Raw genomic sequence first — 229,819 nt, forward strand, 5'->3', positions numbered from 1 at the left:
CTCACTCTAGCTTGTAGCAGGAACCCCCCCTCCCATCATTCAGTTTGTACAAACCTCATACACTACATACGCTACACTTCTGTTATAAATTCATAGAAAATCAACCATACATTGGATTTGCACTGTTCCACTTATTTTACTCCATGAAGGAAAGACTACAAAATGGGGAAGGTTTGATACAGGGCGCCATAATCCCTTCACCATACCAGCACATCCACAGGAGCCCTGCCCAGTTGCTATGCCAACCCTGATGATTCCAGACAGAAGACAATCAAGATCACAAAGAACTTGCATATGGGAGTGGATTCAGCATGGACTGGAACAAAGGACAATGATCAGATTTTCCCTCAGGGGGCAGGAAACTGCGACTACCTTTTGTCTTCAGAAAATGACTCATGGGGAGGGGTAGAAGGGAACCAGCCAGGTGACAGGACACTCAGGTTACCACCACAACTCCTCCCTCAACCCCTCCTTTCTGTAATGTATGCATGATGTTTCTGGGGGTGGGCTTGACCTAGAGGAGGGGAATTTCAAAAGTTTTTATAAGGTCTTGCACACCATTTTTCCTGTGTCTTTCTCCTGCGAGTGAGGGGAACACCCTGCTGCAACAGTACAATAAAGGCCAAGCCTACAGGCTGCTGATTTGCTCCAATTTACTCTGGTTGGTGTCTTTACTTTTTGTCCAAGGGAGCCCTCGGATTTTTCCGGTAACAAGCTAAATGAGGGGTGTGTATTTGGGTTAAATGTGGGTCTGAAATGGTGGGAGGTGACTGGCCCCCACTGGCAGCAGCTCTCCAGAGTTTCAGGCAGGGAGTCTCTCGCAGCCCTACCTGGCAATGTCAGAATTTGAACCTGGTGCCTTCTGCAATGCAATGGGGAAGCGCCACCACTGAGCTATGGCTCTTCCCCTAAACTTGGGAGATATGAGTTGTCTCCTGTATTTAAAAGGTTCTCACTAGAAACATTGCTTAAAGGGGAACCGCCTGGGAGAAGCTTAAGCTTCTCAAAGTGGAATGAAAGTGGAAGAGAGATGTTTCAGCCAGCTGCCAGACAGAATGGCAGGAGCCTCAAAGTTCCGAAGAAGCGTCAAGACGCAGGAGGCGCAGGATTGGCCCAGGGCGCAAGTGGGTGGGTTGTCAGGGTAACAGTGACCCACCCTCCTTTGTGACATCTTATTTTTCTGCTCAGGGTGGGAGTTAGAAGCGAGGTAGTTAGTATGGGAGAGAATAGAAGAGGCTCTTGGTTTTGATGTTTACATACATATATATATATATATATATATATATATATGCAGGTTTTGGTGTCTTCGGGTGTCTTCCCGTGTAAAAGTTGGGGTGTCTAGGCGACGTTTCGACGAGGTCTCACTCGTCATCTTCAGGCTGGTGCTTTCGGCTTCTTGTTACTGGAACAGAGCAGGATCTCAGTGTTTGAGTTCCTATAAATACTGTTGAGGAGGTGTGGTGTATAGCCTCCAATGTTCTGGGCAGAGAGGAGGTTCCCAGGCTAGTGTGCCTTTTCTTCTTTTGTTCCTTAATTACTTGAGGGATATCTTGAGTGATTTCTTGAGTGATTTCCTGAATCCCACTTAGGTGGGTCATTAGGTGTGGATTAGTTGCTAAAGCCTTCGTGTCTTGAACTCTTGAACTTTGTGAAGAGTTTTTCTGAGAAGATGGCTGTACTGCACTTGGTTGTGCTCTGGCTTGGCTTCGTGTATAGGGGCGAGCTGTGGTTTTGTGGCCTGTGCCAGCCAGATCTGTGTAGGGATTGCAGGGGGGTGCAGCATCCGGAGGTGCCACCCTGGTTTGGCTACTGGATGGTGTCTGTAATTTATCTGTGGAGAGGGTCTGGGTTTGGGTCTGGTGTGGTTGATTGGTGATGGCGTTCTGTGTGCCTCTGGATCTGGTGTCAGATTTTGTGGGGAGGGCTAATTTCCAGATGTCTGGCAAGCGGGATGTGTCGTCACGCTTGTTCATGTTGTGAGGGTGTTTCTCTATCTCGATGGCTTCCATGATTATTCTCTTGTGGTGATGTTCCATGTTAAAGAGCAATTTGGAATCTGCAAAATTAATTTCGTGTCCTGTTTCTTTCATGTGTTGGAAAAGAGAGGAAGTTTTTTCTTCTTTTTTGACGGCATTCTTGTGTTCTGCGATCCGTGCATTTATTCGTCTGTTTGTTTGTCCAATGTACGTGGCTGGGCAGACTTTGCAGGGTATTTCATAGACCCCTTGGTTTTCCAACTGAATTTTATCCTTGGGGTTTCTGAGGATATTGGCTATTTTTTGGTTGGTGCAAAAGGCTGTTTTGATATTGTGTTTATGGAGGATTTTGCTAATTTTATCTGTAGTGCCCTTGATATAAGGAAGGAGGGCTATGCCATTGTTTTCTTCTGTGTCTTGGTTTTTGGGGGGTGTTTCTTTTTGGATTAGCTTCGTAACCCTGTTTTGCTGGTATCCATTGGCAATTAACACATTTGAGAGATTCTGTAACTCAGTTGTCAAGTGGTCTTCGTCAGCCAGGCGTTTGGTTCTGGAGATGAGAGTCTTGGCTACGGAGTTTATTTGTGCAGGGTGGTGGTGTGATTGTGCATGTAAGTAGCGGTTGGTGTGTGTTTTTTTCCGGTAGATAGTGTGTCCTAGGGAGCCATCAGGTTTTTTGTAGATTAGGACGTCAAGGAAGGGAAGTTGGTTGTTGGCTTCTATTTCCATAGTGAATTGTATTTTGGGGTGTAGGCTGTTGAGATGTGTGAGGAAGCTATCCAGTTTTTCCTTCCCGTGTGGCCAAATTACAAAGGTGTCGTCAACATATCTGAGCCAAAGTTTGGGTTTGTGTTCTGACTTGTCTAAAGCATTGGTTTCAAAGTGTTCCATGTACAGGTTAGCGATGACCGGTGAGAGTAGGCAAAGCTGGGTGTGTAAACAAGGTTATCACCAGTACAAAAGTATGCCCCCATCTTTGCCCATGAAATATCTGGGGTTTGCCATTCCCAGTTAAAAGGCTGGTTGGATGTAAGAGGAAGAGGCGACATACATTTAAAGTCCTAGGGTGCCACTTTAAATTGCCCCAAAGAATTCTGGGAGCTGTAGTTTGTTAAGGGTGCTGAGAGTTCCTAGGAGACCCACTTAATGCCCTCCTAGAGCTGCAGCTCCCAGAGTTCACTGTGGAGAGATAGATTGTTAAACCACTCTAGGAACTAGGCAGGCTGCCCATCAGGGAATTCAGCACTCGGATGGAAAAAGGCCTCCTTTCCTGAACTAGAGTTCCAAGAAACCACCGAGTCACCAGAGCTTGCCCATAAGAGTGAATCAGAATTGTAGAGTTGGAAGGGACACCAAGGCTCATCTATTCCAACCCCCTGCAATGCAGGAATCACAACTAGAGCATTCTTGACATATGGATGCTGTTCTGCTGTAGACTGCCCTTTCTGTGAGGTATGTATGATGTTTCTGGGGGTGGTCTTGGACTCCAGGGTGGGCAATTTAAAATGTCTATATAAGGGCAGGCACACCTTGGTTCTGGGTCCTCCTCCTTTCCTGCGTGTGAGGGGAGCACCCCGTTGCAACAGATCAATAAAGATCAGGCTTAGTAGCTGCTTTGCTTCTCAATATTCTCTGGTTGGCCTCTGTTATTTTCTCCTACCAATAGGGAACCTACGTAAGGACTCTATATGGGCTCTTGGATATCCCATAAGGGAAAAAGGGCAGATTTTTGTTTACAACAAGGGTGATGTAACCCGGAAGCCCTCTCCAAAGGAATGCATCTCCTGCCCTATATTACAGCTGCAGTCTTCTCTTCCAACCTCAAATCTCCACCATGCTTGGTACACCTCCCCCCCCCCCTTCCTCCTGAGCATTGCCAACATTCCAGCTCCTTCGAAGTTCCCTTTGCATTCAAGAGGACAGAAAATAACCCGTGGAAGTGGGGTGGATTTGAAGCCCTGTCTTCTTGCTCAAAAGTCTTACAACTTGTTCACTGCGCCACTGTGGCCCATGTCCACAATGGCCGTGCTTTTTAGGAAGGGGCAACACATCTTTTGCAATCAACTGTTGCTATTCTTATTTTAAAAATATTGTTTTGAAAAACCCAACAAAAATTAAAAAGTGGGCGACATATGGCTCCACTTTGCTGCTCTGCTCAGCAGATCGGCAGCCGTATCCTGTACCAGCTGCGGCTTCCAGCCTGCCTGCCAACTCTACAATTCAAGGGTAGCCCCGGGTGCAGCACATTGCAGTAGTCCAGTCAGGACTGCCAACCAGGCTCTCTTGGTCCAGGGACAGCCATAGCAGGTGAACCAGCTGAGGCTGGAAATTGGCACTAATGAAGTTAGAACTCCACAACAGTTCTTTTGCCAAGAATTTATTTTATCTAAAAGGTACTTTTTTGCATATACACAATGGCTCCAAGCTGATAAAACAAAGAGATTCAATGGACAGAAAAAGGAGACCCAAAAGTGTGAAGCGAAGCAGTCCTCTTTTTTGCTATTGGGGTGCAGATGAAACGTTTTATGAGGTTAGTGAGATGAAGCAGGGTGTGTGTTTTGTCTGCAGAAACATTGTTTTAAAGCAGTTGATAATGGCATTGAAAGAAAAACCAGAACCCCTGACCTTTCTTTGTCCCCAAATGCTCACTGTTAATGTACAAAACATATATGCCTGTAGAGCTTGGCGGTTCCTCATGCGGCTGCCTGGTCTTAACCCCCACTTGATAAACAGCCACAAGGCTGCATGCCAAGGGGGGGGGGTAGGAACCTTGGGGGACACCTGCCCCCAAGTTCCAAGAAAGTGTCTTCCTGAAGGCTCCCCACACCCATCCTTGAAAGACAAGTCAGGTCACCGCAAATAGATGCATGTGTTGTTGGAAGAGAAATTTGCAGTATCGCTTACCAAGATTTCATGCTTCGAAGGAGCTGGAATGTTGGCAATGCTCAGGAGGAAGGGGGGGGGGGAGGTGTACCAAGCATGGTGGAGATTTGAGGTTGGAAGAGAAGACTGCAGCTGTAATATAGGGCAGGAGCTCCCTCCCCACCTCTAGCTCTTTATTTCTAGCTTCAAACTTTGCTCAAAGAATAGCCTCACATCACAACGCTTCTCCTCCAAAGGACTAGAGACTTGAGTTTTTGTATAAACAGAAATGGAGTTTTCTGGAGACGAATGCCTAGGGCTGGGTGACAGGAGTCGGCGCGTTTTGCAGTCTAGCGCTATAGATTTATGTCAGCTAGAAAAGTGGCTCCCAACCCACCCAGAAGGTGTAACTCTCTCGGCGTTTGACCGTTCTAAGCAGATGCCTTGAAAAACAACCCCCTAGATGGAAATGACATGGGGACACCCAAGTCGCACACCTAATGGCACATAATGAAGAATATCAGAAAAGCCTGCTGGATGAGGCCAGTGGCCCATCTAGCCCAGCATCCTGTTCTCAGTGGTGGCGACCCGGATGCCCATGGGAAACCTGGAAAGCAGGATTCCAGCACCTGGCATTCCTGGAGGCAGCGGTGAGCAGCTACTGATAGCCCTCTCCTCCATGAATCTGCCTAATCTTTTAAAGCCATGGAGGTTGGTGGCCATTGCTGCTTCCTGTAGGAGGGAGTTCCACCATTTCAACTCTTCATTACCTTTCCGATTCAAAATATCCCACTTCTACAGCCGCAGATCACCAATGCAGATTAATACTGCCTGCCCACCAAAGGATGCTCTGAAGAAACGGTGTAGTGTATTTGCATCCATTCAAGCATCCTCTAAAATGTTAGTGAAATGATATATTGGGATGGGGTGAGGTGAGGAAACTAATCTGTGTTAAAGCAAAGGTTGGATGACCTCCAAGGCACCAACCCTTACGCTGTAGTCTGGCAGACATAAGTGCTGCTGAAACAAGACATTCCCTACAGTGGGAACTTCCAACAAACTCAAATTTGGATGGCCGTGAAGTACCGTATTTTTTGCTCTATAAGACTCTTTCCCTCCTAAAAAGTAACGGGAAACGTGTGTGCGTCTTATGGAGCGAATGCAGGCTGCGCAGCTATCACAAAAGCCAGAACAGCAACAGGGATTGCTGCTTTCACTGCGCAGCGATCCCTCTTGCTGTTTTGGCTTCTGAGATTCAGAATTTTTTTTTCTTGTTTTCCTCCAAAAACTAGGTGCATCTTGTGATCTGGTGCGTCTTATAGAGCGAAAAATACGGTATGCGGATTTTATGTGTTGCTGCTTGGAAGTGAAGCATTTCGAGGCAGCTTTGGCCCAGTGATGCTAGGAAGTTTTTGGGCTGTTTAATTCTGACTTCCACCTCACTTTGCCAGCTGATCCTTTTGGCTGGAGAGGCAGGGTTCGCGCCTTCTGCATGTAATGGAAGGGCTCTACCACTCAACTATGGTCCCAACGCAGGGAGCGAATGTCTCCTATTACCTTCCCGTTCAGGAACCCCAGATAAGCTCCCAAGGAAGCCCAGGATTCATCAAAACCTCTTTCTTGTTCCAAACTCAGATTTAAAACGAAACATGAAGAAGGACTTATCGAAGCAAAGTTCTCCGATGAGTGGGAGATCTGGGTAACGGGCTACGCCAAACAGAATTAACAGCTCTGATCAAAATGCATTGGGACATTTCCTGCCCTGAAATTGGGCATTTCTGGCTTTTTGATCTGCACACTGTGGAGTCTTTGTCGAGTGATTAAAAAAAATAAAGTTGAAGAGGCAAAAGCTTCCTCATAAGGCTGTCACTGCTTTGCTGCATCTGGCTTAGTGCTCCTGTTGCTTTCAAGCAGGGAGAGATTTTATTATTTAAGTTCTAAACTGCCTTTTAGGGCAGAACCACTCCGCTCAAGGCTTGTTCTTGTTGTCAAAAGCAACAGGATAGAAAAGGAAAAAGTGCTTAGCTTTCCAGAACACTGTCTGTCTTTCTCACCGCATCGTCTGGCTTGGAAAAGGCGAGACGGGCAGGTGCAGGAAGCGGAAAATGCAGAAGCAGCGGCTACGGACTTAAAACACACACACGCAAAACAATTATACACTTAAATACATAAATAAAGTTTGTGCAATGGACGATGCGCTGCCCCCACCTGGGCAGGGAGGGAAGTGCAACCTTCATTTCGTCCTCGGAAGAAAGGGTGGGGGGGAAACACAGAAAAGATCTTTGGAGTTTCTTATGTACAAAAACTGAAAATATAGATTATAATAATTATATATATCTATATATATATATCTATATATATATCTTTTGTTCTCTGTACAAGATTGGCAGGAAATACTTTAAGAGGAGTGGGGACGGGAACCCTAGATCTACAGCTTTAGAAAAATACACTGTGGTAACAACAGTCTCGAGGATGGGTAGGTCTGCCGTGGACGTTGGTGATGGAGGAGAGGAGGACAGAGACACGGGGGTGCAAACCACGGGACTTTTAAGGGCATGCTGGTTTCAGAAGCGTCCCCTGGGGCTGCATCATTAGCCTAAGTCCGAATGTCAAGGAAGCACAGCTAAGGAGGTACCTATGACAAAGAGTCAAGACAGTGTTGCCTGCGATGGGTCAGGTTTTGTTTACACAGACCCAGAAGTCACAGCCCATTGCTCTGTAGAGGGCACAAGCTCTCCACCCACCCGCGGCTCCCATCAAGTGCGCACGCAGCCCAGGGGAAGAGGAGAAAACAGTCACGGAAGTCCCCAACGCGGGAAAGTCAGCAGGAAAGTGGAATCACGGTTCCCCAGTCCTTTTGAGTCCTTGAGCTGCTCCAAAGCTCATCCTGGGCTTCTACTTCATCTTCATTATGAGTAAAATACCTTCTTTTTTTGCTTGCCGTCAGGCTCTCTTGAGTGTAATAAGTTTGGGCACGTGGAGGATCTTTGAGAAATCTGTTTTATTTGTGGCAAAACTCTGTCAGCTGGAACCAGCCACTCCTCACTGTGGAAGCGAGTTTCCTCTTATGCCCTCACTGGATGAGTCTGTTAAAAATCTGCTTGGGTGGGGGGTGGCTTTGGTTTTGGCAAATTAGTACACTGCTTTCAAGTCTCACGTCAGCCCTTCATCGGGCACATACAGTATGTCCTTCCCTGACAAAGAATTCTATCAAACTTCCACATTTTTGTTTTTTTAATGCCAGACTGAAATGGTCCAATATAACCTGCCTGGGATCTCTGGTCATTGGTTGCAGAGCTGGCGATGTGCTGAGTATGAGCTGTGCCCAAACACCAAATTTATTCGTGCTTACGATAAAGTTGCCTTGAGTTCACTGGCATTCTGCATTCACTGAGGATTCTGCATTCAAATCCTGGACAGAAGAAACCCAGGTTTCAGGCTTAAAAAAAAAAAAAAGTGGAATTCTGCAACTCAAGATTATATGTCGACGAGTCTTCATTTGCCTCGTTTTGCATAAATAATCCTGCTTCCGTTAAGCCGTGGGGACCTGGAACTCGACCCTCCCGTGACTGAAATTAAATCTTATTTCCCCAGTTCTTCAGGGCTTTCTGGACTCCACCAGCTCAAAACTCCCAAGCAGCTCCAAGGCCAAATGAAAAAGCGAGATTCTTGGACCCCCCAAACTGTCCCGAGTCAATTCCATAATTTTTCAGACCTTGAGCGGAATTGCAGAATGAAAAAAAAAGAGCCCTGAAGGAAAACAAGAGAAAGATCTTTGCCCGATTTGTCTCTTTCTGAGAAACAGGCTTGACGGAATTCTGTCTTTTCCTTGTTTCACTCTAGTGGGGGAACGACGATTCCACCTCCTGCCCTCCTGTAGGGAAAGGGTATCTTCCATGCCGCAAGCTTTTAGTCTAGAGAGATGATATCTGGCCGGCACCCCGGCAAGATGGGGCTGCCCCCCACGGTGCCACTGCGCACGTGGCTTTCCCGCAAGGCCGTGGTGGGCGAAGAGACAACACTGTTCATGCGGCTGCTGCTGCCGGTGGGGGAGCCCACGGTGCCATGGGACCCCACCACCACAGGGGCCAGGGGGTTCATAAAATGGGGTGAGGTGCCACGATACTGGAAGAAGTGGCTCAGGGTGTCTTGCTCATCCAGGGAGGTGATCACGGAAGGGCTGTAATGCTGTCAGGGAAGGAGACAATCAGTTATTTGATGCAAAACAAACAACAACAACGAGTTAAAAGGTATTGACCAAGGCTGTGAGCCGGCATGATCCATTATGTCAGAGGAGAGGGGTGGGAAAACTTCAGGGAAAACACTTAAAAACAAAACCCCTAGAACTCCCATGGTCTTGTCTGCTGCCAAATAGACATGGACGTCAAATTAAAGGAAGTCTGATGTAAGAGCTTGACCCACGGAAACGAACAAACCCCCAAGTCTGGCACACAGACAAATAAACCAGAGCTTATTTCTCCAAAGTTTGGTTTCTTGCCTGGTGCCTCTGCAGCCTGGCGAGCGTGTGGGGGAGCCCCAAAACTTCCTAGGTGAAGAAGAGCCCTGGGTTCCTGCACAATCGCAAGCCACAGTTAACAAGGAGCCAAGGTCTGTAAGCATCAACAAAACTCTGGATTGCGGGCAGTGAAACAAAAGCACAATTAATCTGCTAGGCCGGGTTCAGACAATCAAACCAACCAGAGTTTCATACGATGGTTTAATAAGCTGTGGCTGGCATTATGAGCAAAGGATATCCCCATGAAAAGGGTAAGAGGAACTGTGAATTTACCAAGTCCGGCCAGACAGGCTCCCTGCTTCCCCACCCAAATCCAACAGGCAGCAACAGCTTTAAGAAGTCCCAGGAAAATCAAAACTCCTTTCTCTAAAGGCAGATAAAGGAGATGACTCATGAGTTGCAGAGTCTTGCAGTTCATGAGGATTTCCTCGGAGTGGGAAGCAGATGAGGCAACTACCTCTAAGACCAATTAACATGCCTCTCACAAACATTTTTTGCTTGGGGACAGTTTGGAAAGGAGGAGGTGGGCAAAGTCCAGCGGAGAAAGAGAAACTGCCCCCTCCCTACCCCTACTTCAAAATCCAACTTTGTTCTCATCAGGTTAAGTTCCCTCGAAGTTTCTCAGATTGTTACTGGCAATCTCGGGAGCTGAGCTCGCTAGATCAAAGCAGAACATTTTGCAAGACAAGAGTGACTCTTTTGCAAAGATGTTTATAGGAGCTCATTGCACAACCTGAACGGCTAGCTCCAAGCCAGCCTCTCTGCAAGGGCTTCAGCGCAACAGCTCAGCTCTAACGTCCCAGAAATATCACCCCAGACAAACGCAATTTGCTTTCCACGGAGCCGCGGGCTGTTCAGCTGTTCTTATTTCTCAGAACAGTTCTAGGAATGGATCCACACGGTGAATGCACTTTGAAAGGAACGTGCTTGGCGGGGGAGCAGCCTGCCACCCACGGTGAAAACAGACAGAGCGAAGCAAGGAGGTAGGAATTTGCAAGAGGCAGGGAAAAGGCTGATTTCCCCCAGCCTGTGTTTGCTGGGTTAGCTCAGTGGCAAGAGAAAGGCTAGGTGTGCTCAAGGGTGAAGGGCGGAGAGAAAGCTCACTGGGTGGCTATGTTGCTGAATACATGGAGAAATGAAGACTGGGGAAGGGAGGATGGGGAGATGAAGGGAAAGGGAGGGGGGGGGAACATACCTGATTTTCACTTTGAAGGAAGGAAAACAAATCCAGACCTAGAAAAATGAAAAGGTGAAAAAATAATCTTAATGGTAAAATGAACATATTGGAGAAGAGGAGGGGATTACTAAAAAAAAATATTGTAAAGTTGGGAGGGGTGTAGGAAAAGATATTTTGGTCATGGCAGGAGGGCCGGTCTCCATGGACACCGCAAAGGTCTCAGTGTCCTGGGAAGGCCTGAGGAGCACTCCTGAGATGGGTGACCCACCTGCCTCCATGCCCCCCCCCCACTGCCTGCAGGGGCAGAGGGGTCCTCCTGTGAGCAACATCCCCGCTGCAAGGAGAAAACGCTGCCCCCTCCCTGCCGCACAGCTGAGGAAAAGGGATGTTGCAACACACCCAGTCAAAAAACTGGCATTGTCATTTCGGCTGGAGCAGTATTGCTTGGCCTGGGGGGCACAGGGCACTGGGGTTTGCTTGGTATGGAGGCACCTAGGTTGGGGGCAGCCGGGAGAGAGACCAGTGGGGGGGGGGGGGAAGCTTCCTGGCCTTATGGCTGGTGTGCAGAGAGGGAGCTGTGCCACACAGCAGCTGGCCCATGACATGCCAAAGTGCCTGACATCCTCTCTGGGCCAGGTTTGGGTGGGTATTGAGCTGGCAGCTTTAGCGACCGCAGTTACATCAGCATTTCCTGTCTGTCTGTTTGTCTTCAGAGCCTTCACCTTTTTTTACTTTTCGGACTCTGCCTTCTCTCCTCTCCTCTCTTGCACTGCCAAATCCCCAGGCCACAATTCCTTTGGACACAAACATACAAGCATCACGATGGGAATGAGGCTTATCAATCAGGAGGGGCAGGGAGCACCTGGCAGGGTGGGGAGCGGCTCACTTTATACCAGGCGAGAGTGAGACTCTGTATTCTGCCAACTGAGCAACAACGGCACATTGACACACACCAGATCCTGGGGGCTTTGCACAGCGTACGGCATCTCAGCCAACATTTTTGGTCTCAAGGTTTCGAAAATGTGCCAGGAAGGATATGGGGTGGGCTTAAGGAGAAAATTAAAAAATGTTTGCAAATAAGCTTACTCTGCTTATATCCACGAAGGTCACAAATATGTTTTCTAGGGTGTGTTTTGGCATGGAAAATCCCGAGCAAGCCATACGTTCTAACAGAGTTCATGCTGCTCCATCCCACCACGCCCTGAAAGCCAGACATGAGGTTGATTTGCCTCCCTGCCTGGTTCTGACCAGCAACCCTCAGCTCTCTTTCTCCGCAGGGCTCTGTGTCCACAGCTGCATCCTTCAGAGGTATATACAGTGGTGCCTCACAAGACGAAATTAATTCGTTCCCCGAGTCTCTTCGTCTAGCGGTTTTTTCGTCCTGCGAAGCAACCCTATTAGCGGCTTAGCAGATTAGTGCTATTAGCGGTTTAGCAGCTATTAAAGGCTTAAGGGATTAGCGGATTAGCTGCTAAAAGGCTATTAGCGGTTTAGCGGCTTAGAAAAAGGGGGTGGGGAGCAGGAAAAAATCTCAAGACTCGCAAGACATTTTCGTCTTGCGAAGCAAGCCCATAGGGAAATTCGTCCTGCGAAGCGCATCGAAAAACGGAAAACCCTTTCGTCTAGCAGGTTTTCTGTCTTGCGAGGCATTCGTCTTGCGGGGCACCACTGTACTGGGATTGTGTAAGAAGTATTAGATTGGCTGTGCTTCTTCACAGCCTCTCTCATTTCTGAGGCTGTCCCTAGGTGCATTTGCATTCCAATAAAGGCCTCTCTTTTCACTTGGAGCCTGCATCCTTTTCTGTGAGGTATACTTCAGACCATTTATCCAACATGGGTCGAGGGCACAGGGGAACAGTTTATGGAACCAGGGGGGTGATATCCCAAAAAAGTTTGGGAACCACTGGACTAAGCATTCACAGTGCAGAGAGTCCTGTGACAAAACTGCTTGGTTCTGGTGGAATTAAGTTACCCTGCTCCTACGGGGATACAAAACAGAGCAACAAGGAACTAAAGGCAAGTTTTGGTCCTGTGCTGAGTGACGCAGCCCAAATTACCTTGGATGTCCGAGGGGACCTGGTAAGGGTGGTAGTCGGGGATCGGAAGGCTGGAGAGGTAGTCGCTCCCCACCGTGGCCATCGGGGGGCTGCGCAACACCGAGGAGGGCTGGTGGTCAGGGCTTAATACTCTGAAATGAAACAGAAAGACTAGGCTTGGAGAAGGAAAATAAAGGGGGAGCACATGGCGGAGAGGTATCAAATCATATGCACAGTGTACTGACCAAAGTCTTTCTCCCTCTCTCCTAATACTAGAACCCAACGGGGTCATCCAATGAAGCTGAACGTGGGAAGACTCAGGACAGACAAAACAAAGGCCTTCTTCACGCAGCACATGACCTAAAACTATAGAACTTGCTCCAGCAGGAGGCAATGAGGGTGACCATCCTGGATAGCTTTTAAAGGGTAGGGGGTAGGCGAATCCAATAAAGCTATTGATGGCTACTGGTAACAATGGCTACACTGCCTCCACGGCCGGAGGCAGCATTGCTTCCAAATACCACTTGCTAGAAACCACAGGAGGGGCTCTTGTGTTTGTGGGTTTCCCACTGACCTCTGGTTGGTCCCTGTGAGAAAAGGATGCTGGGCAAGATGACCCCCCCTTGACCTGATCCAGCAAGGCTTTCCTTATTGTTCTCTGCTCTTCCCCATTCTGATTAACCCGCTTAATCTGGACCTGGAGCATTCCGCACAAGAGAGTGGCTTCGATGAAACTATCGATGGCTACTAGCCATAATGGCTACAGTAAGGATTCTGAATCCCAGTTGCTGGCGGACAGCACAGCCGTGGTTTAGCATGCTCACGTCCTGCTAGCCGGTTTCCAATGGGCACCTAGCTGACCACTGTGAGAACAGGATGCTGGATAAGACGGATACCCCCTTGGGCCTAATCCGCCGGCTAGGCTCTTCTCAGGCTCCTACACTCCCTTCTTTCCATGCAAGAAGGTTTAACCCAACACAGAGGAAACACAAAGTGAGCCCCACCCCTTGGGTCCCGCTGCAGATGGGATGGCCGCAGTGGTGAGTGGGAAGGGCTTCTTGGCCGGGGGCTCCTCCTCGTCCGAAGAGCTGTCCAGCGTGAGGTCGATGACCTCCACTTTCTTCTTGCCTTCGGCCAGCTGCTTCCCGTCAGAGCCCACTGTGTACAGCGAGGCTGCGAAGAGGAGGAGAAAAGAGGTTAGCGTAGGCGAAGACAGACAGCCCTGCCGTAAAACAGCAGCAGGGCTCCGATCTTGAAACTCGTCAGCACTCAGGTTAGCACAGACAGCAGGGAGTTCCCTGTCCGCCCGTCAGGAAGGTGTACAGTTGGGCTCCCTGATCCCTTCATTCCTGATCACTAGCTGTGTCAACCAGGAGTGATGGAAGTTGGGAGTTGAGTAACATCAAAGGATGTAAGCTAGGCTGACTTAGGAAGGAGGAGCAGAAGGCGCTGCAGGGGTCTCAGGACTATGGCACTTCACTTCCGAAGCTCCTGTATATTGCCCTTGCCATACAGACACGTAGGCAAGACCTGAAGAGCTTCTTCCTCTTCAAGGCTGCCTTTAACTGAGATCATGATGAGCTTGGATGTCTGAAGAGGAGGAGAGGGGCTGTGGCTCTGCACTGCCCTCTCCTCAACTGCTTATGCCTGGCTTGGCCCTGCCCTTGCACTGTGACTATAATATCTCTTGCCTGCTTAAATGCAGGAGGGGTGTGAGTGTAAAATCCCCAAATTTTGCACAACTACAACATCACATGCTGCACAAAGGTGACATCTGTTGCTCGACAAAGTGGCAAAAGTGTGTCAAGGCAGGAATTTACAGCCCTTGGGCTGGTCAAGAACTGTGTTTTGCTTGCTAACTTGGCCATTGTATCTTTATCTCTTGCCTTGCTCTTGTCTGTCTGTTGTGAGGATCTGTCCCAAAATGCCACTCTAAAGTATTTTGGCTCTTCATCAATCTACCATTAGCCATGACACTGCTAGGCCCAGACCAAAGGGCACCAGTCGAGGGCCCCATGAAGGCCAGAAGAACTCAAAGATGTCTCATCCTCTTCTAAAGCCACCAAGTTGGCGGCCGTCATTGCTGCCTCATGTGGGATGGAGTTCCATAGTTTAACTCAGTGTTGCATGAAGAAGGGGACTTTGAATCTTCCTCCAATCAGTTTCAATCACACAACGGCCAACTAACATGCACAGGGAGGTGCCAGGCCTCCTCACTACCTCTTACCTTCCAGCCCGTTGTAAGCAGATGGCTGGCAAACCTCCTGGTTCTCTTTCTTGGGCTTCATGGGGCACCAGGAGCCATCCTCCATGAATTGGATCTCATCGCAGTCTGTGACAGAGTTGAGGATTTCCATGAACAACCTGGGGGGAAGGAGGGGAAACAGAGGAAAACATAGGGGCGATTCAACATCTGGACAGTGGCTGAAGTGCTATAGCCCTAAACACCTGGAGGGCACCACTTTGGTGGAGTCTGAGATTACTATAATTGATCCACAGTCGGCCACAATCTTACATAGTCCCTACACCCTTCTTCTTGTCTTCGTGAACAAGGAGGAGGAGAGGAAGTGTCCTCATTCCTTTAGAATAGGGGTAGCCAATGTGGTCCCCTCCAAAGGCTTTTGGACTACAACTCCCATCATCCCTGACAACTGCAATGCTGGCTGGGGCTGATGGGAGCTGCAGTTCAAAAACATCTGGAGGGTTCCAGGTTGGCTGCTTTGGAACTGGCCATAGTTCAAGGTAACATACAAACTCCAGAAACCGTGACTCGTTTTAACAAACGTCAGATAGAACCAACCACAGGCCCAAGTTTGTAAGTGGCATAGCGCTGTGGTTTGTCCTTAAAGCAAAAGCAGGTGTCTGCATGGAGGGAAAGTGGAGGAGAGCTATGCCAAGCCAGAGGGTCATCATGGTTTGTTTGTGGCCACACAAAAGATGGAGAAAATTGTAAGTATGGCTGCAATTCTTGAAGAGCATAGATGGCGGACAGAATGTGGCTTCTGGAGAATCTCATCTTGTACTAAATCATTTACTAATTTACAGAGGTTGTGGAACCATTAATTTCTAGGTAATAAAACAGTACACCTATGCAGCCCTGAAGATAGACAACACCACCATCCCTCCAGAATTTAGTAAGTCTGATGGCAAAAGCTGTGGGCAGGGGGGGTCATGTAGGGAGAGGGAGCCTGACCTCCGAGCCTCCCCCAGCATTACCCGTCAATGATCAAGGCCTCGTAGGGGGCCTTCTTGTCACAGACAGGGCAGGTCCAGGTGGGCTTCTTCTCATTCATCTGAAGGTAAAGGGCTGCGTCGAAGCACTGCAGGTGGGTGCAGGTGAAAGCTCGGCAGGGGACGATGAGCCTCATCTTGCCCAGCTGAAAGGAAGAGGGAGTTTGTTTATCATAATCTACTTACTGCGTTTATATCCCACCACTCTTGGGAGTTAAGAAATCCTTTCTGGCTTACTTCAAATTATCCAGAGATCTCAATCCACCTTCCGCCCACCCTGGTCCAGATCGCAGACTGGGAGCCCTTTGCAGATAACACAGGTATTGGTGAAATTTCACTAATAGAAGCTTCACATAGAAACTCCCTATGCTCACATACCATACCATTAAGCTTTCATGGGGGCTGAAAGCTTTAGTGTAACTAAAGCTTCTAGCGGCTGCCAGATTAGTAATTGCCCGTTATTGGAAGCGTCCTGAAGTTTTACTGTTTTGAGTCTGGAACGTTGCTTTGTTGGAGCGCCTGAGATGGGAGAGGCTGAATCTGACAACTTCGATGCAGAATGGTTTCCCTTCTTTGAATGTCCCTCCGGTTTCTCATTCTTTGCTATGAAGGGTATTCAGATACCATCTGATACTCAGTGAAGCAATATTGTACACTGGTTTGCTGTTATTAATTTTATTCCGCAGCTCTGTATTACTTTTTCTCTGTCTACCTATTTTGTGTGTGTGTCTACATATTCTTGTATAAGCATAACTAAAAGAAGAGGAGGAGAACTTTAGTATTACTATATCAACCCAAATGCAATCACAGATGAAGAGGGACTCTTATTCAGGGCCTTGACATCAGATGCTCCTGTTCAGTGAAGCACAGAGCGGCTTGGAAGCTTCGTTTTCTGCAGCGCCCTGGAAGCAGGCTCTGCTGCACTGCTTGGGAGTCCCCAACTGGGGCCTCACACTGAATACAATGAGCAAAAGTGCTGGAGTGGGATTTTCCTTGTGCTCAGGGAAGGGCTGCTGATCCAGTGGAGCCACTCACTAACGGAAGAGGGGGGAATTGGGTCGATTCTCCCTGCAGTTCCCAGGCTTATTTCCCACCCTGTTCTCTCAATGCTCTGAAGTCGGCTTGAGAGAGAGAGTTGCAAGGGGAGAGGGAAAGCCCTCTGGGTCTCTATGCTCAGGGTAGAATTTGTGACCAGCACAAGGACCTAAGAAGAGCCCTGGCGGATCACGCCAATGCCCCATCTTAGCCCAGCATCTCAGTGGCCAATCAGATGTCCCAGTGGGAAACCAGCAGGCAGGACCCCAGCACAAGAGCAACTCTCTCCTTCTGTGGTTTCCAGCAAGTGGTATTCAGAAGCATTGCTGCCTCCAACTGTGGAGGCAGAGCAGAGCCGTAATGGCTAGAAACCATCGATAGCTCTCTCCTCCTCCATGGATTAGTCCAATTTCTTTTTAAGCTATCTAGGGTGCTGGCCGTGACTGCCTCCTGAGGGAGCGAGTTCCACGGTTTCTCTAGGCACTGCGTGAAGGACTTTATTTGCCCTGAATCGTCCAACATTCAGCTTCTCTGCATGTCCCTGAGCTCTAGTGTTAGCAGAGAGGGAGAAAACCTTTTCTTTATCCACCTCCTCCATACTTGCCTTTTCTCCAAGCTAAAAAAATCCAAATGCTGCAGCCTTTCTCCATAAGGGGATTTGCTTCACACACACCCTTGATTATTTTGCTGGCCCTTTCCTGAACCTTTCCCAACCCTACAATATCCATTTTTGTACACAATATTCCGAGCACAGTTGCAGTACAGATTGGCATGACAGCATTCTATCAGCAGTTTTATCTTCAGCTCCTTTCCCAACGATCCCTAGCATGGTATTTGCCTTTTCCACGGCCGCTGGGTCGATATCTTCATCAAGTTACCTACCACTACCCCAAGGACTGTTTCTTCCTGGCCAGATTTGAGAGTATATGGAAACTTAAGGGAGGGAGGGTTTTCCTCCCAAATGCATCTCAGATTAATTATCTTTGGTTAAGCTTACAGCTGACTTCACTAACCCCGTGCCCTCCAAATTTTCTGGATTACAGCTCCCAACTCAGCAAAGGCTGCTGTAATTCAAGACACGTGGAGGGCACCAGCTTGGTGAAGGCTGGTTTGCAGCATTATACAAAATCAAAGCGGAAACAACAACGGGAGAAAGGCGATTTTTGTGCATAACGAGCAAATCACCAGTTGCAGGTTCCAAATACATATTTATGAGCTTGGGCTGGAACAAGCTCCTCATCTGTTTTTGGACAGATTTGGTTTAATTCTCAAGGCAGATTTAGAGTGTTTTGGTGGTTCTTCATGTATTTACATATATACGGCTTCATGTGAAATAAAGAGATAAAAGGAGAAACCCAACATACCGGACACATGAGAGAAACTCGTAAGCTCGTTGTCGCTATCTCGCTGTCGGGATCGGCTGTCAGTTTTTCTTTGACTGTGAGGTGTGGGGAAAGAAAGCAAAGAGCTCACTCAATATTAGGAACACACAATGAGGCACACTGTGTGGGAACAGCCATGGCTCCGGGGTGAAGCATCAGCTGGCATGCAGAAGGGAAATGGTTCATCTCCAGGGGCAGCTGGGGAAGACCCCTGCCTGAAACCTGGGAAAGGTGATGCTTGTCAGGGTAGACCTGAGCTAGACGGACCAAGGGTCCAACTCCATACAAGGCGGCTTCTAATTCCCCCCGAAACACCTGGTGCGTGAGGGCGGGACTCCACTCAGCAATCTTTTTTTACACCGGGACTTTTAAAAAATATGATGTAGAGTAAAGCTCTGCTCCACATTTAGGCTGGATGAACAATTTCCTGCAGGCAGGAGGGCAAACAGATCATAGAACTGTAAATTAGAAGGGACCCCTTGCCCACAGCCGTCCCTGGGTGGGCTTGAACCACCAACCTTCTGGTTAACAGTCAGACATATTGACCCATTCAACCATCCAGTTCTGGGAGTAGTATTCAATTCTTTGCACTAGCGGGCAGCACTTCTGCTCATGAGAGATAAAGCACATGACTTTCACCAGTCCCCAATACACAGCACAAGGGCTGCAGTGAGCCAAGATGACAGCAAAAAGGTGCTTTGCCTTGTGCGACTAAGAGAGCTTTTCACTAGTGCTAACCTACCACCTGGAGGTAATTGCAAGAAAAAAGCACACACATCCCTGACGCAGAATCATAGAATTCGAAGGGACCCCAAGGGTCACATTCCCTGCAATGAAGGAACCACAACTAAAGCGTCCTTGACAGATGCAGACAAGATTTCAAAGGACAGAGAACTTACTCAGGGCTCGTGAGTGGTCTGGGTTTCGGATGCCCTTGGCTCTCAGTTTCTGTAGCAGTGTCACCGATGTCAACTGTTTCACCAAATAAACCGATAGGGAGTAATTCTGGGCAGAAGGAAACCAATTATTATTCACTGTTGTACAGAGGAATTAATGTATTTGCTGATCTAAGTAACAGGCTAAACCCCGGCTCTCGTCCATTGGCTGCAGGTCTCCCTGCCCTTCTTCAACCATTGGTTGAGCTTTGCTGATGGCATGGAATGTTCACAAATGTTTAGCTGCCAAACTGGAGGGGCTGCTCACAGGATGTTCAGTTTATTTATTGCCGATCACCTAACTGGGACAGGCGCTTTCATACACACAGTTGCAAGAGTGGACAGGAAACTGGAATAATTCTGTTCACACATGGGGAGAAAAGAGCAACATAAACTACAAAGCTTCTCCTTACCCTGCCAAACTCAGAAGACCAGTTCACGACGATTGTATTAGGGACGGTGGCTGAAAGCCGCACCAAAGGGGTGATGTTGATGGGTCGACTGGGCCGCTTGGGCTCTGCCCCATTTTTGGTGGGGGGAAGATAACCCTGCAGAGGCAGAAGAGGACATCTGAGGTCAGGCCCCTTGACCCTTTGCCAAGGCTGGACATACAGGGAACCAAGAATAAGGATGGTGGGTGAGTCATCAAGGGGCCGCAGTCACTAGTGTGCATTCCAGAACACCACCACTAATAATAATTGTTTATTACCTGCCCTTTACCTTAAGATTCCAGGGCAGGTTACAACATTATTATACTGTCAGGTTTAGGGTCCTGACACCCCCAGAACTTTCCTGATATGCATGCCTGGTCTCTCAGACCCCAGGGCATGTACAGAGTTCAGCAGAGTAACTCAGCAGAGTGTTGGCAGCAAATGAATCACACGAACAGCTCACTCCATCAGCAAATATGCTTTACTGAAGCATTTCGATAAGCACTGCGGTTGCAAGTCCTCAGCCAGATCCCTGACTGGGTGCATAGCTCAAAAAACAGTTACAAAGAGATGCCGGCAAACTGCATAGCTTGAAAACAAAAGAAAGACTGACTGACTCTCACACCTGCGTGCAACTATATAAGGAGGGATCAGACAGCCTGGAACCTTCTGGTCAGCAATGAATACTAATGAGAAAGGACTGCTGAGTCACATGTACAATATTTAAAGCCGTTTAAAACAATAAAAAAAATAAGGGAGATGTAATGAGGAAAGTGCTTCTTTGAGACACTATGTAAACTATACACCAACTATATGGGGTTTGACAATAGGTAAACATAGATGAACTCACCACACCTTTTACTTCTGCAAAAAAGACTGCTATTAATTCATTAGAAAGATGAATGGTGATGGAGGCTGTTGCCTGGTGTATATTGTACTACAGGCCATGTACTGTTGCAGGGTTGTTTGATTGTAGTATAACATTAAAACATTTATTTGAAAAGTACAACTTGGGAGATCAGGATGTTCTGCATGCAAAGGGTGCACTTTTGCCACTGAGTCGTGGACCCTTCTGACGGAACCGAGGAGCGGGTGGGAGGAGGCTTACTCACCGGAAGAGGGCAGAGCTTCCCATTGATCTTGACAAATAAATTGGGTGGGAAATAGTCCTCTTGCGGGCAACTGGTTTCACACAAACAGAACCTGCAGAGAGGCAAAGAGACTGGAAAGGTGAGGGGAAGGCTACCCCAAGGACAAAATGGTAACTAGAGAGGAGGGGGAGTTTCCCAGAAACAAATTCTTTATTAAGAGAGATGGATAAATGAGAACACAGAATCACAGAATTATAGAGTTGGGACCCTGAGGGTCATCTAGTCCAACCCCCCTGTAATGCAGGAATCACAACTACGCAGGCAGGGCCTCCTAAGTTGCTCTGAGCTCTTATAGGGCAGGCCTCAGGGATTTTGCTCATTTGTAACTACACAAATGGGGAGGGGGTCAGGTTCAAGGGCAGGCCCACTACAGCACTTCACAATAATACAACCTAGAAGTCTCCAGAGTATGGAATACATTGGCCAAGTGATAGCTGGCCAACCAGCCTTGGCTAAGGTTGAGCCAGGACTGCTTCATACAAAGGAAAAAGCACCCCAGGAGCCAATCCATAAACAGTGTGAGATTTGTAGAGATGTATTTTTCCGTTTTGTAAAAGCCCAAGAAAACATCAGGTTCTGCTTACCTCAGTTGTACCTGGACGGTGTAGTCACATTTGGCAGCAGGTAAGATATCGCTGGAAAAAGGGGGGGGGGGAGGAGATATTCTTAAATTTCCCAGAACAGTCAAGCTACTTGGAAATACTGTCATTATAATACAATACGTAACAGGCTGAAACCTACTTTTCAGGTTAGATTTTTGTTTTGTGTTTAAAGAACACATACAGAACAAAAACCAGCCCCCCACCCCCCACTGGCTGAGCTTCTGTGACATCACAGAGGGCTTGTGGGCGTTCTAACAGCAGAGGGGAAACAGCCTACCACAGATTGTTGCTGTGAGGGAAATGGGAGAATTGTTGACCTGCGTGGGGACAGGGAAGAACCTTCTCTTTGGCTTGTGGCTTGGAACATCAGAGTCAGCCTACAGTTAGAAAATTAAAATTACAATAAACAGGGAGCAGAGGGCTGGCACTTCACGCAGCAGCAGCAGCAGCCTGGAAGGGGTTCTCTGGTTGAAGAGCACAATATGAACCTGCTGGATTAAGCCAATGACCCCTCTAGCCCAGCATCCTGTTCTCACAGTAGCCAACCAGGTGCCTGTGGAAACCTGCAAACAGGATTTGAGCACAAGACCACTCCTCTCCTGTGGTTTGCAGGAACTGGTATTCCAAAACACTGCTGCCTACCGCTGCCCCCCGGGCAGAGCCTAGCCATCAAGGCTAGTAGTCATCCACAGCCATCTCTCCCAGGAATTTGTCTGAGCCTCTAGGCAGATGGCCATCCCTGCCTCCAGTGGGAGGGAGTTCCCTAGTTTAACTATGTGCTGCATGACTTTCTTTCACCTGCCCCTGAATCTTCCAACCTTCAATTTCTATAGCAAGCAAGATGGTGTCATTTGCTGGTCCACAGCCCAGGCCTAAAACTGTGCCATTGTCTGGAGTTACAGCAGGGAGCCAGTGGGAGATGTTTGGCTATGCTGCTGCATTTGCCCCTGACTGAGCCAGTCTCCGCAGCAAGCAGCCCTTGTTCCTGCCCAAACAATGCCCAAACTCCTGCTAACAAATGTGGTACCTAAGGCTTCGTTCAAACTGACTACAGTCAAATTATAGGTGGTCAATTAGTAGCATTTGACCAGCGTGCTAAGCCTGGTGGCCAAACTTCTAGTTTATTTTTAAAGTAACTCTTTATATATGAATTCCGCAGTAGGGAAGAATAAAAACCTTTTGGAACGCCCATTTTGGTTGCATATATGTTTATGCACAGCTGCCTCTGTTGGTGATACCCATGGCGGGGGGAGGGGGTTGAAGTTTGGGAGAGGGAAGTAGATTATATCAAGAAGCCATTTAAAGAGGATAAAACCTGATATGAGGGAACTTTAAAATGAAATTATATTACAGTTATAAACACCAAGGACAGGTGAGCAGGAAGTCATTAGTATTGCAGAACAAGATTATAATTATTGAGTGTTAAAATGTAATTTTGAATCTTGAAATCAGATAAAATATTGATATTGGGGGTGGGGGGAATGAGAGGTCATCTTTAACTATCCTCTGAACAAAGGAGCCAGCCTGGTTGCCTTGTTCTACTGTGGACTACCTACTTAGGCTAGAACTAAAAAGTTACTCCCTAAATTGTGCGTTTCCGACAATAAACATAGCTTCAATACTTTCTTACCTACAAACATCTCTCTCTCTCTGTATGTGTGAAAGCAACAGGAAAAGCCTGCTCTCTAAGCAAGACTTACTGGTTTAAACACAACTCATCCTGCATACTAGCCCATTAGTTTGTTTGTGTGGGTGAATGCGTACATGTGAAAATTGATTTGAGGTGTGGACGTGTTAGTCGATGTGGAATTTGTGTGGGTTTTGAGTGAATGGAATTGTAAAGTTAAAGTCCTGCATTATGGTTTTTTCTTCATGTTTTATATACTGTATTTAATTTTGTTTCCCCCCCCTTTGTAAACCACTTTGTAGGCGTTTCTGGTGAAAAGGAGGATGCAATACTTGAAATAAACATCCTGGTTGTAGTATTGCTCTTACGTTGCTGGCTCAGTTCAGACACCGCACCACAGTTTGTATCAATCATAGTTTAGAACAAACAAGCCAAACTAGGGTTTACCAGATGCTTATTTGATTCATTTTCTGTCTGGCTGAGCACTCCTGTTTCGAGGCAAAGAACCGGTTGTCACTTTGGTTTGCCAATTCAGACACTGCACCAAATAATGATACTTACTGCTAATGCGTAACTAAAATTTCCTGATGCTTAGTGCAAACCACGGTTTGCAGGCACACTTCAAACCAGCTTCCGATTCCAGTTTCTCAGGCAATCACAAACTGTGGTTGTTAAGCTCAGACGTCACACCAGTTAAGTACCCTTGACTGTGGTTTCATACGATGTCTGCACTCAGCCATTGCATTTTGTGTGTGTGTGTGCGTGTGTGCTGAAAGAGCTACAAATCCTAAACAGAAAATAAAATGGCCCTTACCGAGAGGCAAGGATCTGCTGCACCTGCTGAGGAGTCAGGGCAAAGGTGAAGTGAGCCTCCTCAAACCTCTGGCTGTTCACAGATGCTGCAAAGAGAAAAGGCCAGAGGCTAAGCAGTGATCAGACAAGGCCGCAATTGGAAACCCACATGGGAGGCCCAACCAAGCGTTCTGCTATGCACAAAGGAATCCCGAAACAGAGGGAAGAGGATGGGGGGGAGGGGGGAGCTCAGCAGGCTCCCTGGACCACCTATTTGCCCACTGCATCATAGGTGGAATGGAAATGGGCTCCACATGCTTATTCCTGGCTCCTTAATGTCTAGCACAGGAGTGGGGGAAATGCAGCTTTCTGGATATCCTTGGACTCCAACTCCCATCGCTCAGCCCTAGCAGTGAGCACGGCCAATGGTCAGGGATTATTAATACTATTATTACACTTAATTTATTAATTGCCTTCTAAACTGCCATCTCAACCAGGTTTACACATAAGGTAATTAAAAACAGTTCAAAACACCAGCTAACACATTGCAGCAACAGTATTGCATGGAGGTAGAGAGGAAACTGGTGAAGAATCACCAGTGTGCACTACCAGTTGGGAGGGAAGGAATGGTTCAGTGGGGGACCATGTGCCCTGCATGCGGAAGGACCCAATCCATGGCATCAGAAGTTAAAAAACAGATCAATGTGCAGCAGGTGACAGTGAAGACCCTCCCACCCAAATCCAAAGCTGCCGACTGGCCGTCTGATCTGGCTGAAGGCAGCTTCCTATGCTAAATATAGATATTTTGGACTACAGCTCCCATCAGCCCCAGCAACTATGACCAGTCCCAAACATCTGGAGGGCCCTACGTTGGGGAGGTTTGGCCTGCACAATTCAGGTTCCTGCGCACAACTTGCAAAGCAAAAAAAACCATCACACAAAATAGTCAGGGAAGGCAGAAGGTATTGTGCAACTTGCGCAACTGACACAGATAATGGAATTTTATTTTCTTTCAGTGCAGAATGCATAGTGCCTGGTGTATATGAGACTAGAATCTCTGTGTCTTCGTACTGACTCTCTCTCCTACCATTACAGGGTGAGACGCAGGCAGCTCTGCCCCTCAGCAGAAAAATCTGAAAAATGCTAGCCCTGGGATAGAGAAATTCCCAGGCCCTGCAGGTGAAGCCAAGGCAAGAACTATCAGTTAAACATTCCTGCAGCGCTTCATGGCCTCAGGAATGAGAAGAAGGGCCCTTTACCCTTACTCAGTCTCACTCTGGTTCTACTGCAAAACACATGCCACTCTATATTATTATTATTATTATTAAGCTGGCATTAGCTCACCAACACTCTTGCCATGACAAATCTCTCATTTTTTCACGTGCCATAAGACACATATAATTACTTTTGGCCCGGACAATCAAACCAAAACCTCCAAGGATTTGGCAATGGTCTCCCTATACCACCTCTTTCCATCTCCTTGGAGACGCACAAAGCACTAATGCTTTGTTCAATTCTCAGAAGAGTGTTTACTTTTTGGAATCTTGGGACTCAACAAAAATTGTCTCACTGAGAAGCTTCTTCATCTGTCCCCTGGTTTCAGTGGCTCATTTTCCACAGCACAATGAACCATGGATTGCCCTAAGCATCATTTAGCACCCCACTCACAACAGACAAAAGGCAATCCCGGGTGTAGAACTCCTTGCCTCTTTCCATTTTCTTCTTCTGTTGATTATTGGACTGATTAAATAATTTAACCAGAACACAAACTCTGCCGCACAAACAGTACCCGCTCCATCCTGTAACATATGGTTGTATTAAAGTTTTCCTTAGACTGACATCGACTTTTGGACTCTCTCTACTTATACGAACCTGGCAAATATTATTTAGATCTGAGATCTGAACTATGCTTTCAGGATTGGGGGGGGGAGGGGAGGATGTTTTGTTTGTCTATTTTTCATTTTCTATCCCTTCAGCATTCAACTTTGTAAGTTCACCTCAATGTCTATGGCATAGAATACCTCCAGGGTCGAGCAACAGCATAACTAGGTTTTAGGACTGTAGGGAGCTACCTTATTCTGAGCCAGGCCACTGGTCCATCTAGCTCAGTACTGCTTACACTGACTGGCAGCAGCAGTGGCTCTCCAGGGTTTCCACACAGGGGACATGGCCAGCCCTACCTGAAGATACCAGCAAGGATTGAACCCGACACCTTTTGCAGGCAAAGCAGCTGCTCTATCGCCGAGGCTTGACCCTTCCCTTCCATTTGTTATCATGCCAAACTATAGCTAACCACAAACCCAGGCTTGCAAACCCACTTCAAGCCAAGGCTTTCTGGCCAATTGCAAATCATGATTTGTCAATTCAGACATAATGGTTTCCTCTTGTGGCATCTTATTTCCCCTGGCTGGCGCCAATGTTTTGGCAGACAGTTTGTAAGCTTCTGGGTTCCACAGCACTCTTCTTCCCTAGCTATCTCAAATTCTAGAGTCAGTAGGGAGGAAAGGGCAAAAAGGAAGAGACATCTTGGAGGACTCACCCAACGTGGTGGGCTTGATGAGCTCGTCGTATACATCGTAGAAGGGCAACCGCCGCATTTTCACGTCCGGGTGAACCGGGTGGATGGGGGGAGACAGGTGTGGGACGTCCGCCTCATGCTTGGGTCCCAACATGGGCACCGGGGGCAACATGCCAACCGGCACCCCAGAGGTCACTGACCCGTTGTCGTAGGGCAAGTGGCACATGGTGCCCTGGGTCAGCGTCGTGGTGGAGGGCAGCTGTCCTGCCTGGAGGTGCAGCATGGATAAGTCCGAGGGGGTGAGGATCTTCCGGGGGAACCGTCGCCGGTACAGCTCCTTGATTTTCATCTGAACGGCCGGGCTGCAGCCAGACTTCAGCAGCTGCAGGGCCTTGGTGAGCAGCTCATGCTTCCTCCCGCTCTTGTTCCTGCCCGCGAAGCCCAGAAGCACCTGCAGCTCCGACACTCTAAAGCTCATAACCATGTGCTGGAAGGGGGTAGAGAGGGAAACAGAATATTTAGAGAAGTATACAGATTTTGAGATGGCACTCCCTGAACCCCAAATTGTAGTGCTAGCCATCTCTGGCATTAAAACATCTTATATTGTACACATCTGGTACTGGTGACTGGGAGTGGCCCCGGGACCACATAACACCAGTCCTGAGAGATCTGCATTGGCTCTCAGTACGTTTCCGAGCACAATTCAAAGTGTTGGTGCTGACCTTTAAAGCCCTAAACGGCCTTGGTCCACCCCCACCGTCCAGCCCAGACCCTGATATCCAGTGCCGAGGGCCTTCTGGTGGTTCCCTCATTGCGAGAAGTGAGGTTACAGGGAACCAGACAGAGGGCCTTCTCGGTAGTGGTGCCCACCCTGTGGAACACCCTCCCTTCAGATGTGAAGGAAATAAGCAGCTATCCTATCTTTAAAATACATCTGAAGGCAGCCCTGTTTAGGGAAGTTTTTAATATTTAATGCTGTATTGTTTTTAACACTTGATTGGGAGCCGCCCAGAGTGGCTGGGGAGACTCAGCCAGATGGTCGGGGTATAAACAAATTATTATTATTATTATTATTATTATTATTATTATTATTATTATTACTACTACTACTCAGAATGAAGCACCTATCCCCAGCCCCTGATTCCATCTACACAAGAACCAAACTGACTCTGCAGGATTTCCAGTTGTGAGGGTGGAAGACGGGTGGGTGGGGGGTACTTCTAGACAAACGGAGGGGAGGGGGTGCTGCTTAGGGCTACTCATGTAAAAACACGCTGATTCCCGGGCTGTCTGCGGGCCGGATTTAGAAGGCGACTGGGCCAGATTTGGCCCCCGGGCCTTAGTTTGCCTACCCATGGGCTAAACCATCCCAAAGAATTGAGGGGGAGTAGGACATAATCTACAATCAATAGGCATTAGGTCATAAACTTAGGAGTGGGGGGCAGGTTAGCCATTAATGTCTCCCAAGATCTGGATCATGCCAAGGTGGTCACCTGAGCTCAGTGGCAGAACACCTGCTTTGGGAAGAGAAGGCCCAGATCTAATTCCTCTCTGTGAACACAATTTATCCCAGTCCTAATCTTAACTCCAAAAAATAAATCAATGTACATTGATAGTATAATACAACACAACAACAACACCTACCATTAAAAACCACTGAGCCCGTATTTTATAAAGTCTATATATGATGTTTGTATGTTAATTTGCGGTGTGCTATGCCTAATAAAGGATTTTGAATTGAATTGAATCTAATTCCTCTCAAATCCAGTTCAAAGGATCAGGTAGCCCGTTAACTCAGTAGAAAGTACCCGCTTTGCATGCAGAAAAGGGCTACCAAAATTATCAAGGAGATGGAGTGACTCCCCTATGAGGAAAGAGACTTTACTTCCTCTCTACAGAAGCAAACACCTCTCCTCTCATTTCAAGATGGTAAAATGTGGGCTGGGGCAATACCGCGGTTAGGCAACTCAACATCTGGTTGAGTGCTCATTATTGGCTCTATGTCAGGCTTCTCCAACCTGCTGTTCTTCAGATGTTTTGGACTACAACTCCCATCAGCCCCAGCCAGCACTACAGCTGGGTGGAAAGCAGGAAGTGGAAGGGGGCCAACAGGTGTGCAGGCAAGGGGTAAGGGGAATGGAAGCTTGCAGCATGTCCCCAATAGCTGGTTTGAAAGATCACCTGAATTTAGGTAAAGGTAAAGGGATCTTTGACCATTAGGTCCAGTCGTGACCGACTCTGGGGTTGCGGCGCTCATCTCGCTTTATTGGCCAAGGGAGCCGGCGTACAGCTTCCGGGTCATGTGGCCAGCATGACTCAGCCACGTCTGGCGAACCAGAGCAGCGCACGGAAACGCCGTTTACCTTCCCGCCGGAGCGGTACCTATTTATCTACTTGCACTTTGACATGCTTTTGAACTGCTAGGTTGGCAGGAGCAGGGACCGAGCAACGGGAGCTCACCCCGTCACGGGGATTCGAACCGGCGACCTTCTGATCGGCAAGTCCTAGGCTATGCAGTTTAACCCACAGCGCCACCCGCATCCCACACCTGAATTTAGACACCCTTTAAATTGTAGCCCTCACTGACTACCAAGATCAAAGAGAGAAAACCAACCAGCAACACATATGAGGTTTGGAGGGAGAGGAGGTGGAGAGTCTTTCTTGCAAGGGTGCTCACCTTCCACCCCTTCACCCAACTTCACATCTGCCAGCCACATTTCCTCACCTCAAACCTCCACAGGCTTCTCTCCGTGCTCAAAACTCAAGAATAACCAATTCAGAAAATAAGGCAGGGCAACTCTGGTCCAGCAGATAAAGAACTGCTTTGGGGCCTAAGAGAAGATAAGTTGGGAGTCTCACCTCTACTAAGTGTGCAATCCCAGGAGGATGAGAACAACCACCTAACTCACAAGGCTGTTCTGAGGATGAATGTCTTAATTATTTAAAACACTAAAAGTTTGTAACATGGGAGGAGCCACTCAGAGATGGCACCACAAATTATAGGACATCCTGAGAGGAAGGCTTACAGAGCACACCCCAGGGGTTTTCAAAGCAAGATAAAATCCTTTCCTTTTAATCCTCAACAGCCTTCTAAATTTGGGGGTCTCAGAGTTGTTTGGTTTGTAAATGGGGCAGAGGGCTGCTCATTCCTGTTTTTATGCTATTTATCTGGTTCAGTCTGCTTTTAAGGTCTTGTTTGCTGCTTTTTTGTTTGTTTCTTGTTTAACAGAAAATAAATTGAGAAATATTATGAACGCAAACAACAAAACAGTCTATATAGGTTCACAGAGATACGGGGACAACGCGTGGTTTTCAATCTGCTTCTCAGATTTTCAGCGGGAGCTCTTGCCAGGGCAACAGACACAGAGAAGGTTGTCTTGAAGCCAAGAGCCTCTCTGGTTTCCAGCATGCAGCATCAAGAAGGCACTCTTACTCTCAAGAATTACAGGGATCTCTCACTAAGCTCTCGTGGGCATTTTGTTTTTGCTTCTGCGGCCCAGAGGATGGGCCACAGCAAAATGGTAGGGTGTCCATTTTGCTGTGAATCACAAATGGGCTGTTGTGCTCAAGTCCTGCTTTCGGGCTTCCCATAAGAGGCACCTGGTTGGCCACTCTGAGAACAGGATGCTGCAGTGGCCAGGCCATTAGCTTGACCCAGAATGCTCTTCTTATGATAAACTTTGCACACAGGAGATCCCAGGTTCATTCCCAGCTTTTCCAGATGGGGCTAGGAAAGACTCCTTTTTGAAAATCCTGGAGATCAACTTCCATCAGCCTCAACCAGGATGGCCAATGGATGGAAAGATGGGTGTACTAACCCAACAACAACTGGAGGGTCACAGTCTCCTCGGTCTTTGGGCAGGCTCTACTGAGCGAGACCAACCCATCTTCTGTAAAAAGAGGTTTCCCATGTTCTAAGTCAAAATATCTGTGCAGCACCTGAGTTAAGCCCTGCAGATCCACAACTTCTCTGTGCAAAGATGGAGCATTGCTACCTGGGACAAAGGATTTTGTATCATGACAATATTTTTCATTAATAAAAGAGGAAAAGCAAGTTCCTAGCCTCTGAAGATTAGATTGAAATCATGTGGGCAAAGGTGAAGGCGGAAGCTGGATAATGGCAGGAAACGGGGGGCGCCGCAGAAGATTTTAGTGCCCACCCAAGATCTAAATTCCCCCTTTGTTCCATGTGTACCTGACAACGCATTGCAAGTTCTTGAGAGTATAGATATATATACAGTGAGGAATTGCCTAGTCTCTGCTTGCCTCAGAGTCTGGGAAATCTTTTATTTTATTTTTAGCTGCCAAATATGCAAAATTATCAGAGCTGGTCCTAAGTATACAACCGCGGAAAACAAACCTTTCACTTCTCTTTCCAAAGGAGTCCCTTCCTGGACACTGCAGCCCCCCCCCCCAACCCCAGACAGACAGACAGACAGACAGACCTCCAAGGTGGGGAAACCAAATCTTTCTTGGTCTCAGTCAAATAAATATGGAACAAACGAAACAAAGCAGAACATGGAAAAAGGGTTGATGGGGGCGAGAAAGAGAGACAAGAGGGGATTCAGTTTGCTGAGAGGGAGCCTTCAGACTTCAAAGAGGTTAAGAAAGCCATCAAGGCAGCCAGCTGGGCAAATGCTCCAGCTCCATGGGTGGGCTAAATCAGCCTTTGAAAATGCAACGCTCTACACACACACACACACCCAACCCATGTGCTTAAACATTACTCTCCTCCAAGTGAAATGTCTTAGCTGAGGCCTTATTTGCAGAAGGGGGGGATTGGCAGAAAAAGGGCCTGGAAAATTCCATCCTTTAAATGGAGGAGTTGGGGGTGGCAATGCAAGGCCCACAGGCGGCTCCCCACCGCTTGCCAGATCCGGCTCTTCCTGTCTGAAAAAGCACAAAGTGGCAAAAAGTGGGAGGGGGCAGGGGAGAAGAAGGGAGTTTGTGCAGTTGTGCTATCTCCTTCGACCTGACCCACTGTATATGCCTGACACTCCCCACACCTCTTACATTTTTGCAGTTACAGGATTTCCTACTTCTGCCTACGTTTACTCAAAAGTATGCACTGCAGAGTTCAACAGGACTTAATCTCAAGGAGGCATGTGTGCATAATATTGCCGCCTAAACCTTATATGCACATATTTGAGTTAATATTATTATTGCACTATTATTAATTAAAATTTATATACTGCCCTTCATCTGTAGATCTCAGGGTGGTTCACAACATAAAGGTAACCCAGGGATATTAACAATGTATAGTAATTTATACAGCGAATCCTTAATGAGAGCCTAGTTTTTAGCTTCTCTTTGAAGTGTTTTCGCATTTTGCATTTGCCATGGGCATGGGGGGAAATTCTCTAATACCCACCCACCCTTATTGCGCAGCAGGATTTGCAGAAAAATAACCTCTTCTAAGGAGTACCTAATCTCAGATAAACCCACAACATGAAATATGCACCCCACCTGTGGTGGGGAAACGTGGAAACTACAGAGATCCAAAGAACTAGAAAATGCAACAGGAGCCAGACAAGAAGAAGCCCTGGGATCCTGTCTGGTCTCCAAATAACTCACTTGGCAGTCACTGATCTTACTTCACTCATAGGCTAAAAACACGTAAAGTGGGGAGCAGCCAGTTTGGCCCGTCTCACAAAAATGGCTTGGAAGAAGACCGGCACATTTTGCTTCATAACTTACTTTCAAGGAGAGCTATAGGCTTACTTTCTTAAAATAACAAATAACAAAAAACAGAACATTCAGAATCTTGGGCCCCTGCTGGCTATGGGACCAGTATACCAGGAGCTCCTCTGCCCACCTCTCCAGGTGTTAAAAGCAAAGTGTTCCAATTTAAATTCAGGAAAGGTGTGCTCTGGCTCTCAAAAGTTCAGGAAGTGACACCTTACATGTACAGAAGTGCTTCTTTCAGGGCTCTCCAGTTCAGCCCTCACCCCAAAGAGATTCCGGCCACGAGGGTCAGGTACCCTGCACAATGCATCTTGAATAGCTTGCTTGAGCCACCTGAAGCTATTTGGTATAAAGGTATCCTTTCAGTCACTGCTGGTGGCATTTGATCACCTGCTATTTAACCACAGTCAAACCTTCCACGGCCCTGAAGATGAAAAGGTGGCCTGTTGCTGCCAACTTAGCCTTTTAAAAAGTAACTTTTGTTCTTTTTGTTAGAGTTGCTGTCCCTGAGCTTCATTTCTTCCTTTTAAGCAAACTGCAACTGCAGGCTGACCTTGCTGTTCCAAGATAAAAAGGAAAGAAAAGGAACTCTCCCGTGAACCCGTTCACATTTGAAAAAAATCTCACATAACATTGTAACTCTTAACTGTTCTTTATATATTTTTTTAAAAGTTCATTTCATGGTTTCGCAATAAACAGTAACTAATTTGTTTCTTAGCCATGAGTATCAAACTTGCAGGTAGCCAGAGTTACCTTCCACCCCTTTTTTTGTTCTAATCAAGCAAATGCTTTCAAAAGTCTTGACCATTAAATTCCCCAGAGTGTGGTCTGGATTGCCTGTCTGAGGGAGTGTGTTACACGCTATTGATTCTCTCTCGTTACACACTAAAGATTCTTTAGCCCTTTCCAAGGCTATGGCTCCTTCCAGTCTCTCAGCAGCATTCATACATTAGACCTAATTCCTAAAATGTCTAGTTCTAGCTCTTCATGTCCCCCTTCAGTTCAAAGGCATTATTTTATTTTAAACGTTTCTTACGCGATGACACAACCATTTCAGAGCAGGTCACAACTATAATATTAATGTTCTCAACATCATTCTTTTCTGCAACAGGTGTGATGGATGTGGTCTGGTTCACACAAACAGCAAGGGGAAGATTGTACTAATCTGGGCTGTAGGTATGGGAATCACAAGACTGATCCACATAATTTTAAAACAGAACAAAACTCAGATTCTGTGCACTTAGAAAACTAACACAGCGAGGAGAGGAGTTGCAACTTAGCCATTTCCCTGCTGTAGTACGGAGATTAGATTTTGCATGGGGGAACATTCTGTTGTGTGAACTCCCCCTCCCTTGCAAAGTGGTACATTGGAGAAACTGTTTCAACCACCTCCTCTGTTAATGCAAATTAGACTTTTTTGGGCAAAGAAGCAGAGGGCATTACTCAAGGGCTGTGTGTATGTGTGAACAAGCTTTTAAGTCTGTACATGTGCACAGCCTATACGAAAAGCCGCTAACACGTATTTGCTATAAATACTTCCAGAGACCTACAGGCAAAGCTTCCTTACCACTAAACAATGTGTGGCCACACCTGGCTGAAAGCCCCACGTGAGGTATTCACCAGTCAAGCCAGCTTGTCATTTTATTGACAGAAGCTGTCCGGTCTGTCAGCATTCGACGGCTGTCATCTTCCCCTACCTCCCCAAGCGGTTAAAACATGGTGATTCCTTGACAACGCAGCCCCTTAAGCCAATGAGAGACGTAAAAAGGGTCAGAGATAAGCAAGCGATGATTATTAATATGCTTGGGTAGATAAGTTTAAAAATGAAGGATTCACAATCCTCTCCTGCAATTTCAAGACCTAGATTTCCCAGCAAGCTCAATGTTGGGGGTTAGTAAAGATCTAAGACACAATAAAGTCGTTTCATTAAAAATAAGATAGAAGGTAAGGAAAGACAAAAGCTGGAAAGTCTTAACAATTCTATGAATGTTTAAAGCTGTCCCCATGACTACTCCCAGCCAAGGTGGGTAGAACCTCAGGAAAAGCCAGATAGGAACCCATGCAGGGGATTTTAACACACCAACGAGGACCCCAAATTGGTTTCAGAATTCGTTAGTTACCAGGGGCAACTGCATATTCCGGGGTTTGGCAGTGGGCAATGATGGCAGTGGGCACTCTGACTCCTAAAAATGAGAAAGAAAGAAAAAAACCATATATACAGGAGAGCAACCCCACACCAAATTCTCTAGCTATGGGATCATATCATGAAACAAACTGCAGCACAGGGGAAATAGGAAGCTGCTTTTACCATACTTATTTGAGCAGATTATACTGAATAAAGCCATTGGTTCATTAGCTCAATATTCTCTACACTGACTGGCAGCAATGGCTTTCCAAGGTTTTAGACAAATGTGGTCTCTCCCATCCCTACCTGGAGACGCCAGCAGGGATCAGACCTGGGACCTTCTGCATGCCAAGCAGACCACTGAGCCATGGTCCTTCCTCAATGATCTTATCCCTCCTGAAACCCCAGATCGCACTCAATCCGTACACCCCTGCCCCCTGCCATAGCCCACCCTTCCACCTCTGGTTTTCATTGCACAAAACTACACATACCCAATGTCCCTTTGGGGATTCTATCAGCTTCACATCACCCCAGGTGTTCTGCCCCCACCCCAATATTATTTGTCTCCCCCACCCTAATATCCTTTTTACGACACAGGTTTTCCCAACTCCCCACCTCCCCAATTCATCCTGAACTCATGTCTGATTCTCTCTGCTCTCTCTGTACCCCAAATACCCCCATCTCCCTATAGCTTCTCTCTCACCAACATACCCCTCCCTCCACATCGCCACTGTACCCCATCTTCTGTTTTGAAGCCCCTCTTTCTCACACTAATACCCCTCCCAGGCAAATTCTCTTCTCACCCCTTCACCCCCTCACTTTGAACTCCAACCCTACACCCCCTCATGATCTCCTGTAGGAGTCATTTCCCACCCCCTCCTTGACCCCACGTTCTTACTCCCCAACCCTACCAAGGCTTTTCACTCTGCACATGTTCTTACTCACTACCCAATATCAACCCCCCCACAGCTACTCACACCGCACCCTCTTTACACCCTTCACTAGCCTAACCTATACCCCATTGCCCCCCACCCCCATTATTCCCTCCCCCTTTTACCATAGGCTTTACTGCACAGCTGCTTTCCACACCCACCTCTCTTCTCCCTCCCCCCAACCTGCCAAAAAATTGTACCCTCAGGTACCCACCTTCCAGTCCTCCCCTCCTTTTTTACCACCCCCACTTATTTCATGCAATAAAGCTCTCTCATATCCCTCCCCCCCACACACACACCTGGGGGGGGGTAGGATGTCCCTCTTTCTAACCCCAATTATCCCAGGTACCTTCCCCATCCCTCTTGCCTATTGCAGCCCCCCGTTTTCTACCCCCCCATTTGTTTTGTATATATTCAAGGCTCTCTCATATTCTTCACACACCAAAATAGCTGGGGGGTGTTTCCCTTCTGCCCCCACAAAAAACGCGCCCCAAGTACCCCCCCTTTTACCAACTACAGCCCCCGTCATCTTTACCCATTTGCTTCATGCAGCAGAGGCTCCCTCATCTTATTTGGAGGCTCCCTCCTTATATCCCCCCAAAAAATGCACCCAAGGTTTCTCCTCCTCCCCTATCTCCCCCCCCCCACATTTTTCTACCCATTTGCTTTATGCAATAAAAGCTCTCTCTTATTTTTTGTTATAATTCTCCTCCCCCTCCTCCCCCCACCCTTTCCTGGGGGGCGCCCTCCTTCCCTCCCCCCCCCCCCGCCCCGCTTCCTCTTCCTACCTTCAGCTCGGCCGCCTCCGCCATCTTGAGGCATCGTAGCCGCCGCGGCCGAAAGCGGAGGGGGGCGGCCCAGGGAGCGGCGATAAACTCCGCCGCCGCCCGAGAGCCGCACGGAGTGCCAGAGGGGGCAGGAGGAGGGAAGACAATAGAGGGTTGGAGCGCTGGAGGAAGCCCCGCCCCCTTCGAGCTCCGCGGAGGGGCGGGGGTGGATGAGAGGGGGCGGAGGAAGCGCCGTAGAGAACAGCGGGGAGGGCCTAAGGGAGCGGCGCTAAATTCCTCTGCCCGTAGTCAGGCGCACCGTGCTCATTTCAGCCGCTCTTTTTGGGGGCAGCAAAACCAAATTGTTTAGTTTTTTGGGGGGGGATCCTCCCCTCAAAAATAGTGATTTTACGCTTTCGGAGCTGTTTTCCATCGCGTTGCCATATATCCGGGTTTTGCTGCCAAAATTTCCCTGACAAAATCTGTATACCGCTTGGTTGTAAGAGGGTGGGAGGTGGGGGAGCTCAAAGTGGTTTACAGAAAGAATAAACATTTTAAAATTGTTAGTTGAAAACAGCTTAAAACGACTTTTTCAGACTTTTTCAAACATTCAAAAACAATGATGTTTGATGGTCAAGTTAACCATGCCTAACCATGCTAATCTCTGATACAACGGCCCCGAGGCTGTCATTTGATTGCAGCCTCCCCCCATAATAATAAATGTTGTGACACCTTCATTATTAGCAGATTTATTGTGGCAAAAGCCTGCTCTGTTTGATGCATGTAGTGGCACCCACAATTTGGCAGAGATACGTCTGGGACTGGGAGGGTAAAGATTAATAATGCTAGGTAGCCAGGCTTGTAGCTGGAGGGTCTAGGGCAGGGGGCCCGTCCACTGTCCCTCAGACCTTGTGGGGGGCTGGAATTTTGAAGGGAAAAAATGAACGAATTCCTATGCCCCACAAATAACCCAGAGATGCATTTTAAATAAAAGCACACATTCTACTCATGTAAAAACACGCTGATTCCCGGACCGTCCGCAGGGTGGATTTAGAAGGTGATTGGGCCGGATCCGTCCCCCAGGCCTTAGTTTGCCTACCCATGGTCTAGCGGGTGGAAGCAGGAAGAATAATCAGTACAGAGTAGCTGCAACCGAAGTGTTATTATTGTTGTATTAGATTTTCCCCCAGTCTGGAATTCAAGGCAGCTTACACAGATAAAATTTAACAAGCTAAAAGTATAGAAAAGACCATCACTAAAATGTAATTAAACACTAATAGAATTAAAATAGTATTTAAAAAAAATCAATTAAATGTAGGCAGTTAACAATAAAAGCATCACAGCACCAGTCCTTTCTTCAAAATACAGGAACCATCCTGGGCTCCTTTGTGAGGAAGGGCAGAATGTCAATTAGATAAATATGTTTCTATGAAAAGTATGCAGGAAAGTTGTATCCATGAGGTTTTAAAACAAAGGGCATGTGGGCTGCAAGTCAGCCCATGGACTTCACACTCACTAACTGGAAGTTTTCTGCTTTTTTCAAGAGCAAATGGGTACAAGTCACCTATTTGTACAAAATCAGCTCAGGAACAAGATGCTCCCCACTCATGCTATTTTATTCATTAAACCCAACCACAAGCTTCTATAGAGGGAAACTCAGCTATCATAAATGCATAGCATTTTCAAACAACCAATCCATTAACAAATTAATTGGGTGAAAAGCAGGCAATTGAAATCTTCTGGATGGCCGATGGCCTTCCAGCACAATCCAATATTTGTGTTTACTGAAAGCAGATTCACTTAAAGCGTATCCAAGGAATGTTTACAGCATTGTGGTCCATGAACGCTGATGATGTGACACAGAGCTCACGGCAGAGTCGCGATTTGAACCCAGGACTGTTTGGTTTGTTGCTCACCGTGCTAGCCTGTATGATGTGTGCTGTGTGACATGGGAGAGGGCCTTCTTGGTGGCTGCCCCAGCTTTGGAACACCCTCCCTAGAGAAGCCACAATAAGATTTGAAGCACTGTCGACTGCACATTTATTCAAAATCCAGTTAAACCTATTCAGTTCAATTAATTCAACAAAACTGACGACCGTGATCAAATGATACCAAAGCCCAGTATAGTGGTACCTCGGGCTAAGTACTTAATTCATTCTGGAGGTCCTTTCTTAACCTGAAACTGTTCTTAACCTGAAGCACCACTTTAGCTAATGGGGCCTCCTGCTACTGCCGCACCGCTGGAGCACGATTTCTGTTCTCATCCTGAAGCAAAGTTCTTAACCTGAAGCACTATTTCTGGGTTGGCGGAGTCTGTAACCTGAAGCGTATGTAACCTGAAGCATATGTAACCGGAGGTACCACTGTATTCATTTGCCCCCAGAGCCCCTTGCCTCTTAGCCCATACACCCCTGGTTAATCCCACTGCCCCCCACAGGGAAGTGCTACCACCCACTGATTTAGGGGGGTCAGGGCAGGAACTGCTACTGATGGTACCTGCCGAGGTGCTGATGCCAGGCCTGACCTCAGACCACACACTCTGGTTGCCAGTTTTCTACGTGGAAGTGAGTTCCGTGTACGAAATCTTGGCAGAGTGTGTCCCTGTGACTTTCACTTACCAAGTTATTTTTTATAGAAGGCGGTGTTTTCCCTGCCGGCTCAGGAGTCCCAGCTGTCTTCAGAGAAGTCCAGAAACGTTGTGGTCTTCTCTGCAGTTCCTGCAAAGGAGCGCTATGATCAAGGCTTTCTTGGTTGTGTGTGTGTTTCCCTTACTCTGCAGAAAAAGAAAGTATCAGACTCTCCCAAACAGCTCAAAACCGCTCCTTCCCTGTCATCTGGGAGGTTTATCTTGGCAGTTGGAACCCGGAAACCCAACTTAACAGACCCAGGCTGGTTAAAAAAATTTCATCACAGTTAAAAATAACTTATTTCTTTCTTTTTTCTGCCAAGGCTGTGCTGCCCCCTGGAGCTCAGCACTCCACAGCGCCAAGCAGAACTGAACCATCCTACTCATTTATATGGCTCATATTTATTAGTGGTCCCCCCCCCCCCGGGGGTGGTGGGGTTACCCATGAGGGGCACTAAGAGGCAAGGGAGGTGGCAGAGGGGCCCTGGAGGTGTAAATGACTCTCAGACTTTTAAAATAAAAGTCTGGATCAAGTTCATCAAACAATGTGCGTGATTTGCTTTTTCTAATACTTGCTTATTGCCATCGCAATTTATTATTTAATGTGAAGTGTTTAGGCAGACGCCTGATACAAGCATCATGTGTGAAGGGCACACAGAGTGAGTGTCTTAAGAATGTAGATCGGCAAGTGAGTTGCTCTTTAAAACAAGGGCCTCTTGCCACTTGCAGCAGTTGCAAAGCCCTCTCCTCAATTTCCGTGTTGGCCACAGTTCCTGGTGTGGCTTGGAAGGACCCCAGTCATGTCATTTTGCTCTGAAACCCTTTGAGGAATTGTGGAAAGCGTCTGAGAGGGCCTCACACTCTCAAAACCCTCCTCTGGAAGTTAAAAAACAACAAAAACCACTGAACATCTCGTGTGGTTAAAGGTAAGTAGCTGTCACAACATCCCACAAAGGTTTCGGATGAAGACTTTGGAAGGATGCGACCTTGCCCCCAAACCACCCTGAGAATGGTTTTTTTTTTTGTGGGGGGGGGGAGAAGAAAGAATATTCAACGCAGCACATTTTTTGAGTGCATAAATGCCCAGTTTACACGTTCAGCAATAGCAGGAAAAGACAGACAGACAAAGCCCACCTGAAGTGTGAGTGGAAGGGGCAACGTCGAGATGTTGGCTGAAAGTAATATTATTTATTGTGATTATTCACCAACAGGACCCAAGGTGGGTCATAGCAATTTTAAATTCAAAATTCAGAACAGTTAAAACAGACTGCAGTTGCAGGAATAGGGTGGGCTCTGAAAACAAACATCTCCAACATCAAAGGCCGGAGTAAAGAGGTGTCTCTTCAGCATTTGCTAAAAGCTGCATAGTGAAGAAGCCAGGTGCAACTCCACGGAGGTGGACTTCCACAACTTTGGAGCCACCACAGAGAAGACAGTGTCCTGGGCCCCATATTTCTGAGGGTGGTGGAACAACCAAGAGGACCCCCTCTGCTGATCTCAGAGGGTCTGTAGGGTAGGATGCGGTCTTTTGGGTATTTGGACATAGCTGTCAACCTTCCCTTTTTTTGCGGGAAATTCCCTTATTCCAGCACCGTTTCCCGCTGCTTTCCTGGATTGTTAGATATCCCGTAGACTGTCCCCAGGACAGGTGAGGCTGCTGACCCCTTATTTTTGAGGCTGCTGATCCCTTATTTTCAAATCTGAAAGTTGTATTTGGAGTTCGAGTCATTTAGGGCTTTAAGCACCAATGTGAGCTCCTTGGATTGGGTCCAGAAATGAACTGGGAACCAGTGAAGCGATTTTAAAAGTATGGGTTTCTAAATGGAACCCCATCCAGTCATCTGGCCACTGCATTTTGGACCATTTCAAGTTTCTAAGTTGTCTTCAGGGGCAGCCCTACGTAGAGCATGTTGCAATAATCCTCTCTGGAAGTTTCCAGAGCATGAAGTACGCATGTACTTTCAATCAAGCTTTACCTTTACCATCGTCTCATGGAGACACACCCAGCTTTTGCAAAGGAAGGTGCTCACTCACCTTATGTACCCTGGGTAGTAAGTGCATAAGGACCTAAGAAGAGGTTGCTGGATCAAGCCAATGTCCCAGCATCCTGTTCTCACTGTGGCCAACCAGTGAGATGCCTGTGGGGAACCTGCAAACAGGACCTGAGCACAAGAGCTCTCTCCTTGCCTGTGGTCTCCAGCAACTGGTCTTGAGAAGCATTTACTACCTCTGACTATGGAATCAGAGCTAGTAGCCATCAATAGCCCTCTCTTCTGTGCATCTCTTTAATCCTCTTTTAAAGCCATCCAAGTTGGTGGCCACCCCTGTTTCCTGTGGCAGGGAGTTCCATAGCTTAGCTTTGTTCTGCATAGAGAAAAGCTGTGGTCTGTCCTGGATCTTCCAACATAGTGGGCCATACTGCCCTGTGACCATAAGCGTCTCCTTTCACTACCCCTTCTCTCCACGGCCACAGTCAGAGGAACAGCTTTGTGTTAGTTCCTCCCAAAGGCATTTTTTAAAAATGGACTATAATTACTCTGTGCACCATTTCCAGCATCCCTTTCAAGGAAACCAAGCAAACAAGGAAGTTGGCAAGGCTTTCCACCCACCGTGTCAGTTTCATCGGACAAATTCAGAACGGATAAAAGCAGAAGGCAGATCAATTCAGTACATGCATATCTAATAATTTCATTTGCGATTTGTTCTGTTGATGGGGGGGGGGGGCGAGAGCAATGCCGGGGGTGGAATCCCCACTCCAGGGTAAATGGAAACTTTGCTCAGATCATTGGCAGACATTGTCTACACACCTGGAGGCAGCGAAGCTTCCAGTTGCTGAAAACCACCGAAGAGGAGAAGGCTCTTGTGGATTTCCTATTGGGGCATTTGGGTGGCTGCTATGAGAACAGGAGGCTGGGCTAGATGGGCCAGTGGCCTGATCCAGCAGCCTCTTCTTAAGCTCCTCCTTAAGCAGAGCTGGCCTGCCCCTAAGGTGATATGGAGCGCCAGCCTCAGGTGGCAGAACTGAACTGCCCCACCGCCACTTCTGCCGCCAAGGTGGGGTTCTGGTGTGCGGTTTTGCTGTTCATCTTCTTCATCCCAGGCAGAGGAGTTGCTTGGCAATGCTTTGAGGAGTGCCCTGGCTTCTGTTGAATTTGGGGAGAGCTGGGGCCTGGGGGCGACGGAAGTGGTGGCAATGCAATGGGTGGCAGAAGACAGTGGCAACCCCCATTTTGTCTCAGGTGGCAAAATGAGACGGGCCACCTCTGTCTTAAGGATTAGGTACTTTGAGCCAGGGAGGATGCAGCAATTCTGTATTCTGTACACAGCACCCAGCAGGTTCCCATTCCTTAAAAAAAAAGTGCTTTATTATTTTTTTTGCCCTGTGAAATTCTGGGAAGGTCATCAGCTTGAAAACTGGGCTATTTCTCTCTGTTCCCTAACTGGGTTGGCAACCAACTCTCCCATTCGCTCCACCCTTTCTCTATGGAAACAGGTTTTTTGTCCCTGGCTTCCCATTGCATTGTGGGCCAATGCAGAAGGTTGGCTGCTCTTGCTTAGTTTGCTTCGGAGGGGGAGGGGGACCCCTCCAAACACAGGGGGTCCATCAGGGGAACAGAAATGCAGAAAAAGGGGAGAGGTAGAAAGGAAAGGGTGGACCTGAAAGTGTTTCACTTTGCCAGACTCCCCTCTTAAAAATGGGTTATGCCATTTGAGGGAATTTGCAAAACGAGAGACCGTGGTCCCCAGTCCCTCCTTAATTTTTTTCATACCAGAATGAAGCACACGTAGAGACACTCTGCTGGACAGTTGCCATATTTATCAGACAGCACGAAAAGGAATTTTGTGCCGGAATTAAGCTACAACCAGCATGCATATTGTCACTGGGGAGAACTTCACTGCCACAAGATGTGGTGCCTATCGCTGACGGTTTGCCACAATAGTTATAAGGACCCTCCATACCTTTCATTATACCACTGTTGCTGCTAGGAGCAACAGTGTGCGGACAGGCTGTAGTCTTCATGTTCTGCTTGTGGACATCTGATTGGCTCCTGCTGAAGCATCTTATTGGGCCCTCTTGGAAAGAGGATGCTGTGCTGGATGAAGCCAGGCTTTTGGGGCTCATCCACATTTTCACTTGAACCATTTTCTGATGGTGTCACATCCCGATTCATTCTCCCAGGTACGAAAGCATTTTTTCGTTCCTGTGTGATTGCACTTTGCGAAAATTCAAGCCCACCCGCTGAATTGAAGCTTGGTTAAGCAGATCTCTCTTCAGGCTTTCTACGCAACTGATAAGATCCGATTCAGCCCCAAAGATTGCGTTTCCGCAAGGCAAAGCTACGGGACAACGAGAAAAGCTCTCAGACTGGGTGGGAGCAGTGATGGGATTAATTGGCACACGATAGGATCAAAATATGAGTGAAGCAAAATTATGGACAAGGCCTTGACGTGCTCAGAGAGGGTGACCCATGGGATAGACGTGTGGGGAGGAGGGAAGAGACAACAGACTGAAGGCATTTCTGCCAGGCACACATAATTTATTTGAGTTCTTTCCGCAGGACTCAATGCAACCTGCATTTTTCTTTTAAAGAAACAAAACTAAACACAAGCATGCATGCTTTCTCACACAGTTGTTAAATATACAGTAGCACAGATCTTTTTTAAGATGAAGCAGCAGCAACCACCCTCTCCAGGTGATCCAAACGAGATTAAACAAATAATCCTTGGCAGAGGTCAGAGTGCATGGCCTTGGGGTACCTGCCAACGTTTTATGATTCCAGGAGCTGAAGGATGCATCTTGTGCAAACTGTCACGGCCGTGATCCTTGCAGAAGGGCTCAGCCCTTAACCTAAAAGCCACCCTCCCTTCAGAGGAGGGGAAAGCAGCTGCCCCAGACAGTGGATGTGAGGCACTACTATGGATGGCAGAAGGGGAGATGGGCAGATCAGAGGCGCGTGGGACACAGTCCGCAATGGAGCTTTCTCTTGCGTAAGCCTTGCTGAAATGAACACGAGTAGCACAAGAGCATTACTCCCGGTCATTACAGCGGACAGTTCTGGATCACCCAATAGGCAGACTAAGCTCATGGAGGAGAGGGTGATTGATGGCTCCTAGCCACAATGGTCCAAGGGCCAGAGGCAGCAATGCTTCTGAATACCAATTACTGGAAAGCCCAAGAGGGGAGAGATGCTCTTGTGCTCAAATCCAGCTTACAGGCTTCCCACAGGGATCTGGTGCCGGCCACTGTGAGAACAGGATGCTGGACTAGATGGGCCCTTGGCCTGATCCTCTATTTTGGAGGTCTTTAAGCAGAGGCTTGAAAACCACATGTCAGGAGTGCTCTGATGGTGTTTCCTGCTTGGCAGGGGGTTGGACTCGATGGCCCTTGTGGTCTCTTCCAACTCTATGATTCTATGATTCTAAAGGCTCCCTCTCATGTTCACTCTGCCAGAGACTCCAGGCACAGGTTATCCTGCCTAGCACAGGTTACAGTGTCGGACTACTAGGACCTGAGTTCAAATCCACACTCTGGGTGACCTTAACCTCCACTCTACACTTGTCTTCCCCAGTTTCTCTGCTCTCTTTTTGTTTCTTATCCCTACCTAGAGTCAGGGGGTGTCCTACTAATATTGATCGAAAAACAACATTTTCTTTTTATGGTTTATAGCATGGTTTTTGTTTTAAATAATATGTGGGAGGAGGCACCATGCTCTGTTCATTGCTTGCGGCCTCTAAAGGTCTTCATCTGGCCATATATGTTGGGTCTTGACCCCAGGGAGGTAAAACCCTACTGGACTGAGGCCCACTGTGTGGTTGCAGAGGGCACCTTGCCATCTCTGAGACCAAAATGCCTTGGGGCTAAGGCGCATCTCCCTGGAATAAGCCAGTTTCAAGATGGGGCTGTTTCTTGATTCACTTCCTTTATAGTTTCTCTTTTACCCCATTGCTCACTCTCCTTTCTGTTCACCAGCCCAGCACATATTCCCTATTCTACAATAATAATTTAAAAAGAAAAGTGTCAGGGGGTGGGGAGAGACAGAGGAAGATATGATTATTTTACAAAAAAAAAATAATAAAAAAATTCCCAGCACAGCACACGGGTGGGCATCATGGTATGGAATCTTTGCTCCATGCCGCACAGATTTGCCACTTGGACAACTCTGGAAATCAAAGCTGACCTCTGGGAAGAGGTGTGTGTGTGTGTTTGTGTGTGTGGACGGGTGTCTTGATGCTAGAAAGGTGCTGGAACCACAGGCCAGGATTCTTCTTGCCCTCCTGGTATTTGCCTCTGCCATGGAATGGAAACCTGGAATGAGAAAATGATTCGAACACTGTGTAGAACCAAACATTGAAAATGTTACAGAACGCCTGAAAACGCCATCTTGGTAGTCACGATAACCCCAGGGCTAATTGTTCGTTGCTGCAAGAATGAGCTCACATGTGTTAATCTGCTTTGAAGCCTTCATTTGGGTTCAGTTAGTTGGGAGAGGAGAGGCTTCTTACGAGCCACCTGCCAGCTACTCCCTTATCTGAGAGACGGATGAGAGAGTTGGGAAGGGGCCTCTGAGCATTTACTGATGCCAGCCTACGTAGTTTGCTTGGTGTGTAAAGGTAAAGGGACCCCTGACCATTAGGTCCAGTCGCCGATGACTCTGGGGTTGCGGCGCTCGTCTCGCTTTACTGACCGAGGGAGCCGGCATACAGCTTCCAGGTCATGTGGCCAGCATGACTAAGCCACATCTGATGAACCAGAGCAGCGCAAACGCCGTTTAACTTCCCGCTGGAGTGGTACCTATTTATCTACTTGCACTTCATGCTTTCGAACTGCTAGGCTGGCAGGAGCAGAGACCGAGCAACAGGAGCTCAGTCCGTTGCGGGGATTCGAACCGCCGACCTTCTGATAAGCAAGCCCAAGAGGCTCAGTGGATTAGACCACAGCGCCACCCGCTTGGTGTGTAAGTAATGCTTAACATATTAATGCTTGGCAGACAAGTCATGACGACCTTTCACTGCTGCGGTGTCCAACTCGTGTCTGTAACGGCAGCGAGGCTTTGCAGGTTGTGTTGTTAAGATGACACCTTTCTTTAATAAAGGGTGCTTTTGACGTCCTTTGGTATCCCTGTACCAAGCCACTTTGGGCTTGTGGATCAGCACAATCGGCATAGGATTCATGAGCTTTGCTGCAGAGCTGTCTCGCCTCTTGGGGGCAGCACTTACTTAAAGGTCCCGATTTTCATTTTGGGATCAATTCCTAACCCAATACAACAAGAAATCTGCTTGACTGCATGGGAAGGAAATGAACTTTAGATGGGCTCAGAAAGTATTCTGAGTGCTCTGAGCATGTTCTTTGGGTGTGCAAAATAGCTTTCCCCCTCTCTCACTTTTTGACTAGGTATGGGATCTTTGATGGTTGGTGGCTGCTACAAGCCATCAGAATATTACTATTACAGTGGAACTTTGAGTTACAAACGCCTCAGGTTACAAACGCTTCAGGTTACAATCTCCGCTAACCTGGAAGAGTTACCTCGAGTTGAGAACTTTGCCCCAGGATGAGAATGGAAATCGTGTGCCAGCGGTGCAGTGGCAGCAAGAGCATAGCTGTCAACTTTTCCCTTTTCTTGCGAGGAATCCTATTTGGAATAAGGGAATTTCCCTTTTAAAAAAGGAAACATTGATAGCTATGAGCAAGAGGCCCCATTAGCGAAAACATGCCTCTAGATAAGAACAGTTTCATGTTAAGAACGGACCTCTGGAACGAATTAAGTTCTTAACCCGAGGTAAAGTAAAGGTAAAGGTACCCCTGCCCGTACGGGCCAGTCGTGTCCGACTCTGGGGTTGCGCGCCCATCTCGCTTAAGAGGCCGGGGGCCAGCGCTGTCCAGAGACACTTCCGGGTCACGTGGCCAGCGTGACAAGCTGCATCTGGCGAGCCAGCACAGCACACGGAAACGCCGTTTACCTTCCCGCTAGTAAGCGGTCCCTATTTATCTACTTGCACCCGGGGGTGCTTTCGAACTGCTAGGTTGGCAGGCGCTGGGACCGAGCAACGGGAGCGCACTCCGCCGCGGGGATTCGAACCGCCAACCTGACGATCAGCAAGTCCTAGGCACTGAGGTTTTACCCACAGCGCCACCCGCGTCCCTGTACTATTAACCCGAGGTACCACTGTACTATTATTACTGTTGTTATTATTTTTTAAAATTTGTATTGAATTCAAAGGTCACAGAGCAGTTCACAACCCAAAAAATACACAACAACAATCTCACATGAAGGGAAAGTGGGAGGCCTGGAAATTTGCCAGTCAACCATCGTTTGTCCTCAGGATCCGCAGCAGCATCGCATGGACTTCCTCATCCATGAAACCCTGAATTGGAGAAACACCACACATCAGACCCTGGGAAAATTCACCAGCATCTTAGCTGGAATTTCTCCCAATAGTTACTTTTCTGCATTTATTTATTTTATTGCATTTTTAGTCCATCTTTTTCTCCAGGGAGCTCCAGGTGGCACACTTGGTCCCCCCCTCCATTTTATCCTCACAACAACCCTGTGAGGTAGGTTAAGCTGAGGAGCAGTGACTGAGCTCAAGGTCACCCAGTGAGCCTCACTGTCAAATGGGAATTTGAACCCTGGTCTCCCAAGTCCTAATAGTCTGCCACTCTAACCGCTATACCACACTATATGCCATTTTGCCTAATGCAGACATGGCAAAGTGCCTTTAGGTGTGTTATTTCCTTTTTTTTATAACAGTTTATTAATTTTCAAAAAGCAAAATTCAAAAATAAAATAAAATATAAAAACAGTATAAAAACCAAAACAAAATGAATCAATTATGACAATTCAGATCATAAATCTTAACTCAATTGACTTCCCTCCACTCCTCCACTCTTGGTTCCATTGTATTAACTTATTCATGCATGTTCCTAGAGCCTTATATTCTTAATAATCCAATCTTAAAACCTTATTCATCTTAATACAAGTAACATTTAGAAGTTCTACTAATGTACAAATCTATAGATTTATTGGTATGTTATTTCTATTAAAATATGTGGCCTTATACACACTCCCCCGATACATGCAATGTTTGCAACATATCTATTGACTGGGAAACTGCACCCAAAAATCTGGAGAAATGTGAATTTTGAAGGATAGCGGAACAGTACTCATGTATTGTTCCATAACTGTCAATTAGGTACCTTAGCCATTCATTATGGACTTCTCTTCTATCTCTACTGCTGGCAAGAGATCATGTGACCGGATGCTCCTCCCAAGATTACAAAAACAAGCACATCCCCACATATAGAGGAAACTAGACATCACAGAGGGGCATTTCTAGCCTAGTTTTCTTTTCCTGACATGCCAGAGTTCTATATGCCTTTTTCAATAATAAAAAATAATCCCCATCTGGGAGTTTTTGAAACATGCAGTCCAGTAGAGAAAGGTCTGCTGTGTGCATAGACCAGCCCTCGTTCTTCTGTATGGTATACAGCAGCCTTCTCCAACCTGGTGCCCCCAGCATGGCTGGGACGGATGGAAGTTGGACTCCAAAACAGCTGGAGGGTTGGCATGGGAAGCAGAGGTTCACTATTCCCACTGGAACACCATCCCCTGTCCTCCCAAAGTTCCCAGGGGTCCACCTCTTGATCCCAGACTCTGGGAAGGAATATCTCCTCCACTCAAGGCTTCGGGACAAACATTACCAAAATGTCTCTGAAATGCTTACTTGGGCTGCGTTGAGCAGATGCGTTCTGTAGATGGCCACAATCTCTTGGTGGTTCTTCTGGACAACCTGAAATACAAGTGAATAAGCCAGTGAAATGAAGTCCACAGACATTCTCCTGGCAGAAAAACGGTGGGGGACTTCAGGTGCAGGTTACACAACAGCCTAACCTACCTGACAGGGTTGTCGTGGGGATTAAATGAAGGAAGAACCATGTATGCCACCTTGAGCTACTTGGGGAGAAAGGTGAACTATAAAAGTAATAAATCAATAACAACAGGGGACACGGGATGGGAGCAAGAAAGGAGGAGGAAGAAAACTAGTGGTTTAAAACAATGGGAGAGGTCTGAATAGATTGGGAAGGGAAGAACATGGAGGGGCTGCGGCTAGGTTTTTTTAAAATTTTATTTTAAGGAAGTCTTAACAAGGAGAAATAGTGGAGGTGGGTAGAACACAGCAAAACCTTGAACTCCCTTTTTGCTGTACTCAATCCTCGTTTAAACCACCAGCATTCCTCTCAGTGTAACCTCCGGTTTGCTCTGCTCAAACCTTTGCCATTACAGTGGTACCTCTGGTTAAGAACTTAATTTGTTCTGGAGGTCCGTTCTTAACCTGAAACTGTTCTTATCCTGAAGCACCACTTTAGCTAATGGGGTCTCCTGCTGCCACTGCGCCACCGCTGCACGATTTCTGTTCTCATCCTGAAGCAAAGTTCTTAACCCGAGGTAATATTTCTGGGTTAGCGGAGTCTGTAACCTGAAGCGTATGTAACCTGAAGCGTATGTATCTCGAGGTACCACTGTATTTAAAACTACCATTTCCCCCCTCTCAGTGTGTCTCCATCTCTGTTCAACTCACACCTGAACCTTGGTCTCTCCTAGTCCTCATGTAATCCCCACAACAATCATGTGAAGTAGGTTAGGCTGAGAGGTGATGTCCAGCTCAAGGTCACCCAGTAAGCTTCATACCTGAGTGGGGATTCAAACCCTGGTCTCCCAGGTCCTAGTCCAACACTACTCCAGTGCATGATAGATAGATAGATAGATAGATAGATAGATAGATAGATAGATAGATAGATAGATAGATATAGATAGATAGATAGATAGATAGATGATAGATAGATGATAGATAGATGATAGATAGATAGATGATAGATAGATAGATGATAGATGGTAGATAGATAGATAGATAGATAGATAGATAGATGATAGATAGATAGATAGATAGATAGATAGATATAGATAGATATAGATAGATAGATAGATAGATAGATAGATAGATAGATAGATAGATGATAGATAGAGATAGATGATAGATGATAGATGATAGATGATAGATGATAGATGATAGATGATAGATGATAGATGATAGATGATAGATGATAGATGATAGATGATAGATGATAGATAGATAGATAGATAGATGACAGATAGATAGATAGATAAATAGATAGATAGATGATAGATAGATATAGATAGATAGTAAGCAGTCTCTATAAACTGAAATAATTTGGGGAGGACGACCCCCAAGGCTCACTTCATTTTGCAGCTGGAGTCGGGCACGTTCGCTGCGCAGATTAAGAACTTCGCTTGAAAGCTTCTCCGTTTCCTTCAGCAACTTCCTGATCTGAGGGGATATGACAAAACAGGAGACATCCAAGTCAAATCTATTGCAGGGAATCCCTGAGCAGACTCCTCAGTCTTAAGTCTTCCCATCTATAAAGTAAAGGTAAAGGGACCCCTGACCATTAGGTGCAGTTGTGACCAACTCTGGGGTTGCGGCGCTCATCTCGCTTTATTGGCTGAGGGAGCCAGCGTACAGCTTCCTGGTCATGTGGCCAGCATGACTAAGCCACTTCTGGCAAACCAGAGCAGTGCACGGAAACGCCGTTTACCTTCCCGCCAGAGAAAGTATTTATCTACTTTTACTTTGACGTGCTTTCGAACTGCTAGGTGGGCAGGAGCTGGGACCGAGCAACGGGAGCTCACCCCATCATGGGGATTCGAACTGCCAACCTTCTGATCGGCAAGTCCTAGGCTCTGTGGTTTAACCCACAGCGCCACCCATGTCCCTATCTTCCCATCTATAGGATGGGGTAATAACATTGTAAGGTGGGTTGGACTAGATGACCCTTGGATCCCTTCCAACTCTATAGTTCTATGATTCTATGTCCTTACCAACAGGGTCACTGGTGCAGACTGGTCAAAGTTAATGGTATATTTCTAATAATGCTAACAATAATATTTGTTCCCTGTTCCCCCAAGATGGCCCTTGCAATTCAGACAGGCCCAGTGATGCCAGGGGTTCCAGTGAAGTTATTGCACAGATCTTTTCTAATCCCCCTCTTGCTCCTTTGATCTTGACAAATTTACTGGTTCCACTAAAAATATGACAAATTCTCACATATTACATTCATTCTTAAAAGCATAAAAACTCAGCTGTTATCGGGCACCTCGTACCCTTGGACTGGGCTAGCCAGTCATTATAGGAACAGCTGTTTCAGAATCTGGGCTTTGATATATTTTTGTGACATAACGTTATTTACGTATCTCCATAAATAAACAAGAACTGGTGGCTGAGATTGGATTTACCCCCTCTTCCCTCCCTGTCCCTTCCCCTTGCATGTCGTGGGCAGGGACTGATTCTACATTAGCCACATTGGGAGCCCTTTTGGGCACAAATAATAAAGGCATAAGGCCAAAAGGGGTTAGCCGCCCCAGCCCTCAAAATTTCCCCTCCTACCTTCCCTTCTCTGTCCTGGCAGGTCCTGGCCATCTCTTCCATCTTCCTATTCATCTTCTCCATTGCACTTTCCATCATCTGGGACTTCCCTCTCAGCTCCTCCACCTCCTCCTCATGCTCAACAGCCTCAGCGATGAGCTCCTCGTTCTTCTGCCTTTCGGAAGCAAGGTCTTCCTTGAGGCGGGAGCACTCCCCGCTCTCTTCCTCGTATTTCTCCCGAAGGGCGGCCAACTCCTCTCCCAGGGCTTGCGCTCTGACAGACAGCATGCCACGGACTTTCTCATGCTTCCTGAGGGCCTCCTCTTCCTCCTGGCGCAGTTCGGCCATCTTGGCGACAAGGCGATCGAGTACCTCCTTCAGCTGGGCGGCCTCCTTGCCTCTTCCTCCCAGGGAGACCTGGACGGCTTCTAACACCCCTTTCAGCTCTTGCAGGCCTTCCTCCAGCTCGCTCATCCGCTGCCTGACCTTCAGGTTGTCTCCGATGGCATCTGAGGCCTCGGAGGAGCCTTCCCGCCAGGCCTTGTCCTCCACCACGGACGAGTCAAGGCCGTTGTGGTTGGCAAGGAGGCTGCGGTCCACCTCGAGGGCGTGGCTCTCTTCCTCCATCTCGGACACTAGCTGCAAGGCCTCATTCTGCTTCTTCACCACATTGTCCAGCTTCCAGTGCAGCTCCTTCAAGATGCAGCTGTCGAGATTCTCTGGCCTCAAGTGGCCGGCTTCTTTGGACATTTGCCTCAGGAAGGTGTCCCTCACGGATACCATCTCCTTCCTCTGGGCCTCCAGCCTCAGGCGCAGCTTTCTCGATTCCTCACTCTCGGCCGAGAGCTGCTGGTTCAGAGAGTCCACCGTCTGCTTCAGTTCTTCCACCAAGCTCCCTGGTGCCTCTGCCTCGGCGGGTCCATCTTTCGGAGAACACAAATTCCTCAGCTGCTCCTGGAGCTTCTCCCTCTCCCTGCTCAGCTCTGCCAGCTCCTTCACGAGGCTGCCATTGTTCTGCTTGAGGTCCCACACCTCCTTCTCCAAGTCAGAGCTCTTCCGGCAGGGGCGGGCCTTGTTTTCTGCCACCTCAGGCTTTGGCCTGAGCTTGACCTGCCCGGAAGAGCCCTCAGGGAGCTGGCTCTTGTCTTTCCCGGCTTTTTGCAGTTCCTCAGGGGCTTTGGCATCACCCACGGGTAGCTTCTCCTCATCGTCCATGATACCATTCTCTTCTTCTCTGTGATACCCGTTCCTGTTGGCCACAACTCTCGACCCAGAGGCCAAGATGGCTTCCCGGAGAGGCCTGGCTTTCTCCAGGAGAGCAAAGTTCACCTGCTCCAACTTAGCCAGGGCTCCTTCCAGACCCACCACAATCTTCTTCCAGGCGGACACGCTCCTCTTGACCGTCCCCGATGGCACCGCTTGGTACTGCAGCTTGCTCCTGAGGGCCTCCTCTGCCTCCCACTTCAGGGCCTCGTTCTCAAAAGCCACCTCAGCATTCTCCCTCTGCACTCTGGCATATTCTTCCTCCATTTCTGTGAGGAACTGGGACATCTTCTCCCCAGCGGGGAGCCCACCCTCTTGCTTCCCCACCTTCTCACACTCTCCCAGGTGCTTTGCCAGCAGCCCACGCAACTGCTGGTTCTCACCCTCCAGCTCCAGCGTACGGGCCTCCATCTCCTTCAGCGTCCCGCTCTGGGCCTTCTTCTTTCCCTCGTAGACGCTGATCACGGCCCTCATGTTCTCCATGTGGCCCTCCATCTCCTTCACCCTCCTTGCGGCACTCTCCTTTTCCTCGAGGGCTGCCGCAACTTCGTCCCGAAGGCGCTTCAGCTCCTCATTACGGCGTTTCCCTTCTTCGGCCTCCTCCTCGCCAGGCCACAGGACTTTCTCCTCCTGGGCCACAGGGGCCTTCGGCTCCTCTTTTCCTGCTTCTTGCACGGCCGCCATTTTGGCTTGCTCTTTCTGAAGCTTCTCCTCCTCCTGCTGCTGCTGCTTCCTCCTCCTCTTCAGCTCTTGCACTTGCGCGGCCAAGAGGTTGAGGTAATAATCTTCTTCTGTGGCATCGCGGCTGTAGCGTTGGCTCAGCTCCTCACAGCCCTGGCTCCCTCCGCCCCCCTCAGGAAGGAGCTGGTTGATCTCCTGCACCTGGTCCCAGACCCTCTCCTTTGTCACTTTGCACCCTTCCAGGAGGGTGTCGCATTCTCTCCTCTTCTGGTCCAACTGCAGTTCCAGCTGGATTACTTTCATCTTCTCGTCTCGGTACCTGCTCCTCCACTCCTTCAACTCAGGATCCTCCTCTTCTTCTTCATCGCTTTGGTCCCCGACTTCGCTCTGGAGGTTCAGGCTACTCACATCAGTCTCTCTCCCGCTCTCAGATGGAACCTGGAGGCACAACCCAAACCAATACATGAGCTAACTGAGAGGCAGAAGGTTTTGACCCATCTGCAACAGGTACACATGGCTGCAAGGCAGGGGGTGCTGGTTTCAGTACCATGGATAGCTCCTTCCTCAGAGATGTGCCCCCAGGAAGAAGCTGTCTGTGGTACTGAAATCACCAGCCAGTGGTCGATGAGGCCAAAGACACAACTGAGCAGATAAATTAAGGTAAATTTTACCTTTGTACAGGTGGCTAGTTTGTATTCTCCACCCAGACAAGCAAGAGGCATTCATAGAATCATACAATTGTAGAGTTGGAAGGAACCCCGACGGACATCTAGTTAATGCCATGCAATGCAGGAATCTCAACTAAAGCATCCATGACAGATGGCCAATAATAATAATAATAATAATAATAATAATAATATCAACTGGCCTTTCACTCTAAACTCCTAGGGTGGGTTCCAGCAATTAAAACACAATATTAAAAACAGTTTAAAACAACTGCAGAAAAAAATGTGGGTTCAAAAAATATACATTTCAAGTGTCAAAGGCCAGGGTAAAGAGATACAGTGGTGCCCCGCAAGACGAATGCCTCACAAGACGGAAAACCCGCTAGATGAAAGGGTTTTCCGTTTTGGAGGTGCTTTGCAAAACGAATTTGCTATGGGCTTGCTTCGCAAGACGAAAATGTCTTGCGATTCCTGGGGGGTTTTTTCGCTCCTCACCCCCTTTTTCTAAGGCACTAAGCTGCTAATAGCCTTTTAGCAGCTAATCCGCTAATCCCTTAAGCCTTTAATAGCCGCTAATAGCCGCTAAACCGCTAATAGCGCTAATCCGCTAATGGGCTTGCTTCGCAAGACGAAAAAACCGCTAGACGAAGAGACTCACGGAACGGATTCTTTTCATCTTGCGAGGCATCACTGTATGTCTTAAGTATTCGATGAAAGCAGTATAATGAAAGTGCCAGGCACACCTTGGGGCGGGGGGAGTTCTACAATGTAGGGGCTATCACAGAGGAGGCCCTCTCCCAGGCTGCCACTACGCCAAGCTTTTGAGGGTGGTAGAACAACCAAGACAGCTCCCTCTGTCAGTCTTAAGACCTGATAGGTTCTGCAGGAGAAAAGGCTCTTTTTCAGGTATTTGGGACCTGTGTCATTTAGGGCTTTAAACACTAACGTAACCACCTTGAACAGGGCTTGGAATCAAACTGGCAACCAGATTTTTAAAACAGGGGTTATAGGAGATCTAAATAGCGCACTGGCCAATAATGCAACTCAAGTTTTGGACCAGTTGAAGTTTCCAAGACATCTTCAAGGGCAGCTCCAGCAGTTTCCAGGAAAAAGTTTATTAAACAAATAAGCATCCCCTTCTTACCTGTGAACCAGTCTCTGATGAATAATCGCATCCTAGTTCTGTGGAAGTTGAGAAAAAAAGGATTTGAGCGGAGTGATATTCTGGAAGCGCATATCCCCAAAGCACTTTGTTTGCCTACCTCTGCCCTGAATTCCTTCTATCCAGGTCACAAGATAGGACTCAGATACTGGTAAGCAACAAGAAAGCGGAATGAGTAAAAAAGGTTATTGCTCTTGGACAGTTAACCACATTACAACTAATGCTTCTGGTTGTGTGAGTTGGACCACCTTGATCATTGTGAATGAGTGGTCAAGGTCAGGGTTGGGGAACTCCTTTGACCCCAAGGGCCACATTCTCTTCTGAGCAGCCTTCTGAGGGCCACATGCCAGAATTGGCAGAATAATGAATGTGCCTTTTATCTTTGTACAGTAGGTTGGTTTGTACACCCCCACCCTCTATCCTCCATCCAGTTAAGTAAGATACGGTACGTTTTACTAGAATTTAACAATGAATTCCTGCCAGACAGAAATGCAGTCTGAAGCAAGGCCGCTGAGGGATGCAGAGTCCTATAGGTCAGATAGAGAGGCCTAGATGCGCCCCCTGCTTTGAGCCTTAGGGGCCCCACCCCTTCTGTGATCACAGAAAGCCATTTGGGGTGATGGGCCTTTTGTGGAGAGCGTGGTGCTAGAAATGTGGTTTTGCTATAATTGTGTACAGCTGAAAACACTGGCAGCATTAAGATAAATTCAACAGTGTAAACAAGTTTTGATGGATGCAATAATGGAATACTGAATGGTATACTTTTTGTAAAACAGAGAAGAAGGGAAGTCATTGATATCTTAAGGATGTATAATGAGTATTTTAAATTGTAAAACAGAAAACTTAATAAAATTGTATACAAGATAAAAAAGAAAAAAGAAATGTGGTTTTGCTGACCACAGTGAGTGCCTGTTTTCCTCCACTTATGCTCTACTCGTCATTTTGCAAACAAAATAGATATTGGTGCTTCCTCACCCATAGAAAAGAGGATTAGCGCACCTGATCCCACTTGCAAATGAACATTCCAGGGCTCACTCTAAGCTCCTGGCTGTTCCTTTGTGGCCACACCCATACCTGCCACACACCTGACATCACACGGGACATCAGGTGTGGGGCACGTGGGTGTGGTTTGTGGTAAATGACCTCACAAGTCAAATTGAGACCCTTGCTGGACTGAACTGACCTGAATCTCCCTAGCTGTACCCTAAGGAACCCTTGCTACCCTCAAGAATAGTGGAAGAAGCTGTCCTGTCACCCGTGTTGAATGAAGATCCAAACACTTGTCTGACTGGCTTCAGTACATAACAAGAGACGCCATATTGTCCACTGGTTAAGAAGAACCATGTTTTGGGCCAGCCTTGGAACACCCTGGGGAGAGGCCCAGGAGCTTGGGAGGTGTAGATCTGGACGCTGGGCAGGGGGCGATTGGGTTGTCCAGAGAAGGTCCTGCCTCAGTGTCTTTGGATGCCCTGAATGTGTTGGCAGACCCTCCTGATGTGATTCTGACACTATGTCCCACCAGGAAAGCTCTTGTGTCCGAGGCCACATCAGATAGATAGGTGGCAATAGAACATGGCGACAGTTGTACCCGTGCAAGGAGATCTAGTCTCCTTCCAGGAGTGCCCGCTTTCTTGCCCAATCACATGCCTAGGGATGACCTCCCTAGGCAAATGACTGTACCCGCTCCGCTGTTCAAAAAGGGTACTCAGGGTGGAGTGCATATCAAGCATTGGGCGAATGTCTTCATTTGCACTTAGCCATATGCCTTAGAACTCTGCTCTGAACTTGCCACCAGCATGGTGTGGTGGTTAGAGACTAGGACTTGGGAGACCTGAGTTCAAATTCCCACTCGGCCACGAAGCTCATTGGGTGACCTCAGGCCAGTTGCTGCCTCTCAGCCTGACTTACCTGACAGGGCTGTTGTGGGAATTAAATAAGGGCTAAGGCCTGGGACAGACCAGGGTTCAAGTCCCCCCCCCCCCAACTTGGCCATGAAGCTTCCTGGGCGACACTTGGGGGCAGTCACTGTCCCTCAGCCTAACCTACCTCGCAGGGTTGTTGTGTGGATTAAATGAGGATGGGGAGAACCATCTAAATAAATAGAACCTGCACCATCTATGTCTGGGCATTATAGTGATTTTGGAACCGGGTCTTTGGCAATGACCCAGCTGAGAGTCTGAGAAGCCAGGACACTGGCCAGCCAACCAACCGCTCCCTTACCTTTTTTCTTCCACTTCTTCAGGGCAGTCCGGACCAGCCGCCTCAGCTTGCGATTCTTGGCCTGCGTGGCGTAGTAGAGGGAGTCGTGGCCTGTCTTGTCAAGAAGCGTCACATTAGCCTCATTCTGCAGAAGCAGCTCAGCTGACTCGGTGCTTCCACTTTCACAAGCAAGGATGAGAGCCGTCCTGTGCAGGAGCAGAGGAGAGAAAGATAGGTAGTGTGGTGTAGTGGTTAGAGTGAAGAAGTAGGGCCTGGGAGAGACCAGGGTTCAAATCCCAACTCGGCCATGAAGCTCACCGGGTCTGACCTTGCACTCAGTCACTGCTCCTCAGGCTAACCTACCTCACAAGGTTGTTGTGAGGATAAACCGGGGGGGGGGGGAATGACGCTGCATGCCACCTTGAGCCCCTTGGAGCAAAGAAGGTGCAACAGGCATGCCGGAAATAAAAATAAATAGCCTCCTCACAGGAGGAAAGGCAACAGAGATATTTCAGCTGGGTTGTTCAGGAGATCATTAGCAGGAGCTGAATCAGACCAGTGAGTGTGTGGAGGGGGAAAGGGTTAATACCCCACCCACTGCGCTCATGATCTTGACCCCCCCATCTGCTGCAATTTGGGGGAGGGGGAGATATATAAATGCAATGCTGTTTGGAGATATAAGGGTTAAAGTGATAGAGTTCGCACCTAGAGACAAGGGATGGACCACAGGGAAGGCAAGAGCAATCTATGCAGGCCATAACCCAGCCAGAATAGCTATGCAACAGGTTAGCTGCACCTGGTGGGATGATACAGCTGTTTCACTGAGTTTTAAAAAAGTGGGACTTTCTGAACTCCTGGGGATGGGAGGAATGAAGGTTGACCAGGAGATTTGCTGTTGTGCTGTTCATGACATGCAGCTGATGCCCCATAAGAAGCACAGCTAATCCCCAGGAGATGCCCTGTGTCGAAGACTCCAGAGACTCACTTCCCATCTTTATCAATGAGGTCAACCTTGGCCCCTCTCTGCAGCAACTGGGAGCAGATAGCAGGCTGGTTCCCCTGGGCAGCGATCATCAAAGGCGTCCGTCCATTCTGGAGGAAAAGCGTGGAGAAAAGAAAGGAGATGCTTGGAATCTTGCTTTGTGGTGAGAAGGCATTTAAAAGTAAGAATAGTAATAGCTATAACTATATAACTTCCAGCTGTTTGAGAGAGGGGCAGTTGGTTTTGGAAGATCCCCCCCCAAGAAACTATCAACAGCACTTGTAATTCACACTGGCCCAATAAGCTCCATAACAGATGTCAAGATTCTAGCCCTCAGTGGGTAGAAGGACCAGCAGCACCTTTCGCAGCACTGCAGGGCTGTTGTGTTGCAGCTGGACAAGGAAAAGGGCAGGAGAGACTTCTCTTGAGTGTCCCCCCCCCCATTAAATTCCTAACTGTGACTCATAGTCAGCTGCACCAAGTCTGATACTACCATGGCTCCATTGCCCCCAGATTTTATTTTGATATACCAAGCAGAGTCTGTTCAAACGTACATTGTCCATGACGTCCAGGAAGGCCTCTTGATCACACAGGAGCAGCACGCTGGAAGCACACCCGGAGATGGCTGTTAGCAGGGGCGATTTTTAAAAGTGGAAGAAAGCAAGGGTTAAAAGTCAGGGCTTTTTATACCATACGCATAATAATATATACATGCAAATAACATACATATTTCGATAGCAGTTTTATCCCTGGCCAGCTAGCACTCTCCATACTATAAACAATGCATCATACTTGTTTTAAAAATCTGAGAAATGCCTATTTCTTTAGATTTGGCACTGGTGACTTTTAAGATTGGATGGCTGCAATGCGCTTTATGTGGGGCTTCCCTCGTGCTTGACCCGGAAGCAGCGGTCAGTGCAGAATGCTGCAGCGCGGTTGCAAGACGCTGTCTGCATGCAGCACTCCTGATCAGAGAGCTGCAGATTTATTACTGGGCCAAGTTCAAGATGTTACTATTAGCATATAAGATGCTTAACAGCTTGGGGCCAGTTTACTTGCAAGATCAGCTTATCCCACTAGACCACTTCGATCTGTGGAACTGCCGCTGCTACAGGTGCCACATAGTACCCATCCCACATTTGTAAGAAATTGGTCTTTTAGCATTGCAGCACCCACACTTTGGAGCTCCCTGCCTGTTGACATCGGGCAGGCACCTTCAGTGTACTCTTTTCAGTGCCCACTGAAAATATTTTTGTTTAGGGAAGTGTACTCAGACATTGGGCTTATTCACATCTACCTTTTGCCTTGCTCTTTCCACACATTAAAGCTCTGTGTCTGTGGTTTTTGCTTTGTTTTCTCGCAGAGCTAGTCCCGCTCTTTAAAGCTGATTTGGAGCAAATGGCTATTCAGATTTTCTGTGGATTGCTGCTTGCTCCAACGGAGCTTCAAAGAGCGGGTTTTCACGGGGAAAGCTCCAGAGCACAAAAAAACACACCGGTGCTCAGAAACAGATCTTTAAAGCACAGACTGCCTGGAAAGAGTGGGCAAAAGTGTGGGGAAGTCCACTGATGTGTTTTAATTTAGCCTGAAGCAAGTGCTTCACTACATGTTGGCAAAAGTTTAAAGGATACCTGTGCCCCAAAGAGTTGAACCAGGCTTCCTCAACCTCCGCCCTCCAGATGTTTTAAGACTACAATTCCCATCATCCTTGACCACTGGTCCTGCTAGCTAGGGATCATGGGAGTTGTAGGCCAAAAACATCTGGAGGGCCGAGGCTGAGGAAGCCTGAGCTGAACAGCCTTGCAAAAACGCCTGAGCTGTTATTTGATGCTCCAGGCAGGAGGGAGGAAGATCACCTTTAGCACAGGAAGTCTCCCATGCTGAAAAGGACCCCTTTGGGGTCTGGCTCAAGGATTTTATTATTGATTCAAATGCTACTCCCCTATGTGACCTCCACCTAATTTGAATCATTTAAAGACTCACCCGCCCAATGTAGTGGTGTCCGGTTCTCCCCATCTACACAGTCTTCATTGGCTCCATGCTGCAAGAAAGAAGGTTTTTTTTTAATTGCATTTCATTGGCATTGCTAACTTGCCACACCTTGAAGGCTCAGAGTAGCAGCACCCCCCGCCCCCAAACAGCAGTATCACAAACCAATTCAGTAAAATCATAGTAAAATCTGAAGGAGCGTCTCCACCTACATCGTTCTACCCAGACACTGAGGTCCAGCGCCGAGGGCCTTCTGGCGGTTCCCTCACTGTGAGAAGCCAAGGTACAGGGAACCAGGCAGAGGGCCTTCTCGGTAGTGGCGCCCATCCTGTGGAACACCCTCCCACCAGATATCAAATAGAACAACAACTACCAGACTTTTAGAAGACATCTGAAGGCAGCCCTGTTTAGGGAAGCTTTTAATGTTTGATGCATTACTGTATTTTAATATTTTGTTGGAAGCCGCCAGAGTGGCTGGGGAAACCCAGCCAGATGGGCGGGGCATAAATAATAAATCATCATCATCATCATCGAATTGTAGAGTTGTGGAAGGGATCCAAAGGGTCGTCTAGTGCTTTTAAATCCTCATGGGGAGGGAGTTCCACAGCTCAGGGGCCATCACAGAGAAGGCCCTCTCCCTGGCCAACACCACCACCCTGAGGCTCTTGGAGGGCAGAGGAACCACGAGAAGGGCCTCCTCTGCCAGCCTCAGCATCTGAGATGCAAAATATATTTCCATAGAATAATCTGATGGTCCAGGTTGTAGGACGCAGCATCCACCTCATTGCAGGAAACAACAAGCACATCATACATGCTCTGCATGCATTGAAGCAGATTTTGATTTATGGACACATCCTAGTGCCAAAGGTTTCCACCTTCTCCCCCCCCCCCCCCATCTAGGAACAGCAGGAATTATGTCTGGCTTCAAGAAGAAAACGCTTAATCAGCGACTCTGTTGCTCTCCCCAAGGTGCTGTTTAGAGAGGCATCGCTGGCACACGGGTACCTGGGCCTCTATGACCCGGAGGCTCCGCAAAGGATGATAAGCCGCCAAGCAGGAATCTCTCTGCTTTCCTGATCTTCACATCAACACACCCTTTTCTCCCTTTTGCTGTAATGATTCTCAACCCAAGATTTCACACCCCACCCAGCTCTTCATTTTCCCCTTTGCCTCCGTGTTGAAACTGCCTCCCAGGTGTGCCTTGCAGAATCACAGGGAAACGATTAGGCCCAGAAATTATTCCATCACTGCGAGGGCGGCTGTTTTCAAGTGGTGTTGATTATCGTTAAAGATCAGGCAGGAGTATTATAAAACAAAGAGCTTTATTTAAAACAGCGGTGACAGCTTGGGGCACACAGACAGATGACAATCAGGGGACAGAGACCACAATTCCTCAGTGACAGATATAAAAAGTATGCCTCTTCCTTCCATCTATTTTCCTTCCCTTTACTGCAAGGCTTGTTTGATTACAGGCCTTTCAGGCTCAGGGATTTAATATTTAATAACAAATAAAAACAAATTTATTTATCCACCCCCCTCAGAGGTTTGAGGCTATGGGGTGTTGGCCCAGGAGAGGCCTTCTTTGTGGTGGCCCCTTCTCCATCTTCCTTCTCATGGAGCTGTGCCTGGCACCTTCATGGTTCAGCTTTTGGCAAATGCTGAAAAACCTGGGTTTTGGCACTTGAGATGCGTGTTTTGTGGACCAACCCACCCAGATTGTAATCTGCTTTAACTGTTTCTAATTATAAATTTTAAATGGTTGAAACCAGCCCTGGGACCTGCTAAAATGCACCATTATTATTTCAGGAAACGCAATGAGAGCCTTCTGGCCTCCCATCAGCAGGGCCTGTTCTGCTGTTTTTTAAGAAATCATACAACTCTTAGAAAATTTTAGGTCTTAATATTAAGGGCAGACATGGACCTGGTTTGCATGTGACCCTAAGCACAGTGCAAATGTGTGAATGTCCCAGAGAAGAAACTGTGGCTCCATTACTTCTCTGGTCTTCCTGATGTCACCCTGCTGGGAGCTGTGTTTTCTGGGGCCTTATGGTTTGTCTCATAACCAAACTACAGGCCCAGGTTTGGACCATGACTTAAGCTCACAGGAGGACTGAATGTGGGTTGATGCAGCTGCGGCCTCCTCTCTAAAGACCCTCACACTTGTGCTTTCACACTTAACCTTGTATAGACTGAGCCGCTCTTGATCATTTACAGCAGTGGTTCTCCAAAGTGGGTGGTAGCACGCACTGTGGGATTACCTGTGAGGGGAAGGCGCTAAGAGGCAAGGAAGCGGCCTCAGCTTCTGGAGGTGTAAACAACCCGAGACTTTGAAAAGTGGTGTCAGGGATCAAGTTGATTTATTTGGTTGAACTAATCAAACTAAATAGTTTTAAATGGATTTTGAATCAAATTGCAATTAATTGCTACCGTTTTGCACTTCATTGTGTTATGATCTTCCTTGGTGGGTTGTAGGAACTGCTATTCTGAATAATGCTTTTTATATATGCCGGTTTACCTGGGAGTAAGTCCTGCTGGATTCATTGGGGCTTACTTCAAAGTATACCTGCACAAGGTTACACTGTTCTTCATGTGCTCTTTTTATACGGTTCAGCACAAGGTAAGACATGGGGTTGCGGGGGGGGGGGGGCAAGAATCTCAGGCAGCAAAAAAAACCTCAGGCCAGCCCTTTAGGCCTGCACAGCTTGTCACCCCCACCAAGCTGAAAGCTCCCTCTGCACACACCCCCAGGCAGACTCTCTTCTTTGCACCTCCCATGTTTCAAGGCTGAACCACTGGCACAAAAAACACATTCAAGATTAAAACCTACCTTGACATTAAATCCTTGTTACCCCTGATAGAAAGGAACATAGGACCATAAGAAGAGCCTGCTGGATGAGGCCAATGGCTCATCTAGGCCAGCATGTTGTTCTCACAGCGGCCAACCAGATGCCTGTGGGAAGCCCGCAAGCAGGACACAAGAGCCCTCTCCCCTCCTGCGGTTTCCAGCAACTGCCATTCAGAAGCATTTATGCTCCAGAACATGGAGGCAGAGCACATCCATCCTGGCTAGTAGCCACCCATAGACTTGAATTTGTCCAATCCTTTTTAAAACCACCCAAGTTTTAAAAGTTCCACAGTTTATCTACGTGCCGCGCAAAGATGTAAACGCAGATATCCTATTTACCTGCAGAAGCACCTTCACGCACTGAGGCTGGCAAGCGATGGTGGACAAATGCAGGGCTGTGCTGCCTAGAAAGACAAAAGGAAAGAGAAGTCAAAATATGACAAACGGGAAGAGCTGGGCCTTTTCTTCCAGGGGAGGCTGGGTGTGCCGTTGTTGTGACTCTGCTGGAGCAGTTTCAGAAACAAAGTGGTAACTCTGCCCTTGATGCTTCAAAAGCACCGGGCGCTTACTTGTGGATTGAATTAAAGGCAGCAAAGGAGGGTGCTTGGCGACAGGCACTCTCCACTTTGCTGGGCGCTCGCAGACCCATCAAGCCAAACTCCCCTTCCCTGGCTGAGAGGCTGGACAGACAGTCTGTTTTTAAGGCCAGTGACCCATCTAGTCCAGGACCCTGTTCTCATAGTGGCTAACCACCCTCTCCAGAGTGCACAAAAGCCCTCTCCCTTCCTGGTTCCCTGCAACTAGGGTTCAGAAGCTTTTCTGCCTCCGACTGCAGAGCCCAGAGCATTCCCATTGCGGCTGGTAGCCGCTGAGAGCCCTGTAAAGAAACATCAAAACTGATTGGAAAGCAACATCGTTTTGGAACAACTATACAGTGGTACCTTGGTTTACATAGGCTTCAGGTTACATACGCTTCAGGTTACAGACTCCGCTAACCCAGAAATAGTACCTCGGGTTAAGAACTTTGCTTCAGGATGAGAACAGAAATCGTGCGGTGGCGGCGCAGCAGCAGCAGGAGGCCCCATTAGCTAAAGTGGTGCTTCAGGTTAAGAACAGTTTCAGGTTAAGAACGGACCTCCGGAACGAATTAAGTACTTAACCCAAGGTACCACTGTATCCCACTTCTTATCCAACAATGTTCTCAAGAATATGAGATTGCGTGGGTTTTTAATTTTGTGGGAGGGCGGTAAGCACACTCGCTCCCCTGTTACAGACTCGCTCCCCCTGTGACACCTACCATCATCATTCTTATCATTAACATCAGCCCCATGAGAGAGCAGGATGGTGAGGCACTCCGTGAGCCCCTTGGAGGCCGCCAGGTGGAATCTGCAAGGAAGAGGAAAAAGCGGGATCTTGACGAGAAATATTTTCCAGATGTCTCATAAACTAAAAATACCCCAGTGGGTAGCTCAGCCGGAAGAGCATGAGACTCTTGATTTCAGGGTTGTGGGTTCGAGCCCCACTCTGGGCAAAAGATTCCTATATTACAGGGGGTTGGACAAGATCATCCTCGTGGTCCCTTCCAACTCTACAATTCTATGATCTAAATGCTCAAATGACCATTTTTCAATATATGGGGTGGTTTTGTTTCTTCATGCGATCAGATTGCCATTCAGAGCCATTGGCATATGAAAATGTCTGGCTCATTTAAGGCTATGTAGAACATTTATTCTCAATAAGTGAAAAGCTCACAGGTAGAGAATACTTTTATTTTGTATGGATCTTTATTATTTGTAAAGGAAATCTTTGTTATGAGTTAATACTTTATTATCCCTTTGGAGCTGCGCTAGATCTTTGGTACTTTTGCCCTTCTGGGCTGTGACGTTTTATGGTTTAAATCTTTGGTTCTTTTTCTTTTTGTATTTTTGTTACGTTTGAACTTTTGTTCATTAATAAATCAATAAAAAAGAAAAAGCGGGATCCTGAACCAGGCAGAGCCATTCTTGGTTCCCCTCTCACACCCCCACCCGCAATCCATCATTAGCTTTAGACAGTGAAATAAATCATCACCAGCAATGCAATCTGCTAAAACTTCTCCACCTCAGGCTCCTAATCACTTCAGTTTTCACCAAGCATCAATTTAGTCTGGCTAATCATACTATGATCAGGTGTCAACACTGAAAGCAGCTGTTTCCTTGGATCCAGAGGCATGTGCTTATTAGCCCACAGAAACAAATTTGCATGTGCTAAATATATAAGTACAGTGCAAATTCGGGACGTAAATGTTGCAGAAGGGCAGCCACCTAATTTCCCCTCCAGGTCACTTCCTTCTCTCTCCCCCCCCCCCCCATTAACCTCCGTCTCCAAGGCTCAGTGGTAGGTGGGAGTGCAGGGGAAGAATCACCAGGGCTGTATGCCCTGTGACATCACCAGGGGCTGTCCCTAGGTCTCCAGGTTTGGGCCCTGAAATCTCAGGGTCTGGGATGCTCCTCACCCAACAACCCTACCCAAGAGACCGCCTTGTCTTTTGCAGAGCCTGCGAACAAGAAGGCAGGGAAAACTTACGTACGCAGATTGCCCCAGGGCATTCAGCTTGGTGGCTTTGGCTGTCTTCTTTGAAGCAAGGACAGATACTCGCCCCACGTCGCCTTTCTCGACAGCGTCAAAAAGCTTCTGGTCATGCTTGTTCCAGCTCTCTACCTGGTTGTCATGAGATAAGGAAAGCAGCCATTTAGTGTTGGAGACTTACCATGCGGCTGTTCTGTGCCAGAACAGAGACCCCTGCTCCCCTGAAATGAGCAAGGGTGAAAGCAAGCACAGATGTTGGCCATTCTGCAGGGCTGGAATTGAATAATAGAACTGTAGGGACCCCAAGGATCATCTAGCCCAACCCACCGCAATGCAGGAACCACAGCTCATCAATTTATAACCCTTTACAAATGAAAAGCCATAGCACCGCATTATTAAAATATAAATAGTTATACCTCGGGTTAAGAACTTAATTCATTCCAGAGGTCCGTTCTTAACCTGAAACCATTCTTAACCTGAGGTGTGCTCGAGAACCAAGGTATGACTGTATAAGCCAACATTAGTCATACTCAAGAGTAGACACATTAAAATCACTGTCGTCCTGATTTCAAGAGGTCTGCTCTAAGAATGATAGGGAATCTGACCTCTTAATCCTGACTACCGGTTGTATAACACCTGTTTATCAACCTTCTCCCAAACAATCCTTGAAACTGTTGTTCAGTGAAGACATAGGACCTGTGATTTCTCGACCACGTTCCCATCTCAACAGCATTACAATTCCCTGAAAATCGGGAATTATTCTTAAGCCAGTTAAACTTGAAGAAAATGTCTTAATCAAAACATTTCCTCTGATGACAGCTTGCACTTTAAGTTAATGAATGTTATCTGGGGAAATACAAAAACATTGAGGAAGAACTTTCTGAAGGTAAGAGCCCTTGGAAGTTGGTAGTTTCTCCTTTACTGGAGGTTTTTTTTTAAGAGAGGTGGGTGATTTGGGATTACAGTGGTACCTCGGGTTACAGATGCTTCCTATTCCAACTCTATGATTCTATGATTCTATATGGTGTTTCCTGCTTGGCAGGGGGTTGGACTCGATGGCCCTTGTGGTCTATTCCAACTCTATGATTCTATGATTCTAGGTTACAGACGCTTCAGGTTACAGACTCTGCTAACCCAGAAATAGTACCTCGGGTTAAGAACTTTGCTTCAGGATGAGAACAGAAATTGTGCAGCGGCGGCACAGTGGCAGGTCCCATTAGCTAAAGTGGCATCTCAGGTTAAGAACAGTTTCAGGTTAAGAGCGGACCTCCAGAATGAATTAAGTTCTTAACCCGAGGTACCACTGTATAGCTGTGATTCCTGCATTGCAGGGATCTAGTTCAGTGACCTTTGGGGATCCCTTCCAACTCTACAATTCTGTGTTTAAGTAAAATGAATGGAAATGGCTACATTAAAGGCATAAGGCATAGCAGTCAACGTTTCCCCTTTTTGAAGGGACATTCCCTTATTCTGAATAGGATTCCTCGCAAGAAAAGGGAAAAGTTGACAGCTATGGCATAAGGCATATCATGCAGTGATAGATTGTTGTTGTTGCTGTCAGGAAGAATACCCTCCAAAAAAATCTAGTAATCAGGGAAGACAGGAGATCCCTTCTGATCTAGAGGAAGATCTAGGGAGAGCCATGGGCTCCACGTTGCTTAGTAACCGCCATTCAAGCCAGTAATAAAAGAGGAAAGAGCCTCAAAGCTGGAATGCAGAATGTGGAAAATGTTATTTTTATTTCATCGCCTGGCTCCATCCCACACAGGACAGGTGGCCGACGGCCATTCTCCTTTCTCCCATGACAGCCATTCTTTTTGCAACATCACACACTGCCTCCAAGCGGGTTGGCAAATTTCCCAGAAAATATATACTATAGTTAATTGCCCTGGAATAAGTTGCCTTGGGAAAGCGCAGGTCTCAAACAAAAAAGGTGGCATGAAGCTGTACAGGAGGCAACAGGGATTCAGGCAGCAGTGCAAATATAGCCTTTGTTGAGATGGATATAGAGATCTAGACATTCACAGGCAGCCTCTAGCTCATTTCTTTCCGAGGAAAACAGGGCTCCAGCCTGGCAAAACTTAAAAGGGGTTCAATGACACACACATCCCTAAAGATAGAAGAGAGGGAGATTCAGGATAGAGCCCCTTCACATACTGCCAAAGATAACTGAATTGCAAAGTTGGCAGGGACCCCCAAGGGCCATCTAGTCTCACCCCCTGCAACGCAAGAATCAGAGCTAAAGAATTCCGGACAGAATGCCGTTTAAAAACCTCCAGTGAAGGAGAATCCACATATATAAAAGGCAAAGCCCAGGCAGGAAGTCAAGCCAAAGAAAAAAAATTAAGGCTTTCTTTTGGGGTTGCGGGGTGTCGTGCTTTTGGTTAAAAGGTTCACTTGTCCCTTCAGTCTCGGGATTTTTATTTTAAGCAGATCTGTTTCAGCAGCTCCGTGAAGATGGGCAAAGAATGTGCTTGGAGACAATCCGGTTCTGAATGCCGTTGCTGACGGAGCAACACGCCCAGAGTTTGCGGAGGGCAACATTTCACAAGGGCCACACACCCCGCTTGTTGCTTAAGTTCTAATTACGCTGGGAAAACACAGTCCTCCTACAAGATACAAGATAGAGCTGGGGCCTTTCACTCTCAGTTCTCTCCATTCCCAGAAAGGCAAGGGGGAAGTCTGCTTTCGTTGGACAATTATGACTATTAATAGATTTGCTTTCTCTCTCTTTTTTGTAAAGTTTTAATTTCATTTTATAATGAATATAAAACAGGGAGAAGAGTTATAAGAACAGGTGAAAATTAAAAGAGGAAAAACAAAAGCATACAACAGGCCCCTAGAATGATGAATTAGAATGAATAAAATAGCAAAGTAAAGAATATCAGGGCTATCTGATTTTGATCATGTCTACTTCCAGATTTGTAGTGAGGGTTGCCTTGAAAATGATGGCTCTGTTGCATATATAATTAAAGAATGCCAATTCATATAAAAAGTGCTTGAAGGGCTCTAGTGCTTGTAAAAAAAAACACCCTCAATTTCTAAGTCATTTTCTCTACTATAGCTCCTATGCATTTGCTTTCAACCTGCCATTTCCTCCAGGGCAGTGGTGGCCAAACTCGGCCCTCCAGATGTTTTGGAACTACAATTCCCATCATCCCAGACCACTGGTTCTGTTAACTAGGGATGATGGGAGTTGCAGTCCCAAAACATCTGGAGGGCTGAGTTTGGCCACCACTGCTCCAGGGGAATCAGGATAGCATGCAGAGCTCCCCCTGCTTTCGTCTTCACAACAACCCTGCGAAGCTGAGAGAAAGCAGCTAGCCCAAAGTCACCTAGTAAAGTTTTGTGGCTGAGTGGGACTTGAACCCAAGTCTCCCAGTACTCTAACCGTTGCACCACAACTGCTCTTGCTAAGCTGCAAGGTTCCTGAGAACTTATCCCAGCTGTTTTGCATCCCCACAGAAATACCCACCTGCTGAATTTTTGTCTGTAAACACAGCGGTTTAAGGTATGGGAGCCTTGCAAGACCAAAAAAAACGCATTGGCGAGCATAAGGCAGATACAGAGAAAGGCTAGGGTGATGTACCTTCTGGAGAAGAGAAGGTTTTAGATTGGGGTTGCTTGTCATTTCAGGCAGCTGTGGGGCAGACAGAGAATCTGAACTGGCTTAAATTCTGCCTTCTCCCCAGCTCTCTTAAAGGCACAGGAGCCAGGTCCTCTTTCAAACCAGGCCACTGCTATTCAGGGTGAAATTATAAGATATTTTCCTCTAAAGAAATGTTAGCATGCACCAACATTTCATAACTGCTCTTCCTGTTCTTAAAAAAAAAATGCACAATATCGTAAATTTAAGGAGCCATAAGCAGGAAATGCAATTTGGGCAACCAAAGGATTCCTGAGCATGGGTAGAGAGCTCTCCGTCGTGACCAAAAAACACAAGCAGTTGGTGCCCATTTGGGATCCAGGATAAAGATGTTCTGAGAGAAGACTTGGTGGTCTTCTTGAACCCCTCAGTCTCTGCTGTCTAAGTCACTGGACAGGTCCCTTGGTTTCAATAATATAATTTTGGTAAGATGTGCAGATGTCAAAAAGTGAAGGAATGTGCCTTCGCAGGGCTGATGATCACCCGGTTTTATTTTGTCTCCCCATGCAAAGAAGAAGATCAGCCCAGAAAGCTGACGTCAGAGCAGTAGATAAGCTGCCATGACCAGGCCTGTTTGTCAGGCCTCGAAGTCACTTTGCTCAGGGCCAATTTCATGCTAAACGCAAGTCGTCCCCAGGAGTGGATACACCCCAAAGGCAGGATGGAGCAAGACTGAGCAAAGCTTCATGTCAAGAAAGGAATTCATGCTGAGACTTCCAGTTGGTCATGCTTTGCTTTGAGCTGAGTGTGTGTGTCAGCCTTCCCATCGTGGCCCCATCTGAGCTGGGACTTGTTATTGATTGATTGATTGATTGATTGATTGATTGATTGCATTTATAAGCTACCTTTTCTCCCTCGAAGGAGCTCAAGGTAGCTTAGCTGGTTCTGCCCCTTCTCATTTATTCCCCACCACAACCCTGTGAGGTGGGTTAGGCGGTGACTGGCTCAAAGTCACCGAGCGAGCTCCATGGCCAAGTAAGGTTTTGAACCCTGGTCTCTCAGGTCCTAGTCTGACGCTCTAACCACAACACCACACTGGCACACGGACTCAGATCAAGATCCTGAGGAATGAAGAACAGTGCCTCTGATCACAAGCAGAGTGCCTTTCATGTATCACCTATCTCCAGCCTGCTCCTAGGAATATGGGGTAACGACTTGCCGTCATATATCCCCAATGGTTTGCCTGAAAGATACCTCAGGCCTCTGTGAAGTAAGGTTGCCAACTGACCAGGAAGAACTACAAAAGCAGACATGCTTGCTCTTAAAGGTACAAGCGCAACTTAATCAGGATAAACCACCCAGTAAAGTTTTATTATTATTATTTGTCGCATGGAGACAGACACAATTACCTATTATTATAGTAATATCATCATCAGACCAAGCAGGCCCTTTAAGGAACAGGAATTGATTAAAACATTGGCAACCTGAATGGAGCCTCTTTTTAAATGAACAAGAAAAGTGTGACACTGTGCTTTATTGGAAACAGCCACCCACACGTTGCATGTCGTTATATTATTAAATGCATGGCCTGTTTATGCAGCCAGGAGTTATTGGCTCCACAAAGCAGACGCCCCTGTCCTCTGCTTATATCCCTGGAAACAATAAAAGGAGACTGGCCAAGTAGTTTTTGAGAGAGGTTGCCACTGGTTTGTCCTGAAGGAGACTGGTGCCTCAGCGGGAGAAACTGGTTTACAAACGCAACTCATGTCTAGGGCTGTCAGGTCAGGAGCATCCTCGACCCTGAATTGCAGGGGCCAGCCCAGCTCTTTTCCTCCCTCCGCACTCCCTTCCATCGCTGAGCCTTGGAGATGGAGGTTAATTGGGAGAGGGGAGCTGAGGAGAGCAGACCCTCCCAGAGTGTCTGTGCTACAGTTGGCAGCTGGGTCCTGCCAGGCTGAATCTTGCACGCTGCCTCCCCAATCCCAGGCTCAGACAGACTTGCACCTTGATCCTTTCTTTTCCCATCTCTGCATGATTCTGTCATTATTCTAGACTTGGAAAGAGGGCAGGGGCTGGTGGCTTACTCAATCTGGACCTTCTAGATCAAACCTTTTGGGGGGGCAGGGGACCCCTTTGTTCCATAAACTCATCTCCAATGCCTACCACCCTACCCTATCAAAAGCATTATCTGCACGACCCACTAAGGAAGATAAAAAGGTAAAGGTACCCCTGCCCATCAGGGCCAGTCGTGACCGACTCTAGGGTTGCACGCTCATCTCGCTCAAGAGGCCGGGAGCCGGCGCTGTCCGAAGACACTTCTGGGTCACGTGGCCAGCATGACTAAGCTGCATCTGGCGAGCCAGCACCAGTGCCGCACACGGAAACGCCATTTACCTTCCCGCTAGAAAGCGGTCCCTATATATCTACTTGCACTTAGGGGTGCTTTCGAACTGCTAGGTAGGCAGGAGCTGGGACCGAACGACAGGAGCTCACCCCGCCGTGGGGATTCGAACCACTGACCTTTCAATTGGCAGGTCCTAGGCTCTGTAGTTTAACCTACAGCGCCACCCGCGTCCCACTAAGGAAGATAATAACACAATAAAATTCAAAATAGTAGCAGTTAGTTGTGCTTTTACTCAAAACCCAATTCAAACTATTGAGTTTCATTAAGTCAGTCAATTAACCCCACAGTCTCCCACTGGTTCATCCAAAGTCTTATATTGTCCTCACTCACCAATCGGCAAACGCTGCCCCACAGAAACTAGCCTCTGGGTTGGCGAAACTTATAGCTAGGGTGGCGGCAGCTTATGCCCCTGCTGCAAAAAGAGGTCAAGAGAAGCTGCCATTTGGCATAACATTCAAATGGGTTAATTTGTATGCATAGCGATGCAGATATAGATAATGACTATATAAATATAAATATAGAGATAATTAAAAGAAATGCAATACTTCTCCCCATAGTACCAGTCTGGTTTAGTGGATAGGGTGTTGGACTATGATCTGGGAGACCAGGGTTCAAATTCCTATTTGGCCATGAAGCTCACTGGGGGACCTTGGGCCAGTCACACACTCTCAGCCTAACCGACCTCACAGGGTTGTTGTGAGGATTACATGGGGAGGAAAATAACTATGTACACCACCTTGAACTCCTTGAAGGAGAGATGGGTTATAAATGTATATAGTGGGAAAGGCTGCACTCAGTGATCTGTATGCTTGCCTACTCAGGCTGCTGTTCTCCAGGTGATGCTAACAAGCACCAAAGCTACCTGCTCTTCTTTTCTAAGGGTCTTCAAGCCAGACTTGGCCTGGACAGACCTTCAGATGGAGGATTCATTGAAACGGAGGGCAAGTTGGACACATGGCCATTTTTCTTACGTCTTGTTGCTGAACCACATGTGCATGCGGGGTGCGTGTTTGTTCTATGATGGTCTCAAAGGAAACGCACTCTGCTCATGCTCAGGAGTACTCTTTGTTTTGCCCCCTGCCTATTCCACACAAACTTTTATTTCCAAAACGAGACCCACTTGCAAGCTATCGGAAATGGAGGTTACCGGTAATAACTGAGCAGTGCTCGGAACTCACCGCCACTTGATTGCTGGAACAGGAGAACATCTTCTTCATGGCTGCTGCAGCAGCTGCTCCTGGTTTCTGCCGTCTCCAAACGTGAGCGAGATGAACCACATTCAAAACATCTCCGAGAAGAGGCCCGTGGTCAGGAGGTCCGTCTGCTCAGCCCAGGCGCTCGGCCTGGATGGGAAAAGGAGGAACCAGCAGAGACATCCATGGAGCTGGAGCCCCAGAGAAGCTCCTGGCTGGCTGTTGGAGCCCAAAGAGGTGTCTGGCGGCGTCCAGGGAGCGTTTGCAAGCAAAGCCCTGTCGGCCCGCAGGCCTCACCGCACGAAACCTTGGTGCCCACCCCCAGCACACCTGTTTCACAGTCCCAGGTCTGGACTTGCCTGAGAGAGAGAGACGCTCTTTGCTAATCTCGCTTGTCTCCTGACTTTAAAAGGACGGAGGTTCCCGCCCCGCCCTCTCCCTCGAAATGATGGGCAATTTTTCTTCTTCTTCTCACGTTCCGTCACCAAAGAGGCAAAAGCCGGAGCCCTTCAATGATAGCTTGTTTACCTGTGGGCAACTTGCAAATGATAGAAGCCACCCTTCCTCCAAGGAGGTTGGCTGCATCAATGAGTTTCCCACCCAGCTCCGCTTCCGTCCGCACAACAACCCTGCAAGGGAGCCTGAGAGAATAGTGCGTGGCCTAAGGCTGCCTAGCGAGCCTTGTGGCTAAGCTGAAGGGTTTGAATTTGGGCCTTCTCCACCCTAGTCCAAAATCCTCCTCAGTTTCACTGTGTGTAGATGTTCTCTACCTGTATTTACAGACCTATTTCCCCACTTCCATACTTCCTATCACTGTCTCAATTTCTCTCGGGTTCTTAAAAGACACATGCCAGGCCTGTCAGGGAACCAGGCCTTTAGATGAAAACTCATCCTGCTAATCCCAAACATGTTCCATCTGCCCATGAGCAGAGACACTATTTCCTTTGACTGGTACAATCCCTTCACACTATTATTATTATTATTATTATTATTATTATTGTTGTGTATTGAGTCAAAGGATTTTATATCTGTATTATTATTGTCTATATTTGCATTAGGGTAAAGTAACTGCCTTTTGGTTTCAGGGGGTACAGCTACTATTGGTTCATTTAAACTGCTGTATTTGGATCCTCTGTCTTATTGGTTTCCTCCAAAAGGCAGGACTGTGATTGCCTGATATTGTTCCCTCCAAAATGTATCCTTTCTAGCTAGTCCCCTGTCCCTATAAATGTAGCTTTCCCCTCCTCAGTCTTCAGTCTTGTTTGCTGTAATAAAGAAGTGTTACTAGAGAACTGTCTCCAGCAGATTATGTCAAGAGAGCTGAAATCACAAACCCCACGTCACAACAACTGGCGACGAGGATGGGATCCGGAATGCTGAGGAGCGGTTAAACGCAGCCCTGCCTCAGAGTCCGGATTGCAGCTAAGAACAAGACTCACTGGCCAGCTGAGAAGACGACCCTGCCACAGGACAATGGAGAGTCCAAGGGTATTGGAGCCCTTCCAGCCATCAGAGCCCCACACGTGGGAAGACTACGTCGAACGCTTCGAGTTCTTCGCAGTGGCTCAAGGGATCACCGATGCCAGCAAAAGAAGGGCCACATTCCTGAGCTACTGTGGGCCTGAGACCTTCAAGCTGGCCAAGGCATTGCTTGCTCCAGCGAAGCTAAGTGAGACATCTCTCAAAGATATTCTTGCCTGCCTAACAAGCCATTTGGCGCCTACTGAGACCAAGATGGCCCGGCGGATGGAGTTTCATGAGAGGCAGCAGCGTGCTGGGGAGTCTGTATCTGCATTTCTAGCTGAACTGCGGAAGCTCGCTCAGCACTGCGACTTCCAAAATCTGGAAGAGACTCTCCTGGATCGGTTTATCGGTGGTCTGAGCAGCAAGAAAGCCAGAAGACGCATCGTGGCTAAAGAAGAGGTTACCCTTGCTTCAGCCTTGAAGGAGGCCACCGCCACGGAGAATTATGAAAGAGAGGAGCTTGATGCCAGTCGCAAGGCCCCTAAGCCACAGATAGAAGTTGCGCATGCCATGGACGAGCTAGAGGCTACTCCGAGCCAGAGCCCAGTCCGTGGGGTCGAGTCAGTGCGTCAGGCCTGCACAGTGCACAAAGATCACCGAGGCAGGTGTCCAGGTTGTGGCGGAAACCATGAGCGGAAGAGTTGTCGTTTCCGGGATGCTATGTGCCGGACGTGCGGGAAGACAGGTCACATCGCCAGGGTCTGTAGATCGGCGGCGTTGGGAGCGACAGGAACACCTAGACTGGAGCATCGCAGACCGCCCACAGCAACCCATTTTCTAAAGGACTGCCACTATGTAACGGAGATCAACGGGAGGGTCGTGCAGTTCCCAGCGCAAGGCAAGGCACACGTCAAGGTGAAGATTGAGGGTCAGCAGTGCGACATGGAGGTGGACTCCGGATCTGGATTCACTATCGTGTCGGACCAGACCGCGAGGACATTCTTCCCCAGGGGTAAGTTGCCCCCTCTGGAGCCCTTCCCGGCAACCTTGCAGTCATACTCAGCGGGCCGCATCCATGTTATGGGAATGTGTGCCGTGAGAGTTCAGTTCCGGGACAAACAGGCTGTACTCAAACTGGTGATTGCGAAGGGCAGTCGCCCCAGTCTCCTGGGCACTGACTGGTTCCCCGCCCTGGGACTGAGTATATCAGGGCTTAATTCAATCCAAACCTGCCCTGAGATGAGCGAGGCATTATGCAAAGAGTTTGCTGGTCTCTTTAATGGAAAACTGGGTTGTTATAAAGGGCCCCCAGTTGACTTCGAGTTGGACCCTGGGGTGGCCCCAATCCGACTCAAACCAAGGCGAGTGCCATTTGCACTGCAACCCAAGATCGAAGCAGAGCTGGATAAATTGGTCAAGCAGGGAGTTCTCTCACCCGTGGACTCTGCTAAGTGGGAGACTCCAATCGTCACGCCCCTTAAAGCAAATGGGGAAGTCAGGATCTGTGCAGATTACAAATGTACTATCAATAAGGCACTCAGGGGAAACTCATACCCCATTCCAGTCGTATCACATCTGTTGGCTAAACTGGCTGGGGGCAAGGTGTTTGCCAAAATTGACCTGGCACAAGCCTACCAACAGCTGCCAGTAACCCCACAATCAGCGGAAGCACAGACTATTGTCACACATAAAGGGGCGTTCAGAGTTAACAGATTACAATTTGGAGTTTGTGTGGCCCCAGGGATTTTTCAAGGGCTCATGGAACGCCTGTTAAGAGGTCTGCCGGGGGTCTTGCCATTTTTTGATGACGTTTTGATTGCTGGAAAAGACCCACAGGAACTGGTTGCGCGTGTCCGTGCAGTGTTGCTCAAGTTCAAGGAGGTGGGGTTGCAACTGAAAAAGGAAAAATGCAGTTTTGGGGTGCCAGCTGTGGATTTCTTGGGGTTTAAAATTGATGCATCAGGCATCCACCCCACAGATGCTAAGATTAAGGCCATCATCGAGGCACCACGACCACAGAACAAGACGGAGTTGCAGTCATTCCTGGGACTTATTAACTTTTATCATTCGTTCTTACCCCATAAAGCTTCGGTAGCTGAACCATTACATAGACTGTTGCAGAAAAAGAATGTGTGGCGATGGGGGCAGGGGCAGCAGAAGGCTTTTGACTCCTTGCGAAGAATGCTGAGTAGCGGGAGCGTCCTTGCTCATTATGATGAGTCAAAGCCGCTGGTCCTGGCATGTGATGCCTCTCAATACGGCCTGGGGGCGGTGCTGAGTCATAGGGAACTGGATGGGTCGGAAAAGCCCATCTCTTTCTATTCCCGTACGTTGTCGCCCACGGAGCGCAACTATGCTCAAATTGACAAAGAGGCGCTTGCAATTGTGGCAGGAATCAAAAAGTTCCATGATTATGTGTACGGTCGCCATTTCTCCATTGAAACGGACCACAAACCACTGTTAGGGTTGTTCAACCCGAACAAACAAACGCCACAAATTCTCTCCCCCAGAATGTTGCGTTGGTCTATATTCCTGAACGGGTTCCAGTACACCTTGACCCATGTGCCGGGGAAACGGTTGTGCCACGCTGATGCGCTGAGTCGATTGCCCCTTCCTGGCGGGAGCAATGAGGATCCCGCTCCAGCGGAGCACATAATGATGCTGGAAACACTTCCGGGGGCTCCTGTAACGGCTACTGATATAGCTGAGAAAACGAGGAAAGATGCTGTTCTCTCCCGTGTGCTCACTTGGGTGGGGAGGGGGTGGCCAGGTGGTCCGCATGAAGACAAATTCAGGCCTTATGCGACAAGGCAGCACGAGTTGTCCATGCATAAGGGTTGTCTCCTGTGGGGAGATAGGGTGATCATCCCAGCACCACTGAGAAACAGGGTGCTTGAGACGCTTCACATGGGACACCCGGGAATGGTCAGGATGAAGTCGCTAGCCCGATGTTATGTGTGGTGGCCTGGAATGGACCAGAACATAGAACAATGGGTACGAACATGTAAGGCATGCCAAGAGGTGCGGCCAGAAGTGGCCAGAGCACCAGTTCACTGGTGGGAGCAGTCCAGATCTCCCTGGAGCCGGCTGCACTTAGATTTTGCTGGGCCATTCCAGGGGAAGGTCTTTTTGGTTGTCGTCGATGCATATTCCAAATGGTTAGAAGTGGCGATGGTCCCTAGCATGGCATCAGCTGCCGTAATCAAGGTGTTGAGGCAGCTGTTTGCAACCCACGGGTTACCTGAGACCATTGTATCAGATAATGGGGCAGCTTTTGTATCCCAAGAATTCAGGGCATTCTTGGCTGATAACTTCATAAGAGGGGTCACATCCGCGACCTTTCACCCATCCTCCAATGGGCAGGCTGAGCGCATGGTAAGAACAGCCAAAGAATCCATTGCGCGCTTAATGGAGGGTAACTGGTCAGCTCGCATCGCGCGAATGTTATTTTTGCAGCATGCGACGCCGTGTACTGCGACGGGCAAGTCGCCAGCTGAGCTGCTCTTGGGTAGAAGACTGGTAACGGTGCTGGATTATGTCCACCCGGATAAAATGCCAAACCATAATTCAAGAGCAACCCCCCAGGCTGAGACTGACACAACAAGGTATCTCGCCCCTGAAGATCTGGTCTGGGTGAGGAACTATTCACGAGGTTCGCGGTGGGTGGCTGGTGTGGTCACCCGGGCTAGTGGACCTGTGTCCTATTATGTAACCTTGGAAAATGGGCAAGTTTGGAAGAGACATATAGATCAGCTGAGGCGCCGGGCGCTCAGCAGGGAGGAGTCAGATAATTCATCCCTGGCTAACGACGCAGAGCTGCAAGACCAGAGTGAAAATGGCCCAGAGGTGCAGTCACCAGGGGCTTCAGCAAATGAACCAGGGTCTGCTAGTCCTCATGATGACGAGGTACAGGTAGGGAACCCTGAGATGTCTGGGACTCCATCTGTTCCTGAGGAAACCCCTATAGCAGCCCCTCTACCACAGGTAACACCCAATTCAGAACCGGCAACGCCTGTTGTCAGGAGATCAAGTAGAAGTTGTAGGACCCCACAGTACCTGAGAGATTACGTCTGCTGTGCTCACTAGGGGGGGAGGGGTGTTGTGTATTGAGTCAAAGGATTTTATATCTGTATTATTATTGTCTATATTTGCATTAGGGTAAAGTAACTGCCTTTTGGTTTCAGGGGGTACAGCTACTATTGGTTCATTTAAACTGCTGTATTTGGATCCTCTGTCTTATTGGTTTCCTCCAAAAGGCAGGACTGTGATTGCCTGATATTGTTCCCTCCAAAATGTATCCTTTCTAGCTAGTCCCCTGTCCCTATAAATGTAGCTTTCCCCTCCTCAGTCTTCAGTCTTGTTTGCTGTAATAAAGAAGTGTTACTAGAGAACTGTCTCCAGCAGATTATGTCAAGAGAGCTGAAATCACAAACCCCACGTCACAACAATTATTATTATGTGTACACCACCATTCATTCGTAGATTTCAGGACAGTTCATAGTGTAAAAATACAAGTTCAACATACATAATAAAACAAGAACAAAGCAAACCAATAACGCCCCCTCCCACAGGGACAAATCCTAGCAGGAATTTCTGAAGCCAAATCCTGGAAGGTAGAATCTCCAAGATTCTTTTCCTGAGGTGAGCACCTGAATGGCCGAAGCTGTTGGATTTCTGCCTGCTATGTTTCTATTACAGGATAGCTTCCTTGAGGTGGTCCTTGAGATCTTGAGCCACATTAGGATTTATAAGGTCAAAACCATCACTTCAAACTGAGCCCTGAAACAAACTGTTAGCCTGTGCAGTTGTTCCAGGGTGGATGTTATATGTTCAGACTGCCCTGCTCCAGTCAACAATCTGGCAACCGAATGTTGCAGCAGCTGGATTTTCTGAACTGCCTTCAAAGGGAGCCACATATACAAAGCATCACAGTAGTCCAACTTAAAGGTTGTCGCCCCCAAGCTACATGCCTGCTCCTTCAGAGAGAGTGCAACACTCACCAAGAGCAGCCATATCCTATTTGTCTGGTCTAGGGAACGACCCACTAAAAGTGCCTCCTTCTTGGCTGAATGGTCTGGGCATAGCAATCCAAAACATCTGGCGAACACCAAACTGGCTAGCCTTGGAATAGCCAATAAGCATAAGGGGGACCAGTGATGACACACACACACACACACATACACACACATTGGACAAACCAGTAAATAATGGGGTAAGTCTTCAGGCCCATTGCCTCCACGAGGGCCTGGGGGAACCCTGAAGTTTCCAGAAGTTTTTAACGCAACACTAAGGGGACAACAACAACTCCTTACCCCAGAACAATCCAATGAGGACGGAGCACACTCAGTAGCCACAGGCAGGGGGAATGCAAGGGAGAGGGAAGAGCGGAGTCCTCTCACTGGCTGGCTGAGATCTAGCACTCCAGCCAGGAAGAGGATATACTGCAACACTCTGTTGCAGGTTGTAATTGTATAAAGCAGGGGTTGTCAGCCTGGTCCCTACTGCCCACTAGTGGGCGTTTCAGGGTTCTAGATGGGCAGTAGGGGGGGGTTCTATGGCACAAGCTGACTCCTCCTTCCATCTAGCACTGGTGGGCGGTAAGGAAATTTTACCATCAAGAAAGATGCATTAGTGGGCGGTAGGTATAAAAAGGTTGACTACCCCTGGTCTAAAGCTTTGGCAAATTCTGTGCCGAGATCTCAAAAGCCAGCCAGTATGCATCTAAATACTGTATAAGTATTTATTTTGCCTTGTGGGGTGAGGCAATGAGCAATGCAGGCAGGGCCGTCTTTACCTGGGGGTGCAAGGGGTGTGGGGCATCTGGGTGCCGAATTCTGGGGGAAGCCAGGCGCCCGCCGCTGAAGCTGCCTAAGCTCTTAACTATCTACCTGTTATGAAATAATAAATAATTTTGATCAAGCTAGAAAAACAAAATACATATATACATAGGTATTACCGAAATGTATAGCTACTGTTTCCCTGAAGGACTTTTGACTTTGTGCGCTCATTTACCAACGATGCGGTGGTGCTTGTCATTCAAGCGGCGCTAAATGAACAAATAAAAAAAAATTGGTACTTTCCCCTCCCTTCTTTTGTAAACAAAAGATAACGCGTAAGCATGGTGTCTGACATAAGCATAATAAAAATTAATTTGGGAGCTAAACTAAATTTGGGGGCGCAGGGTGGATCTTTGCACCCCGGTGGCACATATGCTAAAGACTCCCCTGAAAGTAGGGCATTCTTTCTCCCCACTTAATGACAGACAACTTCATTCAGGCTCCCCTTGGATGCTTGAATGTTATGAAAACGCTTCTCCAATGCGTTTTTCAAGCATGCCTTGCTCGTCACCATAGGGACTAGGAACTTGGTTTTCTTTACTTTTTTTTTTTAAGCTATGGGGATTTCTCTGGAAGTCTAACCACATGCTGCAGTTTCAGTTGTGGCATATGCACAGCCCGCCCTCCGAGACAAGCACAAAAGCACCATCTCCTCCTGGCTGGAATGCACTGGAGGCGTCTGCGGCACATTATCTGTCTGGAGCATCACAGCCAGAGGCAATTCTTTCAGCAGAGCTAAATGTCGCAAAGAAACTGGTGAATCAGTTCGCTGCTAACACCCAACTTGGGTGGCTGGAGGAAGCGTTTGCAGGTTCCAAGATGGTGTACATTATTCTCCCCCTCCTCATTTAATCCCCACAACAACCCTGTGAGGTAGGTTAGGCTGAGAGGCAGTGGCTGAGCTCAAAGGCACCCAGTGAGCTTCATGATGGCCGAGTGAGGATTTGAACCCTGGTCTTTCCTAGGTCCTAGTCCAATACTTTAACCACTACACCACATTTGACGGTGTCTTCAGTGCAGTTCTCATCTCTTCCCTGTATGAGAGGCAACGAAAGCTTCGCCTGACACAATTCCTCCTACTCACAGCTACACAAAAGCCTTGGTAGGCAGACCCACTGACAAGTCTCCTTGTTCCATTAGAATATGCTTTTAACCACCAGAAACAAAACTGGGCTTAAATTTTGATTAACACCCACCCCCAGAAGTGGCGAATCTAAGTCAGCTTGTGAATATCTCACATGTGTGAGGGAAACTGAGGCAACTGGCTACTCAGTGGTAGCCCAGAGGCACTCTGCAGAGACTCAGCTAGGCCCATTCTTCTCTCAGGCGATTTTGTTGCAAGCCCCCCCAGCATCCAAGCAGGGCTGAGGGATAATGCACCTTTCTCCTTGGGAAGCGGTCTTTCTGCAAAGCCCCTTCGATAAGAGCAGCAGAGGTTTCCCAGAATGCCTTGCTTCTTGTCCAGGGTCCTGCCAGCCACGTCAGGCCTGACTCAAAGTTCCCTCTGCCTCTGCTGCTGGTGTGCCACACAAAGAAAGCTTGGTGTGCCAGAGATGATAAATAACCGAGCAAAGAGTTCAAACAACCCCACGTGAAGAGAGGCCAGGACTTTCTACTCCCCGCCCTCCTCCTCCTCCTCCAAGAGAAACCCTGCCCCACCCCATCTAAATGAGGGGCTGTCCACCATCACACAAGGCGTGGTTAGAACATTCTCAGCTCTGCCAATTAATCCTTTTTTCTCATTTCCCCAAGGAAGGAAGGGACAGACACCAGCCTGGACTCGGGAGAGACAGGCATCGATGCCAAAGAAGCCCCCTGTTTCTCAAAGGGGAAGACTGAAGGACCTGGGACCTCAACCGCTTGCTCTCTTCATCGGCTGAGTCCGGGAGGCTCTGGAAGAATGGACTTTGGGTTCTTCAAGGCTACTTTGCAAGCTTCCCCGCTGTGCAAACCAACCTTCGCAGCCTAGGAGGATTCGACAGCCGGCTCGTTTCTGCTCTGGCTATGCAAACAAGCCATGGCAATCAGTCAGAGTTTTCGGCAGGTTTTGACGGATGACGTTTTCTCCAGCCGTGAGAGAAGCAGCACGTGCCACGCCTGACCGGCGCAAGGGTCCCAGCCACGGCGGCAACACAGGATTTCAGCCAGTCTCAAAGATGCAGGCAAGCGGACTCCGGGAGCCTGAGCGGAACAGCAGCCTTGCGGATCCCAGAATTGGGAACTGGTCATTGATGGGTGGTTTCGACCTCGTGGGGGATGGCAGTGCCTTGACCTCATCGCCAGACATCTCATTTGGCCTGCAAATGTTCATCGCTTTCATCTATTCGGTGGTCTGCTCAATAGGACTCCTGGGGAATGGGCTTGTGATGTACTTGATCTGGACCCACAAGGGCAGGCCCATCCCGGTCATCAACATTTTCGTCTTTGGCTTAGCAGTGGCTGACTTCCAGCTCTCTTTGACCCTTCCCTTCTGGGCCACAGAGATCGCCTTGGACTACAAGTGGCCCTTTGGGCAGGCCATGTGCAAGGCTGTCCCCTCCCTCACCACCCTTAGCGTCCACGCCAACGTGTTCTTGTTGACCGCCATGAGTGTCACGCGCTACTGGTCCGTGGCTTCGGCCCTCAAGGACGGGTCGAGGATGACCTCCCGCGTGGCTCAGTGCATCACTGTGGCTCTCTGGGCCTTGGCTCTGGTGGCCACCGTGCCTGTACCAATCTACACAAAAGTGGTGGAATACGGCGGCGTGAAACTGTGCTTCTACAAGTTCCCCACCACTCGTCTCTTGGGCATCTACCACCTCCAGAAGGTAGTGTTCACCTTCGTGGTCCCACTGGTGGTCATCTTGACCTCTTACCTCCTCCTCCTGAAGCTCCTCAAGGCCCACCAAGTCCAAGGCAGCAATCTGAACCGGCAGAACCAGGTTGCCACCACCGTCCAGTTGGTGGTCGGATGTTTCTTTGTCTGCTGGCTCCCCAAACAGGTGATCACTCTTTGGGGGGCTCTGGTCCAATTTGAAGTGGTGTCCAGGGGGGATGCCTTTTACTTCCTCCACAATTACATCTTTCCCCTGGCTACCTGCTTGGCTCACAGCAGCAGTTGCCTGAATCCTGTGCTTTACTGCTTGATGCGCCAGGAGTTCCGGGAAGCCACAAAGGAGATCTTCCAGAGGCTCTCTTCTGCAGCTTCTTCCTACCAGTACTTTTCCTCCCGCAAGACTTGGGAGGACGGTGTGTTGGTGGCTCTGCCTCGTAGCCCGTCTCGGAACCCCAGCAAGATCTCTCACAGTGAAGAGAAGGAAGACTCGACCCTCTCCACCATCTTGGAGCCGAGAGCCAAGGAGCCAAACGCAGTCACCGAAGTGGAGTTGATCCCTGGGGTAGAAATGCTCATGTAACCCTCTGCAAGTTGGAGGAAACACTTGAATTACTGAAGGACCCCGGGCAAAGATTCCTGGATGCCGAGGAAAACTGGTTCGTGATCATTTTCTGACCTGACAGAAAAGTTTTGTTATCATAGAACTAGAGGGGGCTTCTTTGAGCTGGGGTCTCCAGAACTGACCTCCTCCCCCCCTCCCGATCTGTGGCCGATGCTCAGCCTTGGCACCTGATAAGCCATAACAGAGCTCCCTTGACCATATGCAGAGGGCGTTTCTTGCTACTACGCATCTGTGATATGATCTATGATAGTTAGGCAGGATTGAGCCCCTGCACCTGCCTGCTTAAAACTAATCATTAGAAATGGAGGTCAGAAAGATACCTTGAGATCCCCCCCCCCCGGGTCATCATCTATGGCCAGATTAGTTATGTCAAATTCCTCATTCTGTAGCATTTCATGCCAGAAATTGGCCAAAGAGATTGTTATGAGTTTGCGAGGGGAGGAAATAAGATGAATGTAAGAGATCCTTCTAACCCCTGTTAAAATATAAGCCAGGCTAGTTTCCTGTGATGAGTTGATAGCCTGGGTGATGGGCCATTTAGAGAAACAAAGGGTGTCTGTGTGAGATAGTAGCTTGGAAATTGTTAGGCCAAAGCCTGAGTTTAGAGTTGAGTTGCAGTGATGTGACCTAAAAGGAAAGCAGCAAGATGGAGTCAAATGTTTGATTTCTGTATGAAGCCAAGGTTGCGGCCATGGGAGAAACAAGACCCTTTTCGGGTCTTGTGATCCCCTCCATCTAGGCTCAGGCTGTAAATGTGTAAATAAACCATATATTCTAAAGACACCACAGTCTCTTCTGTGCCTCATTTCCAAAGGAAACACAAAACCTGGAACCCCTAGAATCTCTCAGCGCCCAGAAACTGGGGTGATGGGCAACAATATTATAATGCTTCCCACCAGGGGCAGTAAAACTGGATGTGGGGAATCTGTGACCAGAGGTCCTGACTTTTAAAATTGTTGTCATTTCAAGCCAGATGGGGCCTGAGGAGTGGCAGCCGGGAGGGGGCTGTTTAACCCTTTCCACTGCACCATTGCCCTGATCTAAATTGCACCTGACACTCCTGTGGAGCTGTGGAGAGAAAAACACAGGCCCAGTTGAGGTACCCAAACATTTCCCTGAATAGCAGCTGGGGCGGGCGGGGGAAGGGGGGGACAGGTCATTGGCACTGGGGAAACAGCCAGCTATAAAGTTTTCCCTCACAATGTATATTTCAATTCTTCCCATCAATAAAAAACCCCATTTATTCCCTTTGTCGCTGAGAGGGTTTTGTGGTGAACAGTTGACACACCCCTTCCAAGTCCGGGGGGGGGGGAAATCTCTTTACTCCAATGTAGGCCCATTGAATGCTGCTAAACTTGTCTGGAGTGAACCAATTATACTCAAATGGCGTCCCTCCCCTCCCTCCTGACTCTTCAGTTATCTCCTGGAGGCAGATCCCAGGTAGATTTACCTGGAAACAAGCCCACAACAGAACTTACACCCAAGAAAGCAGGTTCAGAGCCTTAAGTGTGTTTCTTCCACATTCCCCTCAGCGGCTTTAATTTCCAAAGCAGCTTCTTCCTTTCTTTATCACCGTTAATCATTAATTTGGTCCCATGGAAAGAGCCCTGACTTCACCCTGGCCAAGGGCCACAGCTCAGCAGGAGAGCACCTGCTTGGCATGCAGAAGGTCCCAGGTTCAGTCCCTGCTGGCATTTCCAGGTACGACTGGCAGAGATCCTGTCAGGAATTCCAGAAAGCAGCTGCCGGTCAGTGTAGACAATGCTAAGCTAGATGGACTGACTGGGTATAAGGCTGCTTCCCATGTTCACCTCTCACAACGACCCTGAAATTCCATTTGAAAGACAGCGGAGCTAAGGTCCCGAGTTGGGTATTTTCCAAGTCCTCTCTCCCAGGGAGTCCTGGGCAAGCTGTGGTGAGATTTAGAAACAAGGGGAAGGTCTAAGTTTAAAATACAAATATAAGTTTCTATCTTCTGCTGAGTGAGACTCCACTGGTCCAGCTATGGGTGTAGCCAGGCTTTATGTTGTGGGGGGCAGAACAGATGTATCTGTGACGTAATTGTTCAGTTAGTTTTTTTATTTATTTACTTGATGGGGGGCAGCTGTCCCCCCTGCCTATGCCCATGGGTACAGCTAACCCCATATTGACTGCTGTAGCAAAAGCTCTCCAGACTCTCAGTCTAGACCAGGGGTCAGCAAACTTTTTCAACAGGGGGCCGGTCCACTGTCCCTCAGACCTTGGGGGGGGGGCTGGACTATATTTTGAAGGAAAAAAATGAATGAGTTCCTATACCCCACAAATAACCCAGAAATGCATTTTAAATAAAAGCACACATTCTACTCATGTAAAAACACACTGATTCCTGGACCGTCCATGGGCCGGATTGAGAAGGCAATTGGGTCGGATTCGGCCCCCAGGCCTTAGTTTGCCTACCCATGGTCTAGAGGGTCTTTCTTAGACCCTCCATGGACTGTTCCCAACCTGGAGCCCTTCAGGGGCTCATAGGAGCTCCATTCCCAAACAGCTGGAGGGCACCAGGTTGGCAAATGTCTGCCCCCACCATGCAAGAACAGCTGTGGGGTTCCTCTGCTTTTTAAAAAAGAGTTTTCACTTGGTGGGGTATGAATTCGAATTTTGAACTTTTGTGGAGGTAGATAAATCAGTGCTGCAGGAAATGCGCTTTAACGTTAAATATGATTTGGGGCAGAGTTGAGCAGGCACATTTATTGGCAGAGTCCACACGCATTCGTTGGCATCAAAAAATACCCAGCCTGTATCTCCGTTCGGGGCCTGGCACAGGATTCAAGGAATGCTGGGAGGGTATAAGAATCTCCAACAGAGACGAAAACAGGTTTCTCTTCCCCTTGACCTCCAGAATACTCTCTTATTAATTACACATTAATTACATATGACCAAAGCAGGGTTAGCACTTTCAGCACCAAGAACAATTCAAAAGCCTGTGTGTCGGGAACTTTCCAATTTCTTATTCTAAGCAAGTGACTGAAATGAGATCTTAACATGTTGTCAGGTTTTCATCACATTCCGTATTCAAGTTTGCATTTATTTCAATGAAGCCTTGCCATGAAAATTGATATTCATCCCATTACTTCCAATGGGCTTCCAGGTAAGGCGCCCACAGTTTTCAATGGGTGTTCTTCTCCCTGTATCTGTGCGGTGGTGCTCAACACATTTTGGAGGAGGGGGCAGCCTTAAAAAAGGCAGTTTTGGAGGGAGAAGGGGCAGAAGGTGAGGAGAGGAGCTAAGGGCCCCAAGAAGGAAGCCTTCCTATCCAGACAGTCACACTGTTTTCAAGAGGCAGCATGACATAGTGGTTGGAGCGTTGGGACTCCAACCTGAGAGAGACCAGGATTCAAATCCCCCACTTGGCCAGAAAGCTCACTGGGTGACCTTGAAGGCCAGTCACTGCTTTTTGGCCTAACCTACCTCACTGGGTTGTTGTGGGGGTTGAACAAGGAAGAGTCACGCACACCTCCTTGAGCTCTTTGGTGAAAAAGGTGGGCTGGAAATGCAATCAGTATATAAACATTTGTTTATGAACTGCAGCCAGGCAGAAGGGAAGATCCTGCCGCCCCACAGACATTTGCCTTGGATGATGGTAGACGTCAAAACCACGCCTGGCCTTCAGATTTATGGGCTGTTTTGAGTTCAAGATTTATTGGCCTGAAACGCTGTTATCAAAAGGTAAAGCGATCCCTGGGAATGGGCCAGAGACGTTCCTTGGAGGGGTGGGGAGCCATAACTTTTCCTTCCACCAACAAGCAGGGCTGCTCCCCACTGTCTCTGCTCTGCACTTGGAGCAGAAGCCTCAAGGCTCCAGCGGGAGTCCATTACCTGCCGTCCAGCCATGTCTGATGTGAATATGGAAGACCTGCATGGGGCCACCTTGAATTAACCCCGACTTCACTCTTTTCCTCTCTCTGTCACCCATTCACCCCAACGTAAATGCAAGTACTTCATTCTCTCTGCAACAAGAAACTTTGCAGTGTGATGTAGCGGTTAAAATGGTGGACTAGGACCTGGGAGACCAGGGTACAAATCCACCACTCAGCCACAAAGCTCACTGGGTGACATCAAAGGCCACTCACTGCCTCTTAGCCTAACCTACCTCACAGGGCTGTTGTTTTCTTGTGGGGAAGGTGGGGGATACGTATGTAGACCGCCTTAAGCTCCCTGGAGGAAAGCTGGGGTATAAATGTAATAAATAAACATATAAACAAACAACCTTTCCTTTATTTGCATCCTGCTTTTCTCTTAGTGCAGGACCCAGGGTGGCACATGGCATAAATTAAAAGTGATACTAATAAAACATGCTCTGTGTGTGTGTGTGTTTTAAATAAATAACCCTGTTAAAACTGGTGCTGAATATCATTTAATACATAAAAACACAATGCAAGTGCTCTTTTTGGGTCGTTTTTGCCCTTTTTTTGCCTTTTTCACAGTTTAAATCAGTTTAATTATTACCCAAAGTCTGTTCAACACTTCAACTCAGCAGAGGCTGCCACAACAGCCAGGTTCAATTCCTTTATGTCAGAAAAGCTGACTGGGGGACCTTGGCCAGACTGCTGCCTCTTAAGTCTAGCCTGCCTCACAGGGTTGCTGTGTTGACGATGTGGCGTTGGGACAATGTGGTGGCCCCACTCACTCTTTGGATAAAAAGTACCATCATGATCCATGATTTTTAATTTTCATGGGAGTTTTTAATATATGTTCTTTGCAAGGCAGGCAGAGACTGGGCAGTGTTGAGCTGTGGTGGCGTAGACATGCTGCCTAAGGGGACCTCAAGGAGAAAGGGAAACAGAAGCAGATCCCTCGAATAAGCTGCCCACAACCTGTGTTGTGTATGGAGCAGTCCAGAGAAGGTCGTGACAAAGATCCATCACAGGAGAGAAATCACAGTAATAAAGTTTGGAGCAAACACAATAAATGCAAATCCGGGCTTCCTGTTTAGAGAAATTAAATTACAGGAGTCAAAAGGCGGGGCAGCAGAGATTTCTTGAGAAAACACCAGCCGCACATTTTCCATTTCCACAGTCTGTGCTGTGTTTGCGCTCCGGGTGGAGTCAGCTCCTCATTTTTTAAAAAACACATATTAGGCACAAGCAAAGTCCACCAGAGATCTCACTCTTCAGCTGCCTCAGAGACTAGGCTCCTGGGGTGAATATCCTGGTTGTGTCCCGGATTCTTTTTCCCCTTTGATTTTTAGGCTGGGCTTTTTCATTATTCCAAACTCCCCCTCTCCAATTTAGCTGTGGTTCCTTCATTCCTGGGGGGGTTGGACTAGACCAGGGATGTCCAATTCCCAAAAGACTGCGATCTACTCCCACTATAAAAGCACTGGCAGTGATCTACTCATTGGATTGACAAAGGTTGTTGAGCTTATTCTGGGGAGGCTTCAGCAAAGTTGTTGAGCTTTTTCCCTTTTTCTTTTCTTTTGGTGGGATAATTTAAGAATTACGCAATCGACCAGGAATGCCCTGCGACTGACCGGTGGATCGCAATCGAGCGGTTGGACATCCCTGGACTAGACCTTTGGGATCCCTTCCAACTCCCAGGCAGGTGGAGATCAACTTTTATTATTATCAAAATTGTAGTACAACTATATCAACCCAAATGAGCCCTGTCGAGATGAGGCAAATTGCTTCGCAACATCATGACCAGAAGCTGTTCCTCAAGATACAAATGGCCCAACTCCCAGCTTCCAACTGGCCTGGCCTAATTAGCTCCAAATTGCTACCAGCAATCAAGAGTAACTTGGTTATTCTAATTACCTGCCCGCTTCTTGCTTTCCTCCCTTACTTTTGTTTGATGTAGCATTTAATTTCCTCTTTCTCTCTGACAAACATGGAAAACGGTGCCCTTTATCTTTGCAATCACCCGGGGACTGGTCTTCTATATTATCTCTCCGTTCTTCCCTTCTGTACAAACAAACACACCCCAACCAACCCCTTTCCAACTTCTGCTTATTTTTCTTCTTTAAAGCAACTGATTTAACAGGTTGATTCGAGATCGCAGGTTTGGGATGCAGTGTACCTGCCTGCCACTTTGAACGGGAAGTTCGATTTTTTTGAATTCGCACCCACCACCATCCACATTCTTGGGCGACTAGTCAAATATGTATGCAACTAGATTGGGTTTATTCAGGCAGGCCTTTGGGCCCCATAAGATTAATAGTTGCTGTCAGGCTAACATTTGTTCTACAATTGTAACATACAAAGCCAGATTGAAGGCCAGGAACCTAGCAAACCTACGGAAAAATATAACCGTCAGGAAGGATCGACTTGGAGACTTTATCCCTGGTCCAGGCATTCAGACTGCTTCTGCCCACCAGGTGCCCTCCAGATCTTTCAAACTACAGTTCCCACCGGCCCCAGCCTGTTGCAGCCCAAAATGGCTGTGCTGACAAGGACTGACGAGAGCTATAGTCCAAAATATCTGTAGGGCGCCTGGATGAAAGCAGAAACATTCTTAGCCTGAAACACCCGCAATCCCAAACCAAGGATCATTTTGAACCCTGCTCCCCGCCACTATACACTGTTGAAAGCACTTTTGCTGTATTCACCTTGGCTGCAACCACACCTTTGGCTGACGGGAAAGCCAATGTAGCGCTTTATATATTCGGAGGGTGGAAGCACATCTATGAAGGCAAGCTGTATCAGGGTCCCTTTCTGCAGGTGCTTCCAGAAGGGTGTGGATCAGCACCTGGCAACTCCTGGTGGCTACTAGCCCAAGTGGCTCTGCTGTGTCTCCACAGTTAGAGGGAGCAATGCTTCTGAATCCCAGTTGCTGGAAAAGGCAGATTTGCTCTTGTGCTCAGGTCCTGCTTGCTGGTTTCCCATTGGCCACTGTGAGAACAGGATGTTGGACTAGATGGGTCATTGGCCTCATCCAGCAGGGCTCTTCTTTCTTATGTCTTGGTCTTGGATGAAATTGCCATCTTAATCCCTCCCCCCGCCCCAAACTCAGCCCCCATCAAAGTCGAGACATTCTTGGTTTTGACTTCTTTAATTAGCTTTTTTTTTTCTCCTTTCGGTTTACAAGTTAAATCAACAGGAAACAATAAACCATTTTTTTCTCGTCATATAATATATATATATATTTATAAAAATCAGTCTTGAGAATTAATTTAAAAACAAAAAGTCCTTTGTAGCGATCACTCCCTCTTCTTTAATGTTTTCTATTAAGAGGTGTTATTGGTCAGCACAGCAGGATTTAATTTTTTTAAATTACCTTTACAAAAAAAACAACAACCCAATGTATCTTTTTCTAAGATGTTTTGGAAAAATGGGAGTGGGGTGCGGGGAGAGACCATCCATTGAGTCTTACTTCTAGAGATGGGGGAGGATGTATTTTCCATCAGAAACGCAGCATTTGAGGAGGGAGCAGCATTTTACCGTATCAAAACTTGTGTTATCCAAAATGGGTTTTCCACACTGGATACGTACATACATACCTCTCCCTGAAATAGTTTGGGGATTTTGAGGTGTGCATGCAATTTTCTTTTTATAAGATGGGGAAGAAAAGGCAGCTCATTTACAAACTCCGTAACCACTCCTTTCAAATCATATTCACCTTGGGCAGAAAATTTTCTGCTGTGTAATCTGCTCTAGGGCTAACTCTCCATGGGTCATCAAATTGGGTTGAAATCCCTGCTTGTTTCAGTGGAGTGTGTTATGGTGTAAAGTCTAGAGCTGCAGCCTAATCAAGCTAGCTCCGGGACTTCTTTAAAAAATAATAATCCCTGGATTAAATCTCCCCCCCCCCCGACAGATATCTGTAAAGAAGAATCCCTAGCTTTGGTACAGAAAGGAAGTCACTAGACTGAGTTAAAAATAAAATTTCCACTGTCCCTCCCCCAATATACAGCAGGGCCCAGTCTTCATTACCTGCAAACTATAGGTAACACCATAAGTTGGGAAAAATTCTCCCTCCAATAACATGGCAAGCCTGGTTGGGCAGCCAGGAGGAATCGTGTCTGTCCTCCTCATCAGTTTGAGTAGCTTTAGGGCAAAATTTAGAATCTGAGAGGCAGTCATTCCATTTACTGTCCTCTAGGAGGCAGTGTGTCGACATATTTTTACAAAGCAGCAGAGGCTCTGCTTGGAATGTTAAGGGCCGCAATATTGTAATGCAGAATTTGCGGGTGCAATACCCTCTGGGTGTTTTGGGCTACAATTCCCAGCCTGTGCACCATGGGGCTGATGGGAATTGAAGTCCAAAATATCTGGCGGGTATCAAGTTGTCAGATGTTTGCAATATCTCAGTCTCCTGCAAACTGCAATTGTGTTAACCAGCCTTCCCGAGGCCTGTCTCGGAGCGATGAATTGTTGAGCTTTAGCAGCTTGAATCATTATAAAGATAAATCAGGGGCTTCTGGATGTATACCCCAAAGGAAGTTCCCCTGTTTTAGCACTTGGGTCAACATTCTCTGGAACTGAAGGTCCTTGGCAGGGCGCAACCATTTACTACTGAAGCACTTTGTTTCCTGCCACAACTATGAACCCTGAAACTGTGTGTGTGTGTGGAACCTGCAACTGGTATATGTGCAACCGGTTTGCCAATTTGTAATGTAGAGTGTTCCTTTAAAGAGGCATTAGAAAGTTTGTACTTTGTGCTGTGTGTCACAGGGAGAGAGGAATGCCTGTCTTGGTAGCAGATTTGTGTGTGAGAGAGACAGAGAGAGAATGGGAAGCGGGGTAGGTAGAGTGTGTCTTATCCAGATAAAATACTGGATTCAAAGTGTGTGTGACGGGGGGGGGGGTCCCTGATGAGGGGTTAAATCCACAACTCCAAGGACACCAGGCACACAAACCTGGTGTTGGGACACATGCAGTGTAGGAATTCTGTGGACTCATATGGACTGTCTTGGGTTGACAGACCTTCCTCCTTCCCCTTCTCAAGATGCAGAGGTTGGCCAGGAAAGCAGAAAACACTACTTCTTGCCCTGTGCACAGAAACCCATGGAGAAGCAATAAAATAAAATAAAGAATAATTTAAAACTTATTGTTTGTAAGGAGAGGGGGGCAGGCTCCACCCATTCCCCAAATAAATAAAGTTCAACTAAACAGAGGTGGGGTGGGGTTCAGAATCAGCTACATCCCAGGTATTCATGGCACCCGAACTCTCCGGGGCATTCCCCGCCCTCGCCGCAATCTGAATTGAAGAAGACGCCCTGTGGGGCAATAAGAAGGTGGTCCTCCCCCTGCCCCATTGCCCATCAATGAGGAATGATCAAGGCCACAGATCAAGCGGCGGTCCCCAGGGGGCAGCTCTGACCCAGTTCCCGGCACCTCTCCCCACTCTCAGGGTGTGGTTTCCCGCTACCCCCTCCCCTCTTACCCGCCCACAGCCCACTCCAAAGTTAGCTTGGTGTGGCCTTTCCAAGTCCCTGAAGTTCCAGGCATGGCTTTGATTGGAGGAAACCTGGAGTTTGGTTGGGGGCAGCGGTACCCCAACGTGACCCCACCCCGCCACACCATCTAGCTCTCTGAGGAGCCGCCGTCTCCGACATTCAGTTCCTGGGTGTTCTCGGCCTCCTCCGGGATGTCCTGCATCCTCTGGAAATCTGGAAACCAGGCAAAAAAGATCTTGTTATCTCAAAAGGCAGTGGTGGATAACGGCCGTTAATGAAGATCAAAAACGGTAAAGAAAAAGCAGATCGACTGTAGAATGCGGGTCTTTTCTGCAGAGACAACCTGGCTCTTACACCTGGACGTTCGCATCAGATCTTTATCTGCGTGCAAATTTGGCCAAATGTTTAGAATCTGAATCTAGAACCTCAAAATGTAATATTCATACAATACTGCACAGTCTACATTACTAGGGCAAAGAGCATTGATACCTTGAGAGGGAGGGGAAATCTCTCAGTTTGGTATCAGCTGCAAATCTGATGAGCATTCCTTCATCCATGTCATTTATAGAGATGTGGGACAACACCAGGTCCAAGACAGAACCTTGTATCTTAATTATTGTATTTTATTTGTTGCTCTGTGCAGGGCCACCCAAAGAACATATACCGATGGACATATGTACAGATATGGAAAATAATCAGGTAAGTAAATAAATAATTGCTCAAAGGGTAAGGGAAAAAAGCTACAGGACCATGATGAAAAGGTACCTACAAAAGATTATACCAGCTTATGCAATAGGATACTTGGCTGGCCATGCCAATGAAGACCTACCCTTGACTGCTGTTCCATTTAAAAGCAAATCCCTCTTTTATTTGATTTTATTTAAGGCATTTATATTCCACTTAATAATTAGCATTTCTAAGTGGTGTAGGGACGCGGGTGGCGCTGTGGGTAAAAGCCTCAGCACCTAGGGCTTGCCGATCGAAAGGTCGGCGGTTCGAATCCCCGCGGCGGGGTGCGCTCCCGTTGTTCGGTCCCAGCGGCTGCCAACCTAGCAGTTCGAAAGCACTCCCGGGTGCAAGTAGATAAATAGGGGCCGCTTACTAGCGGGAAGGTAAACGGCGTTTCCGTGTGCGGCTCTGGCTCGCCAGAGCAGCGATGTCACGCTGGCCACGTGACCCGGAAGTGTCTGCGGACAGCGCTGGCCCCCGGCCTATAGAGTGAGATGGGCGCACAACCCTAGAGTCTGTCAAGACTGGCCCGTACGGGCAGGGGTACCTTTACCTTTAAGTGGTGTATATAAAAATAAGCCATGCAGAGAAAAAAAAGTCACTGTAAAGCTGAACACCACCTTCAAATGTCTGCTGGAACCAGAAAGTCCTTGTTCAGCAAGGAGGTTCCCTGTCTAATCTCTATTGGGAGGGAGTTCCACAGGCTTGGACCAACTGTGTGGCTTCTAGCAGTTACGACCTGTGCATCTGAGCCGTGGGGGGGCTACCTGCAAACAGCTTGGTGATTGGGCAGGGATCTGAGGGATCAGGAGGTCCTTATAATATCCTGGAGCCAAGCTGTAAAGTAACGCAAGGCCCTTGAACCTGGCCTGGCGTCATATGGGTTGGCTTCGATTCTAATCTCTCAGGAGAGCCTAAACATAGGGGAAGCTTGGCTTGCAGGGGCAGTTGGATGACATCCCAGCTTGCAGCATCTCCAGAGAAAGACCTTTCATCCCTCACCTCTTGGGCTCGAAGGGGGAGAATGTGGGTGGGCAACCCCTCCTCCTTCCTCGGGGAGCACCTCCAGATCATGGTCACCCTCCTGGAGTCTACCAGGCGCACCGTGGTAAGCCATGTCATCCCGCTGACAACCGGCGAAGGTCTGGTGGAAGGAGTGGCTGCCAGGAGAGAGCAGGTCGCCTCCTCGGCTCTGTTGTCAGAAAGAGAAGAAGGGGGTGAACCTGGATCAAAGCCTCAAGAGGGTGTGTTCCGATGGAGCTGTTGGCATTATGGACATACCTTTCAATACTGTGGTTTTATTAATGTGGGTTGTGGCCAATTACAAATAATGGGCACGATGGACCCAAGTCCAGTCAATTCAGTGGACCTACTCTGAGCAGAAGCAGTAAACAACCCTGGGTCTTTGTTACTGCTAAGCTGCCTTGGAAGGATTTTGCAGAATTGCAGAATTGTAGAGTTGGAAAGGACCCAGAGGGGTCTTAGCTAAAAGGTAGGCTATAAATAATTATTCATAAATAGATTTAAGCTTCAAAGAGATTTAAGTTTCCTTAAAATGGGTGCCCCGCCCCCTCGTGCAGAGCTCAGGGAAGGAACAAGGTTTTCCCACTCCCAACTTAGGCATCTCAATGGGGGAACATAGTATCTTTTTTTTTTTAAAAAAAAAGGGCAAATGGGGGGGGGCAGCACAAAAACCCCATCCTACTGTAATTAATTGATCTAACACTCCTCCCCTGTTTATTCTGCCACCATTTGCTCTATTTTCCTACGTTGATTTTTAGACTTGGAAACCCTCCATTGGACCCTACTGAGATTTTATTGGGATACCTGAAGGGAAATGGCTTAGGGACGGAAAAAGAAGTATTTTATTATTTGCAGATAGCAGAAAACATAATTCAGTCCCAGCCAGCATGGCCATTTTGCACTCCCACCATCCTCGGCTAGTTCAAATTGATGGGAGGCACCTGGAGAGTGCTGGGTTGGCAAATACCAGGCTGACCGGAAAGCTTTTGAACTCAATGGGAAGAAGTGCTTACCGGAGGTGGGGTGAAGCTTTGGTACAGAGCGTCGCCTGCAGGCAAGCTGCGCCTCCGAGGCTCCACCCCCTTGCGCCCCCAGGCCGCCTCCAGGGGTTGCCGCAGAGCCACCATCTGTCTGCGTGCTTCTTCCGCCTCCTGCTCCTGCCGGGCCCTCTCCTGCTCGCTCTCCCGCAGACGGACCTCCAGGGCAGCCACCTCCTGCACTTTCTCCTGGCAGAGCTGCCGGCAGCGGCTCAGCTCCTCCTGTAGCAGCGTGTGCTGCTTCTGCAGCAGCGAGAGGTCGGTGGCCTGTCGGTCAGCGGAGGAGGAGCCTTCCTTGCGCGAGTTGGTCCGGCTCAGCCTCTCCCGCCGTTCACCGGCCTCCTGCAGCTGAAGCTCCAGGAGCGAGTCCTGATGCGCCACAACGCCCTGGAGGGGAGCAAAGGGGGAGGCGCCATTAGCAGGAGGCAGGATTGCCTAATCGGCCTTGTTATTGGCTCTCGATATCCAGAAGGGCATTGCAAGGCTGTTGTGCTGGCACAGTCTTGCATCCGTGGCCAGCTACAACAGAGGTGAGGATGACAAGCCAAAAATAATCCTGCCCAGTAGCCCTGCCATTATTGAAGAAACTGGCCTCTGGGGACTCGAAACCAGGCTTTCCCAAGCTGGCGCCCACCAGCTGTTTTAGACTGCAGTGCCCATCAGCCCCCGGCAGCACTGCCATTTTGGACTACAATTCCCACCAGTCCCTGGCAACACGATCCTGCTAGCTGGGGCTGATGGGAATTGTAGTCTGAAACATCTGGAAGGCATGAGGTTGGTTGGGGAAAGCTGCTGAAAATGTCTGGGCCTCCTCAGGAAGAGAACTGAATAACTGCAGGTGCAGGGCAGTATACAAATTTAATATAACAACAACTGAATTGTGAAAAGCAAGCACATTCTTGCTCCTGTTTTGCCTTCCTGGGGCTGGTCACTTGGCTCAGCAACAGGCCATTTTCTACCCTTGATATACTGCATGATTGCACATTACATGCTGGTTCACTTTCCAAGCACCTCACGTATAAACAAAAATTGTGCATACCCTAAACTAAACTTTGGAACTGCCCCGCAGTAAGACAGTTGTTGTTGGGGGGAGGGGAGTGAGAGACTCCCCAGCACTCCCAGAGTCTCCATGCTGAGCAGGCCTTGCCCCCCAAGCAAGGTGGAGAGCTTAAAAGCTCTTTTCGCGCTTGGGTCACGTGAAGCAGACACAGAGCAAAAAGAGCTTTCAAGCTCTGTGCCTTGCTTGCATTGAACTCGTGCAATTTCAACCAGCCAAGTTAAATGCACGTAAGATACAACTGTGCTGTACCCAAAAATGCAAGCTCTTAGCAGACACAGCTCTGAAACAAACGGCATCCTCTTCGAACAGGAGCCCTGGAATGGAGGCTCGAATCACACTGACCTGCAGGTTGTGAAGAAGGGAGTACAGAGTCCTGAGCCGCTGCAGCACTTCCTGCGGGGTGGAAGGACAAGGCAATCAGTCCGACAAAGCTGCGCCACCCCATAGCCCCCGGCCCCCTGGCCCAGGTCTCCTCTGTTCCACTCACCTCCTGTGGTACTTTCTGTTGTAGTTGATTGCCGTTCCCATCCTACAGTAGGGATGCAACACAAACTGTGTCAGGTGCTACCTTGGAAAAACTGGCCAGGAAATCACATATCCACCTAGCTCCGTATTGTCTACACTGACTGGAAGCTGCTCCCCAAGGATTACAGGCATGGGACATTTCCAGCTCTACCAAGAAGCACCAGCAATTGAACCCAGAACCTTCTGCAGGCAAAGCAGATATTCTATCAGTAAGCTATGGATATATATTTTTTCCCCTTGGGGGGAAAACCCCCAATGGAGATCTTAAAGCTCTTGAGATGTTTCAGCTACTGAGGGACAAACTTCTTTTGGGCTTGCTGGGCAGAAAAAATATTTGGTTTTTCAAGCTTTCTTTGAGAATACGGATGGTGGTGAGAGGGTTCCATAGAGGTAAGAAATGACTTTACAGTTTCTCCTTAATTGAAAATGAGATCATTTCCTGCTGCGGAGGCAGGAGGGTGTTGCTTTCTCCCAGTTCAGTTTGGTCCATCTTGACCCAAGAGGACCTTCTGCTCCATTCTAGGCTTCAGGCCAGACCCAGAGCTCAGGCACAAACTCCCCACCAGCCTCACCAAAAGACTCACCCGTTGATTTGAGTCAGACTCAAGCCTGATGAATTCGAGAGAGCCGTTGATGGTTCCGGTTTCGCCATCTGCAGGAGGAAAATAGATGAAACCAGGTGAGGGGGGGGGATCCCTTTCCAGGCACCATGATCCTCCCCCACCCCAAATCTTAGCTCCATGCAAATTTAGCCAGCAAAGAAAATCAAGTTGGGGCAAATTCATTTACTATCCAAATTTACACCAAACAGAGGTCGCTTCCGAATGACCCGTTTATTGAGCCTCCACCCTGGAGCTTTAAGATTATATCCTGATTTTCACCATGAAGGTCTCAAAAGCAGCTCACAACAATAAAATACACAATATGGAAAATTTAAAAACATAAACCTCAAAAATTTTAAACCTCAAGGATTTATAACTGCAGACGGTTGTCTTTTGGATTTTTCTGTTTTGATTCATGCTGGTTTTTATGTGTTTGTTTCTTCATTGTTCCACCTCGCTTTGAGATTTTTGTGTGTGAAAAAAGCTGCCAATAAGATTGATCAATAATAATGAAAATAATTAATTGCACAACCCAATTTTCCTGGTATGTGACTGAATCCTACCCATGAAACAGTGATAGTCCAGAAGGGGCGACAGGAGTCGCTCAGCACATGGGGTTATGAATTCCTTCCCTAGGACTAGCTCAGCAGGGGTGCTGCTCTGCCCCATAAGGTGAACTTTGGGGTGAGGGATGGACTTGCTAGGGGAAACTGGCAGGGAAGAGGGGCACGTACTTGTGGAATTGTTGGGGTTTGGGCTGGAGCACCCATTGGGAGCCTGGCTATGGTTCTGGTCTCGGTCCCAGCCGGGTCCCACGAAGAGATCTTTGAGAAGTTCCACTGCGCAGGCATTTTGTCAGTAAAGAGAGAGATTGGGGGCGTGAAGACAAAGGGAAAGAGACGCAGATTGATTAGTAAGCCATGTAATATTTGACGTAATGTATTAATATGTAGAATAAAGCCGGATTATCAACATTGTCCCCCTGATCTCCAACCAAGCCGTCACACTTTATTGCAGCCTTTGTCAACTCAGTGCCCCCTGCAGCCGCTGTTTTGGACTACAACTCTCACACTGCAAAGCATCCTCACCTGCTGAGCAGTCTAGCCTGCCAGCCGTGTCTTCCTATGGGACAATGCAAGCTCTTGGGAGCTCAAAGAAGCCCGTTTGCTCTTTCCTCCCTCAAGCCACCTGTGGTTTATGGACACCCTATTTGTACCTCCTGTGACCCCTCATCGGAGGCAGGAGACTTGGGCCAAGGTGGGGAGTGTCCCTTGAGTGCCACAGCATGCTACCTTCTTTGACGGCCTCCTGGATCAGCTTCTCGCCCTGGGGGGTGTCGGACGACTCGGTGCGGAAGAGGGTGCGAGGGTTCACGCAGCTCAGGGGCCCGTCCTCGCTGCAGCTCTGAAGGGCCAGGATGTCTGCAAAGAGCCTCACTTTATCCTCCAGGAGTTCGGAGATTTCCCGGTCGCACTGAAGTATCTTATCTGCACGAGGGAGGAAGAGAGATGGTTGCTGGGGGGAGGTGGTGGGTGACAGGAATAGCACCCTTTCCTGGAGTTCTTATTTCGTTTGCCCTACCTTTCATCTTCCGCAGAGAGGCCTCGTTCTCTGTCTCAACGAGTGGGAAATCGACCCGGTCGGGGCAACTGTAGTGGGCAAAACGACAGCAAAAAATATCAGTTTAAGATTCCTGGCAGAGCAACGGATGTAACTCGCACCTTTATGCAGGAAGCTACATTCCAGCCACATAAAAGCCAGAGGAGGAGGGGGCAGAGGAAGGCGTGTGAGGGGCTGTGGCCTGGGGAGAGGCCTGGAGGGCTGCATTTGGCTCCTGGGCCTGAGATTGCCTACCCTGGTCTACCATGACTGGCGATCCAACCTGGGACTTTCTGCTTATCAAGTAAGCTTATCCACTGGTGAGCTATAGCCCTTCCCATAAATAATTTTTTAAAAACTTGTATCTTCCATTGGCATGCATTAGATGCAAACCAGACTTTAGGAATTCCCTTTCTCTGAAACCTGATGCAAAATGACCTAATCAACATCTCTCAGACTGATGTGCAGACTGTAATTTGAATTTTGCACTGCTCCAAATTTGTTGAGATGGTATTTGGCACACACACACACACACACACACACACACACACACAAATGGTACCAAAATGCATTTTAAAATGTGGGTTGTTTTTTTTTAATTTTTTGGTAAAAGTGTACATGCTCAGTCATAAAATGTGAAGTAAAATCCATGGGGGGGGTGGGTTCTTTTTTTAAAAAAACCACTGATTATTGTGGAAATAGGATGGAGTGGGTTTATGAACATGAAGCTCAAGTAAATTGGAAATAGATTGATCTATCCAGTAGTCAATAAAACCAGCTCACCTTTGCCATTCATTGTTCTGTTAGCCCTACTACTGTTAACCTGTGGGCCAAATATTTGCATAATTTATGCATCCACAAATACAGAAGGGGATTTTCTCCTGCATCTTCTAACATGGCAATGATTCCTGTTGACAGTGATGAAGGAACGGGGGGGGGGGGGGGGAGGAGTTATTTAGGGGAATTACCATCATTCAGAGGTAGAGCCACTTCTCTGCACACGCAAGTCCCAGGTTGAATCCCTGGCAGCCTCCAGGGGAGGCTGCGAAAAGATCCCAGTCAGTGTGGACAATTCTGCACTAGTTTTTTTCTGATTCGGCAGAAGGGCAGCTTCCTACCTTCCTATGTTTATCCAAAGAAAACGTGGCTGTGTTTTGCCATCTGCTAAGAGATTGAGCGACATTCTTGCCCCTCCTTTCATATGTTGATGGGTGTGGACGTTTTTATTGTGAGGTCTGTTGGCTGGATCGATAAACTGGCTGATAGACCGACAGATCTGTCCATCCCCACAAGAGCCTCCGACCAGGAGGGCTGGACCCCATCACCCACAACACTCACAGCTGGACCGCCTGCTGGATGTGCCTCATCCAGGTGTTGCGCTCCTCGCGGGAGGCGGTGTGCACCTCGTACATCTCTGGCGGGGTGTTGCTGAGGAGGAACATGCCCTTCTCCTGGTTGGCAATGTCTCGCACAATCAGTCTTTGGAGGGAGATGACAGAAGGCTTGTCCTGGGAGAGAGGGAAGAAAGTCGATAGCGTTTGTGGCGCCCTTCTGGTGGTTGTTGTTTTAATTCATTCCTACAGTTATGCCCCACATTTCATCCAAAGGGGTTTACATGGTTTCCCCCCTTCCCTGATTTTAACCCCACAACAACCCTGTAAGGTAGCTTTAGGCTGAGAGGCAATGATTGGCCCAAGGACACGTGGCGAGTTTGGACTCACATTGGAAGTTTGGACTCTGCTTCAAGCAGAGATTGGGTAGCCATCTGCCAGGGATTCTTTAGCTGTGGTTCCTCTATTGCACGGGGTTGGACCTTGGGGTACCTTCCAGCTCTACGCTTCTATGATTCTCAGAAATGCTTCTGGGCTGACATTATGTTCTCACGTTGCAGAATCGTGCCAAATCAGACATTTTAGAGAAGCATGGAGGCCACTTAGAGAGGATCCCATTGATTTTCCCTAACTTCCTCAAAGCTCTTTGTTTCCACCCATCCCATATAAGCAAAAAATGTAGATTTTATTCCTTCCTTTTGCCAAAGATTCCCAATTTCCTGAAATTTTGGCTCAAGTTAACCATTATCTTAACAGATGTTTGTGAGAGACAGCAAGAGAGTGTGACTCTCTTCCCCTACCATTTCCATTTTTCTCCTTTGTATTTTTGTAAAGATTGCAAGATGGCTCTCGTGACGATTTGTTGCCAATTCATAGTCACCTGTGCATCCCTTATCATGTGATTTAAAAAAGAAGAAGGTTCAAAGGAACCTGTCCCATTTTCAGGGCAGAACCCTGTCCAAGGTAGTGTACAACGAACATCACTAAAACATATTAGAAACATACAGAAGAGCCCTGCTGGATCAGGAGAGTGGTCCATCTAGTTAGTCCAGCATCCTGTTCTCACAGCAGCTAACCAGATGCCCCAATACAAAGCCCTCAAGCAAGACCCAAGCACAAGAGCACATTCCCATTCTGTGGCTTCCAGCAACTGATGTTCAGAAGCATTTACTGCCTCCGACCATGACAGAAGAGTATAGCCACTCTGGCTAGTAGCCATCAACAACCCTCTCCTCCATGAATTTGCCCAATCCTCCTTCAAAAACACTCAGGTGGGTGGTCATCATTGCCTCCTATGGGAGCAAGTTCCATAGTTTAACTATGTGCGAAGGGCTTTCTTTCATCTGTCCTGCTTCCCTTAGCCAGAGTATCCAGTTTGAGAGGCTGGGCCCTTTGCACCAGGGAATAGGCACAGCCCACAGAGCATAACTCACCAGGGTGGGGAAGGTGTACTTCTGATCCTTCTCCTGAAGGAAGATGAGAACATCTGTCATCAAAACTACCAGGACGTCTGCAAGAGAAAAGGGGAAGAAACAAGGCGTTAGGGGCTGAAAGGTATTTTGGGTTGTTGCTGCACATTCAGTCCCTCGCACTCCCCTATCAAAGTGAAGATCCTGTAGAACCACTACCCAGCACTGCTGTTCTGGAAGGAGATAATGAGGTCCCCTTTATCATCCTGGCTGTCACTTGGGTCCTCTGTTCTCAGAATCGCCTGCCTTGGAAGGGGTTACATCCCCCTGGAAGGAAAAGGCTCACATGACTTGGGGGTTGCTACTGGATTCTGCACTACCACTGGAAGCTGAGTGGCTAAGAAAGCCTTTTTACAGCTCTGTCTGGCTCACCAGTTATGGCCCCTTTTAGAGAGAGATGAATTGGCCACTCTACTCCATGCTCTGGTAATTTCCAGAGCATTGGAATTCCACAATGTTTTCTGTGGGGCTGCCCTTGAAGACTACTAGGAAATGTCAACTAGCCCAAAACGCAGCAGCCACATAGTTGGCTGGGTTTCTGTTTGGATCTCATATAACCCCTGGTTTAAAACAGCTGCACTGGTAAAAAAAGAAAAAAACAGCTGCACTGGTTGCCAGTTTGTTTTTGGGCCCCAAAAGTTGTTTTAAACTCTTTTTAATTTTGCATTGTTGTGTTTTAATGCCGTAACCTTCCCTGGGACCTTAGGGTGAAGGGCAGGTTTATAATAACAACAATAACGGCATTCTTTCAAACTGCGACGTGCCTTGAATGTGCTGGCCAAAAGCCGATGTATAACCATAGCAAATACGTATATGAAGCATGACTGTGCCTGTTCAGAATCAGGGATTCTTTTTGCCATCTGGGAGACCCCCCTCCTTGAGAGCCACATGCCACTAGAGGGCAGCAGTGAGCTACACACACAACCCCACAGGCTCCACCCACCTTTGAAGCGCCCGGTGGCCGTCTTCCAGAGCATGCAGCCATCGTGCACCAGCTTGCGCCGCAGCATCTCCTCTTTGCAGAAGGGGCCATGCTCCCAGGGCAGGTCGGCCTTGGCGCGCCCATCTACCCGCCCGTAAATCTCCTGCAGCCGCGCATTCTTCTCATAGTCGTGCACTTCCTGGTCGACGGTGGAAATGAGTTCCTTGATCAGAGTCAGGGCGGTGCTCAGGTCCCGCTGGTCCGCTTCGTTCCCTGGGGTTGGGGAAGGCAGGTGGAGAGACCATGATCAAAGGCTCGGTTTGGTTATTGGGCTTTTTGGCCCCAGGGAAAACCCCTCTTCCAAACAGCTTATGCCCAGAACCCATTAAAGCCTCTCACAGTTGCTGCCTCCCAACTCCATTGCAGATTCAATGCCCCAGTCTCGCTCACTTCCGGTTCCTGGGTCTCAAAGGGGTACCGACATTCAGCAGGGCTATAAGCATCACTAGACCATTCTGAACAAAGCAACACAGCAGGCTCTGGGTATCAGTCTTAATTTTCCCTCCCCCAGCAAATGGCTTTACTGAGCTTGGGAAGTTCATCAAGGTTACATTAGGATGGTTATCAGCAGCTGAATATTAATTTGTTATGTCCTGGGAGCTGTGTACAATTCCACTTTTGGTAGAATGGTACCAAAGGACCTGGCAGGTGATGACGATGAATAGAGTATCTAGGTCTGATTTTTGTGCAGGCACTTTAAATACCGTGCAGGGCATCTTGAATGAATCACCCATCTCCCTTAAATACAGAAAACTGCATATACCCAGACCTTTGGAGCTGCTCCCATGGCTAATGGGTGAGGGGGCAGAGAGTATGGCCAGTACTCCCAGAGCCCAAGTGCTGAGCAGGACTTGCCCAGCAAGACAGAGAGCTTAAAAACTCTTTCCACATCAGGTAACCCAAGCAGAACCCCACGTGAAAAGAGACTTGAAGCTCTATGCCTTGCTTGGGGGGGGGGCAAGGTGTGTTTGGTGTGCTAGCTCTGGAAACTGAAGGGTGCTTGTGTGTGACCTTGCAGGAACTCAGATTGCCCAAGAGATCTCGTGAGATCACCCCAGAGTCATTGTACAGAGTGGGTCTTGCCATACAAGCAGGCCCAGCACAAAAAGAGCTTTTAAGCTCTCCGCCTTGCTTGCATTTAACTTGTGCAATTTCAACCAGCCTGCCTTCAACTGTGCAAGTTAAATGTAAGACAAAACTGTACTGTATTACAAAGAAAGAAGATTCCTGATGATTGATTGCATGCATAATGAGGCTACAGAAATGCTTCAGAGAGTTGATATTGTAGGCATTAGTTGATTGTTTGATGGTCATGATTAAGAGAAAAAGAAGCCAGGTTTTTGCCCCTTTGGTGAACGGTCACCCTGCCCTCCATTCTCTGGTACCTTTGGAGTTCTGCAGGATCCGGTCAATGAGCCCGGGATACTTGGTGATGCGCTGGGTCACCAGAAGGATGCACTCTTGAACCCCATGCCGCCTCAGCACCGTCGACCGTGTCAGCCTCTGGAGAAAGGGGCAGAGGGGGGCAAAAGGTCACACTGGGGAACAGGTTTCACAGCCTTGGGAGTCGGAGTTCCCATTTGGGGCGGAAGGGGGTGAGGTGATAGACCTTCCCAGCGGGAAGGAAGGACGGAGAGACCCTTTACCCGGATGAACTGCTGGAACCGCTTGTCTCGTGCAAAGAGCTCCTTGTAAAGCTTCACGGCCTTAGTGTGGCGGCTGCAGAACTCAGAGTAGGCCTTCTTCATCTGCTCGGCGCTGCTGCCGGAAAACTGGAATGCAGAAGTGCAAGGAGGTGAGATCACAACAGGAAGACAGGCCACAGCTCAGCTGGAAGAGCACCTGCCTTGCATGCGGCAGGAGGGCCCAGGTTCAATCCCCACTGGTATCTCTGGGTAGGGCTGGGACTCCCTTGCATCAGACCCTGGAAAGTCATTGCTGACGGTCAGTGTAGACAATAGATAAACCCATGGTCTGACTCAGTACATGGCAATTCCCCGTGTTCCTGACATACTAGCTGGGCAGGGAGAAGGGAGATAAAAGAGTTGCTTTCTCCCTCTATGCCACACACCCCACTCCAAATGGGTGCCAGCAAGAATGGCGGCTGCTGCACCTGTTGGATGAGGATGTCCCCCAGCCGGTTGATGACGAAGTTCTTGTTGCTGTCGGCGGCCAGGGACTCCTTGCGGCGCTCCAGGAGCTGGACGAGGAAGCGGTCGTGGATGTCGCTGAGCTCGTCCACGCAGGGGAACATGCTCTGCACCAGGGCCACGTCCATCTGGAGGTCCTCCAGCATGCCCTTGCGGAAGAGGTTGGTCATGATCTTCAGCGTCTGCACGTGGTGGAGCTCTGTCTGGATCAACTCTGCAGGAGCGGGAAGAGGGAAGATGTGAACCGGTTTGCATTGGCATAGTAGAGGCAAAAGAAGGTGGGGTGGGGTGGGTGTGCCAGGGCTCATCCACACTTCTGTTTTGCCTGTGACTTCCAGGCATGCGTCCAAGAGGTTTTTCATTCGCCCCACCACTTTCCCCTGGGAAAAGCTGCTGTTCAATACCGAATTGAAGCAAACATCAGTCGGGTTTTCTGCAGATTGATGTTTGCTCCAATTCAGTGATAAACAGTGGGTTTTCCCACGGAAAGCGGCGGGACACAAGAAAAGCCTTTCAGACCTGTGCCTAGAAGTCATGAACCAAACGGAAGAAATTGTGCGACAAAGGAAAGCGTGTAGGAACACTGAGTGCAAATAGCACAATTCTTTTCCTGGAAATGAATTGGTTCAGAATTCAGATGATAGCTCGTGTCTGAATGTTCCACCCACACCGGAGTGTTTGTGTGCCATTAGGGAGATTTCTGTCTCCTCCCTGGTGTGCTGCTTTTTTACACGCCGGGTAGTTTTATTCTTTTTTTCACAGGGGAGCATTTAAATATGCAATTTCCCCTTCCTCCTGCATGCGGAAGTTGTGCAATCCCAGGAGGACTGGACTGTGCCACCTGATCCTTCTAAATGTTTTGCTCAGCTCATGGTGTCAGAGATCTGGGTGGGACCTCTAATCCTCCTTTAAGGTTGTTATGCTGGCCAACAATAAACCCGGCCCCAAAGTCAAAATGGTAGAAACACCACTCAGGGTGTTGTATTTGGTTTGAGACACTTATCAAGGAGGATCCTAACAATTTCTATATGACTCCCTGCAAAGAGGCTTATAAATACCAGGCAAGGCTTAAATTCCACAAACTCTGTATAGCAATTTCCACTGGGGGGTGGAAGGAAGGAAGGAAGGAAGGAAGGAAGGAAGGAAGGAAGGAAGGAGTGTTATTTCCCATTCCTAATGGCTGTGAGCTTCAGGCTAAATGACACACAATGTTAAACATGTGCTTTAAGGCTTATCCTGCCATCAATTTGCTAGTCCTTAAGATGCTTCAAGATTCTGTTGGTTTTGTTGTTGCAGACTCACACAGCTACCTTTCTGGAGGTTACTACTTGTGCACTGACAGCATTTCATGTGTCTTTCAAACTGTACATTGCTGGGAAGACATTGACTGCCTGTGACTATGCTTCTCCTTCCAAGGTGACATGGCGTTTGGGACCCATTGCTTTCAGAAATCCTCAGTAGGTGGGGTGGAAGGGTGGCAAAAGTGGCACAAATCCTCACCGTAGATGACATCTTGGCGCTTCATGACTTCCTTTTTGTGCTGCTGCAAGAAGTTATTGTCAACTGCCAGGCTCCAAGAATCAGCCTCAAAATCCTTCTCGCCAGTCTCAAAGTCGCTCATCAGCTGGTTGTATATGACTTCGGCTCCTGGAGGAAAAAAGAGGGAAAACATGTTTGTGTCTATACGTATGTGGAAATGACTTTGATGAAGGAGGGGAGGAGGGAAGAGGAGGAAAGCCTAACTGAGCCTCGAGGGCACGCGGAAAATGTGAGCCGCTGGACATTGGGAACTATCAAACCACAACATGCACACAGAATAAGTGCCTCTGGGGTTGTGGTCTTGGAACCCAGGTCCAAGTCACACAGAGACACTGGCTCTGATGTCCTCTCCCCAAGACTTCATCCAGGAACGCTGTACGCTTTGATTGCTCAGAAATCCCATGCAAAAGGGGGGGGCAGCTCAACCACAGAGACAAAGCAGGCAGGTTTGATGTTTACAATCAAGAAGTGTATAAATTTCATGGAGGGAAAATAAAAATAAATAAATAAAAGCATCTGGGGATTCAAGGTTGACAAACACTCAGCACTCTTAAAAACAGATCCCTCCTCATTTGTCGGGCAGCAAATAAATAAATAAATAAATAAATAAATACCACCTGTTTGTTCTTATTTGTGTTAAACTCACCCAGATTCCTGGTTTTCTACACGTATGCATAGAATATTGGCACAGGATTTCATCACCCACACTTCCCATCTCACCTTCGTCAATGAGGGACTCGACTGAGAGGGTCCGGTTGCGCATGTTCAAGGAGTCAGTGGACTGGGACAGGATCCTCCGGAGGCCAAGAGGAGATTCATCATTGAAATTCCTGGACAGGAAGAGGAGAATTTTCTAAACCAATACAACTGTTGCTTTATCTTCTTTTTTTAATACACAAAACAACCCTTTGAAGTAGTTGAGGTTGAGACAGAGACGGGTTGCCCAAAGGTCATGTGCGATCCTTGTGAGTTTCAAGGAACCCGCCAGGGATCGGAACCCAGGTCTTCTTAGTACAAGTCTGATAGGAAATACAAGACTGACACTGTCCATTACAAAGAGGGTTCACGTTTCGAGAATATTCCTACAGGGAGGGTGGGGAACCCATAGCCCTCTCCAGGTGTTCTTGACTAAACTCCCATCCTCCTTGACCACTGGTCTCCATTGGTTGGGGTGGATGGGAGTTGGAGTGTAGCAACATCTGGAGGGCACTGGGTCAGGGAAGACTGGGCAGATATAAGTCAAGAGACAGGTGACCTGCTCCACAAAGCTCGCAACATAAATCTGGGCACATAAGGGAGGGATTTGTGCTTTCTCTCCCCACTAGTTTAAGAGCATAAGGAAAGAGCAACTGGTATTCGGAAGCATTGCTGCCTCTGACTGTGGTGGCAGAGAACAGCCATTGTGGCTAGCAGCCACCGCCAACCCTCTCCTCCATGAATTTCTCCAATCCTCTTTTAAAGCCATCCGTTCAACTTACCCTGCAATGTTAGTGGTGGAGACGCTTTTGGAAAGAGACAAGGTGGGGCGACCCCGGCGAGACCCCAGCAGGGTCTGGCGGAAGCTCTCAGAGGGGTAGATGGCAGAATTGGGGCGCTCCCTGATGGTGGCTGGAGATTTGAAAGAGAAACGGGGGTGATAAGACTTGCAAGACAGGCTTCCGTCATACCAAAGGACAAGTTGCATCATGCAATTCAGGCAGCTGATAACGCCCCACCGGGTTTCTACAAACGACTAAGGGTGCTGGTGCTTAAGACAGCCTGGAGGCAACACTTCCATCCCCACTGTATACAGAAGAGGACTCAGAGGTGTGGCTTTGGCAGAACAGCAGTCTGCACATGTTCAGAAGCACCCACTATTTTCAGAGCTGGCCAAAGAGGTTTCAGGGCCACACTTTATTGAGGGGTCCATTAGACTAAAGGGAGCCTCACTCTTCCCCTGCCCCACCCCAAACTGGGAAAAGCACCTCAGAACCAGTATCTGCCCTCTCCTCTTCTCAGCAGCACAGGCCCTACTTACTAAGGCCCCATCCACAATAATAATAAAAATATTATTAATAACGTAAAGCAGCAGCATCCTGCTTTTTAACAGATTCTTTAGGTGAAGCCATGACTCTTTAACTGTCAGTCGTACTTCCCAGAGAACTCTGGGGATTGTAGTTCTGGTATGGGAATAGGGTTTCCTAGCAACTCTCAGCACCTTTAACAAACTACACTTCCCAGGATTCCTTGGGGGGAGCCGAGACTGTTTAAAGTGGTATGATACTGCTTTAAGTGTATATCACGGGTGGGGCCTTATAAGGCAGTTCCTTTAGAAGAGGAGATCTGCTTCCGCAGCTGACTCCCTGCCTCACTTCCCCTTCCTGGCGTGGGATTCACAGCTCCACTCACTTTTGTTCCTCAGGGACACCGTCTGCAGGGCTGAATTGTTCTTCAGCAAGGCTGCCTTTTGCTGCTGCAAGGGGCGGGGGCGGAGAGAAAGAAAGAGAAAAACGATGAGCAGCAGCTGGGCCATTGCAATAAAGCTCTGGTGGAGGAGAAAGGGGGTGGCTTTGAAGTATCTCCTGAGTGCTTTTGGGTGGTTCGCTCTGGAACAGGAAAGCGAGCACCGTAGCTTACGCTTGTCTCTATTTCTTGGTACCCCTATCTGGTAAATTACTGCTTTTGTGTTTGGGGGACAATCTCTCAAAGTGCTGCTACTGCAAGCAGATTCCCAAAGGCTCTCATTTTCAGCTGCCTTTTCAGTCTGTGCTCAGTCAAAACTTTTCAGTCAAAACTCAGCATTGGAACATCGGAAGAGCCAGTTGGATCAGTCCAAAGGGGGCTCATCTAACCCAGCATCCTGTTCTCACAGTGGCCAAGCAGATGCCTGTGGGAAACCAGCAAGCAGGATCTGAGCACAGGAGCCCTCTCTCCCCTCTTGTGGTTTCCAGCAACTGGTGTTCACAAGCACCGTCTCCGACCATAGAGAAAGAGCATAGCCATGCTGGCCAGTAGCCATCAGCAGCCTTTTCCTCCTCCATGAATTTGTCTAATCCTCTTTTAAAGCAGTCTAGCTTGGTGCCCGTCACTGCCTCCAGTGGCAGCGAATTCCATAGTTTAACGACTCACTATGTGAAGAAGTACAAAATGCCATCCTGTAGCAAAACATTCAAAATCAAAACAAATGCTGCCACGTTATAACATAAAACCCATTTCAAAAGCAACAGCAGGAAAACAATAAAGCACACACACACAATTTTGGCTGGCATCCAACTGAAGTAGGCAGGCTTTTAAAGCTTTTTTTTAAAAAAATACTGCAATTGAAAGGGGCCCTGAGGGTGACCCAGGGATGGCCTGAGCAGCTCAATTCTGTACCAGTACCATGCAATACCCACTCTGAAATTGCAAGAAATCAACCTTTTAGGCACCTAACACTTTGGAACTCCCTGCCTATTGACATCAGACAGGCACCTCCTCCCTACTCTTTTCAGCACCTGCTAATGACGTATGTACTTAGACAAGCCTGTCCATATGTTTAGAATGCTGGTGTGTTTTTAGTTTATTGCTGGGTTTAATTTTTTTTAATGCTTTTACTTTTTTTTTAACTAATAACTCTCTTGTTTTTTTCTTTTCGTAAACTGTTTTAAGGTTTTTTTCTCCAATTAATTGATATATAAATTTCATGAAATAAAATGAATATAAATAAGTAAAATAGTGTAGTACAGTGGTACCTCGGGTTAAGTACTTAATTCGTTCTGGAGGTCCGTTCTTAACCTGAAACTGTTCTTAACCTGAAGTACCACTTTAGTTAATGGGGCCTCCTGCTGCCGCCACGCCCCCGGAGCACGATTTCTGTTCTCATCCTGAAGCAAAGTTCTTAACCCGAGGTAATATTTCTGGGTTAGCTGAGTCTGTAACCTGAAGCGCATGTAACCCGAGGTACCACTGTATGAGCCACAAGTTGGTTAAAAACATTGGTCTCTCATGTCCCCGCCACCCTCCTCTTGCTCATGGCTTACAAGAGTTCCCCTCTCACACACACATCTACATGAACACACTCACCTTCTGCTTGACTTTAGTGCAGTTGGGCAGAGTATCTTTGCAGCGGTTGTGAATGGTGACATTGCAGGCTGGAAGGGAAAAACAGAGGGGGCATGAGTGAGAAAGAGACAGTGTCGCTCGGATGCTCAGATTCATCCACTAAATCAGAAAACCGAACATCGTATTTTTTAACAGGCCCTTTCAGCTGGGGGGACCAAGCAGACAGGACTTCAACTGAGCCAAGCTCTCCACTAGGCCCCATCTTGCAGTGACATGATTGATTGAAAATGAACAAAGGTTTGAGTATGAACAGGCAGTTCAGGGCTGGCCCTACCATTAGGGAGAGTGAGGTCATTGCCTCAGGCAGCAGAAGCTGGCAGGCAGTGGCTATAGCTCCTTGGCTGTTCCCCTGTGTGTAACAGTGGTGACCTGCCACAAGATCACATGTGATTCTATAAGTACATAAAATAATATTGACAACCCCTGCACTAGCCCTCTGCTCTCAGCTGTGTTTGAGGTTCAATGGTCAGCCCACTCAGCTTCTATACATATGAAATGGAGGGAAGGGAAGCCATCCTGTTCTCTGCCTTGGGCAGCAAAATGTCTTGGACCAACTTCAACCATCTCAGACTCTACAATTCACAGGTGAGGTCTTGGTGGCAGTAATGCTGCCTGGCTGGCATTGACCCACGGCAGGGTCTTCTCAGTGGCAGCTCCCTGTTTGTGGTGCACCTGTGCCAGCCAAATGGGCAGGATGCATCTGCGCAAGGTGCATCTGTCTCCCTTGTTGTTGACCTTCAGGAAGAACCGAAAAACATTCCTGTTTGCCCAAGCATTTGGTGGCAGGAAGATGCTGCTCCTGGGATCCCTGAAATCATTGGCTGGCAGAACATTTTTACTTTTAAAATGTATTTTGTTATGAATGTGTTTAGTGCGCCAGGGTGCCTTTGCGAGGAAGGGTAAGATATGATGATGATGATGATGATGATGATGATTTGTGGGGCAGTGTCTGTATTTTACCACAATGCGCCAGAACAAGTCAACACCTGAGTATTGCCAGAAACAAAAAAGAAAGCTTTCCACAGATCCTATGGGGGGCATCATCATTGGAGGCGGACCATGAAGCAACACTTTGCCCCTGATTGGAGCCAATCAGGGGTTCAAAAGGAAGTTTGGAAGCAACTTGTAAAGCACCACCAAAGTTTCTGGGTCTGTAGGAAGAAGTGGCAGGTAGGGTGGCCATTTGAAAACAAAAAACAAAAACCCAAACAGCTCTGCCTTCTGGATGATGCCCACCCCCCTCACACTGCAGCCTGCTGTTTCCTCCACCCCCAGAGAAGAGTGAAGGCCGACATCCTGCCCATTGGCTGGCACACAGATGGCAGCTTGCCCCTGCTGGGCATGGCCTGTGCGCCAAGTTTTTGGCTGCAAGGAACTATCAGGGAGAACACGGTGATCACTCCCCCATGCTACAGCCTGTTCCTTCCACGATCCGCTCGGAAGGATGGCGTGAGTGAAATGGGGGGGAGGAGAAGGCTGCCTCTCTGACTGCTGGAATAAATGGATCAAGGACACACACGCATACGAGAGTGGCCACCTCTTTCTTCTTCTTTGTCCGCAAGATTCGCAAAAGGAGGTGTGACGACAAGGCGACCATTCCAGTCCCACAGACTACATGGTGTTGCATCACTGTGTCTCCACTCGCCCCGTTTAATCTAGATCACTGCACTCCACAAGCAGAGAGCAACGTCACCATGGAAAAGGTGCCACAGAGCAAATCTCTCTAACTGACTGAAGCAAGCTGTGAGTGTTCACACGGAAAGTCCCTGGATAAAGATTTTCTCCGTGAAAAGAATGTTCAATGCATTCAAATGCAGACCCTTTTGGTTTTCTGAATAAGGAAGAGGAGAAATAAAAAGGCTCAAATCGGACCTGGGGGGGGGGTGGCGGCACAGGGAGCTTCGTCTATGATTTGCCAGATAGCTTCAGATCCAAAGAACACCTCACCTGCTTTCTCACAAATTCTGACTAAATATTAGGAAGGACTTTCTGACAGCAAGAGCTGTTCAACAGCGGAACAGATGATTTTGGAAGGTGGTAGACTCTCCTTCCTTGGAGGTTTTTAAACAGAGGTTGGATGGCTGTCTGTCAAGGATGCTTTAGGTGTGATTCCTGCATCTAGATGACCAGTGGGATCCCTTCCAACTCTACAGTTCTATGATTCAATTATTCTAAATGATGCCCAGGCAAAGGGCTGGTTTAGCATGGACATAGGCGCAGGGCACTTGAACTCCTCTCTCCAGTGCGGAGCTCTCTCCCCAATGCTCCCCTCCAAATACTCAGTCCACCATGAGCCAAAAGCTGAGGTGCCTCATGAAGGCCTTTGGTGCAGTTTATGCTGAGGAGAAAAAGGCCAGGGAGCCCCAAGTCAGTGGGGCTGTGGGGCAGTTACATGGTTCTGTAACCAATTTAAAGTTTGCAGTGTCAGGGCATGTCCTCACTACAAATTTAAACCAATTTCCAATCTAGCTTCAACCTTCACTGTTCCCAGCTAGGGAATTCTGGAAATAGTAGGGTGGCGCTGAGGGAACACTAAGAGAAAAATCTTAGGTTGGACTTAGCCAGCCTGAAGAATGTGTGACCCCTCTTCTCAGTCTCCCCTAGCCACCACCACCATCACCACCACCCTCCTGCAACCTCACCGGATTGCCTGGTAAAATGAAACCTGCATTTCATGTACAGTGGTACCTCGCAAGACGAATGCCTCGCAAGACGAAAAACTCGCAGAAACCGTCAATGCAATGCTTCGCAAGACGAAAAATTCACAAGACAAAAAAACTCGCAGAACAAATTAATTTCGTCTTGCGAGGCACCACAGTATCTTCCTTCTCCTCTGAGCAACAAACAAACAAAGCTGCAGAGAATACAGTCTCCTCTGTATTTCTGGCCTAAGAATTCTGTTGGCAATCCCTTGTTCCTCGATTCCCAGGACACTCTGTGGGGGAAGCCCATTCAGTTTCACATCACTGCCCAACTGGTTTGTGCCTGTACTTAAGAGGGCAGGGAAGCAATTAAGATCAAGGAACCAAATGGGCAGCTCATATTCTGAGTTACCCCTCCTGGGCCAGCAAATCAAGGCCCTCTTGTGAGCGACTGCCAGATGGGATAGAAAGTCAATCCCCGTTTTTCTTTTCATGCATTTCTCCTTCAGGATATACAACGACGTTTAATCAGAGCCTGCCCCCCCCCCCAGCCCTCCATTTGCTCAATCTGCTTATGCTAGGAGAACCACAACAAGTTCACCAAGCTCAGTGACTCACGGAATATCCAAGAATGCATGAGTAGGAGGAAGTGATGCACACAGGAAGTGGATTTCTCTGGCAGGAACAGTCATTTCTCGGTTATGTCTGTACGTGGATGGGAAGGTGGGAGGCAGGGAGACTTTTTTTAATGTGCGGGTTTTTTGTTTGTGAAAAAAGAAAATGCCTACAGCCATCACTGCCTGTGTTCACACCTGGAAGACAAGCAGGTTTGGGATGCAGTCTTTTGGAATGAAAACCTGTGTCTGTTCAATGCCTGGATGGGTGACTGCCTGGGATAGGAAAAGCATAATATAGATGTAAAAATAAAAATTTACTCGTTTAAGGACCTACTTCATGCCTGCACCTGGGAATATATAAACACAATATTGGAAAACAGCTACTAACTTAATTCTAGAGGCACGGCTCACTCTGGGACACTCACCTGATGGAATCAATTCTAAGCTATTGACAAACTTTGTGTCTGACTGTATTATTTGCATCGTGTATAGGCATGGAATGTTTCTTGGAGTGTGGTATATGAGAATCGTTTTGTTGCAAGTATTTTCATCGACAGATAGCTCCCTCAGCGGCCCCTCAAAGTGCAAATGGCCTTGCCTTTGATGTAGGATTAGAAAGAGATTTCCAGACAACAGCAGTAAAATGAGTCAAGATACTCAGATCCTTGTAAGTACAGGATGGGGGAGTGAAAGTTCTCACACCTCCCTCCTCCTTGTGAGTCACTGAGCTGCTCAAAAGTTTTTAGCCAACCCTCACTCCTGAACTTTCTTTAAAAGACCGCAGGAGAAGCAGAAATTCCCCAGGCCAATATAGTGTTACAAGCCACCCCAATCTCCAGGGGTCAGAGACTCTATAGGTTTCAGGCACTTAACCAGGTTCAGAAGCCTTGGAATGAAGGTCAGCGGATACTGTATTGTCTTTAGGGTATATGGTTTCATTTACATTTATATATGGTTTTGTATAAAACCTGAACATAAGATGGAGGGGCTCAAAGAATTAACCCCACAACAGGCTCATGTTTCTCCATTAGTCGCCGCTTGGGATGTAGCACAGAGAAAACATGTCTCCCTGTCTCCAGCTTCCAGCTTGCTTCCAGCTGAATCAAACAGCTCTGGCTATTGTTCTCCTACCTAGCGGCTGGGTGAGAGGAGGTGGAGGAAAGGCCTGCCCATTCATTCTATGGTGCCAAGCATTTCAGGAGATTGGAATAGAGGACCTCAGGGTCTCTTCCAATGCTACAATTCTAGGATCACTTATGCTAATCATGGTACTTAATCCGTCAAACACAACCAAACTTTTCATGTCGGTGACACACTTTTTAGACATGCATCAAACTGAAGCTGGCACATGAACATGTCACAACACACATTTTGGAAAGCTCTGGCCTAGACAAAGAGACTGATTTGGCAAGCTCAGTCTTTTACATTCTACAACCCCCATACAGGATCCCCCAAACTCCTAACAATATTCTCTGCATGACAGGCAAAAAAGAGGCTCAATGGGATGGGGAAGAAGAAGAAGAAGAAGAAGAAGAAGAAGAAGAAGAAGAAGAAGAAGAAGAAGAAGAAGAAGTTTGGATTTGATATCCTGCTTTATCACTACCCGAAGGAGTCTCAAAGCGGCTAACATTCTCCTTTCCCTTCCTCCCCCACAACAAACACTCTGTGAGGTGAGTGGGGCTGAGAGGCTTCAGAGAAGTGTGACTAGCCCAAGGTCACCCAGCAGCTGCAGGTGGAGGAGCTGAGACACGAACCCGGTTTAACCACTACACCATACTGGGGACTATGGAAAATGCTCCCCTTGATGGATTTCTGCCTGCTGCAGTGCCTAGAACCACCCCAACATTTATAAAGATCCATCTTCTCCCACAAGAAAATAATATCCAAAATACAAAAGTTTAGAAGACAGAGGAGCTCGTTCAGACACAACAGCCTGGGACTGCCAGCAAGGAAGTGAAGTCATGTTCTTCCTGAGAAGGAAGAAAATATTGTTTTTCGAGATTGGCAAGTCTGCTTGTCTCACGCACTGCTCCAAGTGGCAAAAGGGAAGTGAGAAATTCCTTCCCGCTCCACAGGACCAAATGTCTGCAGCCTAATCTACCTTCCTGCACTTGCTTCATTTCTGGAGAGAAATGCCCAATGCGGCAATTAAAAGAACAAGCCGTGAGCTGCAAGGGAACTCGGGTTCAGATCTTGCCTTGGCCACAAACTCACTGGATTGGTCTTTCAAACCTGGTACCCAGCTGCTGGTTGTGGCTGATGGGAGTCCACAACATCAGGTGGAGGCACCCGGTTGAGAAAGGTGGATTCTGGCAGACACCCGCACTGTCATCCTAGAGAAGGCATTGAGATTGGTGCCAGATTTTTGGGGTGGAGATTTCCTAAGAAGGGAAGAGAGTTGCCCTACTCACACATACATACAAACAGACAAACACACTTTGCACGCAGACACAGGGAACGCAAAACATAGCAGATATGAAATGTGAAGGCTCACTTTTGCTAACCACACAAGCTGGGTAGCCGTGTATATTCCCATATCTGCTTCATTCACAGGTGTAGGGACATCTACCTTTTAAAAAAAACACGCTTGTTTTTTTTAACCAGAATGATCCAGGGGCTGGAGCGGCAACCCAATGAGGAAAGGCTGCAGTGTTTCAGATGTTTCTCAGTTTGGAGACAACGTGAGTAAGTGGCCTTTGGTTAGCCACACACCTGCTCTCTCTGCCTCGCCTACCCCATAGGGTTGTTGTGAGGACAGAAGAAAGGAGGGAAGGACCATGTCTGCTGCCTTGAGCAGAAAGAAAAGGAGAAAGGAGGGTATGAATATAAAGCCCTGCCTTGGTGACCCTGCTTGAGACTTGGCAGCCCTGTGTGCTCTGTTCATTATCTGCTCCACTCTAGCCCCCATGTTTGAGAAAGAGAGATCACAAGCACAGGCAAATCTTGGCCCAGGAAAAAGGCCAGCCTGAGATAACAGCAGAGCACAATTGGAGGGATACAGGCGGACAAGGAGGCCTGCAGTGCCATTCATTTGCTTCCACAAATACAAGTCCCCCCCCCCCCCCAATCCTAGAGATCAAAGCAGGGGAAACCAGCAGAGTCCCAAATGTGGCTGCAGGCCAATTAGGAGATAACAGATTCAGGGAGGGAAAGGCGGGTGGGGGTGGGGTTAATTAAAAAAAGATCGTGATTTGCCTCTAGAAGATGCATCATCATCTTTAATTATTATTATTATTATTATTATTATTATTACTACTACTACTACCACTACTACTACAAAAACAATCGCATTATTAATGGCCTTTGAAGCCACCACCTCAAGGCAATGTGCTCGTAAGGTGATTAAAAACACAAAAGCAACAAACAAGCCCAAAACTCAAACAAAGCAGACAGTCCTGGTCCATAGACTGTGTGGTGTAGTGCTTACAGCATGTCTAAAAAGTGTGTCATCAAACGTTTCATGTTGATGACACACTTTTTAGACATGCATCATTTCATGACGCAGTAATTCAGTCTTACTAGCAAACCGGAGGTTAAACTAAACCCCTTCCAGCCCCGGGAGGAGTGCAGGGAGCACACACTGCAGCCGACACACAGCTTGGAAAGCTCTGGCTTAGTGTGTCAGACTAGGATCTGGGAAAGACCAGGGTTCACATATCTACATGGCAATGGAGCTCACTGGTCTAGTGACTGTGCTGGCTGGGACTGATGAGAGTTGTAGTCTGAAGCACCAGGAGAGCACCAGGTTAGCAACCACTGGTCTATTTAGTCTAGGTGACAGAGGCCTTTCCATTCACCTGGCACCTGATTATATATTGTGACACCCTTGGAAGGGTTTGACCCTAAAAGGTGGCTAGATAGATGGCTAGAATCTTTAAATGGAGACACCCAGTTCTGCCCCTCTACCACTGAGCTTTGGCCTCTCCCCTAAGAACCAACCAGACCCGACTATTGGTTTCAATCCCCCGTTTCCTTGTTGGTGGTCCTAGGGGTCCCCCTGCTGCCCCATTTCTAATGCTGCGAGGCAGAGCTGACTTTTAAAACGCCCCCGTTTGTTAACAGTTTTCAATATATTTCACGAGGAGCTTTGATGTTTCTGATCAATAATGCAAAAAGGCTTCCAGGAGATTCCCCCGCACCCGGAAAATTCCAAGCCCACCCCCAACCATCGGGGAGGAGGGCTGAGGAGAAAAACACCAAACGGCCGGCTTGTTCAGAGGACCATCTGCTGGGCCGGGAACAGTTGCCAAGTCCTGTAGCCCACGTGGAAGGGACAGTCTCAGCCAGAAGAAGGACGGAAGGAGAGATGAGCCCCTTTTGTGCCTCTCACATGGATGGGAGGAGGAGCCTTAAAAACTTTTGGCAGACCTGTACCAATAATTTAAAATGTACATCTAATGCAAAGGATCCTGGGAAATGTAGTTTGTAAAGTGTGTGGGTAATGGTTGGGAGGCCCCCTATTCCCCCCACAGAGCTACAATTCCCAGAGTTCCCTGGGAAGTGGCACTGTAGCTCTGTGAGGGGGAAAAGGGCTCTCCTAGCAACTCTCGGCACCCTTAACAAGTTCCAGCTCCCAGAATTCTTTAGGGGAAGCCCTAAGCAGTATCACAGTGCTTTAAATGTATGGTGCAGATTTGGCCCTTGATGGGTGAGGATGCTCTCTGGCTACTCGGGAGCAAGGGAAAGGAATTGTGCACCTGCATGCTGCTTCTCACCTCCCCACTATGCCATCTCCTGTCTGAAAATGAATGCAGGTGTTCTAACAGGTTGAGGGGCTGAATCCCAACTAAATGATGCCCTAAATATATATATATATGCTTTGAAGGATCAAGGATAGTTATCTTTTTGAAGTGATTCTTCGCTTGGAAAGTTGCTTGGTCCAAATTGGGTTTAAAGATAAGGACTCTTATAAAAAGGATGGGTTTGATGTTGCCTCTCAGCACACAGCCTTCCCCACCATGACAGGATATACTGTGTTTTGATTTAAATGATAGTAATTGCCTCCATTCATGAAAGTTGGCACTTGTACCTGTTATGCAGATCTGTGTCCTCTGCTGCTCTCTTTTTTTGGCAAGGCCTTGTGCGCCCAACCTGTTGAATTATCATGTTCAGCAAGTAAGCTTTGGCCTCAGCCTGAACTCAGACTGCAGTAGAACAACTCCAAAATGTAGAATTGTGTATAAAACCAGGAGAACCAACTTGTGGCAGTGGGGTGCTGCACCAGACCAGGAGCACAGGAGTAGCTCAGAGGTAATCTCCTCCTTTCCCAGAAGGAAGTGTCCGCAGTGGGCATGGGCAAGAGAGTAACTATAATGAGAACCTGGCCTGGCTGAGATCCAGCTGCCAAGTAGCTTGGCAAAGAGAAGCCCAACTCTTGAGAACCTTGGCCAGAGGTAGTGAACTTATTTCAACCAGAGGGCCACTTTCTCTCACAGGGTCACATGCCATGTATTTAGCTGGTGCTATATAACTATAGGTAAAAGGTAAAGGGACCCCTGACCATTAGGTCCAGCCGTGGCTGACTCTGGGGTTGCAGCGCTCACCTCGCTTTATTGGCTGAGGGAGCCGGCGTACAGCTTCCGGGTCATGTGGCCAGCATGACTAAGCCGCTTCTGGCAAACCAGAGCAAAGCACGGAAACGCCGTTTACCTTCCCACCATAGCGGTACCTATTTATCTACTTGCACTTTGACGTGCTTTCGAACTGCTAGGTGGGCAGGAGCAGGGACCGAGCAACGGGAGCTCACCCCGTCGCGGGGATTCGAACTGCCAACCTTCTGATCGGCAAGTTCTAGGCTCTGTGGTTTAGCCCACAGTGCCACCCGCGTCCCGCTCATATAACTATAAGTTTGATAATAATCATAATAACGCCAGTGGTAGATGGAGCCAGACACAAGAGTGGCTGAGGCTAGAAAGCCTGTGTAGCATAGTGCTTAGAGTATAGTATTTAGACAGCTGGACTAGGTCCCAGGAGAGACCAGGGTTCAAATCCTAAACTGGTCAGGAAGCTCACTAGGTGACCTCAAGATCAGTTACTGTTTCTTAGCCTAACCTAGCTCACATGCCTGTTGTGGGGGTTAAATGAGGAGATGTGGAGAGCCACGTACGCCGCCTTGAGCTCCTTGGAGAAAAAGGTGGGATAGAAATGCAATAAATAAATAAAAAGTAGGCATAGTGTCGGATGTGAGTCTTACCATGCAAAAATTACTAATAATTACTTAGTGATTACTCACACTCACAAACATCCACCCCTGCCTCTCCATCCAGGCCTGAAAGAGCCATGATCACCCTTCAGAGAGACATTCCAGCCAGGCAAACACACTTAAGGAAGGCAGAAGAGAAAGCTGGTGAGGGGTGTGGCCAGGGAAGAGGTGGTGTGGCCTAGGGAGAATCCTGAGGGCCACATGGAGATGCCTCAAGGGCCACATTCCACCTCTGGACCTGAGGTTCCACCTCCCTGGTCTAGATTCAAGCTGCTAGCCACCACCAATATATAAATAAAGCACACTGCCTGACAATGTTTATTTACTCAAGGAGACGGCTGCTTTTGGCATGGCTGCCGGCAAACTCTCTAACAGCTCAAGTGTAACTGCTCAGATGCAGCTGGGGCCAAGTTTTCAGGCCAGGGGCTGGTGGGGTCAGGAGAAAACAAGCCGCAACATCAAAGGCCCTTCCAGGTCACCAAGGGAAGAGTCAGACAACAAAGCCAGCCCCTGCAGCCTAAGAGCAAAAGCCCCTCTGGGAGGCCCAGCCCCAACAGCTGTCCTCGCAGGCAGATGTTCCAGACTGAAGAGGTTGTGGACCAGGACTGCAGCTGTTCTGGAAGGCCTCTCTCCAGGCGAAGGGGGCAGGGACAGGCCCAGAAACAGGTTAGGGTGTGAGGAAGAGTCATCTAATCCCACCAAGACACAAGAAAAGGAAGGAATCAGCCTATTTCAGGGAGTTGGAGGTGGCTCAAAGCAGGCACAATTGCTCACAGTGAACACACTCAGCCTTTTGTTCTCTCTAGTGAACAGGTTTGGTAGGTTTTTGCAGGGTTTCTGAAACCTGCGGAGCTCATTTCACCAAAGACAATCAAGGGACAGAAGCAGTGAGGCTGGAGCATAGTTTCTGAGAGGGTTTGTTTGACTGAGGCTTCTATGGTGTAGAAAGTTCTGCCTCACTGTTCCCCCTGGTCAAAGAGGTCTAGCAGTTTTTTACCTGAAAAACCTGCACTCCCTGTTTAACCAAAGACAAAAGGTGGGATGATTGCCAGCTATGGTGGGTGCTGTCTCATTCAAACCACCATCAGCTCTCAGAACACACACACACACCACTACTGTCTGAATCCAACCTAAGATATGTAGACCACAGCCAACAATGCCTCTGGTTCCAGTCTGCAGTAACGCTATGCTGCACATTTCTACAAAAAGGCTGGCAATCCCTGTGCTCAGATCATCAGCAGAGAGGCTTCTCTGACTGCCCACTCCATCTCAGGAACAGCTACAATGGTGAGAGGCTTCTCAGTGGTACCCCCTATCCCCAGGTTTAGAATACTCTCTCTAGAGAAGTCAGAGGGCTATGGCATGGGACGGTAACATAACAAATAAATAAATTCAGCTTAGCAAAAGGGGCTTTGTGCCACCAATACCACTTGAGCATCCATGACTGGGGCTGGATCTCATAGCACCTAGAAGCTGTGACCCCAATCCTTAAATGGGAGGGCAACTCCATCCAGAGCAGCCCAAATGCCATCTCCTCCATCAAGGCCAGACGGAGTGCTTAATCCTCATGCAGCCCCATTACTGAGTCTGGGCATGGACTGAGAACATTCACTTGCACATTTGGGGCAGATGGCAAGCAGCAAGAGAACTACTGGTAAGCCTCATCAGCACACACAGAACAACCCTTCAGGGCTCCAACTACCTGAAAGAGCTTATCGTACACCCGCATTTCATGAAAATTAGTTGCTGGGCTGGGGGGAAATCACATTTTTCCAGCATTTAAACAGTAACTGAGCATTGGAGAAATGGCCAAATGGTTATAAAGACAAACATCTTTCCTGGCTGGGTGGGAAAGTGGAGTCTGATTTGGATGTGGTGCCAAGCATGAATTTTCTCACGCAGTCTTCGTGTTTAAACTGGGTCCTCAGCCACTAGGACAGCAAAGCTGGCAAGCATGTCTAGGCAACAGGTGCCCTGGCATGCTGGCAATGCACATGGCACACAAAGGAAGCCAAATGAAATCCTCCTCCGTCCCTATCTGCCCTTCCCCAAGGGAAATTGAGAGAAGGGCACTCTGAAGCTACTATCCAGCAGCCTATGTGCTTATTTCAGTTCCTAATGACCCATAACTTGAGGTATCGGGTGGTTGGGTGGGATACAATACACCCACACCCCAAATCCTTATTTACTGGTTCCCCATTTGCTACCGGGCTGAGTTCAAGGTGTTACTATTAGTTTACAGAGTCCTGAATTACTTGGGGTCAGTTTACCCACAAAATCATCTTACCCCATGTACGCCCGCTCGACTACTTTGATCGGCCTGAACTGCCACTGTTACAGATGTCACATAATACTCATTCTGCATTGTGGCAGCACTCACACATTGGAACTCCCTGCCTATTGAAACCAGGCAGCCGCCTCTGCTGTACCCTTTTCAGCACCTGCTAAACACATTTGCCTATCAAGACATATTGACATGTCTTTTAATCTGGTTTTCAGCTTGTTGCTAATTTTAATTCTTTTTAAAAACGTTTTACATATTTGGGTGGTTTTGTTTTGTTTTTACTATTTTACCGATAATGTTATCGTTTTATTCTTTTCATAAGCCGCTTTGAGGTTTTGGGGTTTTTGTTTGTTTTTACAATCAAGTAACGTATAATTATTATTATTTTGAAATAAATAAATAAAAAGCAATAAAGAAAGAAGTCTAGAGGCCTACTCACTGGGACAAATCAGTGCCTCCTTGGCAGTGATGCTCTTGTTGCAGGCATAGCACATGGTCATGCCTGAGACGGTGATGGAGGTGAAGAGGTGCCCATTGGTGTAGCGGGCATCTTTGCTCTCCTTCATCCTTTCTTTCTCTTTGTTCTGTGGGAAAGCAAGAAAGAGATGGGTTAGTGGCAGTGACCAGTGGCCTCTCCAGAAAAGGGCCTCTGAATCAGAGGTATGTTTCAGGCTTGCCAATGTGGCTCCACCCCAGCAGGTGTTTACAGCCCGTGTGCAGTTTCCATCTTGCCAGCATTTACACATCCAAAGAACTGGGGAGGGGGGTGGCCCCACAGACAGGTGTAACACAGACATGAGACAATATAACCCTCTAGTCGTTAAGACCCCATTTAAATTCTGTGTGAAGAGAAAAACACACCTGAAAACAAAACTAAGCAAAATACCCAAGTCTTAAGCCCTGCTGCTGATTTAAGGCAATTGTGTTACAGTGCTGACATGCTCTGCTCTTTTTGAACTTGCTGCTCAAAGTCCGGCCGCATCCAGAGTTGGAAATGTCATAATCGGGAGCGCATAAAGGAGAGCCATCACAAGGGAAAGCCAAGCCAGAGAATTTGTTCTCTATTTCCTCTTGAGCCACCCTAATTCCCTTCAAATACATTGTGCACATAGACACCCTAGGAATGCGCCCCACTCTTCCCTTGCTACCCTCTGCCTCACCCGGAGGTTCCTCTAAAATGTTTTGGCACCAGGATCGTTTCTGTACACAGTCACGGTGGCCAGGCTAACCGGGGATGTTCCTTTCATGCAAGAGCATGAAAGGAATTAGCTGCTACATTCAAACTGGTGGGGGGGGGGTTAAAAAAAGAATATATCGGGCTTTCAAAGTTACAAGAATCTTAACGTTTGCCTGTGCCAAACTGCTACCCAAAGGCACAAACCTCTGCCCAACAATTCCACACACACAATCTACAATAAAGGGGCAATCTAGGTGGTTAAAGTGAACAAGACAAGCTACATGGAATCACTGAATTATATATTTGGAATGGGCTCCCAAGGGTCATCTACTCCAACCCCCTGCAATGCAGAAATCCTAATTAAATATCCCTAGCAGATAGCTATCCAAACTCTGCTTGAAAACCTCCAGCGAAGGAGAGTCCACCCCCTTCTGAGTGGTCCGTTCCACTATCAAACTGCTCTTACCATCTGAAAGTTCCTCTTAACGTTTAGTCAGAATCTCCTTTTTGTAATTGGAATCTGTCAGTCCAGGTCCATCTTCCATGTGACAGCCCTTCAGGTATCTGAAGATGGTGATCATATCCCCTTCTCAGTCTTCTCTAGGCTAAACATACCCAATACCTTCAACTGTTCCTCACAAGGCTTGGCTTCCAGACCCTTTATTATCTTGGCCGCCTTCCTCTGCACAACTACCATCCTGTCAATATCCTTCTTGAACTTTGGTGCCCAGAACTGGACACAGGACTCCAGGTGAGGTCTGACCAAGGCAAAATCGAGCCGTACTATGACTGTCTCATGAGCTGGACTAATTTGTGAAGGTTGATCCAATCTGGAGTGTGAAAAGAAACCGTTCTGCCAAATCATCCTTAGGATGATTCTGCCAAATCATCCTAAGTGAAAAATAAATTAGGTACAAGCCCCCCACCGCCAGCAAAAAAGAGCACGACACAAAACAACCTTCACGGAAACGAACTTCTGCTAACAAACACACACAAGCAGAATGGTTGACCCAGCCTCGGTCCTCCTCACACACCTTTGCCACAGTCCCTCTCCGGCTTGGCTGCCGTCTGTTCCAGCTCATCCCCGGACTAGGGGGATCCCGGCAGGGTCTTGAGACTCCGAGCCTCAGCTGTCTCTCATAAACCGTAGGGTAACTCATCTTCCGTTGAGGTGGGATGCTACTGAGACATCTAACCACCACCACTCTTACCAATTAAGGCCCCAGAAAGAAGCAGGAAGGGAGAAACCAGTATACAGACCCAACTTGAGCCTGGAAAGCCCAGATTGCAGAGATGCAGAAGGAGGAGGTGGATATGAGGAGGTGGATGGGAGAGAGAGAGAGAGAGAGAGAAAGAGAAAGAGAGAGACACCCATGCAGTTCATCTTCTCCTGTACCTCTCTGCTTCCAATAACCATGACAACCATATGTCTGACTGAGAAATTCCACCACCACCCCCAGCGCACGTGCCTACAGTCCTCAGCCTCGAACAGTCTATAGAGAAAGGTCTTGCTTCATCATGTCTTCATTACCAGGGCGGGGGCGGCAGGATTATTTGGAAGGCTGGGTCCAAGAAATATTTAGTTGAAATAAAAACGGTGCGAATGCTCAAGCCAAGCCCTGCTTCCCCCAGTGTTTGGGTAATACTGTATATATATATATATTCCAACTTTCAACCATTTTAAAAGGGATGTGAGGAATAATCAAGTGCAGCAACCTGCAAAACGCCTGGCTGGCTGGCCAGAACACCTGGGCTGCCTGCCTTGCAAAGAAACAAAAACAAAAGTGTTTTCCTTTTGTCTACAAGGGTGTTGGCTGGCTTGCAAAGTGACCAAAAGGGGGGGCACATGCGCAAAAAAGAACAACAAACAGGAACAAAGATTTGTATTAAAGTTCATGCATGCTAATGTATATGCATATATGTATGTTTGGTGCACATACTTCTTCTCCCCCGTCTGTCCTCACAACAACCCTGGGAGGTAGGTTCGGCTGAGAGTGAGGGACGGGGCCCAAGGTCACCAACAGAGCTTCACAGCCAAGTGGGGATATGAACTGTGGTCTCTCAGGTCCCAGTTCAACACTACAGTCATTTATGGCATTTATATCCCACAATCTTCTAGGGGTGGAGGCCCTGTTTGTTGCAACAAAAGGTTATCGCAGCACATTGAGGGCTAAAGACCAGTACAGTACAATCCAACAATGTCTACTCAGTAGTAAACCAATCTTAAAAAAATATCAGTATTTTAATGCAAATTATCTTAACGAACACATATCTGTATGCAGTTTTGACAAAGTGCAAGTTGGACAGGTTTGCCTTTAAATGCAAACTGGACTAGTGTGTGTCTGCTGAGCCCCAGAGTCCTCCTCTTGCACAGATTTTGAGAACTGACATTGCGCAACATCATTCCCTGTGACTGACAGGCAGAATGAAGCTTTTTGATTGGCCAGGCCAAGTAGAAATACTGGGATCCTGATCTTACACACTTCAGGTTCTGGGGGAGGTTTCAACTTGGGGATTTTGGAACAGGGCCTGGCTCGGATAACTTGAAGAAGTGGAAACTGACCCAAACAGAGGGAAAGGCAGAGGGGGTGCAATTTCAAAACCGGAAAAGCTCAACCTGGAAAACTGGAGCTCTGCCGGCAGGCTTTTGCCCGACAATCAAACTGCAATACTGGGGAGCCCATCGAAGATCAGCCTAAACAAGGCCAAACATGCAGATGGAAGAGCGAGAGGGTTGTGGGCCTACAGGCCCTGTGACCTGCTCGGGGCATAGCCAGGCAATCGGGTTGCCATGGCAGCTTCCCTTGAAAAGGGGAAGTGAGACAGGGACTTCCTGTTGCCAAAGCTTTGAGCAAGAGGCGCAGAGGCTTGGCTATTTTTGACTCAAGAGCCACCCTAGCCTCACGTGTCTGAGAGAGGGGGGGTGGCAGGCGCTGCTGCGTTGCACATTTTCTTGGGAAACAGAGAGGCTGGCACAGAGCGGTTGTCTTTGGCAGGGATGCCACATCCGAGGCTTTGCAACATGATCAGAACCGATTGCATAGAAGGCACCGACGCGCTCTTAAATTTGCTGAGCCACCTGTGCGTCCAACAGCAATTTAAGGCTGCTGGGTCACTGTCTCCTTGGTTCCATAAGTTCTCCCCTGGTGCCCCCTACCCTATAAAAATAATAATACGCAGAATAGCATATTTTGCACATCCCACTAGGAGAGCGATGCTTGGGGAGTGGCCCAGCTGTGCCCCTACCTTGAGAGGGGCAGCCTAACTTCTGTTGTCTGTGTTCTGGTAACCTCTAGGTTAGATTACCGCAACACATTATATGGAGCTTGGAAACCACTGGTTTAAGGCCTGCTTTTAGCACACCAGCAACACTGCACTAGAGGTCTGAAGATCATCCCTTTGAGTGTGTGCTGCAAAGAAGGCATTTCAAGACACACACTCACTTCCCTCGGCCGCAGGGCCTCACTGTCATGTGTGACTCGAGAAGGGAAGGATCAGTAAAGGCAGACATTTCATAAGTAACTCTGATAGGCTTCCTAGGAACCCACTATTTAGAAACCAGCAGGCGACACTGTCACAAGGGAAGCAGATTGGGCAATTCCCTGGTTAGTCTGGTGAGGCAGAGCAGATGATCTGCTTTGCAAAGTCTCTGCTTCTGAGAATGAGAGAGGGTCCCGGGAGCTGAAGGGTGGTCCTTGTCAGATTGGGGGTGGAGCATGGTGAGGCAGGGCTGGGGGGGTGATATCTGGCAGGGGCAGAGGATGGGGCACGACTGTGCCTGGCACTTCTAAGGGTGAAGCTTGATGGACACCCCAGAGCAGAAGGAAGATAAGCTCACCCACCAAATCAGAATTCAGCCTTCATTCTTGACCTGGGGTCCTGAGGTTTTAGGGCTTCCTTTGACGGAAAGCAGTGCCCCAGAGGGGGAATACCTTGGAGGGGGCACTCAGAGGTGTAGTGGGGGGACGGCGGGTGGATTTTTTTAGAGGGGGCGCAACCAGACACCCCCTCCCCTCATTAGAGCCTGGTTCCAGCATGCAACGAGCTTTGTCACGCCCAGCGGCAGCTCTGCTCTCAAGTCAGGTCTGACCCGGGGACAGAGGAGAGGCGGTGGCAGCAGCGTTGCCAGGGCGGCGCCCCTCTGCTGCACTGGGCTGTGTACATGAGGGAACAACCAGCTCTCTTGCGCCCAGCTGCAGCTCTGCTCCTTTGTCAGGCCTGACCCGGGAAGAGGAAAGTCGCAGCATAGCGTTGCCTCCGCTCTCCTTGGTTGGCAGCATTCTCGAGCCCAACCCAGGTGGTGGGAGCATACGCTCTACTACTGGAGGCACTAGATGCAGGGGGGGCAGGGGGCACTGGAGGTGTAAATGACTTTCAGGCTTTGAAAAGGCAGTATCAATACATCAAGTTCATCTGTTTTGTTGAATTAAATAAACTGAATAGTTTTTTTTATTGGATTTTGAATAATTTTACAATGATTATTACTGTTTTGCATTTTATTGTGTTGCTATCTCCTTTAGTGGGTCGTGCAAACCGCTATTTTGGCTAATGCTTTTTATAGGGGTGGGAGGCACTGTGGATGAGTATATGGAACCAAGAGGGCAGTGACCCGAAAAAGTTTGGGAACCACTGCCTTAGATAAAGGGCAACTTTAGGCCAAGGTGGTCAACCTTTCTCCAGCCTCATTCACTCTTGGGCAACCCTCTGGGGGCCACACACCAATGCTGGGTGTGGTCAAAAGTGGGAGCCTGTGCCCATCTCTCTAATGCACACGGTCCCTCCTCTCATCTGCTAAGTGCAGATCAGCTGACGAAAAGGGGATTATCTCATCCCCTCTCTACTCATCAAATGGACAATCTGATGGGGCAATTTGGGTTGTGAGGACAAAGCGGGGAGGGGAGAACCATGTACAACACCCTGAGCACCTTGGAAGAAATGGTGGCCTATAAATGTAACAAACAAATAAATTGCTTGGTGTTTTCTACACTAATGGACAGTGTCTCTCCAGGGCTTTTGATGCGGAATTTTCCCAGTCCTACCTAAAGATTTTGGGGATTGAACCTGTTGATGCAATCCATGTGCTCTACCACTAAACCATGGCCCTTGCAAAGTCTTAAATTACAGTCTCAGGACAAGAAGGGTTTGAAATTTAAATACGCTTCTTTGCTGCTTGTTTGGTTCCAAAGGAGATATGAGGCTCATTTGCAGAGAAGATGCCAAGTTTGGTGTCCTCTATCTGCCCAGGCCAAGCAGACAGACAAAGGGAGCCTTGTTCTCTGTTGCATGCCTACAGAACCTCTGCCCTGAGAGGAGCGAGCCTGTCTGCCCCTCTCAGCAGAGACAAGCTTTGGGTCTCCAGAGCAGCAGCAGGAGGGAGTTCAGCAATACAAATATGTTATTCTGTACTGTTTGGGCGGCAGCCAGAAGGCAGGAGCGATTGCGGCATCAAGCGAGAGGAAGCTGGCTAGATAATCTAAAAAAACAGAGAGAGAGATCAACCTACCACTCCCTTCTACACTGCAACTGCTTGAAAATCGCAGTTGCCTGGAGGCTCTTTGGGATGGATTTGTGGAAGACAGGAAGGCGGCGAGTATTTATAAAACGTTTCTGCAAATCCAAACTCTGCCATACAAGTTTGGTGCAGCGGCTCATACAGCAACCAAGTGGCGCAGCCCTGTTTGTACAGCTGGGGGAACAAAGCCTGAGATGTAGATGATTACTATTTTTAAATATAGTGCCCTCCATCAAAGCCCATAATGCTTCGCAGCAGCCACTGCCAAACTGCTGCCCTCTGGGTGTTTTGGACTCCAGCTGGCTGGATGTCACGAGCTCCTTGGAGACTTCTTGGTAGGGCTGGTCAGACAGGGAGGAGGATTGGGATGGGAATGTGGAGCTGGACCCTCAGGGAGAGGGCCCAGGGGCCTGGGAGGCATTGATCGGGATGCTGGGGAGGGGCAAGTGGGATGTCTGGAGAGAGGCAAAAATCCTCCTAACACCAGCTCACCATTCCTGGCCAGTTTTAGCCATGCATGGCGGCAGGGAAAATACCCGCCTCACTCCAAATATCAGGATCAGTTGGACCTTGAGCAAAACCCACCAACTGGATTCTCCAAAAGCAAGGAGGTAGTCTAGAGTTTCTTGCCTCCCTCATCCAGGAGTTCTAATAATAAGTGCTCCAGGCAGGGAGCCCATACTGTCCCAGAGACCCACAGACGCCCCCCTCAGCGAATCTATGCAGGAGGGGGTTTATCACTGCCTCTCAGCTCATCAAGTGATCAATATGAAATGGGAAGGGAGCTTCACCCATCCCAGTGCTGTGTCTACTTTAATTTTTCTTCTTCAATGCTGCTACTGCAGCCAAAATGGATGGGATGGTGAGAGATCAGAAAAACCTACTTGGGGGTGGAGTGGGGGCTGGGTTAGCTCCTGCCAACAGACAATTAGCCGCCCCTGGCCTTAAGGGGGGAAACTCCCGTTATGATACAGGCAGCAGAAATATATACTTTTAGGCAAACTGAAAAATTTGGGTATCCAAGTGAGAGGCACCCTTCCCCCCCTTTCTCTCCCCTCCCCACAAACCAAGCCCACTCTGATTTTTTATAATCTGCTTTAAATGGGGCCAAGCAGCTGGAAGCTTCTTAAGCGTTAACCCCACTGAGCCATGGGGATGGATTTCCTTGCAGCACTTGGGCACCTCTCCGTGCCACAGATTCCAAGGCAAGAGAAGATGTGCATGTCCTTGTCCAGCACTCCACCCTGCTCTGCCCACTGCCTCAAGGGAAGAGCTGAGATTTCAGGATTGCGGTGAATATTGCTAAAGCAGGGCTGGCAAGGCACAGAGTTGCTGCCTTGTTGGTCCCACAGGGTGGATGCTACAAAGGAGCATACATGGGGTGGAAAAGGACATCTTTGACTGAAGTGTAGTTGTTAGTGTGTAGGACCAGAACCCGGAAGACCAGGGTTCGAATCTCCACTGGGCCATGGACTAGTCAATGTCTCTCAGCCTAGTCTACCTCACAGGGTTGTCATGCAGATGAAATGAGAAGGAGAACCATGTGCATGCCACCTCGAACTCCTTGTGGGGGGAAATGGGATATGAATGCAATAAGCAAATAAATAAGAGCATGCATCCTTTTGAGTTCCACAAACCTTTTCTGGGGAAAGAGCAGTTTCAAATGCCTTTCTACCAGTGATTCCTTTCTGCCACTAGTTCAACGTCACCAGTCACACAGGTTTGCAGTCTAGGACCCCCAGCACTGCCCTTGCAGAGGATAGCAGCATGTGGTTACTTTGAGCAGCAAAAACGTCTCTTTCACTGCCCTGTCTTGGTGCAGACCAAACCCTAAATCAGCCTTCGCTAATTTAGTGCACTCATCAGCCCCATCCAGCCTAAAACATCTGGAAAGCACCATGCTGGCAAAGGCTACCGAAAACTATTTCATAATGTCTTCTCAATCGGTACTTTTTGCCCCAGAGTTTTCACTCGCAGAGCCTGGGCACTGGCGGCTTTCAGTTTTTGCAGACAATTGAGCAGCTGTGGGTTGAATGAGAACAACCAGATTCTCAGTTCGTGTCCATCCCAACTTCCTCTCCTCTTAGCTGGTCTAGCCAGAAGGAAAGGAGCTAGGAAAAGAGGCAGGGGCTGCCTAATCTGTTCCCCACATCCCCATCCCCAGAACTTTGCTTGGTTTGTGGGGGAAGGGGGGGATAGGCTGGTTGGCTGGCATCGTGCCCGGTCTACAAATCTAGATTTAATGGGTGCAAAGCTGTAGAGCCTCGGATAAAGCCTGCTGAAGATGTGACCCACTTTTTTCTTTCTTTTTAAGAATACTGAGGCTCTCTGAGCTGATGGAGAAGAATCAACTGGGGGGTTGTGGGTGGGAAGTAGGTGCCAGGGCTCAAATTAAGCCCCCACCCATCTCAACAGCTGGAAAATATCTAGGCTGAAAGCACAAGCACCATCAGCCTGATCTCAGTGCAGCAACAGTCTAACATCAGTGGTTCTCAACCTTTCCCCCCGCTCTGGATCATTTTGAAATAGTCAGGAGTCTTGGCAAGCCCATCAGCATTGGCATAATTGCCAAAATGAATACTGTATTATGAAAATCATGGGTCCTAGGTCATGGGCTTCAAAGGGAAAAGCTGTAGCTCAGTGGTACAGCTTCTAGTACTGTATGCAGGAGGTCTCAGCTTCAAACCCTACTGGCATTTTCAGGTAGGGCCCCAAGGTGCTGCAGAGAATGGGTTTGGGTCCTGGTGAAAAATGGATGGGGCCCCCCAGCATGGGCAGATGAGCTAAACATATTTTCATGGGATACAGAATAACTGCATGATCTCATTTTAATAATAATAATAATAATATTCATACCTGTTGAGAATATTAAGGTCCTAATGACTAATATCAATAACATAAGCACCCACACAATCATTACTGAACTATCCATACACTTAACTGTTAAACAACAACTTTGTTCGGTTCGCACAGTGTTTGCTTATGAAAACACACAAATGAGACTGCGCATCATAAAATGAGACTGCACCATTATACTGTCAAAGAGCAGGAGCGAATGTTCGCAGAGAGTTGGAAATACTCAGAAACACTCAGTTCGCGACACAAGTTCCCAAACCATTATTCAGAATTGTGCATGCATTGAACATAGTACATAGGTTTTGTTAAGAATTTCATGAAACATATGCAAGAGAGTTGGGCCCTGGGACCCCTTCTGGGCCTGGTAATTTGTACCTGCTTTCCTGCCTTTCCTAAACCCTGGGACTGGAGGAGACTCCTGCCTGATACCCTAGAGAGCTACTGTCAGTCAGTGTAGACAATATCAAGCTGGATGAACCAACGCCCTGAGTACCAATGAGTAGGCAGCTCCTATATTGCTGGCTTGTTGAATACAGAACTATCTGAGCACCAGAGCACTCTCCCCTCCTGCAGTTTCCTACAACTAATCTTCAAGAGCACTGACTACCCCTCCTGATCTACCATAAATCATGGGCGGGGGCAAAGGGAAGATTGAGTAGCTAGGAATGGCTGCGACAAGAGCACCCAAGAACACGGCACTTGAGATGTTACCACAGAGACACATGAATTGTGGGCAGCAATTTCAGAGCTGCCTGAATAAAAGTCCTAAAAGCTTAAGAGGTTCTAAATGTGGGGCACCCTGACCAGAAGCATTCAGTGTTTATGGTGCTATATTAATCTTGGTATCATGCAGCCCCGCAACCTGGGACAGAAGAGGCAGAGGCCAGTGTTTTGGATATGAGGAGAGAGGGGGCCGATCTGGCTGTCATTTGGCCCCTTCCTTCTCTCTGCCTCTTGCTCTTCTCCCCTCCTCCACTCTAATAGAGCATGGGAGCTCCCTGGGGCAGGGACCATGGCTCCTTGGCTGCTTTCTAGTGCTTATCAAGTCATAAAAGGTAGTGAGACGCCAGTAACTCACAAAGGCTTTACATAAATCAAAGTCTTGGGGGGGTATGGGGGAGAAGGAAAGCCCCCGGAGGATAAATGCTCTAGCTTTGGTGGGGGGAGGGAAAGGTTAAAGGTCACATGCCCCACATTCACCCATGCATGGCTGGGCAAGAGAGTTTCAATTCCAGGGAGGAGTTTTGGTGGTGGTATGGACAGTGGAATTTTACCAGGTGCTGACAGCCTGAAAGCCTTTAACAAAGCATCCTATGAAGAAAAATCTGGCATTTCAGCCTTGAGCTGCCAGTCCTGGGCTCCTGCAATGTGAAGGGGGCGATAGAGGCCATCTAGGCCGACCCTCTGGCCCAGAGGCAGGATCACCAACCCCCTCCTGTGTTTCCATTCCCAGGCAATCTGACACAGACCTACCCAAGCTAAGCCTGGAAACGAGCAGAATTAGAAGTCCACTCTGCTTCCCTCTCACCATAACGAGCAGAATTCAGGCAGTTTCAGGTCACCATTGGGATAGCTGTGCCTACTTGAATTTGTTGTGGCCACCTCCACCTTCAAACCAGACAGCTGCATGCTGTTGTTGCAAGAATACTTTTTTGCACACCAGACCACACAGAAATGCAGATTTACTGTGCTCTGCAAAGCAGCTTGATCTTGTGTGTGTCAATGGTTCAAGGGGGGGGGCAAAGGGCACCCAATTTCAAATGCCTCCCAAGAGCCTGGTTGTTGCACTGTTTGCCACACAGCCCCACCTGAATTAACTCTCTCTCTCTCTCTCTCTCTCTCACACACACACACACAGAGAGAGAGAGAGAGAGAGAGAGAGAGAGAGAGAGAATGGCCACTCCTTGCTGTTTGTCCCCACTATCTGGTATCCTTGGATACACTGAACATGGAGGTTCCATGTAGGAATCAATAGCTGTCTGTAGGTGGTCTTTTATTATCCAGGGAGCATTATCAGTGCACATTTACAAAGTCAACAAAAGCAAGAGTGAAAGCTCCATGCTCCATGGGGCCTACACTGTCTCATTTCAATGGTGGAAGATCCAGTAGAGGGGTAAGGGGCAAATGTGTCTCCCCTAATACTTTCTAAAACAAAACAAAACACTTGACCATCTAACCACTCGGCAGCAAATATGTATATAAAGAAAACACACACACAAGTATGCCGCTGAATGAGCACACATAAACAAATCAGCACAGCTCTACTGTTTACTCCCTGTCCTGTGCTCCTACTATGCTCTGCAGGAAGCCAAAGCAGCAGCATCATACAGAGAACTAGCCTCTTTCTGAATCTAAAGCATCAGTGCCAACCTTGCAACAGCGATCCTTGCAAATAGCTGGTCTCCAATCGACCTTAGCTGAGCCCAGTGTCCACTCTGCTTCCCTCCCACCATATCCTCCTCTGTCTACAAGTGTGTGGGGTGGGGGGGAGCAGGGAGGAGAAAGGGTTGGGCTCCAGAACACAATAGAGGCTCAATGTTTCTGGCTTCAATCTGAGCTACTAGTTGGGAACTGAGCCAGGTAGATAAAAAGAGCAGAGCTGGAAGGCATGGTGTGGGGAAAGTTGATAAGAGAAAAAAATTTTCTCCCTCTGTCCTAACATCAGAACTCGTGGACACTCAACGAAGCTGAATGTTGGAAAATTCAGAACAGGTAAAAGAAAGCCCTTCTTCATGTAAAGGTAAAGGGACCCCTGACCATTAGGTCCAGTCGTGACCGACTCTGGGGTTGCGGCGCTCATCTCGCTTTATTGGCCGAGGGAGCCGGTGAACAGCTTCCGGGTCATGTGGCCAGCATGCCTAAGCCGCTTCTGGTGAACTAGAGCAGCACACGGAAACACCATTTACCTTCCCACCAGAGCGGTACCTATTTATCTACTTGCACTTTGACGTGCTTTCAAACTGCTAGATGGGCAGGAGCTGGAACCGAGCAACGGGAACCGTCAACCTTCTGATCGGCAAGTCCTAGGCTCTGTGGTTTAACCCACAGCACCACCCGCGTCCCCCTTCTTCATGTAGTGCATAGTTAAAACTATGGAACAGGAGGCAGTGATGGCCACCAACTTGGATGGCTTTAAAAGAAGATTGGACAAATTCATGAAGGGGAAGGCTATCGATGGCTACTAGGCACGATAGCCATGCTTTGCCTCCACGGTCAGAAGCAGAAATGCATTTGAATACCAGTTGCTGGAAATCGCAGGAGGGGAGAGTTCTCTTGTGTTCGAGTCCTGCTTGGGGGTTCCCCACTGGGCCATCTGGTTGGCCACTGTGAGAATAGGATGCTGACCTAGACGGGCCACGGGCTTCATCCAGCAGGCTCTTCTTAGGTTGCTCTGCAGAGTTCCCTTGTGCTCAAATCCTGCATGTGGGCTTCTTGCAGGCATCTGGTTGGCCACTGGGAGAACAGGATTTAGGATTAACGGAAGTGAAACCCACACCTACACAGGGCTGTTTGCCTGCCAGTCACATCTGGCCTCAGCCTGGCCTCAGTTTCTCCCTTCCTTTTTCATCTTCTTCACTTTCAGCACTGACAATGTAAGCTCCTGGGGGCGGGGGCTCATCTTAAAAAAATAAATAAATCACAAGAGTTGGAAAGGCAGCATCCCCAGCAATATAGGGCATGGGAACATAAGAAAAGCCCTGCCAAATCAGACCATTAGCCCACCTAGTCTAGAATCCGGTTCTCGCAGTGGCTGACTAGACTGCCTGTGGGAAGCACGCAAGCAGGACCCCAGCGCAGGAGCCCTCTCCCCTCCTGCAGTTTCCAGCAGCAACAGCATCTGCTTAAAAACCTTAAATACTTTGCTATATCAGGTGCCTTCCTTCTTCCTCATACAAAGGGAAAAGGCAGCCAGGAGGGTTTTAAGACACTGCAAAAAGATCATTTGCTCAGGTCAAGCAAAGAAATGAAAGTGAAATTGAGGTTACAGGTTCCTCTGGAAACAGGTTTTCTCCTCTCGATCAAGCAACCCACAGAGCCCCAGGCCTCCTGGAACCTGACATGTAGAGCACTGATCTGAAGTGTATTTATACATACAGAACTTGAAATCTTCTTTCTCAGAGTTTATTTAATCTCAAGGAAATATCGCTGCTTGAACTCCTGTTCACAGCTCTTTCAGGATTCGCTCTTTGGCCTTGAACATATATATTGGGGTAGGGTGGGGTAGGATACCCTGGCCATGAATCTACGTATAAAATCTCCTAACCTCAAAGGCAAGGATGAAGTGGAAGGTTTGGTGTTCCTGTAAAAGCAGCTGAGTGGGAGAGAAATGAGTTTGACCTGCTCTCCACAAGCCACTGCGACAGCCTCATGGAGACAAATAGGAACATAGGAAGCTGCCTTTATACTTAGTCGGAGCACTGGTCCATCTGGCTCAGTATTGCCTACACTGGGTGGCAGCAGCTCTCCAGGGTCTCAGGCAGGGTTCTTTACCAACCCTACCTAGAGATGCTGCCTCCAGGGACTGAACCTGGGACCTTTTGCACGCAAAGCCAATGCTCCACCACTGAACCTATAGGGAATGGGGGAGCACTGTGCTTTTGTGTACTTCTTGTTCAACCTGAAAACATCCCAGTGGACTGGGCCCCTGTGGTAACGGTGCAATGCTGTTTAGATTTCCCACCTCAAGGTATCAAAACATTTCAGACCGCCCTCTCTTAAAGGCTCTCTGGATACTGCTGGACTGCAACTCCCAGCATCCTTCCCAATCCCTGGCCATGCTGGCCAGGGATGATGGGAGATGGAGTCCAACAGCACCTGAGGAATCCCAGGCTCCCCATCCCTGTAGCAAAATGTTGTAGTGCTTGTGTTAACCTTTGGGTTCTTTGCCCCTTTGCAGAGTTCTTAGTGTAAGAACCTAAGAGGAAACTGCTGGATCCAGCCACTAGCTCATCTAGTCCCGCATCTTGTTCTCACAGTGGCCAACTGAACGCCCCAAAGGGAAGCCTACAAACAAGACCTGAGCACCATAAGAATGTAAGGAGAGCCTGCTGGATCAGGCCAACGGCCCATCTTGTCCAATACAATATGCCTGTGGGAAACCCGCAAGCAGGACCCAAGCCCCCCCTGTCATTTTCATGCCTTAAAAGGAAAAACTCTTACCCAAATCTCTAAATGCAGATTGGCTGCCTCTGCCAATCACCAGAGACAGAGTTCTGGGCTCGATGGGTCTTTGGCTGTTCTCATCTCTAAATTGCTTAGACCCTTTCTCTGTTCCACCCAGGCAACAGATGTCACCAGCATGGGGGGCAGGGAAGATCAATATTTGAAAAAAAGAACTTGTAGAAAAAGTAAAAGTTGGCAAAGCATTCAATACATACATACATACATACATACATACATCAAGCAAGCAAGCAAGCAAGCAAGCATTATCTGACACTATGTTTGCTAAGCTGGTGTCCTCCAGATATCCTGGACTACAACTTCCATCATGGTGGCTGGTCCTGATGGATGTTGTAGTATAAAATGGCTGTGCTGGCTAAGGATGATGGGAATTGAAGTTTAGTTTTTCCATTTATATCCCGCCTTTCCTCCAAATAGCTCAAGGTGCTATACATAGTTCTCCTCCACCCCATTTTATCCTCAAAACTACTCTGTGAGGCAGGTTAAGCTAGGAGGCAGTGAATGGCCCAAGGTCGCCAGGTGAGTTTCATGGCTGAGTGGGGTTTTGAACCCCGGTCTCTCCCAGCTCCTAGTCCAACACATATCCAGAAGGCACCAGTTTGGCTCACAGAAACACAGAAAGATGCCTTATCCTGAGTCAGGCCATAGGTCTGTCGAGCTCAGCATTGTCTTCTCTGACAGGCAGCAGCTCTCGAGGGTATCCGCCAGGGCTCTCTCTTAGCAGACTGCCCTAAACAAAGAGATCCACTTCTTCCACAACATCCCAAGAGAACAAAGGACAGACAGATCAATTCAGCTGCTGGCAATCTCGACACAGGAATGAGATGGCGCAAGGCAGCTCCCCTTCCCCTGCCCCCCCTCACTCCCCCCTTCACCCCGCCTGAGTGCACATGGCCACCCTCTTCCTCTGATCTCCACAAACAATAACAATGGGGAAAAGAGGCCGGAATTTGCAGGGCCTATAATGAATTTGTGGATTACTATTGACTAAAGGACATGGCAGCTGTTTGGGGAGGGGTCCTCGGGAGATGGCCGCATTCCAAAGGCCTGGCTCATTCATTCCTGGAGAAGCTCAAAATAATTGGGGAGAGGGAGAGACGACTGACAACATGGGACTTGTTTTGAGTTAATGCCAGGATCACTCATCCTGCTAAGTACTCCGTAGAGAAAGCCCCCACACCCAGCAAATTCAGGGCTCCCTGCTACAGGATTAACCATCAGGGTCCGTCCGTCCCCGATGAGAAAGGTGTGTCTAATTTTGGCTACCAAATACCTAACAGGGTAGCCAATATAATCTCTAATATAACATTCAGATAAAATTCTCTCTGACACTAATTTTAAAAATTGTGCGGAAGACAGTGTCTGCGGCAAACTTGTGTGTATCTGTGGAGCGAAAGACATGGCATGAAGGATGAAGAGATATTTGAATGTTGCCCTGAACCAAGGCTTTTAATCCTGTATTAGCACATAAATGCGGGTGGTGCTGTGGGTAAAAGCCATAGCACATAAACGCGGGTGGCGCTGTGGGTAAAAGCCTCAGTGCCTAGGACTTGCCGATCGAAAGGTCGGTGGTTTGAATCCCTGTGGCAGGGTGCGCTCCTGTTGCTTGGTCCCAGCGCCTGCCAACCTAGTAGTTCGAAAGCACCCCCGGGTGCAAGTAGATAAATAGGGACCGCTTACTGGCGGGAAGGTAAACGGCGTTTCTGTGTGCTGTGCTGGCTCGCCAGATGCAGCTTTGTCACGCTGGCCACGTGACGCGGAAGTGTCTCCGGACAGCGCTGGCCCCCGGCCTCTTAAGTGAGATGGGCGCACAACCCTAGAGTCGGACACGACTGGCCCGTACGGGCAGGGATACCTTTACCTTTACCTAGCACATAAAATGAGAGTACTGACCATGTGCAAGGCATAATTTGCAGGCAGGCTCAGCCTGGGGCCTGCTTTCATTGTCAGGGCTATTTTAATTTTTATTATCCCAACAAAGACAGGAGGTGACCCTGAACATGTGCAGAATGTGTTGTTTTCCATTGTGTAATGGCCGAACATGCTCCTGAGCATATGCAGAATGCCTTCCCAGATGGGCAACCACATCCAGGTCAAGAAATGCAACATCCATACAGGACTGAGCGCCAGCCTCTTCCTCTAGAAATTAAGCACCAGTGGGGAAAAAAACACTGGGATTACATGTGGGAGACCTGAGTTCATGAAGCCAGTCACCTCAGTTGCCTTTCCATTACAAAATAGCTTACCTCCAGGGGGAAATCTTAAGGAGAAAACAGGGGGGGGGGGTTCTTTGTGGGTTGCCTTAGGTAGGCTTTTGGCTCTTTTCAAACTGCAAGGCCCCATTCACACATGCAGGTTTGTTTGCATGTGTGAACGAGTTTGTTGTAGAACAAACACCAGGCAGGTGGAATTCGTTCTGCCTCAACTCCAAATCCCTTGCTCTTTCCCATAGAAGTGGTTTCACAGACACTCAGCCGGGTGTCATCATGTCATCAAATGCTGAGTAATGGAGAGAGGCACATGAACAGGGTGATTTTAAATCCTCGGGTTAACATAGCATATTCAAAACCCTAGTCTTTGGGGGCATGGGGAGCGATTATTCTTCCACCCTGCTTGCAAAACCTCAAGTTTCCGCTGGAACATCTGCCTTATTATGGCCTGCCTCGTTTGGCACCCAAGAGGGACTTGGGGCTTTGTTGGCAGTGCTGCCCAATACAGCTGCCAACTGCAGAGGGCCTGGCTGGCGCCTGGCCAGAATGACGGAAACCTCTGCCTCTCCCCACCCGCTCCCCATTCTCGCAGCACCAGCTGGGGCCCCAGGACCCTCCCACCAGGCAAGGACGGAAACCAGGCTGATGGCTTGCTTTCGAGATACTGAGAGGTATTGCATCATGCGAGGCCGCCTCGTTTCACAAGAAGTTGGAGGAGAAGTGGGAGGGAGTAGGCCACTGCTCTTTATATTTGTAAAATGAGAGGGGCTGGGGTGGAAGTCATAGCCTTCCACAATGGAAGGTAATTTACCATTGCCCTACATGAATAGGGGCAGGCTGTGGCTGGAACCCAGCACATGCTCAGGGGCACTCTGTTTGTCACTGCAGCTTCATTACAGTTCTCAGCTGTGCCTTGGCACTGAAAGGAGAGCCCCTGCCCCTTCCAAATAGGGGCACAACAGAAAACAGAGCCAAGCCCTCTTCTTTGGGAAAGGAACCCCCCCCAAAAAAAGTTTACCCCTCTCTTCTCCTCCCCCACCCCGCAAAAAACCCTAGTGGAACCAAAAAAGTTAGCAGGTAGACCAATGAGTCATCTATCCCAACCCCCTCTGTCCCAAGAAAGGATGTATTTTACCTAAAACATCCTCAGCCCCAAGGAGGGAGATTCTCACATTTCTTAAGACGCTCACTCCAGTGTTAATTTAAAAGCCTTAGATAGGGCTCAATCTATGTCTGCCATGGCATTTGTTCCTTCCATCCTCCGTGGAACTCCCTGACTCTTGATATATGCTAACAACTAAGCAGATGCACAGCAAGACCTTGAGCACTATGTTGCTACAAAAGTTTACTCAGATGGAATGTCCCCCTGACTTCAATAGGACCTATTCCCTAATATTTGTGGCTTGGGGTTGCTGTGCAATAGTGCAAGTTTTTGAGGTTTCAGTTCTATTCCTGCTATGGGCTCAAGTGGCCTTGCTCAAGTCACATTTCCTCTCAACCTTGGTCCCCCATCTGTAAAATGGAAATATGCCACAGGATGTTTGTGAGAACAAATGTAATGCATTTGCAAGTTAAAAGTGCTATTAGCTATACATATATATCAATTAAAAACCAACAGAGTTGGGTTTGGGTCATCTTGATGTATAACCAACTTCATGCATCGCAGGGGTTAGACTAGATGGCCCTTGGGGTACCTTTCAAGTCTACAACTGTAATATTCTATCCCCCACCCCTGTTGGCAAATACACTGCTTAGTTTTAACCAACCCACTAACACCAGCCTCAAGTATTTAGGCGTGCTCGATATTTACTAAACACATTAATTTGTGGCTGTTTATCCTCAAGCCATGTTAACATTCGCTTAAAAGGGGGGGAAAACTCTGAGGAGGAAAATAGAAGTTTTAAGAAGGAGCAGCTATTTTAAGCTCGGCGGTTCATATTTTGTTTTGAAATAGCTACAAAAATCCGTGCCTGTTATAGACATTCTTCCATCACGCACAACGGCCAATGAATAAATCTCCCCATAAGGGCAGCTGGAGCATAAAAGGTCCCCACCCACCCCCACCCTCTCTCTGCCTAATGCTGGGGAACTGAAGGGGTTAATGGTGGGAGGAAGCAGATAAACAGAGGCTGTTCCCTTTTCTTGGTTGTTTCATTTCACAAGGTTACTCCAAGGCTTTACTTTTGAACATTTTTTAAAAAAGAATCCACACTGTTAGGTCGCTCTCTTCTAGAGAAGCAGAGAGTTCCCTTCCTCCACTCTCCCCATGTTTGAATTAGCTCTTGATTTTATTTTGTTTTGACATGGGGGGGGGGGGCGGGAAATGGACGGACATAAGTAGATCAATTTCAGGCAAAGAAAAAGGCAACCTAACAGGGTTAGGCACCCTAACACCATCAGCACCCTAAAGCAAAAGGGATCTCAAGCCACAATGTGTTAAAAGTCTGCCCAGAAACAGGGGTCCAGTTAGCCAAAGTTTCTGAATTGTGGTACCAGTTTTGCAACCTGAGCAGAAGCACAAGGTCCAATACTGTATACAAAACTCAAAAGAGTTCTGCGCTAAACAGAGACATCTTGGAGAATGGCACGTGCTGTGGCCCTTTTGTGGAACCCATCTTGGGCTGGAGGACCTCCATCACCACGTGGCTTTGGTGTAGAGAGCCCTCCTTTCCCAACTGGCCTTGTTGGGTTAAAAGCGCCCCCCCCCCCAATATCCCATTGTCTTGCCACACACAAAGGAACAGTAGCAAAAGCCAGGCAAAGGCTGAGCAGCCAGGGAGGCACAGAAGCAGAGGTGAGAGTCAGCTAGAAAACATGGTCCAACTTTTGCTCCCTGGATGCAGGAATCAGAACAGGAGAAGCCACAGAAGGAAGGTTTAAGAAATGTAAGAAAAATAATGGTGAGGATGGGGGGGGGATACCCAATGAAAATGACCCAAGGGCAGAGGAGGAGAGAGATGCAAATACCCGTTCAGAAGTCTGGGAATGAAATTTCTAAATATCTGGGACACACAGCAGAGCTGTTCTGCGCCCCTTTCATGTGGCATCGACAGAGAAACTTGATTGCTCACCCGTTGAAGAATAATAGGACATCTGGCAAGGCGAGATCTGGGAGGGGAAAACAGGGGTGTGGGAGGGAGGGTGCATTTTGTTTCAAAAGAGTAAAATAAAATTGAGGGTTTCCTTCAGGGCCACAAGTCGAAACAAGCTTGCCAAAACACACATGCAGGGTCATGAAAGAAGATCGAGAATATTTGGCGTTTGGCTGAGATTCTTGGTGAGAATATTTATTTGCAAGTCAGTGAAAGGCAAATGTGTTCAAGGGTTGAGCTTGTGGGGGTCGCTAATTTCACTGAGTCTCAACAGCCTGGAAACTTTTACAAATCAAACCAAATCAGATTAAGAGTCGGACATGTGTGTGTTTTGTTTCTCTCAAACAAGCAAACGATTTCAAGGGAATGTTTAAAACATAGAATAACTTCTCTGAATCTGAGACAGAAGCTTCCCCTCCCAAAAAAGAAACCAACAACATCAACCAACATACAAAGACACTTCTAAGGGCAAAAAGAGGTTACAAAGAGCAGGCTGCTAATGTCCCAAGATCATGCCCCCCACCCCAATATTTCTAAAGCCTTCTCTATTGAAAAGATTATATGCCTGTCCCACAAATGTGTCCCCACCCCCGCCCCATCATGCCACAATAGTCCAGCTGCTCTCAAAGGCACCCCTGAACCTTCGCTCCTCTTTCCAGAAGGTCACCCAACACATCCAGTCCCCCACCAGACACACAGACGCTAGACAAGGCAATGTGAAATGTCCCTCCATCACCCCCAAACTTCAAGAGCTGAGCAGGGACAAACCTTCAAGGCGATCTCCTTCGCACGATCACTTCTCGATCTGGCCAACGACTCTATCCGAGACATAATCCAAGACTGAGGCCAAACGACCCCCCAATCAATCCCCGACTGGGTCTCCCGCTAGGTGAATTGCTGGGGGTGTTTTGGGCATGAAAAGCAACGGGGCTTGGGGTGGGGAATCAGAACCAGAAAAGGACCAGCGCAAGGGATGAATGGATGGATGAGGCTCTCTCCGGAGGACAAAAAGAAGGAGAGAGGCAGGCAGACGGAACAACGCTTCAGGCTTGCTCAGCTCGGCACATCCAACTCAGAGCAGGAAGTTAACTGGCTAAGCTCGCTCAAAACTGTACTCTGTCTGGGCTGTTCAAACTGCATCGCTCCTCCTCTCTCTTGAAAGAGGAGATGGAGGGGGAGGAGGGGACACTCGCTGGTGGCTTGGAACAAACAAGAGAGACGTGAGCACCACAGCCAGCAGCTCTGATCCTGAAGAACAGCAGCCTGCAGCGGCAGGAGGATCCTCAGAGGTCTGTGGCACAGAGCTGGGTGGTCCCCGTGTGCAGGACCGTGCAATGCGCTCAGGTTTTCAAACCCTTTTGCCCAGGATGCTCACCACCTCTGGAGCCACACGTGGATCACTCAAGTGGCACAGACCCTGCAAGTGTTCTGACTCCTTGCCCTCCGGAGATGGGGAGAGAGATGGACCTCCGCCCAAGAATCTCAGGCACTGGGGTGATCTGGACGCAATGCCTCATGTCAGTCAGCCGTGTGAAAGGGTTGAAAGCATAGCTGTCAACTTTTCCCTTTTTAAAAGGAAAATTCTCTTATTCCGAATAGGATTCCTCGCAAGAAAAGGGAAAAGTTGACAGGTATGGTTGAAAGTAGCAACTGAAGAGGCCTCCCCTATTCCCAGTGTGGTGCTACAAGGTTTTTCCACACACCTGTCACAGGCACATAATAGCCACAATAGGGTAACAATTTAGCAATCAAGCAATTAAGAATGCAAGAAGAGCCTGGCTGCCAGATAAGGCTAAAGGATCATCTAGTCCAGCATCCTGTTGTCACAGTGGCCAGCCAAGATATCCCTGTGGGAAGCCCACAAACAGGATCCGAGCACAACAGCTTGTGATTCCCCGGCAAGCAACCTACAGAAAAGCATACTGCCACTGACAGTGGAGGGAGCATATAGCCATCATGGCTAGTAGCCTTGCGCATTTTGAATTTATCTTTGCACCTTTTAAGCTGGCCAGGTTGGTGGTCATTGCTTCATCCTATGATATCAGAGCACAATCCTATACACATCTACTCAGCCTTCTGTCCTTGCTCCTGCCAGCCATCGAAACTCACCAGGCACTAGGTGCATTTTGCACCTGGCTATTGGTCACTTGTGACCTGTGAGCCAGGTGGCACCTGACATCTCCACCATCTGGCTAGCTGGCACATGGCAGTGCTTTTTTGCTGCCATGCTAGGATGTGAGTCACCTGGCTCCCACCATAGCACTTCAGCAAAAGAGCAGTCTTCTGCTGCGAGCCAGCTGATTCGCATAGCAGCGCAGCAGCAGAAAAGTTTTACACTGAAGTGTGTCGTATGATTTCATTTTGAAACTGGCATAGCTGAGACCCAGCCCTACCGCGGAACTGAACCTAAATGTTTAGCAGTATTTCTTCTCTCTTGTCCTGTTCAGTTCTGATCCAGACATTAACTTGAAATGATTTAACAACTGGCTCAGTTACTTTCAACTTATTCAGATACGTATTGTGCAGAAAGATGTCACCAACTTTTATTCTTGCGGAGTAACTCTGGTGGGAGTGAATATAATGTTGAATATTTAACTAGAGACCTATTTAAAACATGGTGATGGATCCAAAGGACAATGCTCCTTCCTCCATGTCATTCCCCTGAACAGGATTTGCTGAAGCCTGAGAACTTGCAGTTGGAAGAGGAAATTGTAGACCACCACATAATTGCTTAGGTGCATGCCTGGGGATCATTGGATCTTGACTGTTTTCACACACTAATGCCACATCCTGTGTAGAAATCTATCAGTTATATTTTATCTGCACAGTCAGAATGAATTTCAGGAACCAAAGGGCTTTTTCTGTGCCACCTGCGCAGGAGCGGTGAGCGTTATTGTTATTTGTTGTAGCTTGTCTTCACTTACCCCACCACACTGCCCTGCTCATAGTTGTGAAGAATATTCTTACATTATGAATGGTTAATGCCACCATTAAGAAAAATAGGTAGGCATGGGCCAATATATATGTGGACTGTCCCTGGATCAAGTGACTTTTCTTCTTTAAGTTCTCAAAGTTCTTAATCTAGCACAAGGCAGAGGCTGACTTTGCCACTTCAGGGGTGTGTAGGTGTGTGTCCAGCTGAGCACCCCACGTCTGAAAGAGGAAACATTCCTTCATTTAGGTTTGGGGTGGTCTTTTCCCCTTCTGTGGCCCTAGCCACCTTGGAGCACAACTGAGAGTGACCTTCAAAGGGGGAGAGAGAGAAGCTGGGGCACTCCATGTTAGGCGAAGGACTGCAGCTCAGCACTAGAGTATCTGCCTTGAATGCCAAAGGTCCCAAGATCAGTCCCCAGAATCTCCAGATACGGCTGTGAGAAAACCCTTCTTCAAATGCCAGTTGTCTACCTGCCAGTTGTAGGCAATACTGAGCTAGATGGGCCAATGGTTTGGCTCATTATAATGCAGCTTTCCATGAGAAAGAGACCAGTCTCTGACCCAAGGAGATTGCAGTTTAAAAGTGGACCTCAGGGGAGGCAACAAAATGGATGCAAAGCCTTTGACTGACCCATTTGTGCAAAAGATTGATTGCCACAGTTAAAAGTAACAAGCCCAGATTTTCATGTTAATTTTTATTCAGAGCTGCTTGCCGTTTCACGAATTATTTCCCCACCTGACCCCACCCCCATCCCGTGTTAATCATCCCCCTCTGAACTGCTCAACACATTTTTTCAGGAGCAAAATGCCTGGCTGTTTTGGGGGGCTTCATCTGAGCTAGGCCTCAATCCCAGAACATACGTTTTAGGGAAAACAGTCCTAGAACACGTGAAGTGACACAAGAGTGCCTCCAATACGAGCCGAGTGTGCCATTCTCCCCACCCCTCCCGGCCATCTGAGATTAGAGGTCAAACTGCAGGCAGACGACAACATCATAAACTTTCAGAAATTCATCTCTTTCCCTCCCCTTTTTCCCAATCTTTTTTCTGAGTCTCCTCCACTCTCAAGCCCCCACTTGGCCTCACTGTGTTGGGGAGGGGTTAGGACAGCAACTTACTCAATAATGGTTGGGGCACAAAGCCTCTTGGCTAGCTTTTCAGCTGCTGGAGTAAAGGACTGGCTCTTCTCTGCCTGCCACACCAACTGGACATCTAGCTTTGACTGACCCGGTAGGACGAAAACAAAATGACTCTCTGGCTGAGGCTGCAGAGCCCACCCCTGCCTCAGGGCATTTGACTGCGACTCACAAGGGGGGAATTTCCTTTTCCTTGACCTTCCGGGCTATTCATTAACTGAGGTCGACTGGGTCCCAGCAGCAGCTTCAGCAAAGCTTCCAAACCCTGCATTTCGTTAGGTCACCCTGTCTCTCTCTCACACCCACACACACAACAAGCATGTGCACAGGATTGTTTCAAATTACTTTCCTACAAGGAGCTCAAGGGGCATCCATGGCTCTCCCTCTCCTCATTTTAGCCTCAGAAACCCTGTAGGGCATGGTAGGCTGAGAGAGAGAGAGAGAGAGAGAGAGAGAGAGAGAGAGAGAGAGAGACTGATCCAAGGTGGGATAGAAAAAGGTGGGATATAAATGCAATAAATTAACAACAACAACAACAACAAATCCTAGTGATAAAACTGACCCTTGGGTGTGGGATAGGGTGTTAAGTTCATTGGAGCACAAAAAGGCATATACTGTACTTTTGGTGGACTCAATATTAATGGGGTGGGGGGGAGAACTCAGTACACCACCTTGAGCTCCTTGAAAAAAAAGAGAGATATAAAGGCAATAACAAGCCAACAGCACTCCCTCTTTAGAAGTAAAGCTGTGAGCAAGAGTTTTACCACTTCCTCGATTTTACAAACTGTCAAAGAACTGCCATGGGTCAGCTTTTGCATGTGACTGGCCGGCAACCCACTATGGAGAGATCAGGGCCTGGCCTACCAACCAGCAGGGTCTGCGGTCTCACAACCCACTCCCCACCCAAGACTTTGCTGGCCCAGAACACATCTGTCAAGCTGGTCATGGGCCATCATAAATGCTTGGCTGGTCACATGTTCTTCCACCCTTGCCATATGTCTCAGGGCAGCAGCTCTGATACAAACAGCCTCCAGATCCACACCACACGTTTAAAGCACATGCTTCCCCCAAAAGAATCCTGGAAGCTGTAGTTTGTTAAGAGTGTTGGGAATTGTAGCTCTGTGGGTGGGGAAACCACCATTCCCAGGATTCTCTGGGCGAAGGCATGTGATTGAAGTGTGGATTGGGTGTGGTGGTGTGAGACAGTGCTACATCGGTTCATCCTTGCCCTGTTTTTCTAGCGAGCAAGACTCCCTGGAGCCCAGCACTTATGTGGCTCCCCCCCCCATCTCAAAAAAATGTCCATTGCCCATCTTTTTCTTCTGAGTGATATAAAACTGAAATCCCCCAGGCCAAGTTTAAATGTTGCTTCTCAAGTTGCATAGTTGGAGAAAACAGGTACCCTGCATTACTGAGCTGTTTAAAAAAACATAAATCCTGGCCAGAGATCAACTTGAGGATGGTTTGGTGCTTTCTAAAAAAAGGTCCAAGCTCTGTGTCATTCTTTCCAACTAAAGTTGGCAAGAAGGTCCACTCGAGGAAGAATAAAAACTCAACTCCCATGTCACCCCCACCCCACCCCCTTTCCGTTCCCACCCCCAGGGATTTGGTGTTCCCTCCCACCAAATAAGAAAAGCATAGCCTTCAACATCCAGAATTTTAAGAGGGAGAAGCTAACACCAGCCTTATGGAGATAACTAAATTTATCCCGGGGAACATTACGGTGGAGGAGAACACCCACAGTCATTCTGTTAGGTCTCAAGAGACCAGAGATGGAATCTTAGGCTGACATCAAGCCTCTTAAAAGACAATGCAGAGCAATCTGGAGGTAGTCAGTTGAGGGATTGGCTTCGTAGTCAGTCTTGGAACATATAGCGCAACAACAAGAGCACTTTGGAGCAGCTGCAAAGTGCTTCTATAGCTCACCGCCAATTATGCACACTCAACGTATCTAGGATGAGGAGGAGCATCGCTCTGCTGCAGATCAGAATTCTGCCCGCAAAACTCATTTCCATGCCTGGGCTCAGCTCTGCAATATTATGAGCATGTGCAGAGTGCCTGTCCCTCCCCGGTTCCTTGATATGGGATTAAGGGAGCAGGGCTTCCAGATCAGAGGATCAATGTTGAGCCCTCAAACTGAACATTTTAGAAATGAATAATCCACCCAGTTCTGCGAAGGAGCAAAACTCAAGCAGTCACAATGTGTGGTGCTTCTGGAAAGGCCACAAGCAGGACATGAAGGCACAGGATGCTCAGAGGTGTCCTGCTTCAAAAGATGGAGGCTCCGTGTTGCTGCCATGACTGGTTGCAGTTGCTAGAACCAACTTCCTCCATGGACGTGTCAAAAGGTCTTCCAAAGACAGAAAGCGGCTTTTGCCACAACTTGCAGCAGTGTATTCCTAGGATGGGGACGCGGGTGGCGCTGTGGGTTAAAGCCTCAGTGCCTAGGGCTTGCCGATCGAAAGGTCGGCGGTTCGAATCCCCGCGGCGGGGTGCGCTCCCGCTCTTGGGTCCCAGCGCCTGCCAACCTAGCAGTTCGAAAGCACCCCTGGGTGTAAGTAGATAAATAGGGACCGCTTACTAGCGGGAAGGTAAACGGCGTTTCCGTGTGCGGCTCTGGCTTGCCAGAGCAGCGATGTCACGCTGGCCACGTGACCCGGAAGTGTCTTCGGACAGCGCTGGCCCATGGCCTCTTTGAGTGAGATGAGCGCACAACCCTAGAGTCTGTCAAGACTGGCCCGTACGGGCAGGGGTACCTTTACCTTTACCTTATTCCTAGGATGAGGTATGCACTGTGTGAAGTATTTCCTTTAATCTGTGCTGTATTTACTGCCCCTTAGTTCTTTTGGTGGACCCTGAGTTCTAGTATTATAGGACAGGGATTCCCTCCCCCCTCAATCTACTTCCCCTACACTACATATAATGAGTTGGAAAACTTTTTCAGCTCAAGGAGAGCTGCGTTCCCTCATGGGCAAACTTCCAGAGGCTGCATGCCAATGGAGGGCAGGGCTAGAAGCAGAAGCAGTCCAGCCTGTGAATGCGATTCTGTTTGGAGGCAACATTCCAGCCACCCAAAAGCCAGAGGTTTCAACACACCTGCACATCTATGTGTCCCCAGTCTCCACCCAGGCAAGGATGGGTTCCTCCAGATGGCCTGTTATGTACTGAGCACATTCATCCTGATTTGTTTGCACAAAGCTTATCTGGAGGTTAGACTATTTACAGTCTTTATTGAGCATTTATTCTGATTTGTTTGTGCATTTATCCTAATTCACTTGTGGGCGGGGGGCGGAGGCAGTAAACATCTTCCCATTCATCCTGCGTTTATCCCACACTTTCCAGAGCATTTCCCTGTCACTTTCCAAACTGCAAAAGCTTGATTTTTTTATTATTTTTTTTAAAGTGGGCTTGCTGTGCTAGGGGCCAAAGAGAGATCCATTGTGATTGCACAAACCTAAACTCATGGAATGCACTTGACGCCCTCTGCCAAGTCTGAAGGCACCACAGAAGGTATCATCACAGCCAGGCAAAAGCACCTGAGGGCATGGAACAGGGACAGTGAGAGTTCTGAGGGCCAGAGACAGATGCCTGGAGGGCCACATGTGGCCAATAGGCAGGAAGTTCCTCATGCTTGATGTGTAACTTTATAAGCCTACCCAGTGATTGTCTGCACACCACCTCTCTTCACAAGAGGAGCTTGAACCCAGCTTTACGTTTTGGGCATCTAAAAAATGATGTCCGAACTGACATGGAAATACACATGCATGTTAGTATTAAAATTCTCATCCTCTTCCATCCTTTTCTAGTATGGAGAAAAACCTGGACGTTGACCGTCTTGCTGTTAACCAGACGGTTGGTGGTTCAAGCCCATCCAGGGACGACTGTGGGCCAAATTCCTGCATTGCAAGGGGTTGGACTAGAGGGCCCAAGTTATACAATTCTATGAAAACCATCAGTGCTCATCTATAGAACTTCATCCATTTGCAGGGGGGAGCACATTCTTCAGACCACTCACATTCAAAAGCAACATGTTTAGAAACTGTTATTCCAATTTAAAATGCACTACTGGGTTTACACATGTTGTTAACTGCATTTGCACATATCCCAAATGACAAAAAATGTAAAGCCCTAGATGTGTTTGTTTGAGGGCACCGTCTACATTTATCGCAGCACAACTGCTGCTGCTTCCCTCCCCATCTCCTGATTATTTAGCTCTTCTCCTCTTTATTCCCCTCCTGGCCTGCCTGTCAAATAAAGAGTAGAAGCTGCTGCCTTTCAGCCATTCCTTTTTTTTAATTATCTTTCGCTTCCTGGCTTAAGTGGAACCAGCAGTGGTGCAAGCAATTAATCCCAAAGAGCATTAACAGCGGGGCCTGGCTGCCTTGATTGAAACTCATCGCCCAGCCCTTACACATCCTCAGACCTTGCCCTACCACAATGGCTCCACGGGCCACCTCTCCAGGATTCATTAATATGAGTAATTAAAGAAAGAGCCTTCCCTTGGGGATGGGGGGGTGGAGCAGGAAAAGGAAATTGCAGGGGGGGGGTAAGCAGAATAGGGAATCCCCTAACACTGATCTCTGTACCCTACTTTTGATACCATGGAATAGTCTTTAAAATTAATTATAGATCAGAAAGCACCTCCATTTGAATCCATTGGTTTGGGTCCTAGCCTCCGGAGCAGAAGAAAACAGGCTTCCTCCATCTTCCTTGTGACAGCCCTAAACCCCAATGGATTATTCTCCACTATGAATTATTTTTCTCTATGGCTAACAAAACCAGAATAAAATTATGCAAAAATAAATACTATGGAAAGGAGCTTGATTTGCACAATGTACCAAAGACACAGGGTTGAAATATCCTTAAGCATGTACTTTGGACACAACGGAATTCTGATGGATCTTCTCACTGAGAAGCAGACACAGCCATTTCTCTGTATGACAAAGGCCCTCAAAAATCAGCTCTGTGTCCATTAAGTGCTTGAAATGTAGGAAATAAAACATGAAGGAGCAGTAAGTGGGTCCTAAGGCAAAAGGGGAGCCATCAGCTGGTGCACAGCCAATCTTCAGAAGGAGAATGGAAGCGCCACCAATCTAAGAGAGGGGTGGGAGGCTATGGTATATTTCTGACCAGAAGAGAATGAAAAACTACAAAGAGACAAGGAGGGAATCTTTCCCTGAGGCCTAAAAAGCATCTGAGAAACATAAAATGAATTAGAGGCAAAGGAATTCGACACACAATAAATTCACTCAGCTCAACAGGACGTGCAAAAGGCAGGAAACTACAACGAAGGACAATGGAAAACGGGTTAGACAAAAGGTGCAGTGTCCTCCCTTTGGAATGTGGGGCCTGCTTTTCACAGGGGAGGCAAGAGCAAACAAAATGCTTTTCTCCCCCAGCTAGGTGTACAAGGAGAGGTGGCAGATGTTGCAGAGATATAATAATTTCCCAAGCCATGGTGGCAGCAAGAGGGCACATTGTAAAGGGGCAACTAAACCCAATGGAAAAAATGCCAAAGGACAATTCTGTAGTGACCAATGTGACGTTTGAATCATAGAATAGAATCATAGAGTTGGAAGAGACCACAAGGGTCATCGAGTCCAACCCCCTGCCAAGCAGGAAACACCTGGAAGCTTCTTTACATAATCACTGGTGTTTTAGGTAATATTATCTGAATTCCAATTAAGATTAAAGTATTTGTGTGTTAACTAGACTGGCTTGATCTTCCCTACAAAAATATTCAAGAAGGTAGTTCAAATGCTTTCTTTTTATTGTGTTTTCAAAGATGCGACCAATGTAACAGTTTCACAACTGGGGTATAAATGCAATCAATACATAAATAAGGCAAACGTTTTATCTAAAAGTATGAATCAAAAATAATTTCATCATACTAATGTTTCATGGGCAAGTGTCAAATTTATGGTAATGTTTATTTGAAAGTGTGGGGAAAAGGTTTTTCTGCAAATTACCTGTGGTCAACATAACTACTCTGAGGTTTTTATTTTGTAATAATAATAAAAAGTGGTGTATAAATTATATGAAATAAAATTAGGAAATAACACGGCCAATGTAACCTGTGTTAATTAATGGATAAAAAGATAAAGGTAAAGGACCATGTGGGGAGGTTGTAATGTCCAGGGTAATTTAAAGTTAGCTGTGGCAAAACCCTCACGATTTGTTTCTTTTCAACCCAATGTTTTCAGGGAAGACAAACTTTACAGAAGTCCCCTTATTAAGAAGAGGATATTGCATCACCTGGCCAACCAATTTTCTTTTCAATTTCCCTGTCTCAAACTCAACAACAACAAAATTGCCAACCGACACTTCAGCGGCTGTTTCTGCTTCCGCTCTTTCTTTCAGGATAGCCACATTATCCACAAGGACATTGTTCTCTGTGTTTGTGGTGTTTTATTTTAAATTATGTTGAAAATTCATCTACATGTTTCGCAGGGTTGTCAAGTTCCCTGAGGCAAGGCAAGAAGAGGCCTTCAGCTCCTGAGGTGAATTTTTATATCTCTAGCTCGGGAGTGGAGAAAACACCCAGTGCCGTACAGGTCACCCAGTGAGCTACATAGCCAAGTGAGGATTCGAACTCTGGTCTCTCCATAGTCCTACTCTGACAGTCCAACTCCTACTGGCTCTCTTCCTCTGGGTCAGCCATCCCCTTCCTGGTTCCTTCACCGGCTGCCTTCCCCTGGCCCCAGAACTGTTCTGCCTCAGACCCTGCCAAGGCCAAAAGCCCCAATTGGCAAACTCCCTGTCTCACTATCTCAGGCCAGCAAAAGTGCAGCTGTTGACTCTTTGCACATTCTGCAGCTGTTGAAGGCACAGGAGCTGTGCCAGAAGCAAAGTGTGGCAATGCCAAGGCCAAAAAGATTGCCTTCTGAGACAAGCCTAACCTCTCGGACTGGAGAACAGAGCCTGTTATGTTGACCAAGACCAGGACCAGAGAAGGCTCCCATCTGTAAAGCAGCCTATTCTGTGCCTATTTACTTGAAAGTTTGATTGGGGCACCTGCAAATGACCAGTTTATTGAGCCCCTTCATCCGGATTTGCCTTCATGGAGATTATATCATAGAACTGTAATGCTGTGAACATTCATCCCAGTATGGTCACAGGCTGCTGAATCATTCCTTCCTCCCACAATTTTCAATCCATTTCTCAGTCTCTTTCCAAACTGTAATAATCCATATGTATTCATTTTAGAGGAGGGTTTGTTGCACCTTGGGTGCAAGATGGCATTAACCCACTTTAACTGAGTAAACCTAAATATACGCTATGCAAAACAGTGACTAGTCTGGAGGCACCCAATGTTGGGTTTGGCTGCTGTAAAGCACCTAGGGATTTGTACAAAAGGTGGCATAATAAAAAATGTTTCAAATCAATAAGCGAAGTGAAAGCCCACTAAGCTGAACGGTGCTTTTATCCAGTAAGTTAAGTGTGCATGACAAACAGCTTCAAAACAGCTTCCCTTGGCACCCAAGGGAAAAGTCTATTGGATGCAGTTTCTCATATCGCTGTAGAAGTGTGATAGGAAAAGCTGAACGTGGCTGAATTCTTACTTCTGTGCCGTTTTCTGTGCACACCCAAGTGCATTGCAGGGGGGTTGCTCTAAATGACCCTTGGGGTCTCTTCCAACTCTACAATTCTATGATTCTATGAAATATCCACAATCAACACCATGTTTAAATGGGGTAACTGCTCTTATGCATAACAGCATTGGCACAATGTTCCCCAACCACAGGTGGACAGAAACACGTCTGCCCCCCACTTTACATTGGGCCTTAAAAGTTTTGGGAGCTCTCTGAAGGTTTGCATCTTATAACTCCATGAAGTTCGCAGAAGGGGGAAGAGACAGAGAGAAATATCATTTGTCTTCCGCCTTCTGTGGGAACTGGCTCCCTGCTTGCTACAGCCTCCACGCCCACCCAGCTGTTGCTTCAACGGCTGAAATTACAATCTGGCTGGACAAACCAGGGAAAAGGAGGGAAGGAACTAATCCCCTTGATTCCTCCTAACAGGTGCTCCATAGCAGCAGCATTAGTGATGGAAGGGGATCCCCACCCCCCACTCCAGCCACCCTGCTCTTCCGCTGGCCCCCTAGAGGCCAACTTGCTTGAGTAACCAACGGCTAGTTGGCGCTAATAGCTTAGCATGCAGGTCAGTGCCTGGTTAAATCCTCTTCAAGCATCTGGGGTTTGGCTCAGGCCTGTTTGGAGCATGGACAGACCAACACCCACAACCAGAGTTCAGCCCCAGGTCCTGTAGTTAACTACTCGTGTGGTTGCCATTGGCAATCTGGAATTTCACACAGGCGAGTCCTTCACTAGTCCATTTGATTTCCATGCTGGCAAGGGAAGGTGGGAGAGGCTTTGTTTCCTATTAGATCAGGCCAAAGGTCCAATTGGCCAGCATCCTGTTCCCAACGGTGACTGGTCAGATGCTTCTAGGCAACCCACAAGCAGGGCATGACAGAGAGGGCAGCTTTCGAGTTTGTCCTCAGCAGCTGACACTCCGAGGTGGACTGCCTTTGGTCATGGAGGTTTCACTGAGCTAGTTGTCGAGGACAGAGTTATGCCCCCCCCATCAGTGGCTATTCCCCCATCCCACCCCCATCCAGACATCTCCCACAGCTGGTCTGTCACATTAGTGCTGACCCACCCTGCTGCTATTTATAACAACCTACAGTAAGCCAGCCTACTTTGCAAGAGGAAACTGATCCCAATCGAACCACCCCAAACTTCCCCTTCAGCCCCACTGGGGACTTTTTTTTTTGCCAGCGTGAGACTTCCTCCCTGCTTCTGTGGCTGAGAAAGCAAAGCCGGGGACTCCCCACCCCCTCATCAGTAACCTTATCAGGCCTCAGCCTCACTCAGGGTCTCTTCCTGGGATGGGCAGGCCCACTGGAACAATAAACAGATGATGGGGTTTTTGCTGGCATGCAGGATGGAAGCTGCAAGAGGGTCTGGTGAGGGGGGCACTGCAGGGTGGAAGCCCCGAGACTCCAAAGAAATGCAAGTTATTGTCAAAGCAGCAGAAACCCAAAAGGCTCAAGGCATAGAGCCCTTTGCCAGTTCTTTTTGCAGAAGTCTCAAGTCAAAGGGCTGATGTATGCACGACATCTACTGTAGAAAGCACTGCTCAACCAAAGCAGCCGTATGGGCTGCTGAAACATGAAAGTGGTCCTTGTAACCCCCTCATGGCTGCCACTAATTCACAGGAGGGATGTGCAGCAGATTTGGGTGAATCCCAAATCTCAAAGCAAAAGTTGGTTGCTTAAAAGGGACTTTTGGCTTTGCAGAGGGGAAGCCAGTTCAGTACAAGGAGGCATGAGTTAAGGTGCTTCATGGCACCTCAGCAATCTGGGCATAAGTTTACAGAGTTCTATCATGTCACCTGTTACTCGCCTTTTCTCTAACCGGAAAGTCCCAAATGCTGCAACCTTTCCTCACAGGGGAGTTGCTCCATCCTCTTGGTTGTTTTGGTTGCCTTTTTCTGAACTTTTTTCCAGCTCTACAATAACCTTTTTGAAGCAAGGCAACAGGAACTATGCCCATCCCCACTCTGCTGGCTGAACCCGAGGTTGGGATCCCAACATGCCCCTGATGTTTTGGCCAAGGGTGGGTATTCCTGGCTCCACACGTTGCCACACATTTCATGGGTGTTCCACCCAGTGAGTCCCCACAAACAACATGCCAAGCAGCAGCGCTCCATCCAAACAGCAAGGCCTTGGGAACAAAGGTGGTTCCCTCGAGGAAAGCCACCTGCGGCTCAGGTGGCAAACAAGAAACAACCATGTGCGTGTGAGTCACAGGCTGAAGACTGCAAGGCCCCAAAAGTAAGGTAGAAACACACAGGTGGTGTAGGAAATGCTTTTGCCACTGGCTTGCTGAGCTGAGCCTTAAACCAAGCTGCCTTTCCACTCTCCAAAAAATCAGGCCTTTCTCTGTAGACTGACCCTGGGAACCTTGGGTCTTCCCAATAAAAAATGCTCTCCCTGGCCTGGGGAAGATCCCTGCTTCCCTTCAACTGGGGCAGACAGGACCGTGTGAATATGAACCCACAGTGTTGCAGCCCAAACACATGGTCTGCCCCAGCAGTGCTGAATTTATTAACTCATTTTATTTCATGAAATTTATACACACCTTGATTGCAAATAAATATACAAACCTCAAAGTGGTTTACAAAAAGATAAACACTAAAATCAAGGAAAGATTATGACAATAGGTTAGAACGTACAAAAGGATAAAATACTAAAAGAAATTAAAATTCGCATCAACTTCCTAACCCTCTCTTCAGAGAACCAACAACTCTTTTGAGGGGAATGGATGAGGGGGAAAGTGAGACCCCTGCGCTGAGAGCATTTACCCCTTTGCTTTACCCCACATGACCAGACCCAGCTCTGCCTGCTTATGAGGACGGGAGGCAGAGCAGCCCCAGGAAGCAGTAGGCGTCAGTAAGGCAAAGGTATTTCTGAAGGACTGAGTCAGAACTACGCCAGTACGTCTGCCTCACAGTGGGGAGGTCTTGTGACGTGAGGGTGGAAAATGCACTAAAGCTCAACCTACCCACGGCATCTAGCACCTTCCCTGACACTTAAAATAGAAGAATGGAGAGAAAAAGTGCCACCAGCGTGAATAAAATAATTGGGGGGGGGGGGCACAGTAAAAGGCTCAGTGGTTTGACGATGGTGGCTGGATGTGGAAGGGTAGAGGAACTGGAAGCCGGAATCCCCTCTTAGCAATGAAGCGTAATGAGAGCCAGAGCGTCAGGCTAGGACCTAGGAGTCCAGCGTTTGAAAACCTGTGATTTAACGCTGAATTGGGTTCCCCGCAGATTACCATTTAGCGCTAAAGAGTGGATTTCCCAGGGGAAAGTTGCAGGGCAAAGGCAAAACCACTCAGCCCCATGCCTAGAAAGCATGGGACAAGCAGAAAACCACTCCGGCCTGTGCTTTCTAGGCAGGGGACAAGCGGAAGTGTGGACAAGCCCTCAGTCACAAAGCTCCCTGGGTGACCTTAGACTACTCACTACTTCTCAACCTAACCTACCTCACAGGGTTGTTGTGGGGATTATATGAGAACTAGGACCTGACAGACCAGGGTTTGAATCCCCACTCAGCCATGAAGCTCACTGGACCAGTCACTGCCTCTCGGCCTAAGCTACCTCACAGTGGAAACACTATCATGCATTTGTGTTGGGGTGGAGATGATTGGAACCCTCCCCACGTGCTCCCAGGTCCTCTTCCCACGGCTTGGGCTCCCCTCTTCCACCCCTTGGGCCACCCAAGATATAGGTACGGTGATATTTGTCTTCACCAGAAGGCCTTGAAAACCCCTGGCACCAGGCATGTTAGCTGAACCTTGAAGCTTGCCCCCAAGTGTTAGGCGAGCTGGATGCTAAGTTTATATTTTATTTTACATTATTACACTCTGCTTATCTCTCGCTCCTCCTTCCTTAATCATTGCTTTTCTAAAATAAACTCTTTATCATCCAGAATACTGGAGGTTGGCTGGCTTTTTTAGGCCACGACCGCCTTATCTCCCACACACCAGGCGCTGAAACTACAAGCTTTCTGCAGAGACTCAGGCTGACTCTTGCATCCAGCAGAGACTGGAGGAAGTCGGCTGGCAAGTTTCCCAATTCCCAGGATAAAAGCCGGGAGGATCCCCACTGCCCTATAGCTTGGAGGCTTATAAGCAGTATTGCCCAAAGGTTAGAGAGGTGGGGGGGGTGTTATACAGGGTGGATATACCCAGAGGATGCCATAGCAGGTGGTCCCCTGCTTCTCCCATAAGAACTTAAGAGCAGTCTGCTGGATCAGGCCAATGTACCATCTAGCCCAGCATTCTGTTCTCACAGTGGTCAACCAAATGCAAATCAGCTTAACTGGGTGACTGTCATCATATGATGGAAACAGCTATAACTGTCTCCGCACTGTCCATCACCCTGCAAACCTCTGCAAATGATTTCACAGGCCAGTTGGAGTGGATCTACTATGAAACTACTGACGCTTAAGCTTCAGGGCTCCTAATCCTGGAGGGGACCCTAGAAGTTACTTTAGTCCACTTTGCTTAAAAATGTTGGGTCTAATAGACCCAATTTGAGTTGCACGACTCAAAGTGATTATTTTTGTTGTTGTATATATTTCAACAGTCCCAAAGTTTGAGAGTCAGTAGCACAGATGCTCTAAGGGTGGAGAAACCCTATTGAAGAAGATAAGTCTCTAACCAGACCTTGTTGCAAAGGGACCCCCTTGACAGTTCAAGCTTCAGGGCCCCCAAAATGTAGGTCTACCACTGAGGTCAGTGCAGGGGGAAACTGGAGGAAGAGAGAGGCAGTGTGGTGTAGTGGTTAGAATGCCGGACTAGGACCAAGGATATCCCCGCTTGCCCATCAGGAAACTGAGTGAGTGAAGCTCGCTGGTCTGACCTGCCTCACAGGGTTGTTGTGAGAATAAAATGAGGAGGGGGAGAACCATGTGTGCTACCTTGAGCTCCATGGAGGAAAAGGTGGGATATAAATGAAATAAATAAATAGTAAATAAATAATAAAACACTTAGATTCAGCTGTAAACCGAGCTAAACACCATTTCAGAAGTCTTCTCCTTCCGAAAGCGTCACCTTCTCTATTCTTGTCATCACAGCTCCTGCTTGCAGGAACAGCCTGACGTTCTAAAATGGGAACGCTGTGGAATAATTTGCCTTTAATGAGTCGCAAGTATTAACTTCGTTCCAAGCAGGTCAGACAGTTTAACTTGCTAATAATATACAGTATATATCTTTAAGAAATGGAAAGGGGAAAAACGGGCCACATTGTTGAGACCAGTCATGTGAGCCCTCAAGTAACATGGCGGGGAGAGGGAGGAAGTTTGAGAACAGCCATAAAAGGGAAATTTGCCTCTCACCCCCTCTGCCTGGGATTATTAATTCTGCAGTGCTGCCCCAGGACACAGTGGTAACCTGGGGGAGAAATCTAAATGGCACCCCTTCTTTCCAGTAACAAACAAGGGGTGTGATCTACTGGGAGGTCCTTCTGCAAAAGTCCTATGGAAATGAATGTGGGAGAACATTCACCTGGACTGTGCCCACCTGAGATAATATGCTTGTTTCCTGCTATGCTGCTCTTAAGGCTGCCCAGCAACTTGTGACCTCACCAGACTCCATGGTCAGAACAAGGACTGCCCCTGTATGGCCACATTCGCACCCTACATTTAAAGCACTATGATACCGCTTTAAAGGATTCTGGGAGCTGTTTGTTAAGGGTGCTGAGAGTTGTTAGGAGACCCTTCCTATTCCCCTCTCTCAAGAGCTAGAAATTCTCAGAGTTCCCTGTGAAGAGAGATTGATTATTAAACCACTCTGAAAATTATAGCTCTGGGAGAGAAATAGGCAAATCTGGGGCTGATGGGAAATGTAGTCCAAAATGCCTGGAGGACATCAGGGTTGGCAAAGGCTGGGCTACATGCTCAGTTGTGCACCAATCCATCCGTTGACTCCAAAAACAGCCAGCGTCTGAAAGCAGTTAGGGGCTTAACTGGGTTCTCTTAACAGTGGCTCCATTCAAAGACAAGTGAAACCTGTGGATGGAGTGCTGTTTGCCAAAGGCAAATCTTGGATCCGACGCACTAAACAAAAAGTAAAAGAAGAACTACCAACACCACCATATTAAGAGCCAAGACAAAGCTTAATTAGACTTAATTGTGTCTTCTAAAAGTGACTGAAGCTAAAATATGCTGGATAGAAAAATGCAAAAACAAGTTGCTCAGAGTCAACTGATAGGCCATTTGCATGCGGTGGAATTGCAGGGAGGAGAGATGGGCCAATGAGAGGCAAAGTCAAGTGCTGTATTTGATCCCAGGATGCCGCAGGAAATGCTTCTCCTTGGTAGGAGCTGAAGGTATTAATTTTTCAAAGCCCTGGGCAACTTAGGTCCAAGGTACTGTACCTCGAGGTCTGCCTGACCCCTTATATCCCATCTCGATCACTGAGATCATCTGCAGGAGTGTTGCTGGTTATTCCCAGAGTTGACGAGACTCATTTGACAGTAACAAGGAACTAAGTCTTTAGTGTCATTTGTTCCCAGGGGTATTCCTGTTCATTCTGCCTCCATGTGGAATGGTGGAATGGAGATTTAGCAGGCAACGTCTGTGTCAACTTCTAAACACCTGCTGAAAACTTTTCTATTCCATCAGGTTTATGCAGGAAATTAAGAACACATATTTCCATAATAGCTGATTTCCCATTTTAATTTTTTAATATAGTTTTCATTGCAGTGTTTTTAACGTGTCATTGTTGTAAGCCACTCAGATTTTCTCTCTCAAGAATAGAGGTATATACACATTTTTGTAAATAAAATAAATCAAGTGATGTGATGGATACAACATGTCTGAGCTGCTCAACACAGGAATCAGCCTGCTTTCTTGCAGACCGTTAGGCTAAAGTGAGGCAGCCGCTTCAGCTGGTGTATTTTGAGGGAAAGGCCACAGGCAGAGTTGTGCGCTGCAAGCCTGCCTTGCACTCGCTAAGCTAGTTTGCTGACCTCAAGTGCAGGGCAGGAGGACACTGACACATCACCAGTGTTCATCAAATACAATTCAACTGCCAATCTGGCACATGGAATAAGGGGAGGCGCCATTCTGTCCTTCACCACAGGAAGCAATATGACTTGGGCCGGCCCTCCTTGGAGAGCCTCATAGGAGTCTCCCAGATTTAAACGTCATGAACACGGCCTCAGCTCAGGTTTCTCCCTTTCTGTTTTAGCAATAAAGCGCTGAGCCCAAAGGGCAGGAACCACCTGTGAAAACAGGCCACTTTTGAACTCCAAATCTGTTTATTCGGACTGCTTCAAGACAGGCAAAAGGGTCTGATGCAATCATTGCACAAAGCATGCCGTGTCCTCCCAGACTGGCGGGGAACAGCTGGACCTGTTTTTTCTCCCCTTCTAACCCAAATCAGCTGGAGATCCCTTTCAAGTTGGAGACGGAGAAAGAAATCCGTTCCTAATGACAAGTCCCAGATTTCCTGAAAGGAATCGTGAGCTGGACAGTAAAGGAGCAAGTAAATCAGCCCCTCCTTCTTCCCCAGGCGACAACGACCACAAAATGCACACAGGCGCAGACACCCTGGATAGTTAAGCAAAAGGGAGCTCACACACTGAAGCAGGTATCAAAGGCCAGATTGAGCGAGGGGCTAATTGGGGCAAAATTTGAGCCCAGGCAGACCAAACCCAAAGCAGTTTTGTTACCCGAGGCAATTAATCCACCTGCTCCTCAACACACTGACTACATTACGGAGCATTCTGTGGTATCGCAGCAGGCAGCTCAGAGTTCAAGTACACACAACTGTGTGGCAAGTCTGTTTGTTTCAATGCAGGTCTACCCCAGTCTCATAAACAGTGGAAGGGTGCCCCCCCCAACCCAGCTTTCGAGCAAAGGAGGTATTTGTGAGAAGGGAGTGCTATTTCCCCTGAGTCTCCCTCCCCCCCATACTGGCCAACATTTTTCTCTTCAGTCAACTGATACCAGAAGCGAGCTCAGATGGGGCTACCATGCATAGGGTGGGAGGCTACAGGAAGATGGGATGAGGAAAGTTCAGCTCACTTCACAGGTGTGGCCATTACTGCTTCAAAAAGAGCACAATGTCCACTTTATTTCCTACTTTTCTTTCTTCACTTAAATCTCAGCTTTCAACCTTATGAGCCCCCAAGGTGGCTTGCCAGAATCGTTTTAAACTACTGGAGTAAAACGAGGTAGGCATAAAGACAATTTCTTCTTGGGGCTGAGAAAGATAATAGCATAGTAAATGCCAGAAAAGCAGATCAAGAGTTTCCCAAGCAGGGTGCCACGAGAAAAAAGGCCCTGTACTACCACTTAGACACAATTGGGGCAGGTGGTGGTTTTTAAAAATGATGCAGTACCAGGTTTAGCGCTGAGGTGTGCAGGCTACAAGCAACAGCCAGTTTTAATGCTTCTGCCAGTGAACTCCCCCCCCCCCCCCATCAGAAAACAGCTGGCGCTTGGGAGTTTTGTGGATACTGATGGCAGCAGTTCTCTGTGGTCTCAGGGAGGGGTCTCTCCTGGAGAAGCTACAGAGTATTGTACCTGGTACCCTTTGCCTAAAAAGCAGATGCTCTGCCCCTGAGCCACAGCCTGTCCCTACTGAATTGAGTAGGACTGATCCAAGCTAGTAATTTGAAGTTAAGTTCTTAACTGTGTGTGCTGGTTTCTCATTTCCCCTCCTCCCTATTCAGAAGCCCAGACAAGAATGCAATTGTAAGGAAATGTCTTTAAGAAGGAGGAGGGAAAGAAAGCTTTGCAGCAGCCTGGAGGGGCACAGAGGGCAAGCATTTACACATCAAAGCCATCACAGGGCAGAGCCTGACCATGTTAAACAGCTGGCTGGTAATCTAGATCCCCCCCCCACTTCCTTACAGAAATGAGAGAGGGGAGAAGGGGCACAAGATTGAGATTAGATCTGGAATCCTGGGCTAAACTACTTCTCTATGAAGAAGGAAAATAATCTTGGCCCAAAGCTGTGGATTCCTAGGCAGGCTTCCCTTTTGTGTGTTTTGAGAAATGAAGGAAATGCTCTGAACTTCAAGGAGGAAGGACGTTGTCATCAAAGACTCTTGAAAAGAGAGGCTCACCACCCCAAAGTGCTTTTATTAATTATTTTTAAAGTGCAGCCTGTAGCTGGTGAACTAAGATATCACAAACCGGATGTTAGAAACTGTTACATTATAATTTTTTTACATTATTTGGGGGCAGCAGCAACCTTGGCATCTTTCAAGTTTTCCCTTCCATTTCCCCCTTGCTAGAAACAGTCAGTTCATGGCTGGGGCTGGTGGGAGTTGTAGTCCAAAACACCTGGAGGGCACCAGGTTGGCGGAGGCTGCTATAGAGAGAGGTAAGGAAGGAGCACATCACGTGTTTAAAGCACATGACACCCCCCTCACCACAAACAAATAATCCTGGTAACTGTAGTTTGCTGGAAATTGTACCTTTGCGGAGGGAAAACTAGTGTTCCCAGGATGGGGGGGGGGCTCATGTGCTTTGAATGTGTGTTGAACATGCTTTAAATGTGTAGTGTGGATCTGGTGGTGACTGGAGTTTTGTGTCTTGTGAAAATATGGGGGCAAAGCAGCTTGGATCCTTATCCTTCCAGGGCCATCCTAAGACATTTCCATGCCGAAGGCCCACTTTGCATACCCTAATGGACATGAGGCACAGCCTTGAGGGAATTTGTCCTGGCATGGGCTCTACTGAAATGAAAGGAAGCTGGTCAGACTATATGTGGAAACATAAGAGCATGGGATCAGGCCCATGGCCCATCTAGCCAAGCATCCTGTTCTCACAATGGCCTACCGGATGCCTGTGGAAAAACCAGCAAGGAGGATCCGAGCACAAGAGTCCTCTCCCCTCCTGTGGCTTCCAGGAACTGGTATTGAGAAGCACTGCTGCTCCAACTGTGGAGGCAGACCATACCATTGCCATCATGCATCCAGTTCTGCATGACCAGAGGAGGTGAGCAGGGTGGGGAGGGAGCTGGGAAGCTAAATCGTCTCTGTGGAATGGTTGAAAGAGTTGGAGAAGAGAAGATGAAGGGGAGACACAGTTCTGGTCACCTCACCTCAAAAAGGATGTAAAAGGTTCCAAAAAGAGCAACCGAAATCATCAAGGGGATGGAGCAACTCCGCTGCGAATAAAGGTTGTAGCATTTGGGATTTTGTAGTTTAGAGAAAAGGCAAGCAAGAGGCAATGTGATGAAGGTTTATAAAAATATGTGTGGCATGGAGAGAGTGGACAGAGAGAAGTTTTTCTCCCTCTCCCCTAACATCAGAACATCAGTGTTAAACTATGGAACTCGCTCCCATGGGAGGCAATGATGGCCGCCAACCTAAAATGGCTTTAAAAGAGGCTTAGACAAATTAATGAAGGCTATAACAGAAGGTATGTTCTACCTCCACTGTTGGAGGCAACAATGGTTCTTAATACCAGTTGCTGGAAACCACAGGCAGGGAGGGGGCTCTGGGGCTTGGGTTCCTCCTTGCTGGTTTCCCCCATGAACCTGTTTTGCCACTGTGAAAACAGGATCCTGGACTATAGATCGGCCAATGGCCTGACCCATCTTACATTGCAATCTTCGAATCATATCTGAAAGGCTGTCATGCAAAAGCAGACTAGTTCTCTGTAGCTCCGCAGGGTGGGATTAGAAACAGTGGGTCAAGAGCGGCTTGGATAATTGCAGGGAAGGAGATTTTGGCCACATTGTAGGAGAAGCTTCCTAAGGGTAGCAGCTGTTCCATACTGGCACAGACTGCTGGGGGGGGGGGTCGCTCTCCTTCGCTGTAGGTACTTAAGCAGAGTCTGGGCAGCCATCTGTCAGGGATGTTGCGGTTGTATCCTGCACTGTGAATCCTGCATTCAGCCAGGATGGGCATGCTAGGCGACCTCCAAGGCCTTCCCAGTGGCTCTCAGAGCATCTCTTGTGCAGCAGCCTTTCTTTCTGGAGGGGCTTTTGCCAGAGAAACATCTCACTGGGCTGTGCTTCCTCAGTCAGATCAGAATCCATTACAGTTATATTAGCCGTAGTGGCTTAGTAGAGCCTCCATATTCAGCAGGAGCCTACCACTAAATACCAGCACCAAGCGACATGTCCAAGATGCAGCCTTCCTGCCCTACTCGTGGGCTGGGAAATAGGGAGGTGGACTTGAGGGGCATTTGTTCCCTTTGCCCCTGGCATTCTTAGACTCTGCTTTGGACACCCACAATCTGCCTCCTCCTATTTGTGCTGTGGTAGAGCCACCTCTAGCCCTGCGCGTCCTAAGCGTGTGAGGAAAGCCCCGCTTTCTCTGGCTCTGCTCCCAAGGAAACAATGGCTGGAAGCTCCTTCCAAACCAAAGAGGCCATGGCTGAAAAAGCCCAGGGTGGTGTCCTTAATCGCTGTGTAAACAAACCCTCGCCTGGCATGAGGCAGGAAAAGGCCACAACTTCCTCTGACCTCACCACCCCAGAGGCTGTTGTACAAGATACAGGGAGTTTTTTGAGGAACTGAGAGAAGCTGAGGAGAAGGCAGTTTTAGGGGCTCAGGGCCTTGGAAGGGCCAGCGCCCCTGGTTCCCAAGGATAAGCTAAATCAAGACTTAGTGTGGATAGGCAAACAGGTGGGGTCTCCTAAAGAGGAGAAGGTGCCTGCTCTGTACCTTCTCTGGTCTTTCTGCTGCTGCACTCAGCCATGGTTTGATGTGTTGTCCAGAACCAGACTTGGGCCCCATCTGCCCTATCTGTTTAAAGGAGTACCATGCCACAGCTTCCCCCATAGCATCCCCAGTTTGTTAAGGGCGCTAAGAGTGGCTAGGAGACACCCACCCAGTACTCCAAATTCCCCTCACAAAGCTCCATTTCCCAGAGTTCCCTGGGAAGAGGGACAGACTGTTAAACACCTCTGGGAATTGTAGCTCTGTGGCGGGGTGGGGTAGAAGTCTCCTAACAACCCTCAGCATCCTTAATAAATCACACTTCTCAGAATTCTTTGGGGGAACCTGTGACTGTTTAAAGTGCCATGGTCCTGCTTTAAATGGATAGTGCAGCTGGGGCCTCACACATGTGTCGAAAGGCATAGATAGCACATGACATTTTGCTGCCTGAGGCAAAAGCAAGACGGCACTTTCCCCTGTTCCACCAGCTTAAACCATTCATGAATGAGACACTGATAGCGGGTGATCTGATAGAGGTACCCTGCTCTTGATGGGGTTACAATCCCTCTGAAGGAGCAGGCACATAGCCCTTTGCTGTCACTTGAAACTCTAGTGGCCTCGGTTGATGAAGTACCTTCCATCAGCTTTGACTGCTGGCCCAGCTGTGCTCCTATCTGGAAAGGGATAGTCTAATGTCTGGTACCTATGCTCTGGTAATGCCTAGGTTGGACTACTGCATTGTGCTATATGTAGGGCTGCCTTTAGGTTTGGAAACTGCAGCTGGTGCAAAATTTTGATGGCAAAAACAAACAGAAGCATGGGCCTAGATCAAGTAAAACAACAGAAATAGTTAACTGACCAATCACATCGGTTCTGCCCCCCACAAAAAGCCCTGCCCCCCCAAAAAAACTTGGCTACACTCATGGAAGGAAAAGGGTTAAGCGGCCTTATCCATTCACCTCCCCATCCCTCAACTACGGCAAGGTGAGGAGCGGGGGTCAAACCTCAGTGGCACAACCTTGGCATTGCATGCAAAAATGTCCTGGGTTCAACCCCTAGTGTCTCAAGGGAGCAGGTGCTGAAAAAGACTATTTTTCTGCCCAAGGCCCCCTCTGGAGAGGCCCTGCAGGTCTGAGTAAATAACACCAGGCTGAGTGGGTGAATGGTCGGACGTGGTGCAAGGCAGCTTCCCTAAAACATGAAGTCTCAAGTGCTGCTTCCAGTTTAGTTTTAAAAGCGGGGAGTAGGAGAGAAGTTATTATGTACTGCTGAGCATATAAGGTGCCTTTTGGCCCTCGGTGATGTAGACTTAGAAGATAGTTGTGGTGGATGAGTAGGGAACCAAATCAAGACTGCAAAACACTTTGCACATTTTCTTTTATAAAATCACTATAGAACTGGCCAAAATGGTAGACTTTGCTCATTTTCAAAGTGGGGAAACAGCACCACCTCTTGAACAGTTTTGCCACTCTCTCACCCGCCCTGAGTCTGGTTAAGTATAAATGTTCAGATCTTAGTCAGTTTGGAGTCACAGTGAGAAAGACTCATTCCTGCTTGTGTATCCTGTGCCTCTGGAGAGTAGCAAAATAGTTGGAATAGGGGGGTTCTCCCCACCTTTTTACGAGGAGCCACCAAGCTGCATCAAAAGCTATAGATTTAGCAGCTGTGCTCCTGCAATGCTTTTTATTGCAATTATAAAATGAGGAAAAGGCTCTCCCAAATATAATCAAATTGACAAAGTGTTAATTGAGATTGTCCATACAGAGATAGGTGATGTAATTAGGCTGATCTATACACACACCAAAGCTAGGAATCACTCAGGGGCCCGAAGGCATGCTCTGGGAGCAGTGGGGAGAAAAGGACACCTCAGAGAACAGCAGGATTTGCAGAATGGTACAGGCTGCAGCAGCGTACATTACACAAGTAATTCCTGTCAAAGCAAACCCAAATACAACTTTTTTTAAAAAGGCCACATACAATTTTTAAATAAAATAGGACGGGCCCCCATCAGTGTTGGCAACCCGCTGATTGACGAAGGCACACCTGTTTAGGAAAGCAATACCCTGGACATGAACTTCTGGTTTTATTATTCTAACTATTTTAATTGCGATGCTTTATAATTTTTTGTTTTATTGTGCATTGTAATTAAGGATTTTACAGTGCATTTTAATTAAAGATTGATTCTATAGTTGTAAACTGCTTAGAAGCCTTTTTTATTATTGTTGCATTTATATTCCACCTTTATCTCCAAGGAGCTCAAGGAGGCATGTCCATAGTTCTCCATCTCCCCATTTTATCCTTGCAGCAACTCTGTGAGGTAGGTTAGGTGAGTGACTGCCCCAGAGTCACCTGTAGAGCTTCCTGGTTTGGTGGGGGCTTAGGTCTTCGTCTTGCCCAGGTCCTACTCCAACACTCTAACCACTACACCACACTGGCTCTCAAATTTTGACATACAAGTGGCATATAAATTAATTATTATTAACTATAATAATAAATTAATGGTTATAAATGTAATTATTATGATTAATAATAACAACAATCACTGCGAACAAGGGCTCACATTGCGCCAGAGCCTAAACTTTGGGAGCGTGAGACAGCAGGTACAGAGTGCTGTTCTCCCAGTTCAAAGGTAATCAAAGCCCAACACACAGACTGCTGCTGGCCAAGGAGGGAGGAAGGAGTCAGCAGGTTTTCCCACCCCTTTGTTTCTGCTGCACCAGCTCCAAGATCAGGCCCCTCAAGGAACCTGAAGCCTGCAGCAGTAGTTTCTGTATTTTTACACTAGTGAGTGGCCTGCCAGTGCTAAACCCCCAGCAGGGGCTCTGCCATATCCTAATTTCCTCCAAAGGCAGGGACCAGGGGTTAGGATTGCACTGGTAATCCCAAATAGGAGGCGGGGGTGGGGATCAGTAGGATCTGCTTTAAGTGCTAGCACGGAAACAAAGTTGAAAAGTCCAACATAAAAATACCCAGAATAAAGGAGAAAGACACTAGCACTCCCCCCTCCCGTAAGAATCTATAAGCATCAACACATTTAAATTAATACATGAAATCAAATTGAGAGGCTACCTTGGACGTTTAGTAGACCCAAAGTGAGATGAAAATGGGTGGGCGGGTGGGACGGACACAGACAGACAGACAGACAGACAGACAGACAGACAGACACACACACACACACACACACACACATTACTGGGCAAGTAATGCACAATTTCACAGGGGTGTTCAAATACATGTTATCCAATTGTTATGGAGTATCAAAAGCACACTTTCAGAGCCCAAATAGCTGTTTCTTTTTTTAAAGAGCTAAGCAATATAAAAAGCAGCCAACATGTGATGGGGAGACTTGTAGGGCATGTGTCAGCTTGGGGAGGAGTGGGGACTTTTCCATTCTGAAAACAATGCTGGAGAGTGAAAACCACCCCCCCTCAACACTGTGGCTCACACACACATCCCAGGCTACTATTGCTTGAAAAAACAAAGTAGGGCTTTCTTGGGGGGGGGGGGGGAAGGCACATCTAGTTTGGCCCTAAGGCATAGTGTTTTAAGAAGCAAATTACCAATGCCTGAAGTTAACAGATGGGTTTAAGGAACTGCAAAGATGAAGAAGTTAACAAGACAAAGAGAAAATGAGATCTCAATGTAAAACAACCCAAAATCTTACATTGGACAGCTGGTCCCATTAACTCTGGAATATAGCTATAATGGAGAAAACTACGCATAATATGAGATTTCAACAAGGACTAGAAGCTCCAGACACTTTTTATATGGTTTGACATTCTGGTGTTATGCATACAATGGAACCATCATTTTCAAGGCAACCCTTCTGCAAGCCTGGCAAATCTGGAACTATACTTGATAATTAGATAATGCTGATATTGTTTACTTGGATTTTGTTATTTTAACTCACGTGCAACTGTACTCATTTTACATGCTTATTTTATAGTTTGCTTTTCCTCTTTTGATTTTCATCTGTTATAACAGTTTTCTTTGTTTTATATACACTATAAAATGAAATAAGAAACATTCACCAAACGAAAGAAAGAAAATGAGATGCTGAGAAAACCTGTGAGCACTTCTTTGTTCAGGGGTTTTTTTGGGGGGGGTGGCGGGAAACCTGCACTAGGAAACTGATTGAAAACAATTAATTTTCTTTACTGTAGGCATTAAGCTGTTAAACAGGAGAGATTTGGAGGCCGTGTACAAATCGATGCTTATACAGGATCAGTTTCGCATGGATGCAAGACACGGCAATGAAATCAAACTGTAAACTTCCAAGGCCCTACCTTTGACTTCCCAGTCATCTTCTTTAAGAAGCTGAGGGTTCGCCCCAGGGTGGTCCCCTCCCTCTGCGGGTGCACCTGGTCTTCGGCCTCCACCGTGGTGGCGTCCAGCCGCCCGCAGCTCCCAGCGCCAAAGCTGAAAGCATGGAAAAAGTGAGAAAGGAGGAAGGTAGCAAAACAAGCACACACTCACTCACTCACTGGTACCCAAGCCAAACAATCCCCCTTTTTGTTGTTATTGTTTCTAGGCCAGGAAGTAGGGAGGGGCCGGCTCCCTTGGCGGCCCCCAGTGACCTCAGAGGGTGGCTGCTCCTATTCCCGGCTGGGGAGAGGCAGCACAGAAGCATCACTGTTTGCTTAAGCTCCACTAGCAGCGAGCAGAAAAGAGGCAGGCTGCACATCATCACCTGGGCCATGAGCAGAGATTTCAGTGCCCCAGAACCTCTCACAGGCAGAGAGGCTCCCCCTCTGTGCCCATCTTGGGGTCTCTCCTGAAAAGGACTTCCATTAGTGCAGGAATCGACTGCCACGGATCTTTCACTGCTACTCTCATATTTGAGCTCATCACTCAAATCATTAAAAAAAAAACAGTTTAAAGCCTTGGTGCTTCCCTTTAAAGCCCTAAGCGGCTTGGCATCCAAATTCCTGAAAGCACACCCTTCTGCCCATTCCAGCTTGCTGACAGCCTCAGATCTTCTGCTGAGATCCTGATCCAAGTGCCTTCCTTACTGGAAGCGCAGGATGCAAATCCCAAAGAAGAGGTCTGGAATAGCATCCCTCAAGAGGCAATCCTGGTGCCGACTTAATGATGTTTTCAGCACTGGGTTAATACATTTTAATTTACATCTTAATTCCCGTAATCCTTCACTCTGCTTTGTAATTCTTACCTGCTGTCTTTTACTGCAGATGCTCAGGTGAGTTTCTTATTGTATTGTATTAGGTTAGTTATCTATATCTGTTTTGATTAAACCGATTAAAGAGCCAGAATGTTTTTGCGGTTAGAGTGTTGAACTACTAGGACCTGGGAGAGATCAGGGTTCAAATTCCTGCTCAGCTGTGAAGTTCATTAGTTGTGACTTTGAGCTCAGTCACTGCCTCTCAGCCTAACCTACCTCACAGGATTGTTATTGGGATTATATGAGGAGGGGGAGAACAATATACATCACCTTGAACTCCTTGGAGAAAAGATGGGATATAAATGCAAAACAACAACAACAGCCTGTCTCAAAAGTCAAAGCGGGGGTAACATATACAGTAATAATCTTATTATTATTTGTCTCTTATGAAAAAAAACAATATCTCCACCCCCTTTATATATTCTGGGGGAAAGTATTACTGAACTTTATTTATTTAGCACATTTGTACCCCACCCTTCAGCCAAAAGGGCTCCGACAGCAGCTCACATGCAATCCCTACCTGCAGGCTTACAATCTAAAAAATGTGGCATGTAAGGAAAAGGGACGGGGAGGGAAGAGGAAAATCAAAACCAAAACTCAGGCACCAGTTTCTGAACAGCTGTTCCTATAGTGCCCAGCTGGCACAGTTCAGGGGCAGGAGGTGCCTGGTGGAGCTGCCACAGCAGTGCTGATAGAGCAAACTCTGCTTCCTAGCTCTCCCACTGCTGGAAAGGCAAGACACAGCTCCTAAAGAAGGCAGCCCATGGAATAGCAGAAGTCCTACCAGATGAGTTCTGGTAATGAAGATGGGAATACGAATTGGCAGGGGCAGCGATGGGGAAGAACAGACACATTCTCAAATACTGGGGTGGGGGGTGGGGGAGACAGTAATCTGAATTTACAGAGAGGATGGTGGTGGTAATGTGTGATTGAGAATGCTGGGATTTCTATGGGACCTGACCTCTCCTCCATCTCTTGTCTTTGACTTCCTCAGCATAAGTTAAGCCCTCTGCGCCAGAAGGTATTTTCAATGTGTATGTTTTGTTTGATTTAAGAATTTATAAACTGCTTTATATAGACTAAGCAGTCAACAAGAATGTATAAAACCAAACAACCAACCAAATAATAAAACAAAATCACGAAGCTTTAATAAAAACTCTTCCTGTGAATTGGCTGCAACAGCAATTCAGCCGGGGGAAGGCCTGAGTTAGGTGCTGCTTCTTTTTTAATTGTTTTATTTAACCCAATGTTGACATGCTCCATAGCCAAATGTTAAAATTTATGGGGCAAGCAAGTTTGCTTATTGGGGTGAAAACTCCACTTTGGATCTTGTCATTCTCTAAGCTGCATAAGAAACAACACATGGTCAAGAGTTGTCTGTGGTACAATTTTCTCATGTTCAGTGCCTGTCTCTTTTTTAAGTTGTCCCCCTTTTACAATTCTGCCTACGCCTCAGGAGGTGTGTCAGAAAGCTCTCCCCCCCCCCCGGGAGGGGCAGATTAATCAATTTCAATTACTTTCTGCTTCTCATTTTCCCAATCTTAAATGCAGTTCTCCACATTTCCAGTTTGTATTTAAAAAGTCCTCAGGAAAACCCATCACAATTTTACTATGGTTTCTCCTAATATACACATTTTTGTATGCAACTTTGCCAAATAGACACATTTAGCAAAGCAATTTTCCTAATGCATTGAAAACGGGGGTGGGGAAGTTATTTTTGCTCTCAAGACCATATCCTTATCAGGACTGGCTTTGCAGGCCAAATTTGACAGGCCACTGACCTGTCAATCATGTGATACTGTTATGATGTCACACGATTGCCGGGCAGGTGAAGCTGCCAGCACCCTCCTGTCAAAATTCTTCATGCAGCTTTGCAGGTCTTCCCACACTTCCCCCTTAAACCCAGTACTGGGGGTTTAAAAGAAGAACACAGGGAGACTTGCAAAGGCAACCACTATAGAGCAGTCTGTCTTAAAGCTGTAACAGGTCTTTTGAAGTAGCCTCCATCCTGTTCTTCTAAGGGGGAGGTTGCTTCAAAGTGTGTACAGTATTTGCCAAGCACTTTAAGACAGGATCGACTGCCTGTGCTCCTTTCTCTCTCTCTTCCACTTAACTCTAGAGAAAAAGGTGTTTTTGCAAGCAAAGGCAAGGAGGGGTGGGTGTGTCTCCCGTGCTCTGGTTTGCTTGCAAAATGCTCCCTTTAAGATTAGAGCAAGATGCAGACTTAGAAGGGAAGAGGGAAGAGGAAAGAGACTGGCAGTGACTTCTGTGAGTCTCCTTGTCCTTTTAAGTCCCTAATCTTACAGTGATCTCTAATCTCCATTCACCAGCAGATGAGCAGAGATTAAATCCTACTGCTAGGCCTTGGGATCCAATGCAAGGTTAAATCCTGCCCTCCTGCCCATCAGCTGATGTCACCAGTGACATCAGCTGATGGGAGTGGTTTGGGGAAAACAGCCTGATGGGCCAAAATGGACCCTCTGGAGGTCCAAGATAGGTCCATTTGCCATAAATTCTCCACCACCAATTTAAAAAGTTTTTTAAAACATTTAATATCTTTAAAAACTCAATGTGGTATACAGTACACTGTGTACAATGGAAAATCAATTTGCATTAAGACAAAAATATACCCTAAAAGAAATAAAACAGTTATTTATCTATTTAGTGCCCTTCTATCCCATATTTTAATTTTATTTATTTATTGAATTTATATATCGCCCTATACCCGGAGGTCTCAGGGTGGCTCACAGAACATATTTTTCTCCAAGGAGCTCAAGATGGCATATATGGTTCTCCCCCTCATTTAATCTTCACAGCAACCCTGCAAGGTACGTTAAGGCTGAGAGGAGTGACAGTCCCATGGCCACATAGTGAGCTTCATAGCCAAGTGGGGATTTGAACCCTCATCTCTCAGGTCCTAGTCCAACACTCCAACCACCATGCTATACTGGCTCTTAACTGGCTCAGCAACTAGATTTTGTAGTCGGGGTGGCAATTATTTTCCTTTTCACCCAAGGTCACATTGAGCTACATGGCTGAGGGGATTTGAACCCTGGTTTCTTCCAGGTCCTAGCCCGGCACTCTAACCACTGCACCACACTGTTTTATTTTATAAAACAGATTGGGGGGGATTCTTACACATAGGTCAGGGTCCGAGCATGCATTTTTGTACATGATTTTCACTAGCATGCACGTTTATATGCAGGTTTTACCCCAGTATATGCATTTTTTGTAATGACTTGGCTGGAGAACTACACTGCAAAATTCAGAGAAGTGTAGGTTTCAAAGGAGGGCTGCATCTCTAGCTCTCCATGTCAACCCTAAAGCACTTGGCCTACGCATATCCCTGGTTGCTTTCTTTTTTGTATCCTCCCCACCCCACTGCCTGCAGACCTCTAAAAATAAAACTGGTACCAGTGATCCCTAGAGGGTAGGGGAGAAGGAGGTTTTCCTGGAGCATCAAGGGACCGTCAGCGGGGAAGATTTAACATTAGTCATAATTAAGCAGCTACAATTCTCCCCTTTAAAGTTAGACCTGTTATGGAAAAGTTGGATTACACATCTGAGCAGTGCAAAGAGATATCAGCCAAACAATGCTGCCATTCCCCTTGAGACCAAGGACTCCCAGGTCAGGAGCTGAGCTACGAGCTCAAATCCCACCACCCTCAGTCATATCTGAAGGGCAAGAAGTGTGACTCACCCATTGGACAGGCTCACAGTGTCACCATAAAGGGAGATCCCTGGCAAGGGAAGGGAGAAGAGACATATTTTATCTACTTGAATGACAAGGTATATATATCACCTTTCTACTTCAGAAAGTCCTCATGTGTTACCTGCTTTAAAATCACAACAGTGAAATATCAACAATGAAAACCATGGAAACAAAACTGACAGCGACAAGGAGGGTGAATCCAGATAGGGGCAGATCTTAATGCTGGAAATGGGTTATTGAGATATCATAGAATCAGAATTGTAAAGGTCAAGCCCCAGAAACGCAAGAATATGCAATTGTCCCTTATGGGGATCAAACCTGCAACCTTGGCATAATCATTGCACAGGGCTTGTTTGCAACAAGTCCCCCCCCCCCCTTATACAAATATTGAGGCACATGGTCACCCAGAGCTACCAGTATATGCAAATGTCTGCCTCATTTAAGACTATAGAACCTTTATTCTTTATAATAATGGAACTCACAGGTGGATAATACTTTTATTTTTACATGTCTTTATTATTTTTGTATTATTATTTATTATTTGTAAAAGGAATATTTTATTTACCCATTTGGAGCTGTGTTGTATTTTTATACTTTTGACCTTCTGGTCAGTCATACTTTACAGTTTATATTTTTGATTCTTTGTTTCTTCTCTTTTTCTTATGTTTGCACATTCTGTTGCTGTTAATAATAAATTAATACTTTAAATAAGTTTTTTTGAACATTGGATTTTCATACAAAAGATAAATCCAGATTTTTAGGGAGTGGGGATATGGACTAGCATTTTGATGCCAATAATGGTGCCTGGGGGCTGCAAAAAACACACACACACACAAAACTTGCAAGCATGAGCAGCCCCCATCATACAATAAACCTCCATCTGGAAGCCCCACAACTAAAGCAGCAGCATAAGCAGAGCAAAACTGCAGAAGTTAATTACTGGTTAAAACCCCAACAGTACAGAACAGGGAACAACAACAAGGACATCTCCCTGGAGAGGGAATTTCAGAGGTGGAGTGGAATTGCAGAGAGCGCCCCCTCTCCAGCCACAACCCCACCTGACTTTCAAAGGCAGCTGGCAGCTGGATGAAGACCTCATCTCAGAAGAGAGTCTTAACGGGAGGGAAGGCTTCACCTGAGAGAGCAGGTGGTCCTTCAGACACCACCTGCTCTTGGTCTGTTTTGGCGTTTGAACATGCAAGAACCCCACAGAGGGAGCAACGAGGAGCGGCTAGACGCTAGAGGCTCAGTGGTAGAACATCCACTCTGCATGCCTAGGGCTGAACCCAGGCTCCAGAAAATCCTACTTTTTAAAAACACAGTGGAACAACTGTGCAATTTCCCCAGGTGTAATGACCTATTGTGCAGCTATTCAACAGCCTGGCTAGCCAGTTATGGCCTATATAGATTGCTCCAGCCATTTTCCTCTCTCCTCTCTAGGAATCATCACTTAACCCAGTGCTTCCCAAATGTTTTCGGGCCACCACACCCATGGTTCCCTAACCTCACCTCCAGTGCCCCTTGCCCTGTAAAAACATTGTTCAGAATAGCAGTTTGCACAACCCACTATGGAAGATAATAACACAAAAGAATTCTAAACACTAACAATTAATTGCACATTCGTTCAAAGTCTAGTTAAAACTACAGTGGTGCCTCGCAAGACGAAAAGAATCCGTTCCGCGAGTCTCTTCGTCTAGCGGTTTTTTCGTCTTGCAAAGCAACCCTATTAGCGGATTAGCGCTATTAGCGGTTTAGCGGCTATTAGTGGCTATTAAAGGCTTAAGGGATTAGCGGATTAGCTGCTAAAAGGCTATTAGCAGCTTAGTGCCTTAGAAAAAGGGGGTGGGGAGCGAAAAAAAATCGCAAGAATCACAAGACATTTTCGTCTTGCGAAGCAAGCCCATAGAGAAATTCGTCCTGCAAAGCGCATTGAAAAACGGAAAACCCTTTCGTCTAGCGGGTTTTCCGTCTTGTGAGGCATTCGTCTTGCGGGGCACCACTGTATTCAGTTTAATTAATTCAACAAAACTGATGAATTTGATCCAACGATACCAGCTTTTCAAAATCTGATGTCATTTACACCACCAGCACCTCACTCAGGAAATTCCACTACCCCCCTCAGGTAGCACTACCACCCACATTGGGAATCACTAAAAGAGAATCACTTCTCTTTTCACATAGCATACCCTCTATATTGTTTTCTTCCCTGTGCCCCCCCCCCCAAACTGCACTTGGGGTGGCTAATCATGATCAGGAGTACTGTGAGAGCAAAAGCCAGCATTTAACCCCCCCTCCCCCAAGCCTAGTGAAAATCACCCTCCCTTTCCCCTCACAAACATATGGGGCTGGGGAAAGTGCGCCAGCCTGGCTACAGAATGTTATTTGGATTCCAGAGGTCTGGAACCAGAGTTTCAATTCCACTTCCAGGATAGCAGTGATTGGGTGCTGCTTAATGGTCCACACCTAGAAATGCCCCACCCCACAAATCTCCACACTCACCATCTGCTTCTGCCGGGTAGCTGTCGATGCCACTCATGGAAACAGATTTGGACAGAGAGCTACCATTGGAGTTCTGGGATGCATGATATGCTTGCATCCTCTTGGAATGTTCCTGAAAATGAGAGCGGGCTATTAATGTCACAAACACCACCAGAAGCCCTGGGCAAAGGATTCCTCACTTCAGCAGCAGGAGGGCATAGAAATCTGGGACACATACACTCTACCGATCTAAAGCCCAGCTTACTGCTTCTCTAGCTTTCAGTAAACTAAAAGCTACCCACTTCTTCATTATTATTTCAGAAGTCACCCATGGCCGGTCCTTAATGAAACTTGGCTGAAACTAAGTTTTGATACAGGCTGAAGTGAGGGGAAGATAAAACCACATTCTTAATATGACGTTCTACCGTTTTTAGCAACCATTATGACAACAAAGGAGAATATGTAAGAGCTTATTTTCAGTCACTAAACCTGCTTGAAATGCCATGGGATCCCCTAAAGCATCTGAAACTGGATATTCATTCTTTCATTGACATGGATACCTGTGAGCTAAATGGGTCCAGAGGGCCTCTCTCTCCACACAGGTGTATCAAGAGAGGCTCCAACCTCCTCCACCAGCTCCTAGGGCCCCAGCCAACAGCCAGAGCAGTTGGAAATTCTGTTCCAACTGCCAGCTGCCCAGGGACTGCAACAGCCAAAGGGGAGGGTCACTCTGGCCTCTAACCTTGGCTGGAGGAGCAAGAGCCACTGAGCCACTGCACTGCCTCCATCCATGCTAGGGAAAATCAACCTGGCCCTGAAGGGGAGATGCAAGTGACTGTCAACATCTTGCTGCCTCATTCTAGCATAATCAAATCAATCCCTCCTGTAACTTCCTTCTGTCTAATGTGACCCTTTTGTTTCTTATCCTTTTTCATCTGTAAGCCAGGCGTCTACGTACAGCGTCTTCCACCAACATTTTGCACCCTAAATTTTAACAAAATGACCTTTTGGGGGGTCTGGAAAGTGGGAATAAAAAATCTAAACATACATCCATACCTGAGAGAATTCCTGGTCATCCTCCTCTTCATCCTGAGAGAGCATGGACTCCGTCTCATCGTTGCTACGGATAATAGGGGCTCGGCGGGGGTCCCTTTGGCTCTGAGGATGTCCGTCCAGTTGCTCGGTGGAGGAGTCAACTTCCTCGTGGGCTAGTCCTTTCATACTCATGCTGAAAAGGAAGCCAATCAGACAGTCAAGAGCTTAAATGTGATTCCATGTTGAGCTACTCACATCCAGTTATAAAGGACCTTTCCACTGCAGACTCAAATCTGAGCATTTTTCAAAAGTGCACAGATATAGCAGGGTGCAACTGTTAAAATAGTGGTTGCACCAAGTTCATATTCACAGCCTGATATCAGTTTCCCAACTTGCTATGCACTCATGTGCGGGCCAGCTAGCCAAACCAGTGTGGCATAGAGGATAGTGTGCTAGGCCAAGACCTTGGAGGCCAAACAGCTGCGAGAACCGTGGCCTCCAAGGTCTTGGCCCAGCACACTAACTTCTATGCCACACTGGTTTGGCTGGCTGGCCTGCACACGAGTGCATGGCCATACTCACTATACTCACCAGAGCTTGCTGGACTTGACATCCATCAGAAACCCAGCAAATCCCTTCTGTGTGTAATGAGATTTTTGTCTCTCTCCCACCACCACCTTCCCAAAGCTCTTGAGAAGCTGCTTCTGACTTGTAGAGGCACACTTCCTTCTCTAGAGCTCCCCACCGCTGAAAACATTTGCAGAAGTGGGGAGAGTTTCAGTCTTTCCAAGCAACTCTTTTTGCAGAGAAAGCGAAGACAAGGGGGGTGGCGCTGGAAATCCCAAGTGGGTTTGTCCTCAAGTCAGAGGCAGAGGAGCCATACTTTAATATATGCTATTTAATTCTATTATTATTATTATTACAACAATTTATTATATGCCCTTCACCCTAAGGTCCCAGGGTGGGCTACAACAATTAAACCACAATATTAAAAACAGTTTTAAGCAACTTACGAACACAGAAACAAGGTGGGCCCTAAAACATACATTTCAAGGGTCAAAGGTCAGGGTAAAGATCCGCTAAACCTGGCGCCAAAGACGGTAGGGAAGAAGGTTGTATTTCAAGTTTTGGGGGGATCTGAATTGTTTAGGGTTTTGAACACTACGGTGAGCACCTTTAATTGGGCCTGGAAGCGAACAAGCAGCTGTTTCAAAACACAGGTGTTAAAGGGAACCCCAGCCAGAAATCTGACTGCAGCATTTTGTCAGACGTCAAGGTTCAATAGTTAAAAAGGCATGATAAAGTTAATTTTAAAAATTGCCTTATACAGAGTCAGACAAATTGGCCCATCTCGGTACTGCTTACATTGAATGGCAGTGGTTCTCTAGAGTTTTCAGGCAGGGGGCATTCCTAGCCCTACTTGGGGAAGCCAGGGATTGAACCAATGTCTTCAAATCTCCCTGCAAACAAATTAGGATGCTCAATGAACAGGTTGTCTGGAATAGACCGTAGCAAGAAAACGCCTTGCTGCCAGCAGGGGGCAACCCAAGACTGGTTTGGATGGGACCATCCAACCAAGCTGAGTTTGCGAAGATCCCCACTCCACGCCACAGAGTTCAGGTGCTTCCAGGTGCAAGTTTACAGTCAAGGGTTGGAATAGCAGTGAAAATGGTAGCTGGAAAAATGGGTACATGTACAAATTCCATACACAGAGTGGGGCTGGGGGGAGCAGACCTGAGACAGCACCCCTGTGTGGAAGCAGCCAACTCACACAGCACATAAATTCTGGGGGATTTGCTGCCACAAGGTGCAGTGATGGCTGCAAACTCAGACAACTTTAACAGGAGGTCAGACAAATTCATATAGAATTCAGAAGGGTATCAATGGCTACCAGTCACAATGGCAATGCTTCTTTTACTTATTTATTGCATTTATATCCTACCTTTTCCCTCCATGCAGCTGAAAGTGGGTCTCCCCCTCCTCCTTTAATCCCCACAACAATCTTGCAAGGTAGGTTAAGCCAAAAGGCGGTGACTGCCTCAAGGCCACCCTGTGAGCTTCATTGCCTGGTGGAAATTTGAATCCTGGTCTCTCCTAGGTCCATGTCCAACCCTCTAACCACTGCACCACACTGGCTCAATCTTTTACCTCTTCTATCCGATGTGGCCAGCCAGGGTCAGAAGCAAAAGTGGGCAGAGCAATAGATGTGTACAGTAGGGTACATTCTATTTAACGTTTCTGTACACACACCTCTCTATGCAGGCAAGCAAGAGGCATTAACACAGTTCAAGGACACATTCCAGCCAGGTAAGAGCACTTGATATAGGTGAGCAGCAGAGCCGGTGAGTGGCCATGCCCAAAGGCAGGACCCAGAGAGGCCTGGAGGGCTCTATTTGGATACACACCCACCCACCCTGAGCCTAAGATCTCACATGCTTGCTTTATGATGCTGGGTCCCAAGAGCTTCCAAATTTTACAATAATTCGGACCATTTTCTTCACATTTCCTAGCTAGCTGAAGAAGTGAACTATTCTGAGCACCTGCAGAGAGCTAGGCCCTCATCACTGCAGGCTGTACAATTAAATTGGATTTGGTGTTCTTTTGCAACAAACCCATCCTCCACCCCCGGAAAGCAACCTGGAGGTTTTCATAGGGAGAAAAGTCACAGGAAAATGCACCAGACAGACAGTGTGAAATAACAATTGCTTGACGCAACATCTTATACCCTTCCCCACAAATGAAAATGAATACAGTGGTTCCATAGTTTACAAACTTAATCCGTTCCGGAAGTCCGTTCTTAAACCAAAGACATGCTTTCCCACAGCAGCGGGGAACTCAATTTACAAATGGAACACACTCAACAGGAAGCAAAACATGTTCTGCTTCCAAGGCAAAGTTCACAAACCAAAACACCTACTTCCGGGTTTGCAGCATTCTGAATCCAAGTTGTTCATAAACTAAGCTGTTCTTAAACCAAGGTACCACTGTACTCAATAAGCAGCCCAATGTTCCCTAACCATCACCCCGCAAACAAATCTGGATGAATGCCAAGAAAGCAGCCTTTCTGTGGTCTGGATGACGGTTTTGTGTGGACACCCCACAACCATTCTATATTAAATGGTTTGTGTAGGAGCAGCCACAGGGTGCTCCCAGGTGACCTGTTTATTAAGAATTCAATCCTGATTTTTTTTTGATTTTTTTTTTTTTTGCAGGGAGGTTAGATGACAAAGAAAGTGTTATTCCATATTTTCTATTGCATTTGCTCAATACTTATTTTCTCATCACTCATTACTGCAAAAAGTTTGATCACGGGGGCAAGCAAATTTGTTGGAATGTGATTGAATGCCTACCTGAAGTTAGTCTGTATTTGTGAGCTTCTACTAAAATACATGAGCACAAGAACTGAGGTGCATCATATTTCCCACTAAGATATTTAACAGAGTGTCTGAAAGCTGAAAAACAACGGTGCTTGTAACAAGACAAAAAGGGAGACAGGGATTTTCCAGAAACCTGGATCAGAAAATAGGAGCTGTACTAAGTAAAGAGTGGCAGTTGAAGTAAGTGTGTGTGTGTGTGTGTGTGTGTGTGTGAGAGAGAGAGAGAGAGAGAGAGAGAGAGAGAGAGAGAGAGAGAGAGAGAATAGAGCACTTCCAGGTGTGGGTTTATTGTGAGATGGGTGCTCCTCACTCAGGCAATGATTGATTGATTGATTGATTGATTGGCCTGCATAGCCCACCTTTTTCTCCTAGGAGCTCAAGGTGGTGTACAGAGTTCTTTCCCTCTTCATTTAATCCCTACAACAATCCTATGAGGTAGGTTAGGTTGAGAGGCAGGGACTGGCCCATGGTCACCCAGGCAACTTCACATGGCCGAGTGGGGATTTGAACCCTGGTCTCCCAGCTCCTACTCTGATACTCGAACCACCAGCTCTCAACATCCACAGGACCTCATTAGTATCAAAACACCATCTTGTATTTCTACCCCACCCCGAATTTATTCCAGATCTACCCTTTCAGTTACAAAAAACCCCACCCTGTGTTGCCCACAATGCATTTGCAATTTCTGCTGCCTTCTGGAGCAACCAGTAGAAGCCTGGGATATGCTCAGCCCTGCTTAAAGACCGCCTTTTCCTGAGTGAGGTCAGCTTCTGGCTTGAACAAGCACCTGACACAGTTTTCCACTCAGGGTCAAGCCCTAGCACCACCCTTGCGATAAATTCAGTCTCCCCCACCCTTGCCAGCCTAGCTGTTTTAAGCTCTTAAAAGAGTACAAAGGCTCCCTGAACATGGAACTAGCTAGAACCTCAGAGCCTAAACTCTCCTACAGAAACAGTGCAACAGATATGCAGCCCCAGAAGCCAAGGCTTTGTCCAGACACCATAGATCAGGAAAGGCTATTTTCCAAGACAGACTGCTGAGAGGGAGAGATAAAAGAGGAACAAAAGCAGCAGAGACTGATGGGAAGACCAAAAAGGGACACATGACTTCAGAAAAAGAAGCTGGGCATCACTTGCAGAATCTGAAAGACTCTATTCCCACAAATGAGATTTTTCAGGGGAGCCCTTCTCTCAGCCTCATCACCCTCAGAGGCATGCTTGGTGGGCTAACAGGAGAGGGCCTTCTCAGCAGCTGCTCCTAAGCTTTCAAACTCCCTTCCTACAGAAGTTAGACTGGCTCTTTCTTTGTTTTCCTTCTGCCAGCAGGTGAAGACTTTCCTGTTCCAACAGGTTCTTGGAAATGGACTGTTTTTAAGGAAAGGGCTGGTGCTGTGATGTTTTTTATTGCCATTATCTGATAGTTCTTATATGTAGTTTTAAGTTTACCCATGTTTAATTGTTGTTTAATTATTGTGGTCCCCCCCACTGGTCTCTATTTTATCTGAAAGCCGCCTTGAGTCCCTGTCAGAGGAAAAGGTGAGATATAAATAAATAAATAAATAACTATCATCAACATCATCTACCCTCTTGAAAGGACACTAGGATCGCTTCCACATTACCTATTTACCCAGCTTTCTTCCTGATTTATTTGCAGGGTGGTTATACTCAGATGATTACATGGGTTGCTCACTGAGCATCCATCCTGATTTGTTTGCAGGGAAGTTATATGACTGTTTCATCAAGTAATTGCTAACACACTTTCCTGTGCATCTCCCCATTACATTTCTTACCGCAAAAAGTCTAATTTTGTATGGGAGTGGCAGGTTTATGGTCTGGGGGCCCTATGTGCATTCCTTTCTGGGGTTGCCTTTCCCTGTCAGAGTACCTGGAGGCAAATTCCCCTTCACCACAAACAGACAGATGAATGACCAATTACATTTCTAATATTACTATGGTTTACCTTCGCTGATCAAAATCCGGGTCATCCTCAAGCACTTTCCCTGGCTCCCAGCTGTGTCTCCGGAAGGAGTCGTAGGCATGACCAGAACTCCCAAGGATGCCCAACCTGCGCATGTTAACACCCAGGAATCGATCTTCCTCTTCTTCCTCTTCCATCTCTTCCCAGCCTCCTGCGGGAGGCTCCACAGCTGACAAGCAGCGGCGCTTCTGGACCCGTGAAGGGCAAGGAGTGCATTCACAGGGGCTCAGGACCAGCTCGGAGGCAGAACTGCTCATTCCCCAAGGAGCTCGTGGATCCAAAAGGCAGAAAGGCTTTGCGGAATGAAAAGGGGGGCTGGAGAAAGAGGGTGCTGATGTTAAGAAAAGAGCATAGCCCAATAAACCATCACATATTTTTATTACCCTTGTACATACACTTGTATCAGTTTACCTGCAAAATCCACTCAACCACTTCTATCTATGGAACTGGCACTGTTACAGGCGCTACATAATACCTGTTCTGCATTGGTGAGAAATTAGGCTTTCTTTTCAGTGTGGCGGCACCCACACTTTGGAACTCCCTGCCATTTGACATCAGGCAGGCGTCTTCACTGTATTGTCATGGTGCTTTTTTAAGGTTTTAAAGAGTTGTTTTTAGCTGTTTTTAGCACCAATAATTTTATCGTTTTAGTCTTTCGTAAACTGCTTTGAGGGTTGTTGTTGTTTTATTTTTTACCATCAAGGAGTGTGTATGTGTTACTCATTTATTTCACTTGGGTCCTGAAATACTAAATGGAAAGATCCAACTCTGTAAAGATGCCTGATGACTCTCTCACAAGCCCCTTATTCAGGCAGAATCAATATATGCAGGTGGGGGGGGGGTGCCAGGATCATGCCCGCTGACCCTACCCACATCAACAGGCTCATACCTATGTAAGCAGCGGCACAGTTCAGGAAACCCAACCATCGTGGAAAGGCAGGGCCAACGGGCACAAACCCAATCTCACTCCCTTGTCTGGACAGGGATGTGCACACCTATTTGCAGGCCTGCCTGAGGCCTATTTAGTGTTGGCAAAGCGGGAACGCAATTTCTAGAGGAACCCAGAACCCCAGCCATCAAATCTACACCAGGGTTGGGGGGACCTCAGGCCCAGGGGCCAAATGTGGACCTGCAGGCATCTCCCCAAATACATTTTGGGGTGCGGGGTGTGAAAATGCCTCAGCCCCTCGGAGTTGGCGCCTTTGGAGCAGCTGTTTGTGAAAGGTGCCGAGAGTTCTTAAAAAGCCCCTATTCCCCCTCACAGAGCTACAATTCCCAGTTACCTGGGAAGACAGATATGTTTGTTAAGCCACTCTGGGAAATGTAGCTTTCTTAAGGGAATAAGGGATTCCTAACAACACTCAACAAACTGCAGCACCCAACATTTCTTTGAGGGAAGCCAGAGGGGCACCATAGTGCTTTAAATGTCTGGTGTGGATGTGCCTAGGCCAAATGCCTCATATACAGCTATAGGCCCTGGACCCCCATTATAAATGGATATTTTTTCCAAGATACCTTTGCAACATTATCATTCCTAAAGCTGGCCCACAATAATTATAATTCCTGAGGCAACAACCCAAAGGGATCTGGTTTCTCACACACCACCAGCCTGGCATTGGCCATTCAGGCCTACCTCACAACTACCAGCCAGGCCTAGAGTTGCTACGCTTTCTTCCAAAATATTAAAGACCGGTGGGAGACTAGGGTTCAAATCCCCACTGGGCCATGAAGCTGACTGGTTGAGCTTGGGGGGCAACAGCCACTGCCTCTTTGCCTAGTCTACCCCACAGGGTTGTTGTTGTTGTGGGGAGGGGGAGAATCATGTACTCCACCTCGAGGAACTCGGCAGAAGGAGGGATATAAATGCAACTAAACAAATAAATATGCCCTTATACTTTCTTTTGTTTACTTTGGCAGGCAAATGGGAGAGCAAAAAGGAGGAAGGGGAGGCTCCCCCCCCCCTTTTAAGTGCACTCCCTCCATTGCTGCCTTAGTTACTGATTAAACTTTGAAGAATTTTGGCAAAAGTGGGCTCTGTCTCCAGCGGCCGACGCCTGAGCGTCTGGACGGGCAGACAAGGGGAACAGCATAGAGCCTCTGCATTGTTTGTGCAACGTTAATGGGGGGCATTAAAAGGGGAGACGGGTAAGACTGCAAAAAGGAACGCCAATTTAGATGGCACCTGCAGATACCTCAGAGGGGACGACATAGCAGGTGGGGAGAGCGGCCCAGAAATGGGCCACATTCACACCACACACGATACCTCTTTTAAGCAGTCATGGTTTCCCCTGGGAGCTGTAGTTTGGTAAGGGCACTGAGCTACAATTCCCAGAGTGGTTTAACAATTCCCAGAGTGGGAACTATAGTTCTGAGGGGGGGGGTAGGAAATAGCAATGGAGTGAGCTTGGATCCACTGTCAGAGCCTATAACCTGTCAGTTTGCATTTCTTAGTGCAGAAAGTATTGATCTGATGTGTAGAGATCTTTCCTATTCTAATTAATTCAAGAGGGTTCTGGGAGCTTCTCTGTGAGAAAGAAACAAGCAGAAGGTTCATGATGTTTGGGTTATTCCTTCAGAGAAGCTGAGAACAGCTGGTTTAAACTGGTTCTCTTATCTCTTCTGTCAAGGTCATGCTGACAATAGTAAGGACAGAAGGAGCCTGGGTTTCTCTTTCTATCTCTCTTCCTTCTGGTGTGATGCTCTGCACGTAGTATGCTTAGTGTTAAGATTTTAGACTTATTGTAAGTTATTGTAAGTTAGTTAAGTCTGCTGCAACTAGATTTCTAATGGGCAGTGCCAATCCTGAATGTATTGGATTTGTGACCATTATGCTCATTTGCCCTCAGTAGCAGTAAAGCTCTGCTGGATGAAATATTCATTGCCTTTGGTCTATTTTTTTGAATCCTGCAACAGGTTTAAGTTGTTACTCTCCTAACTATACATTGGAATCTGCTCTGGATCAATATTGAGTAGAATTTCATGACATAACCCTCTCCCTGTAGTTCCGAGGGCCTAAACTTCCCATGGGTAGACCATTTAATTGAAGTTGTAAAAATATTTATACCTGTAACCAACTCATCTCGAATGACTGTGCTTTAAAAATGAAATGATATGCAAAGAAAAGCTGGAATTTCAGTTTTGCAAACTAAGCAACTTTGTATAATTTACATCATATTGCATACAGGCCGTAGCTCAGTGGTAGAACATCTGCCCTGCCTGGAGAAGGCCCCAACTTCAATCCACAGCATCTTCAGGTAGGGCTAGAAGAGACTCCTGCCTCAGACCTTGGACAGCTGCTGCCAGTCAGTGTAGGCAATACTGAGTAAGAAAGGCCAATGGTCTTGACTCAGTAAAAGGCAGCTTCCTATGTTCTTAAAATCCTGCAAATTAATTTTCTGTTTTGCACAAGCAATTCTGGAGGCTCGCCAAATCTCTACCCAGAGCATGGTGCATTAATGGATCATGAGTGTATATTCAAAGCCCAATGCCACCATTTTAATGAACAACTTTATTTCTGGTACTGCTGGCAGGGGCTGATGGGAGATGTAGTGCAAAACAGACTGGATCCTGGAGACAAAGGTCTGAGTTACACGTGAATTAAGAGTTTTGGGAGGTATTTAGACCAGGGAAGTGTCACAGAGACTTCTCCCCCCACTGCTAATGCCCCAATCCAAATTGGGGACCCTCTGTGGCTGCTTTTAAGTTTTTAAAAGCACTCCTCAGGTAGCCTGATTACAGTACTAATTGCCTGAATGCTTAGCTTGACCCAGTATTTAGACAGAGGAAATGTAAAAACGGAGTGAAACAATGTACTGCTTTCAACTGGGACCAAACTATTGTAGTAACTCAACTTTAGGATGCCAGAAAAGGAATGCGGCTTCATGATTTTAGCCTTCATCTAAGCATTTCTCCACTTGGGGAGATATGGGATTTGGGGCTGCAGTCAGGCGAGTTGTTAGAAATAAAACATCTTTTATTAACCCAGCCATAGCACCAAATCTGTACAGCAAAGAGATGCCCGTCATAAAGTCCTGCTCAAACATTCCTTTGGCTTTGATCTTGCACTTAAACGGCTTTCTAACCCAGCTGGGGTCAGATGTGATCATAGTTTTGGAGAAACTGGGTCTCCAGCAAGGGCCTAGCAAGAGTGCACCTGTCCGAATGGCAAGGGTGAAGGTAGTGCCCAAGGCAGAACCTGTTGGGTCACCCCAAAAGTTGCAAATTTCCCAACAAGGAAAACAAGCCCATGACATTGCATAGACCGTACATTGCTTTATACATTTATTTATAACGATTGGAATTCCTAGGGCTGCATTTTAGGGCAAAGACCTCACAAGGCAGGATACCCAACCCAAACAGTTTTAATTAACTCACAACAATCACCAAATGATAACACAAAAATGATTAAAGATAGTAGCATACTTGAATAGCCAACAGTTGCAGGGGAAAAGGTCAGGTGGGCCAAAGTGCAGAATGAACTCAGGCTTGCAAGAAAGGTTAAAAATGAAACTATACCTGCATATGTCTAAACCAGTCTTCCCCAGCGTGGTGCCCTGCTGACTGGGGGTGATGGGAGTTGTAGTCCAAAGCAGCTGGAAGGCAACACGTTTGAAAGGGCTGGTCTAAACACTCGGGCAACTGCTCACCCCCTTGCGATACTGACACCTCCCCTACCTCCATGGAACGTTGCCCTTGCCTCTTTCCCCCCAACTCCTTTTTTCGCCACAGTCAAATAAATTAAAAGTGTAGACTCCTTGGGGCAGAGTGTTAGCCTTTCTGAATGAAGCACCACACACACACACCATACATTTAAAGCACTATGATACCACTTTAAACCATCACAGCTTCCCCTGGGAGTTGTAGTTTGGTAAGGGTGCTTAGTTGTTAGGAGACACCCTCCCTCCATTCTCTTCCCAGAGCTACAATTCCTAAAGTGGTTTAATAATCAATCCCTCTTTCCCAGGGAACTCTGGGAACTGTAGCTCTTTGAGAGGAGTAGGGGTCTCCGCACAACTCTCAGCACCCTTAACATACTACAGCTCCCAGAGTTCTTTGGGGGATGCCATGACTATTCAAAGTGCTATGATGCTGCTTTAAATGTAGGGCATGAACATGACTAGAGCTTCAATTCCCAGCACACTTAACAAACTACAGCTCCCAGAAATTGCTAGTGGGGGAGCCATGACTTGTTTTAAAGAGGCATGAGACCGCTTTAAATGTAGTGTGGATGTGGCCATGGATGGATACAATAGTTGCATCTTCCAGGAGGCCTGAACCACCTAACTCCACCCCACTCCACCCCCCAGCTTCAGGAGGAAGCCTGTCCTAGGGCCCAAATAATTCACCTCTGCTCACCTGCTGTGCTGCTCTCTCCGCCAGTGCCTTCCACAGAGTACGAAAATAAGTTGTGGGCAGGATTGCAGCTGCCCCTAGGATGGCTCAGGGTAGAAAAGGAAACAGGATGATCTCAGCTTCTTTCCTGTTTCCACAGTCAGCTGGTGGGAACCTGTCCTTTTTTATTTTATCTTCCTTTATCTCCTGCACCATCAGCACTAAATCCTCCAGAAGGTCAGGGAGCCCCACGGTTCAGCTATGGAGGAGGAGGACCATGGCAGCCAGGAGGGAAGACATCTTCTCCAGGAGAGAACCTCTTGGGACTATTATTTCAGGTTCTCTTGGCTGTAAGGAAACTTAAAGGAGGAAGGAAGATGGGCAGAAAGAGGCTCTTGGCTGCCCCACCGTTGGCCTCCTTCGGCCACTGCCGTCCTGATAGTCCACTTCCCCTCCAAGTCCCTCTTCTCAAAATCCACGTCTTCGTTTCTCCACTTCCTCCACAATCCTGGCCCTGGTTCTGAGAATTAAGAAAGGAGAGCTTGCCATTATTATTATTATTATTATTATTATTATTATTGTCGTATTTCTATCCCACCTCTTTCTCCGAGCAGCTCAGAGTGACGTCCATGATTCTCCCCATCCTCATTTAATCCTCACAACAACAACAACAACCCTGGAAGGTAGGTTAGGCTGAGAGGCAATGATTGGCCCAAGGTCATGGCTGAGTGCGGATTTGAACCCTCATCTCCCAGGTCCTAGTCCAATAATCTAACCACTGGTGAGTGTGCGTGCGTGTGTTGAGAGGGGTCCAACTGGGAGCACATTGGGGGCTCCAAGTTAAGGCAAGCTTGGCATGTTGTCCCCAGGAGATCACAACAGGGCTTCTTTAGTTAAACTGTGGAACTCCCTCCCACAGGAGACAGTGATGACCACCAACTTGGATGGCTTTAAGAGAGGACTGGACAAATTCATGAAGACGAATGGTTTAGCAATATGGGTCTCCTAGGGGACTCTTGGCACCCTTAACAAGCTATATCACCCAAGGTTATTTGGGGGAAAGCCATGACTGTTCAAAGTGGCACACGATGTGAAGGTTTATCTGTGAGAGACAAACTACAGTTCCCAGGATGCTTTGCTTCAGAGGACTGGGGTGTACACAGCGAGGCAGAGAGCCCATGAGCAAGGAAATTGCAGTGCCAGAGAGGGGAAGCAGGTCCAGGAGGGCTCTCCTCGGTGGGCGCCCTGCTGGAGGGTGGGCCGTGGGCAGGGGCCCCATCATGCTGACTCCCAGCACCAGCTCTGTAGAGAAAAGGTGTTCTGGAAGAGAGGAGGGGCGTCTGATAAGAAAGCCCAAAAAACCCTAGTTAATCATTTTGCGTTCCAGAGTTGTGTGTTATCCTTTCTTTGAATAATGAGGTATGAGGTCAGAAGGCAGCACCGAGGAGAGGGGAAAGGGAGTCAACTCTGACCACTTTTGGAGGAAGCGCTTCCATGGGAACCTCAGCAAGTGTACATAACAAAGGGGAGCCATGCCGCCAGGCTGGGCACCTGGAGAAGGGAATGGCAGGCAGAGGGGAAGGGAGAGCCAGTATATCCCTCTGGATCTCTCTCTGCAATAGGGGAAAAAGAAATTTGCTTGGGGAAGGAAAAACAAGCCATGAGAGCTCGTCCACACCTTGCTTGTGCCATGCCTAAAATGCACAGGTCCAAGAGGATTTCCGCTTGTCTTGTGTTTTCTAAGCGGGGGTACAAGAGGTTTTTTGTTTGCCCTGTACTGCACACCCATCATAGAGTGACTATTCCAGCACCTGTAACAAACTATGGTTCCTATCATTCTTTGCGGGGAAATTGTGCGCTTTAAACATGCTTTGAATTAGTGGTGTGTACACAGGCTTAGGACACTTTAAATGTGGAATCCCAAAGATCTGGAAAGCGGCTGAATACAGTCTAGAGGTGCCCGCTGATGTTATGCACTTTTTAAGCTTTGCATTGATTTATTGCTTTGTTCTTTATATGGAAATCTAAAACCGAACAACAATACTGGATTGGCTTTATCAACTTAAACCATCTCAAAAGTAGCTACTGTGTTATTAAATTAGTAAAACACACACAAACTTTTGGAGTCATTTTGATTGTACACAAATCCATTTTCCCACATGCACTTAAACTTGGATGGGGTGGGGGGCTTTACATACCTTTTTTATTATTTGGGTGTCAAGTATGACCTCTGACTTGTAGGACGATTTAAGTGGATTTACAATCACCCACAAAGCAAATTGAGTCAGAGATCTTACTAGGGGGCCTGTCCTGAATGAGTGTGAACTGTTTATACGGGCAGGTGTGCCTCTGAACATCTGCAAAGTGCATTTTCCTACAGCTGTACAATTGCCAGTCCTCAAACATCTGGGGTTTCATGGGGGCTTATCCCAAGAAGTGTGCATCAGGTACGGACCCCATGTGAGAAGAACTAGCCTTCTAAAATGTGAGAGCAAAACCTCTAAAATGTAGCCAGTGCAGTGTAGAGTATTGGACTAGGACCAGGGAGGCCTGGGTTCAAGTCCCTGGCCACAAAGCTTGTTAGAGACTCCTCACAGGGTTGCTGACCGAATCACAGAGGAAAGGGATGGAATCACACTGTCCTTAGAGAAAGGGAAGGATGGCAACATATTAAAATAGATAAAGTAATGATTGTCCACCGACCTAACAAATTTGTAAGGGCCTGTTAAGCTCACACTGAGGCAAAGAAAATCCAATCAGGAGTTTAAAAACAACCACAACAGAAACAGCCAAGAAGTGAACACAGTTTTAAGATTGTTCCAAGCTGAACTCATGATTCTTGGTCAGTCGCTTTACATTTCTATCATTCCTTTGTAGCAAAAGCCATACACGATAACGAGCTATTTTAATTCTCCACCCAACCAACCAACAAGAAGACTTCCTTCCATGCTTCCTGCTACATCCAGGCTTTTCAAAGTCGCTTTGAGACATTCGGCTGCTTTCAGTCCAGAGTTGCCCTCAAAATATCTCAACACTGAAATGCTATTTTAGTCTTCGTATGGAAATTTAAGAGACACCCTTCAAGATCTGCATTTTAGAGTAAGAATTGCCAGTCCTGGGAGAGAAGGGAAAGCCACACTTATTGTGTGTCTACCCAAGTTGCTAACCTGGACTTGCCTCCTGACTGGATAAGGACACTCCCCAGGGTGGTGACTCATACAGAGACCTGATAAGTAGTCATAGGGTCATCTGAAGCCACTTCACAGCAAGTCAAGCCATTGGGTCCATCTAGCTCAGTACTCTGAGTGGCAACAGCTTTCCAGGATTCAAGCAGGAGTCTGTCCCATCCCCACCTGGAGATACTGCTGGGGATTGAACCTGGAACCTTCTGCACACAAAGCATGTGTCTTACCACTCAGCCACAGACTTTCACCTCCTCCCTGTCTTCTGTGACAGCAGAGGAGGCGGAATCAGGAATCATTGAATGACCTACATATTCCCGGTGCACAGAGACACAGAATTATCCATCCAGTGAAGGCTGATTGGGGAAATCAGCAACTCACGCGGAGATGCAGCAGGCAGACTCCCCCCTGAAGGTGGGCATCCAGGAGCTTCTCGTGACTTTATTTAACTCATTGGCAACTCTTTCTGGGAACTGCTGGGTTAAGGACTTCCAGTAAAAAGAGAACCACGGCAAGAGTATCATCCTTGAGGGTCTTGGAAGGAAACCACAACATCAGAACTGGTTTCAAACGGTTGGCGCTCGCCCTAATGACAACTAGGCATGCCCCAAAGGCAGGAGTGGGGCATAAAATGATAAGCAAAGCCCAGCTCCATCACAGCACGGCACCCTTTTTCGAAAGTGGGCAGCCAGGTGCCTCTCAGGAGCCTGCAAGCTTCTGGAACTCAGCAACTGAAATTTGGAGAAATATTGCCCCTGATCCTGGAGGGTAATTGAGATATTTGCCACAGGGGGAAAGAATTACCCTTGGTGTGTGTGTGTTTATGGTGTATCAGAGGGATTAAGTCCCAAATCATTGGAGCCACACACTGCCTGGACTTAAGAAAATCTAATGGGGTCCCTTCCAGATCTACAATTCTATTCTTCTAATGGGACACATTGATCACCAACAATCAGACGCAATGGTCCCTGAGCTTTCATTAGCCTTCCAGACAAATTCAACGCAACAAGAAAAGAATTAAGAAACCAACAGCAGGTCTGACCAAACCAGCCCACCCATCTCCTGTAAGAGGTAGGGGTGGCCAAGAAGTCTGTGTTACAATACAAAAAAGTGGGTTGGGGGGCGGAGAGGGGGGAGAGAAATGTGCCAGGCAAGAGGAGGAAAAGTACATAACAAAACTCTCACTTCTGCCGGAATGTAAATAACTCTTGAAGCCTAGGCTCAAGGAATGTCAAAAGAAAGAACAACAATATTGAAAGAGGATTGTGAGTGGAATTCAAAGATAAGGAAGGAGAAAGCCTTAGAATCACAGAATTGTAGAGGCGGAAGGGACTCTGAGGGTCATCTAGTCCAACCCCCTGCAATGCAGGACTCACGGCTAAAGAATCTCTGACAGAAGGCCATCCAACACTTGGTTAAAAACCTTCACTGAAGGAGTGTCCACCCCACCATATTTCAAAAGAGTCCAATTCCACTGCTGAACAGCTCTTATAAATTGTTGTGACTCACACTGGAAGGGTGGATAAATAAAATAAAGTTATCATCAGGGTTTGTTTTTTTAGTTTCCAGGCTCATAGGCGCTGCTTTTACTCATTGTTTGTGGGGCTTGGTTCACTGCCTTGAGTTACCTACACTCCTGACTTGTGGCAGCTTGATATGCTATATTGTGTACAGCACAATATGCTGTATTGTGCTTGGATGCAGGAAATCAAGGTTCGAGAAATGACTTGACTTGATCCTGGGTGGTGATAATTTCCCAACCTAGCCTACCTCACAGGGTTGTTGTACGAGGCTAAAACACTGCTCTCGATAGAATCAAGCAACTGTTTATACCCTGGATAACGTAGGCGTAATCTAGAATGCAGGGGAGGTGCCCCACAAGTCCAGGAGGCCAGATGCAACTATGCTAGTTATTTGTGGCACATCACTGGCCAGAAAAGGAGGGAATAAAACTAGCTCTCTTCCAGCTTGTTTCCTCCTTTGCAGGATTCTAACGCTACAGGTGACAAAGCAAGAATTTGCAAAGCTGGCTTAGAACGGAAAGATAAGCAGCCAGGCAAAAACTCTGCCCCTCCATTGCTTCACACACAACGGATCCACGTGTAAGAGAGAGTTACTCCCTGACACTGCAATTGCCGTTGAACGCTGATGCATCATGCCTGAAAAATCTCAAATCAAAACACTGGCAGGATTAATGGAAGCCAGGCCTTGTAGATAACGGACGGCAGAGGAGGAAGACTCCAGCATTCACCACTCCCTGCCCCAGATCGCTGAAGCATTCTTCACCTACTCCCTTGCAACACAAACGCATAATGCATTCATCACCCTGCTCGTTTATGACGGCTGGCGTGTGCCGCTCAGGATCTGTGCCCTGCAACTAAAATCTTTGCCCTGTTAACCCCCCTCCTCACAAGAGGAGGCTAATGGGAGGGTCATAAAGGAGGTAGACTGCAAGCGCTCAACACCCCCCTCTCCCAAAAGAAGCACACTTTGAGAAAACTGTCTGGGTTTGGCTGGAGGCATAGCATACAGCAGAACATAGGAAGCTCCCTTATACTGAGTCAGACCATTGGTCCATCTAGCTCAATACTGTCTGCACTGACTGGCAGCAGCTCTCCAGGGTGTCAGGCAGGACTCCCCTCCAACCGTACCCGGAGACGCTGGGGATTGAACCTAGCAACCTTCTGCGTGCAAGGCAAATGCTCTTCGGCTCCTCAGTTTTTGGAGGCTATTCACATTGTTACTAGGGTAAAAAGGAGCAGGAAATCAAGATGCTTTTTGCAACCACATCACCAGGGTCACACCATTCGAACCACCAGCAGCAAGAGCTGCATTAACTGAGAACAGGCCATTGATGCGCAACAGTAATTACAGCCCCTTATTACCCTGCCTTATCTCCTGCCCGTCCTCTTTCAGTTGTGTCCCAACATGGCGCCTGTGGGTACAGTGGTACCCTTGAGGTCCAGTCCAGCATCCATGAAGCCTCTGAGTCATGAGACAGTGAAAAGGGCTATTTTTTCCTCCCTTTAAAAAGTATCCAGAGCTGAAGGAGGAAGTGGGGAAGAGTGACTCTCTTTCCCACTTCCTCTTTCAGCTCTATGGGCTTTTCATGGCTCAGATGAATGCTAGTGGATGTTGTTGTTTAGTCGTTTAGTCGTGCCCGACTCTTGGTGACCCCCTGGACCAGAGCACGCCAGGCACTCCTGTCCTCCACTGCCTCCCACAGTTTTGGTCAAACTCATGCTGGTAGCTTCGAGAACACTGTCGAACCGTCTCATCCTCTGTCGCCCCTTCTCCTTGTGCCGTCAATGGACCCCTTCATGGATCACTGCCTTGCCGTGGCGAAGGGGCTTGAATAACTCAGAGAAGCTATGAGCTATGCCATGCAGGGCCACCCAAGATGGACAGGTCATAGTGGAGAGTTTTGACCAAACATGATCCACCTGGAGCAGGAACCGGCAAGCCACTCCAGTATCCCTGCCAAGAAAACTCCATGGACAATGCTAATGGATGCTACTGGCCAAATCCCGTGGAAAAGTGACGTGTGTGTATGTGTGTGCGTGTCCATTTCCTCTCCTTCTGTTTTTCAGGGAGAGGTTAATCCAGGGGAGAGAAATGACAGGAGGGGGCACCCACCCCAAAAATACAATGCTGCCGACATATCTGAAAAGGTAGCAACCCCTGGCTTAGACCCTAACCTCCTTAAGTCACAGGGCACAGGTTTCATTTCACTTTTAGTTTGTGCTATGCCGACTTTCTACATTGCTATACACAAGGCAGTTTACAAGATTCAAACAGCAACTGGTCTTCAGAAGCATTGCTGCTTCTGATCGTGGAGGCAGAGCAGAGCCGTTGTGGCTAGCAGCTGACGACAGCTCCCTCCTCCACAAATTTGTCCAATTCTCTTTTAAAGCCAACCAAGTTGGTGGCCATCGCTGCCTCCTGTGGAAGAGAGTTCCACAGTTTAACTTTGTGTTGCATGCGGAAGGGCTTTCTTTTCTCCGTCCTGGATCTTCCAACAAACCCTCCCCACTTTTCTCCTATGGTAATACTGCCGTAAAATACTAATAAAGAACGTATTGATCCACTTAAATGTTGCCTTTACTACTGTGCCAGTACTGTATTTTAATTGTTTTATTATTGCTGAACGTGCAAACAGAGTGAAGTGCTGACCTACTTTACAGGGGCGGCCCCATCTTTGAAGGCCCGCCCAGTCCAAGAGTGGTTTAAAATAAAGGCCAAGAACCGCAGGAAGTGGAGAGAGGTAGCCCTGGCATTGCCCATATAGAGGCGGCAGCACCTGGATGGCAAACCGAGCAGCCAGGCAGACCCCAGACTTCTTCCCCTCCTCAGATTTATTATAGTCCTGTTTAAGTTTGCCTATGTACATATAAATCAGCATATGCAGATTTTAAGAACAAATCTCTCCTCTTTGTTTTTATGGACAATGCCAAAACAATGCCACACTATCTATCACACTGCTTTATACAGAGCCAGGCTACGAGCCCATCTCATCCAAAATTTTCTCCCAGGTACAAAAAGGTATTTCCCATCACTGGCTATCCAACCCCTTTAATTTAAGGTTGTCATGTTTCAAAAAGTGAAAATCCACACACAGGTTTTGAGGGGGGCAAAGCTCTTTTTTTTTTTTTTTTGCCGAAGTTTTTCTTGCAAAATACGTTTTTGAGCTATTTTCCTGGAGATTTCAGTGATTTCTGCCCGGACATTGTTTGCGGATATGTCCGGGAAATTCTGGACATATGGCAACCCTATATCAATTGGCAGTGCCAGAATCCAACCTGGGGACTTGCTTCATGCAAGACAGGTGATATGATAGCCGCCATCAGTTATCTGCTGTCCCATGGAAGAAGTGAATTTGCGTTCTGCTACTTCAGAGGGAAGAACTCAAACCAATGGATTCAAATTAGAAGAAACGAAATTTTGACTAAACATGAGGAAGAACGTTATGGTGGCAGGAGCTTTTCAACAGTGGATCAGACGATCAGACTCCCTCGGGAAGTGGTAGACTCTCCCTCATTGGAGGTTTTCAAACAGAGGTTGGCTGACCGTCTGTCAGAGATTCTTTAGCTGTGATTCTTGCATTGCAGGGGGTTGGACTAGATGACCCTCAGACCCCTTTCCAGTTCTCTGATTCTAAAACAGATGGTATTGCTCCCTCTCCAATAGGAAACTGTACTCATTTCGGCGCCAGCTAAAAACGTTTTTGTTTAGACAAGCCTCAACAAAAGTTTAGTTTTAATCTGTTTTTAGCCTCTTGCTATTTTAGCTTTTTGGAAGTTTTGGATTGTTGTTGTTAAATTTTTCTTATTGATAATTTTATGGGCAGTTTTTTGTAAACCACTTTGAGTTTTTGGGGGTTATTTTTTACAATCAAGCAGTATATAATTTTTATGAAATAAGTACATAAATATTGAACTGTACAGGTAATATGAAGAGCATCGAAAACACCACCAATAATTATAATTGTGTGGCAACTCTAAATCTCTTGTCTTAAGACCTCTAGGAGCAGCGGATGTGGTTTTTTAAAAACTTTGTTTTACTGCCAGACAAAGCCCCATCCTTGGAGGCAACATGGAGGTGGTTATTCCTAAGGATCATTCAAGGAGAATGCAAAAAATTCACCAGGGGACGAACCCCACAGGAAAGTGGACCCACTTCGGTGTGGAGAACAAGGCCCTCAGTTGCCCAAGCAACCAGATTTCCATTTCTAAAGGTCTTTCGCAGGGAAACATTTCCCCCCATTAGTAAGCAAATGAAGTCCAGATTCAAATCAGAATAGGAGAAGAGAAACATTAACCTCAAATGTGCCCAAGTGTGATTTGCTGTGAGGGCTGCTCTTCTGCCCTCAGCTTATGCCCACACAACAGAGTAAAACCATTCACCAGATGAACCGCAAAATGGTGTAAAGTGGTGCCCTGACCTCAGTCTTGCTTTTTTATTCAAAACTGGAAATCCTCAAGAAGGGAACCCCAGTGCTCTAAATTTGCACCCCCGGGATTATCTTCAAGCAACAGCTAATCTAATGTGTGCACAGCCTATAAAATAAAAAATAAAAATGAAAGGCCAATATCTCTCATAGGTCAATATCTCTTAACACCGGAAGAGCTAAACCTTCAGTTTAAACAGAACTCTCCAGCAGGGCAGAATTTTAAAATGGCAAACAGCAGCAGAGGCAACTGGAAAACCCCATCCTAAGGGAGGAAAGGCTGAAATATTTGCCTGGGGTAGGGGAAGAGGAGATGAGGGTAGGCAAAGCAGCTTGCCTTCAACTACCTAGAGACCTGGGTCATGCAAAAGGTGGAGCAGACCTGCTCTCTGTTGATCCAGGAGCCGGGAGGAGACCCAGTGGGCGGAAATTGCCAGGAAGCAGATTTCAGATCAACCTGAGGAGAAGATTCCTAACCGCAAAAGCTACTTGGCATTGGGAGTTTCTCTGGAACACCTGTGGAACACCCTCCATGACAAGGATATAAATAACTATATAACTTTTAGAAGACACCTGAAGGCAGCCTTGTATAGGGAAGTTTTTTTAAAAATGTTTGATGCTTTACGGTGTTTTTATATTTTGCTGGAAGTATCCCAAGGTGGCGTATAAATAAAAAAATTAGTATTAATAGTAAAGTAAAGGTAAAGGACCCCTGGACGGTTAAGTCCAGTCAAAGCCGACTACGGGGTTGCGGTGCTCATCTCACTTTCAGGCTGAGGGAGCCAGCGTTTTTCCACAGACAGTTTTCTGGGTCATGTGGCCAGCATGACTAAACTGCTTCTGGCGCAACAGGACACCGTGACAGAAGCCAGAGCGCACGGAAACACCATTTACACTCCCATCGCAGCGGTACCTATTTATCTACGTGCACTGGTGTGCTTTCAAACTGCTAGGTTGGCAGGAGCTGGGACAGACCAACAGGAGCTCGCCCCATTGTGCGGATTCAAACAGCCAACCTTCTGATCGGCAACCCAAGAGGCTCAGTGGTTTAAACCACAGTAGTAGTAGTTGGAAATATGGCTGGATGGCTACCTGTCACTCACAGGATGCTGCAGTTGCAGCATATAGGAACTTAAGAGGAGCCTGCTGGGTCCGGCTAATAGCCCATCTAGTACAACATCTGTTCTTATGGAATTGCAGACATGGAAGGGACTCTCGGGATCATCTAGTCCAACCCCCTGCAATGCAGGAATCGTGGCTAAAGAATCCCCTAACAGATAGCCATCCAACCTCTGGTTAGAAACCTCCAATGTAGGAAAGAGCCCTCCACCTTCCAAGAGAGTCTGTCAAACAGCTCTTGGCATCAGAAAGTTCTTCCTAACTTCTAGCTGGAATCTCCTTTGAATCCATTGTTCACATCCTACCCCCTGGAGCAGCAGAAAACAAGCTTGCTCCATCTTTCATGTGACTTTTATTAACTGCCATGTTTGAATTAATTTCTCCTTATTCATTTTTCAAGGGTGACTGTCTCAAATGTCCTTACGTTCATTCTGGAATTTGTACACCACTTGTGAGAGCAACTGAGTTATGTAAAGCAGCACAGAAGTCTTAAAATGAACCGATGGAATCAAGCCTGATTCTTTAGGCTTGTCTTGTATCAAATATCCTAAAGCTTTCCTATTTCTCTCCCCACCACCACCACCTGCCTTGGGGAAAGAAAGCAGATTATCTTCAGCATCAGTGTGGAGGATAATAGAGGGTGCCCCTTAGCATGTGCAGAGTGCATTTCCCTCCACAGCAAGCTGGCATATCCATGATACCACTCTGTGGCTCTCCAAGGAGGCATCAGCTTATTTCCAAAAGCCAACAGGATGCAAACTCCGCTTTACAGTCCCAAGACACAGGGTAAAGGTTAGAGAGGAAGTAACTATATGAAAATCTTGAAGACAGGAGAACAGCTCAGAAGGAAGGTTTTTAAGAAACCACAACAAACCTCCGACAACAACAAATCAGGAACATTGCCAAAGAACCAGTTTAAAAAAATAATAATCACAGACCCACAAACCAACATAAAATCTTTCCAAACTCATATTCAGGTACTGCCCACCTCAGCCTCACAATACATGACCTACATCTCTCATTAGAGAATGAAGGCACAGCTCACTCTGTGAAAAGAACTCTGCCCATGCTCAGAGAGACACAACCATCCTTTTCCACATGCTCTAGGGCTAAGCCTTGAAAGAGAGTCACGACTGAAGCCAAACCCCCGTGAAGCCGTCACGAAAAAAGACCTCTGGGCACGTGCAGAGTGCCTTTGCTACAACCAGCCCTGCGTGGCTGATCTTAAGGAGCAAAAGCTTCCAATCCAGGGAGGTCAGAAGCTATAACTCCGGGCCGCCCTCAAACTTCTGGCATCTCTGGGGTCGTCCCCCCCCCAAAATAATAATAATTAAACTTTGTTTTGCTGCCAAGAGAACAGGAGAGCATCACCACCTGAAGCCCATTTATAAAAAGGGAGGGAGAAGGCAAAATCAAACAAACAAGCCCCCACAAAACGTACCTTTTGCAGAAGAGGGCGCAAGCCACTCTCCCATCAGCTCAATTCCTCAGTTTCTCCCCAGGATTGCTTCTGCTCTGGAGTTTCAGGGGGGGTGGAAAAGGGTGAAATTAACCAGGATATCAGGTGTCCCTGTGCAGAACCAAAAGCCACCTTTTGCACCTCCCAGCTTGAGTTCTGCTTCCCAGCCTTTTCCCTTTCTTCCTCTCCTCTGCTCCAGCCTCCTCCTCTCCTGACACTAAATAAACCAGGAACAGCCGCCCTGCGTTTAGATCCTCCTCGGAGTTAACCCTTTGCCCTTCCTTCCGCCTGAGGGCTCTTTGCAGCCACAGCCCCGAGGGGGGAAACTTCTGCTACTCCTGCAAGCAGGTTAGGGTCCATCTCCCCTCCCCCGGCTCCCGCCATGCCAATTCTCCAGGGTTTTATATGCGCCCCAGGACCTGCCAATGAGATGGGAAGGCAGAAGAAAGAGGTCCTCTCCGAGCTTGAGAAACAGAGGCACTCATAACTTAAAGGGGACAGCGCACAAATCATGTGTACCTTAGAGAGGAGAGAGAGATGGAGGAGGGTCGTCTTGAGCTAACACAACCCAAGAAATCCAAATCAATCTTCATCTCAAATGGGGAGAACCTATTGTTTCTATTACCACCCAGTTTGCTCCAATGTATGCGCCTTAGGGGCAGAGACCAGATATTTTTTCCGTTTTCATTCGTCTAAATAACCTTATGTATGTAAATAATAACTAATATTTCATCATCATAAACATATTTGTGGCCTAATTTGTGTAGTTCGTTTACCCTATTTTATAGTCCTTGTGGGTCTTCCAATTAGCTATTTATTTAAAAAAAGGAACGAAGAATAAAGTGTACACTATTTGAACATGCACCTTTCCTCTTGAAAGGAAACAAGAGGCTGTTATTAGCATCTATTAGGCTAAGCTGCCGCCCTTCCTCCAGACCTCCCATCTGCATATGCACAACACGTGTGCCTTTAAAAATATATATATATATGTACTTTGCATTCCCTTTTTTGTTGTTTTGTGTTATGATTCTTAGGTGAAGGGTGATTATACAAATTTAATAATTTACTGACGATTTGCTAATTATTCTATGCAGTTTATGTTGTATTTGCAGTATCCTATAATTATCATACAGAATCATATACAGTGGTACCTCGTTCCGGAGGTCCGTTCTTAACCTGAAACTGTTCTTAACCTGAAGCACCACTTTAGCTAATGGGGCCTCCTGCCGCTGCCACACCGCCAGAGCACTATTTCTGTTCTCATCCTGAAGCAAAGTTCTTAACCTGAAGCACTATTTCTGGGTTAGCGGAGTCTGTAACCTGAAGCGTACAGTATGTAACCTGAAGCGTATGTAACCCGAGGTACCACTGTAATTGTGAAGTTGGAAGGGACCACATGAGTACTCTAGTCCTACCCCCTGGAATGCAGTATTTTTTTGCCCAAGGTGGGGCTCAAAACCAAGACCCTGAGATGAAGAATCTCATGCTCCACCAGCTGAGCTATCCCAGAGATGACGTTATTGTTATTTATTGTTTGTAAGCTGCTTTGCAATTCACATGAATGAAAAGCAGCATAGAAATATAATGAATCAAATTTTTAAAAAATCCCCCTGAGCACATGCAGATTGCCTCTCCTTTTTTAAAAAAAGTTTTTTTAAAAACGGGTGTGAGAACAGAGTGCTTCAAGGTACATGCAGAGTGTTGTTCCTGCATGTTTACCCTTTGGCACAGGTCTAAGCATACACTGTTGAATGTATATTGAGAGGCAGTGTGATGTAGTGGTTAGAGCGTCAGACTATGACCTGGAAGAGACCAGGATTCAAATCTCCACTGGACCATGAAGCTCACTGGAGGTGACCCTGAGCTCAGACATTGCCTCTCAGCCCAGTGTACCTCACACGGTTGTTGTGGGAATTCAATGAAGTGGGTGGAGAGAGCCATGTACCTTGAGCTCCTTGGAGAAAAAAGGTGGGATATAAATGCAATAATTAATAAATGAATAAACAATACCTTGAAAACACACTTTCCACCCCTCCAGGCTCTTAGAATCACAGAACTGTAGAGTTGGAAGGGACCATGACGGCCATCTAGTCCAACCCCTTGCAATGAGGAATCTTTCACCCAACGTGGGACTCAAACCCTCAACCCTGTACCAGCTGAGCTATCGCAGGTCTTTGTTGACTATTGGGCCTGGAGGGTGAAATTCTGGCTGGTCCAGTGAAACTCTGACTTACCACTCACCTTGAAATCATGCTCAGAGGCACTGTCTTTCTATTCATGTTTAGATGTGTGTGTGTTTTTGCCACAGAGGGAGGAGGAGAAAAGGCTTCTGGGTGGGCCAAAGCAGTAAATAATAATAATAAACCACCAATAATCCCGGCTGGCTAGGAGGAGGTATCCTGGAAGAGAGAGAGAGAGAGAGAGAGAGAGAGAGAGAGAGAGAGAGAGGAGGGAGGATGGCAAAGTCAGTGTGATAACAGAGGTGAGGCAAGGAACACACAAACACACGTCACCTTAAGCCCTCACCTTGTGCACACAGACACACAAGGCACAGACAGCAGCCCTCCTGCAAACATTCACACGCATGGGTGGAGCCTCTCCTGGCTGCTTCTGGGCACTGTTAAACCCTTGAATGTTGCAGAGGAAATAGAGAGAAAATTCTCATACAATACTAAAACTTTAGGTCACCCAGACTGAACTGACAGTAGATTCAGGAAACAAACACATAATTAGCCAATGGAACTCCCTGCCACAAGATTAGGTGATGGCCGGAGGCTTCAGAAGGGGTGTGTATCATCAGAGTTCCCAGGGAAGAAGGGCTGATTGTTAAACCACTCTGGGAGTTGTAGCACTGGGAGGGGACTGGGGGGGTGTCTCCTAACAAGCACCCTTAACGAACTACACTTCCCAGAATTCTTTGGGGGTAAGCTGCAACTGTTTAAAGTGGTATCGTAGTGGGAATGTGGCCTTTACGATCCAGAGTGACTGCGGTTTCCCAACCAAATACAGTGGTACCTCGGGTTACATACGCTTCAGGTTACATACGCTACAGGTTACAGACTCCGCTAACCCAGAAATAGTACCTCGGGTTAAGAACTTTGCTTCAGGATGAGAACAGAAATCGTGCTCCGGCAGCGCAGCAGCAGCAGCAGGCCCCATTAGCTAAAGTGGTGCTTCAGGTTAAGTACAGTTTCAGGTTAAGAAAGGACCTCCGGAACGAATTAAGTTCTTAACCCGAGGTACCACTGTAATTCAAACAAAAATATGTCTTTTCTAGGAGACTTTGCAAGCAAATGATAAATTATACCATTTAATTTCACTCACCCCCCCGAAAAAAAACTAGATTAAAGGAAAACAAAGCTATGTATCACAACTAAAACAGAGCAGTAAGAGTGAAACTAGCGTACAAAAACGTTCTACTGTGCACAGATGAAATTTATTGCAAAGAAAGGTAAATATGGGGAGAAACCTGCACTGAAATTTTCACGAGGGCTTTAAAGAAACCTTTCAAGCTGATGCAGAAACATGTCAAATTTAAGATGAGTAAAAATGAGAAATGGAGAGAAAGTTTTTTCTATCTCAATGGACGTAGCGAGGGGGGGCGGGGGGAGCTGCTCCCTGCAAATCAGTACAAATCAATACAAATCTTAGGTTCTGCGCCCGCCCCCCAAAAAAATCCTGGCTACACCCATGCCTGTCTCCTCTTTGCTACTTGCCGCCCTTTTAAACACAGACTCTCTTGCAGTTTGGAAAGCAAACAGGGGTGGCTCCTCTTGAGGAGACCTTTGTGCAGCATGGCAAGGATGGCCAAGTGCCAACTTCTTGGCCGCAGCCTTCCAAGGAAGGCTCCGCTGTGCTCAGGATCCTATTTGCGGGGAGGGGGTGCCTCTGAGGACGTGCAAAGCGCTGCCTCTCGCCACCGCTCAACATCCACAACTGTCCTCCACTGCAGACCACGGGGCCCTCTGAGCATGTGCCGAGTGTGACATTGATCTGCTCCTACGGGTGGAATCCAGGAAAAGCAAGTTGGAACTGCACCCCTTTTTTAAAAAAAGAAAGGTATTAGCTATGACTGACTTCAGCCCTATTTCAATTAGCACGGTGTGTGGCCTGATCCTGCTCATGTCAGCCTCACTGAGTTCAACAGACTCCCCAAGAAGTCTCGATTGTCAGGTCTCTTGCTGCATTGGGCTCATGGAAGTCTGGATATGTTGAGGTCTGGGGGATCACCTGAATTTTCTCCACAACACACTAGGAAGACAGAGTGGCGTAGTGGTTAGAGCATGGGTCGACAAACTAAAGCCTGGGGGCTGGATCCGGCCCAATCGCCTTCTAAATCCGGCCCACGGACAGTCCAGGAATCAGTGTGTTTTTACATGAGTAGAATGTGTCCTTTTATTTAAAATGCATCTCGGGGTTATTTGTGGGGTCTGCCTGGTGTTTTTACATGAGTAGAATGTGAGTTTTTATTTAAAATGCATCTCTGGGTTATTTGTGGGGCATAGGAATTTGTTCATTCCCCCCCCCCCCCAAAAAAAAGTCCGGCCCCCCCACAAGGTCTGAGGGACAGTGAACCGGCCTCCTGCTGGAAAAGTTTGCTGACCCCTGGGTTAGAGTGTCAGACTAGGACCTGGGAGGCCTTGGTTCAAATCCCTTGAGGGCCAGTCACTGACTCTTGGCCTAGCCTACCTCACAGGGATGTTGTGGGGATTAAATGAGGAGGGGCAGAACCATTCACACTTCCCCACACCCCTTGAGCTTCTTGGAGGAAAGTTAGAATATAAATGTTGTGGTGTAATAGTAACGACAATAATAACAAATAATATTTTCAAAACACACACAGGGGAGTGGACTCCTCTGACAGCAGATCAATCTTACCATTTCTCACTTCATTAGGAAACTATTTCAGCTGCAAGACCCACAATATTTTTGAAGCAGAGCTCTTTATCCTCGTCTGTATTGGATTTGAAATGGTTTTCCTTTTCTTTTTTCTAAGTACGAAAGTGGATTTCCAATTGTTTTTAATAATTTGCCGTAATAGTTGCGGGCGCTTCCACTGCGAAAATGCTTTTGAGATACTTTAGGGGAGGCAATTAATTAATCAATGGGAAACAAACTCAACTCTGCGCTTCCAGCATTTCGGTGAAAGAGATCGCCTCAAAAGTCAGCAGGGCTCACCCTCATGGACACAATGATGCAGGCTCATTTGGGCAAGCTGATAAACTGAAGCCAAGTATTCAGGTAAGTTGACGCAGCCAGAAACTGGAAAGGCTTAGAGCAAACCGCTTTCCTTGCATGAAGAAGTTCCCAGGTGCAATCTGCCACTGGCACCTCCAGAAAAAGATAAATGTTTGATAATAGGTTATTAGGGTTCAAAAACGTACCTCGTCAGCATCTGGGGTCTGTGAAATGGCAGGTGCCTTTAATGCAAGTCTGCTAGAGATGTGTCCATTTAACTTCTAGGGACTGCGGAAGCAAAGCTGGCTCTAGCATGAGCCCGACTGATGCAGGGCGCTTCAACAGCAGATTTGGGGAAGGAAGAGGGCAGCATTTCAGAGTCCTTTCTCGCCTGCTTCGTTCCTCCCTGACTGGCTACCCGGTGTAGGAAGCTCACTGCCAGGCAGAGCCCAGAAGGAAATGACTAGGCCTCTACTCCCTCCTCCTTGTCGCTGGGTCTGCTTAACAGGTTTCCGCCAGGGCAACCTGCTTCAAAGAACTTAACTTGACTTTAGGGGGATCACAGGCGGATTCCGGTGCTGAGACTTTCAGCAGGTTACATGTGCATGTGTGCGCAGACCTTTAAATTTGTGGGCTGTGCAGGTTCTCTACAGGCTGCCCTGGCTGCAAGGATATTTGAGCTAATAAGTCAGGTGTTTAATGTCTCTTGGCCATGGCGGTGCAACAGAGCAGGAATTCAAGGGATATTAAGGAAACTGAGGCCAGGGATAATCAGAGCAAGAATCTCTTCTGGTTCTGCCTCTGCAGTGTTAATTTTCCAGTCTAAAAACCAGGCCTACATGCTGCACCTGTCATTGAGGCGCTACTGGAAAACATATCCCCAGGGCTGAGTTCTCTGGCTTCTCTGTCCCTTTGCTGCCAATTCTTATACACTGGATGGAGAGTTTCGTTTGGGAAGACGTCTGGGATCGTTGGAGAGCATGAAGTTGCATCTAACTGCTGACTGCCTCTGTTGAATTTATTGGCCGGCGTCGTTTTAAAAATCTGTTTCACCGGTTGTTTATCAATATTGTTTTGTTATGCTTTCAATATATAAAATATCTGGTTCAAAACATAAGATATAATTCGCAGTTAGAGGCAAGCTACAAAGTGTAGCACGGGTGGCACTGTGGGTTAAACCTCAGAGCCCAGGACTTGCCGATCAGAAGGTTGGTGGTTTGAATCCCTGCAACGGGGTGAGCTCCTGTTGCTTGGTACCTGCTCCTGCCAACCTAGCAGTTCGAAAGCATGTCAAAGTGCAAGTAGATAAATAGGTACTGCTCTGGCGGGAAGGTAAACGGCATTTCCATCTGCTGCTCTGTTTCGCCAGAAGCTGGCCACATGACCCAGAAGCTGTACGCCGGCTCCCTCAGCCAATAAAGCGAAATGAGCACCGCAACCCCAGAGTCGGTCACGACTGGACCTAATAGTCAGGGGTCCCTTTACCTTTACAAAGCGTAATATAATTGCACAGTTTAGCATACCACCGGCCAATTAATTTGAAACAATTCTCATATTATGGGCCCTGCTTGGGTGAAACTGGAAAGGGGAAATAGCTTCAGTCAAAGGATGGAATGGGGTTTTCCTTCAGGCATCTTGGTCCCAGGTCTTGTAGGGCTTTGTGGGCATTACCCAACCTGGCACCCTCCAGGTGTTTTGGACTTCCAACTCCCATCAGCCCCAGCCAGCACTCTGGAATGTCCAGCTGAACCACACCTCCCCGCTTCTTTTACACAGAAGCCTTTAAAAACAGGAGACTCCAGGGACTTGCAGCTGTGTTGTTAAAGATTGTGGAGGCAAAAGGAAGGCTATAGCATGCATGTTTTGCCTGCAGAAGGTCAAATCCAGGTATCTCATGTTCCAGGCAAGAGAATCTCAGGTGCCGGTGCTGACAAACAAAAGGGGAACAGCTGCCAACCAAGGCAAGCGATAGAGGACAGGTCAGAGCTCCAAGAGCTCATTGTTTATGTTACTTTTGATAGAGCAGCTTCTCCAAAAAACTGGTGCCTCAAGTTGGATCACAATAATTCAGACCCTGGCAACTTCGAAACCAGAGTTCAGTAGTACCTCGGATTACATATGCTTCAGGTTACAGACGGACCTCCGGAACGAATTAAGGACTTAACCCGAGGTAAGAACGGACCTCCGGAACGAATTAACCCAAGGTACCATTGTATTGCAAGGTACTCTGTGTGGGGCTTTCCCTTGCACTTGGCCCCAGAAACTGCAGCCAGTGCAGAATGCTGCAGCACAGTTGCTGACAGGAGTGGCTCTGTGCCAGTGGGCAAATGGGTGGGTTCCCGTCCCGTCCCTTAATCGTCTGGTAGTTAGAAAGACAAAAGCCAGAGCTGAGGTGTGTGGGAGCTAGAAGCTAGAAGCAGGCTGGGCAGCTGAGAGACAGAGCCATGCCTGATTTCTGCTGCAGCTGTGGGAAAAGCAAGACCCTCTGGGGGTGTTAATGCCGTGAGCGCCTCTGTCGTAGGCTCAGGTTGCATATTAGCTGGCCTTGTGGGACATGGTACCTCTGGTTACGTATTTAATTCGTTCCGGAGGTTCGTTCTTAACCTGAAACTGTTCTTAACCCGAAGCACCACTTTAGCTAATGGGGATGCTGTGCCGCCGCTGCCACAGCGCGATTTCTGTTCTCATCCTGAAGCAAAGTTCTTATCCCGAGGTACTATTTCTGGGTTAGTGGAGTCTGTAACCTGAAGCGTATGTAACCCGAGGTACCACTATACGTCTAAGTAAACCATACATCCTAGAGACACCACAGTCTCTGCTGTCCCTCATTCTGAGGAAACCGAACCTGGGAATCTTGCACCACTCAGGAGATTAGGATGGTGTGCAACATTATTTATGTAAGTATTTATATATTATATAGCATTAATAGCTCTCTGGGTAGCTTCTGAAAATCACTTCTAAGATGGCCAGTGAAATGGGAAATAGGGTTGCCAGGTCAGCAGCATCCCTGACCTTGAGATTTCAGGATCCAAACCTGAGACCTAGGTGTGGCCTCTGGTGATGTCACAGGGGAGGTCCCTGGAGACGGAGGTTAATTGGGAGAGGGAATGGGAGAAGGGAGGACACCTCCCTAGAGATAATTTGCAGCCAGCACCTACCACGTTGAAGCTTATAAGCAGCATGCAGTCTTAATATATTATTTTCTTATTATTAAAGGCACCCTTGCCCACCCAGATATTCAAATCCTCTGTACCCCCACCCCCGCTGCCACCTGGAGGACGTCAGGCAAACCTGGAGACTTCAAGTCAGCCTTAGAGATCTCACAGCCCGAATGGGAAGCCAAGAACCATGTCCCACGAGGCCAGCTAATGTAATTCTTACCTGCCCCTCTGAGGTCAAGTCCTCCCAGATCAGATTCCCACCTGGATTGCAGGACTCCTTGGCTGGCAGAGTTGTTCATCACATAATTAAACTGCAAAGTCCTTGAGGACGACTCCAAATCATCTCCAAATTAGCTGGAATCTTGTCCTGAGAAACCCCCCTTGAAAGAAGCTACCATGGAAAGCTAGTGGGAGGGGAGACACTCTCAAGGGCAGCCCTTGAGCAGAGTCCTTGAGTTTGCTGTCATTTCTCTTGCTTGTTTTCTGCTTCCAGAGCCATCCCAGAAGAGCGACCCGGCGGCGGCAGCAGCAACAGCAACAAACACCGGTGGTGGCTGAGGGGGTGAGGAATCCAGAAAAACGCTGCAGCAACAAAAGCTGCAGTGTTCACTCACAGAAAAGCCGACGGGGCCTTTTTCTGCCTACACCGCAGAATTCCCAGAGAACAAGGCCCCGGTGGCCAGAGGCTCTGAGGTTGGGCCAGCTTCCCTCTAAAAGCCTATGCCCATCCAAAATTTAGAATCGCTGCACTGAGCGAGGAGGTCTGAGCGCATCTGAAGGAGAAGCGAAGGCGCAAGGCAGAAGTTGGGATTACGGCCTGCGGAACTTACCTTGATGAGTGCTTTTGCTTTAAAAGGAAACACAAGCAAATTTCTAGTCCTTATTGTTTTCAGTGTGGCAGTGTATAGCACGCCCTCTGACATTTCTCAGGTGAAAATAGGGCCACATTTGTAGCAGAGAGCCAGGGTTATAAAGCTCACCTTGGTGGCCAGTCACGGCCTCTCAGCCTAACCTACCTCACAAGGTTGTTGTGGGGATTAAATGAGGAGGGGAAGAAGAACCACATATGCCATTTCGAGCTACTTGTGGGTGGGAAATAGATGCAATCTACAACTTCAGCATAGGAGCCAACTGCTAGCCAACTCAAAATATTTGAGGGGACCAGACCCCTCCCCCCGATAATGGGCATTGCCATTCAAATGGTGTGCTCGCACCATGTCATGTGATTATGTGGGGTGGGGCTTACCTGCTCCCCCCAATATTTTATTCAATTTGGCACCCCTGCAGTCCTCTCAGAATATCACTGCCCAGCCTCCCTTATACAGTGGTAAGGTGCTAGTCCTCCACGTTGATGCTGTCCCTTGTTACCTTGCAATTGTCTGCCTCCCACCCATTTTTGTGCTGCAGGAATGTTCATTTCAGTAAATATATATATATATATGAATGAAATATATACCTGGCCTGCGATCCATTTTCAACAGTTTGGACCACGCTATTAAAAATCATAACAACCTCAGCCTGTGCATTTACACAACTCTCAGCAAAACGACGGCAAAAACGTTTTGCCAGCCTTAATAAATAAAAAGAAAACACTTTGACCATGCACAGTTTCACCTTTGAAAGAAGCTCAATTCATTGTTCTTTTTGCTCACTTTCTGCCTTGGGGGCAGCCCCCAACTCCCAGCCTAACACAACACACATAAGTCTTGTGAACATATTGAAGGGTGTGTAAAATGGCTGCAAAGGGGGACACTGCTCTTTTGGAGCTCTTGGCACTGCTTGGGTCTGCACCATCTAAAAATTGCTTCTTCCTTCATTTTTGGATTATCAAACATTTTTGGGGTATGGCATTTCCACTCTCCAGGAAATACATCTGTTTCCCAAGGAGCTAAAAATTCTCCTTTTTTGCCCAACTGCTGGAAAGCATGAAAATATTTTCCAAACTGATGAAAATGTGTGTGCTGTGCAATGTGCACCTGCCCTTTTTGAATGTCTGGAGGGCTCCTCCATGGAAGAAAGAGCAAGCTTGTTTTCTGGATGGAAGAGAAGAGAATTGCGCCAGCAGTGAAATCTTGAGTGAATTGCTGCTCTGAGACCACAAGCCCACCACTCTCTGCTTGTGCCAGAAGCAGGCAGGGCAGTGTGTGTGCGGGTGTGTGTGTGTGCGGGTGTGGCATCCCCAAGACTTCCTCACTCTTGCTGGAGTAACAGGAGAATGTTGAAGGATGTCTCCATCCTAATGTCTTGGGCCGTTGCACCCTCTTGTGCCTGTACACAGTCCCTGCAGTCCTCCAAGTCTCCCTTTCCCCACCTTCACCAAACCCTTTTCCAGTCCTGCTGGAACAAAAGAACAAAATCTTGTCAGAAAGAGACCCCGGGGTTGTGACGGTGAAGAGGAGGGACCTGTGTGCGAAAGAAAACAAAAAACAGCAAGAACAATTGGGAAAGGGGCTCCAAACAGGGTTGGCCCATCTGGGAGGCCGACTATAGGTGGCGCCAGAGCTAAGACAGGTGCAGCCAACTAATCAATTCTACTTTACCTCATCTTTGTGGTATGTTATAAGAGCAACACTGAAACTGAGGAGGAGGAGCAGGCAGGCAGTGCCACACCCCACACTGGGCTGACACATGGTGGATGGAGCAAGCTTGTTTTCTCCCTGCTTCAGAGGGACTCAAGTTACAAGAAAGGAGATTCCGACTAAACATCAGGAACATCAGGAAGAATGTTTTGGATGGCAAGAACTGTTTGGCAGTAGAATAGACTCCCAAGAGGTGGTGGACTCTTCTCCCTTGGAGGTTTTTAAGCAGAGGTTGGATGGCCATCTTGTCATGTATGATCTAGTTCAGCCTTTCTCAACCTTGCGTCCCTATGTTTTTTGGCCTACAACTCCCATCATCCCTGACCACTGGTCCTGTGAGCTAGGGATCATGGGAGTTGTAGGCCAAAAGCATCTGCGGCCCCAAGGTTGAGAACCACTGAATTCTAGTTGAAAACCCTGCATTGCAGGGGGTTGGACTAGATGAGCCTCGGGGTCCCTTTCCAGCTCTACAAATCAGTGTTTCCATGATTCTGAGGAGGTGGCTGAAGTTGGTGGGGCAGTGCCCTCTTTGCTCTAAAGCAGTGTTTCCCAACCTTGGGCCTCCAGCTGTTTCCGAACTACAATTCCCATCATCCCTGACCACTGGTCTTGCTAGCTGAGGATTATGGGAGTTGTAGTCCAAAAACAGCTGGTGGCCCAAGGTTGGGAAATGCTGCTCTAAAGGACCAGCCTCCATTGGACTGAAGACACACAACTGCCTCACTTGGGATACTATGTAAGAGGGAGGCAGTGTGGTGTAGTGGTTAGACTAGGACCTGCGAGAGACCAGGGTTCAAATCCTCATGAAACTCACTGGGTGTGACCTTGAGCCAATCACTGCCTCCCAGCCTAAACTACCTTCTGGGGTTGTCGTGGGGATTAAATGGGGGGGGAGGACAACCACGTATGACGCCTGAAGCTCCTTGGAGAAAAGGGCAGGATAGAAACACAAAGAATAAAAAATAAATCAAGTTCCCATTGCTGTACCTCAAAAAGGTACAGTGGTACCTCAGGTTACATACGCTTCAGGTTACAGACTCCGCTAACCCAGAAATAGTACCTCGGGTTAAGAACTTTGCTTCAGGATGAGAACAGAAATCGTGCTCTGGCGGCGCGGCGGCAGCAGGAGGCCCCATTAGCTAAAGTGGTGCTTCAGGTTAAGAACAGTTTCAGGTTAAAAACAGACCTCCGGAATGAATTAAGTACTTAGCCTGAGGTACCACTGTATATTGCAGATTCAGGGGAAAAAGACAACCAAAATGACCAAGGGCTTAGAGCAAGCCTCTTAGAAAAAAGGGTTACAACATTTGGGACTCTTTGTTTAGCTTAGTTCTTTTTAAAAACTCGTTCATTGGTGCAGCAACCCCTAGTGGACAAAAACACACCCAGCTCCCAGCTCCCTCCCTCATTGTGCAATCACACCCACCACAAAACCAGCATCCTCTTAACGAGGATGAAAAGAGATTTTTAAGGAAGGAGAAATACAAGACTAGAGCAAACTTGGTTTATTAAAAAAAATAAGATATATATAACACAAAACCAAATGCGACACAAATAGAACACTAATTGGAGACTTTAGAGCAAGAAATGTCAAAAAGAAGCGTGGGTCACTGCTACCTTGACAACCCACCTACCTTGATCCTGGGGGGTCAATCCTGCCCCTCCTGAGTCTTGATACTTTTCAGAACTAGCTTCCTTCAACATCCCTCATAAACCAGGCTATTCTCCTTTAAAGCAACATTTCTAAAGGGAACCCCTCCATCTTTCACTCCTTTTAAATGCAGTAGAAAACTATTATCTCCCAAGGGTTAGGGGAAGAGCCATAAACCGAGCGGCAGAACACCTGCCCTGCATGCAGAAGGCCCCAGGTTCCATCCCTGAAGGCATCTCCAGGTGGGGCTGCAAGAGACTCCTGCCTGAAACCTTGGGACAGCTGCTGCCGATCAGTGTAGACAATACTGAGTCAAAGGAACACTCGTCTGGCTCAATATAAGGCAGCTCCTTCTGTTCTTTTTTAAATCAATCCAATGAGGACTAGAATCTTGCATTTAGTTTTAGGAGGAAAGTTCTAGCTCACCCGGCAGAGAAAAAGGTCCCGGGTCCAATCCCTCACCTTTCCAGACAGAGCTGGCAGTGTCCCCTGTCTGAAACTCTGGAGACCCGTCTCTGCCAACCAGTGTGGACAATACTGAACTGGATGGACCAATGGCCTGACTCAGTATAAGGCAGCTTCCTGTGCATAATCCTATTTTGTCATTTACGCCAAGAGCCAGCTACTCAACTGGGAAGGAAGCACCACCCAGTGGTCAAGCACATGCACTGCAGGCAGAAGGTCTCTGGTTCAGTCCTTGGTATTGCCACTTCAGATATGGGTTTACTCGCAGGCAATGAGTAAAGCAGCTCCCTCTCTGCCAGGAGAGCCAGTCAGTGGTCAGAGGTGGCTAGTTGGACCAAGAGGAAGCCCAATTCCTAGGCTCCATCACTTTCCTCCCCGCATCTCCACACCAGAAGCATCTTATTGCATTGACCTCAACACTTCTAAGTCAGACATAGATGACCGAACAATAAGTCTAGTGGTTGAGCCTTGGCTTGAGTTAATCCTTGCCGAACTCAGCTACATCCAACACAGTTTTTGTCAGCTATAGGACCCATTTCAAGATGATTGTCAACTGCCCCATTCACATCAGTTGGGTCACTGCTTGGGTCTGAGTTGACTGGCTCGGCTTTACCCAGCACAGATGTCAACTGGACCCAGAAGAAGGCCTGCCGGTTGTGATCTGAAGGCCACTCCAGGTAAGTCTTTGTGCTCAGCATCTTCCGTAACCTGCAGAATTTGTTGGGCAACGCCTGCAGGTCAATGGCTTCCTTCAGCACCAGCACGACGTCCTCGAAGCTCAGGCCCACGGCCCGCTGGTGGGCAAAGTAGAGCTCATAATTGCACCAGTCGCTGTCAACAAAGCTGCGTGAGAGGACGAAGATGACCTTGCGGCTGTTCTCAATGTTGTCGATGATGTTGTCAATGATCCATCGCCCCGGCGTGAAGTCGCGCTCGTGGATGCAGACGCGGTACGGCGGGCAGCAAGCCTCCAGCCTCTGCAGAAGCTCTCGCCTCACCCATTCGGCGTCGGAGCAGCTGTAGGAAATGAAGGCGTGGTAGGCAAACTGCCGAGACAGCTGGGAGCGGCCGGCTCGGTACTTGGAGCGGATGATCTGGAACGTGGCCTTGAGATACCACGGAACATCAAACCTCCAGCACAGAACCATGCAGGCGATCAGCACTGCAGCTGTGATGGAGACTGCAATGGCCACCACCACTGTGACGTCACACTCTGTCACCCTCGGGACGTAAGCAGCCACCGCAGTGTCCAACAAGAATTCAGGGTGGTAACAGGTCCATCCAGCCGGCCAGTCCTGCAGCCTGAGTTTCCCGTTCCTCAGTGTCTCTTGAACAAAGCCGTAGAGATCACAGATGCAGTGATAAGGGTTGTTGCCCGCCTTCAGTTGGGCAAGACGGGGCATGTTGACAAAGGAACCTTTGTTGATGACGCCAAAAGAGTTGCCATCCAACTCCAGGACCCTGAGGTTTGGGCATCTCCACTCTGTAGGGATGAATTTGATCTTGTTCCCACTCAGCAGCAGCTCTTGGAGGTCAACAGCGACCTCGAAGTAGCCCATATCGAGCCGTTCCAGCTGGGAATACGATAAGTCCAGAAAGCGCAAAGTAGTAGGGAGACACTGGAAGATTTCCGTGGTAACTGCGTTGTTAGGCAGGGCCAGCCAAACCAGACTGGGAGTCCACGTACAGGGGGACTGACCTGAGCCCCCAATGCGATTGTGGGTCAGATCTAGTTTGGCGAGTTGGGGCCAACTGAAGGTCAACTTGGCAAGAGTGCTCAGGTAGACTAGTAAGTTGTAGCTGAGGTCAAGCTGTTCCAGCTTGGGCAGAGTGCCCTGGTACTGGCAGGCCTCGTTGTAGATGTAGCCATCTTGCAAGCGGTTGTTGGAGACGTTCAAAGCCACCACGTTCCTCATCTCCTTCCAGGCGTCGCAAGGCACCATGTTGAAGTTGACGTTGATGATGGAGAGGTACGTCACGCCCGCAAACCACGTGAAGGTCCAGTCGAAACGCAGGACATCCGGGTTGCTGATGTCCGCCAGAACCAACCGACGAAGGGTGAGGTTGGCCATGCCAACTTCTGGCGCCTTCCACTTGGGCGACCGCGCAAAATCGATAGCTATGAAGGACAGGTCTTGCACGCGAGACCTCCGGACGTTCAGCAGGATTAGACGCAGCAAGTTCTCATTGAATTTCCCCCGGCGGAAGACCAGCTCTGTAGCCTCCACCCCAGCCAAGTCGTGGAAGAGGTCCGTAGAGCCTGTGTAGTACGTGAACTCAAAGAGGTTGCGGAAATGGAGGTATCGCAGAGGCCTTCCCCTCAAGTCCCGCAGCAGCAGCGGCAAGACCTCTGTGTGTCTGTCCAGCGACATGTCGCACCACAGGTCGGTGGTGTTGAGTTTGGAAAAGGCCCCCTCTTGATACTCCTGCAGACTGGCTGCCGTTTTCAGAGCAAACTTTTTCAGCGGGGTGTCTTTCAGAGGAAGGAAGTCCTGGCTTCCCACCATGTGGACAGCAGGGCCCCCCATGGAGAGGGTTTCGAGGTTTTTCAAAGTGCCGAACACACCATCCAGCGTCGAGCGGGGATAAAAGTTGTTTGACATTTCCAGCACCTTCAGATTCTTTAGCGGTTTCAGCGCCTGGGACGGGATCTCGCTCAGCGAGTTGTTGAAGAATTTGAGCTGCTCCAAGAGGACGTTGGAGGCGAAGGAATCATCAGCGATAGACACGATGTTGTTGAAATCCAGATTCAGGCTTTTCAGCTGGGTCAAGGCGGAGAAATCCCCACGGGTGACCTGCTGAATCTTGTTGTAAGATAGGTCCAATGATTCCAGAGTGCCTGGGAGATCCCTAGGGACTCGGAGCAGGTTCTGACCTCGGCAAGTGGCCGCCTTGAGGGAGATCTGGCAAAGAGATGCCTCGGGAGGTTTCGCAAGAGCCAGGATCACCAAATGTAATGCCAGGCATAGGATGGCAATGGGCGGCAGTTCCATGCCACTTCACATCTTTACTGTCAACCTGAGTGGAGAAGGAAAACAAAAACCAAGAAAAATCAAAAATCAAAACTCTTCTCCTCTATATTACTAACACACTCTTTAACCCCCCCCCCCCCGAATTAAATTTAATTCCTGGAAGAACAGTCCCATGCTTTAAGGTAAAGGTACCCCTGCCCGTACGGGCCAGTCTTGCCAGACTCTAGGGTTGTGCGCTCATCTCACTCTAGAGGCCGGGAGCCAGCGCTGTCCGCAGACACTTCCGGGTCACGTGGCCAGCGTGACATCGCTGCTCTGGCGAGCCAGAGCCGCACACGGAAACGCCGTTTACCTTCCCGCTAGTAAGCGGTCCCTATTTATCTACTTGCACCCGAAGGTGCTTTCGAACTGCTAGGTTGGCAGGCGCTGGGACCGAGCGACGGGAGCACCACGGGGATTCGAACCTCCGACCTTTCGATCGGCAAGTCCTAGGCGCTGAGGCTTTAACCCACAGCGCCACCCGCGTCCCATGCTTTACTGGGTTTCAAACTGTGTCTTGGGAAAGCCAGAGAGCTCATTAGAAGCTGATCAGGATTTCCTTGATGTGCAAATCAGACAAGGCCCTTCCTATAAACCACCACCCTTCCATTTCGTGGAGAGCAGCTGGGGAGTCTAGTGATAAGATCGCCCATTAAATTAGTTGGTTTCTGTTCCCTCAAAGGAAAGGGGATTTAAAACCAAGCAAATTTCCTTACTCCCCCCCCCCTTTCATTAGCATATCACCAATTTTGCTGTGAAAGAAGAGGAACTAAAAGGAACTAAAACTAACTCCTTAGACATACAGAATAGAAGCCAAATTCCAGAAACTTGGCATAACTTTGTTAGACACTTTCATTTGATTGCCTTTCTTGGAACATCTTGTGTTAGGAATTTTATGGTATTAGATATATGGTAATGTTCATAACTGCACATACATAGATCAACACAGGAAGACCAACCTGGAACCATTTTGATTCCTAAACTGACCAAATCCTTTCTCTGCAAGGTTAAACTGGAAAAGCCTCCCCATTGTCTCTTTCCTCACAAGATATGTCTTTTTGAATAAGGTGTGAGCCTGTGACCTAGCCCAGGAAATAAGTATTTTACCACTACAAAAGAATGGCCAGGCTCCCCAGGAAATCCAATCAAGTAACTTGCCAGACAGGAGATAAACTGTGACAGGAGAAAAACAACATTTAAATTTCTGTGATGTATGCATAATGTTTCTGGGGGTGGTCTTGATTTACAGGATGGGAATTTCAAAAGACTTTATAAGCCCTTGCACAGCAATTTTGGGGGTCCTCTTCCTCTCCTGCGTGTGAGGGGAGTACCCTGTTGCAACAGATCAATAAAGATCAAGCTTACTAGCTGCTTTGCTTCTCAATATTCTCTGGTTGACCTCTGTTATTTTCTCCTACCAATAGGGAACCTATGTAAGGACTCTATATGGGCTCTTGGATACCCCATAAGGGAAAAGGGCATATTTTTATTTACAACAATCTAAAACGACAACTATCAGCCTCCATTTTTTGTTGTTTTCTTAACAACTACTAAACTCTGTACTCCTTGGGTGGGTATGTTTTGTTACATGAAATTAAACATCAGTTTTGGGTTTTTTTTTAAACTGAGTTCTTAAGGGCACTGCTTTCATCTTGTTTATTCTGTGAACTGACTCAGCCTCCAGCTAGAGACAAGAATGGACCTTTGGTCTGCTCCAGCTAAGCAGTGTCAAATGGGATGGCACATGGTGGATAAAAGCAAATGCACCCGAGCGAGGGCTCCAAGCTGTGGTGCTAGCATGCAGCTTGCCAGGATGCTCAACTGCAAAGGCAGAGGCACACAGACCAGCATATCTAACACCATTTCATGCATCGGTCTTGCTTTTTTAAACCCTTTTTTAAAAGGCAGCATATACATTTGCTTATTTATAATGATTTTACCAAAAACCCACTTTATTTTATTCCTTAAGCCCACAACACATTTTAAAGAAGAATTGCAAAGTCTGCACCAAGAAGGTCGGGGGGAAGTGGTGTGTTTGTGACGCCGCAGTCACTGGCCAATCACCCCCTCTCCAAAGCTCCAACAGTTTGTGTTTGCAACCATTTCCTGTGAAGGAGGACTGGTTGTTAACTACTCTGGGAATTTTAGCTCTGGCTGGAGAATCGGTGGTGGTGATGGGGAATTCCTAACTACTCTCATCACCCTTAAGAAGCTACAGCTCCCAGGATCTTTTGGAGGAAGCAATGAGAGTTTAAAATGCTTTAAATATATGGTGTAAGTGAGGCTTTATTGAAAGCCAAGGCCATTTTAAAAAAGTCCTTCGCCTCAGGACAGATATGCCCTCCCTCTTCTCTTTCTTGCTTTACTTTTGAGTCCTGTCACTCATTTTCTCTTTTGGAATACTTAAGGATCCTCTTTTCACTCAAGATGTGCATTTACTGTACAAGTTGACACCTGCTTGTATTGTAACTTGGCCGTCTGAATCAGCATCCAGACACACCGTCACTTTCATTTCATGTACTAAACCAACCTGCCTTTATTCCTTTTGCATGTGAACTTCTCGTGAGCGTAAGAGTGAACACACATTCATTACAAAACGCGCATTAACTCCAGCAAAAGGTCCTCTTTTACCTCCTGGATTTCTGCCCATTACACAGCCAGTAAAAGCAAGCACACCCAGGAGTCACTGCTGGTAAAAAGCAGTCATGGGTTAATGATATATCAGCCATTAGCCCGTGACTAGTTTGTGTAATGTGTGTGTAATGGGCAGAAATCCAGGGGAGCTCACTGCTTCAGAATCCCCTGCTGTTATTTATCAGATATACAGGGGCTGGTTTTAGATTAACTGGCTGGTGAGGGAAGGTGCTCTGCATGTGCTCAGAGGCACCATTATATCACACACAACTGAGCTTCGTAGCAGTTACTGAAACAGGGCCGTGTTCTCGTTCCAAATCTCTTTGGCATATTTTTATTCCTGTTGCTCTCCCGTGTCTTCAGCGTGACAGAAGACAGTACAGTGGTACCTCGGGTTACATACACTTCAGGTTACATACGCTTCAGGTTACAGACTCTGCTAACCCAGAAATAGTGTTTCAGGTTAAGAACTTTGCTTCAGGATGAGAACAGAAATCGTGCTCTGGCAGTGCGGCAGCAGCAGGAGGCCCCATTAGCTAAAGCGGTGCTTCAGGTTAAGAACAGTTTCAGGTTAAGAATGGACTTTCAGAACAAATTAAGTACTTAACCCGTGGTACCACTGTATATTGTTCCATTTCAAGGAGCGATGGGGGGCTGTTGAACCCGACACATCTCCACCCCAAAAGGTGTTTGCAGATGACGCAGCCTTGATAGCGCACCTTGACAAAGCTCTAGAGTCTCATCCACTATTTTGCCCAATCCTGCATGGAGTTCAGCCTCACTATCTGCCTGACGAAGTCCCTGTCAGGATGTCGCTGGCACTCCACACATCAGCCCTGGTGACCACACACTTGAGGTGGTAGCCAATTTTGTCTACCTGGGCTCCTTTGTAACTAGCAACCTTTCCAACAACGCTGTGCTGGACAAGCATATTGGGCAAGGCAGCTACGGCAATGGCTCCCCTCTCCAAAAGGGTATGGGAGAAGGGGATGCTAACAATGGCCAATGCCAAGCCTACACACCAAGCATGCTGCTTTATGGAAGTGAGTTGTGGGCACCTGCCAGGAGCGACAGACACCTCAATGCCTTCCATATGCTCTGCATCGGGAAGATTTTGGGCAGGACAGATTCTCAAACAAAGATGTCCTCTCCCAAGCACACATTCCCAGCATGTTTGCACTTCTGTCTCAGAGATGTCTATGCCGATATCGGTCATGCACACAGAATGGAAGATGGAAGGAGGCGCTTTACAAGGAGTGGGCTTCAGGTGCCTGACCCGTTGGCAGACCAGCTTTGCACTACAAACAGTGGCGTAGCGTGGGGGGTGCAGGGGGGGCCGGCCGCACCGGGCGCAACATCTGGGGGTTAGGGGGTGCAAATCCACGGGTTAGGGGGCGCAAATCCACGGGTTAGGGGGTGCAAATTACTTGCCTTGCCCCGGGTGCTGACAACGCACGCTACGCCACTGACTACAAAAGATGTCTGCAACTGTGACTGAAGACTGGCAACATCAACCCAGCTGTGTAGGAATCCCTTGCAGACGGCAGCAGCTGGAGACGGACATTTAGGTCGTGTAGCCACAGCAGTGACCAGAGGAGGAACAACCGCTGGGAGGAGCGCAGAGAGAGGAAAACGCCATGGTGCATCTGCAGCAGCACAACCGGACGTCTTTATTTGCCCATTTGCAATAAAACATGTCTCATATCAGTCTCTGCAGGCACAGCAAGAGCTGTAACTCTCCAACGATTTGACTTCACTCCAAAGCCATTATCTCCAGAGACAGAAGGGTGCCGACAACAAATGAAATATCTCAAAGCATAAAACTCTCCCCGTGAAAAGCAATGTCACTCTCCAGCATAGCTGTCAACGCTTCCGTTTTTTTAAGGGAAATTCCCTTATTCCTAATAGGATTCCTTGCAAGAAAAGGGGGAAGTTGACAGCTATGCTCTCCAGAGTGGCAGAGAGAGAGAGAAGCCCTGCCAGGCATCTTGCAATGCAAGCCAACCTAGACGGCATTTCAGCGGGTAAACTCTACAGCCTTGCAGTGTAGGCCAATAATCACAACTGCAGGTGGGAAAGGGGTAGGCAGGGGGAGAGAGAGGCTGGCTATCTGGAGAAGTGATTAGGAACACTCTGCCTTGCACAGAGTCAGGCCACTGGTCCACCTTGCCAACTCGGACTGGCAGCAGCCTTGCTGGGCTTAAGGCATAAGTCTCGCCTAGCCCTGCCGGGAGAAGAATTGAACCCGAGGCCCTCTGCTTGCAAGACAGGTGCTCTCCCCCTGAGCTGCAGCCCTTCACAGGATCGCTTAGCCCGAGACTTAGTCGCTCCCCCTCTCTGGAAGATGACATAATAACAGGCAGGCATGGACAGTCACGCCTGGAAAACCACAAATCCCAGCGCAAGGCAGCCTTCTAAAACCACGGATTAGCAATACATACAAAGCTTCCTTTTGAGTCAGGCGTTTGCGGGACGGACAAACACACAAACACTCACATCGCCACGCGGAAGAAGTGAGCAGATTCCTTTACCTCGGCTGCCGCGTACGCAGATCCAAAGCACAAAACAGGCGGCAGCCTTCTAGTCCTCAGTGATCCCCCCACTTGGTCCGGCCGCGCAGCCACATCGCGCCTACAGCTGCCAAGCGAGCACACGCCTTCCTTTAAACCCAGCAAAATGGAGGGGGCGTGGCTTCTTAAAGGGACAGCTCCCCATTGGCTTGTTATTCCGCCAGACAGCGGTGGGTGGGGCTTTATCTGTTACCACCCCCCGCCCCCCAACCCGGCTCCTGCGAGGCTTTGGGGGGGGTGAAGGGTGCTGATCTCTTCTTCAAAGAGTGGCACATATATCAGCCAGGCAGGGGTGCCAACTTGACTAAAGTATTGGGGGGGGGGTTTGCAGGTAAGCCCCGCCCCTCATAATTGATCACATGACGCGGTGCGCAAACATTATTTGAATGGGAATCCCCCTCAACTTTGGGGCGGGGTGCTTCTACGTATACAGTCCCCCCCCCTTCTGTGACTGCTACATTTAAAGCAACCCCCCTCCGCAAAAAAGAACATTGGGAACTGTAGTTTAAGTCTTCTGGGAATTGTAGCTCTGTGAGAGGTAGGTATCAGTTTGCAGGATTCTTGCTGGAGGGAAGAATATGTTTAAATGTGGGTCATGCAAATTGCTACTCTGAATTATGCTTTTTATAGGGTCGGGGGTCCCTGGGGATGAGTTTATGGAACCAGACTCCAAACCTTGATTTTTTCCCCAAATGGGGCGTTGGGCCTTTTTCTGTCTGTTGCAAAACTTTGGTGAAGTCTGCCAAGGCTTAATCTAAGAGAGTTCTCCGTTCCCTACCTGCCAAGTAATAACAAAAAAATGAGGTGGTCTCTGTGGGCGTTATATTGCACCCAGAAGCAACCACAAGCCAGCTCCTTTCCACTAGCTGCCATCTTCTGCCTTGCTGCCTCCTGTTGCTGCACCTTTAACAACATCTTTAGCTTGTGGGTATTAGAAGATGGTTGTGTGTTTTTATTTGCATACCATAAAAACGCTTCATTTCTGCGGATCAAGCTGCTGTTTCAAGGCAGGCCAGGCCGGTTTGGAGGGTTTGTTCGCTGTTTGTTCGCTGTTTTCCTAGCCAGCTGGCACCCTCAGCTCCCGCATCTAGGAATGCAGAGAGGAGTGGCTGTTTCAGGTCTGGTGTGTCTCTTTAGATCTGAAGCCCTTAAGTTATACTCAAGGCAAAGGCTTGAAAGATCAAAAAACCCCACAAACACTGTTTAAGAATTAGGTTTCTCTTAGAAATAGGAGTCTCTTAGAACTTCCTCTGACAATAAATACATCGTTTTTTGGTCTTTGAGGCCATGCAAATATTTAAAACAGCGTTTGCATGTGGAGCAGTTGCAGGAATAGCACATTTCACGCCTGGGGTCATTAGGAAAGGAATGGAAAATACAACTGCCAAATTGTTTAAACTAAGCATAAGTCGTGCAAGAGATCAGCTGCGAACCACCTAAGGGTGCTGTTATACAATGCCTCTCCTATGAAGATGGAGCAATGCCTCTCCTATGAAGAAAGGGTGCAGCGCAGAAAAGGTGAGGGGGCAGGGTGGAAGTGTGCAAAATTATGCATGGGATCAAAACATGGTGTTATGTACTAAGCTTGGATCCTAGAACAATAGGCAAGTAGGATCCTAGAATGCAACAACTGATTGGCAGGAAAAGACCAATCAGGCTCCAGGAGGAAGTTAATCAGCCTATTAGGCTGGTAGGATCCTAGAATGCATCAGCTGATTGGCCTGCAGGAAAAGACTAATCAGGCTCCTGGAGGGAAGCAGAATCAGCCAATCAGATGGGACTCACTGTGTAAATAATGTACAGTCATACCTCATGTTACGTCCGCTTCATGTTACGTTCTTTCAGGTTACGTCCCGCCACGACCCGGAAGTACCGGAAAGGGTTACTTCCGGGTTTCGCCGCATGCGCAGATGTGCAAAATGACATCACACACATGCGCAGAAGCAGCAAGTCGCAACCCGCGCATGCGCTGCTGCGGGTTGCGTTCTTTTCATGTTGCAAACGGACCTCCGGAACAGATCCTGTTCGCCACCAGAGGCACCACTGTATATAAAAGCCTGAGGTTTGGGGGCAATTCAATCACAGTTTTACAAGCTGCAGTAAAGAGCATGAAATCACTACAGGACTCCGAGTATATTTCGCATTGAGAGCAGGAAGAAGGTTCGCCGAAGAGCGTATGTTATATGCCAACTTTCACTCACGCCATAATGATAAACCATACAAAACCATAAAAAAAGTTCAGAGAAAAGTGTCCCCCTCGCTCAGTGGAAAATTGTGGACGTCCAATGAAGCTGAATATTGGCAGGTTCAGGACGAGGGGGAAAGGAAGAGCTTCTTCCTGTGGCACATAGTTAAACTGTGGAACTCGCTTCTGCAGGAGGCAGTAATGGCCACCAACCTAGAGAGCTTTAAACATGGAATGGACACATTCATGGAGGAGATGGCGGCTATCAGTGGCTAATAGCCACCATGGCTGCCCTCTGCCTCTACCGTCGGAGGCAGCAATGCTTCTGAACACCAGTTGCTGGAAACCACAGGAAGGAAGAGGGTTCTTGTGCTCAATTCCTGATCATGGGTTTCCCATTGGGGTATCTGGTTGGCCACTGTGAGAACAGGATGCTGGACTCAATGCGCCACTGGCTTCATCCAGCAGGTCAATTGTTATGTTCTGATGGTGCCCTCCAGATGTTTTGAACTATAACTCCCAGTGGCTCCAGCTAGTCCCTTGAGGGAACCAGGCTGGCAGAGGCTGACTTAAAACACCACAGGAGATGGGGAGATATAAAACATCATGAAGCTGAGGAATATTTTCCAACACAGACACCACTCATCTTCCATCCTCATTCCCAGGAGCCAAACCTGGGCTTCAAACCGGGCTTGGCTCCAGCAGGAACAGCGTTTTATTTCCATCACCCCAAGGTACTCAAAGAGCCAAGGAATCTACCTTGAGTGTCAGAACAAGGCCAAAATCCACATCTTTATTAGGCCCAGCCAAAATGTTGCATGAGAACAAGGAAGCTTTAGAATTCTTTTGCAAAGAGGCAGATGGAGACTTTTACCACGTGTGGTGGACTTGTGATAAAGTTAAGAACTTTTGGGAGTTACCGTAATTTATAATGAACTCAAGAAAATATTTAAATATACCTTTCCCAAAACACCAGAAGCCTTTTTGTTGGGTTTGATGGGGAAGGAAATTAAGAAAGTGGACCGAAGACTCTTTATGTACGCCACAGCAGCGGCAAGAAACATGCTTGCCCAAACTGGAAATTGCAAGAAGTTCCTGCTATTGCGGAGTGGCAGACGAAAATGATGAGTTATGCGGAGTTAGCCAAACTGACGGAAGAATTCGGGATCAGGACAATCAGAGGTTTCAAGAAAATTGGAATAAATTTATGGTGTATATAAAGGATAGCTGTAAAACTTTAAAAACACTGGCAGGATTGAAATAGCTCTTATAATGTATGACAGGTAAAGGTAAAGGTACCCCTGCCCGTACGGGCCAGTCTTGACAGACTCTAGGGTTGTGCGCCCATCTCACTTAAGAGGCCGGGGGCCAGCGCTGTCCGGAGACACTTCCGGGTCACGTGGCCAGCGTGACATCGCTGCTCTGGCGAGCCAGAGCCGCACATGGAAACGCCGTTTACCTTCCCACTAGTAAGCGGTCCCTATTTATCTACTTGCACCCGGGGGTGCTTTCGAACTGCTAGGTTGGCAGGCGCTGGGACCGAATAGCGGGAGCGCACCCCGCCGCGGGGATTCGAACCGCCGACCTTTCGATCGGCAAGTCCTAGGCGCTGAGGTTTTACCCACAGCGCCACCCGCGTCCCTAATGTATGACAGATATAAGGTTAAAAAATAGAATACGCAATATAAGAAAAGAAGGGATACTCGCTGAAGGGACAGAGGGAAGTCGCAAGCTTGGCAGAGCTAAAAATATCTATGTGATGTATTGTATTGTATTGTATTGTATTGTAAAAGTATGTATAAGGAAAATAATAATAATAGAATTCTCCAGAACTCTTCACCAGGCCAGATGATGAGGGGAGAGGGCTCTTGTGCTCAGGTTCCCATTGCTTGCGTGTTTCCCATGGGGGCATCAGGTTGGATGAGAACAGGGGGATGGAATATATGGGTCAAAGGCCTGATCCAGCAACCTCTTCTTATGCTGTTGTGAGTAGTGTGTGACTGTTGAGGTGTGTTGACAGGCACCCAGTTTCTCCTGCCTAGGAAAAGACACCTGCAAGAGTTCTGGTATTTGTTCCCTGGGACCTGAGGTTGTGTGAACAGGTCCAAGGGGCTCCTGCCTGCCAGTCTTGAATTTATTGGCTCTTGGTCAGCTGGCTAAGAATTAGAGATTTGGTCTGACTCCTAATCTGGTGACCCTGCAGCCTCCGACTGTGTGCCTTGATTGCTACTGGAGTCGGGGGGGGGGCGTCATACCATCCCATAGGCACCCAACATCTCCTTGGGAACAAACCCCTGGTATGCACTGCTTTTTGTTCCTCACAAAGACTCTGCCTAGGCTGTTTCGTTTCCTGACAGAAGTCATTTGTGCCAAACGGGGCAGCTCGGGTTGCCAAATTCTCAACCGGCTTCTGCAGCTGTGCCGCTAACAGCTGCACAATCTACAGGCATTGCTGATCTCAGTCCAGGGTGGTGCCCCACCCATTGATTTCTGCAGGTCAAAGTCCTGTGAAAGGCAGAGGAGCAGGCGAAGCTTTTGCTTTGTGGGTCAGCCCTCGACCCTCCTGGAAGACACTCCTTTGCTATCAGCGTGCAACCGAGGCCCAAACATCTGTATCCTTGTGAATGAAGGAGTGACACTCACTTGTATTGTGTGTCGAAGGGGTGGTACTTGGCGCAAAGTCCTGAGGAGTCTTGAGGAGTGGGTGACATTTAGGACAGCTCAGGAGACTAGTCCACATGGAGGAAATCTCTTCACTCGAGGCTAGCCTCCACACCAAGAGGAAAGAGTTGGCCTTTTCCTTCAAATTCACTTCACCAAAACTATTCCCTCAAATCTCTGTCCTCCTCAAAAAATAAATGAAATAAAATCCAAAGAAGAATTTAGCCCCCAGGGCAGGGAGGCGCTTTCCCAAAGCTGCTTTAGCAAGAGACACCTTCTGGCCTCAGGGTGCTTCCAATACCAGACATTTTTCTGGATCCTGAATTGCAGTCACTGATAAATGTACCGTGGGAGTGTACACTGATAAAGTTATTCAGTGTGGAGCCAAGCTCCATAAGACATCTTTGATACGTGAGGAGAGAACAAACTGGCACCCTCCCACCCTCATATCATGCTCAGAAGCCTCCTGGACTGGCAGACTTCAACGCTGATGATGGGATAGCGTCGTCCCCCACTCCCAAGTGCTAAGGGGCTCAGGACAGGCTGTCGCTCTGCACCCCACCATCTTCCGCATCAACTGCCACCTGAGGTAGCCATTTCACCCTGGATAAAAGCAGAGCCAGTGTGGTGTAACTGTGTTGGACCAGGACCTAGAAGACCAGGGTTTGAATCCCAGTCAGCCATGAAGCTCACTGGGTGACTGGGGGGGGCAGTCACTGTCCCTCAACCTAAACTCCCTCACAGGATTGTTGTGGGGCGGTGGGGGCGTGGAGGTGAACTATGTCTGTTCCCTTGAGCTCCTTGGGGGAAACAGTGGTATACAAATGAAATAAGCAAGTAGTGCTGAGTTTAGTTTGGCTCCTGCGGATGGTTGAACCCCTGCAGACCCAAAGAAAGAATTGCTTTAATGACATTTTGGCTGGTCCCAATACAGTGGTACCGCAGGTTAAGAACTTAATTCGTTCTGGAGGTCCGTTCTTAACCTGGAACTGTTCTTAACCTGAGGTACCACTTTAGCTAATGGGGCCTCCTGCTGATGCCACTGCACGATTTGTGTTCTCATCCTGAAGCAAAGTTCTTAACTTGAGGTACTATTTCTGGGTTAGCGGAGTCTGTAACCTGAAGCGTCTGTAACCTGAAGCGTATGTAACCCGAGGTACCACTGTAAATGTATTCCCTTACATTTTGGGTGGTTATCCCTGTCATGCTTGTCTCTGTCTGTCTGTCTGTCTGTCTCTCTCTCTCTCTCTCACACACACACACACAGAGAGAGAGAGAGAGAGAGAGAGAGTTTGCTTATTGCTTGCTTGGATGGCGGATGGAGAGGGATAAATCTACTGAACAAAGTCATCTCTGTTGCTCCACCCACTTCCTGCCTTTGGCCACACCCACTCCTGACACACAGTCCCCACCCTGCCACTCCCCGGAAAGTTGTCCCTGACGAAATGTGGTTCTGGGGCTGCAAAGAATTCCCCAACTCTGCTCTACTGTTCACCGACCACATGGGTTCATGTTATGGAATTTATTTATTTCTTTGCAACCTCCCAAGGCTGTGAGGGCCACACATTCTTCCTTGGGTGAGCTGGCAACCCGACAATCAACGTTTTTAATCAGCTCCTGAACAATGGAGGAAATCGATAAGAAAATTTCACAATGAGCGAGGAAGCAAGCGTGGGTTTCAGGAAGTCTAGGGAAACAAGCCAAGGGAAAACAAGGAGAAGCCTGCCAACCACTGACTGCTGAAGCGGGAAAGCTCCAGATGCAACCTGCTTTTGCAGCATTGCATTGTTATCTGGGAGGTTGAAATGATCCTACCAGAGGGAGACAAATCCTCATTTTTCCTCCCTGCCCCATTAGTGGTTAGAGTGCCAGTCTCCTAGAGCCTGGGAGAAGAGGGTTCATGACCCCACTTGGCCATCATGAAACTTTCACACCAAGCAACCGTGAAAGCCAGTCCCTGTCTCTCAGCCTCACCTAACATGAGTCAACAGTGTGATGCACCCACCACAGTGGGCGGCGCTGTGGTCTAAACCACTGAGCCTCTTGGGCTTGCTGATTGGAAGGTCGGTGGTTCGAATCCACAAAATGGGTTGAGCTCCTGTTGCTCTGTCTCAGCTCCTGCCAACCTAGCAGTTAAAAAGCACACCAGTGCAAATCAATAAATAGGTACCGCTGCGGCAGGAAGGTAAATGGTGTTTCCATTCACTCTGGTTTCCGTCACGGTGTTTCCGTTGCGCCAGAAGCAGTTTAGTCATGCTGGTCACATGACCCAGAAAGCTGTGGACAAACGCCGGCTCCCTCGGCCTGAAAGTGAGATGAGCACCACTCCCCATAGTTTCCTTTGACTGGACTTAATCATCCAGGGGTCCTTTACTTTTACTTTTTTTTTTTAACCTTACAGCACCAAAAAATGCTCATTCTAGGCTACATCAACAGAAGTATAGTGTCCAGGTCAAAAGAAGCAATAGTAATACTCTATTCTGCCTTGCTTAGACCACACCTGGAGTACTGTGTCCCCTTCTGGGCGCCCGAGTTTAAAAAGGATATTGACAAGCTGGAAGGTGTGCAGAGGAAGGTGAGCAAGATGATCAAGGGTCTGGAAACTAAGCCTTGTGAGGAACGGTTGAGGGAGCTGGATATGTTCAGCCTGGGAAATTGGAGATAACCAGTGTCATCAAACCTTGCAAATCTGATTCAAACAAATCAAGATGAACAAGATGAAAATCAAGATGATTGCCTGGAGGTGACTCTAGTCTTTATGGGATGTTTTTTTATTTTCTGGTCACAAGGTGGCAGCACATCTCCTTAGTCTCTTCTCAGAATTTAGAAAGAAGGAAGTGCCTTATTGGGAAGGCAGAATATGGGCTTGTCCACACTGGGCTTGTCCAAATGTAGGTTTGCCACGGCCTCTTTCCCCATTAATGTAGGGGGGGGGGTCACAGTGGAGCAAGGCAGTAGCTGCAGAGTGGTGCTACCTGGTCCAGCCAAGTCTGGAGGTGTCTGTGAGACCTTAGAAAACTAATTAAAATCTGAGCAATGCTCTTTTGCTCTTCTAGCGGTATGATGATGATGATGATGAAACCCAGATTTGTTCTGTTTAATTGTTCTGACATTTTCAAGTTTTCATAAATCCCCTTATGAACATTTCAAATAAAATAAAATCACAGTATCTTCTTTTCCAAATATGCAGAAGTATTCGTTAAACCACAATATTTATACATCAGTGTTGCGTAGTAGCTCTCTTCCAGTATCCTCTCTCTCTCTCTCTC

General features: G+C 47.7%; 5 protein-coding genes across 23 annotated transcripts; 1 reads left to right on the top strand and 4 right to left on the bottom strand.

Moving 5' to 3' along the window:
* Positions 1-4,337: 4,337 nt before the first annotated feature.
* Positions 4,338-38,565, bottom strand: PIAS3 (protein inhibitor of activated STAT 3). 7 transcript variants are annotated; one of them, XR_014505900.1, is made up of 17 exons: positions 35,802-35,943; positions 34,077-34,139; positions 26,293-26,758; positions 23,776-23,860; positions 21,317-21,367; positions 20,694-20,784; positions 19,564-19,698; positions 19,115-19,220; positions 18,198-18,271; positions 15,784-15,944; positions 14,795-14,931; positions 13,572-13,740; positions 12,589-12,719; positions 11,254-11,325; positions 10,550-10,587; positions 4,758-9,026; positions 4,338-4,717 (listed from the first exon to the last, which is right to left on the bottom strand). XR_014505900.1 is itself a non-coding variant. In XM_083417160.1 (16 exons), exons 1-16 carry the CDS (start codon positions 35,823-35,825, stop codon positions 8,748-8,750), a joined length of 2,082 nt encoding a protein of 693 aa, XP_083273286.1. In that variant the 5' UTR covers positions 35,826-35,943; the 3' UTR covers positions 4,338-8,747. The 7 variants fall into 7 exon arrangements, 6 of the variants coding, with proteins under 6 accessions (XP_083273286.1, XP_083273289.1, XP_083273288.1 ...); XM_083417160.1 differs by having other exon boundaries at positions 4,338-9,026; XM_083417163.1 differs by lacking the exons at positions 34,077-34,139; positions 35,802-35,943 and adding an exon at positions 38,399-38,564 and having other exon boundaries at positions 4,338-9,026.
* Positions 38,566-44,053: 5,488 nt separating this feature from the next.
* ANKRD35 (ankyrin repeat domain 35) lies at positions 44,054-73,342 on the bottom strand. Of its 2 annotated transcripts, none has more exons than XM_083417150.1 (14): positions 72,370-73,342; positions 65,203-65,333; positions 63,931-64,019; positions 62,973-63,037; positions 59,783-59,840; positions 58,354-58,424; positions 57,803-57,909; positions 56,839-57,023; positions 54,601-54,638; positions 50,869-53,229; positions 49,663-49,752; positions 48,130-48,195; positions 46,673-46,770; positions 44,054-44,713 (listed from the first exon to the last, which is right to left on the bottom strand). In XM_083417150.1, the coding sequence occupies exons 1-13, from the start codon at positions 72,406-72,408 to the stop codon at positions 46,708-46,710; spliced, it is 3,363 nt and encodes a 1,120-aa protein (XP_083273276.1). In that variant the 5' UTR covers positions 72,409-73,342; the 3' UTR covers positions 44,054-44,713; positions 46,673-46,707. The 2 variants fall into 2 exon arrangements, with proteins under 2 accessions (XP_083273276.1, XP_083273277.1); XM_083417151.1 differs by having other exon boundaries at positions 65,199-65,333.
* Positions 73,343-79,894: 6,552 nt separating this feature from the next.
* On the top strand, positions 79,895-83,905 carry LOC310665966 (relaxin-3 receptor 2-like). Its single transcript, XM_083416373.1, has one exon. It carries the CDS (start codon positions 81,740-81,742, stop codon positions 83,078-83,080), a length of 1,341 nt encoding a protein of 446 aa, XP_083272499.1. The 5' UTR covers positions 79,895-81,739; the 3' UTR covers positions 83,081-83,905.
* A 6,227-nt stretch (positions 83,906-90,132) lies between these two features.
* ARHGEF2 (Rho/Rac guanine nucleotide exchange factor 2) lies at positions 90,133-200,652 on the bottom strand. 12 transcript variants are annotated; one of them, XM_083417144.1, is made up of 28 exons: positions 200,438-200,652; positions 188,773-189,268; positions 183,400-183,732; positions 178,085-178,256; positions 177,050-177,161; positions 174,539-174,578; positions 169,946-170,078; positions 122,806-122,950; positions 110,583-110,650; positions 108,930-108,993; positions 108,020-108,149; positions 107,262-107,371; positions 106,503-106,649; positions 104,966-105,216; positions 104,499-104,624; positions 104,238-104,355; positions 102,814-103,065; positions 101,835-101,911; positions 100,409-100,578; positions 99,053-99,120; positions 98,764-98,958; positions 98,206-98,310; positions 97,454-97,521; positions 96,832-96,873; positions 96,687-96,737; positions 95,261-95,671; positions 94,227-94,416; positions 90,133-92,708 (listed from the first exon to the last, which is right to left on the bottom strand). In XM_083417144.1, the coding sequence occupies exons 3-28, from the start codon at positions 183,672-183,674 to the stop codon at positions 92,623-92,625; spliced, it is 3,606 nt and encodes a 1,201-aa protein (XP_083273270.1). In that variant the 5' UTR covers positions 183,675-183,732; positions 188,773-189,268; positions 200,438-200,652; the 3' UTR covers positions 90,133-92,622. The 12 variants fall into 12 exon arrangements, with proteins under 12 accessions (XP_083273270.1, XP_083273269.1, XP_083273264.1 ...); XM_083417143.1 differs by lacking the exon at positions 200,438-200,652 and having other exon boundaries at positions 94,227-94,419; positions 188,773-189,093; XM_083417138.1 differs by lacking the exons at positions 188,773-189,268; positions 200,438-200,652 and adding an exon at positions 185,610-185,641 and having other exon boundaries at positions 94,227-94,419.
* Positions 200,653-212,865: 12,213 nt separating this feature from the next.
* On the bottom strand, positions 212,866-221,784 carry LOC310666407 (toll-like receptor 2). The gene is made up of 2 exons (XM_083417153.1): positions 221,666-221,784; positions 212,866-216,507 (listed from the first exon to the last, which is right to left on the bottom strand). Exon 2 carries the CDS (start codon positions 216,480-216,482, stop codon positions 213,984-213,986), a length of 2,499 nt encoding a protein of 832 aa, XP_083273279.1. The 5' UTR covers positions 216,483-216,507; positions 221,666-221,784; the 3' UTR covers positions 212,866-213,983.
* Positions 221,785-229,819: the final 8,035 nt, after the last annotated feature.

The sequence above is a fragment of the Podarcis tiliguerta genome (genome assembly GCF_965153285.1).
Source record: "Podarcis tiliguerta genome assembly, chromosome: 16".
NCBI classification, from domain to species: domain Eukaryota; kingdom Metazoa; phylum Chordata; class Lepidosauria; order Squamata; family Lacertidae; genus Podarcis; species Podarcis tiliguerta.

Bases quoted from the DNA above. Each gene is read 5' to 3' on its own strand.
- LOC310665966 (XM_083416373.1), top strand. From the start codon at position 81,740: ATGACGTTTTCTCCAGCCGTGAGAGAAGCAGCACGTGCCACGCCTGAC.
- ANKRD35 (XM_083417150.1), bottom strand. From the start codon at position 72,408: ATGAAGAAGATGTTCTCCTGTTCCAGCAATCAAGTGGCG. The intron at 54,639-56,838 runs GTAAGGGAGCGG...CAACTTCCACAG, and splicing joins GAAGAAGTGGAAGAAAAAAG to AACTAGGATGCGATTATTCA. The intron at 48,196-49,662 runs GTGAGCCTTGGG...CTTGTATTTCAG, and splicing joins GACTCCAGCTGCAAAATGAA to GTTGTCCAGAAGAACCACCA.
- ARHGEF2 (XM_083417142.1), bottom strand. From the start codon at position 184,344: ATGGTTGGGTTTCCTGAACTGTGCCGCTGCTTACATAG. The intron at 110,651-122,805 runs GTGAGTAGGCCT...TTTCCCTTCCAG, and splicing joins GGAGGCACTGATTTGTCCCA to CCTGCAATGTCACCATTCAC. The intron at 100,579-101,834 runs GTGAGTTATGCT...CCTCTCTCCCAG, and splicing joins AGTACACCTTCCCCACCCTG to GACAAGCCTTCTGTCATCTC.
- PIAS3 (XM_083417160.1), bottom strand. From the start codon at position 35,825: ATGGCGGAGGCGGCCGAGCTGAAG. The intron at 23,861-26,292 runs GTGAGTCCTCCA...TTCTCTTTGCAG, and splicing joins CATCAAGCCCACCACGTTGG to CATCTGTGAACAGCCAGAGG. The intron at 10,588-11,253 runs GTGAAGGCTCTG...TCATTTTTCTAG, and splicing joins AGTCCGAAAAGTAAAAAAAG to GTCTGGATTTGTTTTCCTTC.
- LOC310666407 (XM_083417153.1), bottom strand. From the start codon at position 216,482: ATGGAACTGCCGCCCATTGCCATCCTATGCCTGGCATTACATTTGGTG.